We start from the raw sequence: 288,358 nt of genomic DNA, 5'->3' as shown, positions 1-288,358 counted from the left end.
ATGCAGATTTGAAGTGTCCACATCCAGTAATGGTGACTTAGGACCCTTAAAAAAAGGTGCTTGAAGTTTTGCTAACAACAGACTGAAGTAGCCCACTGAAAATGAAGGCAGATTGACTGTAAGTTCAAAAGCAGATAACAGACTGGCAGGAGGCACAGACGTCAAAGGCACACTGGCTGAAGATGAAGGAGGTGACAAGAAGCAGACCTGAAGTTCTGGCCCTTGAGGAAAACATACAGAAGACACATATGCAGGAGACTTTGGAAGCGAGTATGCAGGAGACCCAGGCCCTGGAGGCTTACATGTTTTGTCTCTGATGCTGGAGATTCAGAGACCGAACATATACCTGCTGAGACCTCTGAAGTCTGGCAAACTGGACGCATAGGGTTGAAAGGCAGGCAGCCTGTAAGCTCTGGTTCAGAAGGCAGATAGGCTGAAAGCTCTGGCTCTAAAGTCAGGCCGGCTGGAAGTTCTGGCTCTGAAATCAGGCTGGCTGGAAGTTCTGACTCTGAAGTCAGGCAGGCTGGAAGTTTTTTGGGTCTGAAATCAGGCAAGTTGGACGTTGTGGGTCTGAAGTCAGGCAGGCTGGAAGTTCTGGCTCTATAGACAGGCAGGCTGAAAGTTCTGGCTCTGAAGGCAGGTAGGCTAGATGTTCTAGCTCTGAAGTCAGGCAGGCTGGACATTCTGGCTCTTAAGTCAGACAGGCTGGACCTTCTGGCTCGGAAGTCAGACAGGCTGGAAGTTCTGTCTCTGATGTCAAAAAGGCTGAAGACTCTGCCTTTGTAGGCAGGTGAACTGAGGGCCTCTGCTCTAAATACAGGCAGTCTGGAGGCTCCAGTACCTATGGCAGGGAGGATGCAGGCTCAGGCTCAGGTGGCAGGCCGGTTAAGGGTTCTGGAGATGCTGCAAGAAGACAAGCTGAAGGCAGAGAAACACAAGGATGACAGACTTTAAATTCTGGGAATGGCGATAGCCCGTGAACAGTAGATTCCCTGTTGTCAATAGTGAAATCTTCACAGTTCCTTGGCTCATTAAAACAAACTGAAACTCTTTCTTCGGGATGGCTAAGAATATTGCTTATCTTATAGTCTCTGATGACGAGACTTCCTTTACCACTTGACAGTTCACATGTCTTAGTCAGAGGAAACAAGTCAGAGATTACTTGGTCTTTGGAATTTTTTTCAATTTCCTCTATATTACAAGGTGTTACAGATGCATCAGTGCATAGAGGAATATTTCCTGACCTCAATATGTGGTGTACTTGAAGGCGAGAGAGCAAATAAGGGGTCAGATTCTGTGCCATCTCAATGAGGAGGTTGGCTTCAGTTGCAGCAGCAGTTAACTCAAGAGTGTTGTGTGAATCACAGGATATTATAACATCAGGGATTATGTGGGTCACAGGTTCAGATTCTTTCTGTCTGTCAAAGGACTGTCTTTGGGTTATCTCTAAGATAGAACTGACCTCACTACCAGGAAAAGAAAGCAAAGAGATGCTTTGCGTTTTGCCTAGCATTTGGAGTTCCTGAAAAGTTTTTCTACATCCTCACCATGTAAAGTTTATCATATGCTAAACAATGGAGCAATGAAAATAATTTGACCTCAGTTTGACTATGTGCTGTAGAGCCAGTGGGGAGAGGCAGGCAGTGAGTAGAGTGGAGTGAGTGACTAAAATAGCTTCCATCTAGTTCAGGATAGCTTTTAACACAGAATTGTGGCATAACTAAGACACATTATAAAACACACTAGTAATATCATAAATCTTCGTATAAAAAGCAATTATATTTTATCAGTCAGTAGATATAGTATTGTTTGTGAAAATGCATATTACACATTGTTAATTATATGTAATATTATACATCTTTAAAAGACTTCTACACTGTCAAACCAAGGGTGATAGCATGGTCATTGCTTTCAATGTGCCAAGGGTACTGCCTGGGCACAAAGTATGGCTAACATTCTGTACCTACAACCCTGTGGAAATGGCTAAAGATCATATCAATGGGGCCCTGAGGACCAAAGATTCAAGAAACTTGTTCAAGTACACTATAACAAATTTCCGAATTGTAATAATTAAATCTACGCTAAACCTATTACGATTAGGCTTTAATACCAGTAAAATTAACAATAATGTAAAAAAAGTAACTCCAGAGTTACTGTCTGCCCTGATAGTAGTGTTTGCCTTATATAGCATTAACATGGTTTTACAACTTGAATAGGGCAGCCACTGCTGACTTTCACACATGTTCCCTAGGCTCCGCCCCACCAGCAGCTCATTGTTTGCTAATAGCTCACCAGCTTGCTCTGCTCCCATCGCCACAGGCATTGTGCTCAAGCATCAAAAAGCTGCGGAGGGCAAGGCTCGAGTAGGCCAAAGAGGTTGGGAGAAGGCACCATCAGCAGGGAAGGTGTTGGAATAGTAAATCTACTATTCCTTAGTCTAGAGCGCCCTCCAGCGCATAAAAGATGCGTGGTAATGGCATCGCAGTGTTTTGACCGCGTTGTCATGGATGTTTCCCGGTCTTGAGTAGTCTCCTGAAGGACAGTAGGTCGGGGTTCTTCCATAGGAGGATGGGGAGGGTGTTCCAGGTCTTGGTGGCGAGGTGGGAGAACGATCTGCAACCGGTGGTCACTCTTCGGATATGGGGGACGGTGGCGACAGCGAGGTCGGCGGTTCGGGGTATAAAAGGTGAGTCGTCTGTTGAGTTATGCTGGTCCGGTGTTGTGGAGTGCCTTATGTGCATGGGTGAGGAGCTTGAAGGTGATCCTTTTGTTGATGCGAAGCCAGTGCAGGTCTCTCAGGTGGGGTGTGATGTGGCTGTGGCGGGGGATGTCGAGGATCAGACATGCAGAGGCGTTCTGTATGAGTTGTAGACGTTTCAGGAGTTTGGCCGAGGCTCCTGTGTAGAGGGCATTTCCATAGTCCAGCCTGCTGCTGATGAGGGCCTGGGTGAATGTTCTTCTTGTTTCGGTAGGGATCCACCTGTAGATCTTGTGGCGCATGCGGATGGTGTTGAAGCAGAAGGATGAGACTGCGTGGTCGGTGGGTGTCGGTGCTGCTCCCAGTGCGGTCTGCCACCAGGAGGACCTCTGTTTTGTTCGAGTTCAGCTTCAGACGGCGGTTCTTCATCCAATCTGTGACAGATTTCATTCCTCCGTGGAGGTTGGTTTTGGTAGTGAGGGGGTCCTTGGTGAGGGAGAGGATCAGCTGGGTGTCGTCGGCAAAAGAGATGATATTGAGGTCGTGCTGTCGGGCGACGTGGGCAAGCAGAGCCATGTAGACATTTAACAATGTTGGGCTGAGGGATGATCGCTGGGGTATGCCGCAGATGATCTCAAAGGCTTTGGAACAGAGAGGGGGGAGGCGGATGCTCTGGTTTCTGCCGGAGAAAAAGGAGGTGGTCCAGTCCAGAGCCTTGTCTCGGATCCCTGCGTTGTGGAGGCGTGTGCGTAGGGTGCAGTGGACGACAGTGTCGAAAGTGGCTGATAGATCCAGGAGGATGATGGCCGCGGTTTCGCCATTGTCAAGCAGGGTCCTGATGTCATTGGTGGCGGCGATGAGGGCAGTGCCGGTGCTGTGGTTACAGCGAAACCTGGACTGGGACGGGTCAAGGATGTTATTCTCCTCGAGTTAGCGGGTCAGCTGTCTGTTGATGGTTTTCTCGATGACCTTCGCCGGGAACGGGAGCAGGGAGATGGGCCGGAAGTTCTTGAGGTCCCTCTGATCCGCCTTGGGTTTCTTGAGTAAGGCGTTGATCTCTGCGTGCTTCCAGCTCTCCAGGAAGGTCACAGACGCAAAAGGAGATGTTGATGGCCTTGAGGAGATGGGGTACGATGGCGGCGCTAGCTTTGTTGAACATGTGGTGCGAACATGGGTATGACAGAGACCTAGAGTGGATGGTGTTCATGATTTTGATGGTGTCGTCCTCGTTTATGTTGGTCCAGGTGAGCAGGGGGTTGATGTGGGTGGTGGCCTGGGGTCTGAGGTGTTGGGCGGTCAGGTTGTTAAAGCTGTCGTGGATGTCTGCGATCTTGCGATGGAAGAAAGTGGCAAGGGAGTCACACAGGTCTTGCGATGGTGGGATGTCGTTGGTGTTGGACCAGGGGTTGGAGAGTTCCTTCACGATGTTGAAGAGCTCTTTGCTGGTGTGTGCGTTGTTGTCAAGGCGGTCCTTGAAGGAGGCCCTTTTGGCAGATCTGATGAGGCAATGGTGTCTGCAGATGGCGTTCTTGTGGGCTGCAAAGCTGTCCGGTGTCTTTTCCTGATATCTGCATGATAAGCCCCGTTGCACCGGGTTGCCTTCATGTTGCTTGTGCTAAGCCAAGCTGTACCTCTATGGCAGTGTGAGCTGGGCCCTCCTCCTTCTTGGTTAGGAAGGAAGAACTGACAATCTGCCTCCATTACAGAAGCTAACGGAAACTAACCTCCCCCAGCCTTGGACAAGCTTAAGGAAGGGGTGGGATGTAAGGATTGAAGGCTGGATCCCCCAAATCAATCCATCTGCTTATCTGCCAGCTTCCAGAACTCCTCTGCCTTAAGACGAGGAGTGCTTGCCTGACACCCAGCGCCAAGGATGTAATAGGATGTAAAGAAGGCTAACATTTGGACGAATTATGAAGCTATTCTCAACCATGCAGGGACAGTCCTCATGCTTTACAGAGCACAAAAGCTCTGGGGTCAACAAAAGGGAGCATGTGCAATTGGGTATCAGATGTTTATGATGACACGTGACAAAACAAATAAGGCAAGCCTACTGGGTGCAACCAAATAAATCAATAGAAAACTGTTGATGGGTGCAAACCAAAACAAAATCAAATAGTATCTATTTAAACCCTCCCCAATATATATTTACCTCACCACCCACACCTGGCACTTCAATCAAAGAGGGTTTCTAAAAACTCTGCTCCTCCTTCCCAGCCAGGAGAAACCCGGGATAAAAATCTGAATTCAGTGGAAGAGAAGGAGTTCTCATCATAATAACCATTAACTGGAACACAAACTCCAATCATGTTTTTCCCCCAGAGCCACAACTCATTCAGTCCAACAACTCATGGCGCCCTGTCAATGCACTGTAATAGTGATTTAAAAGAGTATATTGAAGCCTCCACACAGGCAATACAAGCCAAGCCCTTAAAAGTAATGGATTCTTCGGTCACTTAAATGACACTACAGGCAGAGGAGCAGCCAAAAAAGTTACAATTAATATTCAATTCCTATATAATTTAAGGTCCCGGTCCCCAACTGCAGTGATGGAGAAACTGGGGCTCAGGCTATGGTCTAAAAACCCATCCTCTAACAGAGGGCTGATTAAAGTCATAGACCAATACAGCCCAAGCAGGGTTTGCTGGACATAAGACAGTACAAAAACCCAAGGAAACACTCCACAACAATGTCCCTGGGAATTTATCTAAAATGTTGTATCATCACATGCCACAGCACTTGTGGAGTGCCCAGAAATGAACAGCCAGACACATGATAGAGCATCTTCCCAGAAGGAAGCACTGGGGAGTACCTTATCAAGCACGTGTGACAACAACAATACCAATGTGGATAAGACAGTCAAAGAAGACCCTTGACATCTCTCCTAGCCCCAAGCCACAGTGGAGGTCCTAAATTTCCATTCTAATAAGCTTATGAATCAGGTGGAATTGCTCAACATGCTGGTAATATCTATATAATACCAAAATTGATGCCAAATTAGACACATAATTGCATTCCCTGTCCCCTTTGTTTAGGTTTAATGAGGTCTACGCCATTGCATGTTTATGTTCCCTACTCATAGCTAAGGTCCCCGCCGAATGTTTTGCAATCCCTAATAAAAGATTTAAAATTCAATATAAACACACTACAACTCATAGGTCAAGTGAAAGTTCCAAATTACCGAGCAAAGCAAACTAAATCTCTAGCCTGAAAACATACCTTTGCTCTTTTTCCACCAAATGGAAAACTGTAGGCGCACCAACAGAGGATGCAAATTGCAAACTAGTCACCACAAAGGAGGAATCAGTAATGAAAATCCTACTCACTCTTGACAATATGCAAACGTTAATGAACATCATGTCCATGGAACATAAACGGACTCTGGACCAAAATTAGCAACCATTCACTACAGTCATATTTCCAAAAATTTGACTTAGTACTCCTACAGGAAACCTGGTTGGAGGTCCCCCTCCATCTCCAAGGCTTTAAAACCTACCATCTCCCCACAGTTCGAAACTCAAACTACGGCCACTGCAAGGGAGGATTAACCATCTATGCCTCGATCAAACCTATATCCACAGTAAAAGAACTAATAAGTTAAAAAAAATGCATCCCTCGAAATAATGGCAATCCAGCTCGAAATGCAGAGCCACAGCAATCTACAGCACTTAATTCTGGTAAACATCTATATACACCCCTAGAGTAAGAGGAAGGCCGCGAAGCAGTTAACAGCCGAACTGACACAGCTAATAACGGAGGAGGAACATTCGAGTTACATTATAACAGGTGACTTTAATATGTTTCTTGCCGTGGGCACAGACCAGGACAGCCCAGAAGACGACAATCACAGAGCATAGGGGATCTTCTCCCAGGATAAACATAAGTGGGGCAACCCTACCAAGACCTCGAAGGACTTTTTGAGAGAGCTGGAAAGTCTATCGTTGGTAGCGCTAAACGGCCGCACGCTAGGGGACAGACCCCAAGCCCCAACCTTTCACAAACAATTAGTCAACACCGCAATTGATTACACCTTCCTTGCTTTACCACTTTTTGGCTTAACGAAGGACTTTAGGATTGGGGTGTCATATCACAGCGATCACCAACCGCAAGAACTCACTCTTAACATCCAGGGTACTGCCTTAACATACGCAAACCCGGACCCCATCTAATGACGAGATACCAACACAGAAGAATTAGATGCAAAATACGTGAACCAGAAAAGCTATCAATCACCGCAAAAACCTTGTGGGAGGAAACTAAACCCTTCCAAGGAAACCTCGTACCCACCTAGGAAATCTTCACCAAAGCTCTAGGTCAGCTTGCCCCTACAGCAGTCTCGCAACAAGTTAAAAGAGAGTACCAGCAAAAACAAAGCGTTAGGGTGGTAAAAAGCCAGCACTTCCACCTCTCCTCCAACACGCCGAACTAAGACAAATAAGGGGAGAAATAAATAGAGCAATCCGCACCCTCTGCCAAATAAACCCAATCCACGGAACCGTAGAAGAATTAAAAAAGCTTCGGATCAGGAAAAACAAAATCCTTTGGTGAACAAAGAAGGAAAACGCAGAATCATTATGGGCAAAACTACTGTATGACACAAAAACCAACAACAGCGCAAGATTCTGGCAAACGGTTAAGACATTGAGAACCCACTTCCCCCGGGGATTAACTCACATATAACGGAGGACGTTTGGGCAAACCATTTACAAACCTACTTTAATTCAGAACCACATAATAATCTGCCAAAAATAATTGAGTATCATGGCGCCCATTCACCTCGTCCCGCACAAGAGAATGGACTACCACTCAGCTTCTCCCCCAAAACGATTGAGAACAGAATTAAGCAAAGCCATCAAGAGGGAGCCCCAGGGCTCAATGGTTTGCCACCAATATTATACAAACAAGACCCAAAATACTGGTCTACTGCATTACTACCACTCTTTGCTAACATCGCCAACACAGGAATAATCCCAGAATCGTGGAAAGGCTCAATTATCTCCCCCATCTATAAAAAAGGCTGCAAGAGCGACCCCAAAAAGATAGGCTTATAGCTCCTATATACATTGAGGCCAAATATTACGCAGGCCTCATATTGGTCGAACTACAGGAATGGGCCAGGGAAAAACATGAATCCCCATCAACCAAACAGGGTTCCAGGAAAACCTGGGGACTTCCACAAATATTCTGGCCCTTCCTTTCCTAGCCGACTCTGCAAAAGCAACGAGACAATCATTATTTGTTTGCTTTATCGACTATAAAGCCGCTTTTAACAGCATTGATAGAGGAAAATGATGGTCAAAGCTAGCTCGATGGGTAATCCCTTCTGCCCTCCTGAACCAACTCATTTTATTACACACCGAGACATGGGTTAAAAATAAACTGGGGAGTAGCACCATCGTGTTCAGGAGGATTCTAACAACCAGAGGCCTCAAGCAGGGCTGTGTCCTCGCTCCAACCCTGTTTAACCTTTTTATAGCTGAACTTTCAACTGAATTAGACAATTGCAATCACCGTGCACCAAATCTGGGTGGCCTCCCCCTCTCAAATTTATTGTATGCCGACGACCTGTTATTAATCAGCCAAACCCAAGTTGGCTTAAAGCATTAACTCAACTCCACAAACAACTTTGCCATAAACAACGGCATGGAAATCAACTTAGATAAATCTAAAATTATGGAATTAAACCAGCGAGGTGCAAAAAAACGATTGAAATGGCAGCTGGGTGAGAGCGAACTCGAAGTGGTTACAGAGTACAAATATCTAGGAATAATCTTCGACAACAAAGGGTCGTACAACCAACAAAAAGAGACAATTCAAAGGCGAGGGACCGTCCTAGCTATCACCTTGAAAAATCTTAAAAACAAAATAACCGGTCCAAACCTACTCCCGATGCTCGAAGTACTCCGAGCGAAACTCCTACCAACGATAAACTACAGTAGTGAGGCCATGCGAGGGAAGGACGAAATAACCCTGGACAAAAACGTCTCTAAAGCGCTAAGAATAATTCAAGCTGCCAAAATACACCTCTCCAGCGCAACTAAGACTCGAATTTGGATTACCAAACCAGCAAATAAACCGGAAAGGTGCGTACGTTAAATGCTGGTACAAAATAAAGAGCTCCGCGGCCGGATCACTAAACTCATTTCTATGGAAAGAAATCACAAGGAAAAACATCTCCCCAGCCATGGGTTATCTCCAATCAGGGATCAGCGTGTTAGCCCTTCAGAACATCTCGGAATTCCGGGCTTCCTTTTAACAATGTTAAAGTCCTGGTAAATAAGTCAATAAACCTCGTCTCTATTGAAAAAGATAGAGCAGACTTACATAAAAGGGCGCACAGCTGGTTTGTGATTCAAAGTTACTCAAAAAGCTCACCACACCTGTACCTAGGGACCAGCTTCACCAGAATGCTGAAGGAACGCTTTTTGGCAATGAGGATGGGGATTCTACTTGTTCAAACCCACATGCCCCCCTGGAAACGCTCATCTATAACCACCCTCTGCAGATTATGTGGAGAAACCAAAGAAGATGTCCTGCACTTTTTGTGTATCTGCAAGTCTCTTGACCAGGAGAGGAGAGAACTGATAAAGCCACATATAAATGAACTGCATATTATGTCCTGTAGACAGGCAGTGAAGGCGTGTTTCGATGGGGCCAATGTTAGACTAGCTTGCAGTTTTGTCCACTCTATGAAAGAAGTACGAACAAAACTAGGTGCAGAAACCTGAGCACTTTCTACCACGTCCATGGCCCTCCGCCAGGTACCTGCTTATGATGTTCACCTCGCACAGACACTAAAACTAGCGGGCTATGACTAAAAAAATAACCCTTTTCGATCTAAGGACCCAGGTGAGGACGTAAGCCCGGGACTCGCATAAAAACTTTGCCCGAATTAAGAAGCTCATTATAATTTTATCATATGTATTTTTAACCAGTTTAAACTCTTGATTTTAGAATACAGTGTTCCCGTTTTTAAGGAAATATAAAATTGTGCTATATATGTGTTTTTACACAGTACCGACTGCTAAGATTTTAATTAATCAAGCAATAAAGACTTACCATTTACCATGGCCATGGTGATGCACAGTGAAAATTATATAGAAGCCAAATTACCCCCCTACCCCTCCCCCAGAACAAAGGTTTCACCAACCACAGCACTAGAAGAACTCAATGAGTCCTTTATCTAAAACTATACATCAACACTCTCCCAAAACACATCGATCTTCGGGGGTACCCCTTCCAACATCAAGTGCACAGTTCCATTGTATGAGAAAGCAGCATAGGGATCACAGACACCAGCATGCTGGATCCTGACAGGCAAAATGATGCCATAATAGAGGACTGTAACATATCATCATCGCAAGATCTAAGCAAATGACATTTTTGAAATGCCAATGTAATAGAGTGCGAAAAGGAAGAAACATGCTCCAATCAATCTGCTGCAGGACAGAATATCACATTCACACCAACCACCAAGAAACATCAGTCTCTTACCGTTCTTTCAAAATCATGGCTTCAAACAGGTTGCCATCTTGGCAGAACATAGAAAAAACGAAATTACAACAGGAAATCAGAGTGACCAAAAAACGGAAACAAGGGGAGGGAGTAACTATCATGAAAAAATTTACCCAAAACCTGCAATACCTGTGAGTAAGGATATTTACACCGAGAGCAGCACTGAGACACGCATCTCAAGGCATTTCCCAACAACTAACTTTCATGGTACACAAGAGCCCGTCAGACCAGATAGCGGAAAATACACCTCAAAAAAGTAAGGCTATGATCATTGCAAGTGGTGAACTATTATCTCATGACAAAGGTACCTTTATAATAGGACCTAACAACCAGTTCCTAATCCACATGGAACTTGTTGACCAAAATTAATCTTGAAAAAATTCCCCAACTGGCTTAATACGATGGGTACAGATTGAGTGGACAACCAATTTCAAATCAATTCCACATGAGAGACAAGTTCAGTCTTGACTCTCAGGCACTGCCAATCAGTGCACAAACTCTGCATTATCTGGTCTTAGCCAGCAATTTAATTTCCATTAAGAACGCATGTCAACACTTAAGGCCTCTCAGCGGGTACATGCACCAAGATCCAACAAAGCTAATACACAGTTATTCCTTACACCAACTTGCATCGCAAGGAGTAGTTATAACATATTAAATCAGGGCACTATACAAAGGTTAGTTAAAAATATCCCAGCATTATAAGGCATTAAGTTGACAGACATAGAATCCTCAAATTCGCTGCAAACATGGGACCCCAGAGCGAACATACACTTGAAACACCAATATCCTGCTAGAGTTCAGAGGAAATAGCCAAAACGGCACTGGTGATCAAATCACATTTTGAGAAGTGGGGCATTCTAATGAGAGGACAAGCAGAGGAAGCCTATCCACAAATATAGTTAAGAAGGCCCACAACCAAGATGAGCATTATACCCCCCACTAACAGAGAACCATCCTCAAGTCTTTTTGATCCTTAGGAATGTCATCTGTAAAAATTGGTGTGGTAACAGTTTGTCCACCTTGGCTTATCAACTTAGGCAAATACTGAGCTGGAGTATCTTGACACTGAATGGAGCTGGTGGCCTCTGGCCCTTACAAATAAACTATGAGATGATTTAAAAACACACAATGCACCAAGACCTGTGGCACTGAGCACATAGCTACTGGTGGCTTACAAAATGTAGCAGAATCTGCCATAGTAACCACCTTTAGGACAATGCACCACATTATCTTACTGCAAGAGACTTGGGCCCAGGAAAGTGTACTTCGGATCAGTTTCACTAAATTAAAAAATTACACATTTAAGCACACTTCAAGAGGATATCCAAAGGGATGCCTATCAACCTATATCTCAGTTGATCTAAAGGTCCAGGCAACATAGCCGGAACTACCTCAACCTCGGATCTCAGCAGTAAAACTTTAGGGTTACATTCCACCCTCTAATCATTGCGAACATATATGTTAACCCGGCAGCATATGAAAAACACAAAGTTGAGGCAACCTGCCACCGATGATGATGTGCTGGAACCAGGAACACAGTACTAACAAATGTAAAATAATGATAATAATAATAACAATAATAATAATAATGATAATAATAATAATAATAATCTTAACAGGTGACTTCATTGTAAATATGTTCAATAACTAGAATGTCGATGAATTCACCATCAAACAAGACCTTGTATGGAAGATACCAGAACAGTGGCCACCAAGAGAGAACAGATATAATACAATTGGTGCCTCTATACTCGGGGCATGCACCGGTATTGGCCTTAGAGTTCTAAATTGGAGATTAAAAGATGAGTAGCAGCACGCAAAAACAAAGAGTTGCCCCTAATACGAGCTCCACAATTGACTATACATCGGTGTCCCTCAGCCTATTTATCTGGATAATCTCCCTTAGAATTGACTAGAAAGTGATCACTGTCCTTAGTTAATAGGCATAAGTACAACGACCAGCATGAATCCAATAGCGACAATGCTACTAACTTCAGTAACATCTGAAAAAATTATGAAGGCTACACTGGAGAGGCAAAACCTTAAAAGGCATACCTGAGGAGTACTTGGTTCCAACCCTTCAGAAACAATCTCAGAATTGCATTCCTGTGCATGACTGGGAATCAATTGTGGTCATGTAGTTAAACTAATTTCTGAATTCAGCACGCCAGAAAGACCATCAACTCTGCCCTTGGAATCAAAAGTCAGAATGATTCATGCTAGACCTAAGGACAGCAAAATTCAAGCTTCCGGATAATAGTTCTCTGGGAAAATTGAGACAAACAAGACTAAAGTAGAAAAAGAATTATGGTCAGCAAAGAAAGAGTAAACCAAAAACCTATGGGAAAAATGTTGTATGAGTGTAAGAATAAACATCCAGGACAATTCTGGAGGAGCATTCAACAATCTGGAAAGAGTTCCCCGAAGCTAGTAAACTCAAAATCATTGAGCAAGCCTAGGTGGAGTACTTTGCTGCTCACTATGCCATTCACTTAAACGATTCAGCAAAATCAAATTCACACAAGGATTTACCAACACCAGGGTGGGATCCAGACATACAAGTCTGTCATCGAAGAGGGATAGGGAAGCTGATACTTAAAAGTAAAATGTACAGAGCCCCTGGTCCGAAAAGACTGTCAAGTGCAAAGATTGTTTATGTGCAGGAAGGGACACCTTCCTGCACATAAACAATCTTCCCTCAACGCAGATACTGTTGCACTATGGTGCAAGGGTGCCTATGTTGGCGCTAGACTGTGAAATTTATCACCAACGCAGGGGGAAACACAGGGCTGCACCATATTGTTGTAAATATGGTGCAGCCCTGTGTTCTAAAAGAGACAGAGCGTGGCTAAAGGCACGCTCTGCCACTCACATCTTTGTAAATATGCCCCCTGGTGAGGCGTGATTATCCATCTGCTATGCAAAGATGGCCAAAAAAGTTATCCAGCAAACTATTGCCTGAGTGCTCTAATAGATAACTAGGCCAAATGCTATGAGGTCTCTTACTACATGATCAATTTGACATGCTTGGAGGGTGGGTAGCAAATAATCCCATACAACCAGACTGACTTTCTGTCAGGGATGGGCACAGTGACCAACCTGACAATTTAAGCCTTGAAGAAGTCCCAGAAACTCAAAAGCCCTTTGCATGCTTGTTTTGTGGACCCGATGGTCACCTTTTATTGTGTTTCTAGGACAAAGCTCTGGTCCAAACTTGTTGGTTGGGGGATACCCGTCAAATTACCAATGGCAATCCAACTACTACATACAGACACCTAGATTTGGATAAAAATTTGGAGATGGAAGAAGGGTCTCCCGTAAGATCCTGACAGTAATACATCTCAAACAGGGATTTGTACTTTCCCCAAAACTGTTTGATCTCTACCATGCACACCTCACACAAGATCTAGACCAGACGAATGTCCATGCACCTAAACTTTTATCCTCAGTAGACCCAAGGTGGGCCTACAAAGGCTGTTGCATAAATTAAGCTCTTATACCTAGGCTGGCAAGTTGGAAATCAATTTTAACAAAACTAAAGTGCTAATGTTTTACAAAAAACTAAAGAGTCCCAGACCTTGCTACCTATCTGATCACAAACTAATCGAAGAGCAAGACTACAAGAATCTGGCAGTTACAACTGTCACACACAGTACCTTCCTACAACCTAAGGAACAAATTAAATCAAACGTAGGGTGCTGTTGCTTAGTTACAATGTAAGTGGAATGTTACCTAGGTCATCTGTGATGGCGCAGAATTTTCTACATCACCTGTATTCTATGGCTTAAAACTGCAGACAGTTATTCTCTGACTAGGATGCTGTCAAGAAGGGTCGGTGGTCTATAGCTGTAGCTAACAAATAAATGTTACATTCTCTTCCTCCAAATAAATCTACAACTCTTCTGGAACTTGGGGGCGGAGCTTGCCTGGCCTAAAGATGGCTGCTCCTTAACTGTGCTCTGCCAGCCGCCATCTCTATCTGGCATGATTTAGCTGCTTCAAATACCCCGACTTTGTTTGGAGACACTGGGTGTATGAAGCCCATCACTCACTGATCCCATTGCTGTGCCCAGAAAGGGTTTTACTGCAATGCTGCCGGAGTTCTGGTTTGCAGGGTGTGCGCCAGGGTGCGGCCTAACTTCATGGCCGACTGACATGATGCCCTACGATGTAACGGCTTACTGCGGCTGTCCTGCAGAATTGTGCGGCGTGAGGCCCTGTTCAATGAGATATCCACCAGGAGGCCTGAGGCGTTGAGATCCACTGCGAGGGGGCCCTGTTGATTGACTTCCGGGAGGTGAGTCCTGTAGTACGGCTGCTATGGCGACGGGAACCGGCACAGCCTGATCAGTGGGGTGCTTGCGGCGATGCTGCCCAGGTGTAGCCCTCCGTTGGCTGATTTCATCGCTTTGCTCCAGTTCCTCCTCGCCCCGATGAAACAGGATATTTGGCCTTTCCTGTGAATATCGGTGCATGGCCTGGTAACGTGGCATCGCGCAAGACATTGCGAGCTGCACTGGCTGGCCACTGACTGGATTGCGGCGATTGCAGTGTGCGGCTCCTCCCTAGACGCAGCTCCTCACTGTTGATCGCTGGTGCTGTGGTTTACTGCTGGGACCGCTTTGAAGACCAGAAGCAGTGAGGTGAGCCCCGCCATTAGCGTGTGTGCTGAGGGCCCGCTGGATTGTGCTGCTCTGCCTGAACCCCCTGGTGCCCGGGAGAACGAGACCAGCACCTATGCCTGTGAGCCCATAGGTCAGAGAAGCGTGGCATAGCATCGACGGCTGACACCTGGTGACCCTAATCTTGGACCCTGAGCCTGGCATCCCTGTGATCGGAGTACAGCGTGGGCGGCTCCACCAGGGGGAAGGGCCACTGTCCAGGCTTGCTTTGCCCAGTAAGTTTGATGTTGAGATTCCCATAGACTGATTGCAAAGGTCCTAAATCAGTGTTTATTTGAGGAGAGCGCCGTTGGCAGCCCCAATTCAATGCTTACCACTGCACTTGTTGCCCATCCCAGTGCACTGAGGCTTGATCTGGAAGCACTTGACGAGTGCAGGCCATACGCATCTGACCTGAAAATCCCAGTGGACGGAGATTGGTGCGCGCGTACCTGAGAGGCGGGAGTGCCTGTGGCACTATGATGAGCAAACCCCACAAATCTCAGCCAAAGATCAATTTTGAGGAGCGAAAATCTAGGCGCTGTGAAGTCTCAGCGGACACTGCGATGTCTGAACAGGATCACCCTGTGGAGGATCCAGTCGGCGACATCAAGCAGATAATAGCATCCTTGCAGCAGGGTCTGACTGCTATCAATGCCAAAATCGACACTTTGGCCTACAGAATGGACAGGATGTCCGAGCGGGTCAATAAACATGCAGAGCACCTGGATATGGTAGGCATCGCATTGTGGAAACAGAAGAGGCCCAATCCAACACTGCCCAGAAGTGCGTGGAGAAGACCCTGATTACCCTGCAAGGCAGAGCTGAGGATTTGGAGGCGAGGTTGCGGCCATGTAACCTTAGCATTACGGGCCAGCCTGAATCTACTGTGACGGGCAATATGGAGTCATTTATGGAGAAACGTCTCAAAATCCTGCTGGGCGCTGATACCTTTTCCCCTATGTTTGTAGTGGAGAGGGTGCACCCATTTTGGGACCTCGGCCCCAGCCTGGCACTCCTCCATGGCCCGTCATTGCCAAATTACTCAATTACCATGACAGAGACACTGCACTACAAAAGGTGAGGGAACTGGGATCTCTGCAATATGAGGGGTCTTCTCACTCCTTATTCCCTGACTTTACCATTAAGGTCCAGGAGGCCAGGAGGCAGTTAGCTCCTCTGAAGCGCAAGCTACGCGATCAGGAAATTTAATATGCTATGCTAGACCCTGCACGACTGAGGATTCTGTTTGATAGGAAGCCTCAAATATTTTCTGATCCGCAGACCCTTCAGAAAGCTCTCAAGGACTGAAACAAGTCACGATGGTAGTCTTGGAGCTGAAGCTACGCCTAGCAACCTAGATGATAATGACTGAGAGGTGACCGTTGGGGGACGGACATGTTTACCTCTCTCCTCAATTTTTGTATCTAAGTGTTGCTCTTTGGGGTTCAGACACCTTTGATGGGTTGGTGTGGTTATTTTGTGTATCCAAATGATGGTATTATGCCTACAGCTCATTTGCTAACTAGGGAGTACTTATGGGCTCTCTGGCAAGGGAGGATCACTGGATTTGGGTATGATCAATATCTCCTCAGTATTATTGGATATGATGATTGAAGCTTTATGTATGAATATTGGTGGTGTGGCAGAGGGTGACTTAGGGTGATACCGCTGGGTAACATCCTCCCTAATATTTTACACGCTATTCTTTCTTTAGTTCTGGTGATGGGTGTTAATGTTTGTTTATTATGCGATTCTTACATGCATGTTTTGATACAGGGTGGGATACTATTCGCCTATGCACAGTTGGGGCATGCATGGCGTTGATGGGTGGTGGTATTGAGGGGACTTTTTTTACCTTTTTTGTGATATTATTTCCTTTTCAGATCACATGTATTTATTTTCACTTGTTGAGCAGGATAGATTTTGTGACATCCCAGGGTGAGAGTTATGCTTCTACTCATTCAATTCATATCAAGCACACACAGCAACCTAGGTCGTAACAACAAACTGAGCCTCATGACTTGAAATTTCAGGGGCCTAAATGATCATAGAAAGGTGCATTAAATACTTGCCTATTTAAAATGGAAGGAGGTCGACATTGCTTTGCTCCAAGAGACACACCTCCACCCAGGCTGTGCGTTAATGACGGGTAGTATGTTAATGGGCGTCGTCCATGGGGCATGTTTCACCTCCCACTCTAGAGGGGTATTGACTTGGATTAATCTTAATTCGGGGCTCCAAATTAAACGCTGTGAAACTGACCTGGCTGGTATGTCATATCTCGATGTTATAATAATGAGCTGAATCTCTTTGTTGTCAATGCCTATGGCCCGAATTATGATGATCGACAGTTTTACCAGTCCATTTTTCAGCTTATCAAAGACTGTTCTCCCTTGTCGCTGATATGGGGGGGAGATTTTAATTGTGTCTTGGATCCGTCTCTAGACCGCCCAAAAGGCCCATCTTGGCCCCCGTCTGTGGCGACTAAGGCCATTGTTGATATTTCTGTACTGTAGCAAATGGTTGGTGTTTGGAGGGCTAGATCCATTGTTAGGGGTGGATTCACACATTATTCAGCAGAACATGACATTAACACACGTATAGACTATTGGTTCATCTTGCAGGTGCTACTGTCCAAGGTTCAGGAATGCTCGGTGCTTGCTTGGTTTTTTTCAGACCACTCTCCCATTCTACTGACTGTTACAGTTCCAGCGCGAGGTCCTGCTCCATTCTTGTGGAGGTCAACACCATATTCATTATTAGACACAGTCCTTAAATCTGAGCTACATGACGCTATTTCGGAATTCTTTGACAGTAATATTGGTTCCGTAGAGAATATTCCCACGGTGTGGGAGTTGTTTAAGGCCTACATACATGGAGTTGCCATCAGTAAACACGCAGGATTTCTTTGCTTTACTAGAAACAGGCTGGCTTTGAATCTCGAATAGCTGAACTTAAAGCTGAGCTTACCCTCGGGTGTGACACGAGCTGCTGGAATGCCTAACATCTACGATAGACAAATTCCATTAAGAAGCACCCTGTGAAGTCCGACATATGGGCAAATACGCTTCAGCCAGATTTTATGGTGAGGCTGATTGGGCAGGGTCAGTACTTGCGGCGCTGGCCCGTCGCATAAGGGAGGCTGGTCGCGTGACCGCGTTGATGGATGGGGGTTCTACTTTGACTGAACACTCGAACATTACAAATCAGTTTCGAGATTATTACCAGGAGCTATACAGCTCAGAGGTCATCCCTAGTGACGCTGATATATTTCAATAGCTGGAATATATTGAGCTGCCTTGGTTGTAAAATTGGCATTGTGAATTTTTAATGCGGCCTGTAGAAGATGCGGAGATAGGGCTGGCATTGAATTATATGCGGGAGAGCAGTGCTCCGGGACAGGATGGGCTTACAGTGGCCTTTTAAAAAGGTTTTAGTGATCTGTTGAACCCACATTTGGCCACCCTGTTTCAGGAGATGGGAGCGGACGGGATTACGCCACCTACCATGCGGGAGGCCCTGATTGTCACATTATTGAACCCTGCTAAGGACCCCCACAAGTGCTCTTCTTACAATCCACTTTCCCTGCTTAATGTGGATAGAAAAATCTTTGGTCAAATTTTAGCCAATCGCCTGTTCCCGTTGCTGCCACAGTTGATCGGCCTTGAACAGGCCGAATTTATTCTGGGCTGAACTCTCTCGCACAATCACCAAATGGTGTTTGGCGCCCTACAGCATGTCCGGCCATAAGTTAAGGCTGCAGCGGTCTTCTTAGATGCCGAGAAGGCCTTTGACTCCATTTAATTATTGTTTTTACGTGCTCTGCTTCGTCGCATAGGCGTTGGTGAGGTATTCTTACAATTGGTGTTGGGGCTTTATAATTCACCGGTTGCTCCGTCCGTTCCAGAGACATGGTTTCTACTTCCATTCACGTATCGCGGGTCACCCGGCAGGGGTGTCCCTTATTCCTGCCCTTCTATGTAATTGCAGCAGAGCCCTTGTTAGGGCACTGCGGGAATATCATGGTCACAGGGACCTTCGCATCCCTAACTATCACTTAATAGTCGCAGCCTATGCTGATTACATGCTCTTATACATTCGAGACCCGGAGGTCCACCTTCCCCCTATAATTTGGGAGGTGTTGCGCTATGGTGGCCAGGCGGGCTTGAGGGTTACCTGGGATAAGTCCATAATTTTTCCATTGACACCATTCACGGATCCCAGCCCTCTTGATTTCCCTCTCCATTGGACGTCTGACCCGGTTCGCTACCTGGGTATTCAAGGGGATTCAGGCGCAGAACAGGTGATACAGGCAAATTACGGTAAGGCGATTGACAAGCTGGGCGATGACAAAGACCGCTGGATTCGACTTCTGCTTTTACTGGTGGGGAGGGTCTCATTAATGAAGATGGTGATACTTTCCCATTTCCTTTTTAGGTCTCGCCTGTCGATGCGCATGCGCATCGAGCTTGCGAGACTATGGGGGCTTATCCACTCTTTAACCAACTTGCAAGGAATCGTGGCGATTCCTTGCAGTGCACGAGAAATTTAAGCTCAATGCGCATGCGCATTGAGCTTAAAAGCGCGTGCACATGCCCCCAGCCGCCTGCCTTGCCTACTCTCTCTCTCACTGCCTCCCCCAGCTCCGCCCCCTCACTTCTTGATTGCACGGCCGCTAGGCCGTGCCTCCCCTACTCTCCTCCCCCCTCCTCCTCCTACTCTCCTCCCCTGCCTGCCGTGTCGCACCTCTCCCCTCTCCCCGCTCCGCCCCCTCCCCTGCCCGCCGTGTTATGGCTTTGCAACTCCCCAGCCATATGTTAAAACCCCTCGGGTTCTTGAAAAAAGTAAAAAGGTCCCATAAATTATTTCGCAGCTCTATGATGCCTGAGGTGCACCCCCCCCCCCTTCATGCATTTTCCCTGGTACGAACACCGCCTTCAGTGGAGTTTACATAGCCGAAGAATTCCAGTTGCTATTTTTTCCAGCGAGTTCCACCCTACTTTCGCTTTCTTTGAGCTCCAGCCCTCCCTTGCTAACTGCTGGGTGGAGCTGCGGCCTGCCCCTAATGGCACACGTTTCGTCCTTTGTGGTGGGCGATGTTTCATGTGATTTCAACGGTTTTCCTGTGCTTTAAACGGCCAGTGACGTGTGGCAGTTCATGCATCCTGTAATCACGGAAACGCACAATCGGGGGCGGGCAGAGGCTCGCACGCCTTCCTTTTCTGTAGACGTGGATGTTATCCCTCAGGCTCTGGTGGGGGAGGAGCTGTAGATGAACAGCACACACCCTAGAACAGGGTCCGGGAGCAGGCAGCCTCGCCTATGGTCGCTCTCCTGCAGTGGTGTTCTAACCCACCCCTCTGCAATAACATACTATAGCTTGTAGCTTGTAGGGAAGAGATCGCCGCTTTTCTTTAAAATGCACGGTTTATTCGCCCCATAAGGCGTACACTGCGAAGTATGTTTTACAAAGGGCATTGTTAATTCCTCGTAGTGGTGCCTACAGAAAATGTGACTTTCTGTTGCCGACAGCAGATATGGCTGCTTCCTCTGGAAACACATAATACATAGGCAGGCTGTTTTGAATTTATAAAGGTACAAACAACTAAACAATTGCAAGTAAATGTAAAAGGGCTACAAGCTTCTGCTCAGAAACAATCAAAACAACACAGCCCTTTCATTTTTGAAATCCTTCCAGTTGCTGAGGGATGGTATACCCAGGATGCTGTTTCTCAACCCCATTGCTCCAAACCTTGGAACTAGCTCAACTCCGACTATAGAACCTGCCCCCCCTCGCCCCCCCCTCTCTCTGCCATCCTGAATCCTTTCTCCCCCCACAACCCATCCTGCCCGGCCAATTGCTCGGGTCTTTGAAAACACATTTCAAAGCCTGCTTCCGACTTTTAACCTCTGGCAAACCCTTGGCTTAAACAACAGATATAATTTGTACACTATTCTAAATGCTGATTTCCACGCGCCCTGCAGCCTCTTAAGCAAATACAACACAATGAAACAATTGGACCAGCAGCCATACGCAAAACTTTTTTTTTTTTTAAACAAGCCACAACGGGGCCTTGAGATGTCTCAGTTAACAAGGAAATAGAAGCCGCTCCGCCCCCTCCCCTGCCCGCCAGCAATGCTAATTAACGCAGTTCCAGCATCTAAGCACAGGGGCTGCATTAGATCTTTAACATTAAACAATTGCAAGTAAATGTAAAAGGGCTACAAGCTTCTGCTCAGAAACAATCAAAACAACACAGCCCTTTCATTTTTGAAATCCTTCCAGTTGCTGAGGGATGGTATACCCAGGATGCTGTTTCTCAACCCCATTGCTCCAAACCTTGGAACTAGCTCAACTCCGACTATAGAACCTGCCCCCCCCTCGCCCGTTTAAGCTATTGCCATTATAAATTACAATACATTTTATTTCAGTATTAATTATTTACAAAATTAAAAGCCATTGTTATTTGTAATATCAATACATCTAAGTCACGTAAATACAACACACATTGCATTACAAATGCTATAGGTGTCACATTTGCGAAAGTTAAAACTATTGACATTGTAACTGACAAAGCTATTAATTTTGCTATTTTCAAAACAAACACATAAATAAAAAAAGTGTCATTTACAATACCAATCGCTCAAACTTTCCTAATGCGAGACCTATTGCATTTCCAATGCTTGTTCTCTTTGTTAATGTCCCTATTATGGTGTCTCAGCATATGTTTAAAGAGTTGCGCACATTGATGAATAAACCGGCATGGGCAGGCAAGGCTCTGCGTGTGGCTTTGGACATTCTTATGTTGCCGTATACTGCGGAAGGACTGGGCGCACCGGATTTATAACTTTACTACCGAATAGTGCAGGCCTAGCACACCATAGCTGGGTTCATGGTCCACAGTGTCTCCCACAGCTCCAGATAGGAAAAGCTGCAGCCACTCCTGATCCATTGCCGCGTTTTTTGTTTACAGCGCCAATTAGACGTTGTGGGGTTCTTGACTCAGTGAATTCTACGGTACGTGCTAGGCATGCTCTTCTTAAATTGTGCACCGGTGCACAATTGTATTCGCCTCGTATGCGCATAGAGTGGTGTCAGTTTGCTCTTAGCTCAGAGTGGGGTACACTTCGCTCGTTGAATTATCTGAGTATATGGGGATCTTTTTAAGAATGGACGAATGGTAGCATGAAAGAGGCGGTGGCCGGCAAGGCGAGCCCCTCTGCGCTAACGCAATTTAATTTTTTTGGGACTCCTCTCTCTCTGCGTGTGGCGCTGGGCGATGAGCTAGTTGAACCCATGGAGATCCCACCACTGTCCATGCTGTTGCTTTCACAGTCTCCTATCAAGTTAGTGTCGCGACTCTATGTCTCAGCTTTACAGAATTTGGACAAATCTTTTCACAAAAGCTCGACTGGCATCGCAGGCGGACATTGGGACACTACTCATGGACGATATCTGGTTTTACTGCTGTGAGATTACCCGCAAGGTCTCTCTGAATGGCCGCCACAGGTTCGCACATTTTAAGTTTTTATACAGGGTTCATTACTCCCCAGAGCGCCTACAGAAATATGGTTTGTGCGATACAGATAACTGTGACCGATGCAACATGCCGGGTGATGATTTTCACACCTAGCTTGGTAGTGCCTCCCTGTAGAGGCACTACCAAGACGTTAAATGATATTGTGGGTCTATGACTTGCGCCAGATCCTCTACTGGCATCACTGGGGTTTACGAAGCAACTATGGAAAAATGTTCCCAAATTGATAGCTATTGGTCTTCTTCTAGCCAAACGCAGGCTAGCAATGAGATGGATGCGTGGGCCTGCACCTACTGTTCCAGAGTGGGAAAAGGACATGGTGTATTGCAATACCCAATCAGACATTCATAACGAACTGCTTCCGCTCTGTAAATGGAGTCTATTTACACAATACCAATTGTCACGCCAATGTGACGACGAAGAACAGGAGTGATGATGTATGCCAGGCCACTATTGTACACTGAGTAATTATATTTGGGTTGTTACAGATTTCTTGACACAATCTTCTGGGAGTGGGGATCAGCCTTTCTACAGTGTTGTGTTGTCTATGCATATGGAAACATGAGTTGCAGTTTAATAGGCCCTCTATCCTGTTGGGTTCCCTAAATCAATGTGTCTATGCAAATATTGTAATGATACTGCATCTGGATTATGTGATCTGATTTCTTTTATTTGCCTGTAACATTTTTTTCTCTCTATCTTTTTTTGGCTAAGTTTGAAAACCCAAGTTATTATGTTGTTATCACGGACCCATACATGAATCTGGTTTTCTAGACGATGCTTGATCTAATACTGTTCTAACACAGAATATTACCAAGCTCCAAGTCACAACACATTTTTCCACCTTATCATATGTACAAAGAGAAAAATTTAAATTATTAAAAAGAGTAAGCATACTGGCTAATAATGCAGATTTGAGATGCAAAATCATCATATAGAAAGACAATGCAGATTTGAGATATGAAAACATCATATAGAAAGACAAACCTGTATATACCTATTTGATCACATATTCATTGAGCCAAACTAGTCGCACCCTTGCCCTACAAGCAGGATTAACCTCAGCAGGCTTATACTTGCTCTTTCTCATACCACACCTGAGTTCTTATTCATCAGAGATTTCTCAGCTGTGCCAAATTTGTTATCACAGAATTTTGGCAGCCGGGACATATCCCACACATCACCTGAGTCCAACACAACCATATTTTCCTCACTTCAGGGATAGTAAAAGGTCCCATCAACTTTGAACGCCCTTTTATCCAAAACACTGGCTTACGGACTACCTCTTTTTCCCCAACATTCCATGTTTGCTCACACACTGAATTTCTTTTATCAAAATGAGTCTTATACTTTCGCTGGCGTAATGCACTGCACAAACTCAGATCTTCCTCAGATTGAACTACATATTAATTCCTACATTAAGATTCAAACATGCAAGATTGACTTTATTGTGAGGCTTTCTGCCTCACCATGCAGCAAATAGAGATACTGACATAACACCATTAGGTGTGTTGAGGTGAGCTCACCATGTTTCCCTAACACATTTTTTTAATAGAACCTTTGGTTAGTAAATCCCTATCAGCACAGATTTCGCTATCTTGTTCACTTTCTCCGCTACGTCATTAGCTTTTGGTGAGTACGAAGCTGTCTTAAAGTGTTTTATAGACAATTCTTTGAGAAACAAACATATTTCCAGTGATATAAATTGTACACCATTGTCTGTTATCACCCATTTGGTACACCTTTACAAAAGAATTCCTCAGTAAGGAACTCAATCTCTGTTCTGGTGTTCACCAAAGCTACGTATTTTGTGACCACTCATTTGGTGCATAGTCAACTAATAACAGAACATAATGTTCATCATTAGCTAAAAGTTCACAGGCCCTGTAATATGTAGTCCAATCTTAGTCCAAGGCTCAACTGGAATTTCAATGGGAAACAATGGTACTGTTCTTGTCTTCCTGCATTTGTCACTATTAGCACACTGCCAACTAACTTTCACCAATTCTTCCACTTGGCGATCCATTCAGGCCACCAATACCATTCTCTTAATCAGGCCTTGGTCAAATTTCTCCCCAAGTGTCCTTTGAGTGTCAGATTTATTAACTAATTTTCCAATTCACATGGTGGAATTACTCTGTTTCCCCTCATGAATGTGTCTTCTACAATGCACAACTCATCTTTCACATTTACAAAAGGTTTAAGTACATCAGGTATGTTTTTAATTTGTGGCCACCCATTGACAATATACTTCCTTAGAGTCACAAACTTTGAATCCTTTGAATTCACATCAGGCCATTCTGTATCATCACCTGCAGATTCACATTCCCAGCCAACCAATGCATTGTCACTACCAGAATCATCTTGACTGATCGGTAACCTTGACAAACAGTCTCCCACGCCATTCTTAGATCCATGGACATACTCTAAAACAAATTTGAACTCTGTCAACCTATCCATCCATCATTTTATTTTTGGAGAAAAAAGATTCTCCACTTTTCTACAAGTAAACATCTGAGACAGATGTAGATGGTCAGACTTACCTTCAAATGGAATCCCCCAGAAGTAATTTTTTTAATGAAGAATGGCCCAGTACACCGCCAACACTTCCCGTTCTATCACTGAGTACTTCTCCTCAGGACCTTTTAAAGAGCAAGAGGCAAATGGCACAATCTTCACCACTTGTAATAACACTGCACCTAACTCTTTGATGCTAGCATCCGTGGATACAATTGTTCCCTTTCAGGCATAACAATTTCCAAGTGTAGGTAGCTTCCCTATGCCACTCTTGATCTCATTAAATGCTGCCCCAGTTTTATCAGTCCACACACATTTAGAATTTTTTTCCAATGACAATCTTAGAGGCTGCAATAAGCTAGCAAAGTTTGTATTAAACTTAGAACAAGCCCATGAATGAACGCACCTGATCCTTGTTCTCTGTTGTAGGTGCCTTCACAAATCTGTTAGCCAAATCCAGCTTGGGGCTCATCCCTTATCCCAAAATAGTGAAATAGTTAGTTACTGAATTAAGTTACTGAAGTCACCCTAAATTTGCACTTCTCTCTCTTTATGAACATTCTAGCCTCCTGCAACCGCTCTAACACTTGCCACAAGTGCTCCCCATACTCACGTTGATCTTTACCATAGACCAAAATATCATCCTGGAAAAATTACACCTCATGAAGTCCCTTCAGGATTTTCTTCATTACTAATTGAAAGCATGCAGCTGCACACGGCAATCAGAAACAAAATGCTAATAATTCGATATGCACCCAATGGGGTTACAAATGATGTTAGGTGTTTGGGCTCAGGATTGAGCATAACCTGGTGGCAAGCAGAGGACAAATCCATGACACTAAACACTTTGGCATCCTTTATCAGAGCTAGTGTTTCAGAAATGTTAGTCAAGGGTTGCCTGTCCACCCATATGCATTTCTTCTGCCCACGCAAGTCTACATAGATCCTTATGTCTCCTCCACCATGTTTCAGGACCAAAACCACTGAGACTGGCCATTCAGAGCATTCTATCTCTTCAATCACCCCCAACTTCAATAATCTTTTAAATTCACACTCAAGAGAATCCATCATTAAATGTGGAACTTTCCTCACCTTGCCCACAAAGGGTAGAGCTCCCTCTTTCAGAATTATTTTATGCCCAATATTTCTTAACTGCCCCACAACACTACCAAAGACTTTGGGAAACTCGTTACACACATCTTTTGATCGCCCATTCATTGAGAGAGACAACATCTTCTCTGGAGTATTCGATTTAAAGTTATCCTCATGTCCTTCTGGTGTCTCCACTCATAGAGACTATCACCCCTTCTTGTAACATACTCTTTCCCAACTAGTTCTCAGTCTTCAAATTGACGTTTCATGACTGCACATCTCAGAACATCAATTCTCTTTCCACCATACCTCACAGGGTTAATGTCAGGTGGAGACAGATTAATTTCAGCCATACCAAACACCCCATCTCAGTTTTCGTCACCCATTGTGGTATATGGTGACCATGAATATGTCAACACCGCCAATTTCTTTACCCCTAGTGCAATCTCAAATATAGGCATCTCCAACAGGTCTCCATCCACTACCCTATCATTACTCACACTCAAAACACTCTTCTCTTCCTCTTCCACACTGTATACTTTTTGTGTTTTATTTCCCCAACACACTCAAGCATAATGTCCTTTAATTTGGCATTTTTTTTGTATATGGAAAACCTAACCAAACACCCAGGACTATTAAAGAGATGTCCTTCACTCTACATCTAAAACACTTCATGCCAGTATTATTTCTGTAGGTATTCCCATTCTCATTACTGGAGTGCATCTTATGATTGGCCCTGCTGATCACTCTCTATGATTCTTCATTCTTATCCATCCCTTTCATTATTTTATGGACAACATTTTCTTCCACATGACCATCTTACCTTTATCCTTTCTCATCTCACGTACCCACACAATAGTATTTTCTATTCCTTACACCAAGGCTATGACCACTTTAAGGAAAGGATTATTTTTTAGAAGTTTTTTCTGTACCTTAATATTTTTAGTATATCTAACAATTTGATCTCTGAGTAGGGATTCAGTAAGCTCCCCAAATTCACATGTAGGGGCCAGCGTTTTCAGAGATGCCTCATAGCGCCTTGAGACCCTCCGGGTGAGTAGTGCGCTATATAAATGCTTTGATTGATTGATTGATTGATAGCAGCCAGTATTTTCTTGTTTCCCTTGGACACGTGAGAAAAACTTTTGCCTCTCAAGTACATTGTTGATTTGTGAACCAAAATGATTCCCTAACATCAATACTGTCATGTCATAAACATTGTCTGGTTCACCATCTCTATCCCCAATAGTAATCTCATCCAAGCTCTCATATGAATTTCTGCCCTCATTGCCCAAATTATGCAACAATATAGCCTGTTTCCTAACATCAGAGAATTTCTTCACACCCATTGCAAATATATAAGAATCACACAGTTGTTTGCACATCTTCAAAGGCAAAATTGTTACTCCCTTATTGTACAGAAACTGTGTGACTGGTACATATTTGCTACAGCCATGAGTACTGTTTAACGTAGACCCAAAGAGAGAAAACAGGGGATACAGGACAAAGGAAAGGTAACCTGTGCTTAACGATATCTAAATTTGAATCTGAACTACACAGCACGAGTAAATAAAAAGAAGCTTTAAACAACACTATCAAATAATTGCTCTGATGTTGTCCATTACGATCTACTGTACCCTTAAACATAGATGTGCTGATACTTTTCTCTTGAAGCAATCCCCCAAACAGATCAAAATACTGTTACACACAAACTGCCATCCGTTTCTAGAATTTTGCCCGACATGCATACACATCTAAGTTGGTGCCGGTGACACTACTCCTGATGCGTCAATACTTCTCAAGCGGATCTTAACTGTACTTTATTTCCGTAGAATCTTGTCATGCGCTCCCAAGTTGGTGTCTGACGGGGAATACGCGACACGTCAGTTACTTGTAAAGCATTGCTCAAACAGCACTTCTTTTCCGCAAACTGTTCCAAAATGGCAGCCAATACTGTGACGTATGATGTTACGGCCATTAACATTTTCCACCTTACTCAATGCACTCCAACTGTTCCAAAATGGTTGCTAAAAGTACAAAGCTATGCAGTTGAACCTGTTGAAATCCAGACGTTCTCCTCGCACTCCACATACAGTGATATCCTTATTGTGCAAACACTGCCTCATTACATTGTCTTGTCAAAGAAAATGACAGTAACTTTTGAATGACGTCGTCATTCCGCTTTAATTGTGGCTGCGACCGCTATTCCAACCTATCCAATCCAGTTGTCACACTTACAAGTGGTAAGTGACCTCTTTGGCACCTTGAAGTAATTGCCAATGCGTCTGCACAATTCTTAGATGGCGTTCACTATTTATTGTAATTTTCCTGTCCATGAGGTTTCTCAGGGAAGCTGTTGGTCATACACCTGTCCCCAGCAGGTGCTCATCGTAAAATGTTATGTTAATTTTATCCAAATAAATTCACAACTCTTCTGAAACTTATTCAGTGATTTATTAAGAGTACAAGACATTGACCACAACCCAATAAGGCAACTGGATCCAACTGACAACATTCAAACTCCCTCTTGGCGTTAGCATACATGTCAATGTATTGTCATCACTGACCCATGCATAATTCTAGTTTCCTAGACTTTAATGTCTTTTCTGCATGCCCCATTGTAGTTGTCCCTGTGTTGGCCTAGCTGTGTATGTTGCAGGCCTCATTTCCTTTTTGCGCACATTAATATATAAACACGCTTGCTTTAGTGCCACATTGTACTTTCACACAGAACCTGCATATGTTTTTGCGTTCTGTTCTTCTCCTGGGAATTATTCTGAGCACCACCGACAAGGTCAAACAACAATGTCCCTTGTTATTCTTTCCGACCAGGCACTCACACCTCGACAAAACACAAGAATGCAGCTGTTGATTATGAGCACACATGTCCTATCATATAGATGAGTACAAGAGACACAGAAAAAAACGTGAAACGAGAGTTCTGAGAGCACTGAGTCCACTGAAACATAGAGCGTTCATGTGTATATTCTAAGCTACAGGTTCTGCTGATGATACCAGAGATCTTTCATATGATCATTTAGCTTTACTCACATAGGAGGGGGTTATGTTACTCTGTGTTATGAAATTACTGCACTTTTCATGGTATATGGGTTATTGACCATGCTAACAGTATTATTATTATGCATTTGTTTTCTAATTGTGGCACATATGCTGCATTTCAGAGCAGGATAGTTTGAATAAATATTCTAAACTTCTTTTGTGTCTCTAATATTTTATTGTGCAAAAGTATGAGTGAGAGAGTGAACAGGTGTATCCTGTTACCGCGATCCCGGAGAGGGTCGAGAGTGTTGTGTTCTGGGGGTGCCCATTCACTTGTTTCTCTGGTATAGTTAGGAGGGCAAGTGAGGCACTATAGCTAGTCAAACTCTGACTTGATACTGAGGCAGTATGATTAATCAGTCCCTACATGCTGTTGTTCTATTGTTCAAGCATTGTTCTGTCCCTGCACCAAGACTATGCATGACCTAATACTTTTCTAACACAGAATACTACCAAGCTCTAAGCCACAACATAAACCTACAAAGAAAACCAACATTGGAGTGTAAGTGTTAATTTAGCGTCTCTGGTGATGAGTGCCTGCTGTGGACAGGCGAAGCCAAGACCATCAACCTCCTATAAAAGACTACGCAGTCAAATATTGGAAATCAGTAATTTTATTTATCACTTACTACATCTGGAGGAGTGCTTTCACCAAAGTGGTGCGTGGAGTGGGGCTGCAGTGGTAAATTCGGAATTACACCATGGCAGATCTGAGCAGTGCTCAACATATCCTGAGCAGTACTGATGGAATGGTCAGGGAGTCAGCAGTTAGAGGAGTAGACCTGTGTACGGTGCACTGATCACCTTCCAAATAGTGCCGTCAACATCAGGAGTGGACTGGCAGTGAGCAACTACCCTAACTGGATTCAATGAGCTACACGCGGTGACGTCAGAGTAAGGCGTGACCTGGCAGTGTGCAACCACACAAGCCAAATTTGATGAAGGACACGCAAGATGCGTGGATGCCGGCTGATGCAAGTGCATTGCAGTCACTTGCCGTTGGAGCTAATAACACGTACAGTGCTGTAACATAGCACGCCTACATGTTGTAGGAATAGCATACGAGGATCGGAGAGCACTGCTGGCTATAGGCGCAAGTAGAGAATGCACTGAAAAATGCTACTGAGTTTGTAAGCTCATGATTGCATGTGAAGTGATCACTGTATGAAGGGTTAGTACCAGTAGCTTATAGGCCAGTAAAGCGCCTCATAAGAGGGTGGTGAGCATATGTGGTCAGCTGCTTTGGGTAAAAAATTAGTTATTTGCCATAACATTGCGATTTGGTAGCATTTCAAAAGGGAAAAAATTGTGTGTGGTAAGAATATGTATTTACTAAAGGGAAACGTATTGTCTCAATTTAGGTCAATGTTACAGCAAACAAATGATGGACGGAATGCTGACAATGCAAACATTCTGCCCCAGTCAGAAGATCTGGGTTAAATCCATCGTTCTTTTGCCCACTATGCCACCCCAGTTTGGACCCAGCCATATGCAAATAGGTCTTGGCCCTGTGCCTAATGGGTACAGTCCAGACCGACCTGCCAGGCCAGGTCCTCCCTGGACCGGAAACAAGCATCCTGGGACCTGTTTCAGTTAACTATGGATTAAACCCATATCTGTGACTGGGGGTGAATGTTTTGCCAATGTGCAACAATCCGTCCATCACCTTGATTGTTTTGCTGTTCACCCTATGATGGAAGGGTATGCCCAGACATGGGTCCCTTGCTCACTACACCACTGGAGTCAAGCTAGCCTGGCTGATGACGGCTGATAGCCAGAAGCCGGCCCTGGGATGCTTGATTCTGGTCCAGGGAAGACATGGCTTGGCAGTTCGGGCTGGACTGTTCCCATGAGTCACAGAGTCAAGACTGATTTGCATATGGCCATGTCTGAACTGGTGTGGCGTGGTGAGCACAATAACAATGGATTAAACCCAGATCTGTGACTGGGGGTGATTGTCTTACCAATGTGCAACATTCCGTCCCTCACCTTGTGTGTTTTGCTATTCACCCTATGTGGGAAGGGTATGCCCAGACGTGGGTCCCGTGCTCACTACGCCACTGGAGTCAAGCTATCCTGGCTGATGATGGCTGATAGCCAGAAACCGGTCATAGGATGCTTGTTTCCGATCCAGGGAAGACATGGCTTGGCAGTTCTGGCTGGACAGTTCCCATGAGGCACAGGGTCAAGAATGATTTGCATATGGCCATGTCTGAACTGGGGTGGCATGGTGATCAAAATAACGATGGATTAAACCCAGATCTGTGACTGGGGGTGAATGTTTTGCCAATGTGCAACATTCCGTCCATCACCTGGTGTGTTTTGCTGTTCACCCTATGTGGGACGGGTATGCCCAGACGTGTATGCCGTGCTCACTACGCTACTGGAGTCAAACTATCCTGGCTGATGATGGCTGATAGCCAGAAACCGGTCCTAGGATACTTGATTCCGGTCCAGGAAAGACATGGCTTGACAGTTTGGGCTGGACTGTTCCCATGAGGCACAGGGTCAAGACTGATTTGCATATGACCATGTCTGAACTGGGGTGGCATGTTGAGCAAAATAATGATGGATTAAACCCAGAACTGTGACTAGGGGTGAATGTTTTGCAAATGTGCAACATTCCGTTCATCACCTTGTGTGTTTTGCTGTTCATCCTATGTGGGAAGGGTATGCCCAGACATGGGCCCCGTGCTCACTACGCCACTGGAGTCAAGCTATCCTGGCTGATGATGGCTGATAGCCAGAAACTGGTCCTAAGATACTTGATTCTGGTCCAGGGAAGACATGGCTTGGCAGTTCGGGCTGTACTGTTCCCATGAGGTACAGGGTCAAGACTGATATGCATATGGCCATGTCTGAACTGGGGTGGCGTGGTGACCAAAATAACGATGAATTAAACCCAGATCTGTGACTGGGGGTGAATGTTTTGCCAATGTACAACATTCCGTCCATCACCTTGTGTGTTTTCCTGTTCACCCTATGTGGGAAGGGTATGCCCAGACGTGGGTCCCGTGCTCCCTAAGCCACTGGAGTCAAGCTATCCTGGCTGATGACGGCTGATAGCCAGACACCGGTCCTAGTATGCTTGATTCCCATCCAGGGAAGACATGGCTTGGCAGTTCGGGCTGGACTGTTCCCATGAGGCACAGGGTCAAGACTGAGTTGCATATGGCCAGGTCTGCACTGGGGTGGCGTGGTGAGCAGAATAACGATGGATTAAACCCAGATCTGTGACTGGGGTGAATGTTTTGTCAATGTGCAGCATTCCGTCCATCACCTTGCGTGGAGAGTGTGGATTGGATCTGTAAGGCCTGACACCATGACTTCCAAAACCTGGCAACAAACTGAGGCCCCCTGTCTGAAACTGTAACCTCGGGTACTCCATGTAAACGGATTACGTTGGACATTAGTAGTTGAGCAGTTTGGCTTGCCGTAGGGAGGTTCATACAGGGAATGAAATGCCCCATTTTTGGGGGACTGTCTATAACCACAAGGATGGCTGACATACCCTGTTCAGGGGGTAGTCCAGTTACGAAGTCTATGCTGATGTTCTGCCAAGGTCTTCGGGGTGTAGGCATAGGCATCAGTAGTCCCTTCTTTCTACCAGGTAAATTTTTTGCTCGTGCACAAGCTTCGCACTGCTCTATCCATTTGGATACATCGTTTTTTTTCGGTTTCCCACCAGAAATGGCGTTTCAGCAACATCAAAGTCGTTTGCACACCTTGATGACTGGCCAATGGAGAATCAAGACACCAGGTGAAAGCCTTCTTTTGCAATGCTGTATTAGGGAGATATAGACGATTGTCATGAAAAGGCAATCCTTGTTTTAGCGTGCAGTTGTTGCCCTGTGTAGACCAAACAACCCACGCATTCAGATCTCTGGTCTTGCGAACAGTTTCCAGGAAAGTATCTGCTTGAATCACACAAACTACCTTTCCGGGATCGACGATGGCCACCTTGGAATCGATTTTCTCCTTCTCCTCCACCTGATCTTTTCGGGAGAGGGAATCAGCTTTCCTATTGTCCACCCCTGGCCGGAAAGTGATGGTGAATTCCTACTCCGAGAAAACAGCATCCATCTCATCTGTCTCTGCGTGAGATGACGATCTGTTTTCATGAATTGAAGATTTCTATGGTCAGTATAGACAGTGACTGGGTAACTAGCCCCCCATAAATACTGACGCCATTCCTGGAACGCCCTTTTTATGGCCAACAACTCCTTCTCAGCTATTGTATAGTTCTTTTGCGGCTGACTCAATTTTTTAGTCAGATAAGCTACAGGGTGGAACTGTCCGGTGTCTTTATCTCTCTGGGACAGGATAGGCCCTACGACCTCATCCGAGGCATCGGCTTCCACAATGTATGGGTGTTCTGGTTTTGGGTGGGCAAGTATAGGAGCAGTAGTAAAGGCATTCTTTAGATACTCAAAAGCTTCCGCTGCTTCTGCTGACCAATGAAAAGTAACCCCTTTTCGAAGCAGCCTTGTAAATGGCACCGCCACCTGTGAGAACCGTAGAATAAATCTACGATAATAATTGGCAAAGCCTAAAAAAGCTTTGTACTTCCTTCATACACGCGGGGGTTGCCCATTCCTGGACAGCCTGTATCTTTCGTTCTGACATCTGCAATCCTTTCTGACTTATCATAACACCCAAGAATTCCACAGTGGACACGCTGAATTCACATTTGCTAATTTTGCAAAACAACTTGTTTTCCCTTAACTTCTGCAATACCTCTACCACGTGCTGGTGATGTACCGAGGGGTTCTCGGAATAAATCAGAATATCATCAATGTAAACCACCGCACTGATGTCCACGAACTCTTTCAGGACGTCGTTCAGGAAATACTGAAATGCCGCCTGCGCGTTGCATAAACCGAACGACATGACCGTATACTCGAATAAACCATATCTGGTCTTAAAGTCTGTCTTCCATTCATCCCCCTCACGTACGCGGACCAAATGGTACGCACCTCTCAAATCCAACCTTGTGAATATTTTGGCATATCTGACCTGATCTAATAAGACTGATATGAGTGGTAGAGGATACCTGTTTCTGATAGTATTCTTGTTTAGCATACGATAGTCAACACAGGCTCTCAGATCCCCATTAGCCTTTTTGAGGGGAGGCGGCTGGAGATCTGGAAGGCCTGATGAACCCTATGTCTGTATAATGGTCCAAATACTCTTTCAAGTGTGTTGTCTCCGGAATAGACAAAGCATACACACGGCATGAAGGAATGGTGGCCCTCTCTATTAGATCTATCCAACAGTCGTATAACCGGTGTGGAGGGAGCTGCTCAGCCTTGCTTTCGCTAAAGACATCTTGATAACTTTTATACTCAACAGGCAAACACACCGCTTTCTCAGCTGCTGTGGACACCAACAAAGGAATCAGCAAAGGCGATGACGGAGCAGCCTTATGCCCTTCCATATGAGTCTTACAGTCCATGGATGTAAACTGCACTTTCTTGTCCTTCCAATGTATCGTAGGATTGTGATGGCTAAGCAAAGGCATTCCTAGGATCACCTCATACTGAGGGGCTTCAATTATATTCAAAGACAATTCTTCTCTGTGTATGCCTTCCTGGACTTCCACTGATAATGTTATCTTTTCAGTTTGTTCAGTTATAAGACCTGAAGTCAAAGGCTTTCCATCTACTGCTAGGACTTCTTTTGGTGTGTCTCGGGGTACTCTATCCAAGGATAGGGAAGACACCAATCCACTATCAATAAAATTTCCTGTGGCCCCATAATCTATTATGGCCATTACTGAATGGACCTGAAGTTGACACTCTATCAGTATGGGCAACAGGATATGTGACTCCGATTCCAACAAGGCCAGTATAGTGAGAGATGGAACTTTCCACGGTTGGACTTCACCCTGATTATTCGTAGACATTCCGCTCCCCCCTTCCTGACCCCCTACCATAGCGGTGGCTATTCTTTTGTTTCTATTCCATCCCCCAGTAGATTTAGGTTTATATTGGCATTCTCTGACGTAATGCCCCTTTTTTCCGCAATACATACATAGCCCTGCCACCCTACGGCTTTCCTTTTCTTCCCTAGTGAGGGGAGCCCTAACAGCACCTATCTCCATAGGCTCGGAATTATTATCTGTGGAAGACAAAGCCCTACGGGGAGTCCACTCAGGTCTGGAAGGGCCCTGAGCCCATCTCCTCCTATCTCCGCTTCTATCAGCCATTCGTCCATCCAATCTCAACGTCAAATTGATCATATCAATACAGGTAGTAGGTTGGGGATCTATCTGTGCAATCACATCTTTCAAACCATCACGTAATCCCTGATAATAAAGAGGCATTCTCTTCTCCTCAGGCCAGGATGTCTCGGCCACCAATCTGTAAAACTTAGTAAGGTAAGAGATCAAATCCCCTCTGCCCTGTTTCAGTTCTAACAGTTCCCTGTCTGCGCTCAAGGTAGTGGCCCTTCTATCGAACACCTTTTCGAATTCCGTGCGGAAGCCCGACCAGTTAGAAAGCACCGGATCGTCCTTCCTTACAAGCGGAACCGCCCAATTAGCAGCATCACCAGTAAGATAAGAGATGGCCAAAGCCACATGTGAATGATTGTTGGGAAAAGAGGCCGGTAATACATGAAAAGTGAAGCAGGACTTGGGTTAGAAACACTGGCGTCTTTGCAGGGTCACCCGAATACCTCTCTGGGTTAGCCAGAGGAATGGGGGGAGGGACAGTGACCTGTATCTGCGGAGGGGAGGCGTCAAAGGGGTTTCTAGACAATCTATCTACCTTGTCTCTTAAGGCCGCTGCTTTGGTTTTCGAGGAGGCTAACTCCTGTTGCACCAGAAGCAGTGCCTGCATTACATCCTCCATGGTAGCCATATTCAAACAACTGGATCGGGCAGAGCAACTTTTGTGGGCGTGTTATTCTGTCTGGTTTACTCCGCAGGATCCAGCCGTTGAATAGTGGTTCCACCTCCAAATGTCACCAACACCCTGATATTAAAAAACAAAGTGTTCGAGCCATTAGGCGAGGGAAAAAATAAGAGAAGAAAATAAAAGAAACAGGAAGGGAAAGGAAGGGGTCAGCAGGGAAGGGACATCTGAAACGATCTGCATAAATACCTTACAACAAATAAGGCTACTCTCATAAATTCTCGCTAATAGGAACCATCCATACCTGCATAAAGAAAAGGGAACCAGGTAAATCAAATGTAACACTCTTCACTCTTCACAACTGTCTCAGTTAATCCTACAGGACACAAAAGAAGAATCAGACAGTCATAGGCAACGTTGTAGAACAACAAACAAAAGAATGAACCAATCTCTGACTATAGACATACCACTGACAGTGGGAAGCAATGGTAAATAATGGATTCTGGAGAAAAGGGATATGCCTAATGAACATAGGATGACACAAGCCCTTAGTCCGACTTGCAAGAATTGGATACGGTAATGAGTAGGAGGCAAGAACCACAAAACTATGCTCCACGAAGGTCCATAGAACGTCAATAAGCAAAATCTGAATAGAACTGAGCAAGACGAGGGACACTACAGTAACGCGTAGTTGCGTCCACTACCGCGTTCTGCTCCCTTCCTTTGTAATGCCAAAGTTTGGTCAAAAACACGGCAGTGCGTGGTACCAGTTACCACTGCGCTCCGCTTTATTACCCAAAATAAACAATGAAAGCAAAGTCTCTAAACAAAGCTGCAACGCTGTGATGAACTCTCACCAAGACGCTCCTCCTTAATGAACATCCGTAACCAACAAAGGGAAAAACAAGGAATTCAGAATCAAAGAAAAGAAGCTCCTCCACCTCTTTTATTCAGAAGCAAGGGGAATCCACACTGGCTAGCGTGCGGTCAGAACAAAACGGCTCCGTGAAACTCTTGGAGTCCCAGAACTTACCGCAGTGCTTAGTAACGGCGTCCTTGTGGAAAAAGGAGACCTGCAGAGAGCCAGAGAAGCCAGTCTATGCGAACGGCCAACAAACATATATCCGATATGTTCAGCCTCCAGAGATCGACCTGCGGAGCAGCCGCTCCCACGTCAGGAAACAAGCAAGGTCCAGAATAACACGCACCAGAAAGCGTGCCTCAATCATTGAAGTAACTTCCTGACAGCGCTGCTAAGGTTCATGGGAAACATAGTTTTGTCCTCATCAATGAGCAATGCAGGCGCAGGCAATACGAAACCTGGCACATTTTGTGAATTTCAAATTGCGATTCGCAAAATGTGAATGCGATTTCAAGGGTGCAGGGGGGGTTCAAATAACCCCTCCCTGCACCCCTGAAATTGAACTGTAAGTGCAATTTACACATACACATGACCCAAGGACATGTGTGTGTGTAAATTAAAACTTTCAAATATGCAACTGGTGCATGTTTGAAAGTTTTTGGTAAATTAGCATGAAGTTCAACTTCATGCTAATTTACCCCTTCCAAATTGCGAATTCGCAATTCCAAAGTAATCATGCATTGCATTTAAGAAATTGCTAAATTGCGATTTCTTAAATGCAATCGCAATTTAAGAAATCGCAATAAAATTGTGATTTCTGAAATTGCGAAAATAGCAAAATGCTTCATGCATCCCAAAAACGGGATTTGCATTCGCAAACGGCCGAATTTTGCGATTAGCACCGTTTGTGAATGCAAAAACCCTTGATGCATTTAGGCCTATATGTAGAATTTTGGCAATATTTCTTTACAAACAATCAAGTGCGTGTGTGTTGATTCTACCTACCTCCATGTGCACTGTCCGGCACCTCTTGGAGGGAGGAGGTTGTAATCACTATGTTGGGAATCCTGATTGGGAAACAAGAGGAAGTTGTTGTACATGCATATTGATATTTCGGCGAATTAATACATTTTCATTGAAATGGCCCCATAACTTACGTCTTCATCCAGGTTTAAGAATACATTTCGGGTCTCTATCATTCAATGGCGGTTTGTTTATGACCTGACGGGAATTGAAGAACTTGTCAGAACAGACACCTGTGTATTAGTCGTGGACAGCAGCATCTATTTGTTCCTTACGAACTAAAGCGTACCTGGATATAAGACAAGGTCTGTTCTCCAGGCGTCTTTTCCGTGTGTCTTTCCCGTGTGTCCCTCTATCGCTCGTGGCGCACTACATGGGAAGATATTGGAAAGTAAATGTGGGGACCGCTGGAAAAGATATCCGCCGTAACTAGTCTTGCCAGGATCGGTCTAAAAGCAAGAAACGCTCATTCTTACCTGATTCAATGCACTCGATGCCTTCAATGTGGGGCTCCCAATGAAATGCCTAACAGTTTGCTGTGGCCATCTTGTCTGATTTAAACAAAAGAGAGTTTCGCGTCCCGAGGCATCGCGGGACATGTAGTCCCGTGTCATGTACTGTGCCAGCTTGAGTATTGGGCAAGATTCATTTATGATTTTCGAATCGCTACAATATCGACGCGGGTGTGCGAAATGCTTGTGGCTCGTGGACATTGGATCGAGTCAATAAAGAAGGTACTAGTGGCGCCATGAATTGGGACCAGCTTATACGGTTCATTGGGTGATGGAGACAGGGGGGGGGCATAGTCATCTGTCAACTCCAAGTGCTTATACTTCAGGAACTTCGTTGAGGGAGGAGTCTGATTTATAGAAAGCCATTGTCAAAAAACGGGTACATTCAGATCCTTGATAGTTCAAACATACTATTTAGGCCTTAAGTGTGCTGTTAAATTTAAGGATTAGGTATGCTTCCTTTTGTAATAACGCCTTGTCAACATCCGCTGGGCGCTGTACTGTACCAATTGTAAAAAGTACTGACCATTTGAAATCATGCTGAAAAACAAGTGGGAGAGCAAGGGATGGTGTCCACCCATGGTGGACGGAGAATATTCCTATTCCCCTGGTCAAGGATATAGAAAAACAAATGGAGGAGTATCACCTGAAGTTAAGCTGAAGGTTTTCCAAAAGGAGGGGGTTGTTTCTTAGAATGATAAAAAGGAATGATTCATCCTTTTGTAAGAAACCCCTCACTCACCACCTAGTGGTGACATGCTTCATCATCGGGGTCCACCCTGGTGGCCTCGCGTCACCAGAGTGTGCTTCGACACCTGTAGTACAGTGGAGCAGGTTGTGAATGTAGGTGCAGAAAAATAAATGTTAAAAATTGTCCTGGTGTAACTTGAAAAAATTAGTTTTATTTTAAAGCAACTGGACAATGTTAAAAACAGGAAGTGAGATACTGGAAGGGGAGTTACGACCTAAGTATCTCTATATGTGTAATGGTGAGTTGGTCAACATGTTTCATGAAGTATGAAAGCACTGAGAAACAGCACGACGTAACAGGCTAGTAAGAATGTTTGCGCCTGACACTTGCTTACTTTCTCTTCCCCACAGGTTTTTTGCTTCTTTCAACATATGCTCACTATTTCTTGAGCATACTACCACTGGCAACTTTGCCAAGAGGTACAATAAGGTTTTAGGATAGGGTGTGCCTTTTAGGGTTCCCACACCGTCCATCTCCTTGTTCATGGTCCTGACGAATACTGAGTATTAACCCACATGGTAGAAACATGTTGACCAACTCACCATTACACGTATAGAGATACTTAGGACGTAACTCCCCTTCCAGTATCTCACTCCCTGTTTTTAACATTGTCCAGTTGCTTTTAAATAAAACTCATTTTTTCAAGTTAAACCAGGACAATTTTTAACATTTCTTTTTCTGCACCTACATTCACAACCTGCTACACTGTACTATGTCCTTATATACGCAGATCCCCCAGGAAGAGGCCTTTGAAGTAATTGAGCTGTACCTCGAGATGCGAGAGCGTCCACACAGGGTTCCCACGTGCTTCATCTTGCGACTGGCAGAAATAGCTCTCAAGAAGAACTATTTTGTATTTAACGATCAATTCAATATGCAAGTGAAGGGCACTGTCATAGGGTGTCCTTATGCCCCAGAAATGGCAGTCCTCTACATGGCACAATATGAAATGAGATTTGTGGGCAATAACAATCCATATACTGGGAACATCATTCAGTGATGGCGCTATATAGACGATGTCTGGCTCCTGTGGCAGGGGAGCCAGGCTGATCTATCGATGTTCCACAAATGGATCAATACTAGACACAGCGACATAAAGTTTTCCATGGAAGCAAGTACGATCAAAATGACCTTTTTGGATGTAGTAGTGACTTGTTTGGACAGGTGTTTGAAGACTTCATTATACAAGAAGTCAACTGATAAAAATACAATCTTGCATCACAGAAGCCATCACCCCAGGAATCTAAAAGCCAATTTACCTTACGGACAATTGCTGCGGATACGCAGCAAGTGCACAGAGATTAGTGACTTTGAACACCATGCACAAACATTTTGCGAAGAGATGGTACATAGGGGTTACCCTAAAAAACTCCTAAAACACTCTTATAAAAGAGCACGATTCACGCCACGAGAGTGTTTGTTACAAACAAAAGAAAAGAAAGAACTTGACCGCTTGGTTTGTGTGACCACTTTCGGCCCTGACACGCACAAAATGAGACAAACAATCCTCAAAAACTGGCATTTGTTAGAAGGGTTGGAATGTCCTTTTCCCCGCCCGATTTTTGCGTACAAAAAGAACAAAAGCATTGGACAGCATATCGTGAGGGCTGATGTAGCGCAGCCAAATTTTAAACATGACATTTTGTCTTTTTGGAACATGAAACCGATTGATGGCCACCATAGATGCGGCAATTGTGTTGCGTGCTCTAGCACAATTGAAGGAAACGAATTCGAACATCAGGGGGTCAAGTGGAAGCACTCCGGTTTTTCCAACTGTAAGACCAAAAATGTTATATATGTAATCACCTGTCCGTGCCAAAAGATCTATATTGGCAAAACGAATCAGCAAGTAAACCTACGCATCAGCCAGCATAGGTCTCGGAATAAAAAGAAAGTCTTAACTGCTCCCATGATCGAACACTTCATGGAGAAATCTCACACTGAACTTGATTTCAAATGGTCAGTACTTTTTACAATTGGTACAGTACAGCGCCCAGCGGATGTTGACAAGGCGTTATTACAAAATGAAGCATACCTAATCCTTAAATTTAACAGCACACTTACAGGCCTAAATAGTATGTCTGAACTATCAAGGATCTAAATGTACCCGTTTTTTGACAATGGCTTTCTATGAATCAGACTCCTCCCTCATTTTTTTTTAACATCATTTTTATTGCAACACCAATATAATTGTACAGTCAAGATAAGCAGCAATATTATTTCATTGTGTACAAGAGTAGTATTAACCAGTCTTTCAGTTATCCAGGAGGTCCACCCTTTCCTCCGGTGCGGGTGGCCTTATCCATGGGTGCTTCTCGTATCACCTTACATTGTCTGTCAGTGGCAGTAGGCAAGCACTTCTGGGTTGCTTTTGCGATTTTCACCCCTCCCCCTCCCCCGATTTCGGTTCCCCAACAGCCCGCCAATTCCAGCTTCCTTCCCACCCTCCCCCGTGGTCGCTCTGCGCCGTATCAGCAGTATAAAAGTGCCTGGTGCGTTGTAGGAGGAACAGACATTCGCTAAGGTGTGCTCTCCTGTACAGTGACAGGGCTTGCCCCATCTAGCTCACCCTCGCCCTCCAACTCTTCAGCATCCATGTCGCGGAGCGCCTGCACCATCATTTCCCATGCAGTTGCCCTCTCCAGAGCCTTCTCGTCATTCATCCTCCATGCCACCTGGTATCTCAAGGTACTTTCACATGCGGCCCACCTCAGGCATTCCCCATACCACCTTTTATATGTGGGCCCCACTCTCGACTTCCAGTTCCTCGTAATCTCCCGCTTGGCCAGAATAAGTCCCAAGTCTATAAATTTGCTAGTAGTCTTGTTTCTAGGCGTGTGCGGGAACCAATGGAGGATGCCAACCGCTTTAGTGTACTGGATATCTCTGCCCGTCGCGCTGTTAAGGGCCCGCCCAACTTCCTGCCAGTAGTCTCCCAGAGAGGGGCAATCCCATAACATGTGACCCAGGTCCGCCCCGACTGTATTACATCTGGGGCAAGCAGCGTTGTCTACCCCAAAATACTGTTGTATTTTCCCCGGTGTGAGGTATGCCCTGTGAATGACATAGAAGTGGATTAATTGAAACCTGGCGTTTCTCGAGCTCTTCCGTGCTCGCCAAAGTAACTGGCCCCAGGTCGTGTCAGGTATCTCCACTTGCAGGTCCAGCTCCCACTTGGCCTTCAGGGCCGTCAATGGTTGCAAGGCCTCCCGCTGCATCCTAGAGTACAAGCAAGTGACAGCCTTAAAGGTCCCCGCCGCCATCATCGTGTATTGACAGGCCATAGAGATGCCCGGCTCCTGCAACCCTTCCCCCCAGTGGGCTTGCATAGCGCCTGTTACCGCTGCATGCAACAAGTAGTCGCCCCTCGGCAGGTCGAAACGCTCCTGCAAGTCCTGAAACTGCAGCAACACCCCATCCTCATATAGATCACCCAGCATTTGTATCCCCGCCTCCTCCCAACCTAGCAAGCGCGACCAGTCCCCTCCATGCGGGAGGGCCGTGACCATTCCCAACGGAATTTCAGGGGCATACATAAGGCGGACTCCCGCCCGCTTACGGGCCTGGTCCCAGCAGAGTCGAAACGTCTGCTCCTCGACCGTCAAATCTCCCACCCGGAGCTTCTGGTGCAGCGTGATGTACGCCAGAACATGCCGCGGGGTACCATCTACTCTCGCGTCTTCAGGGCCTCTATACACTCTCGCAACCTCCTGAGTAAAAATCTGCAGCTGCGCAGCCAGGTAATACCCTTCAAAATCCGGCACCGCCATCCCTCCTTCATCCTTGGGGCGCAGCAGAGTGTCGAGCGCTATGCGCCTCCTTCCCGTGCCCCATAAGAACGCTATGATCAGAGATCTCAGGTGTTTAAAGATAGAGCTCGGGATCCACACCGGAAGTGTCCTAAAATAATACAAAAGCCTGGGCAGGGCCACCATTTTGAGCAGGGAGATCCTACCAGCCAGGGATAATGGCAGGGTCGACCAGAAGTCCATGGACCCCCGTAGGGCATTAATACAGCGGGTGATGTTGCCTTCCAGTAAATCAGCCGGGGTATGATAAACATAGACCCCCAAATAATGCAGGCAGCGCGGCTCCCATCTAAGTTCTTGCGCAGTGAGTGGGCATGGTTCTCCTGACCTCAGGGGGAACAGGCAGGATTTAGGCCAGTTGACCCTCAGGCCCGACAACCGGCTGAACCGCCCTAGTAGTCGCCGTGCCCCCTCGAGCTCGGGGCCCGCATCGGCCAGAAACATCAACAGGTCATCTGCGTATAAAGAAATGAAGTGCGGCTTGCCCCTAAACGATAAACCGGCATAGTGGCGGCCCAGCCTGGCCTCCACGGCGAAGGGTTCCATCGCCAAAGCGAACAGGAGCGGAGATAGGGAACATCCTTGTCTGGTGCCACGCCTGACCGGGTATTGCCTCGAGATCAGAGTACCCACTCGAACTCTCGCTACCGCGTCAGTGTACAGGACCTTAGTCCAGTTTATGTATCCGTCCCCCAGTCCGAAGCGTCGCATCACCTCATACAGGTAACCCCACTCAAGGCTGTCAAAGGCCTTCTCTATGTCAATGGAAAGGACAAATGGGGAAACGGCGCTCGGCCAGTCCGCACCCATCAGTCTCGTAAGCCTACGAATATTGTGGGTAGTGTTGCGTGTCGGAATAAAACCGCACTGGTCCTTATGAACAAGGCCCGTCATGTGCACCAGCAGTCTGTTGGCAAGAATTTTACTCAGGATCTTGTAGTCCGTCGTCAACATGGACAGCGGACGGTACGAGGACAAAGCCGCACCCTCTCTGCCCGGTTTTAAGAGCGGGATCATGAGGGCCTCACTCATGGAGGTCGGGAGCCTACCCTTCGTTTGAGCTTCATTGTATACCTCGCGCAGCCGCGGAGCAAGGTACTCCAGATATTTACTGTAGAATTCGATCGGGAGCCCGTCAAGTCCCGGGGTCTTGTTCCTGGCCATTTGCTTTACTGCACACCCTATCTCTCCAAGAGTGATGGGCCGACCCAGCTCTTCCGCCTCTGAGTCCTCCACCCTAGGCAGTTGTAAGCCGTCCAAGAACTCTCCTAGCTCATCCGCCCCTCCTGTCTCACCACTCTCATAGAGCCCCTCGTAATAAGTACGAAACTTATTCAGGATCCCGGGTTGAGTATGGCAGGGCTCCTCCCCCACCTCCTGGATCATCATGATCGGCATGCCCCTCCCGACTGGGTTAGCGAGCCATGCCAGCATAGACCCCGCCTTATCGCCCTCCGCATGTGCCCTCGTCATGTACGCCTTATGGTCAAAGCTGCGCAGCCGTTCCAGCTCTACAGCCAGCCCCTCCCGTGCCCCACTAAGCCCCTCCTGCAACTCAGGGTGATTCGGGCGACCCTTCTCCAGTTCCCTCAGCCGCGTTTCAGCCTTATCCAAATCGTCCATCAAAGTCTTGCGAGCCCCAGCCGTGTGCCCAATACAGTGTCCCCGCACCACCACCTTAAACGCATCCCACTCTATCGCCCTCGTGGAGGCCGAACCACTGTTCTCCTCAAAGTAACTCTCAATACGTTCTCCCAGAGCCTCCCTAAACAGCAGATCATCCAGGGTGTCGGGTTGCAGGCGCCATGTTGGCACGCAGTTAACAGTCGCCATCCAGTTCAGAGATATCAACAATGGGTTGTGGTCCGATAGCGTCCTGGCCAAGTATTCCGCCCCACCCACTGCAGGGAGCACGCATGGCGAACAAAGAAACGCATCTAGCCTTACGTGCAGATCATGCAGGTGCGAGTGAAAAGAGTAGTCCCTAGTAGTGGGGTGCAACGCCCTCCATGCATCCCTGAGGGCCCAGCTCTCCTGCCATTCCATCCTACGCTTGGCGACTCTATGCACTGGGGACGCGCGCAGTGGGGGATGGGACCTATCCAATAACACATCCTCGACTGAGTTGAAATCCCCCCCCAAGAGGACCGGCCCTGCTAAATAACCCGCCAGTTTGCCCGAGATTGTAGACAGAAATGCGGGCAGATCTACATTAGGGGCGTACACATTGCAGAGAGATATCACCCTGCCTCTCAGCCTCCCCTCCACCGCCACATACCTGCCCTCCGGGTCCACCAATGCTTTTGTCACCTGGAAGGGGACCCCCGCCCGTATCCAAATCAGTGTCCCCCTTGCAAAAGCTGAGAACGTCGTGTAAAACAGCTGCCCCCTCCAGCGTCTCTGCAGAGCAGCCCCCTCTTGCTTATTAAGATGCGTTTCTTGCAGGAACGCTATATGAACCCCTCTACGCTTGAGGTATGCCTGAACTTTATGCCTGCGTGTCATTGACTGCATACCCCGCACATTCCAGGACACACATTTCAATGCCCCGGTACTAGCCATCCCTCCCCACACAACTGGACCAGACAACAAAGAACAATGTCCTCACATGTCCCGCGACCACGGGCCACCCCGCCCACCCTCTCCAAACAGGAAGCCAAACCCCTCCAACAACAACTACCCCCTGAGCAACCCCAACTGCTCGCAACGCCCACCCCCCCAGGACAGGCCCCCCCGCAACTGGAAGTACCCCCATCCAAACCAACACTCCCAACCACCCCTCAAAGAAAGGCAGTAATGGCCGCAGTCTCCACTGCGGTGACCTTAGGGGCCAGTAAGGCGTGGCTCGATGTGCTAGATCCTGAAAGCAAATCAACCCCGCGCACTCCACCCCACAATCCCCACATTATAGCGCCCCAAGACCTCAAGTAGCAGCGTTCCACTGCCACGGGCCCAATGCCCCGGTGTCCAACCAGCGAGTCCACTCCACTAGTTCAGTTCAACACGTCTCAAGTATCTCCTCCGAAGTCTGCGGCGTCACAATAGGGCCCCGGGCTCCACCAAATTCCGATTGTCCCGTCTCCGAGCCCGTGCCGGGGTCCTCTGAGCCCGTACCCTTCCCGGACTGGCTTCTGGTCCTGGATAAGTCCGCTACCGCCTGTAGGGCCGCCTGCCTCTCCGCCTCAGTCTGCGACACCGAAGGCTTGCCGGTCCTCCTGCGGTTCCTCCTGATCCGTTGGGATTTCCTGACCGGTTGCGCCACCTTAGCCTCCTCCTCCCTGGCCTTAGCACCGTCCGTTCCCGCTTTATAAGTGTCCCACCAGGTCCAAGCGTCCGCAGAGGACGTAAAGAAGAGAGATTGTTCATCCACCACCACTCTCAGCTTGGCGGGGAACAGCAGAGAGTACTTGATGCCTTCATCGCGAAGCTCCCGCTTAAGGGACAGAAAGTTCGCCCTGAGCCGCTGCGTCTCAAACGTATAATCCGGGAACATAGTGACCCTGCTGTTGTCCACTTGAAAGGGCCCTGCCTCTCTCGCCCTCTGCAAAAGCCAGTCCCTGTCCCGGTAATGGAGCAACTTGAACACCACTGGGCGAGGTGGGAGGCCTGAGGCCGGCGGGCGCGCCGGAACCCTATGCGCCCGTTCCAGGGAGAAGAAGGGGGACAGTCCCTCCGGCGCCACCTCCGTTCGCAACCAGTTATCGAGGTAGCCCACCATATCGTCGCCTTCAATTTTTTCCGGCAGGCCCACGAGGCGTACGTTGTTGCGCCTATTCCGGTTTTCCGCATCTTCGGCCCTCCGTTCCAGCACCTTCAAGCGGTCCATCACCTCCGACATCTGCGCCTTCACCGCTGCATGGCCCGGGGCTAATTCCTTAACCGTGATCTCCACGGACTTCACTCTGTCCTTAAGTTTATCATGGTCGGCCTTCAGGAGGCCCAATCCCGTCGCCACCTGAGCTATATCTTGTTGCAAAGCGTCCCTTGTGGTGGCGATGGCCTCCAGGATACGGTCCTGCATCCGCTGTAATGCCGATTGGTCTCGATCCGCTCCTTCCGCAGCCTCTGTATCGGTCGCACCTTCTCCCTTCCGATTTGGCTTCCCCATCTGGGCCGGCTCGAGCGGTGGTCTCCAACTCTGTCCCTGCTCTCTCTCCGCACGTCGCCGGGCTCTGCCCTCAGGAAGGGTCCCTGCAGCCGCAGCGGAAAAGCCTGTCCTTTTCGTGCCCGGGGCGCTGCCCAGGTCCCCGGATCCAAGGCTGTCTCTAGGGATCAAGGTCTCCGATCTACCGCTAGCCCGGATGGCGCCAGTCGTGCTCAGAGGCCCGGGGTCACCGTCACTGGGTTATAGCCACACTGTCGCCTCCACTACCAAGGGGCGGATCCCAATCGCCCGGGGTGCGCCCAGGGTCCACTCCAACACCCAGGGAGGGGTGCGATGCAACCGCTAGCACCTCCGACCTGTAGGGGTAGCAGCTCTTAGGGGGGCTCCGGCCCGGCGACTCCGTCGTCTCCGTATCTCATGCCACCGCCGCCATTTTAGGTCGAGGACTTCGCGCCTGAGTCCAACTTTCTGAGTCGGATAACTGGCTTGGAATGGCCCGGTGTCGTCCTCCGTGGGCACCGGACCCTCCGTGGTACCTTCCAGTGTCGAATGATATCAATTACGTCGGGGTCGGATCAGATTTTCAGGATATTTTCCGGGATCGGGCGCGGAGCTCCGAGCTCACGCTGCCTACCTCCTCGGCATCCAAGCCACGCCCCCCTCAGACTCCTCCCTCATCTAAGTTCCTGAAGTATAAGCACTTGGAGTTGACAGATAACTGTGCCCCCTCCCCTGTCTCCATCACCCCATGAACCGTATAAGCTGGTCCCAATTCATGGCGCCACTAGTAGCTTCTTCATTGACTCGATCCAATGTCCCCGAGCCACAAGCATTTGGCACACCCGCGTCGATATTGTAGCGATTCGAAAATCATAAATGAATCTTGCCCAATACTCAAGCTGGCACAGTATATGACACGGGACTACATGTCCCACAATGCCTCGGGACGCGAAACTCGCGTTTGTTTGAATCAGACAAGATGGCCACCGCGAACTGTTAGGCATTCCATTGGGAGCCCCACATTGAAGGCATCGAGTGCATTGAATCAGGTAAGAACGAGCGTTTCTCGCTTTTAGACCGATCCTGGCAAGACTAGTTACCGCGGATATCTTTTCCAGCGGTCCCCACATTTACTTTCCAATATCTTCCCATGTAGTGCGCCACGAGCGATAGAGGGACACATGGGAAAGACACACGGAAAAGACGCCTGGAGAACAGACCTTGTCTTATATCCAGGTACGCTTTAGTTCGTAAGGAACAAATAGACGCTGGTGTCCACGACTAATACACAGGTGTCTGTTCTGACAAGTTCTTTAATTCCCGTCAGGTCATAAGCAAACCGCCGTTGAATGGTAGAGACCCAACATGTCTTCTTAAACCTGGATGAAGACGTATGGTATGGGGCCATTTCAATGAATATTTATTCATTCGCCGAAATATCAATATGATTGTACAACAACTTCCTCTTGTTTCCCAATCAGGATTCCCAACATAGTGATTACAACCTCCTCCCTCCAAGAGGTGCCGGACGGTGCACATGGAGGTAGGTAGAATCAACACACACGCACTTGATTATTTGTAAAGAAATAATGCCAAAATTCTTCATATAGTCCTTGCTTTACTTACTGTAGAAGTAAAGCCTGAAGCATCGTTCCCCAGGTCCACCATTGGAAATCGCGAGCCTGAAACATACAGGTACATATTCCTTATGATTCTTCTGATCTAGAGAGGTAGCTTTGAGGCACACAGGTTCTCAACAAAACTTTACTGTTTTTTGTGTTCCGCACAGACAAATAACAAAGCCCTGATGAGGGTTCGACAACTGGTTTTTCGAACCTGAAACGCGTCGGCATATCCACAAGAGCCAATCATATCATTGAGGGATTTATTGCCAAAAGAATACACACTGTTTCTGCTCTTGTTTTCACGTTGCTTTGTTTGTCTTGAAACAGGAATTGATTTGTAAATATTGATGAAATGAACCTTTTAATGTGTAATGTTCTGTGTTAATTTGATGTTTCTTTCGATTTATCTTTTGTCATTATTGTTTAGTTTGGCGATGGTGTAAATGTGTATCTATTTCTGCCTAAAAGAATATTTCCAAAAAAAGTATAAAATATAAGTGATGGGTATAAATAAAAGTACCTCACCAGGTTTCATGAATTTGCACTTGGTCTTTATCAAATAATTGTCATTTCAAGACTTGAGGATTTAGGCATTCCTTTTTGTTTGAACAATTTAGATCAGGGCATCATGGCAGTTGATAACAAGTCTCAACCCCCATAATTTCTCTTTGACAAAGGTAAGCCTATCTTACCATAGAAGAGATGGAAGCAAGTATTTGATTCTTGCTGGCAATTGGAGTAGAAAAGTTTTCTGCAATACGCAAACAAGCTATATTATTGCACAATCTAGGTATTGAGGGCAGGAATGTGTACGAGAACCTGGATGAAATTGTTCTCAGAGAAGGGTAGTGTGAACCTGACCATCTTTGTGATATGTCACTGATGATGTTAGAAAATGACTTTGGTACACAGATCAATGTGGTGTTAGAAAGGCATCAAAGTGTGCAAGGAAAACAGGGTAGGTATGTTGCATCCTTGAAAACCTTAGCATGCACGTGTCACTTAGCACATTTGACTGACTCATTAGTCAGAGACCAAATAGTAAGATGTACAAATAACATCAAGGTGCAGAATAAACTGAATACAAAGAATCCTGATTTAAAAAAATGCTAAAACTATTGTAGAAGGTGTGGAAAATACAAGTAAAAGGGGGCATGAAATGCATGATCAGAAAGTCAAAGGTACTCAAACATTGGATGAAACAATTCATGAGATTAGAATGTCAAATAAGAATATGGATGAGACGATGACAGGAACTTGGATACCAAGGGAAGAGATGTTAATAGGAATGTGGAAATTAGAAAAACTGCTAATTGGAGAAATGCCAATTCTAGTAAAGGTTTCAATATGAAGTGTTTCTGATGTTGCAGTGAGGGACATCTTTTCAGGAGTCCTGGATATTTCACAAGATTTGCTACTTGTAAAAAATGTGGCCTGAAGGGGCATTATAATTGTGTGTGTTTGGGAACAAAATTGCAGGAAGTGAATTGTATGTAGACTGAAATGCAGTATGATTTAAGTGTGATGGATGATGGGCTGGTTGATTTTCGTCCCATAGAAATGCCAGAGTGTGAAATTATCATATTGGGGAAGAGAATATATGTGCTGCCTGAATCTGATCACGTATACCATGATTGGTGATAAAAACTGGGAAGCAGTATTCCAAAGCGAAACTTTCATACTACAAGACACCTGATATAAATCCAGTAGGTTATGGTTTAATGAAAATAGATGTTTTTGGGTACTCTGTAAAGAAGATTACATTTTCGACTGTGAGATGGTGGGAAAGTGTTATGTGACAAAAAGTGGAGACAACCTTTCGGGATGGGAACATCAAAAGGATGTGGGGATAACCCTGAATCCCAACAAACAACAAAAAGTGCTATTGTTGGCATCTGATGAGTTACCTGATGATATTTCATCTACATTTCTAAACGTATTTGGTAGTGAACTAGGACTGTTTAAGAATTTTGAACATACAATCGTGGTAAAGAAAGGTGCTGTGCCTTGTGTGTCGAAGGTGAGGACGTTTCCTCATATGATGTTGTGTTCTATAGAACAAGAGCTTAAACACATAAAGAGAAAGGGATGGTTGAAGAGATAGAATGTTCTGAATGGAGTGCTCCCAAATTATTAGCCCCAAAGGATGGTGGTAAAGGAATTAGAATGTGTGTTGACCTGCCTGCATTAAATTAACAAATTTGGGTTGACAAGTAGCCCCTACAGAACATTTCAGAAACATTGGTTCTGATAAAATATGCAAAGACATTTAGCATCATGGTTTTGTCCTCCGCTTACCACCAGATTTTGCTCCACCCTCATTCTATACCTTTAACATTATTTGTGACTCCCCTAGGGGACAATAGGTTTTTGGCATGCCTTTTGGTCTAGCCTTGGCTGTGGCATGCTTTCAGAGAGTCATGAAGAAGGTCCTAGAAGGGTTTTCCAAAGTGTTGTTTTTAGGAGATGACATTTTAGTCTATGGTAAGATCCAACCAGAACAAGATAAAATACTGTGTAAGGTATTGGAGCAATGTCAGACTAGTTACATAGAAAGAAAAATGCAGATTTAGAGTGTCATCAGTGGCTTAATTAAGGTACACCATTTCGGATGAGGGAATAAGTCCAAAACAGATGCGCTCTGTTCAAAGTTTATTCGAAATGTCGCTAGCCTATCCCAGCTGCTGAGAATGTTCCTAAGAAGGGTTCTCAATTCAGTTCAGTTCAGTTCAAAAATCTTTATTGAGTTACACAAGTAGCCATAAAAGTACAAACATACATAAAATAGTTAAAATAATAATAGACACATTTGTGCTCTGGATCATGGCCATACTAAAACAGTAAAACCAGTGCATTAACCATAACATTAAGCCACTAAAACTGAGCACTAAAAGACAGTCATTGTTTGTCTGACCCCCACCGCAGTTTTACAAAATAGTCCAACATGAAAGATTAATTCTTCATTTTTCAACTGGAGCAGGATGTCATAAGCTTCTCTAAAATCTCTGATACAGTGTTTCTTAATGAATGCTAAAGAGATCTTTGGGTGTACATTAAATAGAAATCACAGAACAATAAAAAATGTAACATTGACTGACCCAAGAACCCACTGCATGGACAGGGGTGGGAGTCCAAATTAGTTTGAAAACCTGATGGGAAGCTTAGCAGATATATGACCGTGCCTTCCCTGAATCGATACAGCAGAGTGCACTCTTGGAGCACACCCATCAGGGTTCATATTCAAATACACTACAACTACCAAACTCATTCTTCAGTACGCTACCACTACCAAACTCATGCTTCAGGCTCTCCGCATGTGTAAATTCAAACTAGGCAGTGCACAACTGTCTTTTGCTAATGATATGAGGGTCCTCTGGTTTCTCGAACAGTTGTTAGGAGCCTAACTTATACATACAGGATTCTTTGTACGCCAACCACAGAATATTTCTACCTTTGTCACAAAAGAGACAATCTAACATGATGTTTCGTGTGAGATCTACCTCCGTATTATTCCAAATTGCTAACCAAAGGAGCAGTGGATATGGGCTAGTGAAATCCTTGACATAGGGAATATTAAATTCACTATGATTGACAAAGTTGGAGGTCAAAATTGACGCCCCCCCATATTTTCCTTTAAAATCTATTCTCTTCTGATTGAATTTGGGGGCGTTTATCCGATCCCAACACTACCCTCAGAGGAACCCTCATCTATAGACCCCCCAGCCCCCGGACACAGTTCAGCGACTCCATCGCCGACATGTCAGCACACACACCCTTGCGTCCACGCACTACATCATCCTCGGAGACCTCAACTTCCACCTCAAGAACACCAACGACTACAACTCCACCACCCTGCTCGACAACCTCGCCAACCTCAAACTCAAACAGCTCGTCACAACTCACACCCACTCCGCCAGACACACTCTTGATTCCATCTTCTCCGCCAGCAACCACGTCACCTTCAGCCACACCACCGAACTCCACTGGACCGACCACCGCTGCATCCACTTAATCTTTGAGAAGCCTACCACGCACCACTGCTCACAACAGGTCCCCCGCCACAGCTGGAGCAAAGTCACCAAAGACCAGCTAGTCACCACCCTCGCCCGAAACCCACCAACGGACACTACCGACACCGACTCCATCGCCCGCAACCTAAGGCAATGGATCGACAACTGTTCAACACTCTTACCCCAACCACGGAACCCCCAAACAGACGCACTGACAGGAAAGCCATCTGGTTCACCGCCGACCTCTATGCATCCAAGCAGTCCTGCTGTAGGCTCTTGAAGAAGTGGCGCCATGAACGACACCGGTTGATCACAATACGATCGCCTTTCATGTTTTTCTAAGAACGTCCAACTCACCCCACCCTGCTTACCATCAATACAATTTTACTTTGAGCTAGAATAACCTTTTTATGTTTACTAAGCCAGTCAGCACTTTGGTCACACATTTTCTCCCAATATACTCTCTGAGCAGCCCTCAAAGGGGGTACGCCAGCTAAAACCACAACTTAGGGACAGGCTGCAGGTGGAAGATCTGGTGTGACCATGCTTTTCTTGGCCTCTCGGCCTGTTAATGAGCTGTCTAGGTCATTGCTGGTTTGAAGAACGGTATGCCCTAATTTGCAAATGTTACTGGTATTACCAGTTGCAGGAACTTTCTGTGGAGGCTTGATAACGGTAGTGCTGATATTTCCTTTTAAATTGTGGCTAGTAGATGGAACAAATCTGTGTTGGGGATTCTGGGGGTCTTTGTTTTGAATAAGGCAGTCAGATCTCCTCTTCTCTCCTTTTCCATTCTTTTTTCCCTTTAATTGTGCAGACAAACGTGTATATATATATATTTATTTTTTTTCCCTCTCTTCTGTGATTTTTTTTTCTTCTCCTTTTTCCCCTCTCTTTTTATTTTAAACCCATATACTGTATGCTCTATGCTCCATATATCTATATATCGTATAGCCCAATCAATTAGGTTCTGTTATATTCTTGCCGTCTATATTCTGTGATATCCGCTCATCTCTTGAGATTAAGTTTTATTGTATAGCTATCTCTGAGCTTCTTTCAGACTAATAAGGAAACTGTCGACTTCCTGAGGAGACGTGAAGTTGTACGTCTTATTATTCCATACCACCCTTAGTGAGGCTGGGAACTTCATCATGACCTGTGCACCCAACCCTCTCAATTCCTGCATCCCGGTCCCCAGCTCCCACTGTCTCTGTGCTGTCGCTCTGCCAACATCTGAACAGATTAAATACTTGGATGAGTCAATCTGAAGTGTGGAATCAATGAGGGCCCTACTTAGTATTAATTCCTTTACTGAATGTGATAGGAAATTTACCAGGATTTTACATGGGGCATTCCTATCGGGATGGCGTCAAAATGGATCTCTGTGATCCAGCTCTATTTCACTCTCAAGATTGATGTCGAGTCTGTCCTTCAGGACTCCTTCTCTCAAAAGCTTCCAGATTAGAATCTTTACGTCTCCCTTTTCAGCTCCTTCGGGAATTTTCAAAAATTTCAAGTTTTTACGTCTCGCATGAATCTCCAAACTTTCCATATCCTGCTGCAGAGTCTGATTCTGGGCTTTCAGTTCAGTTATTGTTTTCGAATGTGCTTGCGAGAACTTAAGAACAGCTACCTCTCCTTCTAAAGCTTCTGTTCTTGTGCAGATATCATCAATTTGCTTTCAAGGATAGTACACTTCTGAGTGATTTCTTTCTGGTTTCCTTCAGATATTTCGAATTTAGGTAGCAGTTTCACCAAAATATCTTCGCGTAGAGACCTAAATAAGTTCTCAATATTCTCACCTCCCACTTTCTGTTGCTGTTCCATTCTTTGGCCACTCTCCGCTAATGGGACGACTGTTTCTGCAGGGAAGTTGCCAGCTACACTAGCTGCTATTTGAGCTGCTTGTGAGGTGATATCTGATATAGGCTCAGTGGTGGTATGAGAGCTAGAGTTTGCCCTGCTATCTCCCTGTAGGGCAGTGCTAGAGATGTCATCTCCCAGATCTGTCTCTGGCTCTAAGAGTAAAGGTGCATATTTGTTCTGAAAGATCCCGACAGAGCCAGGGCCAGAGATAGGGCTAGAACTAGGCATAACAGCAGTGGTAGGCACCTGAACTGACTCCTGTGCTTCAGTCTGCTTAGTGGCTGTATCCAAACTAGATACAGTTTTCTTCATTATTTTGAAGTACGATATTAGAGAGGGAACAGGTTTTAATACCATAGATGTTTTTTTCTGTTTTTTTACCTCCTCGTTTTTATTTCTCTCTCTCCTATCTCTTTTTATTTTGTTGTGGAGTTTGAGGGACTGGAATGGGGCTACGAGCTTGATTTAAGGAGGAAAGATGCGAGAATTCTCTCTCTGGTAGGGAGCGAAGGAGATATCTACTCTTAATGGCTGGGGGAGCGACAGCGGTTTCTGTTATACGTGGTGTCTCCTCTACCCCAGGATTACTATTAACCTTCTTTCGACAACCTTGCTGTAGTGAAAGTTCTTTCGAGATTACTAACGGGGCCTGATTAAACTTCGAACTTATCTCAGCATCAGTGTCCATCCCCTTGGGACCTATATGCACGTAACAAAAAGCCTGCACTGCTGTCTGTACCCTAACACAGCTCCCCTGCTTATCAAATGAAAGCAAACAGTAGATGTCCAATGGGTTTCCTCCCGCCTCTCTGTCCAGGGACAATACCCGCTCACCGCATTGATCCCGCGTCCTCTCTGGTAGACTTTTGCAGCTGCACCCAGGATCCTCTGCCATATACCGGACCGGCTTGCTATGCCGATCCCGCTTCGCTCACCTCGCTTGCCTCGGTCTCCCACTGCGCCACCTTCGCCGTCAGACGTAGAGTCCACGCCCATCAAACCTCTGCATCTCTGGGTCTCAATGCACACCACTCAGCGCGGCTCCACACCGGCCCCAGTCCAGTTCAACCAAGCCCACTCTTGGCGGGGTAGCAGATGAAAACAAAGGCAAAGGTAAAAAAATTTAGAGTAATATGAAGCCTAACATCGAGAAGAGGTAGACCTCATAAGCTTACTGCATAATAAGGATTTGTCCGTCTTGGTGTAGAAGTGCAGATACTCCCACTAATAGGACCAGACATCTCCCGGTCGGGGACGGAGCTCACACGGCCGGCGTCAACCTGCCGCCATCTTACTCCTCCTGGAAGGAAGCCTAGGAACCAGATAAATAAATTAAGGATACAGAGATCTGGAGACATCTCATTTGATAATGATGAGATTTTGGGAGAAATTAAAACATATATGCAAGATTTACACATGGGGAATAACGACAAAAACTTAACTGAAGGTGCAGTTCATTGATTAGAGGGGGTATGCCTTCCACATCTAACTGCAGCAGATAGCCTTTTTCTGAGTTCTTTGACCAAAGAGGGGGAAGTTCACGATCAATTAAGAAAAATGGCCAGGGGAAAAGCAGCTGGCCCAGATGGGCTTCCGGTGGAAGTATACCAAATAGGGCTTGATATATTGGTTCTCATCCTTACGTCTGTATTTAACAAAATACATCAAGCATGAGAGCCCATTCCTCCGTCCTGGTTAGAGGCTACGGTTACGTTAGTTTTGAAATCAATTAGGGACCCTACTAATGCCGAGTCTTACAGGCCGATCTCGCTGCTAAATACAGACTATAAAATCTTTGCGGGCGTATTGGCAGCGAGATTGGCCAAAGTAATTAAGTCTGTGGTCCACGAGGATCAGAGGGGGTTCATGCCTGGTAGACAGCTGAACGAGCTGACCTTCCAGGCAAATGCTGCTATTGATTATGCTACAGAGGAAAAATCTCCATTAACACCTTGGCTGCTAAGGCAATTCCCCTCCTGTGCTGACATTCCATAAATCCCATTATTCATGACGAGCTCAGCTCGTCATCAGCGTGCGAGGAGGCTACGCCATGACGAGCTGAGCTCGTCATGAGCATGGAAGGGGTTAACTATTGTAGCAATTGACGCCGCCAAGGCATTTGACCAGGTTAGCTGGTTGTATTTGAGGGAAGTTCTGTCAAAGCTTGGTATCCCAGCCAACTTTATAACATCTCTGAAATCACTATATCTACACCCTAGGGCCAAGTTTCTTGTAAACAACTCACTTACAGACTGGGTTCAGATAACACGCGGCACCAGACAGGGATGTCCCCTCTCTCCCTTATTGTTTAACCTATATTTAGAGCCTCTGGCTATCCAGCTAAGATCGGATACTCTAATCAAGCCTTTCTGCATGAATGAAATAGATCTAAAACTTGCTCTATATGCGGACGATCTTTTATTGTTTACATCTAATCCCGAAATATCAATCCCTCGATTATTTCGCCATGCAGAAGCCTTTGGGGAGGCCTCGGGATATAGAATCAACAAAGAGAAAACCGAGGTCATTCAATGGAATCAGGTGGTCCAATTCCCCGAAACAAAGCCTCGGATGAGATATCTAGGTGTACATTTGCTACAGAACATATCCGAGATTTCCAAAGTCAACTTGGATAGAGTGTACAAGGATATCAGTGTACTTCTACATCGATGGTCGGGTCTGCCATTGAACATTTTGGAGAAGGTAAACCTAATAAAAATGGTTATTTTGCCAAAGATTACATTCCTTTTTAACTCGATTCCATTGTCATTTAGTCCCAAGGATATTGCCAAATTGCAGGGACGAATAGGATCTTTCATCTGGAATTCTATATCGCCCAGAATTTCCCTGAAAAAATTTAGAAGAAAACTGAAGACAGGTGGACTTGCTATGCCTGACATCCTTCATTATTGCCATGCTTTTCATTTTAAAAACTTTAGGTTAATGCCGACAAAGCGGATACATCTTGCTTGGGTCGGCTATTTCAGGCGTTATCCCCCTAGGGCATGAATCCTTCATATTTAAGTTTGGGGACCCAAAATTCTACAAGAAGGTTAGACTAAAGGTCTTGGGCACGGCTCTGAGAAATTGGGTGTTTCTGAGAAAAAACTAGGCATCCCTTACAATACACCCCTGGCCCCTATATGGGATTCCCCGGGAACACCCGAATGCCTCAGGGATCAATTATCCCCCTCAGAATAGCTGGTATCATGCAGTGGAAGGATCTCCTTGATGACTCAGAGTTATTGGGGTGGGATCCACTTTCCTGTTTGACAAATAGAACCGTTGCCAGGTTCAAATTTTATCAGTTATCTAGCTGGTGGAGTACCATATCTTGGGGTTTAACAGCTAATCCTAAGTTTGATCTGGTAAAGAAAAAAGGGAGCTGGAAAAAAGAGATTTCCTTTTGGTACGAGGATTTAAATGAAAAACATGAGGTCACAGAACTTGAACCTAATAAAATATGGGGAGAAGCGGCAGCTTTGCAGGGTGATAATTTACCAGCTCTATGGGGAGATTCTTTTACATTACTACATACAGTTGTGAAATCAGCCCCCTGAAAACGAAATCATCTGTTCACCCTGTACAGAGTGTATATATCCCCCAAGAAATTGGTTAAGTTTACGAACCTTGAATATTGTTGCCCACGCTGTAAGGCCTCCGCTGCGGACGATTTGCATATGTTTGTTGAGTGCCCAAGACTATTGCTTTTCTGGTCTAAAATCGAAGAATTTATAACAGAAGTTTTGGGTATACACATAGTCATTACACCTATGATTATTCTTTTTGGCCTAGGGGAAGGGTACCAGCTTAATGAGATGAGGACCACATTTATATTCTACATAATGATCTTAGCTAGATGGGAAATATGTAAGTCCTGGAAATCAGAGAATGCTCCAACCTTTGCTGACTGCCTAAGATATATTATATATATCAGTGAGTCTGATATTGCATGTGATGGCTCTAGCCTTGTTAAGATCTGGGCGGCCATAGTGGCTTGACGGAACAGATGAGAGTATTCCTATGATTTTACCCGGGTACTGTTGGCGCTTTGTCTCCTACCCAACCAAGGGTCTTCCAGATTAAAGGGTATGGAGTGGACATAGCAAACAGCTTAGCCTGGAACGGGATTCTCTTTTCTCTCCTATTTTGGATTGAATTCCTCGGATTTAATCCTTGAGGCCGGTACATCGTAATGTGGAGAGGAGGAGATACCCTATCTAGAATACCCATCATTGGTATATGAGGAATAAAAAAAAAGGGCAGTCAGATCTTCTTGGTACTATATCATTTAATTTGGGGAGCCCGTTAGATGCTGTTGATGGGGTCACACTGGATGCATATTCAGAGAACTTATTGACATCCAACACAGTGGGACAATAACAAATGGAGTTCAATTTCCTCTCTATATTCGCTAATTGCTGGGTCGGGAGCCGGTATCACGCGTCAAAGTATTTTTGATTGCGTAGGAGCAAACAAGGACCGGTTCAGTCGGTATGAGGGCCTTCCTGACAATGCAGTGGCGGTCACCTGGGAGGTTCGTTAATCCTGTCTTTCCGCGACCACCGCTTGCCGAGTGCTCTAGGGTTCTCCCTATGCAATAGAGGCTTACATCGATTAGGCATTAAATAATGTCCTGATGATGATCCCCATGATTACTTAGTGGGATCGAAAAGCCGTCGACTTTTATGTGCGCCTTATACAAACTTATACCATGTGTTATGTATATGTAAAGGTGCATTGTGAATTTTCGGTTTCATCTGAAATCACAGAATCCTGCAGCTTTTGCCTAAAAAGCCCTGTTTTGTTCTTTGTTCTTTACTGTACTTATCTGTATGTGTTTCAGAAGGGTACAGGCTTGTGCCCCCCTAAGTTTAATTGCTGAATGAATTCTTTTCTCTTATTGCTCATTAAGTAAACATTGAGACCACTGTCCGGCTGGACATGTCATATTAATATAGAATCAACTGTGTCTATATTTATTGTGCTTAAAATTTGCTTTTGCATGGGACCACTGTTGTTCAAATAAATTATGTTCCCGAGGTCCCGTGCTGACTCGTTTGGGGGCCCTTGTTGGCTTCAAATATATTTACAAGGGCAGCATAAATATGGGGCAGTGTCAAAGTTAAAACCAGTTAAAATCTGATCTTAAACAGGGGCAATAAGGAGAACATTTTTTGCTGTTTTTGTGTGTGCTGCATTGTGTAGCACACATAGAACCAGCAAAAGGCATTGATTGTTTATGTGCAGGAAGGGACACCTTCCTGCAAATAAACAATCTTCCACTACAACGTTGGCACCCTTGCACTATGATGCAAGGGTGTCTGCGTTGGTGCTAGGCAGCTAAAATTTGCGTCAGCGCAGGGGGAAACACAGCGCTGCACCATAGCCTTGTAAATACGGTCCAGCGCTGCGTTTTGGAAGTGGCGGAGCGCAGCGTTATGCTAAGGTGACTCACACTGTGCTCCATCAAAAGAGGTAGAGGTAGTATGCACACCAATATTTCTCTTAATTTAATCCATTTCACAAACTTTATAAAATTGCATGTGAGACTGCGCTGTGCCTTGCCCTGATGCACCATGGTTAATACGACACTGTGGGGAGCCCATTTAAATGCTCCACTCCCAGACGCAGAGCATGAATGGATCTTCTATCCTACTCATAATTCGACTTTTAAACCTTGCTCATATTTAACCCCGTTTATTCCACAATATTTGTCAAAGCTTTCATATTGTTCTTTTTCTTATCCACATGTAAAGTGTCCTGCAATTTGAATGCTTCCCATATTTAAGTGTGCCCATCCAGACCTCTTCAAAAATACGATCAAAATGCAGAGAATCATTCAAAGTAGCTTTTTCTTTGTAAGGAACCCAATGCATTTCGGACTTATTACGAGCCCCTTGTCAGGGATAGCTGCAAATTGACACTGTGCTCTGCCACTTCCTCGTAAATATACCCCACAGAGTCAATCTTGAATGGCAAAAAGACCATGTAACCTATTGAGTATTAGTTCTCAGCAACAGATGGTGTTTTCCAGTAGTTGTATGCCATCTTAAAGTTCTATGTCACTGTTGACTTAAATAGTGGTTTTGAGCATTCAGAGTCAAACCTTGATGGCATAAAGACTATGTAACATATTGAGTATTCATTTCCAGCAACAAATGCTCGTTCTCAGTAATTGTATGCTATGTTAAAGTGCTTTGTAAATGTATGTTTTGTTATTCATGTGCTTACGTTTATTTTCTGTTCATATTTTATGCTTTTCTTTCCATCATTTTTGTATCACATTGCTTAATTGTAGTTTTTGAAATACTGTATGGGTGAAAGGTATGCTGTGGCTTTGTTACAATGTGAGTGAAATGTTAACTTGGCCATCCGTGGAGGGCGGAGTACTCTGCTTCGGTATGCAGACAAAATATCAATTTTTTAGTATCGACCTACAATAATGTTGATGTTTTATTATCAAAGGGACAGAATTTAGAAGGTAAGTAATATCGATTTTTTTAATATTGAAGGGACAGAATTTCGAAGGTAAGTAATATCAATTTCGTTAATATCGATGTTAGTAATATCGATGTTACAAATATCGATGTTAGTAATATCGATGTTACTAATATCGATTTTTATATGGTTTTTATAATTTTTAGGAATTATAAATTAACTTTAATTATTTGGTAATCCATTTTTAATAATTGGTAATCAATTTTAATTAATTGATTTATTGATAATTATGTTCTGTAGTGGGTTATGGGTTTATAGGGGAATAGGGTGGGAAGTAATTTAAATGTAATAAATAATAATGTATTTTATTGAATTGTTTTTGTTAATTATATTATTGTTAAGTAATTATTAATTAGTAATTAATTTTTAGTAATTGTTAATTAATTTTTAGTAATTGATTCATTGATAATTATGTTATGTAGCAGGTTATGGGTTTATAGGGGAATAGGGTGGGAAGTAATTTAAATGCAATTAAGTAATAATTGATTTTAATTAATTGTTTTTGTTAATTATATTATTGTTAATTTATTATTAATTGGTAATTAATTATTATTAATTGGTATTTATTATTAATTTATTGTTACCTAATTATTCCATGGTAATTATGTTTTTAATAATTATGTATTGGTATTTGTAAATAAATTAGATTTATTTAATATTTAATGTTTTAAAATATTTTAAAATATTAATTCATTTGAAAGTACGTTATTTTTAAGTTCTACGCTATCCAACACTTTCCCTACTGTTGCACTCTCTGGAGTGGGAATAGTAATTTTTACCCCTACGCTATCCAACACTTTCCCTACTGTTGCACTCTCTGGAGTTGGAATAGTAATTTTTACCCCAACGCTATCCAACACTTTCCCTACTGTTGCACTCTCTGGAGTGGGAATAGTAATTTTTACCCCTATGCTATCCAACACTTTCCCTACTGTTGCACTCTTTGGAGTGGGAATAGTAATTTTTACCCCTACGCTATCCAACACTTTCCCTACTGTTGCACTCTCTGGAGTTGGAATATTATTTTTTACCCTTACGCTATCCAACACTTTCCCTACTGTTGCACTCTCTGGAGTGGGAATAGTAATTTTTACCCCTACGCTATCCAATACTTTCCCTACTGTTGCACTCTCTGGAGTTGGAATAGTAATTTTTACCCCTACGCTATCCAACACTTTCCCTACTGTTACTCTCTCTGGAATTGGAACAGTAATTTTTACCCCTACGCTATCCAACACTTTCCCTACTGTTGCACTCTCTGGAGTTGGATAGTAATTTTTACCCCTACGCTAGCCAACACTTTCCCTACTGTTGCACTCTTTGGAGTGGGAATAGTAATTTTTACACCTATGCTATCCAACACTTTCCCTACTGATGCACTCTCTGGAGTTGGAATAGTAATTTTCACCCTTACGCTATCCAACACTTTCCCTACTGTTGCACTCTTTGGAGTAGGAATAGTAATTTTTACCCCTACGCTATCCAACATGTCATTACTTTTTTAATTTGTTTTACATTGTTATTCATTTTTATTTAGACTGTAATTTTATGTGAATAGATGAATTTGTAGTTTATAATATTTTTTATTATTTATAAGTTATTCAAATAATTATGAAAAGTTATTATTAAGTAAATATTTATTATGTATTTATGTATATGTTTATTACATTTATAAATATTATTTAATTTATTTTACATATTTGTTTCACTAAAAAAACAATATTTTTTAATTACTATATTTTTAAAATCAATATTTTTTTCCCGATATTTTTGTACTTACCTTGTTGGAGATAGGATGTCGATATTGTTGACATCGATATTTTTATTGTGATATTTTTGTATGTCGATATTTTGTATATTGACATTTTGTCAGACATTCCTCTGCTTCACCTAGATTCCATAGTTTGAAACGGCAGACAGTTATTCTCTGACTAGGATGCTGCCAAGAAGAGTTGGTGGTCTATTGCAGAAACTAACTAATAAACCCTCAACGAAATCCAACATTGGAGAGTAAGTGTTAATCTAACATAACACAGGGTCCCTTTTAGCTGCCTTTCTTTCTCTAGAGAAAAGGATGGAAAGTTGCTCACTCCTCCCACTCTGAGAGGTCATTAGAACGAAACTCCTGCTAACCATAGACTTTGGCTGTGAAGCACTATGCGGCCATGAATCAAATTGGTTAGAAACATTAAACTTCAACACATTTAGGCAGTTTTTCTATTTATCCAGCATTGCTTTCCGAGCCAAAATTAGGCCAGAGTTCGGGATCATGAACCAAAAGTATGCAAGACAAGGCATCGTCATCAAATTCTGTCACAAATTTTAGAGCCGCCAAGGACAACACACTAGATCAAAGGCTTTGGACAGAATTATCAACTGAGCAGGACACTGCCCATATAGGTACTACCTTCAGGCTTGCATAGAAAACCTACAAATTAATAGAATGTGAGAGCTCCCAACGTGTTTATAGCATGTCAACAAAAGATAGTTCTTGAATCATCATGCACTCCTTCAAAACAAGAGTGCAGCAGGCATACTTAGGTTCTTGTTACTCCTTCCACATGAAAATAAACTAATGCATCTGGGAAATTTTCAAACATTAGACTTATGCCCAAAATGGCTTGTAACAGGAAACAATAAATCCTGCAGAGGCTACAGCCAAGCCCTCAAAACTATCACACACATTATCTGTTTCTGTCCAGAACTCCTAACTGAGTATCGATATCACTTGCACCATTGCGTCAATATACTAGGAATGTAAAGATACCTGCAAACAGTAACAGCATGCCACAGTGGGGAAAACATAAGAATAAACATGCAGGCAAATACTTTTCTGAAACCAGCCATTAAAAAACTGCATCAAAAATCGAGAAACCTACACCCACTGTGTAAAATTGTCAATGTTCCCCCCGCAACATCTAGTCACGTGACTTTTTGATGAATTGTACTGTCAATCCTATTCCTTCTGAGTAATATTACCTGTGACCATTAGTACATCAACTCCTGAGACTGTTCACACAGATCTGTATTGTGATTTCACTGATACATTTTATTGTGAATTTTAAGCAATGGTTTTTAGTAACTAAGCATAAATAAATGCATTTGAATTTGAACCTAATTAGGGCACCCAGACCATCTGCCAATTTTTGGCTCACATGTTTGATCAACCAAACTTTAAATAGCATCCAAATTATGGCAAGTGATACAACCAAAATTGAACAAATGAACAAATAACTGCTTGTCTTAATACATAAGTCACAGATAAAATAAAAAGTTACATTCAGTGCTTAACTTGAGCCGGTAGCTTGGCACCGCACTAAATTGCCAACACCAGTGCTTGTAAAAGTCTGCCACAAGATGCCGTTGTCTAACTAATTTAGAGATGATTACAACAGCAGTTAATATTTCAATATATATATAAAAAAAAATACTATTACCTGCCGCCCAAAGCCATTCTTTTAGCTTTGGAGGCCCAAAATACTCTGAATTGTCATGTCCTGATGAAGACCCGTCTGACAACTGAACAATGCGTTAGGGTTGAAACGTCGACAATTCCACATGATCCTGACACATTAAGACTCTGGCGCATAATCAAGTAATAACTGCCTATCTACCAGAGTTATGTTACCCTTGTAGCTCTGACCACTTTCATTCATCCTCCTTGTTTACATTGTACGTAATTCAACTGTATATATAAGCACTGCACGCCTATGACTGAGCACCCAAATGTCACCTTGTAATACTCACTTTGCTCCATCACAGACTGTTTTTACAGCCCTGTTGATAAATTTGTAAATATATTTGAATGCTGGAATTCATATAAATATCATTAATTGTAACTCTGACTGAGTTTTCCTGTTGTGGGTTCCATTGTTTCCATGTTTCACAATTAAATATCTCTAATCATTATATGAAAAAGAAATGACTGTTGGATAAAGTACGTCTTTGCAAAGGAATAGTGTATTCCTGACAGAACTATTGTTGTCATACATATACTTACCCAGGTTCTGAGGGACATCGGGTTACCCCATTATTGTTTACCTTAGTGGTAGGTGGACAGCACATGGGTGTATTTATTTTTAAACACACCTGTGCTTCTCCATCTATGCTCAGTATACACAGGGCAGAGGGCCTTGCTGCAGGAGTACAGAGGTATTTTTTTCTTTATTGTATTGTTGTTGCAATTATGTTTTATGTCTCCCTGATAAGGTGCTGAAGATCATCTGTAGATGGTTAACACGCTATGCTGTGGCAATGGTATGAATTGAAGATTGTTTTGATGTGCATGAAGACCATAGTTGTGCTTATTGCAACAGAAACGTTGTCTCCGTTCTGGGAAGAGCTAACTCTCCCAGGAGGGGGTTAATTCACAGAGTTGACAGCTTCAGCTGCAGTGGGAGGCAAGGGGTCTCCTCTGTTAAAACCAAAAGTGTGTCTGTTTGCTTTCAGTTTCAGCAGAGGAGACTCCTTGCTTCCCACTGCAGCTGAAGCTGTCAGCTATGTGAATTAACCCCTTCCTGGGAGAGTTAGCAATACAAAAGAACGAGCACCTCGTGCCCCATTGATCTCAACTCCCTCCCCCTTCCACATACTGGAGTCCTCCAAGAAGACTTGCATGGAGGCACAGAACAAAGGTCAGATTGGAGTGGAGTGCACGCCCCCCCTGGGATGGTGTCGCGCCCCCCAGGGGGGCGCGCCCCACAGATTGAAGAACACTGGTGTAGAGGAATGACTCATAAAAAGAGACAATAAGCAATCAGCAAGGGTATATATATGCTTTGAGAAGTTCACTAAAGAGCAGCAGGGAGTAACCTATTGGAAAGGGCATCATACAGCCAGCTGTTTTTTATGCTTGGATAGCTCACAGTAGAGCAACAGAGTAGCAATCGCTGTTTGATCCGCCATAAGATACACCAGCAGAGACCACTACGGTTTGGCTGGGAATGATCCATATCAATAAGCATTTTTCAAACACCTATGTTACTTTGAGTTTACCTAGCCGTGTAAGGGAGCAGCCCATTGGTATGCGAATTAAACAATCACTCATAGGATGGACTCAGATGAGTCATTCATAGATTGACTGAAGAAACCCCATTACAGGAGCAGCCACAATATATGTGTGAGAAATCCGCATAGAAGTGGAAGAAAGCCTTACTTTGAGGTGTACACCAGGAAGGTCTGTTTACTGGGTACAAGGTAGAGCTTTCAACCATCTCATCACCGTCATTACTCGTTCAGTAGCCTTTTGGAACAGAATGTGCACTTCAGCCATGATCGGTGCACTCACAGTGTACAGCTAGTGGTCCTGCTCATTGTACATTGGTTTAACTTTTGGTCACATATTCTGCTCTTTACATCTTACAAAATAAACTGTCATTCATGGCCTGTGGTCATAAACAGTAGCCACTTTGCATGGATGTGGGGACTTTGGCCATGCCTTTTGAGCAGTGGTACCCTGTGAACACAAAGTGCTCTACAAACATACCCATTGCCCTGTTCACATGTGTCTATTAAGGCATCCTCCATGAACACAAATACAGCTGGGGCATAGTATAACCTTCACTCATGCCTAGGCTGTCCTGTTTTCAGTGTTACTTTTTGTGGAATGCAATGCCGTTGTCTCAGTGTTTTCCAAAACTTTTGAAATCAGTGCTTCTCAGTGTTTATTGAGCTGTCTAACCTACAAACTAGACAAAACTGTATCTTTCTAGTGTGTACTAAACATGCTGTTTTATGTGCAGTGAGTATTATAAAGCAAATGATTAATTTTCAAATAGCGTCATGCAGGGTATGCAGTGTCTTCCCATTAGAAAAGTATCCAATCGACTTGTATGACTGCTTTAAGCATTGAAAGCCTGTGTCATGCACTTTCACTCAGATAAACATCTCATTAACCACTCTCATTTTGTATTACTCTTTACACTCACACTGTCGGGACTCTATTTGCAGAGTTATTAATGGATTAAGAAAGAGAGATATATTCACATTTTATAAAACCCATTTCTGATCAAAATTGGGGGTCATTCAGCTACTCTTTACTAAATAATATGACATTGCAGCGGTGGTCAACCCTGCCAACATCATAAAATCTGATAACCCTCTAACATGTTGAATCACTCCACATTAGTTTGTAGTGTTGCATCCTAAGGCACCTGCAATGTGTTGCTTTGCACATGCTTTCCACGACTTCTTTGCACTCTTTCCTTGACTACATTAAGGTGATATTGCTGGTTTGTGGACATTCATAGCTGACAAGTGTCTTTGTGGCAAATGTCATACTTTGTCAGCCCTGACCTTTTAACTGACATCACATTGTGTTTCGGGGCTTGAGAGATTGCTGTTATCAGCATAACTATGGATTTGAAAACCCCAGCAGAAAAGTTCAGTTGAATGAAGAACCAGGATTAGCTCAAAGCAAGACACATAACAATAGGGCACCATACAGCTATGAATTTTGTTGGAATGTGGAAAGTCTTGTGTCATCTTTTCATCGGTATCCCAGGTGCACTGTGAAAGCTCTCTTTTTATAGGTACCTGTCCCTTATATTAAATATTTACAGTCTGGAATAGTTTGCAGTTTATCTGCTATAAATACTGACTTGGTGGTAAATAAGGCTGATGTATCAAATGGTTTTACCCTTTCAGTGCTGGTGGCCAACTTGATATTACATATTGGCCAAAATCCATTTGAAACAGTAGTTTCATCAATCAGTGAAAGAATTAAGCAGGGGCAAAATATCTAATATGATTTCCATATATCCAGATCAAATTCTCTAGAGTGTTTAAAATAATTAGACCTATAACATGATTCTAAACCCAGCACCTTTAATCCAAGCACATAAATCTGGAAGAAACAAAATGAAGAAATAACAATCTTTTAGTGACATCTCTAAATAGCAAAACTTGAGCAGAACTATCTTAGGCCAGTCTTCCATGCTAATACCTCCAGGCTCCATCAGGAAGAAATGTAAATGGCTCCTTATCTCTCCATTTCCTTGGCATGGCATATTAGGTTAGGGTTGTGCTGGTGTTTTTTAATGTTTATATGTTACACTAATGTGGTCTGTTTCCAATTCAGTGGGGTTTTATCAGTTATTAAAGGCCTAAACCTAAAGCAGAATACCCTAGTTATGCCACATTACCCAGTGAACAAGTTCTAAAGTAGTGCCCAAAGGTGTTTGTTAGGCATGCTGTGATCCCTGTACTCCAGTCCTCAGTGCCAGCAGGATGCTAAGCATATTAAGTCCTGCTTCCACTTTAATGGTGAGGTCCTTAAAAGGTTCTCCTCATTTCTCCATCAAAGAACACAACAAATCAAAATGAACGACTGTCTATTGGACCCCTCTCTGGTGTCCCTTGGCATCCCCCAAGGCTCTATTCTCTCCCCCTTTCTCTTTAACCTCTTAATGGAACCCTGTACCCACATTCTGAAACAAGCTGGAATCAACTACCACCTCTATGCTGACGACACCCAACTTTACTATAAGATTAGGTTCACTCTGATGTGCTTCATCTGGACCATACCTTAAACAAAATCCAACACTTGTTCCACTACATTTATCTCAAACTTAATCCTAAGAAAACCGAAATCATCCTCTTCTCTCCTAAAAACAACTAACTCGCCATCCAAGCCTGGATCTCTGACCTTAATGCACTCAACTTCTCGCTCTCTTTGTCCAATTCAGAGAAATCACTTAGTATTACCATTGACTAAGCATGGGCGAATTCGCGTTCCGCGAACTCGCGGATTTCCCAGCGAAATCGCAAAAAAATCAGCGAATTCACGAATTTTCCCGCGAAATCCCAGATTTCTTTGCGATTTGCCCTGGAGTACTTTCTACTGGCTAATCCAGTAAGTGCTCCCTCATTGGGTAAATGTATAGTGCTTTTACTACACTGCAGCTGCGTAAAGGGCAAGAAGATGTGTCTCCAGTGACCATGTGTGCCTGTATCACAGGCACAATTATTAAGAAAAACGGGGGTGACCCTGTGTCCCTCAGAACCTGGGTAATCATTGGTTAAATAAAGAATGGTTCTGTCGGGTGACAACACAAATGATTTGCGAATGCTATTCAATGCAATTTACAAAAAGGAAAGAAAGGAACCACCCTCTGACAAAAGCAAAGTAAAATCAGGTTCTTACAATGAATGAAAAGAGGACCTGTACTTGACTTGTTGTATTTTTTATATTTATCTGAATTAAATTCATTCAAATTGATTTTCTATACAATCAATACAGTGACTGTCAATGGAATAATTAAAGTGCAAACAAGTGACAATAGTGAATAGTGATCATGTGATAAAAACAGTATGTACAATAATGATGTATTCCAATACAATCAATATATACAAACATATACAAGTTCTTATTTTCTGAAGGCCATCCGCTATTGCGATTTTCCAGTTCGCTAGAATTCTAGAATTGTTGGGCCTGTGAAGAAATGTTGACGTTTCGACCCTTCGGCGCCAGTGTTTAAGGTAACACAGGCACAGGCACAGGCACACATGGTCACTGGAGACACATCTTCTGGCCCTTTACGCAGCTACAGTGTAGTAAAAGTTCTATGGGGCAGATTTACAAACCGCTTGCGCCTCTTTTGCGCCGCAGTTGTGTCACTTTTGTGACGCAGCGGCAGCACAAAAGATGCGCCATGGTGCTGGGTATTAACAACGTGACGCATCTGAGAGATGCGTCACGTTGTAAAGCCCTGCACCATCAGGAGGCGTTCTGGCGCAGGGGAGGGCGTTCCTGCGCAGGAACGCCTCCTAAAAGTGGCTGAGTGAAATCTACAAGATTTTACTCAGTCACTTTTAGGCCAATGCTGCGTCATAACCCTGCGCCTGCTTGAAGCAGGCGCAAGGCTTGACGCAGCATTGGGGAGATAGGGCCCCCCAGAGCATTGCTGGAGCTGCATCGCGCTTGCGATTCAGCTCCAGCAATGGGCTGCTTTCACGGCACAGATGCGTGACGCATCTGTGCCGTTTTTGCCACATGGTGCGCCATATTGTAAATGCGGCGGTCCATGGGTGGCGGAGCTGCGGCGAGCAATAACTGGCGCATCCCTGGGGATGCGCCAGTTATTGTAAATCTGCCCCTATACATTTAGCCAACGAGGGAGCACTTACTGATTAGACAGTAGAAAGTACTCCAGTTGAGTAGAGGTATTGCACAAAACGGTGGCATCTTCGTGGACGAAAACGCAGGGTGGGATTCATTCTGCCCCCTGTTAGACTCGTTTTTTGTGCCCTTCTGCCCTCTGTTAGACTCGTTTTTCCCTTGTTTTTGTGCCCTTCTGCCCTCTGTTAGACTCGTTTTTCCCTTGTTTTTCTGCTCTTCTGCCCCCTGTTAGACTCGTTTTCTGTGCCCTTCTGCCCTCTGTTAGACTAATTTTTCCCTTGGTTTTCTGCCCTTCTGCCCTCTGTTAGACTCGTTTTTTGTGCCCTTCTGCCCTCTGTTAGACTCGTTTTTGTGCCTTTCTGCCCCCTGTTAGACTCGTTTTTTGTGCCCTTCTGCCCTCTGTTAGACTCGTTTTTCCCTTGTTTTTCTGCCCTTCTGTCCTCTGTTAGACTGGTTTTTTGTGCCCTTCTGCCCTCTGTTAGACTCGATTTTCCCTTGTTTTTCTGCCCTTCTGCCCTTTGTTAGACTGCTTTTTGTGCCTTTCTGCCCTCAGCATCACCACATCATCACTCAGCGCTACCCCAGCATCACTCAGCACCACCACATTATAACTCAGCACCACGACATTATCACTCAGCACCAGCACAGCACCACTCAGCACCACCACAGCATCACTCAGCACCACCACATTATCACTCAGCACCACCACAGCGCCACTCAACACCACCACAGCATCACTCAGCACCACCACAGCATCACTCAGCACCACCACAGCACCACTCAGCACCACAACAGCATCACTCAGCAGCACCACAGCACCACTCAGCACCACCACAGCACCACTCAGCGCCACCACAGCATCACTCAGCGCCACCACAGCATCACTGAGCGCCACCACATTATCACTCAGCACCACCACAGCACCACTCATCACCACCACATCGTCACTCAGCACCACCACAGCATCACTCAGCACCACCACAGCACCACTCAGCACCATTCAACACCACCACAGCACCACTCAGCACCACCTCAGCATCACTCAGCACCACCACATTATCACTCAGCACCACCACAGCACCACTCAGCACCACCACAGCACCACTCAGCATCACTCAGCACCATCCCAGTATCACTCAGCACCACCACAGCACCACTCAGCACCACCACAGCACCGCTCAGCGCCACCCCAGCATCAATCTGCGCAACCATTGAACAACAACTGGTTCAAATATGTTCTCTCAATGTTTCAAGCTTTATTACAAATGTCACAAAAAGATGTTAATATTTCACTTCTGTTCTTGGATTTTCGTCACAATAAAATACACTGAACATAATCTTCACAAAAGTTATTTACAAAGTTTAAGCTATTGCCATTATAAATTAAAATCATTTTTATTTAAGTATTAATTATTTAAAAAAATTAAAAGCCATTGTAATTTGTAACATCAATACATCTAAGTTACGTAAATACAAAACATGTTGCATTACAAGTGCTATAGGTGTCACATTTGCGAAAGTTATAACTATTGGCATTGTAAATGACAAAGCTATTAATTTAGCTATTTTCAAAACCAACACATAAATAAAAAAAATTGTCATTTACAAGACCAATAGCTCAAACTTTCCTAATGCGACACCTATTGCATTGCAAATGCTTGTTTTTATATCTGTCAGTGCTTCCTGTTGAGGTTTAATTTTCGTGACAGGCGCCTCATTGCCTACTTGCAAGTATTCTCTGACCCTGCTTCAAGGGTCAGAGCAGGGTCAGAGAATAGTTGCAAGTAGGCAACGAGGCGCCAGGAACCACTTACAGGCTTACAGCAGCAGGTGCCCAAGTTGAAGTTAATTTCTTTGTAACCCTTTTGTAAAAGGTTACAAAAAATTAGCTTCAACTTTTGCACCTGCTGCTGTAACCCTGTAAGTGCTTGGCTGAAAATTCGTCCTGCTGATTCGCGGTTTTTACCACGATTTTGTGAGATTCGCGGATCGCGAAATCGCGGAAAACCCGCAAATTCCGCGAGCGGAACGAATTTTCAGCCCATGCTTACCATTGACAAAAACCTAACCCTTAACGACCACATAAAAAACGTGGCTAAAGGAGCACTCTTCACTCTCCGGCACCTGAAGAAAATCAAACCCTCCCACCCGAAGACTTCAAATGGGTTGTCCAATCGCTGGTACTCTAAAATTGATGATGGTAATGCCATCCTCACAGGAACCCCCAAAGTCCACCTAGCCCCTCTCAGATCTGTGCTCCACCTTCCAGCCAGGCTCATCACTGATTATAAACACTTTGACCACATCTCCCCAGCCCTGAAGGCTCTTAACTGGCTTCTAGTTGAAGGTAGATCCTCCTACAAGACAGCATGCATCACAAATAAAGCCCTACACCAAAATGCCCCGCTGAACCTCACAAATAAACTCAAGAAAGCGGGAAAATCCAGAACGATGAGGAGCACTAATACTTTCTTCCTCTTCCCCCCTTATTCAAAAAGAAAACCACTAAATCATGCGCCTTCTCTGGAAACGCACTGATCGTCTGGAATGCCCTCCCAAAGGAACTGCGTTGCAACTCCTCCGACCTTGCCTTCAAAAAAGACCTTAAACTGCACCTCCCCTGCAATTATTGGGACCCCTAATTTGGACTACGTACATTCTCTGTCCCTACCCGCCTCCCCTTCACTCTCCCCTGTCACTTCTCCCCCTCTCTCTCCACCCTTGTACCCTCCCCCCTTCCCTCCCCCTCCTACTCCTCTTCCCCTTTCCTCTCAACACCACACCCAGCTGACCAACCCCCCTCTTCCCCAATCCTGGTTTCCCCCTCCATATCCTTCCCTATCTTCAGCCTCACCTACAGCTCTACCCAGAATCCTATTTCCACTGCAGCCACTATATTTATAAATGTATCTGCTTTATCTGTATATCTATTTATTAGTCTTCAATTGGAGTGTTTCTATTTACTTATCGTTATATTGTACCCTAGAACTATTCCTGTAATTCTTATCATGCACATGTAATTGGAGTGTTGTTTTTTACCACTGTTATACTGTGCCCTTGAACAACTCCTGTAATCCTGTCTTTGCACATGTAAAGCACTCTGATACCCCCGGGTCTAGCCCGCGCTATATAAAACCTTTCAAATAAGTAAAATAAATTAATATATGTGTAAGTTAGCATGCGAGTTAGTGAATGAATGTATGTATATCAGCATTTGTATATGTAGGCATGTATATGCACAGAAGAGTCTGGGAAGAGGAGAGACACTTCCCCTCTAGCCATGGCCACATCAGGGGGTTTTAGGCAAGTCTATGTTTTCTATTCTGATTTAATCACCAGTATAATCATTAAGTAAATGATGCCCTAATGGGACATATGTGGTTTGCTTGATTATCAATGTATGTCCAATAGGCGAAGATAGCCCTTTGTTAAATTACATTATTCGAAAGACTAGGCACTCTTAAAGCATTATCTCCCCATTTGTGGGAGAGCTGACCCATGCCTTGATTTGCTTATTTTTGTTAAAACAAAATTTCCTCTAGAAGGGTGGCAAGGCTCCAAATGCAATTTCTCTGTAGTTTTCCTGCTGATGTGGTAGACCTGGACAGGCGTCAGCTATATGGTTCTTCTCTCTTTGCTGTTTTAGTATAAAGAGGGGGATCAGGAGGTCTGACAAGTATAACAGTCTCCTATGTGCAATAGGCATAAAGCAAGTGTTGCCACTTTTCTGCCTAAAGCCACTGAGGCTTTTCTGTAAGTATCTAGCTGTCCCCTGGAAGCTTGTTGGCACCCTTTTGATGAGGTGTGAACTGCTCCCAGGACAGGGACAATGGGCCTTGGGTGTGGTGAGTTATTGTCCTTTCTTTCACTGGATGGTCTGGGGTCTGTATCCATATCCTGAATGTAGTTCAAAAGGGCCTCCCCTGTCACAGGCAGATGTATCTCACACCTGGGCCTGCCTCCTCTTTCACCCTTCCATTCAGCCAGCAACTCTTAGTTAATAAAACATCAAATTCTGATTAACTGTCACATCCTGCTTGAAAGATCTGCTGGGAGTTTAGCATGTAGATTTCGGGTGCACTACAAAGTAAGAAAACAGAATGCCGAAAATTATTATTGTCTATCCACTGTTTGGTTGCTGAAAGCCTTAAAGAATGGACCTGCTTTCACTCTAGACCCAGTACAAAGAAGAAGACTCCAAAGTTTAAAAGGCTGGCCTCCTGTTCAAGCTACAGGGATAAAACTAGTTTCAAGAGGTCTTTCTGGCAACTGGACTCGGACTGGATGCTGCAGTCCATCCTGTGAGTCTTTGAGTGCCTCCACTGAAGTCCTGGGGTGCTTTACAAGTACAGTTATTTTGTGGATTGGGACTTAAAGGACTAAAGTGAAAAGGTTAAATCGTTGACCATGATGAACCACCTTAGTGTATCTAGCCTGCGCTCCATCGCAGTCAGCATCATATTGTACCTAGGTCCAGTTCTATTTTTATTTTTATTTTATGATTTTATCATGGTATGAAATTTTCAACCTAGAGGAGTGTGAGGATGGGTAGTGGTGGTGGTGGTGGTGTGTGTGTGTGTTTGAGATGGACCCTGGAAGTGACATCACACACCCTTCGACCTTAACGGCATCACAAACAGTGATACCATAAGATATTGACCCCAAATCTTCCCAGGAATCATTCACTTGACCCTAACCATGATGACAACACAATATATGACATCACTGAAGCACAATACTGCATGGTTATTATAACAATATAGTATAGACCAAAGGTTATCTTAGGTATCTCATATAATATGGTGCGGACACGATATGTCAGGGGAGAAAAGAACAGCAACCTCTAAAATACTCCCTTAAGCTTGTTGGTGGGTGTAACTCCAATTATTCATACACACTACTTCAATTATTCATACACACCACTGGATTGATACTAGAGCTAAGAACATACATGATGCTTACATATCACACTTTTCTAAATGTTCAAAGTTGTATTCATCATAAAACATATATTTTTATTTTTTTGAGTGTCCGAACAACTTACCACACATAATAGTAGCAAAACTGATTAGAGAAAAAGACAGTCCTCACCTACTCAATGACCTCTCATACATCATACACATCACACGCTTTCATACCACACATATGATTAAAAGCAAAAATATTGGGGCAACAGTGCCTTCATATGTTCATGGACGCTTGTTCATGCAGTATCATCTATACAGAAATGTTTTGTGATACTGTCCAATGTCACAGTTTATAAGTAGATTAAGTCGAGAAATAACTCCCTTTGGGGTATTATATCAGCATACCAACCATATATTCACCACACACATACCACTCAAACATCTACAGGTCCATTAATCAGGTGCCAGTAAGTCAATTCTCAGTACAGTACGTCGTAAAAAATATTTCAACGTTTTAATTTTATTACGTTGGTTCAGAGCATAAAATATATATAAAAAGCACCAATTCACGTTAGAAGCGATGCATCATAATTCACATAGAAACATACAAAGTAGAAAAATTATAATACAATATAATTAACAATAGACTCCAAGTTCAAAGGAACAAGGCCCCAATGTACAATAGTGGGTTTAACACTACATTCTATGGCATAATACCAAAGAACATAAAAGGCCAAGAACAAGCGACGCTTCTCAAAACTTGGTTATGCTGGCTGTATCAGAGTACCGTTCAATCCATATATCATCAAAGAGAAATCGATAAAATAGGAATTTCTCCTTCCAGAATTCGATAAAAACAGGCTGGTTGATCACAGCCAACGCACATCAATATAATAAAGTTCTCAATTCAGTCTCTAAACGTCCATCGATGTTGATGAACGATGCGTACGGGTGAGGAAGTATCTCAATAATTAAACACCTCCTATGAGTACAAGATATAGATACTTCATAATACAAGCGAAATAAACCGATTTATATCTTCCTTATTGTTCTAACTCTGCTGTAGAAAGAGATACTCGTGTGCCCCCGATTAAGAAATCTCCTGCTACCACGCCAGCAACGTCCTTCCCGACGGATGTTGCTGGCGTGGTAGCAGGAACTCCAAATATGGCTCTAGAAAAGAAAAGAAAAACAGTTTTGAGTATTTAATCTGAAAATACAGAACATATTCCATTGCCACTGCACCATGTGAAAAATAAAGGGTGGAAGAATCAGTAAAATACCCAAAATGTGTATGGATACGGAAACCTCAGTAGGCCCAAAATGTGCACCTTGCAACACCCAAGTGCAGGGTGTTGCATAGGGAACCTTATGTAGTTCAAACGATGAAAAAAGCAAAATAGTCCCCATATATTATCAGGCAAGAAAAAGGTAGAAAGAGATGCAGACGCCTGCTGTGGAATATGTTTAATCTAAAGTGTTACCTCGAGAGACTAGAAAAGAGCTAAATAACAGGAGGCCTAAATTCACCTCTTAGCGATGATAGATCAAAGAGGGCAGTCCCACCTGTGTCATAAAATGGATGTCCCTAAATAGAAAACCATGGAGTATAAACATTGACTCAATAGAGTTCATATTTTAATAGAATACATCTAGGGAAAAAATTAAGTATCGTAAGTGCACGAGGCGTATCGTAACAGCTTACCTAGAAAGCAGAGGATGTCAATAAAAAGGGTATTGGCAGGCTTGATGGAAACAAAGAGAGATCTACATATTGACCACTCATTGATGGAACAATGAAGTGTTCAGGAAAATCTGTTCTAGAAAAAGACATAGCGTGTAGTGTAGTCAAAAGAGAGAAGGCTACTAAGTTTCTTGGTGGTATATTAACCACCCTGTATATGTACTCTTGGTAGTGACGAGGTGAGGAATTCCTCCTATGGAAACTAGGGCCCTCACACTGCCAGCCAGCTAGGTGTCATGCTGCATCATTTGGGCCTGCTCCTCTTGGGGCAGTCACTGCAATTCCTGACGGGCACACATAAAGGGGCTCTTTATCGGAGATCTTCTGTTCCTTGCCGTATAGGTGCCATGGGTGTGAGGGACCAAAGTGAGTGCAGATGTGAAAAATGAGTATTAAAACAGGGGAGGGAGTCCTCTATGGTAAACTTTATTCTGAGAGGGTCCCGTCCAGGTTAAACAGGAGAAGGGGGGAAGCGACTGTTTTGTAATAATGTGAAAAAAATTGCGCTCATCCCCCAGATGGTCAACATTTTTTTCGCCTCAGTTTGTCAAAAGTGATCAATTGCGATTCTTCAGGACCAAGTGAATGATAAAAACTATCTACAATGGGTGGCAAGGTGCAAAGCTACGCACCACTTAAAGTTCCCACAGGACAGTTACCCAAAGGGAAGGAAGCCAACCTATTCAAGGTATCTAGTTGTGCCTCATCAGTAACAGCGAAGTGTTAAGACACAGAATGTAGTCTCTCTACTCCCGCTCTGAGCCTCGTGGCAGACCTACCCGCTCCGCTGCAACCAGGAAGAGTGTAGTGTAAAATATACGGATACAGCAATTCCCAAAAATGTAAATGTGTCCCACTATATGGAAGTACAGCCTCATGGCTGGGAATGAAGGGCAAGACAAGAAATGCACTGGGTGAATCAGCAGTTGAAATCAGAGGCCCATACCATGGAGCTGCTTTAATTGGATAGTACTCTACATTTTTTATGTTTTAAAAGTATCCCACATTGGAAAAAAGGTGGAGCCACTCTATCTCTAATTTAAACAGACCTCATAAAAGAGTATTAGATGCTGTATAGACAACATTCCTACATCGCAGAAAAGCTAAAGATACTTTTATATGGACCAAAGTTAAACAAATGGAACAATACACTTAAACAAGTTTTGTCCCTGTGGCGTTGCACCCGTGACTTACGGATGCGTTAAGTGGGGTGGTCCGACCTCGCATCGGAGGGAGGAGTGCCATGAGTATTTCCCCCTCAGGACTTGGTCAGTTAGAGTGGTCCAGGTCGCGTGACAGCCTTTCAATAAAACGGGCTGCCACGGATGTGACTTCAGAGGAAGCGCGTACGCAGTGGCCGACAGCAAGTAACTCCTGGCTCCGTGTATTTATTGTAACTGGTGCTGTGCAGCCCTATTATTCAGCGGGCTGGAATAGCGGTGGGTCTGTACCACCAACACCACACTGGCCATGAGGGTGGGCGTGCCCCCGCTGTGCTCTGGGTGTGTGGCAGCCGCGAGTTGAGCTTCCAAGCCCTGCAGTGCTCATGCCCCCGGCGCTCCTGCCTTGCAGCCGGCGCTGTGTTCTACTCTGTGGCGCAAGTCCTGCTCCATGCCTGAACATGATCACGGACAGCGCGCTTGCATGCTAGAGTCTTCTGGGCCCATGTAGCATTCTTGGGCTGCAAGAGACCAACGTTTCAGCACCACAATGTCCATGGCTCCCCAGTGCACCTGGGTGAAGAAGGACAGCGATCCCTGCTGCAGAGGAGGCGTGGTGACATCCCTAGCCCACAAGGCAGTGTCCACTCTACATTTTGCAGCCAGAAGGGAGTGCCCAGTGCATACCTCACAACTCCCCCTCAGTGAACTACCGCCCAGGCGATCATAATGTCCACGATCCCGCCAATAGAGCCTTTCAAGGTGAAATGACCCCCGTCAGCACAGGCACTCAAATTGAAAGAGTGGGTGGAGCTTCTTTGAGGACACAAAGATCCACAAAGACCAGAAGAGAGCAATGCTGCTCCACCTCGGGGGTAGGGACATTCATCGCATCATGAAGTCACTCGTTGAAGCTTCACCCAAGACTCATCATACCCTCAATAATGCCCTCTCAGGTTACTTCGAACTAATGGCCAACCAGGACTATGAGCGTTTCATCTTCCGCCACGCCAGACAACTAGCCGAAGAATCGCTTGACACCTTCCATGCCAGGCTCAAGAACCTGGCATCCATGTGTGGCTTTCAGAGACGTGACTGAGGAAATCAGAGGGCAGATATTACAAGGTTGTGCAAAACTTTGCGAGCGCATCTTGGAAAAATCGGGCAAACACTAACGGATATCCTGATCCTAGGGCACACCAAAGAATTATCCAAAGCCAGGGCAGCCCACATGGAAGCAGCCCTACAATCGCCTGTTAAGGTGGAACCTTTGAACGTGTTCATGACAAAGACCACCCATCGACCGAACAAGAGGGAACCAGCGGGTAACCCGCAGGGGAACGGGCAGAAATGTGACTATTGCCGGGGACCACCTCACAAGGCCGCTGAATGCCCGGCAAGAGGCAAGCAGTGCACCGGATGTGGCAGGTTCAATCATTTTGAAAAGGTCTGCCGCTCGAAGAGATACCGGAAGTCCAGGGCAGTGGTCAACTTAGTGCCCGAAGGAGGTGGTAAAACCAGCGACATAGACGATGATGAAGAAGAAGAACGGGAGGTACACTAGGTACACATGATCAGAGCGGCGACAAATCAACTCAGACGACTTCCTCAGTGCCATATTAAAGTCGGTCAGAACAATATCACGGCCGTGGTGGATACGGGAGCCACCATCAACATAATGTCTACTGCCTTATACGAAACCATGCATCTGGCATCCATGCTGCAGCCAACGGTGATAACAGTCTTTGCCTTTGGTCAAGACAAGCCGCTGAGGATGCGAGGCAAGTTCAAGACAACGGTGATGCAAGAGGTTCGATCAATCACCACCATGGTATACGTTACCGAAGATGGACATGGCATGCTCTTAGGATGCCGGGCAGCAGAAGACCTGGGCATCGTTACCTTTGTTTTTGGGATTCATCGAAAATCTTTCCACCAGATACCCACAGAGTTTGCTTCTGTATTCGAAGGGATCGCAAAATACAAAGGAAAATAGATACACCTCAACATAGACCCTACTGTGAGGCCCGTGGCTCTATGACATAGACGAGTGGCCTTCCATCTGTGCCCGGAACTAATGGAAGATTATGCAGGATGTCTCATGCGAGGACAACGGTTGGCAACCCCATCATCTCTGACTGCCCGAGTGACTCAGCTGGCCCACAGTGGTCATCAAGGAATGGTCAAACCAAGCCAAGACTACGAACAAATGTATGGTTTCCGCTGATGAATAAGCTGGTGGAAGCTTCTGTTTGTGAGGGCCAGCGGTGCCAGGTGACCGGAGATGCCCCTAAGTCCGCACCCACAGAGCAGAGACCCCCACGTCCTTGGGCGAGTGTGAGCCTTGATTTTGGAAGTATTCCAGATGGGAGACATATCTTTGTGGCCATCAACGACTACTCCAAGTATCCGGAGGTGGAAATTGTCAACACGCTGAGTGTCATGGAAATAATCCCAAAACTGGAAAAGGTAGTAGCAACTCATGACATATTTCAAGAACTGAAAACTGGTAATGGCCCTCAATTCCAGGGACAAGAGATTGCAATGTAGTTAACCTCCCTGGGCACTCAACACCGATGAATCACCCCTCGTTGGCCGCAGGCTAATCGGAAGGTAGAGAGATTCATGCGAACATTGAATAAAGTAATTTGCATAGCCCATTAACGCCATCAGCCCACGGAATTAGCCCTCTACATGTTCCTGTGCAATTATCGGCAAACTCCTCACACCACCACCGGTTTGGCTCCAGGACATTTGTCCATGGGACAGGTCATCACAGACTCAATCCCTCACCACCCTCTGTGGTGCCCGACAGCCCCTGACAACCAGCGAATAGAAGTCCAGAGACGGCGAGTGCATGTTCAAGTCAGTCAGCTTCGGGGAGCCCTGCAGGTACACCTGGAACGGGGTGACAAAGTTCTACTCAAAAACAGCATGGCTAACAGCAAATTCAGTCTCCCCTACGAACGGCACCCCTGGACTGTAGTTCATGTGAAGAGTACCCGAGTGACAGCCAGACGACATGGTGAAACAGTAACTTGGAACATCTCCCACTTTAAGAAGTTCCACGTGTCAATGGCTTCATCGTCAGCTGGTGATCGGGGGACTGTCAGTCAGTCAAATTCCTTTATTCGGTTTCCAAATTTCATAGAAAACCATAAAAGTTCATATAAAAATACAAGAACGACAGTATGTATATAAAACGTCACAGTACATATTAAGGAAATGTTAAAAGCACTTTAAAATACAATAACATTTTCAGTAAATACATTTTTGAGGTGGCATGAAATACATTAGGTGGTAAGGGCCAGAGATGATTTTAGCCAAGATTTACTCCATGCCTAAAACCAAATTTGAGGAAGCAGGCAATGTTTTTTGCATGTAACTCGTCTTCCAGAAATTGGAGGTTAAGAAAAGCGGGGCGGCATCTGCGTAGGCCCAGCATTTTTAAAATTGACATTATCCAAATTTTCCTGGGCTCGGTGAAAAATTTACAAAATAAAACAATATGTAACAGAGACTGAGAGGAAGCATCATCACAAGTACATACCAGAAGATTCTTAGACCAGTCCGTAACATGTGGAAATGTCACCAATCGGTGGAAAATATTGAGCCTAAAACGGGTCAGTAACAATTTCTCATAGTTGCTCAGCTTGTATGTTAGGTAAGGCTGCATAGGATCTGGTGACTGTAAACCGGCCTTCTGAAGATGCGAGTCATGGAGAGCCTTCCCCTGGAGTGGCTTCTGAACTTCCTCAACAAACCCGCATTCAAGACACCGAACTGACTTCAAATCCTTACACTTCTGGAGCCGGTGGCGCCGAAGAGTCAGAGAGTGCATTGGATTTCCCTACTCCTGCTCCGAGTGGCAAAGCGGAAGAAGAAGTGAGTGGGCATGGAAGCTCACAGTATCGACTTACGTAAGACTGTTCTAATTATTTCGGACATTGTGAGTTGTGGTTATCCTAATAGTTAATATGGGGCTCATGTTTTGTTAAACAATTGTTTTGGGGAGGAATGTGGTGTGGCACCCATGACATAAGGGATGCGTTAAGTGGGGTGGTCCGACCTCGCATCGGAGGGAGGAGTGCCCCGAGTATTTCCCCCTCAGAACTTGGCATGTTAGAGTGGTCCAGCTCACGTGCCAGCCATTCAATAAAACGGGCTGCCACGGACGCAACATCAGAGGACTCGCGCATGCAGTGGCCAACAGCAAGTAACTCCTGGCTCCGTGTATTTAGTGTAGCTGGCGCTGGCAACCCTATTATTCACCGTGCCTGAATAGCGGTGGGTCTGGACCACCGACACCACACTCCCCTCAAGCAACTTATTTTACTGCCACTATAGAAGGCCTCCTGGATAGAAATTCCGGGACCTTCGCTGCGTATTGGATTCCCGTGACGAATGAGTGAGCCATGGCATAGATAAAACGGGCTGCCAGATTGCGGGCCGAGTGCGGTTTCCTCGGCCCGCAATCTGGGTGTCCAATTTGACTCGTCCCTTAGTTTTGACGATCATGCGCGCATTACTGCAGGGTGCTGTTTTAATCTCATTAGACAGCTAAAGAAATTTTTTGACTTTCTCCCCATCTCTGCCAGGAAATCAGTTGCCGTGGCTCTGATCCTATCCCGGCTAGATTATTGTAATGGCCTCCTGGCTGGAATAAAAAAGTCTACCCTTAAGAAACTGCAAAGCGTCCAACACGCAGCGGCCAGGCTCGTTCTTAAACTCCCAAGAAGAAGGTCCTCGGCCTCTGCAGCCCTCAACACTCTTCACTGGCTGCCCCTTCACAAAAGAATCCTCTTTAAACTCCTAGTCACGGTCTTTAAAGCCACCAGGAACACAGGCCCTTCCTATCTAGCGAAGCGCTTCTCGCGCTACACTCCACCGCGCTGCCTGAGGTCATCAAGAGCTAACCTGGTTATTACACCCAGATTCAAGCTCAAAACGAAAGGTGGAAAAACTTTTTCATTCCTTGCGGCCAAGGCATGGAACGGCCTCCCCTTTGACCTCAGGCACGCCCCCTCAGAAAGCCTGTTCAGGAAACTCCTGAAGACTTGGATTTTCCCTCTGCCCGATTCTTTGGTCCTCGCAGCCATCTGATTCCTGTTTCACCAAGTTGGTTTCTTCTGTTTGCTCAGCGCCAAGATGCTCCTTCCGGAGCGATAGTTGCGCTATACAAATTCCAATAAATATCAAATATCAAATAGATACATGAAATATGTGTCCCATGCCGGCCATGGACATAGAAATAGGACAAGTGAAAGCAATAGATGGGAGGCAATCCATGGGACGGAATAGCCTCCATCTTAAAGGAATCTAAGTACCTGTATAAAAAAATTGTCGACTGCAGGATCGGAGACATAATAGCAAAAAAACACAAGCATTACAAATATATCTTTATGACTCTGACAGTATAATCCAAGGACAGAGAAGGTGGAAATCAAACTAATTAATGGTGGAATCACTAGACAATAAATGGGAGCAAGGGAGAGCAAGGGTGACATATCAATTTCCCAATAATAGCCTTAAGAGATGTTTAAAGCTAAACATAAAGAAAATTCCCAAAAAGGGAATACTATACAAAAAGTTACTAAAGATGTATTGTTCTCCAAATTCTCTTTTTTTACAGTACGTGTTGGTGTCTCTTCCTTTCAAGGTCTTAATTTTCTCTAAGATTGTCTAAGTCAAATCAGTATCCTTATGATTCATTTTTGTCCAGTGTTCTACAAGAGGAGCACCTTTTTATTTCTTTGAATTGCTGACTTCTGCTCACTCACTCTTGTTTTTAGCTCACAGCTAGTTTTACTAACCACAAAACCCAACACAAGCACAAAATCTCCGTGAAACAACCCCCCCAGCCGCAGGAGGTCTCCCTTGACCGCCTCACCCGCATCGAAAACCAAATCAACACTATAATACAAGGCCTGAATCTCATCCTCACCAACCTCTCGACTCCCCACAACCCACACCCTGAATCCCAACTCTCCCTCCCGTACACTCCTGCCCCCCCCGACCAACTAACCCACCACCCCTCACCAAACCACACCCCCACCCACCGTCCCAGGGCTGGAGACCCAAAAGAGCGGCGAAAGCCATGTCCTGGGATGAGGCGCTCGACTGGCCGCCTCCTACTCTACCCCCGCCACCCTCCCCACCCAGTCCTCTATACAGGTAATCACCAGCCTCAGAAACGAGCATCCCCTACACAAACCCCCCCCGACCCCCGATCACCCTTATCACCATCCCCACTGAACCTAGAATAAAGGAGTCCCCCAGACCAAATGTATGCTCATAAATTGCAGGTCTGCCACCAAACACTCCACTGAGCTAGCAGAGACCATTCTCAACCATAATATTGACATAGCATTCATAACTGAGACCTGGCTAGACGACTCCTCCCCACCTATCCTAGATACGCTTGTCCCCCCAGGCTATTCCATCATCAACAAAGATAGAAAGGACCAAAAAAAAGGAGGAGGTGTGGCAATTATCCACAACAACAACCTCTCAGTGGCAGAATTCGACACATTCAACTACAACTCCTTTGAATGCCTTACATCCAACATCAAAACCACTGACAACAATCTACTACAATGCCACCTAATATACCATCCCCCAGGCAACAACACCATGTTCACAAAACAACTATCAAACCTGATCGCCAACTGCTCCCTCAAACAGACCAACACCCTCATTTTAGGGGATCCTAATCTGCATTGGAACAAGGAAAACAATGCCACAATAAAATCCCTAAACAAACTTTTTCACTCGAACAATCTTTCCCAACACTGCTTAAAAGAGACCCACAACAAAGGCGCAACTCTGGACGCCATCATCGCCAGAGACGATACAATCTCTATTGAACACATCCTCCCTGTAGATTGGTCAGACCATCACCTAATCATATTCCACCTAACTCAACAGGTCAAGTCTCACCCCCCCATCGCAGCCCTCCCCACGTGGTCCAGGAATCTAGCACAAATCAACTCAAAGGAACTAGAAGAAAGAATAGCCTCCTCACTGCCAAGCTCCACAGAAGGCCTCTCAACCACTGAACTTATCTCACACTACAACACCACCACGTCCGCCATACTGGACCAACTGGCGCCCCTAAAACAAAAAAAACAAGGAAAATCCCATTGAGAACCTGGTTTAACAAGGACATCAACGAGGAAAGAAGACTCCTCAGAGCCACAGAACGACATTGGAGAAAAAAACCCTCCTTCAGCCGCCGCGAGGAACTCAGAGAAATGAGAAGAAGGTACAAGAATCACATCAACAATGAAAAAACAAACTTCTTCTGCAATGCGCTAGACAAGGCAAAAAACAGACCAAGAGAACTCTTTGACATCATCAAAAAACAAACCTCCAAGCCATCCACTGTCCACGCCCAACCCTCCAAAACCCTATGTGACAACTTCGTCCCCTTCTTCAATGAAAAAATAGCCAAGATCAAACTATCCCTAGACATCAACCCTATCACGACCGACAACAGCATCCTAACCTCAACAGTCACCACTTCGGGAGATCCAACTTCTATCGTATTGTCCTCTTTCGACCTCGTCCATGAAACCGAGATCCTCAATATAATCTCATCCTCCAAACCCTCCTCTCACAACCTTGATCCCATCCCAGCCCAAATGGCCAAAGACCTCAAACTCACCCTTGCACCACTGTGGTGTAAAATCATCAACAGCTCTCTAAAAACTGGCATCATCCCGGACTGCCTTAAAGTTGGCCAGGTTACTCCCCTCCTGAAGAAACCAGGTCTAGACTCAAATGGCCTAAACAATTTCAGACCAGTCTCAAGTCTACCCTTCCTAGCCAAAATCCTAGAAAAATGCGTATTACGCCAACTCAACAACCAGCTCGACAGCATCAATCTTCTTGACCATAACCAATCAGGCTTCAGAAAAGGCTACAGCACCGAAACCGCAATCTTGAACATAGTAGACGACATCCGCAACTCCCTTGACTCAGACCAGTGCTGCCTACTCATCCTCCTAGACCTGTCAGCGGCTTTTGACACGGTTGACCACAAGCTCCTCATCAAAGCCCTCAAAGAAAGAGTAGGTGCGGACGACGTGGTCCTGAAATGGTTCGACTCCTTCTTCCAGAACCGCTTCCAAAGAGTCAAAATAAAATCCTTCGCATCTGACCCTCTACCTGTGACCAGAGGGGTCCCCCAAGGATCCGTTCTTTCCCCTCAACTGTTCAACATATACATGATACTCCTCACCATCATACTGAAGAAAGCCAACATCCCCTTCCATCTATACGCGGACAACACACATATCTACATAGAAACCACCTCCCCCAACGACATTCTAAGACTCAATAACACCCTAAAAGAAATCCAAAACTGGCTAGGGGTGAATCACCTCAAACTAAACCAAGGAAAAACAGAGATCCTCCTCATCTCCAACAAAGACGACCACCCGCAAATCACTGAATGGGTGAAAACCATTGACGCTCTCAAAGGAAATCTCACCCTTACCAACTCAGTAAAATCACTTGGAATCACACTTGATCGCAAACTTACAATGACAAACCACATCAAGAACTCTGCAAAAAGCGCCTTCCTCAATCTGAAGCTCCTCAACAAAATCAAGCCACACATCCCGCAGAGGGATCTCTAACAAGCCATCGAAGCACTGGTCCTGTCTAGACTGGACTATGGAATCGCAACCCTATCCGGCACAGCCCTCTCACACCTGGCACCACTAAAAACAACCCTCAATGCAGCAGCCAGAATGGTCTCAGGCGCAAGGAAATTCGACCACATATCCCCCGCACTCGAAGATCTAAAATGGCTCCCAGTGGAAATGCGCGCAAACTTCAGAACGGCCTGTCTCACACACAAAGCCCTGCACACAGGGAAACCGGAATATCTAGCCTCCAAACTCAAGAAGGCGGGCCAATCCAGAAATCTCAGAAGTTCAAACTCCCTATTACTCATCCCCCTGAAAACCCGGAAACAAAAAACCGCCAGCCGCTCTTTCGCCAGCAACGCACCAAAAATTTGGAACTGCATCTCAGTGGACATCAGAACTACCCCTTCCTTTCCCAAATTCAAGAGCCGTCTAAAAACCCTCTACCTCAACCGTGCATTTCCGAACTCTACCTCAATAGCCCACCATGGAACTATGACTACCTCAAAAACACTTCCTCAAAACCGCCCCTTAGGCGGCAAACAACTTTGTTAAGAACCGAACTTGGATGTATCTTGTTTATTGTTTGTTGTACTGCTCCGCACTTATTTCACCCAGACCGACTGTAAAGCGCTCCGATACCCCTTGGTCTGGCCAGCGCTATAGAAAACTCCAAAAATAAAAAAATAAATAAATATGCCAGAGAGCAAGGGCACAGTATGATGTCAATAACATTAGTTATGTCAGGCCAACATTACCCATTTCATTTTGTATTGCATGAAAAATTATGTGTGCATCTGATGAGGATATAGAGCCACAGAACAGCACTGGGAACCTAAATTATGTTTAGGTTGTTATGATTTAACAGTTTACCTATTGTGTACTACAATGGGAAATGTATTGATAAATCATAGGGAAAGAAAGAAGAAGTTTAAAAAGCAAATTTTAATGGACTTTGAATTTTTGTTTTGGATGAGTGACTACCCATTTCAAGAACAAATCACAACCCTTATCAGGGTGAATCCTCAAAGTCACTAAATTAGCTTGAGCTCAACTCCCTAATAGCTGTGGCATAGATCAAACAGCTTTATCTTAGGGCAATGTGTAAAGTATTTATGCTGCACAAAAATAGTAATACAGTAAAAATGCAAAACAAAAAAAATCCTAAAATGAATTAGACAAATGGAGTAACATTTTATAGACAAATTGACACCTAAATGAAAAGAATCTAACAAGGAGAATCTAAGATTTGAATTTTTTAAATCTGAAGTAGAAATAGCACCAAAAGGAACAAAGTATCACAGGTAGTCAAAAGTTGCAATTTGAGGCTAACCACATTTGAGCTCAGGTTGAATACACTAACCAGGTTCGTCCTGGTCAAAGATTTTACCTTTTGACATAGTTCTTAAAGTCCCTCCCAATACAATCCACCACAGGGACAGACTTCTAATAGCCCCTCTGACCTCAGGGGAGGCACTTACCCCCACATGCATCAATCTAGGATTTTGCATTTCTTAAATAGCGAAAATTAAGCAATCGCTATTTAGGAAATGCAAAATGCTATGCATCAAGAAATCCTAAAAGTTTTTAGGATTTCTTAATTTTCGGAAATTGCGATTCCTTAATTGCGAAGTGCAATTAAGGAATGGCATTACATTGATTCCTATGGGCCTAGAGGCCCATAGGAATCAATGTAGTCAATTGGAAGGCAGTAGCAAATTGCGAGTGGCACTTAGAAAATTTCATGGGTGCAGGGGGGGTCCAAAGGACCCCCCCTGCACCCCTGAAATGCATTTGAAAGTGCATGTTTCACACACACATGTCCTAAGGACATGTGTGTCTGTAACTGGACAGTTTAAAAAATGCATTTTTAAGCATTTTTAAACAATTTCGCAAATTACCACGAGGTTGAACCTCGTGGTAATTTGCACTTCCAATTTGAATAATCTCAATTTTTTTTTAAATGATGCATAGCTTTTAAGGAATCGCAAATTTGCAATTCCTTAAAAGCAATCGCATTTTTGGAATTCGGTAAAAATACCGAATTACTCAAAAATGCTTGATGCATCCCAAACACATATTTAGGAAGTGCAAACGGCCGAATTTACCGATTCGCACCGTTTGCACTTCCTAAATAGGTTGATGCATGTGCCCCTTAGATTCTTACAGGGTGTCAGGCAGAAACCAAAGACAGGGTGCAGGTTCCACTGGTCAGTTGGGTACTTCCAGGAAAAGGACTCTTGTATGCCTAAAGAGTGAACAGAAGGTCATCCTTCTGACCCTTGAAATCTACTTCTTTATCCTTGATGAAGGAGGGAGCAGATCCAGTCCTTCAGGGCTCCTTTAAGGTCAAAGACAGCAAGGTCAGTCCTTTTCTCATCTGCCGCAGGTCCAGGGAGAGTTCTAAAGTGAGAGCCTGGAGGTGCTGATTCATATCTAGCACTAGCTAGTGGGTGGGAATTACTCCTGGGAATGCCCTACCAAAGGGGTCAAAGTTCCTGAGTACCAATCCCACACACTTTGGACATTTTCAAGATGACAAAAGTCTAAACTTGGACTCTGAGGGCTGAAGAATGTGTGGGGAGTGTATTAGGATAATCCTAGTGTCTTCCCAAAACAGCACTAAATTCCAGTTTGAGGTAGCTACTGTAAGCACCGTAAACCCAGAAACAGATGTTTGGTTGGACGAAAGCAGACTACTTTTTTAACCAGGCAGTAAATCATCAAGACATCTTGCCATCCCATTCTCTCCCCTTTCCAATGTGCCCCAAGGATCATGTGACCCCAGCAGACCTGTCAAGCAGTATTTGACACTGTTGTGTCAAAAAGGATGCCTACAGTCCCCATCCTGAATATTTTGCAGAGTTCAGATGAGACATCTCTTCCCATTCAGGTTAGCCTATTGGGTGCTTTTGTGAGGCATTCCACACCTACTCAAGGCAAATTACTGTCTGGGAGCTGGCAGAGGTGTAAGGTAATTAAACTTCTGACAGGTCAGGCAGGTAAAGGGTAACTTTATAAAACGTACTTTTCCTTAATATTTGTAAAAAATCCAAATTCACCATTGAATTGGATGTTTAATAACTATTACAAATACTGGTTTAATTAATTGTCTAGCTGTTCCCTTTCACATGATATGGTACTTGTATTTTAGTATATACTCTGGTTTCCTACATAGGACAGCTAGGGACACCGTGAAGTAGCTTTTGGGTGCTAGTTACTGTAGGGAAAATCAACATTACATTTCTACTTCTTTTTAAATCTATGCACCCTGTCTTGTGAGCTACAACGCCTACATAGGGTTAACTTACTAAAATTTAAAAGGAATATTTTCAATAGTCAAATGGATTTATTTTGACAGGCGAACTGCTGTTTTTACAATGCTAAAGTCAGGATACAATGGTAGGCATGAGGCTATGTTTGCAATCCCACTGAGGCGGATGGCACATTAGATGCTGCAGTCCACTAGTGGCATTTAATATCTTGGCACTGGGTACCCTTCATTTCATATATTAGAGACTTTTAGTACTTAAAATGTACACATTTAGGAATATGCCATTCTGGCCATATTTAATGGGGGGAGCACAGTTATTTTACTACTGATTAACGGGGTAAAAGTGCACAAAGACATCAAAAATATAGGGTCCAGCAAAAGGGAGAAAATATGGGGTGAGCATGCAGGAAAAGCAGATGTCTTACAGAGGCTGCCCCCAGCCAAGAGCTAGGGTAGACTAATCAATCCCTGGAGGCACTTTCATGTGCAGGTGACAAAATGTGGGTAATTTGCTACCTCTGCAGTGGCACTTGTCTGTTTTACGCCCCATTAAACCTACCTGTCACAAGCTGTGTCCATGGGGAACTCTTCTCCTTTGCAGACCACACCTGTGAGGCAACTAACCTTAGCTTACTCTCAGATCCATCTCAGTAGGTAAACAGAACTACCATGGCTACCAAAGATATGTGGCCCATTCTTTCACCTAGGTCAGACTTCTATCCCCAACAGAGGAGGGCACTAGTAAGGGATCCATAACTTGTTTCTACCTTGTTTCTAGTAAGGGATCCATAACTTGTTGCTACCTAGGAGTGAAACATTGGAATGCTCTACCGGTTCATTTAAGAATGGAACCTTCAGAAACCCTTTTCAGAGCCAAACTGAAAACCCATCTCTTTCCTCAATAAGCCTGTGATCTCCATCCATTCCCTTCTTGATTCTCTGTGAGTTTTTTTCAGCAATCAGCGCGGGGATACACAGCTGTGCAGCCGTGCGCTTTATAAATGTTTTATTATTATTATTATTATTATTATTATTGTTTCTGAGGTGCCCTTGGCCTCTTACGTTTCTCAGAGTAGGGAGGATACAACTTCAGGTTGCAGACAACCTAGGGGACATACTCGTGCCCTTGGGCCTGCGTTATCTTACAAATCTTTCCATGCAGATACTGTTCTTAGAGACTACCACCATGGTATGGCACAGAGCAAAAACAGGTACTCCAGTCACTGTGACCTTCCAGATGTGATGGGGTGAGAGCGGGGTAAAATGCTAGCCTAGGAAGGCTTTTCACTTGATGATGTACTGTTTGCTTTTTTAACTATTTTAACTACTTTAAATGCTTTTATAACAATCTAAACTGCTTTTTAAAGTTGTATCCTCCTGTACTGTGGCGTGTTGCAGGGTGCAGGAGCACTTCATTTCCGCATTCTATTACTCACCTCCCATCCACGTCCTTGAAACCGACCTTCGGCCATTGGGCATGCCTGGTGTGCTCTCCCACTACAGCAGGCGCCATTTTGGAAGGGTTGATGGTTTAGTGCTCAGACCGGCTAACCCGCTCCACCTACATAATGAGAGTTGCAGCGCGGACGCGCCACAGATTCTCGGGGTGAGATCGGGGGTGAAACCCTAGCCTAGTAAGGCTTTTCACTTGATGATGTACTGTTTGCTGCTTTAACTATTTTACCTACTTTAAATGCTTTTATAACTATCTGCAGTATCAGACTACAGAAGGTAGCCCATAAACCACAGGGAGAATGGGGCAATGGTTGGTAACAAACAACAGTGTCTCAAGCAAGGGTATTATTCAAATTACAAGTACATGTGGCAAAATTAGTTGCAGTCGATTAAATGTAAAAGAGGAGAAAGCCAGGGAGACATTTTCTTCCGAAGGTAATTTGTATTTCAATCAAAGAACATGTTGGACATATTAAACTTCATATGTACATGCACATGAGGTGGTAGCACTGCATTACATTGAATGACATGTAACCATAAGAATACTGTGCACAAGTGCTCATGAAGTTATGGTGACGGCCCAAGTGACACATGATGTGGTATATACAGCAATTGTGGTGGGCGTCACAGGATAAGTGGAGAAAAAAACGGTTCCTTTACATTTGAAGTACCCAAAAATGTATTGGTACAATTTTACAATGATTAGTTACGGTATTCGTCAGATAGGGGCGCCAAGATTTCCGCTGAGGAAGTCGACAGCGTTTCGTCCTGTGGATGTGTTAGGCCATCATCAGAACCAGGTTACGCTATATTTAATATGCAGTGCTGGGGATGAAAGGATACATGTATTCCTTTATATATATATTATTTGTTGGTGGACCAAGATGGAAAGGCAAAGTGGAGAAGGCTTAAAATTTAGAGCCCGCAGCGACGAGGAGGAGACAGCAAAAGAGCGCCGCAAACAGTTACCGTGCCTAGGCTCATTGAAAAGAAATGTGTGCTTGAGGTGCCTGCGTATATGTGGTGGTGCAATTACTCAAGAGTAGAGGGCGAGCTCATGCTGGCAGGACAGTGGATGTCCACAAGAAACAGTTGGGCAAGCAAGGCGAGCTGCGAAGGGTAAATCAATCATTAAGGTGTTGCCTAAATGTGGGAAATGGACAAAGTCAATGAGGTGTGCAGAGAGTGGAAACTATATAGAAATGAAGACTAGGCGTGCAGCATGTAGAGTAGGCGGGGGTTGGCGGTTGTGTGTGTAGGTTTGGTGACAGACAGCCCCCGGGTCTGGTATGTATGCTGTGGGAACTGGTTCTAAAGAAAAAATTGTTTCTGTCGGGGAATCAATTACTTAGGACAAGTAGCAACAGCTTACTTATAACCAATATGGATGATTTGCAAGGAAAAACTAATAAAGATATAACACACACTAACGTTTTTTAAATAAATAATGTATTAAGAGAAAATCAAATAATAAAGGCTGTCGCAATTTACAATTTCAATTGCAATGTGAAGTACGTGACTGTGGAGAAATAGTGACATAGGGTGAATAGTGTTAAATATAGTCCACTATATACAGAAAAAACTGTGCAAAAATGGGGAGGGGGAGGGAGAAAGATTTCATAAATGTCCTTATTATTAGCACATCTGCTTAATGGTCCAATGACGAATGGGACTGTGATCATAAGTGTTGTGTAGAAATATACAATACGTCAACGTTTCGACCCTGTGTATTGTGCAAAAGTGAAAATGCGTCAAGATTCCTAGGTAGCCCTGTGAATAATAATTCCTTGGTCAGGTATGGTGTGGAGAATAAATCCAAAGGATCTTCACCAGCCGGTTAGGAGCCTCAAAGATATACTGTATTTGACTTCCACCCGTCGGTTGGAGTCGTGTTTGTGCTAGTCCGATGTGTTTTGTGATCTGGAATTCAAGCCTCCTTCTGTCCATGGTTTAATAACGGACGGAGGCTTGAATTCCAGCTCAAGAAACACATCGGACTCCAACCGATGGGTGAAAGTCAAATACAGTATATCTTTGAGGCTCCTAACCGGCTGGTGGAGATCCTTATGATTTATTCTCCAACCCATACCTGACCAATGAATTATTATTCACAGGGCTACCTAGGAATCTTCTTTTGAGCTGCTATCTCTCCCCCTCCTGCCCTGAGGAAGACCCACCTTGACGCATTTTCACTTTTGCGCGATACACAGGGTCGAAACGTTGGCGTATTGTATATTTCTACACAACACTTATGATCACAGTCCCATTCGTCATTGGATCATTAAGCAGATGTGCTAATAATAAGGACATTTATGAAATCTTTCTCCCTCCCCCTCCCCATTTTTGCACAGTTTTTTCTGTATATAGTGGACTATATTTATCACTATTCACCCTATGTCACTGTTTCACCACAGTCACGTACTTCACATTGCAATTGAAATTGTAAATTGCGACAGCCTTTATTATTTGATTTTCTCTTAATACATGAATGATTTCAAAAAAATTGGTGTGTGTTATATCTCTATTTGTTTTTCCTTGCAATTCATTCATATTGGTTATAAGTAAGTTGTTGCTACTTGTCCTAAGTAATTTATTCCCCGACAGAACCAATTTTCTCTTTAAAATACGTATACCCAGGTTCTGAGGGACACTGGGTTGCCCCATTATGTTAACCAGTGGGAACTGGTTCGGCTGTGGGATGAGGAGATGGAGAGGGAAGAGGATGGCAAGATACAGGGGTGGAGCCTTGGAATCAGAGCAGGGGCTGAGCAGCGTTGGAAGAGGAGCGGAGCTTTGAGGAGGGACATAGCGGGCCAAGGCAGGTTGTGCAGTAATGGTACACCAGCAAGTGTTTTTGCTCGTGCTGGGCAGCCTGGGAGTGCTGGTGTGCCCAGTTAGAGGTTAGCGGTGTGGCAGTGATGCGTGGAGGCATGAGTATGAGTTGCATGAAACAACACGTACGGGAGATGCGCTTGGTGCCAGGAATCAGAACTCTTTTGAATTTAATCCACTGCAATTAATTTTGCCACGTTTATAACTATCTGAACTGCTTTTTAAAGTTTTATCCTCCAGCACTGACATGTGTTGCAGGGTGCAGAAGCACTTTACTTCCGCATTCTATTACTCAACTCCCATCCACGTCCTCTAAACCGACCTTCGGCCATTTGGCGTGCCTGGTGTGCTCTCCCACTACAGCACACACACAGGTGCCATTTTATAAGGGTCGGGGGTCTAGTGCTCATGCCAGCTGACCCTCTCCACCTACATAATGGGAGCTGCAGGGTGGACGTGCGCAGCGGGCTTGCTGCTAGTCTTTTTGCGCCCGTCCGTGCTCCGGGCGCCCTCAGCGCCAGCCCCCCTGACGGTTCGGCTCCTTAGGTCAGCGGTTCTGCTTCTCAGCTCTTCAATGCCCGGAAATATAGTAGGGAAGAGCTACTTAGTTTTGACAATGAAGCGCTGCTTTGTAAAGGCCCCACTCTGTCCCCTGGTGATACACCAACTTGCAAAACCTGCTCAGTTTGTTCTCCCAGACTCAATTGCCATGAGATAAAATCACTTGGACAATCTGCGGACAGTACTCAAAAATGCATGGCAGAAAAAATAAAATGCTCTTTGCTAAATGCCCGATCACTATCAAACATGCAATGGAAATGGCTCACTTTCTAGACAGTCGACTTCAAAGTCAGATTTGTCCCCGGACCCCACTCTGGTTGCGAAGCCCTGACCTTCAAAATTGGTCTTACTAATCACTACTCCTTCAATGGGGCCCTGATTTATAGACCCCTTGGTCCTAGAAATCTCTTCCTAGATATGGACAAGTCTCCATGGGACATAAAAGATAACTCCTCTGACTTCACTATTCTTGGTGATTTCAACTTTCACCTGGAGAATATGGAGGATCCGGTTACTTATGATCTTACTGCCTCCTTTTCGCTCCTAGGGTTATCGCAACTAGTTTGCGGTCCTACACATTCTGGTGGCCATACCCTAGATGGCATTTTTTCAGACTGTCCTTGCATTCAGGTCTCCCAGTCTCTACCATTAACCTGGTCAGACCATAGGGCAGTGATGTTCAAACTGAACCTAGGGGGCCACAGTTTGAAAGAGCCAAAAAGCTTGCCTAGGTTTAGCCATCGACCTTGGCACTTGATTTTGGAAGATATACTCACATGAGCCCTGGATGAATCTATCATGCCAGTATCTCCCAATCTGGGTGAAGCAACAGAGGATTATTATCAATGGATTACTGAGTCTATTAACAGAATAGCACCGGCCAAACGAGGAAACAACAAAAGAACTGTTCCATCTGAACCTTACTTCAATGAAGAGCTTAGACTGGCCAAGCAATCATGCAGAAGGTCAGAGAGAAAATTGAGGTTGAATTACTGCTTGGAGGATAAAGACTCCTATAACACACAATTGCTACCGTACAAAAGGCTTCTGACCAAAACTAAATCCAATTTCTTTATAAATAAGATTAACTCAGCTCTGAATACTCCTAAAGAGTTATTCTCTACAGTGGTCAAGACTAGCAACCCGTCTCCAGTCAGTAATCTTAACGCAGATGCCTCATTCTGTAACAAACTTGCTACCTTTTTCAAAACCAAGGTAGAAGTGATCTTTAATGCTTTAACGTCAAATACTAGTTCTGGGGGGCTATGTTCAATTAACAACCCACAGGCAGCAGTGTATAATGATGCCAAAGCAGGAAAGGCTATTAGAAAAACCACTATCTTAAAGACGGATATGGTGGTACCTTCCTTATCCAATAATCCCACTCTTTTGGCTTTTCCCCCCTTACAATAGACCAAATAACCAACTTGTTCAGGCAGATTAAGTCAGGCTCACCTCTCGACCCATGCCCTCCTAGAGTTCTGCAGCTAGGAGTATCCATAGTTTCTGGACATCTTCTGGGGATTTTTAATCAAATTATGCTGTTGGGTTACTTCCCTAAAAGTTGGAAAGTCGCATCAATTCTTCCTCTTTTAAAAAAACCTAATCTGGAGGCTGATATTCCCAGCAACTACAGGCCAATACTTCTACTTCTCTTTCTGGCCAAATTGATAGGAAAAGCTATAAAACAGAGCTCTCTCTTCATATCCAGGAGCACAGCTTACTGGATTCTTCTCAGTTCGGCTTTAGAAGCCAAAATAGCACTGAGACAGCCTTGATCACAGCTGCAGAAAATGTCAGAACAACTTTGGACAAAGGAGGGAACGCTGCCCTAATTTTGTTAGATCTCTCGGCAGCGTTCGATACTGTTAGCCATCAACTCCGTATCAATCGGTTATTCGAGACAGGAGTTAGAGGTACTGCTCTAAGCTACTCAGCTCATTTCTCACTGACAAAACGCAGTACGTGGAATGTAACGGTCACAAATCTACATCTTGAAGAACCGGGCCTAGAAGGGCCTGACGGTGCAGGGCACGCCTGAAATCTCCGAGTTCACCTGCCTTGTTGTACAGAGACACGGAATACTCTGTTAGCGTAGAAAACCAAATTTATTAGCTTCAGCTATGCACAGTTGTCCCAGAAGTACACCAATAGTAGGTTCTCAGGAGACTGCCACTTCACTCCGTGGCTCACAGTCGTTTATAACCATACACACCCACAGAAAAACACTCCCCATGCACCAAAATTTAGCCAATAGGAAAACATTCAAAACAAGGTACCATGTAACCAGAACGTCCCCCTTGAGTCATGTTCTTGCCCAACCCCATAAGTCAATCAATGACAGCACCTATAAGTCAATCAGTAATGGCAGGACGTGTTTGTGTGCTTCAAAGGACAACTTGAGAAATAGGATAATGCAGGGAAAGAAAACTGAAGGCCAACAAATAAGATAAGGCAGTGAAAGAATATTTAAGGCCAACAGATAGTTGAAACAAGGATTAGTCAGTCTAGACAAGGATTAGTTAGTTTGGCTAGTTTCTGGAATTGGCTTCACAACAAGGAAGGGGGGGGTATTTGACACGTAGCAGTACAAAGGGCAAAACACTTGGTTTGCCAAGCTGCCTGAGTGAGGGCAACAACAAAAAAAAAATGGAGTCAAAACTGAATTACCTCAATCTTTCACCCTTCCCTGTGGTGTACCACAAGGGTCGTCACTGAGTCCCACCCTCTTTTATCTGTATTTTGCACCTTTGGCTTCACTGATCAAAGGCCTTGACTTCTCAGTTGTTTCCGATGCTGATGACACCCAAATTGTAGTGTCAGTGACAGAGAATGCTGATAATACAGCTAAAGTATGCTACAGATTGGGAGTTGGATGTCTAACAACTGTTTGAAGTTGAACTCAGATGAAACTAAGGTGTTGCTTTTCTATAATAAATCATTATTTTGGTGCCCGAGTTGGTTGCCTCACTAAATGGGTGCACTCCCCACTCCCCTACTAAAGGTGAAAAACTTGGGAGTTCAGTTTGATGAAAATCTCCTTCGTGGGGCATGCCAATGCCATCACCTCGTCTTGTTTTTTCATCTTTAAATCACTCAGGAAGGTTATCCCTTTTATGTAAAACAGTGATTACACGACTAGTTTTTTCTAAAAATAAATTACTACAATGGGCTCTTCTTGACTGCCAATAAGAAAGCTTTGGACAAATTACAAATGGTCCAAAATGCGACTGCCAGGTTGCTTTTAGGGATCCCTAAACACCAGTTGGTGTCCGAGTCTCTCCCCTTACTCCACTGGTTCCTAGTCAAAAAAGGGTTATGGTCTAATCCTGGTGCATAGCCTTCAAACCCTCCATTCTGAGGGTCCAGTTTCTATTAGGCAACTCTTCCATTGTTATATCCCTGACAGAAACCTAAGATCTGCCTCCCAGGCTAATTTGGTTGTTCCCAAGTTTAAAATAGTGACCTAGGGAGGCAAGAGTTTTTCAGTGGCGACTGCTAAACTCTGGAATACGATGCTGCTAACTCTCAAAACCGCATAAAATCTGCTTACTTTTCGTAAAGGTCTCAACACATGGCTTTTTAATGATTAGCTTAGTACGCTCTTCTACTTCTCTTGTGCCTCACTGATGTTCTGGTGTTTCTCTACCCCTTTTTCTTTGGAAGTCAGCACCTAGACAACTGCAGGTAGTAGTGCACTTTAGAAATCATAATTTCATTACAAGACCGGAGGCTACATTATGCAAAAACTTTTATTGCTGCCCAGACATGCAGCCCTTCAAAGTTTAACAATTACATCATAAGTAAAACATTCCAAATAACAATAAAGCGCCATGGCAACCAACTATCTTCCTCTTTTATTCGCTGCTCCCGGACAGTTAAGTACAACTTCTTCTTATCTCCCTTAACTCTGATATTTAGATAAGATTTATAGGCTTATTGAACTTTTAAGTGCTCTTATATGTGTCTCACAATAACAACTGTTTGCTGACTTGCGTACTTATAAAGTATTCTACTGCCTTTTATGTAATTTACTTCTTTTACATTGTTTTACTGCGCTAACATCTTAGTTTGACCGACATCCTAACAGGTAAGTTTATTTTCTATGTTGAAGGATCACACCTTCCAATTTATGGTTGGGTGTTTTTCTCCTATTACAATCACTTTATTTAATATAACAGCTTTGAATCCAAACGAGTACCTCAATACTAGAGGCCTTTAGACTAACACGCAAGGCTTCGTTAGCGTGAAGTCCTTCCGTCTCCGCCTCATCTTCCGGGTCCTTCCGGTTTCTCCGGAGACCCGATTACCAAATTAAAGGTTTGCGTGACTTGCAAGGCATAAAATACAGCCTTCCAGGTCACGCTTTTTGCCTCACGTCTCGAGTCTCCATGGAGACTCCTTGGAGACGCGTGATTTGCAAGGCATAAAATACAGCCTTTCAGGTCATGCTTTTGTCTAGCATTGTGCGTCTATATGGCGATTCCATGGAGACGCGCAGCGCTGAACAACGGATTAAATCAGCAGTTTTTTCCTTTACCAGCAAGATCGCATAAATAGTGCTTAGTGTGTAACGCTTTAAAAGAGTTTTTCCTAGCGTTTTTTCCAAGGGGAAATTATTAGCGTTTAATGCTTTTTAAGAAGCAAGTTTTTAGGTCTCGCCTAGACGAAAGCAAAAGCGAAGCTTTTGCTGTCTATGCGAGACAACTTATGTTGCCGCTTTTCTGGGAATATTGTGGACATCAGACTGTGACGAGCCTGTCCTCCTGGAGATTGCAGCTCGTGAGCGCGCACGTCGCGTCGCCCTGCCTGCTATTCGCATTCACACAAAGGCTCCCGCACGCATGCGCACATACACACACTCCTCGAACAGTCTCTTCTCTTTGCGCCGCGATGGGGGCGGGACTTCCGGTTGGGGCCGCGCTGTGATTGGCCGGCTGCCCAACCGCTTCCGGGTCGTCGCAGGCAGCGCGGCGGCCCAGCGGGAACTTGTTTATCTTTTTTTTGCTTCGACCTTGCTTTGATCACAACACTGATTTAAATACAGATTGAATGTGTACGAGAAAGCAGAGAAGACGAAGAAACTCTTCTTAGAAAGACACTGCAGTAAAAGGAGTCTCTGAGCTAGCTCCTGCGCAGAAGATTGGAAGTGCAAGCATGCCACAAAGACCAGTGTCTCGCCTCGGAGTCTAAGAAGGAGAGTTGCGAGTTCGCTCTTAACACTAACGTCTTTCCGCCGAGCATGAGCGATTCCTGTTCAGCTAAATCTGATTTTCTACAAAGATTAGAGTCCGATACCAAAAAATGATTCGCTCTAAGGATCGTTAAATGCAAGGTCTTGGTGAGGGGCTTTTTTCCATTCTGTGCAGTTTTAAGGAGCTTTGTTGCTCTGTTCTATATCTCTTCATCTCCGAACCACTTGCACATTCGACACTGAAAAACAAGGATGAAAACCAGAAAAGAGATTTCCCAGCGGAGGTCAGACCAAGTGAGTGTCACTGTAGCATTGTATATGATTTAGCAGTCATTTACAATCAGCAAAGTTTCTGAACCTTTGATTATAGCTTTATATATTTTTATTCCCCATGTTGCACCGAGCGAGCCCAGATGGTGCTCCCAAGAGAGCGCCGATAATGATGCCACGCTTGCCCATCTGAGTTGTGATGAGTCCCCGCACACAATCTTTTTTTTAAATGTATTCATATATTAAATGCATTGCTGTTCCTCAGGCCGCACCACATGGGCTTCGGGCGGGTTACAGCCTGGTAAGGTGGGATAACGAGCACAGTGCATTACACTGTGACTGTTTGGTTAGTGTCTGATATTCTCAGCATTGGGGAGAAGGGTTACCGTGTATTCGTCATATTTATTCACCTGTCTTGGCAATATCTGCCTAAGATGAGTGCCTTGCCTTCAAGTGTGTCCTGCATGGCAGTGAGTTATTGTTGAGTGTTATTTCCTCCGTTAGAACATTCAGGAGTTTTGGGGTCCAATGCGGGAATGTGTTTTTTCAGAGCGTTGCTCTTCCTCCTTAGACATTTTCAGAATCAGGTATGTTTTGTTTCTGTGGTGCGCGCTCCTGCAGTGATCACAAGCATGTCTTTTAAATATGTGGGAATTCATTTCCGTGGGCCCTCACTCTCTGCTCCTGTTACAGCTCTGTAGTGCCACGCTCGTGTGTGGACACTCACAATAAGAGTCTGTTTTCCAACAGTGTCTTCCGAATTTCAAACACTTGGCACTACAGCTCTGCGACGCTGCCTTCCTGTCTCTTTCCCTGCATTTCTCTCTCCGTTCCTGCATTTCTCTCTCCGTTCCTGCCTTTCTCTCCCTCTCTCCGTTCCTGCCTTTCTCTCTCTCGCTCCGCTCCTGCCTTTCTCTCCCTCTCTCCGCTCCTGCCTTTCTCTCTCTCCCTCCGCTCCTGCCTTTCTCTCTCTCTCCGCTCCTGCCTTTCTCTCTCTCTCCGCTCCTGCCTTTCTCTCTCTCTCTCCGCTCCTGCCTTTTTCTCTCTCTCTCCGCTCCTGCCTTTCTCTCTCTCTCGCCGCTCCTGCCTTTCTCTCTCTCCCTCCGCTCCTGCCTTTCTCTCTCTCTCCGCTCCTGCCTTTCTCTCTCTCCGCTCCTGCCTTTCTCTCTCTCTCCGCTCCTGCCTTTCTCCCTCCGCTCCTGCCTTTCTCCCTCACTATTCCCGTCTTTTTCTCTCTGTTACCGTCTTTTTCTCTCTGTTACCGTCTTTTTCTCTCTGTTACCGTCTTTTTCTCTCTCTGTTACCGTCTTTTTCTCTCTCTGTTACCATCTTTCTCTCTCTGTTACCGTCTTTTTCTCTCTCCGTTACCGTCTTTTTCTCTCTCTGTTACCGTCTTTCTCTGTTACCGTCTTTTTCTCTCTGTTACCGTCTTTTTCTCTCTGTTACCGTCTTTTACTCTCTCTGTTCCTGTCTTTTACTCTCTCTGTTCCTGTCTTTTACTCTCTCTGTTCCTGTCTTTTACTCTCTCTGTTCCTGTCTTTTACTCTCTCTGTTCCTGTCTTTTTCTCTCTTCCTGTTTCTTTACTGCGCCTTCTTTTTTTGCCGGCTGCCCTATACCCCGGGGAGCTGTGGACAGAGGCACCGGTCGTCGGCCTCCAAAAACTGGCCTACAGTGACCCAGACTCCACCCCACTCACACCCCACCAGCCGGGAAATGCCTGCTGATATAAATGGCCAATCCATCCTCTGCGAGTGTGTCTTGTAAGGGCACCCAGATTTTTCGGCTGGAACTCGGCTCGGCCCACAATGTGAAAAGTGTTTTGGCCGCAAACAATGACGTTTACTTAGGTTGTTTCAGTAGCAATCGCTAGTGATGCAGTTGTGGGGAAAGTGGCACGTTATGATCTATAAAATAAAAAGCTGAGCTTGCAAAAGAGAAGTTTGCAGTACAGGCACGGGTGCACAGGCCATGGTTTGGGGGCAGGAGAGGTGGCGGGAAGAAGAAAATAGGGTGGACGTTCAATCTAATCAGTTATTTTTCATTAATTTGCTTTGAATTTTGCAATTTGATATATTGACCACCTTTCTATATTGCACATTTAACACTATTGACTCTTCAATCTACCACTCTTTACTTTTCAATGGTTGGAACATTTCAAGCAGCATCTTTGCGGCATGCGATTAGCGCATCAGCAGAAGCTCCCCGTGGGGTCCCAGTCACAGAGAGGAGCTGGCGCAACAGCCAAGGGCCAGGAAAGTGAGGCTCATGGAATAGAATGCGAGTGCTGCACCAACGAGACGAGAGCAGTGTGCGTGCCTGTGAGTGCTGAAGAACACAGTAGAGCATGCCGCCGAGCTAAATGGTTTTCAGACAGTGACCGTCACGGCACTGAGGCAGGAAAGCAAAGTAATTATGTATCAGAGCAGGAGACGGAGTGAATTAGCCTTAAGGAAGAGAGAGCAGAGGACCCTTGTAACACTCTAACGTGACAGCAAAGAGAGGTGCCTGCTGCGTGTAACTGTGAAGGGGGCACCTCCAGAGCAGGCTTAAACTACGTACACTAGGTATGGGCAAAGGAAGTAGGGAAGCTGCAGCATCTCAAAAAAAAGGTTTGGGGTTCAGAAAATGCTGGAACGATAACAAGCATTTGAAATGCAATTGGTCTCTCATTTACGTGACTTTAAGCTATTGACATTGTAAATAACAATACCTTTTATTTAAGTTTTGGATTTTAAAACACAAATAAAAGGCATTGTCATTTACGTTTTGGATTTTAAAACACAAATAAAAGGCATTGTCATTTACAACGCCAATAGCTCAAACTCTCACAAGGGCGAGACCTATTGCATTGCAAATGCTTGTTTATTTAAGGAAGCTTAAAACTCCTAAAGAGACAGCTTTCCTGGGACTATAGTTCCAAAAAAAAAGAGGGGTAATATAAACATGTCTCAAAGCGATTCTCAGACCACTAATGACACCCCACTAACTGAGAATTCTCTAATGAACATCTTTGAGAAGCAATTAAAAACATCCTTAAAGGAGGCTGTGGAGGCAGCACTCGCCAAAAGAAATAGGAACACACATGGCGAAGACCAAGCTCAATCTTCAGATGAATAGCAGGACACTGTTCCAAAGAAATGTGGTAAGGCCTTTTAAAAATGTAAACACCTTTAGCCTCACGGTAGCCTGTGCGCTACTTCAGATGACAGGGTTTTATCCATTGGTAGCCTGTGCACTACAAAAGACCTAGGTGTCCTGAGCGGCACACAAGGAATGAGCAACCTGAATGGCGCAAAAAGCACAGGTGTCCCTCGCGGCACACAGAGATCAGGCACACCTCGCGGCACAATAGACCTCATCAAAGATGACAATGACTACCTGTCCCAAAATGACATCAATGATGAGGCCGATGAGTACATCTTCGACCCCCAGGAAAAATTTGAAGATGACCTCCTCAAGGAGGATCTAGGGCAATCTACCAACAACTCTAACATCATTAAAGACCCATCAGGGTCCGAGATGTTTAACCCCTCCAAGATTACCCACCTTAGAGGTTCTGATTGGTGGCCCTTAGATCATGTGGCCAAATTTATTAAGGCTGGGATTAGAAATCCACTTGAAAGAGATTCTCAGAACCTCATGAGGTCTGAGGGTCCAAGACCTTTTTTCGACAACAAAGCTGGTATGACCCTCAACCTCGACCCCGAACTACTCACCTATTTAAAACTGGGAGAGACCCTCGCAAGGGCCTGAAATGCTGCCTTAAGCAGTGCCAGGATAAGCTCTTGACACACTTGGCCCCCTTGCTAGAATCCTGGATCTAGTCAAGAAATCCTCCATGAACGGTGTTCCGGTAGATACCGAAGTTTAAGTGGATGGAGCCAGCGCGCAATCTGCCTCCTTGGAAATGACAAGGCCAACCTGACCTTCGAGAGACGTAGACCCATCCTAATGAGCATGAATCCCAAATTGGGGGATCTAGCAAACAAAGATATCCAATGAGACCCAACGGCCTACTCTTTGGAGAAACCTTTATAAAATCCCTGGGTAAATACGTTTCGACATTCTCTGCTATTAACAAAGCACAATCCAACATGAGGCGAATGTTCGGAGGAAGATTTTTTGAAAAGGCTAACAGGGGAGGCTGCCAGCCGCGGATTCAACAGGTCCTCATACCAAAACCAACGAGGTTATTCGAGATACTACTGGGGAAACAATAACTTCTACCCCCAGAGAGGCCCCAAATCTCGAGCACAAGGCGGAAACAAACGAGGAAGTTTCCAAGGCCAAGGACAACAAGGTAAGATTCTCTCTTCCTGGTTCTTCCCTTCCAAAGGTAGGGGGAACACTTTCCCTTTTCAGCCACAATTGCTCGTCCATAACGAACGACGCCTGGGTCTTACAGACGGTGAAAGGTTTCAAAATAGAGTTAATTACTACTCCTTACCAGACCAAACACCCAAGGGAACTTACCATAGACCAAGAACAATCTGCCCTAGTAGATGCGGAGGTGAGCCAAATGCCAGCCAAAGGAGCGATTTTTATCGTCTCGGTCCAGGATTTGTGAGTACAATCTTTCTCGTAAAAAAGAAAGAGAAGGGTTGGCGTCCCATTATAAATGTAAAGGATTTGAATTCCTTCCTTGTATACAGACACTTCAAAATGGAGGGGATACATCTTCTGAGAGATATCCTCCAAGAGAAAGACTGGCTCATAAAACTAGACCTGAAGGATGCCTACTTTACAATCCCTATGGATCCAGATTCTCATCAATACCTATGGTTTGCATGGAGAAATATAATCTTTCAATTTTGCTGTCTTCCCTTCGGCCTATCCTCAGCTCCTTGGTATTTCACTAAGGTCCCGAGACCAGTAGTCACCTCTCTGAGGAGAAGAGGAGTTTCTCTTATTATCTACCAGGACGACATTTTACTGATGTCACAAAGCAAGGAAGAATGACTGATTCACATGAAATGGACTGTCAATCTCCTAGAGAGTCTGGGCTTCATCATCAATGTAGAGAAATCAATTATGATCTACAGGACTGAAGAAATGTCTTTGGTATTTCGACACTGTTCCCCTGTCTCTGGAAGCTCGGGAGGACCTCCTATGGTGGCACAATAACTTAGACAGTTGGAATGGGAAAGCAATATTTGGGAATACCCCAGATCACATACTGGAATCCGATGCGAGCAACCTAGGCTGGGATGCTAAACTAGAGAAGCTAGAAATCAGGGGGAAATGGTCCCAGGAGGAACTCACCTTTCAAATAAATTGTCTGGAAATGTTAGCCAGCTTGAACGCACTAATGAGCGTCAAGTCAATCCTGAAAAACAGTGTATTTCTTATCATATTAGACAACTTCACAGCTGTGTCCTACATCAACCGCTTGGGGGAGCCAGATCAACGCTTCTAGCATATCTAGCCAAGAAGATTTGGTATTTCTGCTGCAATCAAAAAATAATTCTGAGAGCGGAATTTATCCCAGGTCTTCCTAACACAAGAGCAGATTGGAACTCAAGGTTCCTAAGGGAATCGAGCGACAGGAAACTGAACTCTTCGGTCTTCCAGAGAGCTCAAGATCTTTGGGGCCCGTTCAAGATAGATATTTTCACCAGCAGATAGATTGCTTCTTCAGTTGGAGACCAGACCCACTAGCAACTGCAGTGGACACTCTTCTCCAACCATAACACATAACAAATTGTTATGCCTTCCCACCTTTTGCACTAATCCATTGAGTTCTTTTGAAACTTAAAATAGAGCGTTGCCACACTGTTCTAATTACTCCCTTTTGGAACTCTCAAATATGGTTACCAAGTGTGATGGAATTGGCGATAGAATCTCCACGCTTTATCCCAGGGAATTTAGTCCCCCTTCAGGGCCCAGAGGGAGAGATACACCCTCTTCTATTAGAAGAAAAAATTAACCTTCTTGCCAGGAAGATTTCAGGGGTTCAAAAAGATACTTGGGCCTTTCGGGAGAGGCTAAAGACCTTTTGGATGAATCTTGGGCTCCAGGAAGAAGGAGAAGATATTCCAGGGCATGGAAAAAATGGTGTAGTTGGTGTCTGGAACGAAATATGGATCCTGTGGACACACCTGTAGTCGAAGTAGCAAACTACTTAGCAGACCTTTTTAATTCAGGACTTTGCTATAGAACAGTTAATTGTTATAGATCAGCTATTTCTGCAGGGCATTCCTTGGTAAAAGACTTCTCTATTGGTTCTGACCCCTTAGTTCGTAGAGTGATGAAAGGAATAAGACTTAAACATCCACCTAAGGCCAAATATGATTCATTATGGAATGTGGATCTTATCTTTGAGCTTTTCTCCTCTTGGCCTGATAACTTCTCCCTTACAAGGAAACAACTCTCCATTAAGTTAGCTACTCTACTTTTCCTTATTTCTTTTAGACGGGTTTCAAATGTTAAAGCGTTAGAAATAGCTAATAGAATGTATTCTCCTGATGGTGAACTATTTGAGATATAGAGAAGGACAAAAACAATGTCTGAAACCATTTCCTACCCTTATTTTTTTGACTGTCCCAAACTTTGTGTGGTAAGTTGCATGAAAGTTTATGCACAAAAAATGAGTGTTTTTAGACCTTTGAATGAAAACCAGTTACTGATTTCTTTTGTTAAACCCTGTAAGGCAGTCTCTTTTGCTACTATTTCGAGATGGGTTAAAATGGCGATGCTGGAAGCTGGTATAGACCTGTCCAAGTTTCGAGCTCATTCTTTCCGAGGGGCTATGGCCAACAAGGTTTCTGGGGGTGGAGGTTCACTTTCATATATCCTTAGAGCAGCAGACTGGTTAAATGCTTCCACTTTTGTTACATTTTACCTTAAGCCTGCTGAACATGTAAGCAATGTAGCATTGCAAACCTTTAAACTTGCATAATGTAGTCTCCGGTCTTTAATTTTGAAATGACGATTCTCCAATTATCATACAGAGAGAATCTTGATTTCATTAAAGACAACGGAGGCTGACATTATACCTCCCACCACTTCATGGAGGTTCACTTATTAAATGTTGTGACCATTTTGTATTTATTTATCGTACATGGACAATGTCTCTACCAAATATTCTTTTCTTTTTCAGACTCTACTTATTTGTAAAATCAGAATGTTCATCTTGGAAGAAGTTGTCTAACCTTTTCTCAGCTCTAAGAGGAAGATAGTTTCTTGCCAGGACACTTTGTTATGTTATTTGGAATGTTTTACTTATGATGTCATTGTTACACTTTGAAGGGATGCATGTCTGGGCAGCAATACAAGTTATTGCATAATGTCAGCCTCTGTTGTCTTTAATGAAATCAAGATTCTCTCTGTATGATAATTGGAGAATCGTCATTTCATTCAATTTCATGCCTACCACACTCAGGGATTGCCGGCCTATTTTCTTGGTATATCTCCCAGCTAAGTGATACTAGGGCATGCTATATCCTCTTGTACATAACCTCCCTTTAGGGCTACATTAGCCACCAGTATGATGTGCCAACCTGTGACATACAACATCTCTTATCTTGCACCCTGCCTGAAAAAAGTAATAACACTAGAATGGGTCACGGGTGTCATGGGCTTCCACCCATTAAAACCTCCCCTCCTGTGCTCTGAGATGGTCTGAGAATCCTTCCCCTCAAAACTCTTTTGTGGCCTTTTCATGAACTTCACTGTATTTTCCTGGTAATCCGCTTCTCTTTGATTCACTCTCACTCACTCTTACTGTGACCCACTTATACTTTCTCACTTACTCCCACTCAATTACACTCACTCTTACTTATTCCTACTCACCCTGACATACTCAATCTCATTAATTCAGTCATTCACTTTTGCTCACATTTTCTTCTACTGTTACCCACTCGAACTTTCTTCACTTACTCTTCATCGCACTCACTCATTTCCATTTATACACTCTCGATCTGACTCACGCAATCTCATTTACAATTACATTAATTTCCTGTCATTCTCAATCACATTCATTCTCACTCACACTCAATTCAAATCTCTAACTCTCTCACACTTATTCTTACTCATCATTCTCATTCACTCACTCACATTCACTTGTAGTCACATTACTCTCGCTCCCTTATTCTCACTCACTCACCACCTGTCACTCACACTCTGTCACAAAAACACACTCTCAATGGCATGCATGCAGATAACATTCATTTTACTTACCTCAGCTGACAGCAAAGGTCCCATTTAAGCCCATGTTGCTAAATTTTCTATTCTAATATGTTAACTGTGTTTTTGCCACTGATTTTGCACCTTGGAGGCCATGGATGGCAACAGCAGTGCAAGAGATAATGGGGCAGGCCATGGGTCGCAGTTGTGACTCCCTATTGTCCCCTTAATTGTGTCCATGGGGGATGGAAGGAGAGAGAGAGAGAGAGAGAGAGAGAGAGAGAGAGAGAGAGAGAGAGAGAGAGAGAGAGAGAGTATCTGTGTTTTATTGCAATTCAATGTCTAGTAAGTTTTCCTACTACAGATTTTGGGTGCGAAGTGACCCTTAGAGACTTGTTTAAATATAAGAACTTTTATTTTATTTTCTTGTGCACTAGGGAGGCATGAAAATAGGCCAAACCTTTTTGCGCTGGCTAATCATGACAACAAGCAATGTGTCTGTAGTTTAAAAAAAATACCCAGACTGTGATAATTGTGGAAGTGCAATCAATATTTATAACAACAAATAAAAAGTGACAATCCCTTGTTTAGAATGTATCGGATGTAATAAGTAGCACCTCTAAAAAGCTTACCACAACAATGGCAGATAACTGCAGTGTTGATGATCACTGCACCAAAATCTTTATTTCCATGGAATTTCTAGGCATCCGTCCCCTAAAACATGTCAAAAATGTAATGGTGTTTGCAGACTTCAGTGCACACAGTAATTGCCTGGTGAGATCAATTTTGCTGATCTCATAATTTCGACCCCTGCTCAAACAGTGATTTGTACAGGTGTCAACATTTTCTGGGCCAGTTGTAATAGGCGCCCTCTTGTAACTTTTAAAGGCATGGGGGCAGATTTACAAGCCCCTTGCAACACTTTTACGCCGCCATTGCGTCACTTTTGTGATGCAGCAGCGGCGTAAACAATGCGCCACGTTGCGACTTATTTACAACGTGACGCATCTAGGCAGATGCGTCACGTTGTAAAGCCCTGCGCCACATGAAACCTGCTTCAGGTTTCATGTCGGCGTTCTGTCACAGGGTGGGCGTTCCCTCGCAGGAAAGCCCTGTAAAACTGACGCAGTGAAATCTACAAGATTTCACTGAGTCAGTTTTACGACGCTGCTGCGTCAAATCCTTACGCCTGCTTGAAGCAGGCGTAAGGAGTGATGCACCACGTTGAGTATGGGTGGCCCCTGTGCATTGCAGGAGTTGCGTCGCGCTTGCAACGCGACTCCAGCAATGCGCCGCCCATACGCCACAAGATGCGTCACGCATCTTCCCTTCCTTGCACCATGGTGCCCCGCATTGTAAATGCGGCGCATCTGTGGTGGCGGAAGGAGGGGATTGCATGACGCATCTGTTCTGGCGCATCCCTGCTGATTTGCAGAGATGCGCCAGAACATGTAAATATGCCTCATGTTCTTTAATGTGTAATGTTGTCAATTAGATAAGTATACTTAAAAGCAATCAGAATAGGTTAGAACTAATCTTCAACCAATTGCTGCACAGAGTGCAATGAGTACACTGTAAAAAAACCTTAAAAATAAAAAGTTTTAGACAGGACATCTATTTTGTTTTCCAATGTTGTCCTTAGCTTGACCTCGCTGTTCACGAAACAATAATCACGTGAATGAATTAAGTCCCCTGATTTCTTGCCTTGGATGCTCTTCTTTTATTTTGTTATGAAATAAAAAAAAATTGTATAGAAGTCTAAAAAGAGAACACTGGCAACAGTCTACAATATGATGAATTAACAGTATGTTAAGTGCATTAAATTTTCTGCTAATAGTACAGTAAAATACCAAAATTATGAATCAAAAATAAGAAAAAGAAAGAAAGAAAGCAGAGAGATGGGAGAGGGAAAGGAGTAAAGGCAAAAGCATTTCCTATAATGAAAGAAGACAATCGAAAAATGAGTAAGTCACAACAATGTAGAATAAATATAACAATAAAATAGTTGAGTACATAATTTACAATTGACATAACAATCAGTTAAATAAGGTAGTAAGTCAAAGGTTTTTTTTAAACTTCCTCAGTTAATGGTTGGTGTAAATGAGCAATTAGAGAAAAGTACTGACTGTTGACCAAAGCATTTCTCTATTAATAGTCAGGGACAGTGGGTTAGTATAACTTTCATCCGATCTGGGATTATAATCAATACTGCACAACCATGCTTGAAAAGATACATTTAGAGCATTTTTGCATTTTTTGTTATTTGTTGAAATGCAACAGAAATATTTAAATCCCAAATTTGTACATTTAAATCACAGTCATTCCAATGTTCAGAAAGGCTACCCAAAATGAGGTTTGTAAAGGGGAAATGGACATGTGTATGAAAAATAAAGTTAATTTATGTCCAAACTTTAGCCAGAACTGATATGTGGATTTATACGGATACTCTTCCAACACAAAAATATTATATACATCGTAACTATTTGAAATGTATGACCTCCATTACGTTCATATTTTTATTTTTAAGGAGGCAAATACAGTCATAGGTGACAAATTGCATCAATTTTAGAATTAACATAATGGAACTGGACAATAAGATTTTTCATAAACGTGCAATAATTAAAATACATTAACAAGGGGGTGATATTAAGCAATGATGAATAAAGGCGAGGGTGCGAGAGATATGACTAAAATTCACTTAGATCTCGGGTGTACTTCAGGAACGTATTGTACCATACATCTCATAGCATGATTGTATTAAACTGTATGAACCTACTGTGAGAGTTCTTAACAAGGGAGAAAGCATGAGTGAACATTTTCAATATCCATGTTGTAGTGTTATGATGGTGCTCTTTTGGCTCTTAATGGACTCCGTGAAGCTGTGACTTAGGTGTCAGAGCATAAGGCAAGGAAAGCTTGTTTTAGAATATTGAGTTCACAGATACCTGCATAAGCATAAAGACTTGTATTATAAAGCTCCGTGTGTGCATAGTCATTGGAGGGTACCCAAGCTTAGGAAAAAGCTACAACTGCCGACAAGAGACCAAAGAATGATTGCGCTCTCCCAGAGAGTTTGGCGTGTTCCAAGCAAATTGCTTGTGCATGCCACGTGTGTCGCTGTCAAAATGCGGAATCAGTGCATCATGCATGTGGAGTCAAAGCACAGCACAAGCCGCTGTATATCAGTTGAAGACAACAAATCTACACATTGATGGCTGAGAACTTGCTTGTCAGGCCATACTTAAAGGTACCCCGCTTTCATTCAAGATAAAGTTGTACATTATATGGAATGTTGACGTTAAAAGGGGATTTAACAAGGTTTACGAAGCATAAACACTGATAAGCACAACGTGCAAGATAGCGCTGCAAACAGAAGTGCTGCAATGCGTAGATCAACCAGGTGTCAAAAATGCACATTGCCATTCAGATGAAAATAACTAAATGACTTACTTAATAAATTAAAGAGAGTCATTGTTAGAAATGGGATTTTTGGTATGCTAGGGCATGTGCCAAAGTCAGGCAGAAACCACGACTCTAGTCAGGATAAGGGAGTTACACTCCTATAATAACCCCTGCTCACCCCCTTGGTAGCTTGGCGCGAGCAGTCAGGTGTATCTTAGAGGCAGTGTGTAAAGCATTTGCAAGTAACCAACAGTAATACAGTGTAAGCACTACAAAAGGACACCACATGAGTTTAGAAAAATATCCAATATTTTTATATACTTAAAACAAGACCAAATACGATGAAAACCCACAATACAGTATTTAAAAATCTACGGTTATCAAAATATGCTTGAAAAACAGTTCCTTGATGTTGATAGCTCCGTCCGGGGCTATCACGGCGTCATGAGCAAACAAATCCAAACAGTTCTGCTGACCGCTGTGTCACGGGCCAGCTTCGTTGTCGGGAAGACCCGCAAGCAGTACCTTTTTGAAATGCAGGGCATCAGCGACCTCTTGTGGAGCTTCCGAAAACCCGGCGTCAGCAGTCATCGGTTCCGGAGGTCGGTGCAGGAGTGGTTGGGGGCCTCAATGTCTCACAAATTGCAGATCAAACTCCTCTCTGTTGAAGTCAGGAGCGGTAGTGTTGGCAGACATCGGGTGCTACGGGGCAAAGTGCAGCGATGCGGCGTGCGGTGCCCTCAGGTCGCGGTGCGAGCAGCTGCTCAGGGGTGGCATCAGATGGCGGCATAGGTGAGATCAGGGTCGCGGTGCGAAGTGAATGTGGTGCTCATCGCGTTGCTGGCAGGTCGCAGTGCAAGCAGCGCCATCGTCGTTGCTGGAGCGCTGTCACCTGGAGTCAATGGCACCGGTGTCGGTAGGCCAAGGCGGCCGATCAGGATGAGGGTGGTGCGTCGTGTAATTTTATGAGCGGTGCTTTGAACCACGGTGCAAGAAGCGGCGTTGATTTCGGTGTGGAGCGGCGGCGTCGGGGAGGCCAAGGCGTCGTTGTGGAGCAAGGGGTTGCAGAGTGTGGTGCCCACAGGTCGCAGTGCAAGCAGCAGCTCGGTGGCGACATCAGCAGGCATCGTCGTTGAGGCCAGGGTCGCAGTGCGGCGTTGCAGCGGTGCCCTCTGCGGTGCCTTCAGGACACGGAGTCTGCAGCGGCATCGTAGATGGCGTCGGGCTGTTTTTTCCTCTGTTACAGCACAAAACACACAGTCCCCAGCGCTGAGGGCAAAAGAGCTTGAATTCTTTGCTGTTCCTGAGACTTCTTGTACAGGGGGAACGCGCTATTTATTTCAAGCCCTTGGAGAAACTCACAAAAGTAGATTGCAGAAGCATTCAGTCCAGTCCTTTCACTGCCCAAGACAGAAGCAGCCACTGCAGGCCAACACAGCAAAGCACACAGCAAAGGGGTAGTTCCTCCTCACAGCTTCTCCAGTTCTTCTTCTTGGCAGTCTTCTTGATCTAAAAGAGTTCTAAAGTTCAGCAGCCTGGGCCCTAATATTTATATCCCAAAATCCTTTGATCTCTTAGGCAGAGTGCGTCCAGCCTGAACCAGTTCTGCCTTCTCTGGTGTGACTTCCTGGCAGGTGGTGGAGACGGCATTGTCAGCGGCAGACTAAGCCCCTCGAGTTGCAAGGAAATCTCCTCCCTCTTCCCACATTGCAGCCCAGGTCTATTCAGCCCTTTCTGGGCCCACCTAGACTATCTGGAGCCACTCCCACTCCCCAGCCTTCTGTCATTCAAAAGCCAGACAGGCTATCCACATTCTAGCAGAGGCACAGGGGATGACTGAGCAAGAAAATCCCTTCTTTCTAAAAGTGGTATTTTCAAACACAGAAAGTAAAAATCACCTTCTCTAAAAGATGCATCTTTAGATTCTGAGTTCAGGAATAATACACTTTATTTTCTTACCTAATTCCCCTGGCCAGTTATGCTTATAAGATTTTATAAACAAACTTCCTATTCTATCCTATGGGGACAAGTAGCCTTTCAGTAGCAATAATCAAAATAGGCCGTAATTCGCAACCAGGACATGCCACACACCAGGTCATGTCCTTCCTTTCACATACACTGCACCAGGCCAACAGGGGTACCTTGGGACTACCTTAGGGGTGGCGGACATGTAGAAAATTGAAGGTGGGGGCTGGCAAGCGTGGGCACTTGCCAGTTGACATTGCCGTATCAGGACACAGTTACCTTTTTACGGGTCATTCGTATGGGTGGCACAATCCAGTGCTGCAAGCCACCAACAACATGTGATTTATAGGCCCTGGCACATGCAGTGCACTTTACTAGGGACTGACACATAAATCAAATAGGCCAATCATGGAAACACCAATCCATAACACATTTTACCACAGGAGCACTTGCACTTTCCCACTGATCAGCAGTGAGAAAAGAGCGCAGAAACGCTAAGCCAGCACCAACGGATTCAAAACCGGGAGGTCAGAAAGCAAAAAACTCAGGGAATACATGCTAAAAGATGCCAAATCTAGCAGTCATCGTACTACAGCACTCAGTGAAGTGGCTCAAGAAGAAGTGCTCGAGTCTGTACTTAATGAGCCCTCCATACCTGAGGTGGCCAGCCATCAAAACTGCAGAGTCATGCTCAGAACAATTTCACAGGTGTTCGAAGAATAAAGAGCTGAGAGCGACATTTTTCAGCTAGCAGCGAAATGCTCATGTTTCCAGCTGTAATTAAAGATTATTCAGAGGCGAGCATGTCGCAAGGTCTCACAGATAATTTGCTTAAACCAAGTCACAGTGATCCATCAGCAGTGTCAGTAAGTTCCTGGTCTACAATGCTGCTGTTTTCCTAAAACCACCTTTTTATTCCACCAAGGAGCCAAATATTGGCGACAGATGGACTGCTTGGATAAAGACATTTGACGATTTTGTTGATGTGCTTGAAGAGACTAATAACAAAAAGATTATCAAGTGTCTCAAAAATCTTGCTGGTGATGGTATGAAAGAAGTCATAAAGAAAACACTGTGATCTGAAGATCTGCTGGACACAGGTATTTCCTGCATATGCAGCACGAGCCTATATGACACGCGTTAGCGGATTTACAAAGTGTTTGACGCACTTTTAAAAATTGCTTGTTGCCGTTTTTTACATCGTGTAAAATTGTCTTTTGTATTATTAAAACACTTAGCGCTTACTTGCACTATAAATTGAGAACTCACTGCTACTTTGGGCAGGTCACTTAGTGCTACTGACATCCTCCTCTGCCATCTTGCTTAAGGCAGGGACACATTCAGCGCCATTCTGGTGTGCGCTCTAGTCTTTAGGCGGGCTGACCACGGCCCTATTACAGATGACTACATTCGCCTGCCCGGCCCTGGACACAGGTATTTCCTGCATATGCAGCACGAGCCTATATGACACGCTTTAGCGGATTTATAACGTGTTTGACGCGCTTTTAAAAATTGCTTGTTGCCGTTTTTTAAATCGTGTAAAATTGTCTTTTGTATTATTAAAAAACTTAGCGCTTACTTGCACTATAAATTGAGAACTCACCGCTACTTTGGGCGGGTCACTTAGTGCTACTGACATCCTCCTCTCCCATCTTGCTTGAGGCAGGGACACATTCAGCGCCATTCCGGTGTGCGCTCTAGTCTTTAGGCGGGCTGACCACGGCCCTATTAAAACCTGCCATTGTTGACGCGCAGCGGTTACGCGCAGCGGACACGCCGGACTCACGCCGGAGCCCAGCCAGAGTCCTGCCCATCTGCACTCGTCCGCGCTAGAACGGGCTCGGGCCATGACTCTAACATCTAACTCCTGTGTTAGTCCCCTTCCATCAGTAGCCTATTCATATACTGGTGAGGTTTTAAAATCCTTACGTCCTAAATTACACCTTGACTGTGTTCCTTGCTTTCTCCTGATTCACAATTTTAAATGCAATGGATGTAATTTCCATACTGGCAAAATGTCTAACTGTAAGGCAATGCGTCAGGTCCGCACACGAGGTAGGCGGACGAGAATTATTACAAAATCTCCTATCTGCTCCATACTTCAGTTTTGGAGTATTAATTGTAGATCTCTTTCAAAGCACAAACAAAATATCTACGATTTTCCTATTGACGAGCAGCCTGACGCTTTGTTTCTCACTGAGACTTGGCTTCATGAAAGCTCTGGTCCCGACATTGCCACTGCAATTCCCACAAATTATGTCATAGTGAGGTTGGACAGAGCTTCCGGAAAATGCGGAGGTATTGCGATAATTTTTAAATCTACTTATACTTGCAGACTCGATCCCTTTCCCCTGTCCGGGAGTGAAACTGCTTTATTCAAATTAACAATGAATCCTCAGTTCACCTTATCGGGCCTCTTGGTCTATCGCCCCCCCCTGGCATTACTCTGACTTGGTTATCTTCATTTTCTGCGACCATAGCTCCCCTACTCCTTATGTTGTAAATTGGCAGAAATGGGTTAGCGTTAGCAGAAGCCATCTTGCATTTAGAAGTTATCTTATCTGTTGTTTAGAAGCCATTTTGTCTTCCTAGCAGCCATCTTGTCTACCATGTGCTGCCATGTGCTCACCATGTGCCTTGTCCTACTTTCCTTTTAGCTGCGCCTGAAGTCTGCCTAGTAACAGGATATATTTAGCCTCCTCCACTTTAACGCATGCTCAGAAATGCCCGGTAGGATCTGCAGCTGTTACTGATTAGTTTCAAATAGGAATGTGTTCACTACGTTCTGAAAACTGTTAGCTCCTCCCACTTGGTTGAACAAAGAGAACTTGTATGTCCATATTAGGTATTTTTTGTGTGCTCACAGGAGCCAGGACTGCCCCTTTCATTTATGCTTACTGTGTAAGTCTGAAATGTATTTAAGGCGCCAGCTTTCTGAATTCCTCAGACTGCCTCATTCATTTGCCACGGCTCTTGGGCGACGCAGCCTCACCTCATATGAGTGTAATAAAACTGTCCTTTGATATTCCAGAGTTCTGTGTCAGTCTCTTACTGCTTTTATGGACTACGTATCAGTGAGACCCCTGAGAAGCAGGTTTTTGGTTACAACAGATGGCGACCACGAAGGGACTCATCAGAGAGGTGGCTATCTGGAGGAGTGATCATCTTGTCAGGAGACAGAAAACTACTGAGCAGCATGGGACTGGTTTCTGCAAAGAAGGTATGCTGTGCACGGCGCTTCTGGTGATTCCCTGTGACTGCAGCTCGGTGTGTTTGTGTCCTTCCTGATTTTTCATCCTCCACACGATGTCACCCCTGACTGAGAACATTTTTGGCGTGAGTATTATTTAAAAAAAAAAGGAAAATTAAAAGAGAGACCGTTAGGTCATTTAGAACTTGGCAGTTAGAATTTGGACAGCTTATGTTTGGTAGGAGTAATTTTGCGGCGCCTGCTCTAGGTTTTGGATGCCTTTGTATGGTAAGGTAGTTTTAGGAACGCTTACAGTGGCATATTTGTATTTGGGATAGACTTGTCTACTTAGGATTTTGTTTGACCTTTGATGAATATGATATGAATATGATTTGATATGATTTGATTTGATTTGATATGTATGTGTTGCAACTCATATAGGCAGGTCATGTGAGGATATTTCCTCCACTTTTGATAGTAGTGTATATTTTGCACTATTTTTGGCATGCCTGTTGTTGTCTTTGGTCAAGCTCACATGTTAAAATGTGTTGCTTTTGTGGATGGTACCATAATGTGATTTGAAGTAAATGAGCCGGCTTCCCTTAGAAGGGATACCTAAATAGGTTTAGGTGTGAAACATATTTCTTCCTTGGTGATTTTGTATCCCCAGGGAATTAAAATATGGACATAATACATATAAGGATCCTTTGTTCTGTGCACTTTTATGAATTGGGAATGCAGAGCGATTTTTGGAGCTCTGCCAGTCAAAACTTGGGAATTGAAACACTATTGCCAAGCGTTCCTTGTAAATATGACGTACAACTAGCATTTACAATTGGTTTGGTTTAAGTTCATTTTGGGGGTTGTCTTTTGTTTCAGTCCTATGTGTTGATCTGTGGGTTCAATGTGTGTTTAAATGTGTTTTTTTTCCCGTTAGTGTAACTTCTGTTTGTGAATAGCGTTGGCGCGAATTTATGAAACACATGCCTTAAGCGCTGTATTGTGTGTCCTGAATGTTTGAAATATTTCTGTTTCTGTGCGAAATGAGCTCAATGCATGATTGTGGATTTCTTGATGTTTTCAGTCTGTTAAGGAAAATGTTGGATTAATTGATATTAGGTGGAAATTAAAAAAGAATGCAGTAATTTGCCATGTTACCTGCTAAAATCGCTATATGTTGCTTTTTAATTTATAGACTAAGCAAAGGCACATATGTGCAAAATGTTAAATGCTTAAAATAGATAAAGTTAAAATTTACATTCACTAGGAATATGAAAGGCCTCAAAATGAAATTGTGTGTTCTGTAGGAAAACGAATTTGTAGCATTTTTTTACTTACATGCATTGTCATGTCTGTTTTCAGTAAGACTGAAAGTGTGCTGGCTTTCAGCTTTGTGCAGGCCCTTCCCGCCTTGAGAATGGCAGATGTTGTTTTTGAAAGGCCATGAATAACATCGGACTGTTTATTCAGCCAGGGCTTAGCTGTTAGTTCATTACGGTTTGAATTTAGCATTTCAGAATAGTGTTTTAGAGGGTTACAAGGTTCATTATTTTGTATCACAGGAAGACATTTCAATTGTGGATTTCCCCTCTTTTTAAACACTGTAAAAAAAAGGGGTATATTTCTGGTTTTGTTGCTCAATGTCCTTTTAAAATTCTGGCGCGAAAATCTGTCTTGTTTTAAGTTAGGCTTTTGTGCGTAGGCTCATACATGACTGCGTCTAAAATGATAGGCAAATGATGCAGTTTGTTTTTTATATGTGGATTTAGCACTTAAGATTGGGTTTAGGGAAAAAAAAATATTAATTATGAAAAAAAAAATTTGAAAAAAAAAGATGTGCTTTTTAAAATCGTTTTTAGATATTTATAAAGCTTAATACTCATACTATGACCTCCTAAAATTAAAATTTGATTTAAGTAATGTGTGACTGCATAATTAGGACATTTGCATGTTGGGTTTTCGCTTGGCGCAGGCGTAAAAGCTCATTTTACTAAGGCATTACATGCGATATGCCTCATGTTCGCTCTTTGCAACATGTAAAGCACATTCTGAGGATGATTAATATGTAATGCAATTGTAGGATTTTCATTTTCAAGTGCTCCAAAGTCAAAAGTCGAAATTGAGTTAAAATGGACTTTTTAACACAGCATTCTTGTCATTTACCATAGCTTTGCAGTGTTTCTGGCTTTCAGAAAATGCATATTTGTGTATATTACAAACTTGTGGGTTGTTATTATTCGAGGTTGTTCTTCATAGTTCAGTGAGCCACTGTGCCCGGTGCAGAGGTTTATGTTTAATATCAGGGTTGAAGGTTCTACCTTTGGCAGGGCCCATTTTGACTTCATCTTTGTAGGGTTGATAAATGAGTACCATTGCATAGTGTGGTAGCAAACATTTAATTTAATGCTGGTATGCTTTGTTATTATGTTCTGCAAATTGTTCACAGTAAATGTTTTATAATATAGGACTAAATGAATGTTATCCCTAAAAGAAGCCATTTATATAACATGAGTTTTTCAACAGGGTTGATTTTTGTAGCTTAGAAAGAGTGGGGAAGGTTTTCTGCCTTTGTTAGTTCGAGTGAGGACATAGGATGTGGGGGTCTGAAGGAGCGCACGGTTCGCCTGGCAGAGTTTGACCTTAAGGTCAGTGAGATGGGGGTTTAGCAGTAAGTGAAAACAGATGGAGCAATGACTGCTTGGTAAAAGCTTCTATGACTAGCAGAAACTCAAGCTTGCACATTAGATGGCTTGCGCGAAGCTTTTACGTCCACATCTGCCGCTCATTACATTAGGGCTTTGTCTCAGAGAAGTGCATTCCTGACCAGCCTTGGAGAGAGGAAACAAAGCAGGGCCTCAGGGCCCTCCAGGGTCTCAGGGCCCTCCAGGGTCTCAAGGGTCTCATGGACGAGTTGGTGCACGGGACGCAGTGCGTCTGTGAAAGTACTTTATTTTTGGACAGTCAATATTAAAGTGGGTTAGCATGTTTTAAAAGAAGGATGGTTGGTTAACAGTTGAGATTTACTCTGTTATGCGCTGTGTTAGTAGTATGTTGAAAAGAGATGGGTTTTTATTATGACTTCTTTGAAATGAAATGTTTGTGTGTTTTTTTCATGATTTTGCATTTTTTCCCTTATGAATGGTTCCTGCTGACCCTTGTGTGTCACAAGCTACACTGTATGTTTTATTTGCCAGTTGATAACCAGCGACTGGTGATCACCTGTCAAAAGCGGGGTGTGAGTAAATGAAAGCGTAATTTTGGTGTAATTTTGATTTTGATCCTGACAAATTAAGCAGGCCTGGATTTTAGGTTTCTGGTTGCATGAATGCATGCGCCACTGTTTATTTGCATGTGCCATTGTGATTTGCCTATGTTTTCTTTGTGCTTGAGATACTGCATGTATATCTGATGGCTTGATGATATGTTGTTTTTGTTTCATGTTGCTGCTTTTTGATATTATTACAAGTTTGCCTGTGTTGTGAAGGGACATGTATGACGGTATGTGTCGCTGAACACCATGTGGTTAATATTTGCGCTGATACTAAATTTCACAGACATAATGTTTGCATACTGTGGACATGAAAATACATCACCTCACCAGTGAATGTTAAAATTTGGCCATAATAGTATTGAAGTAAAATAAAAGAGATATACAGGAAGCCACAATACTACCCTTGTCCCTTAAGGAACAGGCAGGCCTAGATTTATATACATATCCTTGATTGGACCTAAGGATGAAATTATAGATTTGTGGCTCTTGTTAAAGGTGACCTAAACTTTTCATTTTTTTCCCTTGAAGAAGGAACTGGACCATTAGCTGAGATTACCGTATATGGTGTAGTGTTTCTCCCCTGATGTTGCATTGTGCCTAGTTATTGTGGATTTTAGCTGTGTCCTACTTCTATTTCTTTTTCCGTATTTCTTTTACCAGTCAGCTCATTTTTTATGATTGATGTATTGTTCAGGTTTACACTCCTAGACTGCAGAGATGTAATAGGGCCCACTATATTATGTATAATTCCCTTTAGTATGACCTGACCAGACTGTTTCTTTCTCTTAAGACTTTTCTTTAGGCCTATATTTTTTATGCTTTCCAGTCTGACTGTCAGCTTAGTGATAGATTGGTTAACTGACTTAATAGTATAGTAAGAAAAGTTTTCCATCTCAATAGGAGACACTGTATGTTCATTCTTGAATGTGAAAAATGTAATGCCAATTCTAATTAGGTTCTCAGTTCTTTTTTTCTGCTGTTTTAATATTTGATAGACCACATGTGTTTTAATAATGGAAACACTAGGAGTTTCTAGCTCTTGTTTTTTCTGTTTCCACATTTTGATAAATTAGCTTTTGTCTGAATGTCCCTGATTATCTGTTTTATGTGATTTCGCTTTTGAGGTGTTCTAGATGAGGGATTTAGGAACACTTAGATTTACTCATTGAGGAAAATGTCTACCCCATTAGATGATGCCACTATGTGTAAGGACATCCATTCAGATAGAATTCTTATGTAATTATCTACGCTTAGATGGTAGAAGGTATGCTCTCACATGGAAACCCAATGGAAGAGGCTAGAAGCACTATTTTTACCTACTGCCTTTGTCTTTGAATTCTATGAGAATGATAGTGTATCTTAGATCATGATAATCCCATGGCGTATGACAACTCTCTTGAAGATTGCAGGCCAACTGTTTGTAGTCCCCTTGTTAAATATTGAATTGTTTTTTGTGCTAAATTGAAGGAAATTAACAATTGTGTCACATTTCCTACATCACTAGGTTCTGCAGGATCTTCCAGAGTCAAAGGGAGAATGACACCCTGCAGAACGAATGAACAAGACGAATTCTAACTCCTATCCTTGACAGCCATAGATGAAAGCAGGAAGTTTTGGTCTATAGTCCCAGCACCCAGTAAGGAATCTGCACGCCATCAATGGTATTTCCAAGTTCTTTGTTTGCTTCATTGGCCAGCGCTGCACGACAGAGAGAAAAGAGGATTTGGTTTTGCAACAGAATTTGAGTTGGAAAAAGGGCAAAAGCTACCTGTTATGTACTGGCAACCTCTGACAGTGTACTGCCCCTTGAGCCCTTTGGCCTGAGTTTTGGCCTGAGTTTTGGCCTGAGTCTTGGCCTGAGTCTTTGCCTGAGTTTCGGCCACACTTCCCTTTTTCCCCTTTTGCTTCAACGGAAGAGCAGTGCAATGGAGAATTCAAGATTGGCAAAAGGCACTATCTTATGGTGCCTATGAAAGAGCAGCTTGAGCGTCCTCTGACACTGAATAAGGAGTGTTGGAGTTTGAGAATGTAGTTCTGGTTGGCACGAGATGACCTGTGCTCATGATCAAAGAAGAGCATAATATCTGTAGTGTCTGCCGCAGATGAGAGACACTGTTGCACTGCCTTGAGACATTGAGACTTTCGACTAAGCTGTGAGTGTTTGCCAAAAGGGCACTCCAACGGATGCTGAGACACATTTCCATGGAAGGCCTGAAATGAAGAGGCCCATGCGGTGATGGAAGAGGAGATTCGATGAACAATAAAAGTCTGCCAGAGGGACTTGGGATGGACTCTGGGCATAAGTTGTGATCATACAAGCGATTCCTGAACAATTAGATACTGGGTGTTGTGGAATTAATTTTTATTGTCTTGCTTGCAGTATTTTAGAGTAGTATTCTGTTTAGTAAAGATAGAATAAAGTTCATTCTCTGTGGAAGAGTATCCCTATCCAACTTGAGAGCATTGAAGGATTGCATTGCCACTGTTTCACATGAGTATATAGTGTTTTCTGAAAGATTTTAGGGTTTGCTATTGCTTAGGGTTGAGAAATTGCTAATTTTCTCTGTAATAGTGGTCATTACTTTCTCCTACTGTTTGTATGTATGTTTATGACCTAATGTCCTGTTCTTTTAGTATTCTTGGTCATACCCTTGCTGAAATGTTTAGAATGGAAAATGCTTATCTAGCAATGAATTAGGAAATTGATGAAATTATGTGCAAATTAATGAGCACCTGTTTTCTATGTTCCTACTGGATCATACGAATGTCTTCAGCTAACGCTAAAACGGGCGACTGTTGTAAATTGGCAGAAATGGGTTAGCGTTAGCAGAAGCCATCTTGCATTTAGAAGTTATCTTATCTGCTGTTTAGAAGCCATTCTGTCTTCCTAGCAACCATCTTGTCTACCATGTGCTGCCATGTGCTCACCATGTGCTTTGTCCTACTTTCCTTTTAGCTGCGCCTGAAGTCTGCCTAGTAGCAGGATATATTTAGCCTCCTCCACTTTATGCTCAGAAATGCCCGGTAGGATCTGCAGCTGTTACTGATTAGTTTCAAATAGGAATGTGTTCACTACGTTCTGAAAACTGTTAGCTCCTCCCACTTGGTTGAACAAAGAGAACTTGTATGTCCATATTAGGTATTTTTTGTGTGCTCACAGGAGCCAGGACTGCCCCTTTCATTTATGCTTACTGTGTAAGTCTGAAATGTATTTAAGGCGCCAGCTTTCTGAATTCCTCAGACTGCCTCATTCATTTGCCACAGCTCTTGGGCGACGCAGCCTCACCTCATATGAGTGTAATAAAACTGTCCTTTGATATTCCAGAGTTCTGTGTCAGTCTCTTACTGCTTTTATGGACTACGTATCAGTAAGACCCCTGAGAAGCAGGTTTTTGGTTACAACACTTAGGGCAGCAAATTTTACCATTCTTGGTGATCTAAATTTGCATCTTGAAGATCCATTGGGTACTACCAGCAGGCGTTTTCTATCAGACCTAGAGACTCTCAACCTTTCGTTGTGTAATTCTGTAACCACTCACTCTGCTGGACATCTACTGGATCCCATTCTTTCCAATCTTCCGTTTGATTGTTCACAGAGTGCCCGCCTGCTGGAATGGTCCGATCATTTTGCTGTCTACTTTTCTTTATCCAACACTAAGAATTTGGCTATGAGTGGCTATGGTAAGGGCGAATTAATCCATCGGTGGGGTAAACTTGATCTCACAAAGTTGAACCAACACCTTCTGATTACTCGTCCTGGAAACAGTGTTACCTCAGTTACGGAATTGAATATAGCCGTGTCCCATTGGCTTACCAACGCTGTAACCGCACTCCTTCCTTTAACCCCGAAACACTCTAGGTCACCTTGGTTTTCTCCTGACTTGAAGGCCTTACGAACAGAATGTAAGGCCTTAGAAAGGAAATGGAGGCACTCTTACTCGGACTCACAGAAGACTGTCTATAAAGAGGCTCTAAAGCGATATCACTCACAGTGCAGAAATGCGAAAGCTGTCTACACTGTGAATACTGTGACGCAAGCCCAGAATTGTCCACGCACCCTCTTCTATGTTGTTAAAAAACTGTCAGGAGTGGATACTGTTCCGACACCCCCAGCTTTGAACGAAGTTCAATGCAATTCCATTGCGGAATTTTTTATTGCCAAGGTTGAGCGCATATACGACTCTATGAGCGCTCCCTCGACTGTTAATGAACATCAGTCGGAACCGACAGAAGGGATGGAACAATCACTCCCTATGGCGAAGGTTACTAATTGGCAATTGTTTGACGATGTTTCGTTCCTCACTCGTCTGAACAGTATAAGATCGGGTTCTCCTCGTGATCCTGTACCTGTCAAAATCTTAAAGCTACTGGATCCTGAACCCGACGGGTCCTTATGAGACTCTTAAATGCATCCATAACAGAGTCCCTTATGCCTCAGGATTGGAAGCATGCAATGGTTGTTCCTCTTCAAAAAAAGGCTGGAGCCGACACGTCCAACCTTGCAAATTTTTGCCCCATATCCTTGCTTCCTCTTCTCTCAAAAGTGTTGGAAAGACACGCTAACACTCAGCTGAACCACCTTGTGGAAAGTTCGGGATTTTTACACTCTTCCCAATCTGGCTTTCGTGCGCACTACTCCACTGAGACGGCCCTACTGGGGGTGACGGAGAGTTTGCAGCACGGTATCAACCGCGGGGAAACATCAGCACTCATCCTTTTGGATTTGAGTGCGGCATTCGATACCGTGTCCCACTACATTCTTTTGAGTTCTCTCCAGTCCCTAGGAGTGGATGGTCCTGCGCTAGCCTGGATTGCCTCCTTTTTAAGTGAGTGCACTTTCCAGGTCTTTTCTACAAAAGCCACATCTGACATCTGTTCATCGGCGTATGGTGTCCCGCAGGGGTCCATACTCAGCCCTTTATTGTTCAACATTTATGTTAGACCCTTGGCTACCATTGCGGTGGATGTTGGGCTGACTATTTTTTCATATGCCGATGATACCCAAGTGGTTTTCTCCCTTTCCAGCAGTGAGAGTAACAATGTATCGACCTTGTACTCCGGATTGTCTCGTATGGCTGAGTTGATGCAGAGGCATTTGCTCAAGCTAAACGGTGACAAAACCGAAGTCGTTATTCTGGGGAAGCATAAAGACTTTTGGGGCCCACAACATTGGCCCAGTGATATGGGACCCCTTCCCCAGCCAACATCTGTGGTTCAGAACCTCGGCTTCCTTATAGATGATAAACTCTGCATGAGGCAGCAGGCCACTAAAGTGGCCGCCATCTGCTTTGCCACCCTGCGTTGGCTCCAGAAAATTCTATGGATGCTGCCACATGCCACCAGGAGAACCGTAGTCTAGACGTTAGTAACCTCTCGCCTGGACTATGGAAATGTCCTCTATCTCGGTGCAGACGTAGCAACCATCAATAAGCTTCAGGTTGTACAAAACTCGTCGGCCCGACTTCTTCTTAACATCCAGAGGAAATCATCGGCCTCTCAGGCTCTCCGAGATCTACACTGGCTTAGGGTCTCTAGCCGTATAAAATTGAAAGCACTGTGCTATCTTTTTAAAATCAAACAGGGCACGGCTCCAAAATACTTGCAGAGTCTTGTTCAACCATATAAGCCTAGTCGCACTTTAAGATCTTCCGCAAATTGCGACTTTGTTGTTCCAAGATTCAAACTTGCAAGGATAGGGGGTCGAGCCTTTTACCATCTTGGACCCAAATATTGGAACGTGCTTCCAATTGCTCTGAAATCTGAAACCAACCTTTTTAGTTTCCGAAAAAAATTGAAAACTATGCTTTTTCAATAAAAACATGAGTTGCTGCTATTGTCCTATGGTACCGCTGCATGTCCTTTTTCTTCTTCAGTCTCTCCCTTGCGCCGGGAAACCCACTGTGGGTAGCTGTTGCGCATTACAAATTCAAATAAATAAAAAAAAAAAAAATAAAGAAGAAATAACATACCATCAGATTAAAGAAATGTTGAATCTCAAGTTCAATCTACTACCAAATGTTTGTTACAAAAGTTACATTTTCAGTCAAGAACACTGTTGTAAAGAAAAGCACAAAAGCAGATGAAGTTCAGTGTGTGCTTTAATGGCCCGCCAACTCTCCTCAATGAATGACATCTGTCAACATTCCAAAGAAAGCTTCAGCGGAGCGTTCCAAGGTAAGGGGAAATGGAGGAGGGGTGGAACGTACCAAATGACAACTGTGAGAGATTGTAACACATCTCCCTTATTTACCCACAGAAAACACATTGGACTTTACAACTTCATCACAACTCCAATATTGCCCATTTTTATGAAGAACCACGTTTTAAAACATTTTGGCTATATGACAGAAAGGGTAGAACTTTCTTGAGCTGTGTGGTCCCTTTACACTCTTCCTCATGTGCACCACATCACCTACCCTCCAATCCAGGATTTTGACTCAGTTTCTTTTGTCATACCAACCCTTGTATTTTGCTTGGTGCAGTTTGAATTTCTCGCTAGCTTCTACAGAATTGGGAATTGCCACCCTGCCACCCTCCAACTTACTAGGGTTAAGTTTTGTGCAGGGTTCTCTCCTCCTGAGGGATATAAAGGGGGAAATGCCTGTTACCAGATTGAGAGAGGTGTGGTATGCCCATAAACAATCACGCAAAGATGATTCTAGATCCCAACCATTAGTAGATGCTAGCTGAATGAGTTCTTTAATGAGTCTATTGGTTCTCTCAACCAGGCCATTGGCCTCAGGGCAGTACAGTGCAGTCTTCTCATGTTTGATATTTAGTTTGGCTAAAAAATCAACCATCTCATGCGACGTAAACTGTACCCCATTGTCAGTGAAAAGGGAGGATGGTATACCCTCCTTCGCAAAGACGTCTTTTAGAAACTCAAGAATCGCACAAGTGTTGGTGCGATGGATGAATTTGTGTGAGATCCAGTGGGAGGTGTAGTCGACTAAGACTAAAATGAACCTCTTCTGAATACCCAAACTATCCATGGGTCCGGTGATGTCCATGGCCAGCTTGCTCCATGGCTTAAGGGGCACTTCAACTGGGAACAAAGGTGCCTCCCTTTTAGTCTTGCTTTTGTCACTCCTGGCACAGCTTCCACAATCCTTCACCAACTGCTCTACCATAGCGTCCATCCTAGGGAACCAGAATTTGTCTCTCACCCTTTGTTTGGTTAGGCGGCATCCTAAATGCCCCTCATGTGCTAATTCCACTATTCAATTTCTGAGGTTTACAGGTGCCACAATCCTATTTGTGATGAAATACTCTGTTTCTCATTGTGCTTAGCTTATATCGGACTTCCCAGAAGTCCTTAATATTATCCTCAAGTTCGCTGGACTTGTTGGGACATCCTTCCCTCATCATCACTTTGAGTTTGTGTAAGTCCTTATCTTCTTCCATTCCTTTTTCCCATTCCTCCTGCGTGAGTGCTGGCTCATCCACCACCATGATGGCACTGTCTAACATTTAATTGGGTTGTTCCTTTTGCACGGGAGCCCTCGACGGAAATGGCCACAACTGCCCCCTTCGCAGCAACTCGTCGCCAGTGTTGTAAAGTAAAGCACAAAAGCAGATGGAGTTCAGTGTGTGCTTTAATGGCCATCCAAAGCTCCTCAACAAATGACATCTTTTAACATTCCAAAGCAAGCTTCAGCGGAGCGTTCCAAGGTAAGGGAAAATGGAGGTGGATGGAACGTACCAAAAGCCAACTGTGAGAGATTGTAACAAACACCAAAGAGTTGGTGAAACCGTTGATGAATTTGTGGAGAGACTCGATACGGTAATCAAACACTGTAAGTTATTTTAATTTAATGATGAAGAAGTTATACTTCTTAGAGTTAATGATGAACGCTTGTCAGATTCATTCACATGACGAGTGCTGAGAGTAACTCCTAGTCTGGAGTGAGTGTTGATGGCTGCCAGAGATGAGGAGCATGCTGAAAGACAAGCTGTTTACATGGAGGCTGGAGGTGCCCAGAGTGAGTCAGTCATGAGTGTAAAAAGTAAGCCAAAGCAAAAGACTGATGTACACAAAGTGATGTCTACATGTAAAAAGAGGTTATGTTTTAGGTGTGGATTTTCATTACTACACAAAGGTAAATATCCTGCCATTGGACAGATATTTAAAGGCTGTGGGAAAGATAACCATTTTGTGATGGTTTGTAAAGCAAAAGAATAAATAAGTGCTTCATGACCACCCGAACATTCCAGAAGCAACGTTTGACACACCCCCACAAGGAGACTCGGTGATATCAATTGAGGCAAATTGACACTGAACAAAGTAAATCATCACCTGGACCATCTTCAAACAGTTCTTCTGACTCAATAGAAGATGGTTATGCCATGTTGATGCTTACCTCAGAGAAACCGGCACATCTTGGACTGGCTGCATGTGAGGAAAAATGTCAGTCAAAGAAAAGTCAAAGTGCCAAAGCACCAAAACCCTACAAACATTGTCCAAAGACTACATTGAAAATAAATGGTTGCTCGAAACCTTTCATAATCAACAATGGTGCAACGATAAAGATAATGCCTGAAGAGAAAAACAATGAACTATCTCCATTACCACAACTTACCCCATTGAAAACTAAAGTGTATACATGGGCTGCATCAACACCTATAAAAAGTCAAAGTTCATATGCTTCAAGGTACAGCAGGAATTGCCTGTCTGCTCAGTTTCAGAACAGATGCTGATACAAAGTAAAGTTCCATTTAAATAAAGAAGTCTGTCGTGTTGCTCAAAGACATAGCCAAATTGCTTTTCATCTACATGAGGATGTTTAAAAAGAACTTTAATTGTTCCTATGGAAATTAACATGGAGAAAACGTAATTTGGGACCCACTTTTTTCTCAGCCTCCACTTGACAAATCACCCTGAAACTTACAAGACAGGAGCTGACCGTTGCAGGCCTTAGTTTTGAAAATGTTGCCAAGATTTGTCAAATAGTTAGGACCTAGTTACCATAGGAAAATCACAACATTCTATTCCCATGGCCAGCTCCGGTATGCTTCTATCTTGAAAGTTTTGGGTTGATTCGTTAGGCTGGGCCGAGAAAAAAGGGGTGTCCCAAAACATGTTTTCTCCATGCAATTTTCCAAAGGAAACTTTAGACACGGCTACAGCCGATCTGCTGAATGGAATTACACCAAATTACTTGTATCAGGGATTGTATAAGAGAGTAAATATGTGTTAGTATATGTTTCAATAAGTAAAGTTTGTATAACTGTATAGTTGAGGAAATGGAGGTGTGATTGATTCTTTGCATGACTGACTAGGTGTGTGAGTAACTCCATGGATGAGTGACAGTCTGTGAGTGTCTGTTTACACTGATTGTATCTAAGGTTATATTAGAGTCTGAAGAGGTTCATCGTATTATCACATGAATGATATCATCAGTGATGTGATCAGTAATGTCAAATGAGATGTCATCAGTGATGTCATCAGTGATGTCATTTGAGATGTCATCAGTGATGTCATTTGAGATGTCATCAGTGATGTCATCAGTGATGTCACTGACCATGTCATGAATGATGTAATATGTGACATCATCAGCAGTGGATTGCGGGTGCGCGATATATAGTTAGTGCAACTAACTATATATGGAATTTCAATGGTTTTGTGTGAGTAAAATAAGGTTTTGTAAATGCGAATTCCTAACTATATATGGTCTATAACCTATGGTTTTTTCAGTGAATTTTCAAGGTTTTGTAAATGCAAATTCCTAACTATATATGGTCTATAACCTATGGTTTTTTCATTGAATTTCAATGGTTTTTTAAAAGCTAATATCTGTAGCTGTAAAATGTATTCTTCTTTAAATCTTAAAATATATTTTACATGTTTTTTAGACAATTTTTTTTGTAATTTTTTTTTTGTTTCGCTCCCAGTCCGCGAACCGGTCAGCTTCCCGTTAGCTCAATTTAAAGCCGCGGCTCGGTCCGCGAACCGGTAAACGTTCCTTTAGCGTAACTGTTACGTTAGCATGATGTTTTGCGTTGTCGCGTAATACGTCATTGGACGCGCCAAGTTAGCAGACCCGGAAGCGGACCGGAAAGCGGAGGAAAGCGAGAAACGTAAACACAGCAGGTCATGTGACTCGGTAATAACACTTTTCATTGGTTCATTTCACTTTTGGTTTCCTAATGATGTAATACTAGGTCATGTGATCTAAAATTAACACTTTTCATTGGTTTAGAATTTTTGCATTTCCCAAATGATGAAAACCCCTCCTTCTTTCCTCACTCTGACTTTCATCTTGGTGAGAGAAAGACCCTTTTTCATTGTTGAGCAATGGCTTCAGTAGTTGCTTCAGCTAGTGTACCCCCACCACCACCTCCACCTCCTCATGGGAAGAGAGGACCACCTGCTCAAGCAATCATAGAAGAAGAGGAAGATCAAGAAGAGGAGAAAGAGGAGGAAGAGCCTGAGTTTTTGCCAGAGGAGCCCAGGAGGTACAATAGAAAAGAAAACTACATCTGGCAATTTTTTTAATTCCCTGAAGGGCAAAAAAAAGTCAATGCCAGATATGTGTTTTGCCGTATTTGCAAGGATAGACTTTCAAGGGGGACTGACAAGAAATACAGCTTCGGAAATTACACGATGCACAGGCATATGAGTAGGTGGCACCCAAACAATTATAGTGCTGCCCAGCTTCGTGATGAACAGCAAAATCCCCCGGCGATGGCAAGAAGATCTGTTGTCCAAGAAGTATCGGGACCAGAGGCGAGGGAGGTGGTCCCGAACATTCAAATGAACTTTGGGGAAGTAAAGCAAGTGTGCGTGGGGTGTAACCAGATAATTTGCTACAGAGAAAGTAGCATTACTCTAATAGTGAAAGCTATCAATAATCATGTTTGCTTGAAACGCCCCAAAAAATAAATTCTTCTTTTTTTCGTTGCTCCTGTTGAGCCCTTTTCAATGAATCATTTTTGTTTCCCCCCCCCCAAAAAATATAAAAAATGTTCAGAAAAATAATAAAAAAAATGTAAAACAACAAAAACCAAAAAAAAAGTTCTTTTCAGAACTACCTCCCCATTATAAAAAAAATTGGTAGAATTTTTGAAACTCTGCCAACCTCTATTTCTTTTAGTTCGCTCCCAGTTCGCACTCCGGTACGCGAACCAGGAGCGAACCAAAAAATGTTTTTTTAAAAAAGAACAGTAAGTATAAGGGAAGGAAACAGACAGTTATGTTACAAGAAAGACGGCTATAGGGAGTAAAGAAAAGATACTGTTACCCGCAATCCACTTCTGATCATGTCACATATTACATCATTCTTGATATGGTCAGTGACATCATCAGCAGTGGATTGCGAGTAACAGTATCTTTTGTTTACTTCCTATAGCTGTCTTTCTTGTAACATAACTGTCTGTTTCCTACCCTTGTACTTACTGTTCTTGTTTTAAAAAATTTTTTGAGATCATTCAGAAACAGTAACATTAATAGAGACAGAATGAGTGAATAAGAATGAAGAAGTATGAGAAGAGAGGGACTGAGAAAAATACTGGAAGGAGTAGAATAATTAAGTAATAGAGAAAGGAATGAGGGAAGTAGCAAACGCAGGAAAGTAAGGATTAAAAAAATGAAGCAGTAGAACTAATAGATGTTAAATGTGATAGATTAAATGATTGATTCAGGATGACGATAAGGTGTGTCCTCTCCAAAAGTTTGTTTAAGGTGAGGCCTACTCAGGGTTGCATATCAAATTTATGCTTGTTGAAGAATACAGAGGAGATAATACATGTGAAGGCCTACCATTGAAGTAAAACATGTCCACTTCACTCTTGAACAACGGCCAGACCTCTTCTGTGTCCATAGACAGACCTAAACTTCATCTGCACAATGTCATTCGTAAACTTAGAAAACACAAGTAATGTAATTGAAAAACGTGGAGTTTCTTTTGCTCATTTCACAATCACATCACCTGTGTTGCCTTTGCTTAGGTATCTCATAGTGCAGATGTAGTCCAGCATATGAAACAGTACGTAGAAGTGCAGCAGTGTATGCATTAATACATGTGAAGGCCTACCAATGAACTAAATCATGTCCACTTATTACATCATTCATGACATACAATTAACATACAGTATTAGAAAAGTCTATCATTCTTTTATCCTTATAGTACGCTGCCCAGAACGCTTTCCGGTTCGCGTACTAGGCGCTCACCACGCAAAAAAATTTTTTTTTTATTTTTTTTGCCCTGCTGGGACCTTTTAAAACCTCCACATAAAACCTAGGGGGTCAACGAGGATCTACTATGCCCCCTTATGGTAATTTCCCCCTTTGTTTTGGCCTCCTCTTGTCTCTCGATCCGACGAGAGACAAGATGGCGGCCGCTCCGGACTGTTTAGAATGTTGACAGACACCGAAGAGCCAATCAGCTTCGCATCGCAAAGTTCCGTTACGCGAAAAGTACGCGAACCGGAGCGCTACCCGGAGCGCTGTTACAGATATATATCTTATTTTGAACGTTAATTTGTCAAAATCCACTGGAGCACATATATTGAGACCTAGCAAAGGCACATCGGGCTAACAGTCCCTACAATTTTGCCAAGTTTCGTGCAAATCCATTCAGCCGTTCGGGCTAAAAGTGAGGCCAACCGCCCTATGGAAATTAACATGGGAAAAACGCGTTTTGGGACCCCCCTTTTTTCTCGGCCCCCTCTTGCCGAACACCCCCCAAATTTTCAGGGGCTGCTCAGAAACAAAATGTGCCATTTTCCTGAAAATTTCAGCCAATTCTGTCCACAAGCGCCAAAGTTATTAGACATAGAATTTTCAGAAATCCCATAGGGAAAAAATCCTAACTATATATACCTACTGGCGACCGCCAGTAGGTAATGTATGTATATATATATATATATATATATATATATATATATATATATATATATATATATATATATATATCTGGGCGGAGCCTAACCACACATCTCATTGTGAGATCTGATTGGCTGTCAGCACTTCATCTAAGAAGTGTTGGCAGCCATCTTGGGACCAATATACATGATAGCACATCATTAAAAAGCATTGCAGTTTATAGAACGTTTTAAGACTTTAGTTACATTATAAATCATTTGTTGATGGTACCATACTCATTTTAGGAATTGGCTCCATAGTGCCCTATCTACAAAAACGAAGGATAACCCCAAATTGTTCCATCATCTTTAACACCTCATTAAAAATAATCTCCTGGAATGCGGCTGGGATCCACAGTAGCCCAGAGAAATTTGCTTTCTTATTTTCTCTGGGTGCTAATGTAATGTGTATTCAGGAAACTTGGTGTATTAATATGTTAGAGCCATTAAAGGATTTTTATGTCCTGGAAGTGCCTGCCGCTCCTTCCAAGAAAGGTCATGCCAGGGGGGGGATTGCCTGCCTACTGTCAAATAAATTGCAATGGAGATTCTCCCACTATATCGATCCAAGTAAACTTTTCCACGCTATAACCATTGAAAATCTGTTTTATAATGGTATAAAGTCTCCTATCGTAATTCTTTATGTGTACATACCCCCAGAGGAGTGTTTTAACGTTAGTCTGCAGCAGGTTTTTCGATATATCGAACAGATCAAAAATGTCCCATCTCCTCCGGAAATCTTGCTTGTAGGAGACTTGAACTGTAAAATCTCCAATGCTAGTCTGAAACTCTTCAGGAATAAAGTTAAGGAAGAGGTGCATTTTGTCCCCCAAACGCTTTTTCCTGATAACCTAGTGACAAACAAAAGAGGGAAGATTTTGCTAAAAGAACTAGCGGCCGTTGATGGCCTCATTTTAAATGGAAGATTTCCGTCTGACGTGCCTGCTAAATTTACTCATAAATCCCCTTTTGGGTTGTCTATCTTGGACTATGCAATTGCAGATTATGGTTTGTTGCCGTACATTCAGGACCTTAAGATTATACCCACATCCCTTAGCGACCATAGTATACTGCTCTTAACTATGTCCTTAAATCTTACGACCACTGCGTCTTGGTCGCTTAATGCCAGCGACGCTACCTTCCATGCTTCCTCTGGAAGGTGCTTTTGGAATCCTTCCGCTCTTAATGGGGTACAGGACTTCCTGTCTGACACCCTAATGGTAATAAATGAGTGGAATGGGAACGAATTAGTTTATTTTGAAGAATTTATGCGAAATATTACAGTTTACGCAAAAAAAACTGTACCCCCTAGAAAAGGGGAAGTGGTCCCTAGTATATTGCACACCTTGAATAGGGAAATAAATAAACTAGTCCGTGAACAATATTTAGATAGAGTCTTGGAACGTGGAAAAGAAATTGCAAGGTTAAGAAGAAAGAGATGTAGACTTAAGCAAAAAATTAAAAAGGAAAGGGAGGATAATGTTTGGATTAATCTGAGGGAATCTGTCGTCCATGGTAGAATTAGAGAGTTTTGGGCAATAATCGGGAAGGGGTGTGGTACGCGACGAAGTCCCTCCCCCATCCCTATAGCGGAAGAGATATGGACTTCTTATATCCGCGATCTCTATGCAGGGAACGGGATTCCAGGTGATGATATTCTCATAAATGCTGCACCTGAAGGTCCTGTCAATTACCCCACAGAAAAAGAAATTGAGATGGCAATAAAAAATATGCGTCTTTCTGGGGCAATGGGCCCGGATGAACTCCCCATGACGGCCCTTAAACAAGACCCTTTAAGGTGGAGTAAAATCCTGTATCCCCTGTTTAGAGCCTGTTTTTTGTCCAAAACTGTACCTGCATCTTGGAGGGGAAGCATCTTGGTCCCCATTTTCAAGAAGGGTACAAGGGATAGCCCCAGCAATTATCGCTTGATTGCGCTCCTCGACTCCATCGGAAAGGTCTTTGCGAAATGTCTTCTTGGCTCCCTTTCCGATTGGGTCGAGGAGGGCAACATCTTGCCGTTTGAACAGACCGGCTTCCGCAGGGACCACGGTACGCTAGACAATCTCACCGCTCTCCATGTGGTCACAGATAAATATGTCCAGGTGAGAGGAGGGGTAGTGTATGCCGCCTTTATTGATTTCTCCACGGCGTTCGACAAAGTAGATCGCGGAACGCTGTGGAGAAAATTGGCGTCACTTGGTGTCCCTACCCTTCTGTTGGAGTTGGTTCGGTCTCTTCATACAGAGACCTGGTGTAGGGTCTTATTGGGGGGCGAAAGGGGGCTTTCTGCACAAATTCCATCTTTGAATGGCCTTAAACAAGGCTGCTTATTGGCTCCCCTTTTGTTCTCCTTATACACGGCTGACCTTCCCGCCGCATTGTCTGCTAGTGAGGGTATTGCCCCGGTGGTGGGGGGGACCCCAATATCCTGCCTGATGTATGCCGATGATGTCCTTATCCTCGACTTGACCCCCAAGGGCCTTGCAAATCGGCTACATGCTCTTCACGCTTTTGCTGTAGACCATTGCATGAAGATTAACATTACCAAAAGTAAAGTGATGTGCATAGCCGGTAAGAAGAAGTGCCGTTCTGTAAATTATGGTTGGGCTATTGGGGGCCAAAGATTGGAGGTGGTAAATTCCTACACATTTCTGGGAAAAATCATCACGGCTAGCTTGAGTGAGAAGCTCCATATAGAGCATTGTTCTCGCAAGGCTCTTGCCCATGGCAATGGTTTAAACTCTCTATACCAGGCAACGGGAAAAAGGCACTTTTCAAGTCTTCTGGAAGTTTTTAGATCAAAAATCCCCGCAACTATCTTGTATGGTATTGAGCTCATAGAAGTGAAAAACTGGGACTTTTGCCACAAGATTGAGGGGAAACTCCTAAGATCTCTTTCTTCCCTAAATACTGCGTGCTCTCTGGCCGCTTGCAGGCTTGACTTTGGACTCAGGAGCAGCTGGGTACAGGGTCTATGTGCCATAATAAGATGGGTGGCCTGTTTGGCTAGAGCAGGAGTAGGGACTATGCGAGCTCTCCTCAGAAGTGAACTATTGGGTAATTTTAAAGAGTTTTCTAAACTTGTAAGTAACTTTAGAAGGGCTGTTGCCCTTCTTAAGTTAGATGAAAGCGTTCTGTTTTCTTATTCTCCCTTACAGTTAAAACTCGTTTTAAAGGAGGCCTCGTGGGATCTTTGTTTTTATTCTGATAAAAAGTTAGTTGGTGAAAAAAGGAACGAGGAACTTCTCCTTAATTCCTATGTGTTGAAGCGGCCACAACCCTATGTCATATGGAACCTACCGCATGGTATTCGTAGATTTTGGTTTCTGTTACGTTATGATTTAATTCCACTAAATCTACTGTTATCCAAATGGTATGGCTCCTCTGCATTGTGCAATTTATGTAAATTGAGCACCCAGGACTGTATGCATGTTCTATTGATTTGCCCTATGCTCCGTAAATTGCGCATCCGATGGTTAAAAGTTATTTGTCTCCGCCTTGGCATTGTCACTTTAAATGGCTTTCTTCACGCACTTTATTGCCCTCCTAACGAAATGTTCTGTTTCCATATTTTTAACTTTTTTAAAGGTTTTTTAGCTATTTATTAATATATACCTGGAGATGTTTTGTCTGTCCGACCTTTTGTAGATTATTTTGTGCATGTCTATTTTGGATTCAATCTTGTTCCTCAAACGGCTTGATTTTCTTTGTATTTGTCCTGTTGTTTTATATTGTATATTTTATGTGGCCCTCTTTTGAGAGCCAAAACATAATAAATAAATTGAATAGGAACTGTGGTGTGTTCTAGGGTGATTTTACCATGTGAAAAAGCCTTATGCTGGTATATCATGAATCATGTTTGAGAGAGAACAATTTTCTCATGATTTTCCCACAGAGGTTTGGAAGGTGCTCTATAAGCTAAATTGAGAGCATATTTTTTGTAAATTCACATTATCTTTCTGTATCATGTGAGAATGAAGTCTGACATTCTCAGTAAAACATGTACATCCAACAAGGGCAGAGACTGTCAGTTGATTCCTTTGTGTTCTACTGCAGCTTCCCAGATTGTTCTAAAGAACAACTAGAGCGCTAACGGTCCTACTCATGACAAACGTATTGCACACTTGAAGCCATCTTGATTGGTATAAAGTGGTGACTCTTAAAACATTTCATTTAAAAAGGAACAACATGAGGGGGTTCATTTTGCCATATAAAGTATGATTAGTGCTGCAGAAAGAAAATTAGGGCACATTTTGAGTGACTTCTCAAATCCTCTTCTATTTCATTAAAAAATTCTGACATCCAGACTGAATCATGCACTTTCAATACCAGCAGCAGACTTCCCTGGTGAGCAGTAGCTTTACTTCAGTAAGCAACTTGAGTGCTAACATTACGAATTTATGGCAAATGTGTGACACATCTGAATGCCTTCTTAATGGAATCGAAGTAAAAAACTGAAAGCATTGCCTCCTGAGGAGACTGCAGTAAATGAGGAAATTAGGAAACTTCATAAAAAATAAATCTCCCAAGATGGCCACTAGAGACAAACAAGCCCACATGTAGCACAAATATCACCCAGATGTAGTCCACATGTAGCCCAATGACAGAAGCGTGCAAAAAAGCAGAAAGACATAAACCCTGTTATGAAGTGTAGAGAAGGGAGAAAGCTCCCTATTGGACACAAGAATTATATTAGTATCTGGGCACAAAAAGTGTCTATTTGTACAACCTAATTCACACTAAAACAATATATTTAACCACGTTATCAAAAAAGGTTTCACAGCACAACGCAACACAAAGTAAATATTTAAAAATACAGATATAAAAATATTAAAAGGTTCACTTTATTTATTTAGACCATAAAATTCATATCCTCCTTATTCAACCTTCCTATGGGTTACAATCTAAAGAATACAGGTATTTCAACCATATACAATGAATTTGTTAAAAACAATCCAACAGTCGATGCAGTGTTTCGGTTTAGAATGGATACTTTCACCTTCTTCAGAACTAAAATCTAAAAATAAAAAAAAATGCTTTAGAAACCTAGCGTGTACTGTGAGCCCTAGTAATTTGTATTAAACATCCCATTTGTGGTTGTACTTTTTTTTTAGCATACTAGAGCTTTCTTTTTATGGTTAAACTCTCTAAAAACCAATGTCGTAGAGAATTAAAGCCTCGATATCGAATATCTAAAAACCACATTTGCAAATGAAGATCATGCTAATATCACATTACGATGTAATTTACATAAAAACACATTCACATTTCCAAAAAACGTCTTGTTGTTATAAATCATTATAATCTCTTTTATGGATTCGAATGGAGACAGCAATACTCAGGCATACTTTATTTTCTGAGTTGGATTATGTTTCATCAATTGCATAATCATAGGGGTAATCAAAAAATTCAACCTCCGTCCGAATTACTTAGTTAGGGCCTATAATAAAGATAAAAAAATTGTGAAGCTTTAACATCTATTCTTAAATGTTATTTGAAAAAATCATGCTACACTTACAAATATCTTTTTTTAAATACCTTTTTTAGGCACCAGCTATCATCATTTCGATATATTTTTATTATTTGTCCACAAATTTTACCCGTTGGAGCCACCGTCTTATTGGGAATACATCTGGGCAACGATTAAACACTCAATTGTGTAGCACATGCTAGAGAGAAGATATTACCCGTGTTAATATTTGTGGTCAATACTTAACGATTTAGCTTTTTTCTTCATTTCTACATATGTCACTTAAAGTTGACGTACCCCTTCATGTGGGAAAATGGAAAGGGGAGACCACTCGATCACCCCAAACGTATGGCTGGGTGCCCCGATCCACCAGGAAACCTTTGTGGGCGGGGGCGTGTCCCGGCCAGTAGGCCCATAGCGGCGTGGTCGGAGCACGCCCCCGCCGCCTAAAAGGGTTGTCCTAACACCCGCCCGGAAGTCTATGCACCTCTGGGCGGGATGGAGACGCTGCCCCGCCTTCCAGCTGCAAGATAAAAGTCGCGAGAATTCAGGCAAGCATCCTCTTGTTCCTGCTCTCTGAGGGCTGCACCACTCGTCACTCGTGAGCCCTCAAGGGAACAAGCGGCAGTTTTTGAACGTATAATCATTGTTTTTTCTGTTTCAGTCGTCAAGGCGTAGCTGGAGTCCAAGTCACTACTGGAGAACAGGCAGAGATAAAACAGAACGCATATATGCCTGGTGAGAAGAGTGGAAAGAGCTCCGAGATGGAACGAATGCTGCGCACACTGGTGAACCAAGTGTCGGCGATGGACAGGAAGTTTGGTAAAGTAGACCAGCTGGGTCGCGGCTTTTATATATATATATATATATAAAACAAATCTGTAATCTGCTTAATGCCAACACTGCGTGAATGTTCTATATTCAATGAAGAAATTCTACAGTTGGTAATTAAGAAATTATAAAATTGGAAGCTATTGATAAAATAGAGCATGAAGGAATCACTATTATTTTGACAGAAAAGTTGAAAAGGAAATTGGATTCTTTAGAGAAATCGATAAGTAAAACTGCTGGTTTAGAAAAGAATTTATATGCATGTGTAAACTGTAGGGTAATTTTACGACGTAATTTGAATGTGGAAAAAGGTTTTGTAAATGGAGCAATGGGTAAAGTTGTTGATTTCGTTAATTACGTAAATAGAGTGGGTATTGAATTTTCGAAAATCAAATTTGATCAAATTGAAGAAGTACAACAATTTAGTCATTGTTCAGCTCGGATTTTGCTTGTAAAAGATTTGTATGTTTGCAGAAAACAGTTTCCTGTTTCTTTGGCGTATGCGGTGACTATTCTTAAATCTCAAGGTTTAAATGTAGATAGTGCTTTAGTGAATATTGAAAGTACTGTGTTTAAAGAGGGTATGGCATATGTTGCTTTGTCTCAAGTGAGAACTTTATCTGGATTGTACTTGATTGATTTTGATGAGAAAAAGATTAGTGCAGATGCAAATTGTGTGAAAGAGTATAATAGGTCAAGAAGAGAATATGCACCCAATGTAGGTCAATATCCAGTATTTAAAAAGCGTGTGGTAGGTTGGAAAAGAAGATATGAGAATATCTTCTGGGAAGCTGTAGAGAAAGAAAAAAAACAAGATGAAGTTGTGATTGCAAGCAAAAAGAAAAAGGACACTGTTTAAGAGATTGTTGGTTCAGTTTGAAAATAGTTCTGGGGTCAACTGCTATGCTAATGTATCTGTTAATGTTGTTTTTTTTCTTGAAAGTTTGCAACAGCAAATTGTTGAAAAATGGGAAAAAAGATATTGTTCGTTGTTGTATTCTGTTTATGAGAAATGTAGTAGTAATAAAAGTAAAATACAAAGTGTTTCTGATATTCGAAATGTTTTGGACATATGTTCTGGTTCTACTCAATTTACACAGAATATTCAGCAAGATTGTCAGGAATTTCTAATGTATATGCTTGTTGTATTGGAAGATGAAGGTATAGATATTGAAAACCTTTTTGGCCTTTTTGGCCTTTCTTATAAATGGCAACATGACTGTGAAAATTGTTTGTTTACATGTAGTACTAACATAGATACTGAAAGATGTTTATATTCAGTGTCTTTTAACAATCTAGCTAGAGAAGCAAGTCAAACCATGGAGTGTAGCCAATGTAAATCACAAATGTCATCAAGATTAGTTATACAAAGATATGTACCGTATGTAATTTTAATGCTGCAACATTTTAAAGCTGATGGAAGAAAATTGGAAACTTTAAGTAAACATTTTCCAGCTACTCTAGTATAAATATCAGGAAGAACATTTGTAGCTGTAGCAACTATTTTTCATGATGGTCCTTCTACAACATCTGAAAATTTATAATGAGGGTACTCCCGAGTTTGCTTATTAGGTCTAGAGGGGGAGAAATAAACAACAAATACATATGCAAAACCTCTATTCTGACCTGTAAATCCTTCAAAGTAGAATTAATCTGAACATTTCACAGAGATGCAAACATGATAGAAATTTTCATATAAACATATTATTCTTTAGTTTTTCATTTACTTTCATTGTAATGATTTAGAATAGAAAAAACATTTTTGGGCATTTTTTAGTATTTTTTAACATAGAGCAAACATTTTTGTTGATTCAATACTGGGTAAACAATATTTACAGTGATACATTTATTTTGAACCCCACAATAAAAGCTACACAGTGCTGTCAGTCTGTCTATCACTCAATCTACCTCATTCATTTTTATTCCACACATACTCATACCAGTAACAAAGTACAATAAAAACAACAAAAGACTTCAATACATCTGAGAATCGCACATAGTCATTTGTGGAGTTTCTATGTTTTTCACTTGGTGAGCTCTATATTGTATGTAACTTCTTCTTTTGATTCTTATTCCTTCTATATTTCTTTATGCAAGGGTCCCAGATGTATAGGGCTTCTACACCATCTGGACATTACACTGTTTATTTAAAATGTCCGAAAGGTTGGATACATTGTAATGATAGTTAATTGGTTTTTAAACAATGTTTGCCTAAAGAGTTACCAAATTCTTACCTAACATTTTTAAAGCCATAATTTTAGGAAGAAAATTTGGCCTTTAAGGATTACTGCTGTAAGGTAGGTTGGTTTGGTGTTGTAGGGTACTTTATGAGTGAGGGTGAGGAGCTTAAAGATGATCCTCTTGTTGACGTTGAGGCAGTATAGGTGCATCAGGTGGTGGGTGATGTGGCTGCAGCAGGGGACATTGATGATCAGTTGGGGGAGATATTTTAGATTTTTTGTAGTCGTTGTAGGTGTTTGGCTGGAATTCCTGTATAGAGTGTGTTGTCATAGTCTAGTCTGCTGCTGATGAGGGCCTGTGTCACTGTTCTTCTTCTTTCGGTTAAGATCCCCTTGTAAATGTTGCGGGGCATGCGGAAGGTGTTGTAGCAGTACGAGGAGACGGTGTATACTTGCTTACACATGGAGAGGTTGGAGTTGATGATGAATCCTAGGTTGTGTACATGGTCGATAGGTGTTGGTTCTGTTCACAGTTTAATTGGCTACCAGGAGTTTTCCCAGGCTGAGGGGGTGCATCTGAGAATGAGTACCTCTGTCTTGCCCGAGTTCAGGTTTAGAGAGCTGATCCTTATGCAGTTGGCGACAGCTTTTATTCCCTCGTGGACGTTGCTTTTGGTAGTATGTGGCTCCTTGGTGATGGAGAGGATGAGTTGGGTGTCGTCGGCATAGGAGATGATGTTGAGGTTGTGATGACGGGCCACTTGTGTGAGGGTGGCCATGTAGATGTTGAATAGCGTTGGGCTGAGGGATGAGCCCTGGGGGATGCCGTAAATGATGTTGGTGGTTTTGGATCAGAAGGCTGGGAGCCAGACGGTGAGGATTACTATTGAACAATTTCCAAAGTAAGGATTTGACACATACTATTTGGCCATGAGGAAAAGTATCTGAAACTATTAAGGACTTTTTGTTGTATATTTTGTCAGCATATATTTGTAAGTAACATTATTTACAGTGTATGAAAATGTATCATAATGTTTTCTTATTTTATGATTGTTTGAGATGTCTCATATTTACGTAAGAAATTGCTCTTAGAAAAAAATATTTAACATATGTTTTATTTCTATTTTTTAGATTGTTATTGAGAATGTTGAATGTTTTTTTTAAGATAATCTTTTTTGCCCGCTGTTATGTGATGAGTACTATTGAACTCACTGTTTCTAGTGAAATTCAATATATTCTGAGAACAGCAAAAAAGGCAAATGAAACGCTTTACAACTTATCTTGTGTTGTAAAATATATATTGTAACTGTATTTGTTCTTGTCTTTTGCAGATGCTAAATTTATAATATATACTTTTTTATTATTTATTATTTTTAAGGTAAGTATAAGTAATTATAAAAAAAAATGGTCAATGTGATGTGCTTCTACAGAGCTGAAGGAACAAGAGATGGATGGAGTACATATCTGTGCAAAGATGGTTTGTATCTTTTAAACAAGTTTGAGAAAGTTAACATATATACTGAGTGTAACTGAGGACCTACTATCTTTGAACATATATTTAAAAAATGCCAGAGACTTTTATTATAGAAATTTTTAAAATGGAACATGGCTTCAGAACAGCTTTCTGCAACGTACCAGTATGGTATTGAATGCAAAGACATGCTTGACTAGTAGAGACCAGAGAGTTTTAGGATTAAAAGAGATCACACTATTCTACAAAAAATATGTCACAGAGAGTGTTTTCAAATACTCTTTTATGTTTAGAAGGACAGGATAAGTTACTGTGTGTAGTTTTTCTTCTCTATGTAAATATGTCCTCATCATACACAATACTTTGTGTTGAAGTGGTGTTCTATATCTGTTGCTGTGAGTATTTTCGACTTATATAAGGAATCACTAATTTCTTATTATGTTAAAAGGTGAGTACTGGATAGGTCTTTTAGAACTGATGTGTGTGAAAACACATGAAGTATTCAAAAAATAGTGTGAAAATGGTACCTAAATATACACAGATACACAGTGTTATTCTGGACAACCAACAGTATTCCTTGCATTTTAGTAAAACTCATTTACTAGTTTGGAACAGGTAAGGAGAATAGACATATTCTACATTTTTTAGTACAGCCTGAGCCTTTTCCTATAGTTATAAGGAGTGACTGGTTTCAAAATTTAAGATAACTTAAGAACAGGATATCCTTATAAGTAATTCCATTGATATAACCTTACTAGCAGCCCGTCCCGACCTTGTCCGGGAGCAATCAGGCTTCCCCGACCCCCGCCTGCCCCGACATTGGCCATCAGCCCGGGCCCCCGTCCGCCCCGTCCCCCGCCTGCCCCAACCCCCGCCTGCCCTGACATTTTCCTCCGGAGGCTTACCTCACACAATTATGCCAGAGGCCCAGTGTTGCAGTGGTGGCCAGCAGCAGTGCCTTGGGCACTGGGGATCTTTCTGGGTAAGTGGGGCTCTGGCGCTCTGTTTGCAGGGAGGCGAGGATGAGCAGAGGTTGCAGGGATAAGAGTAGGAGTTCACAGAGTATGGAGTTGCTGGCGGGAGTCGGGAGCTTGAGCACAATTATGCCAGAGGGTCCCCTGCCTGTCCCAACCCCCACCTGCCCTAACATTGTCCCCCAGAGCCTTTTAGTTGTAACTCCCCGTCCCCCGCGTGCCCCGACCCCCGCCTGCCCCGACATTGTCCCCCGGAGCCTTACCTCAGCCTCCGCTCCTCAGTACAGTGCTCTGCGCCGCTCCGCCGGTCCGCTGCTGCTCACCACCTGTGTGCCGCTCGTCAGTGCTCCTCCCCTGCGCCATGTCCGCCGCTCAGCCGCCGCTCATCAGTTGAGTGCTCCTTGCCGCTCCGCCGGTCTGCTGCTGCTCACCACCTGTGTGCCGCTTGTCAGTGCTCCTCCCCGCGCCATGTCCGCCGCTCCTCCTCGCATTCCTCGCGCTCCTGGTCGACATCAGCACGCAGGTCGCGGCCGGCGCTACTTTGAGGGGGCTACTTTTTTTTAAATGTAAATTTTTTAATATAACGTATTTTTTAAATTTATATAGCCTATGTCCATCTGCACACCCTGAGGATTCCAACGATGTATCGGGTGTGTGGATTGGCGCTGTGGTTCCCGAGTTTATCCGCCTCAAAGCCTCAAAGTTCTTCCTTTATAATAGTAGTATAGATAAAGTACTAAAACTAATGTTGGAATGTTATTGGACAATGGTATTTTTATAATATTTTTTTTTAGGCCAAAATAGTTAATAAAGCTAGTTTTGTATTATGTATTAAGAAAACTGATAAAATTAAGTGTTTAAGTTTTTTTACAAGGACCTACAACATAACAGATTAATTATGGAAGGAGAAGGAGAACAGAACAATACTGAGGACACTTTGGAAATTACCAACAGTCTCATAGAAGAACTAAACGTGCCTCTCACAAGTAGCGAGAGTGAAGAACATGAAATTAGTGCTGCAGATATGAGCTGTGATATCCAAGACAAAAGCTTTCAATCAATCAATCAATCAATCAGAGTACTTGTAAAGTGCGCTACTTACCCATGAGGGGCTCAAGGCGCTGAGGGCAGGGGGTGCCACTACTGCTCAAAGAGCCATGTCTTGAGGAGTCTTCTGAAGGCGAGTAGGTCTTGGGTCTGCCGTAGGTGGATAGGGAGGGTGTTCCAGGTCTTGGGGGCGAGGTAGGAGAAGGATCTGACGCCGGAGGTTGTTCGTTGGATGCGGGGAACAGCGGCAAGGGTGAGGCTGGCGGAGCGGAGCTGGCGGGTGGGGGTGTAAAAGCTGAGTCTGCTGTTAAGGTAGGCTAGTCCGGCGTTGTGGAGTGCTGTGTGTGCGTGGGTGAGGAGCTTGAAGGTGATCCTCTTGTCGATGGGGAGCCAGTGTAGGTCTCTCAGGTGGGGGGTGATGTGGCTGCGGCGGGGAACATTGGGTTCAGTCGGGTGGAGGCGTTTTGGATGCGTTGTAGTCGTCGTAGGTGTTTGGCTGGGATTCCTATGTAGAGTGCGTTGCCGTAGTCCAGTCTGCTGCCTACGAGGGCCTGTGTCAGCGTTCTTCTTGTTTCGGTCGGGATCCACTGGAAGATCCTGCGGAGCATGCAGAGGGTGTTGTAGCAGGAGGAGGAGACGGCTTTTACCTGTTTAGACATGGAGAGGGATGAGTCGAGGATGAACCCTAGGTTGCGTGCATGGTCGGTGGGTGTCGGTGCTGTTCCCAGTGTGGTCGGCCACCAGGAGTCATCTCATGCTGAGGGGGTGGGTCCGAGGATGATTTCCTCCGTCTTGTCCGAGTTCAGCCTCAGATGGCTGTTCCTCATACAGTTGGCTACGGCCTTCATTCCCTTGTGGAGGTTGGTTTTGGGGGTGTGCGGGTCCTTGGTGAGGGAGAGGATGAGCTGGGTCTCGTCAAGGTAGGGGATGATATTGAGGTTGTTTTGGCGGGCCACTTGTGCGAGGGGGGCCATGTAGATGTTGAAAAGCGTCAGGCTGAGGGAGGAGCCCTGGGGGACGCCGCAGAGGATGTCGGTGGCCTCGGATCAGAAGGGCAGGAGGCAAACGTTCTGGGTTCTGCCGGAGAGGAAGGACGTGGTCCAGTCAAGGGCCTACTCTTGGATTCCGGTTTCTAGGAGGCGTGTCTTTAGAGTGCGATGGCAGGCCGTGTCGAAGGCGGCTGACAGGTCCAGGAGGATGAGGGCTGATGTTTTGCTGTTGTCTAGTTAGCACCTGATGTAGTCTGTGGCAGCGATGAGGGCTGTCTCGGTGGTGTGTGGTTGTCTGAACCCGGACTGGGACGCATCCAAGATGTTGTTGTCTTCCAGGTGGTAGGCCAGTTGCATGTTCTATAAGCTTTGATACTGATTTTGTGGTAGCATTAGATTATATTGTAATTTTCAAACATATAAATTCTGAAATTGCTAACCAGGAAATTGATTTCAATGAAATACCTGGTGAACTTTTTTTAGAAGCTCTGTTAAATTATGAGATGTTAGAAGAATACATTTATTGTTTATTATTAATAAAGGTTTGAGCACTATCTACTAATATATTCACTGTACTAAAAGTGAAGCACTTATAGATTCACTTATACATTCTTTACATTATTCTATTGATTCAAAATATGCAAAGTGGGTCTGAAGGCATGGATTGCTTGAAATCCCTATGGACTATGCATGACGTCTGGCAACTACCTATATACCTATCTTTTATACCTTCAATTCTGTAGTGTGTATCCTTACACTTCCACTAAACACTCTGTCACTGTTGTTTCAGCATTGTAGTGATGCATTCAGCAGTAGGTGCTTATCTATGCACTGTGCTAAAAGTGAAGCAGTTATACATTCAGCTAGATACTCTCCTTGCAGAACTGTAATCATTCAGTCAGTACCCAAGTACTCATGCAGTAAAGTAGGTCTTAGGCCATGGACTTCTTCAAATCCCTATATAGTATGCATGCACTCTTCTATGCACCTGTAAACTTGTCTTTTAAAATTTCAATTGCCCAGTCTGTATTCTTACACTACCTCCAAACACTCTGCCACTGCTGTTTCAGTATTGTAGTGAGGCATTCAGCCGTATGTGCTTATCTATGCAGTGTGCTAAAACTGAAGCTGTTATAAATTCAGTCAGGCACTGTCTTTGCAGAATTGTGATCATCCAGTCAGTACCGAAGTACTCATGGAGCCAAGGAGGTCTTAGGCCATGGACTGCTTAAAACCCCTATAGACTATGCTTGCAGTCTTCTATGCACCTGCAAGCGTGTCTTTTATACCTTCAATTCCCCAGTCTGTATCCTTACACTTCCAGCAAACATTCTGTCACTGCTGATTCATTTTTGTAGTGAGCCTTTTAGCAGTATGTGCTTATCTTCTTTATCATCTTTATTTTGTCATAAAATAAGTCACAATAACATTTCAGCACAAATCATTACAATTTTAGGATAAAACCAAAGGTACATCCTGTCATAAAACGAATTCATCATAAAAGCATTTACAACAATTAAAAAGAAGGTCGAATCAAGGTCCAGCTCGTCACTAAAAACCTACAAATAGCATAAAGCTATACAAAAATACACTAAATCTCGTTTTGCCACATACTGTCTTCTGATATGCCACATGGCAGCTAAGAATGTGGTTACAGCAAAAACAACTACTCGAGATAAATCAGTTTTTAATATTCGATAGGAGTGAAAACACTGCCTAATCCCCAAGTTTCTGCAAATTGGAATAATCCACTTCTTTCTAGATGTCTGATAGGAAGGACAGAAGAACATTACATGGATTTCATTTTCTAGCTCCGCGGTGCAAGCTGGGCAATTTTTAGGAGTAGGTGGGCACCAACAGCTAGTGAGGGCTCTAATTGGCAAAGAGCCGTGTCTCCATTGGAGATACAACTTCCTAAGAGTGGTAGGGCTAATGTCATCAAGCACAGTCTCCATTTTATAGTGATCTTTCATTGCTATGAATGTGCTCAACAGTGTCCCCGTTTGGGCATTCGATAAACAAGCAGACAGATTCTGATCATAATACATATTAACCAGATCTTTACGGGTTATACTTCTGCAAGCTTGTTCCGGGTTGATCCACAATAAAGGACAACCTAGCCTCTCAAATTTCGGCCTTATATATTTTAACCAGGGAAGTTTCCATTCATTTGGGAGATTTAACAGCTCCAGAAGTTCTTGCCTGTAACTGGAGAGTTCCGGGGTGACCCACAGTCGCCTCCAGAATGTTAGGGGCTTAAGGCCCAATTCCTCTTTTAATGATCTCAATCCGAAATCTAGCCTGTGGGGAAGCAGGGGTGTACTGGCAGGCAGGGATACCAACTGCCTGATAAACTTGTTTTCCGTGGTGGTAATTGCAGGGGCACATTTGTGGCCCCACAATTCAGCTCCATAAATTACTGCCCCGCATGCCTGCATTTTGTAGATTTCAAGAGGTGGGCCGATAGGTTTTATCGTAGATTTATTCAGTAATTTAAGAATCCCCTCGCCTTTTGAGAGAGCTTTAATTGGGATTTGATCTGATGTTGAGCCCAAGTCATACTTTCATTAAGAGTCAGACCCAGATACTCGAACGTCTGCACCCTCTCCAACCGAACACCACCTATAGCAGGGTTTGGCCGTGTTGTTTTTGGGGGATTAAAAATCATGAATTTCGTTTTGGATGTATTTATTTCGAGCCCCCGATCATAACAGAAGGTGACAAAGCGATCCAAGACACGCTGTATACCCATTGGAGTCTTAGCGAGTAGCTGGGTATCATCTGCGAACATGATCGCAGAGATTCCCGACCCAGCGAGCCTTGGGGCATCTCTATTGGGGACCGCATTCAGATGGGGGATTACTCCGTTGACATAGAGGCAAAACAGGGTTGGCGCCAAGACGCAACCCTGCCTTACCCCCCTGCCAACGGAGAAGCTTGATGACAAGTTGCCTTCTCTCCCACACCTGACCCTTGCGAAATTCTGAGTATGGAGTCGAATTATGATGTCCAGAAGGGGGACTGGGATGCCTAAGTCCCTAGAACGCTCCAAAGTTTCCTGCGTGGGACCAGGACGAAGGCCGCACGGAGGTCCACGAAAACGGTATATAATGAACCGCCCTCCACCATGACCGTTTTCCAGTAAAGCATAGATAGTCTGAAAATCTGGTCAATGGTGGATACGTGGTCGATTCGTTCTTTCTGAAACCCGCTTGATACTGGCTTAAAATTTCAGAATCCAGTCCAAGAGGCGGTCCAAAATCAGCCTTGCAAAGAGTTTCTGGGATACATCTATTAGGCTGATTGGCCTGTAGTTGGATGGGAGCAGAGCGGACCCCTTCTTAAAGATAGGGACTAACTCTGCTCCCAGCCAAGTATTTGCGACCGCCATACCTCCAAGGATTGCATTAAAAATCGTTAGCAAATAGGGAGCCCAAATCCCAGGTTCGTGTTTATGAAGATCGCCCGGTGCCTTATCCAACCCTGGTGCTTTACCCACAGGGAGCTTGGAAATAGCATCCCGGACCTCTCCTAGAGTGAACCTAATCTCAGATGAAGCATCCACAGGGGAGCTCACTATATCGCCCGAGTGGAGCTCCATACAGGAATTGTCCCCCTTATACAGGAAGCTAAAGTGTTCTTCCCATACCTCTGCAGCAATGTTGGGCTGTACTGCCAACTCTGGTTCAACCGAACCAGTGCTCACAATCTGCCAGAACTTCCATGGATCTTTAACCGCTAGGGCTGATGTTAACTTTGCCCAATTTTTATTCCCCCACTCGATTTTAGCATGGTGGATTAGCTGCCGGTATGCTTGCCTCCTGCACTTTAAAGGTTCCCTGTTGCTATTCTGTATCAATGCACCAAGGAGTTTGCTTTTTGCCAATCCAAAAGCCCTGTTATACCAGGTAGGCTTCCTTCCAACCCTTCTCCCACTAGGACCTGTGGGATTTAAGATATCTGGGAGACTATCAAATAATACTTTATTAAGTGCTCCCAGCCTTTCGGAGAAGTCATGCGTAGGGTGCTGATCGTTAAGAGCAACTACGTCAACTAATACAGGGATGACCCGGTCATATAGTTCACCTAATCCATCTGGGTTGTTGACCAGCTTGTCCCATCTTTCCCTGCATCTATTACTAGACAGAATAGCCCCATTAGATGTATCAGACTGTGGTGCTGAACTGCCCTTGTGGATACCAGGCACAGAAAAGTCCAGAATCAAGGGGTTATGGTCACTCTCTACCCTGGGTACAACCCTAAAGTCTAAAACTCTATTCCATGACCTGCACTCAACAAAAATGTAATCAAGACGTGCCTCCCTCCCTGGCTTGTTAAAAGTGGTCATAGGCGGGTTGTCAGACTTTGTACGGCCATTACATGCCCTGATAGAATATGCCATCGTCAAAGATGTAATTTGGATGGCCAAGGGAGCCCATAACCTTGCCATGGGGCCTGCCACCTGTGGGATTTTCCAAAGATCATCCTCCTCCTGGTTTACGCCATCCAGTAGACCCTCCAATGGTTCAAAGTGGGAGTTGAAATCTCCTCCCACCACAAACATAACTCCCTCTGGAATGTAAATTAGGAAGGAGGATAGCTCTTCGATACCTTTAGACTCAGATGTGGAACTCACAGGCCTAGAGTAGATATTGACCAATGCCAGTCTAGAGCCATTCTGCCACTCTAGAATCACACACTGAGCATCCTCAGATGTTGTATCCATGGTTCTAGCAGTGCAACCCAGATGGGTTGCGACCCAAATTGTTAGACCCCCCGACGGTCTACCTTTTCCCCCCACCTTGCGGGGACTGAGAATGAAGCAAATCCTAGGCGAAATTGCTCCTCCCGCGCCCATGTTTCCTGGAAGAGACAAATATCATTCAGATCTACAGATGATCCCCAATCAGGGCAGGCCAGTTTGTTACATAGGCCAGCTACATTCCAGGAAAGGATTTTTAATACACACGGGCCGGAAGAACTGCCGGGAGGTTGCATGGAGGGTTCTTCATTGATAATGCTCACAAGACCAGGAAGTGAGTATTCTCGTGATAGATGACCACTCTCAGGGCTGGCTGCCACTGTCCCCGGCTGTACTATATGGGGCGCCCCCCCTGCTCTTCCCCCTGTGCATACCTCCAGCTGGAGTCAGTCTACCTGATCAAGACAGCTGTAGCTGTTGGTATATGAGTAGTCACCCGGGGTAGGTGCATCATATCGAATGGGCCTATACCTTCCGCCTTGAAAGCTTTGTCCCATCCTTGTCCATCCTTCCTCAGTCCCTGGATGCCATCGGATGTTTGGTGGTGGGTAAAAGAAGGACAATGGCAATGGTTGAATGGTTGTGTTTCCCGAACTACCCAACCAACTGCAGATATGAGAGACGATCTGCGGATCCCTAAAGTTCACCAGGATGCAGTCACCTTTGATTTTCTTGGTAGTGTTTCCCACCCAAGCAACCCTCCTGACCATCAGCAACTCACTTCTCAAGTTGGGGAGAAGGGGCCTATGGATGTTCAACCAACTGGTCACTTTATTTTTTAAGGAATCAAAAGTTTCTGGTGCAGAGTTGGTGAGCTCAGGCACAACGCTTAAGATTACCACGTGAGATGCCGCATCTGGGGGTAGATTAACAATGTTTTTCCGGCATAAATTATTTGGATCCTGGGCAGAACGGTCACCAATCTCAGTGGGGATCTTCGCTGGCCTAATTAAGTTCTTTGTAACTGCCAGGTTAGACTTCTGTGCTAAGGGCAAGGGGGGTAGTTGCCTAGGGGAGGGTACTAAAATAGGGATTGTTGGGTTAGGTAAAGTTGTGCTAGGTAGAGTAGGGGAAATTGTTTTCTTGGCAGCTATCAGACCAGATGCATTAGGTAGAGGGGGAACGCCCACCTTCGTAGACACTCTTTGGTTGCTGCCCATAGTTCTCAAGTCATCCTCGATACCCCCAGTGACCGTTTCTATTGCTTGTAGCCTAGTATCAATGCGGTCAAGTCTGGTCATCAGGGGGTCCAAGAGATTCTTCAGAACGTTAGTGAAAGCATGGGTAGACTGTTCTCCCCACCAGAGGAACCCTCACCAAAAAAGAAAGAAACAGGCAGCGTTGTCACCCGTGTTTGTGCGGGCTGGGTTGGACTAGAATTTACGTTAACATTTAAAGGGGAAGAAGAGTCCACTATATGGGGGGTGTTCTCATGGTTATTACGCGGAAGATCTAATTTATCCCTTTTTCCTCCCTTAAGCTGCTTTCCTCTTTTCCTTTTTGGTACACCACCTTCCCGCAGTCCTCAAGATTGGGATGAATTAAGGTCACTCCCCTCATCCAAAATAAGAACTGCCTCCGCTGTTGGAGCAGGTGCATCCTCCGGTATGGTCTGGAGTGAGTCTCGATGTGAAGATGAAGTACTCCTTAGCTCTTGCAGGACAGACTCAATCGTTTGGTCGATACTGTCCAGAAAAGCTGAATGAGAAGCATCAACCTTTTCAGGGGATCTGGCATTCGCAATTAGACCCAAGGAGGATCTTCTAGCACTTTCAATCCCATCCGAAAGCCACCTTTCCAGAATAGTTAATTCATTGTTCACCACAGAGTTGGCTCTAATTAAAAAACTGTCCAGAGTACCTGCAACCATGGATGTTGATGCCATGGCTTTACTTTTCGTCTCCCTTGATGTCATATCCCTTGTTCTTAGTCGAGACCCAGCCAGGTGTGTTACAGTATGGGTTGATTGTCCTCCGGGTGGGCTAGCCGTAGGTCAAGAGGGGTGGCCCGGTCCGGTGTTGCCCGGGTTCGAACGGGCTAAAATGGGCCTGCCCTTGGCCCGGGCTTCGTCCGGCGCCCACCCGCACGCGTCCCGCTTGTGCAGTAGTGAATGGAGCTAAGTAGGAGGAGACGGGGCGGGAAGAGGCTCCAGCTGCGGCGAGTGACAGGCCGCTCAGAATGCTGGCCTCGCAGTCCCGCACCCGTCCTCTCTCTCCACCGGCAACAGGTCCCAATAATTCCTGCTGTGTACGCAGCCCCAGGGATACACAAGGCAAGTTTCTCCTCCACAGGGCGATTAGACTCCCACAAAAAGCAGGGCAAGAGTCTCCTCAGTGTCACGGCTAACGGCTTGCGAGCGGCACCCGTCTGTGCTTTTCAGCGACTTTCACCTGCTCCTGTGCCTGTGTGTTCAGCAGTTCTTGTGTCTCGAATAGCTCCACAGGCTCCACCGGCTCCACAGGCTCCTCAGACTACTGCCGCACTTAGGTCTCTCAAAGGCCCCCTGCACTGAGCCCCGGCAGCCACAGCAACCACAACAACTCCGGCAACCATGGTAACTCCTGCAGCACTCAGGGCTAACTCCTCACCCAACCTCACTCACTCAGCTCCGGGAGGCACCGACCGGTAACAGGTAACAGGGTAACAGGGTAGCAGGTAATAGCAAATGCCAGGAAGAGGCTACTCCCTCATTATCAGGCTTTACCAGCTCCCGGCAATTTCCTGATGGCTCCAAGTGGTTCCTGCCACACCCGCCTAGACCGCCTCCAATGCCTGCCTTAATTGTCCGAGCCAGATCCTGAGCCTTAAGACTCCTGCCTGCTTCGAGGGGGCTCCCAAAGGGTCCAATTGGCCATGCAGACTCCCACAGCTCAGAGGACGAAAATCACCTCCAACCCCCAGCAGCTCCGGGCATGAGGGCTCCCCGGGTCCGAAAAGGTAAACTTTCCTCATACCTAGTACCTCGTACCACGTCCCACGTCTCTCGACTCTCACTCTGGCTGTTTGCGTCTCTCGTTGCAGTTGTACTCACTCACGGCTCGCAGCTTGCGGCTTGACTACGGCCGCGTTCGAGCCTCCGCCTCCAACGTCTCCCGTCTCCCGTCTCCCAGTGACCTCGGGGGACTGTAGGTGAGTTTTACTTGCTTACTGCTGCTGCAGCTGCAGCTCACGGCTTGCGGCTTTGGTGTAGCCTGTCTGCTCAACAAATTCCCACTTCTTGACCCCTCCGCATTAGATAGGCTGATCCCTAAGATCACCTCGGGATCCCCTAATGACCAAGCACCCCCTCAGACTCTCATTAAGGTCATCAACGTTATTCGTTCGGTCATCCTAGATGTTCTTAATGCCTCCATTGCTTCCAAAACCGTTCCGCCTCCATGGAAGTGTGCGATGGTTAAAGCTTTGTTGAAAAAGCCTACATTGGACCAGAACAACTTGGCCAACTATCGCCCCATCTCCTTACTTCCATGGATGAGCAAACTGCTTGAGAGGCACGTTAACAACATCTTAGTGGACTATTTTGAGTCCAATAGTCTGCTCCGTGCCTCTCAGACAGGGTTCCGTCCTCAGCACAGAACCGAAACCGCTCTTTTGGCGGTGACGGAAGAAGCTAGAGCTGTGCTGGACCAGGGAGGTAAGGCTGCCATCATACTACTTGACCTCAGTGCCGCGTTCGACACGGTCAACCACTCCACATTATTACAACGACTGAGTGGTTTGGGCGTGTCGGGCGCGGCCCTGGAATGGCTAACCTCCTTCCTGGATGATAGATTCTTCTAGGTCTTTGAGGGCGAGTCTGTCTCCCCTAAGCATCCACTTAGTTGTGGGGTACCCCAGGGCTCCTCCCTGAGCCCCACTCTTTTTAATGCCTATATGGAACTCCTAGAGAGGATAGTCCATCCCTTTGGTGTGCGTATTGTTACCTACGCAGACGACACCCAACTGGTGGTCTCTCTGGACCACTCCGAGGGATCGTCTTCCACCTTACGTCCTTGTCTAGAGGCTGTCGCCAGATGGATGCAATCCTCATATCTTAAGCTCAATGGGGAGAAAACAGATATCATGCTGCTGGGCAACCCCTCTCCATCTGCCCTAGCATCCATCTGGCCTCCATCTCTTGGCCCACCTCCTCCTCCCAAACCCCAGATTAAGAGCCTTGGAATTTGGCTGGATAAAGCGCTTGATTTTTCAGCCCAAGCCACCAAAACCGCCTCCACTTGCATCGGGATGATGAAAATGCTTCGTAAGGTGCTTCCTCTGCTCCCATTCCAGGTCAGGAGGATCATGGTCCAGGCCCTGATCCTCTCCTGCCTGGACTATGGGAATGCCCTTTATATGGGAGCCCCGGCAGCAGTGACCCACAGGCTTCAAGTCACACAAAACTGTGCTGCCCGTCTATTGTATAACATCCCCCGCTGGCAGTCAGCTAAGAAAGCTCTGAAAGAACTTCACTGGCTCCCAGTAGCGGCCAGAGTACAGTTCAAGGCCATGTGCATTGTGCACAAATCATTTCATCGCACTGGCCCGGCAATTCTGCACCCTATAGCTACACCCTACGCACCGTCCAGAGCCTTACGCTCTAGCTCTCTACAGCTTGTAACCACCACCAAAATTAACAAAGCTCGCTGGGGTGGTCGTTCCTTTTCTCATACCGCGGCCAAACTTTGGAACTCCCTCCCCCTTTCCCTCCGAGAGAACAATAACCGCATGGCCTTTAGAAAGGCTTTAAAAACGCACTTGTTTGCAAAAGCGTGTTGATCTACCCTGAGCCCGCCACTAGCAATCAGTCTAAAGCGCTGCGAGGCCTTCGGGTAGTTACGCGCTATATAAGTGCAATTTTTCATTTCATTTCATTTCGCCGTCTCTCGCGTCTCTCGCGTCTCTGACACCGGAACTGGAACACATCTATGCACTGTGGTAAAACTGAAGATGTTATAAATTCAGTCAGGCACTTTCCTTGCAGAACTGTAATCATTCTGTCAGTTCCCAACTACGCATGCAGCAAAGTAGGCCTTAGGGCATTGGCTGCTTGAAATCCCTATAGACTATGCATGCAGTCTTCTATGCACCCGCAAACTTGTCTTTTATACCTTCAATGTCCCAGTCTGTATCCTTACACTTCCACCAAACACTCTGTCACTGCTGTTTTAGTTTTGTAGTGACTGATTCATCAGTGTGTAGTAATCCTTTCACTACATTAAAACACTAATGGGCACATATATGTGATGCATCTGTGCCGTAAAGGCGGCACATTGCTTGAGTTGCGTTGCAAGTGCAACGCATCTCCAGCAATGCTCTGGGGGCCCTATGCTCAGAATGCAGTGTCAATCTTTACGCCTGCTTCAAGGAAGTGCAGGGTTTTGACGCAGCATGAGCCCAAAAGTGACGAAGTGAAATCTTGTAGCTTTCACTCAGCCACTTTTAAGAGGTGTTCCTGCGCCGGAACGCCCCCTCCGCATTGGAATGCCTTCTACTGGTACAGAAATGTATAATGTGACGCACATCTCAGATGCGTCACATTGTAAATACCACACACCATGGCGCATATTTTGCACCACCGCTGCATCACAAAAGTGATGTAACCAAAAAAGTGTCCAACAGGAACAAATCAACAAAAAAAATAAACGACGTGTGCAACAGTGCTCCCGTTTCCTCCGGATATTCATGTCAATTGACTGTTCCCCATAACAGAGAACCTCATTGCAAAATTTGCAATGTATGATTAGATCCGCAAAATCTGTACGGATATCCGGGTGCTGGGAGTAGCAGGTGTAGGGTTGTCCCGCAGCCTTTGAGAGCAAGCTCTCGCGTAATTACGAGGGTGGAGATTTTTAACATGGCGCAACATACTTGCTGTTCCAAATGAATACTTTTTTCTGGGGTCACCGCTGGAAAAAGTAGTTTCACAGATTTCACTTGTGACTTTTTGGGCATTCACCCTTTTTTGTCCTTCAGGAAAGGTGAACATTTCCAAATGACAGCCTCTTTCCTTTAGTCCTGAGGCTGCTCTGCAACAAATTCCTCGCTGATGAGTGCTCAGAAGAGGATTCCACACGTGCAGCCATAGTGAAGTTGGTTTCTAAAATGACTAGAGCTCCACAGAATATCATCAAAACGTATTCTTAACGTATGCGGGGGTACGCGCAGAGTACAATTACCCGTACAAAGGATGGTGCGATCACCGTATGGGTACCGTACGATTACCCCAAAAAAAAATGTGGAAAAAGAAAATATATAGTATTTAATTTTAATATATTAAAAAAAATAAAAGTAATACAAAAATTATTTTAGAATTCAGTTTTTTTTATTATTTTACACTAACAATATATAATGTAACTTAAATATAAAATAACAAAAAATAATTATTATAAAAAATGTAGGAAATTAGTATAAAAAGAAAGAAATATAATAATTAATACATTTAAAAATGTTCACTTACAAAACCTTTGAAATTCACTGAAAAAAACATAGGTTTCAGCCATGTGGAGAAGTGTGGCTCAGGGGTTAGAGGCGGCAGACCCGGAAGCTGAGATCGGCCCTGGACCAGGGTTCAATTCTCCGCCTCGACGGGGCTTGGGCTCAATATTTCCACGGACTCGATAATTCTCGCTCCGGTGCCTACTCGACTCACGGGTTCACACTCTGCGACTCTGGGCAATAGCTTGCTTAATCTCCACAACGGCCCCTCGCGGCGGGATGCCTGGCTTTCACCTTGTGGATACCCTGCCGGGGTTATCTCACAGGGGAATACCAGGACGGGTTCCCTAAGCAAGCGCTTAGATGCCTGCGATGTGGGTGGTTTGCGCTATATAAATACCTGTACATGTACATTTACATGTTATAGTTAGGAATTAGCATTTAAAAAACCTTAGAAATTCACTGAAAAAACCATAGGTTTCACACATGTTATAGTAAGCCTGGCATTTCACTCCTAAAAAACCATTGAAATTCCCCCGTTATAGTTAGTTCAGCTAACTATAACTTGCGTGCCCGCAATGCACTGCTGATGACGTCACATATTATATCACTTATGACATGGTCAGTGACATCACTCATGACATCACTGATGACATCTCAAATGACATCACTGATAACATCATCCTTGTGGCAGACCTCCTCTCACTGTAATATAACCTTTGATACACACATTCAAAAATTGAAACTAAAATGTAAAAAAAAGAGATACCAATACCAGTTACAACAACCTATTCAGTAATTCCAACATCTACATACACATACACTCATTCACCAACAATTCTATATAGTCACTCATCCATGTACTCACTCATCATTTGTACTCATACACCTATAAATCTTGTTACACACCTACACTCAAAGAGTTACTGACACACATACTCACATATGCAAATAAACTATCAAACATCCATTTACTTGCATATACAGCTATACACACACCACTACACTTACTTCTACCGAAACATACACATACTTACTCTCTTAAACAATCACTTATAGAAACACATACTTATTTATACAGGAACTCTTCTAATCTCCCACTCTCACATATACTCTACAAATCAATATTCACATATACTAGTTTAAAACATATGTAGTTACTCATAAAGATACTATAGAGACAGTCATTCACTCACTAACACACCCATAGACAAACTCATCCACCCATACAGTCTTGCACACATGCTGTCTTCAAAACACATGCAGAGAATCACTCATTCATGCATCTATGTGCCAAGTAATACCCCCCACCAAACCATACAGACACTCATTCTGATACTCAAAAAACAACTAGTAACCCAAAAAGACACTCATGTAGCTACTCACCAACCCATGCAGCCACTTATACACAAAGTGAGAAACTGATGCAGATATTTACAAATTTAAACATTACTTGCTAATACATGTATTCACTAAGATACTCTTAATAAGTCAGTTATACAATCAATTTTACAAACAAAACATACATTTAGACACTTATTTACACATGTATTCTTCCATCGACCTTTAGATAAACATATATAAAAAATATTTATTTTTCAGAAAGGCAAGCATTCACTGGATGATGTCATCAGTTATGTCATCAGTGATGTCATGAGTGATGTCACTGACCATGTCATGAGTGATGTAATATGTGACGTAATCAGCAGTGCACTGCGGGCCTGCAAGTTATAGTTAGCGAAACTAAGTATAATGGGGGAATTTCAATCGTTTTGTTTGAGTGAAATGTCTAGCTAACTATAGCATGTGCGAAACCTATGGTTTTTTCAGTGCATTTCTAAGGTTTTTTAAATGCGAATTCCTAACTAAAACATGTGTGAAACCTATGTTTTTTTCAGTGAATATATATGAAGGTGACCAAAAGGACATTTGATGAGAGTGTCCTTGCTTATCGTTCCCTGCTCAACAAATGGTGCCACAAGGGGATGCTCAGTAAGGAGAATTTGCCTTTCTGGAATGTAAACAACCAAGGGTACCGACATTTTACCATCTGCCTAAGCTGCACAAGCATGCAACGTGTCCACCCGAACGCCCAATTGTTTCGTCTGTGGGAAGCCTCACGGAACAGATGTCGAGGTTTGTGGACTATTTTCTCTATGATTTTCTGAAAATGCTGAAATCATATATAAAGGACAAAACTGACTTTCTCCTCAAAATTGATGATTTGAACTGGACTGATGATTTGATGATGATGACACTTGACATTTCGAGCCTCTATACAAGTACAGATCATCTCCAAGGGGTAGAAGTGATAAAAAGGTACTTGGATGCACCGCCCATAAATCTTACGGCACACAATGAAATGTTATTGGAGTTTATAACTTTTTGCTCGAGTAACAATATATTTTTGTTCCAGGATCAATTTTACAAACAGGTGTGTGGCGCCGCGATGGGCACCTGCTTCGCCCCCAGCTACGCAAATCTTTTCGTCGGCTTGTGGGAGGAGCAGGTGGCCTGGGCGGCAGAAAATCCCGAATGGAGAAAGAGAGTAATATCCTGGAACAGGTACATAGATGATTTATTTATCATCTATTGAGGTACAGTGGAGTGTGCTAGGGCACCTGTCGATGTACTAAACAAGAATAAATTAAATCTCAGGTTTACTGGTGAAATTAGCACGGAGACAGTCAACGTTTTGGACCTTAACGTGTTCATAGTTGAAGGGAAAAATTGTACTGCATTACACAGGAAACCGACAGCGGGAAACTCTGTGCTTCATGCCAGTAGCTGCCACTCAGGGAAAACCATATCTAGTATACCCTATGGTGAATTACTGAGAATAAAAAGAAACTGTACACAACAATGTGACTATGAGACAGCGGCCAAGGAAAGTATAAGGAGGTTCCAAGTGAGAGGATATAGCAAAGAGATATTGCACGAGGCAAGGTTGAAAGCTGACAAAAAGTCTAGATCAGAATTAGTTTCTAAAAACAGCACAGTGGTATCTAAAATGAAAAAGGCCAACCAGAACAGTATGAGACTGATCATGAACTATTCTAATGATGCTCATGAAATTAGAAAGAAGTTCGTGAAGAACTGGCACATACTCAAATCTGATCCAATCATTGCAAAGGATTTACCAAAGTCTCCGCTCATCACTTTAGGGAGAGCTAGGTCATTAGGTTCAAGTGTTGTGCAAAGCCACTGTAGAAGAGAGGTAAAACCTCAGCCATTTGGTAAATTGGCAGGGTTTTACCCATGCCTCAAGTGTAAAGCCTTCAAGAACAGCAAAAAGGTGTTGAGCTACCAAGTACCTGGGTGAAGGAGCCCAAGAAGATCACGAGTTTAATGAATTGTAACCCAAGCCACACAGTGTACTGTCTTGTATGTCCATGTGGCCTGCGCTACATTGGGAGCACAACTCACCTAACCAAGAATAGGATCTTAGAACACCTGAGGGCCTTCCAAAATAAGGATCCCACATATCCAGTGGCGGACACTTTGGAGTGTTTCACCAAAGCAACAGAGAACTTCTCAGTTGCATGAACCAGGTGCCTGCAGACATAAGGGGAGGGAACAGGTTGCTCCAGCTACGAAGGTTGGAATCTCGTCACATAATTAAGAACCAAACCAAAAAAACAGGTGGCCTAAACGCTGGGGAGGAGCTAGCATTCCATCTATGATTTTCCTTAGAATTGAAAGGTGTATATATAAATGCGCTAATACATTTCTGTGTGAATGCCTATTCAGGGCTTAACTGTTTTGTTGATTTTGATATATTTTCTGCATTACTGATTGCGTTTGCCCATACAGGGCGTAATGCTGACAGTGAATTTAACTGGATTTGCACCACTTAGTGATGGTGGTCGTGTAATGCAAGAATCATGTCCTTTCTTTATTTTTAGGATTGGATGTATTTAAACACTGCCTGAGGGTGGCGCCGGCCTCTAATTGAGAAAGGCCGTTGCCGAAATGCGTCTCGAAGAGTGTTTTGCCCAATAAACTTATTGGACTCGTCCCTGTGAGTGCTGCGTACTTTTTGTGCAACTGAGCTTAGGTCTGAGTGTGACCCACGGGGTGCCGTCACCCGCTGCTGCAGCACCCGCCCGAGAGTGAAGGGAAGCGGACGGACAGTAAGCTTCAATTTAATTTTCCCTTCACCGCCAAGTACTGACAAGAGCTGTAAACATAAAGGAGTAGCTATATGGCTACACAGGCAAGCGTATATAACGCTCGTGTTTAGACTATGGCGTCTCACTGCTACTGACAGATTGATAAGCAGGAGAGAAAAAAGAAAACAGAGGGCTGTGGTTACAACGTTGCAATCCCTTGATGGAGCCGGTCTTTGAAGCCGAGCGGCTATTAGTAAAACGCGAGCAACGCGTTTTGGAATCCAGACAGGTTCGAAATCACAAGGCATTGCACCAAAGCGCCGACGGACGACGCAAGCCTACAAAGCAGTTACTTGGCAGACCGAAGGGACGACACTTGCAATAAGGGGGTAATATTTACACAAATTTGTTCGACGAAGAGGCACGGCTGGAGGCAGCCACAGAAATGTTTAAAGGCGCAGGAGCACAGCCACGTAGATAAAAAAAACATTGTAAGCAAACAAAAAACGAGTGGTGACACGCTGAACGATCTCTTCTTTAAACTTGAAAGACTCTGCGGGGGGAGACCCGCAAACGGTTGGAGGCAACCTCCCTCCAGAGGTACGTGGAATGTAATCGAGTGCCACGAGGTCTGAGGATCTACACGATTCCCGCCTGTGAGAACCCCAATCCGTAGCTACTAAAAGAATGGGCAGAATTATTTGCTCATTCATCGAAGGGAATGCTGATGTTGCTGATAAAGTTTGCATGGTGTGTTAGAGACATAACACTGCATGAAATAGCGGAACTGGAGGAGGAGATCACCCAAAATGCAGATAAAGAAAGGCAAAGTGAATTACGGGAGACAATGAAAAAACGCCTCCAGGCGTATGAACAAAAGATCAAACGACATAAACAAGATAAATTTGAGAGGGACGAGAGAGACTATTTACAAGGTCAGATCCTCACATTCGCAAAAAAAGTATGATCAGGCCAGGAGAGGATTTTGAGCCATAAGAGTATGGAAACTGTACAGACCTCTGAATCTGAGGTTACAGAAAACGAACAGAGTGAAGAAGAGAGAGAGGGCGGTGCATCTGGATCAACAAGGAATGTGGCACCAGTACCTGTATTGGTACCCACATCTGTCCCTTTTTTAGACGAGTTTCAGGTGATCAGAGAAACACGGACTATGGGGGGGCGTGGAAAGCCCGTGGAACCAAAGCCACAGAGAAAAAAGAAAGTAAATGCAGGACAAGGCGGTGCTGGTGGTGCAAATGGCAGCGACACCTCACCAAGGATGACCAGGAGCAAGAAATTCTGGAACAGGCGATAGATACTCAGAATTTAACAGTTGTGAACCTCATGTCAAAAATACTATCTGAAGACGAAGAGGAGGTTTTACGACTGGGACTAAACTTTTGCCCGAGTAGAGAGTCTGGGTATACACAACTGAGAATTGACCTCTTTAAATTCTGTAGGAAAATCAAATTGTTAAAAAACTTTAAAGGCAAAACACACCGTGAGAAACCCAAGTCCTCTGGTTAAGAAGTACCAGTTCTAACTGCGGGTGATATTGAAGCACTTGCTGTTATGAATGACTTGGCAGAATAGGGTGATCCCATGACACTAATACCACCGATAGCCCAGAGTAGAAATTGGGCGGGTGTGACACAAACGAAACCGGACAGTAATTTCAAGCCAAAATCACGATTCTGCTCCATGATGCCGTCTGATGCAATTGATACCTTTACGGATGTGATGGTCAAAGACCTTTGGAGCCATTGCAATGGAACAAGGAAGAAGATATCTGGAAGTGGCAACCTAACGCAACAACAGAGGAAAGCAATAATGGATTTGAAAAAGGATGAAATAATTGTATGCAAACCGTCTGATAAGGGCGGAAATGTTGTTTTGATGACGAGGGATTTCTATGTCAAGGAAACCCTATCTTAATTGAATGACCAAAAGAACTATATGAAGGTGACCAAAGGGACATTTGATGCAGGTAGCTGCCACTCAGGGAAAACCATATCTAGTATACCCTATGGCGAATTAATGAGAATAAAAAGAAACTGTACACGACAATGTGACCACGAGACAGCGGCCAAGGAAAGTATAAGGAGGTTCCAAGTGAGAGGATACAGCAAAGAGATATTGCACGAGGCAAGGTTGAAAGCTGTCAAAAAGTCTAGATCAGAATTAGTTTCCAAAAACAGCACAGTGGTATCTAAAAAGAAAAAGGCCAACCAGAACAGCATGAGACTGATCATGAACTATTCTAGTGATGCTCATGAAATTAGAAAGAAGTTTGTGAAGAACTGGCACGTACTCAAATCTGATACAATCATTGGAAAGGATTTACCTAAGTCTCCACTCATCACTTTTAGTAGAGCTAGGTCATTAGGTTCAAGTGTTGTGCAAAGCCACTGTAGAAGAGAGGAAAAACCTCCGCCATTTGGCAAATTGGCAGGGTTTTACCCATGCCTCAAATGCAAAGCCTGCAAGAACAGCAAAAAGGTGTTGAATTACCAAGTACCTGGGATGAAGGAGCCCAAGAAGGTCATGAGTTTAATGAATTGTAACACAAGCCACACGGTTTACTGTCTTGTATGTCCGTGTGGCCTACGCTACATTGGAAGCACAACTCACCCAACCAAGAATAGGATCTTAGAACACCTGAGGGCCATACAAAATAAGGATCCCACACATCCAGTGGCGAGACACTTTGGAGTGTTTCACCAAAGCAACAGAGAACTTCTCAGTTTCTACTGCATGGACCAGGTGCCTGCAGACATAAGGGGAGGGAACAGGTTGCTCCAGCTATGAAGTTTGGAATCTCGTCACATAATTGAGAACCAAACCAAAAAACAAGGTGGCCTAAACGCTGGGGAGGAGCTAGCAGTCTATCTATGATTTTACTTAGATTTGAAAGGTGTATATATAAATGCGCTAATACATTTCTGTGTGAATGCCCATTCAGGGCTTAACTGTTTTGTTAATTTTGATATATTTTCTGCATTACTGATTGCGTTTGCCCATCCAGGGCGTAATGTTGACTGTGAATTTAACTGGATTTGCACCACTTAGTAATGATGGTGTTGTAATGCAAGAATCATGTCCGTTCTTTATTTTTAGGATTGGATGTGTTTAAACACTTCCTGATGGTGGCGCCGGCCTCTAATTGAGAAAGGCGGGTGCCAAAACGCGTCTTGAAGAGTGTTTTGTCCAATAAACCTATTGGACTCGTCCCTGTGAGTGCTGCGTACTTTTTGTGCAACTGAGCTTAGGTCCGAGTCTGACCCGCGTGGTGCCGTCACCTGCTGCTGCAGCACCCGGCCGAGAGTGAAGTTAAGCGGACGGACAGTAAGCTTCAATTTAATTTTCCCTTCACCGCCAAGTACTGACCAAGAGTTGTAAACATAAACAAGTAGCTATCCGGCTACACAGACAAGCGTATATAACGCTCGTGTTTAGACTATGGCGTCTCACTGCTACTGACAGATTGATAAGCAGGAGATATATATATCAATGGTACTCATTATACATCAGCCTTTAGCGATAAACCCATAAAAATTAATGAACGTCTAACTTGTCGCAGCGATTTTGTCATTTACCAACTCACCTGCACATGCTCACTTTCATATATTGGGAGCACTAAGTTGCCAGCCAACCAGCGTATTCTGCAGCATATACGGGCAATAGTGAACTCAGATATGAATTATCCGGTGGCTCGGCACTTTAAGGCAGTGCATGATAAAAAAACTAAAGGATTTGAAATACACTTTATTGTGCTCAGTCCCTAACCCTGGACGAGGTGGCAATCGAGAAAGACTTCCTAGGCAGAGGGAAGCATATTTCATTTTGTTGCTTGACACAAGATCCCCCAATGGTTTGAATGCTATTGATGAGTTACATCACTATCTGTAATGTGGTAATCTATTGGGCTATTCTTCATTGAGGTAAACATTGTCTGTTTGAAACATTGCTGAATATTGGATTTCAATGACAATAATGAATTTTATAATCAAGATGTTGTTCCAGGAACACAGTAAATGCCATGGTATAGGTTCAAGAAGGGTCATCAGCAGTGTGAATTTTTAATAATTTTGTTAGATTATGAATTTCATTTCACGTTTTGTAGCACTTGCACTTTATATAACCAAGCATTAAAAAGTAGGCATGATATATATGAACAAGCAGGATTTGAATCTAATATGAGTGGTGCAATTCATTTTAAACTTCCATGCACTTGCATTTGACTGTATCAAGCTATAAATACGTGCAATATTGTATACAATAATGCATCAGCACTTCAGCACTTTTTGATACGAACCGTTTAATATTCTATTGAGCACTCTCATATACATTTACTATTTGGATTTTGGAAACCATTTATGATTATATAATAATGATTCTAAATGAGTATTCTTGAGCACTATGCTATAATTCTTTTTCTTGTTTCATTTTGCCATTTAATTCATGCAAATAGTCACTTTAATGCTTGTATTGCATCGTTGTTTACCCATGCGTCCTGTTTCTTTAGACGCATGGGCTTTTATTCACTTTATATTGCTCTGCCTACTCCTGACGCGTCATGTGACCAAGCTCCGTCTGCGGAGCGAAACGCTTCAGGGAGGGCACTTGCTCTGACATGAACAGCAATAAAATCTGCACTGCTGACACTCTAATTGTGTGATGGCGTTGGTGACATTGTGTTAAAATTACTGGAGGAGAGGAGGTCTGCGCCCGCTTGTGCCCGCAGCTAGAGGCAGTCGGGTTTCTTTCGATATATATATATTTATATATATATATATATATATATATATATATATATATATATATATATATATATATATATATATATATATATATTCACTGAAAAAACCATAGGTTATAGACCATATATAGTTAGGAATTCGCATTTACAAAACCTTATTTTACTCACACAAAACCATTGAAATTCCATATATAGTTAGTTGCACTAACTATATATCGCGCACCCGCAATACACTGCTGATGATGTCACATATTACATCATTCATGACATGGTCAGTGACATCACTGATGACATCACTGATGACATCTCAAATGACATCACTGATGACATCACTGATGACATCTCATTTGACATTACTGATCACATCACTGATGATATCATTCATGTGATAATACGATGAACCTCTTCAGACTCTAATATAACCTTCGATACAATCAGTGTAAACAGACACTCACAGACTGTCACTCATCCATGGAGTTACTCACACACCTAGTCAGTCATGCAAAGAATCAATCACACCTCCATTTCCTCAACTATACAGTTATACAAACTTTACTTATTCAAACATATACTAACACATATTTACTCTCTTATACAATCCCTGATACAAGTTCACAATGATCCATACAGCCACTCACACATTCACTGGCTCTTATGCACAGTTATTTATATATGTCAACTCTCACATGTACTGTGTTTTACATATGTACTTACTTTGACATGTAGCACTGAGATATCCATTCACTCACCAATACACTCATGCACACAGTCAACCGCCCATACAGCTGTTTCCACATGCACTTTTGAAACCATACATCTAGTGAATCAACTGCTCACACATCTATGCACAGAGTCATACACCTCCCAGCCACCCACACACACACTCAGTCTCCCATACAAATACTTGGGCAACCAATCAATAACCCATATAGTTACTCATATAGCTACTTATCAACACATGCAACAGTTTACAGAACAACAGACATAATGATGCACAAATTAAGACAGTTTAGTCACTAACCCATGCGCTCAGTGAGACACATTTAATCACTCACTCATACAGTCAGTCATGCACCTACTAAATCCTTCATCCAGACACTTATACACCCACTCATTCTTCAATATGTAAGACATATTTTAACTTTACAGAAACATACAGTCACTGGATGTTGTCATCAGTGATGTCATTTGAGATGTCATCAGTGATGTCATCAGTGATGTCACTGACCATGTCATGAATGATGTAATATGTGACATCATCAGCAGTGGATTGCAGGTGCGCGATATATAGTTAGTGCAACTAACTATATATGGAATTTCAATGGTTTTGTGTGAGTAAAATAAGGTTTTGTAAATGCGAATTCCTAACTATATATGGTCTATAACCTATGGTTTTTTTAGTGAATTTTCAAGGTTTTGTAAATGCTAATTCCTAACTATATATGGTCTATAACCTATGGTTTTTTCAGTGAATTTTCAAGGTTTTGTAAATGCTAATTCCTAACTATATATGGTCTATAGCCTATGGTTTTTTCAGTAAATATATATATATATATATACATACATATATAAACATATATCATCTGTATATCTATATAAATACAAACATAAATGCATGCATACATATACTTATATGCATACAGATGCATGTTATTTACATGAAAGTTGAAAAAACACTAATAAAAGCAAAGCTAAAAAGCCACCTCATTACAAACAGAATGGCTTTAACTTAAACGAGGGCGAGATCTATTGCATTTTCAATGCTTGTTTACTTTGGTTCCATCAAGAAGGCATTCAGATGTGTCACACATTTGCCATAAATTCTGAATGTTAGCACTCTAGTTGCACATTAGATCACTGTAGTAAAGCTACTGCTCACCAGGGACGTCTGCTGCTGGTATTCAAAGTGCATGTTTCAGTCTGCATGTCAGAATTTTTTTAATGAAATAGAAGAGGATTTGAGAAGTCACTCAAAATGATCCCTAATTTTTCTTTCTGAAGCACTAATCATACTTTCTATGGCAAAATTAACCCCCTCATGTTGTTCCTTTTTAAATTGAGTGTTTTCAGACTTACCACTTCATTCCAATCAAGATGGCTTCTGGTGTGCCATACTTTTGTCATAAGTAAGACTGTTAGCGCTCTAGTTGTTCTTTAGAACACTCTGGGACATTCTGTCATTGGGCTATACTTGGGGTACATCTGGGTGATATTTGGGCTACATTTAGGCTCTTTTGTCTCTGGTGGCCATCTTGGGAGACTGTATGTCAGAATCTTTTAATGAAATTGAAGAGGGTTTGAGAAGTCACTCAAAATGTGCCCTAATTTTTCTTTCTGCAGCACTAATCATAATTCATATGGCAAAATATACCCCCTCATTTTGTTCCTTTTTAAATTAAATGTTTTAAGAGTTACCACTTTATTCCAATCAAGATGGCTTCAGGTGTGCCATACCTTTGTAATAAGTAGGACTGTTAGCGCTCTAGTTGTTCTTTAGAACACTCTGGGACATTCTGTCATTGGGCTATACTTGGGCTACATCTGGGTGATATTTGGGCTACATTTGGGCTCTTTTGTCTCTGGTGGCCATTTTGGGAGACTGCATGTCAGAATTTTTTAATGAAATAGAAGAGCATTTGAAAAGTCACTCAAAATGTGCCCTAATTTTTCTTTCTGCAGCACTAATAATACCTTCTATTGCATAATATACCCCCTCATTTTGTTCCTTTTTAAATTAAATGTTTTAAGAGTTACCACTTTATTCCCATCACGATGGCTCCAGGTGTGCTATACCTTTGTAATAAGTAGGACTGTTAGCGCTCTAGTTGTTCTTTAGAACACTCTGGGACATTCTGTCATTGGGCTATACTTGGGCTACATCTGGGTGATATTTGGGCTACATTTGGGCTCTTTTGTCTCTGGTGGCCATTTTGGGAGACTGCATGTCAGAATGTTTTAATGAAATAGAAAAGGATTTGAGAAGTCACTCAAAATGTGCCCTAATTTTTCATTCTGCAGCACTAATCAAACTTTCTATGGCAAAATATACCCCCTCATGTTGTTTCTTTTTAAATTAAATGTTTTAAGAGTTACCACTTTATTCCAATCAAGATGGCTTCAGGTGTGCCATACCTTTGTAATAAGTAGGACTGTTAGCGCTCTAGTTGTTCTTTAGAACACTCTGGGACATTCTGTCATTGGGCTATACTTGGGCTACATCTGGGTGATATTTGGGCTACATTTGGGCTCTTTTGTCTCTGGTGGCCATTTTGGGAGACTGCATGTCAGAATGTTTTAATGAAATAGAAAAGGATTTGAGAAGTCACTCAAAATGTGCCCTAATTTTTCATTCTGCAGCACTAATCATACTTTCTATGGCAAAATATACCCCCTCATGTTGTTTCTTTTTAAATAAATTTTTTTAAGAGTTACCACTTTATTCCAATCAAGATGGCTTCAGGTGTGCCATACCTTTGTAATAAGTAGGACTGTTAGCGCTCTAGTTGTTCTTTAGAACACTCTAGGAGGCTACAGTAGAACACAAAGGAATCAACTGACAGTCTCTGTCCTTGTTGGATGTACATGTTTTACTGAGAATGTCAGACTTCATTTTCACATGACTGAGAAAGATAATGTGAATTTACAGAAAATATGCTTTCAGTTTAGCTTATAGATCCCCTTCCAAACCACTGTGGGAAAATCATGAGATATTAGTTTTCTTTCAAACAATATTCATGATATCACAGCAGAAGGTTTTTTCACATGGTAAAATCACCTTAGAACCCACCACAATTCCTAAAACGAGTATGGTACCATCAACAAATGATTTATAATGTAACTAAAGTCCTAAAACCCTCTATTAACTACAATGCTTTTTAATGAGGTGCTATCATGTATATTGGTCCCAAGATGGCTGCCAACACTTCTTGGATGAAGTGCTGACAGCCAATCAGATCAGATGTGTGGTTAGGCTCCGCCCAGATATATATCTTTTTTTGAACCTAAATTACTCAAAATCCACTGGAGCACATATATTGAGACCTAGCAAAGGCACATCGGGCTAACAGTCCCTACAATTTTGCCAAGTTTCGTGCAAATCCATTCAGCCGTTCGAGCTAAAAGTGAGGCCAACCGCCCTATGGAAATTAACATGGGAAAAACGCGTTTTGGGACCCCCCTTTTTTCTCGGCCCCCCCTTGATGAAACCCCCCCAAATTGTCAGGAGCTGCTCAGAAACAAAATGTTCCATTTTCCTGAAAATTTCAGCCAATTCCGTCCACAAACGCCAAAGTTATTAGACATAGAATTTTCAAAAATCCCATAGAGAAAAAATCCTAACTATATATACCTACTGGCGACCGCCAGTAGGTAATATATGAGAGCACAGGTTCCCTCTCTCTAGATCTGCGTACGCGGTCAGAGCCTCCACGCCATCCACAGAAGGAAAATACGGACCACCAATTCAGCAAGTAGTTCTTGTTTATTTAAATTCACAAAGCCAGTTCAGGTTCATATATATATTACCTACTGGCGGTCGCCAGTAGGTAGTTATAGTTAGGATTTTTTTTCAATGTTAAATCTCAAAACTCTATTTGGAATAACTTTGGCGCCGGTTGACAAATCTGCCTGAAAATTTCCTCAAAATGGCCTCGCGGCACCCCGGTCCTTCCCTGAAAGTTCTGGGGGGATTCGTCAAGCGGGGGCCGAGATAAAAGGGGGGTCCCAAAACGTGTTTTCCCCATGTTAATTTTCATAGGGCGGTCAACCTCACTTTTAGCCCGAACGGCTGAATGGATTTACACCAAACTTGGCAAAATTGTAGGGACTGGTAGACCGATGTGCCTTTGCTATGTCTCAAGAAATGTGCTCTAGTGGATTTTGAGTAATTTAGGTTAAAAAAAATATATATATCTATAGGCGCGCCCTGGTACGCTCACCGGGGCGCGTACCGGTACGCCACGCGACTTGCGCACGGAAAGCTGATTGGCTGTCGGGTATCTGTAAACATTCTAAACAGTCCGGAGCGGCTGCCATCTTGTGTCTCGGTAGGATCGAGACACAAGAGGTGGCCAAAACAAAGGGGGAATTAACCATAAGGGGGCAGAGTAGACCCTCTCTGACCCCCTAGGTTTGATGTGGGGGCTTTAAAAGGGCCCCGCGGTGGCAAAAAAAATTTTTTTTTTTCGATTTTTGCGGGGGGAGCGTCCGGTACGCGCACCGGGGAGCGGACCGGGAAGCGTACTATGGGGAAAAAAGAATGACAGACTTTTCAAAAATTGTATGTTTATTAATTGTTCTTTTTGTTGTTTTTTTTTTATTTAATTAAAAACATGTAGGTACCAATGCAGAGTCTAAAATTTAATATACACCGTCTCCTTTGTAGATATCTTGCATGTTGTTACAGAAGTTATTGTGGTATATGAAATTTATACCATAGTCTGTCAGGAAAGCAGAAACAATATGGGGGCAGGAGATGATAAAGAGATGTTAAATACACATTGGAGATAATATAGTGGGAGAAAGGAAGTAACTATGAGCAAACTTACTATGTAACACAAAAAAGTTGCACAGTATATTTTAAGTCTCACTTTATATTATATCTATTTTGGTACTATTTCATAATTTACATATAAAAAAGAATAATGTCTCAAACAGTTTTTACTTTTGAAATAAAAATGTATTGCTGTGTTTTTTCAAAATCTAAAAGAATTTCCAACATTAATTCATCTGGTACGTCTTCATTTGGATTCCATGATTCAATTTCTTCTACACAATTAACTCAGTCTTGGTCCATAGAGTGATCCAAAAAGTTTAATTCATTAATGTCTTCTTTAGGATTGTTTTCCATAAGAATTTCAAATGAAATATTAATTTCATTTTGTTGTCCTTCCATTTTCTTGCTGTAAATTGTATAAAAAATAAATATATCAGTAGAGATAGGGCACTGTTGGGTTTAAGTTCAGACAGGTACTTGTGAGTTTTTAACAGTGAAGTTATCTTTGGGCAGTGTATGGTTTCAGGCAGGAAGTAGAACTATTAAAAAGTTCCTGTGATGAAGCCTAAATAAATTCATAATTATACCAGAGAAGCCTAACTCAATCAATAATTATAATAGACAAGTCTATCTCAATGTCTAACTCTTACAGAGGGACAGTATATAACTATCTGAAAACGTTTTCCCAAATTAACTTAAAGTGCATAACATAGTTCTCCTTTCAAATTAACAACTTACCTTTTTCAAATTAGTTGAAGTTTTCTGTCCAATTTTTTTCCAAATGTACCTTAGGTAGTGTTAGTCAAAATGGCTGTGTTTCCCTCTCATTTTTCATATATATTCATGTACTTAACCAATCAAATGTCAGTACATAAAAGTACAAAATATAAGTAACATTTTAATTGGTTGAGAATTCAAACAGTTTCATATGTGTTTTTGTCATGTAATTTACCTCAGGATATTTAGACAGGGCTACAGCCCAAATGGCTCAATGGAATACCACCAAATTTGGGTAAATGGTAGGGACTGCTATGTAGTAGGGCGTATTCTATATTTGGTGTAAATGTCTCCAGTGGTTTTTCTGTAAATTACATCCCCACATTTTTTTTGGGAGCGCTTACCGGTTCGCGCCCCGGTACGTGCACCGGGAGCGCTACGGAAGTCCGCCATTTTGTGTTTCTGTAGAATTGAGACACAAGATGGAGGACAAACAATGTTGGGAATGGGTAGAAGGGGGCACGGTAGACACTTCCTGACCCATTAGGTTTTCTGAGGGGGGTTTAGGAGGCCCATTTATGTCCTCCCAAAAAAACATTTTCAATTTTTTTGCGGGGGGAGCGCTCGGTACGCGCACCGGGAAGCGTTCCCGGGAGCGTACCGGGGAGCGTACTTTGGTGAAAAATAGTCAAAAAAAGTTTGAAAAAGAAAATCATTATGAGTGATCAGAGGTAGGGTAGCTCTGAAAAGAGCTTTTGGGTTCAGTGGCTGATTTAAGTACCTACAAGTAGGTTCCACTGCACAGTCTTAAATTCAGGAGGAATATTCTATACCCCTCATCTGAGAAGTGCACACCATCTCCTCTGTAGATGTCTTGCATGTTGTAACACAAGTTGTTGTTGTATATTGAACCCATTCCATAGTCTCTCATGTAAGCAGAAACAGATTTATTCACATGTTTCCGTGCTTTCTCAATTTGTGGACAAAGTTGGTTGGACCAGTTCCATTTCTGTCTTTGGCATTTATTGGAATATACCAAGGCAGTTTGTGGAAAAAGTGTCATCAATTGATTAAAGGTGTCCTTTAAAAGCATTTCCAGACCAACCCCAGTCATAGTGCCCAAATCATTTCCACCACAGTGCACTATTAAGAGGTCAGGGTTTGGCAGATGCAAAAAGGTTTTCACCAATGGTATCAATTGGTGACATCTCAATCCTCTCTGGCCAATCCACTTGATTTCCACATTTGATAAATCAAGGTTGTGATAATTTATGCTTGCTGCATACCTTTGAGCCCAGTGGATGTAGCTATGTCCAATAATCCATACAGAATACATGATGAGAGAAGGTTCTGGTGCAGTCAGATGAAGTGTGGGAATGAAATGGCAGTTGGAACAGTAGGAGTTTACAAAAAACAAATTGTGGAGTTTTCCTGCTGTTGAATCACAAGCAATGATTGGTGGATTCAGATAGTTGAAAACTGAAAGTTAGGGTGCATGGTTGTGTTGTGTGTAAGAAGCAATTTCAATGGTTAAGAAAAAGTCACTAAAAGAAATAATGCCCTTGATAAGCTGGTGTATTGAGAGGTCAAGCATCCTTGCTGACTTAATTTGCAACATTGTAGAATAAACTTTTGAACCTGAGAGTTCTGTTAGGAGGGAGTTGCTATGGTAACAGATAGAAAGCTCTGAGAGGGGGAAGGGTGTTGGTTTGAAAATAGTGAGGGAAGACTTTTGATTGGTTGAAATAAGGCATATGTGTGTAGAATTAGAGATTTTCTATGCCAGTCTTGGTTTCAGTGTATTGAGTGCACACCTTTTGCTCTGCTAAAGAAAAATTGGTGTGTGTGTCTGACACTGTTCTCAATCTCCCAAAGCATTTGTAAAGGTAAGTAATGATTCATTTTATTTAGATAGAGACTTGTTTGCTCTATGGAGAATATTTGGAAGCAGATAGTGAAGTTTCAGTAGTGCATTGATTGCTTGTACATAGGACTTGTGCTGTGTTTTTTATTATTTTAAAAACGATTTGGGGGTAAAAGAATGGCTTTTATATTTTTCTGAAGTAATTAATAGTGTTTGCCTCATTAAAAAAAAATATTTGAACCTTTTAGAATGATGTCACCTGCATTACCTCAGATTTGGAAGCAGATTGAGATTCTTTCTGGTTGGTTTGTGTCATGTTTTTGGATAATGCTTGCTATGAACCTTTGCAAGATAGAGGGTTTGTATTTTGGGAAACATTGAGGTTTCAAAAGTGATATTGAGTGGTTGTACATAGGTTCTGCGCAGTGTTTCTTAAATGTTATTCAAAAAACGATTTTGAGGGCAAATGAATGGTATTTACATTTGGTCCTTATTTATGATTGCCTTGTGGCACCGGTGCGTCTCTTTTAACATGGGACGCACTGGTGGCGCAAGACCTTCATAAATAAGGCCCTGCTCCCAGCAGAAGCGGTCGCTCCACAAGCTGCTCCACGCCTTCACCTGGTACAGTAGCGATCTCGCACTGCACTGCTTGAGCCTACACAATTTATTTAATGAAAATCGATTGCCTGCATAATTATCTGATCTGAATTGATAGCCTGCATAAATATTTGCTTTTCGCTAAGGCATACCTGATAGCAGCGCTTATTGCCAAGGTGCGCTAGTTTTAATTGTGCTGCCTGCTGATTTCATCTGCCTGTTTGTGCCACCGCGACTGCCATTTGCCTCGTGCATTTGACTAGTGTGCCCAAGTCCGGTTTCATTATTGGCTTGCAGCCATCTTGTTTGTTGTTGTTTGAGCCTCCCTGCCCTGGTCTCCACCCCGCTCCCGCTTCGCAGCTGACCCTCCCTCCCACTGATACTGATCACCACGCTCCGCCGTAGTTGCGCTGTGACCGTCCTGCTCCCAGCAGAAGCGGTCGCTCCACAAGCTGCTCCACGCCTTCCCCTGGTACAGTAGCTATCTCGCACTGCACTGCTTGAGCCTGCACAATTTATTTAATGAAAATCGATTGCCTGCATAATTATCGGATCTGAATTGATAGCCTGCATAATTATTTGCTTTTTGCTAAGGCATACCTGATAGCAGCGCTTATTGCCAAGGTGCGCTAGTTTTAATTGTGCTGCCTGCTGATTTCATTTGCCTGTTTGTGCCGACGCCACTGCCATTTGCCTCGTGCATTTGACTAGCGTGCCCCAGTCCGGTTTCATTATTGGCTTGCAGCCATCTTGTTTGTTGTTGTTTGAGCCTCCCTGCCCTGGTCTCCACCCCGCTCCCGCCTCCCAGCTGACCCTCCCTCGCCCCTCCCCTCCAACCATCCACTTATGACAGATGCCCTTGCGTGCAGCGTTCACGCGCAGCGGTCGCGCCCCATGCGCGCCGAAGGTGCGCCAAAGGTAAGCCCGTCTACGCCCGTCTGCGCCTGGACCGCGCCCAGCGCCAGACCCCCTGGCCCCCGCAAAACCCTCTCCTCCCGTTTATAGTACAACACCGCCTCCCTCCTCGCCCTCAACCCCAGACGCACTGCACAATGCTGCACAGCTACCCCAGGAAACACCCATGGACCATTCGCCTGCCACTACTGCAAGTACACCTGCATCAGAACCCACACCAAAGCCACTCCTTCTAAACACAGATCCGACCCCAACCATCTGAAGTGCATCCTGCTGAACACCCGCTCGGTGCACAGACACGCCACTGAACTCTGGGATCTACTCGACACTACATCGCCGGACGTCGCCTTCCTTACTGAAACATGGATGAACGCCTCATCAGCACCCGACATCACCATAGCCATCCCGGACAATTACAAGATCATCCGAAAAGACCGCACCATCCAAACAGGAGGAGGCATCGCTATCGTGCATAAGAACACCATCCGAATCACGACCAGCTCCGACGACAACCTTGCGACTGCCGAACACCTTCACTTCCAGATCCACACCGACCCCAGGACCACACTTAGAGGCACCCTCATCTACAGACCACCAGGATCCTGCACACAATTTACTGAAGACATCACTGACTTCATCAGCCCACATGCCATCACCTCCGAGAACTACATTCTACTAGGAGACCTCAACTTCCACCTGGAAAAGAATAACGATAACAACACCACCACCCTTCTGGACAACCTGGCTAATCTCAGACTCAAACAACTTGTTGACACCCCCACCCACCTTGCCGGACACACGCTCGTCGCCATCTTCACCTCCAGCAAACACATCTCCTTTGATCACATCACAGCTCTCCATTGGACGGACCACAGCTGCGTTCACTTCAGCTACAAAAAGACCTCGACCCACATCCCACCACAACCTTATCCCCGAAGAAACTGGAACAAAATCACCACCGACCAACTCTTCACTTCGCTTAACCAAAACCCCCCCACCATATCATCGGACCCAAACCAAGGTGCCACCAAACTCACTCAATGGATCACCCACAGCGCTAACGAATTGGCACCCTTGAAAAACCACCAAATCAAACAAGGTAGCAAAAAGGCCCCTTGGTTCAACGATGACCTTAAGAAATCCAAGAAGCTATGTCGTAACCTCGAGAAAACCTGGAGAAAAAACCCAACCACTAACAACCTGACCACCTTCAAGGACGCCACCCGCAAACACCACCAACTGATCCGATCCACCAAGAAATCAGCATTCAAGGATCGACTCGACAACAACACCCACAACAGCAAAGAATTATTCAACATCGTCAGAGAGTTTACCAACCCCACCGCCGACACCAACGACATCACTCCATCCCAAGACCTCTGTGACTCCCTATCCTCCTTCTTCCACAACAAAATCGCCAACATTCATAACAGCTTTGGAAACCTGTCCGAAGAACAACCCACTCCACCCACCGCCGAACCAAAACAACACTCTCACAACCTTTACGCCTGGAACCCAATCACGACTGAAGACACCATCCGCCTGATGAACTCCATCCACTCAGGATCGCCAACCGACCCATGTCCCCACCACATTTTCAACAAAGCAGACTCCATCATCGCACCCCATCTCCGCAATGTCATCAATTGCTCCTTCAACTCAGCTACCTTCCCAGAAAGCTGGAAACATGCCGAACTCAGCGCCCTTCTGAAGAAACCCACAGCGGACCCCTCCGAACTTAAGAACTGCCCCATCTCACTCCTCCCCTTCCCGGCCAAAGTCATTGAGAAAGCCGTCAATAGTCAGCTCGCCGCATTTCTTGAATCCAACAATTCACTTGACCCCTCACAGTCCGGCTTCCGAGCCAAACACAGCACCGAAACCGCCCTTATCGCAGCTACAGACGACATCCGAACGCTACTGGACAACGGAGAAACAGTTGCCCTCATCCTACTTGACCTCTCCGCCGCCTTCGATACAGTCTGTCATAACACCCTCATAGAACGCCTCAGCAACATCGGAATACAAGGAAAAGCGTTGGACTGGATCATCTCGTTCCTCGCCGGAAGAACCCAGAGAGTCCGCCTCCCCCCATTCAAATCAGAGGCAACCGAAGTCATCTGCGGCGTACCACAAGGATCATCACTCAGTCCCACCCTCTTCAATGTGTACATGAGTCCTCTCGCATCCATCGCGCGTCAACACAACCTCAACATCATCCCCTACGCTGACGACACCCAGCCAATCCTCTCCCTCACCAAGGATCCTAACACCGCCAAGACCAATCTACACAAAAGAATGAAAGAAGTAGCCGAATGGATGAAGAACAGTCGTTTGAAACTGAACTCGGACAAAACGGAGGTCCTCATCTTAGGATCATCCCCCTCTGCATGGGACGACTCATAGTGGTCACCGGATCTGGGCACAGCACCCACACCTAAAGATCAGGCACGTAACCTAGGCTTCATCCTAGACTCCTCCCTATCGATGAGCAGACAAGTCAACGCCGTCTCTTCATCATGTTTCAACATCCTACGCATGCTCAAAAAAATCTTCCGCTGGATCCCCACCGAAACAAGAAAGACAGTCACCCATGCACTAGTCACCAGCCGACTAGATTACGGAAACACCCTCTACGCCGGAACCACAGCCAAACTACAGAAAAAACTCCAGCGCATCCAAAACGCCTCAGCCAGACTCATACTGGACATCCCCCGTCAAGCTCACATTTCCGGTCATCTGAAAGATCTCCACTGGCTTCCCATCAACAAAAGAATAACGTTTCGCCTCCTCACTCACGCACACAAGGCCCTCTACGTCCCAGGACCCGAATGCCTCAACAAACGACTATCCTTCTACACACCCACCCGCCAACTACGTTCATCCAATCAAGCCCTCGCTACAATCCCGTGCATCAATAGATCCACCATGGGAGGAAGATCTTTCTCCTATTTAGTGGCCAAAACCTGGAATTCCCTCCCCACCCACCTCCGCCTCACACAGAACCACCTCTCCTTCAGAAAGCAGCTAAAAACCTAGCTATTCGATAAATGATGCACTAAAGCACCCACCCTCACTCAAGCGCCTTGAGACCCTCTGGGTGAGTAGCGCGCTATACAAATCACTGAACTTGAACTTGAACTTGTTGTTGGTTTGTGTCTTGCTTTTTGATAATGCTTGATATCAACATTTGCATCCACCTCTTAATATTCCCTGGGCCTCCTTTTTAAGATATATTCATTCATCTTCTGCAATATTATGTATTGCTTAGTTCTCCACCGTAAGCTGTCCATTGATCGGATCCGTGTTTATCATATAATTTTTATGAAGAGTCCTTCGTTTTCGTTATAATATACGAATGTTGAAGAGTTCTCTGAAAGTAAAACCTATGTAAATGAGTGTTGTAACATTACATGAATCTGGCATCTTCATGTGTGCGCTGCATAGTAACAGCTGCTTCTAAGTACCTTTAAATCCCTAATCGGATCAAGGAAATTCACCACATGATGAATTACATTCTGTTAAACTGTGTGTCATCTTTCAAAAAATTTAAGCCACATAGCTCGCTCACTCGGCAGGCTGAAAGATAAATAATTTTGGATTGTTAGACCTGTTAACCTTAGTGTAACCCCTAATCCACCATCACCCCACCACCAGAACTCCCCTCCTGACCAGCACCCTGCTAGCATCATAGAGGCCCTCGGTCACCATGATCTAAAGAAAATTATACATTAGAAATTGTCCTGACATTTTGTCAGTGTCTGCCAATCTCCATATTTTAGAACACGTCCTCCTCCCTTTCTATAAAACCTGCATTTTAAGAGAAAGAAAATTGCATATTGCACATGAATGAGAAAGGGGATGATTATCATAAGACACACATCTTTGATACTTTTCATTTAATTGCCTCAGAATCAGAAATGCGGAGAGTTATGTTTTGCATAATTCTGTGAAGAAGGGTAATTCTGCAAAATAAGGGATCAAAACAGGACCTGCCTCGTTGCAAGTATCAGCACTCCAATTACCTCAACATCTGGATTTTTCCATGGGTCTCTTTTTTAAAAAATATTCTTTTGTCTTTTACAAATATTTGTGTTGCTTCTTCACCTTAAGCTGTTCATTGATAGAATCCATGTTCGTCCTTTTTTTAGGCAGACTCATTCATTTTCATTATAAAATACAAATGTTGAAGAGTTCTTTCAAAGTAAAACTTATCTAAATGAGCAATGTAACGTTACATGAATATGACATCTTCATGTGTACACAGCACAGTAACAACTGCTTCAAAGTGCCTCTAAATCGGTAGTCAGATCAAGGAAATTTACCATATGATGAATTACATTGTGCCAAACCATGTGCCACCTATCAAAGAATGTAAACCACATCGCTCGCTCACTCTGCAGGCTCAAAAAGAAATTATTTTGCATGAGAGTGTTAGACCTGTCGGCCTTAGGGTGGTCATCCCCCAAACATTTTGCCTGCTTTCCTCCATTTTTATAATGAAAATCGTTTTTTGTTGGCCTTAGGACAATTCACCAATGCCCTCCGTTGCTAAAGCGCGTGTTGTCACTCTTCTAAACGTGGTTTCATTGGCTTACACCTGATTGACATATTTAATGTACTTGTATTTCCATTGTAGAGTGGTATAACATATACCAAGAGACTTCAAATTAAATGCTACTAGTTGTTCTGCAACACTTATTGTTCCACCCACTTTAATAGAACATTAAACGAAGTCCCAGGCCTGCCATTGCAGCCTGATTGCAAGTTTAAAATGCCAATTCGACATGGCAATAAAACCCACGTGCCAAGCCTAACACTCACCTTTTATTGCATACAAGCCCTCCTAAGATAGGACCTAGGTAGTCCATAGGGTTGGGTTAATTGTAATTAAAAGGTTGGACATGTGCTTTTAAGTTTTACATTTCTTAGTAGCGAACAAATCCAAAATTAGTTTTACACTACTTTTGCTACCTGTCTCATTGGATAATATTGGGTTGCCATATTTCATTTAATAAATGCTAGGTTTTGTTTCCGACCAAGTATTCAGTTCATGTTTAGTGTTCATGAAATTGTAATACAAATATTCTTTAATGGTAAAGATGGATTTTTTTTTTTTTTTTTGGTAAACCTTTATTAGCATTCCACAGTTACATTCAAAGTCCACCAACCGTCACGGTTGAACAAAGGTACAGAGGTATTGCAATCAAACAATATAGAGCAGGATCAATGCTAAAGTACACCTCACAGTATCTATGCGTAACTCAGGAGAGTTTAGTAGAACATGGTCACAGGATTAAGGAAGTTTTTTTTTTTTTTAAATTAAGAGAAAGCAGGATCTGATGCCGCACAGTTAGACCTTGCCAATGCTAGGGTTACACCTGAAATAGGATATTCACGGCAGGACCATCATAGGCAGGATATTCGTATCAGGACGTAAAATCAGGATATTCAACAAACATTACATATCCCCACCCAAACAGTACCTTTCCGCCACGACATAGAGCATTAAAAACATAAACCCTTTTACTGAACTAGGAAAACGCACGGAGAATCACCCCTAATCAGACCCACAGAAAAAGGAGAAGAATAAAAGAAGAAAGGAAAGAAAAACCACAATATTAACATGAAAAATAAAGGCCATAGAACTAAAAAGGTGAATCAAAAAACAATAATACCCCACCCCCATCCCCCCACCCTGCACCCCTGCATTGGGCTACGGCCTACCCCCCTAGCAGCGTGCCTGTCGCCCAGTACCTAAACCCGAAATATAGGAAGAAAGAGACAAAGAGGAGAGAAAGAGACAATATTCCACACGAAGTAAGAGAAGGAAAAGAAAAAGAAATAAACAAAAACCCCACGAAAGGGGAAAAGAAAACAGGGAGGGTCCCCAGTACAGGCCCCCGCCCCCCCGCCGCCTCGCACCCCTGCAATAATACCGTAGTGGATGGTGAAATAGCAAAGACATGAGCAGATTCAAAATCACAGTTACAGCCCAACCCTGCAAGCCACCCAGGCAAGATGGAAACCTCCCCATGCTAGAACAAAGGAACTGAGTGTCGTTGATGTATATGCACTTCGATGTCCCGAGTCAGAAACATATCGCAAACATTATAAGCAGGAGAAAGCAAGTAGAAAAACACAGTGATCGGGCAGACCAACTCAAAAGGAATAGGAAGCCTTGCAATGTTCCGAGTAACTGCACCGTCAGGAGCATCCGCCGCCATTTTAACCGCCTGCAATCCAAAGAACAATGTGTAGGAGAACCAGGGCAGCCATTTCGCAGTTTCAAAGCTCGACACCAGGAAAGGCGAGCGAAAGGGAAAATAATCAAACATAGCCAGTGGACGCTCCAATTAACTGACGTATCCGTGGAATCAGGTGTCGAAGAAGCAATCAATTAAAAGCATACAAGGAGTTTTACTTGCGTGAACATTCTTCCACGCCGCCGAGAAAGACTGAGCAGGGTCCCACCACAAAACCTGTTCAACGAATGCCGAGCAGGGGCCACATGGACAAAGTCTCGCAACCAAAATATCTGCGGCAAAGTGTTCTCCCCATTCTGATGACACCGCCCCCCCCCCCTGTAGCAGTCCGTTTCCATTCTGTCCTTTCAGCGCACGGGGGGCATCCGCTCCACTCCCCTCGATCCACCGTGCGCGCTTCAAACGCCATCTGGGGACTCACCATATTAAAGCACTACTCACAGGGGGGACCCCCAACCCGAACGCCGCTTAAGCAAATGCCAGGGCCACCCGCCCCTAGTCCGATAAAGAGGGAATGGTGTCGTCAGTACCCCCACGTTACTAACCATTAGTGTCTTCGTCCCACTGCATGGCGGAGAAGCACAGTCGGGCCCCCACAGTCCAAAAGGCGCCACGGTGGTACAGCGCCGCAGCCAGCCCCACGTAACTGAAATGCGGGGAGGAGGCAGTACATTGCAGGCCAAACAGCGCTCCATCCGAGTAGCCAGCGGCAGGTAGTGGACGAGCAAGCCCATCAACGGGAGAAGGGGGGGGAGACACCAAACCAGCGCTGGGAAATAGCATGTGTTCTGCCCTCCCGGTATACGGGGTAGCGCTGGAGCCAAGTTCTAAGGGGCGGGCTGACCTGCTTAGTGGTTGACGGGTACCTCCTGGATCCCTGCGGCCGTTGTTATGGCTCTCGCTGGCGGCGGCGTAGTCACGCTAAATCCCGGCTGCAAGTCTCGTGCAGGCCAAAAGCACGGAGGTCCGTAACTCTGCTTTTGGGGCTCGGAAAGCCCTCGGGTCGGACGCATCTGCTCAGCGCCCCTTCCGGCACACAGGAGCTCCGGAGCTGTGCGGGGCGGGCGAAGAAATCAGGCAGCGGGAGAGGAGAGCCGGTGGAGCCTGGAGCCCGGGCGACCATCTTGGCCGCCGGTCTGGCTCCGCCCCCCTAAAGATGGATTTTTAATTACAATTTTGAAAATGCCACTTTTAGAAAGTTGACAATTATCTGTCATTTTGTGCTTGCAGCCTGTCTTGGGTCACATGACTGGGTGACAGACAGTCATACAATCGAGGGATTAGGTGTGCATGAATGGGCCATCGATGGCAGGGTGCAGGGTGGAGCTGAGGACAGCCCCACATGCAACTGGATAGGATATGCTCTTCCTTCACACAAAGAATCTATCACCTCCACGTTGTCACTGCGGCCAACTTGTCGCTAGGGCACAGGATTCAGGAAGTTCTGTGCACTTCAGAAAACCTCCTACAGGCTTCTCCCACCTTCCAGAGGAAGGACATCGGGTATAAAATTTGGACCTTCAGACCCACTGTTCAGTTCACTCCTGAACCTGTGGAAGGACTCTTAGATGACTGCCTGCTGCTGTGACCTGCGGTGCACGCTTCAAGACTGCTTTGCTATACCTGGAAGGACTGCTTTGCTGCCTGGAGACTGCTTTTAACCATCAGAACCTGCCAGCCCTGCTGTTCATCTCTGCACATTTACCTAGACCCTGGGCTGCCAGAGTGACTCCAAGGTCTAATTTGCTGGCCTCCTGTATGGAGCCACACGGACACAAAAGACTCTCATCATTTTGAACCTGCACCAGCACCCAGCCTGAGTGAGTCCTGGACCCCAAATGATGCTCCACCAGAACAGGGAGAAAATGTGTCCCTGCTGTTTATCTCTGCACATTTACCTAGACCCTGGGCTGCCAGAGTGACTCCAAGGTCTAATTTGCTGGCCTCCTGTTTGGAGCCACACGGACACAAAAGACTCTCATCATTTTGAACCTGCACCAGCACCCAGCCTGAGTGAGTCCTGGACCCCAATTGATGCTCCACCAGAACAGGGAGAAAATGTGGCCGAATGGCTAGGGCAGTCAACCTTGGAGCTGGGGAACCAGGTTTGAGTCTCGGCAGGGACTCTCAACATTCTATTATTATTATTATTACAGAACTTTATTTGGATAAAAAACAACATATCCAATAAAGTACAAGTTAAATAATATAGTACACAATTCATGGTTTAAAAAAAAATAAAAATAAATGATCAGCTAAAAACATGGAATAAAGTGTATAGATTCTAACATAGTTGCATAGCGTTATGAGTGCGTACTGCAGCTTTCAGAAACGATCCAACCCGGAAGGTTAATTCATCATCTTTTAAACCTAGCGCCCTCCGATAGGCTGCATTATAATCAATTTGTTCTAGAGTTTTAAAATACGGAATCTAAAATCTTTCGGTGAGAAATAAGTAATAAGAACAAAAGAATAAAAAGTGCAGGATTGATTGTTTGTGTTGATTCTTACAGGGGCAAAGTAGAAGATCAAGATTGTTAGTAAAACCCACTGGAAATGCCAATATGTACTTTATAGTATCTATCCTTAGCCGGAAAAGTAAACCCCTTTCCCAGTGGCCGATGGGTTTTAACAATTATATCGATACCGCTGGTGTCACATTCTCGATTTCCATGTATCTAACCACTGAGGTTTTTTTACATTCAGTAGTTAGTCTAGCTTTTTTATACATAGCATACAGGGTCTTCCGGAGGGATTTACTGCTAATGGAGCAAGAGTCTAAGGGATTTAAAAAGACATGTTCCAGATTCACACTGGCTAGGCTTTTATGCCAGCCATGGTATATACAATCCCCTGTCATATTTCAAACAGTCTAAAATAATCTCTCTAGTTAATGCTGCAGCAGGATTGTTCCAAATTCTCAACCAAAACAACATAGGGCGAGCCTTAATCTAAACCTCTATGTATGGGAGGTTGATTTCGCTATGGCTTGCATACTTGGATGAGGAAATGGGTGCACCCAGGAATTTACGACAAAATCTGTTCTCTTCACCCTGGATGCATTCACTCAATGTGTACCCCCAGACTTCCGTTCCATAGGTTGCAACTGGTATGCATTGAAGTCTATAGATCTTGAGGGTAGATGACAGCACTGCAACACAACTTGGCTTGGGAAACCCAAGTATGGTATTAATAGAGTTGGAGAACTTCCTCCTACAATAGACCACATGGTCATTCCACAAGCCGTTAGATGCGAATACCAAACCAAGGTATGGGAAAGTGCGAGCGCTCAGTAATTGATTTGAATTTAAAACTATTGTTGAATTAAAATACTTTTTAGACCCACAAGTCATCAGAAAAGATTTTTGAAAACTAGTGCATACATCAAGGGTGGCCATGAACTCTACAAAGCCATTAACCAAAATATGTTAAGCCTTTGGGGTGCGTCCCATCAGTACAGCATCATCAGCATATAACAATGCCGGAATTTTATTACAATTAATAGATGGGACGTCCTGAGCCAAAGTGACCAGAGACTTACTTAAATCATTAATATATAAAATAAATAGGAGGGGGGCCAAGACACAACCCTGCCTGACCCCCCTACCAACTCTAATGGCTTTGGAGACCTCACCATCCCTACTAATACAAACCCTGGCGTGTAGGTCACTGTGCAAATATGCTAAGACGGAGACCAATGACTCCTCCAATCCATATTCTAAAAGAGTGGACCACAACCGAGATCTATTGATGAAGTCGAAGGCCGGCGTGAGATCCATGAATGCGAGGTATAATGGTGTTTTCTAGGCTGTATTATATTTGCCAATAATCAAATTGAGATTGAGGCACTGTTCTACAGTGCCCACTTTACTCCTAAACCCCAACTGACATTGATGTAAAACCTGGCCTTCTTCAGCCCACAATTTGATCCTATTTTAGAGTACTCTCCCTAAGATTTTCAAAGTATTATCGATCAGGGAGATCGGACTATAGCAACTCGGGTTAGACTGGTCCCCCTTCTTAAAAATTGTTACTATAATACTGGAGGATCAGGTTTGGGGTACAGGGGAATTTGTTAAATTATTAAAGCGTTTAAAAGTAATGGAGCCCAAAAGTCGAGGTGACTCTTTATTATATCGATAGGGAGGCCATCAGGCCCGGATGCTTTATGTCCCAGGCTCTGAGTGATTGCCTCCTCAACTTCAAATAGTTCAATCCGTAACCCAGTAATAGGGACACGCGCCTCACAAACTGAACTCGGGTCCGGAGCAGCGTAGATCTTACTAAAAGGACTCTCCCAGGACTCGCTAGATATATTACAACTAATAGGCGACATTGTATTTCTCAGGGATCTCATACCTTTAACTGCCTGCTAGAAATCCCTACCCTTTTTTAAGGTATTTGCCCGAACAAGATTATCCCAGTGGTCTGTAATAATCTCCTCTTTTCTATTCTTAATAGCTCTCTTATAGCTTATCCTAAGCGATGTCACAAGAGAGCTGTTCCTAGATTTAATAGCAAGCGCCCTTCGCAGAGCTCTGTTAGCTACAGAGCAATCAGCATTAAACCATCCAGGATCTAAATTAATTTTCTTGTTTGGCTTAGACAGTAGGGATTTAATGCCAGAACAAAGCTGTGTAAAGGCGCCAACCACCTCCCGATTACATTCTCTAAATGTCAAGCAGGTGTCAATCAAGTCATGATAAGCTCTTACCATCCTCTCAAATACTGCTCTGTTGTCTATGCCACGCCACACCAATTGGAGGTTATCAGTGGTGGTTGTTAAATCACTGGCACCGTGAGCGTGGTCATAGGTTGGTCTGTCTGAAAAACTTACGTTCATATTTATCGGGTTGTGATCCCCCTGAGATGTGTGGATTACCTCAACCTTTGTCACGTTATCTTCTAGACAAGCAGTTATGAAGATATAATCAATGGTGGATAAGTGGGTTCAATATGACCGTCCTTAGAAGGCACTGCTGCTACCTCCATAGCGTTTAAAAAGTTATTAGAACTTAGGGGATTGACTAGCTGGTCCCCTCTCTTACTCAACGGACCCGTGTTGGGAATTTGGGTTTCAAGATAGATACCCATTGGGATTTTAACATTGAAGTCACCACCTATACATATGCTTTTGGCTTTCATATCAAAATTAACAGTTTGTAAATTAAAAATAAATTCAAACAACTCAATAAAGTTCATATTAGGGACAGATTTAAAATCATCATTGTAAAAATTAAACAAATAAAGTGAACCCCCCCATATGTAAATGGTAGCCTGAAACGTATTACTGTTGGTGCGCAGAGCTCGGGCGCATTCTCCTGCCCTAATGTTAATCCATGTTGAGAGGCCGCCAGCAGGCCTGCCTAGTTCAGGGATGGGGATAGGGCATTAAAACGTTCAAAACCCTCCATAAACAGGTCCTGAGTTGCCCAAGTCTCTTGAAACATAACAATGTCTTGGCTATTAATTAGTTCCTGCCAATCTGGTAAATTTAATTTGGATGCCAAACCTGCAACATTCCAACCTAATATTTTAAGTGACGGGTCTGCAATCCTTGTAGTCAGGATATCCGGTTTACAAAGCTCGGGACAAGTTCCAGGGGTTACTAATGCTGCTACCTCAGTTAACACTTGAGTCATAAGTGGGAGAGTCAGTCAGTCCTGATGATCCAAATCTGATAAAGGTGCAAATCTATTAACAATTGGGGCGGAATAGGGCATATTGGGGCGGGGTGCCTCAAATGGGAATTTATAGAAGTAGCCCAGTGGCAAAGCCCAGATACTGGTAGAAACATCAGTCCGATCCATATATGGTGATAATATGGCTTTTGCCACAGAAGGCCTTCGAAAATTAATAACTATACAATCCCCCATTATAGATTTTTTTAATGATCCTAACTAACCCACTCTCCGTGCCATGATAATGTTCTCAATCAGTGATGGCCTAAATCTTTTATGTTTGGACAACTAGTTCACACACTTACAACGTAACTGCTCCCATGATTCTGCCTGGTTAGATCTTAGGGGGGACGCCTGCCAGAACAACGACATAGGGGCAGGGCTCGGGTGGTAGGTTTAACACCTCAGTGTTACCCCGGTCTCTGATAGATTAGTGGAGTTGGTGGCCCCTTCTCGTGATCTATTAGATGACATAGTGTTTTTCAAATTACCATTAACAGTTGTGTTAGTATCAACCCGCATTATGTTCCTGTTTGCCCCACTAGTCCCCACAGGTTCGAAACAAGAACAAATGTTGTTACACATAACACAATCGTCTACGCCTAAATTCAAATTAGTTCGGTCATTTGGCGTTTTTTGATGAGTCCGAGTGCTGTTAGAGGGTAGATTTGACAAACTTGGTATTCCTGTGCCATTAGTTTCAGAGGTAGTGAGATATACCCTAGGAGTAATATTGGGAATCATAGATTTGGGGCCAGGAAGGGCAGAAAACACAGCAGGCATAGACTCCCTAAGAGAAGAAACAAAATTATCTAGAACACACTTGACACGCTCAGTAATTCTGTCCATAATTAAACTCATTGCCACTGCGCTGCTGCTACTGCCTTTGCTAATTATAAAAACTGGATCAGTCTCAGTCTGAGTGCCAATAGAGCAATGGAGAAGGTTAGTGGCTGGAACATGCACTTGAGCCTCAACTGTTGTAAGATTAGCAGTGGGGCATATCCAGGAATTCAATGTTGTGCGGGTAGAACAAGTGCAAATGGGTTACTTTCTCTTTGCGCTCACAATCTTGACTGGCTTCCTCTTACGTTTTGACCCGATAGGTACAAGCAGTGGTTAAAGGGGTATCTAATGCGGGGGTGTCAACTATGGCAACATCTCCTGAGACCTCATAGGTGGCAGTTAATATATCTGAGTCGTGCACAATTAAGCTGCTAGCTTTAGCTACCGAGGTCAGAGAATTAAGTGGTAACCCTAGGCCAAGAGAAAGATGCCTCTCAGTCAGTTAAATTTTGTTGCTGATATACTGACTGCTCTTTCCAACATGGTCTCAATGCTTGTTACAGCAGGTCTGGATACCACTTGTCCTACACGTTTTCCCATAAGCACTTTTAACACACTAGTCTTATAAATATGGAAGTTACCGTGTCCTTGGCTGACCTAGAGGAACTTGCAGCAACAATCACCAGATGTAAGGGGGGTGGCCCAGCCCATCCTCCTTCGGCCTAAGATGGCCCCGCCCTTGGCTCGGGCTTCGTCTGTGAATTGTACCTCGACCTCAGCTCCACTGCATCACTACTCAAATCTTCACCAGCCCCAATGATGCATGTTGGCGCAGGACCTCGCATATCAAACTCCACGTCAATGGTTTCTTGATGCCGGCCACTCAACACAAGGACTTTGCATCGCACCACAACCAGATTTAAGGTACTCTTGTTCAGTGGTCCTCACTGGGTCTTGCAGCCGGCGCGAGGTTTGCCTGAGCTTGTGACTTTGCCCTGGTCTGGTGCAACCAAGTAACTACATTTGGCACTTTGTGCTTTTAAGCACTATATTAACTGAAATCTTTAAAACTGCATAACTCTGTTCTACTGATTGGATTTTAGACATTTTGGTGTCAAATTATATATTTCATTTTACGCTATGTTTCCTAAATTGCTTTCAGATTTTTCTTGTATGGTGTCTTCATTTTATTTTTATTACTGTTAGAAGCGCTGCGTAAATGCTTTACACATTGCCTCTAAATTTGAGTCTGACTGCTCTGTGCCAAGCTATCAGAGGGTGAGTGCAGGTTAATTTAGGGTGTGTGTGTGTCCTACCCTGATTAGGATTGTGGTTACTGCTTGACCAGGGCGTATGCCCCAGTCTATCAGGAACCCAATTTCTCACAATAATCATGATGTAATGTGACCCAGAGACAAGTTACAGGCACAAAATGGCTAAGGTAAGAAAATGCCAACTTTCTAAAAGTGGCATTTTCAGAATTGTATTTTAAAATCTGATTTTACAACAAGTTACGATTTTAATTTAGGACTCTGGAGACACCAAAAATGATCTAGGTATCCCATCCCATTTGGAAATTACACTTACAAAATGTAATTAGGCAACCTCAATGTTATCCTATGGGTGAGCTAGGCCTCGCAATAGTGTAAAATGTATTTAAGAGTTTTTCACTGACAGGACATGCAATGGCAGATCTGAGACATGTTTAAAGTGCTACTTAATTGAATGGCACAACCAGTGCTGCAGGCCAACTAAGAACATTTAACTTACAGTCCATGGGCACACATATTGCCACTATACTAGGGACTTATAAGTGGATTAAATATGACAATTTGGTACATCCAATTTTAGTCAATTCAATTCAAATAAAGCTTTATTCGATTTTTACAAAGAAAATCATAAAAGCACATATGATACAGCATAAAATGAGTATGAATTGCAATCAAAGAAACATACTGCGTATTAAGAACGAGTCTGTGCAAAATTGTGCAAAATTTTGGCTGGTGGGGAGCAGAAGACAGTTAATTCATAGATGCTCTGCACCTTACTGCGAATTTCAAAAAGCTAGTGACTGCATTGATTGTAAATTCATCTTCAAGCATGTATAGCTTAAGTAAGGCTGGCCTGCACTGTCTTAAGCCCCAGAATTTAAGGAGTGGGAGAAGATGTTTCTTTCTACCCCAGTCATAAAATTTGCAGAATAAAATAACGTGAATATTGGATTGCTTGGAAACATTGTCACAAGGACAGACCACCAGGGTAACCGACCAATCGTTTACGGTGGGAAATGTTAGTAGAGGGAAGAAACAATCCGTCCTCATCCTTGTCAGCAACATTCTCGTATAGGGTGTGGTGATCGGAGAAAGGTAGGATGGGATGCCGTCGTCATAAAGTAAGAGGTTGTGATTGACAATCGATAGTTTGTTACCTTCAAGATAAGAACGTCTGTCTGAAAGTAAGCCTAAACAACGAGCCTTGAGGTCCTTTTTAGAAATCGTTTGACACATTGTGGGGTTAATATACATATCAGCTAGATCCAGTAAGGTTAACAATTTCTGTACATAGGCGAGCCAGGGTATTTTTCTTGAATTAGTTAAGGCCATGCAGTCCTTAATTATATCCTGGTTTAATGCCGTTTTTTCCGAGGACCAAACCTTATGCCATAGCAGGATTGGTGCGGTTTTAATTATGTCCGAGATATGTACTCGTGCTAGCTCATTGTGGCAGACTGTGGTTGAAATGGATCGAGGAACAGCCAACAGAAATCTTAAAAACGCGTTCTCGCTGATTTGGATCTCTCCACATTCCGCCAGGCCCCAAATACCTGCACCGTATATTGCGGTAGAGACACATTTGGCAGCAAATATGTCCAACAAAATTTTAACTGGTTTCCCACCTAGTTTAGTCGCAAATTTCTTTAAGGCTCCAATTTGTCTGATAAAAGCCAGGTTTCGAGTGTGTACGGCATTCTTCCAAGTGCCAGTACTGCTAAAAAGTATACCTAGGTAGGTGAAGGTTTTTGTGAGGCTGATCTTGTTTGCATCAACAAACGTATTGCAAGAGATGTTCTTTTTGTTACTGCAACACATTGTAAAGGTTTTGCTTACATTGATCTTAAGACCTCTCAAGTTCATAAAAGTAGAAAAGGCAGTCAGCGCTTTTTGAAGCCCTAGTTGGGTCCTGGACATGATCACGGCGTCGTCCGTGTATAAAAGGATTGGAACCGCAAGGCCATTTATTTTTGGGTAATCTACATCTAGTTTGGCCAGGCAGTCGGCGACGCTGTTGATGTACAGATTAAAAAGAAAGGGGGCAAGGATGCAGCCCTGCCTGACCCCCTTTCTGATAGGGAACTTGTTCGTGCAGGCTCCATCCTTCCCATATCGGACTTGGCCCCAGCTCCTCGATAGAGTTCTTTTATGAAAGATAAGATATTGGGGTCAACGCCCATATTGATGAGGGTAGACCAGAGTAGGCTAAGGTTGAGGCAATCAAAAGCAGAGCTTAAGTCCACGAAAGTCATATATATATTGCCTCTTTTTGCCAGCACATGTTTGTCAATAATCAGAGCTAGATTTAAACATTGTTCCACTGTCCCGAGGCCAGAAACGAACCCATATTGAAATTTAGACAAAATGTTATTTTCCTGTGCCCATGTTTGTAGTTGATTCAAAAGGACTCTCCCGGCCACCTTCATCATGGAGTCCAATAAAGAAATTGATCTATAACATTTTGGGTCCGTTCTTTCTCCTTTTTTAAAAATGGGTATTATGATCGCTTCTTGCCATGTTGCAGGGAATCCTTTACGGGCATAAGAATTAAGGACGTTTGTAAGAATAGGTGCCCATGATTGAATGTTGTCTTTAAATAAGTCTATAGGGATTCCATCTGGGCCGGGCGCTTTGGCATTTGAGCTTTCAAGAATAGCCAGTTCCACTTCTGAGTAATTAAAGTAGATGGAAAGTGGGAACGGCTCTGAGTTATTAATTTGCGATTCATTACTCTCCATTGGTTCAATTCGGTCATCTAGTTTGTACAGTTCGGTAAAGTGGTTTATCCAGACTTCTTCCGTGATGGCTATTTCTATGCAGTCGGTTGACCTATCGCTAAAAAAGGGGGCGTTGACTTCCCTCCAGAAGGCCGTGTTGTCTCTTAAGGTACTGGCTTTCAACAGAGCTTCCCAGGCCGCATTTTTTAGATCCCTTTTTCTGTTCTTAATTGCCTGTTTATAAGCGGCACGGGCGGATCTGATTTCCATCTGGTTTTTTGGAGTTTTGTTAAGACTAGCCTTCAAGATGTCACGAGTGTTTGAACACTCGTGATCAAACCAACCTTGACTCTTGGGGGCATTGCTTTTGTTATTTTTTCTGGTCAAGTTTTTTCTGATTTGCGAGGCGATTTGGTCGAAGGCAGAGATGATTTCTTGTGGATTGGGTGGGAGTTCTAAACAGGTCCAGAAAAGATCAGGAACAGTTTTGATCAAGTTTTCAAGAAATTTCACGGTGTCGATTTTAGCCCATTTTATGGTGTATCCGTTTCTTGATGAAAGTGAAATGGTATGTGAAAAAAGATTTTCCATGTTGCTCCTGGACTTAATATCACTGGAGGGGGAATATATTTTGACACTAATAGGGTAGTGATCGCTCAGAACCAGCTCCTCTCTATTGAATTCTAGGGCGTCTCCATGATGACTGTGAGACAAGAGGAAAAAATCTATTGTCGTGAGCGATCCCCTTCCGTGAAATGTGGGTAGAAAGTCAGTCGGGGGCACAGTTAGATCATTGAAAAAACCCAGGTCCCACTCGTGTAATAGATTGTTCAGTTGGGAACCCGTGGTTGAATGTTCAAAATGGGTAGTATATTCTCCATTTGGGGCTCTTTGATCACAAACCCTGGCTGCCACTATATGGGCATAGGTGGCAATTGAAATCACCTAGTATGATCAAGCGCCTGTCTAAGGAGGACCCTCCCATACCCTTCTTTATTAATTTAGAAAGAAACTCCATAAATTTTAATTGATCGTCTCTCTGTACACTATTATATAGATTTATAATGAGAGAGTTGACTACCTCTTTCCCAGACATTTTAAAGGCCTGAAGTAAGCGACTAAAGGACTTTGAGCTGCGATCAGTTTGCGGGAGGTCAACGCGTTCTAAAGATACGTTTAATCTATTTGAAATGTACAAGCAAAGACCTCCCAAGGGCCTACCTCTGTGAGACTGAATGGATGGGGTAAAATGTGTACTATAACCGTCCAGATTTACAGGTGTCAGGTCCCAACATTCCTGGAACGCTAAGATGTCAAAGGTATGTATGTAGTTCAGGAAGGTTGGGTCATTTATTTTATTTGAAAGTCCGGCTATATTCCAAGATAAGATTGAGAAATATTTATCGTCAACAGAGTGCGTTGAAGAGCAGTGTGGGGGATTCAAGTCAGAGGGTAAAAGGGAAATCTGGGAGTCATCAGTTTGTAAACTTCCCGACCCAGAAGGACCGTATGACAGGGCCAGACTGGAGAAGTCCATAGTGGGTTGAGCTGGGCCAAGGTTCCCATGTTTACTTGGAGACATCCCTAGGCTAACAGGAGACGGGGGGTCTTAAGCTTGTTATTAGAGGGTAGATGGTTATTTAATGGTCAGTCAACCATTTCTAAGGTTGAGAAATAGTTACTAGTTGGAGCCCCCCTCCACCCCTCTGCGTGTGGTTGATCTCTTCTTGGGTTCCAAGGCTGATAATCCCAGTCCCTCCTCCTATTACGCGTTTCGACTTGAGACCAACTCCAGCCTGGGGATTGGTCCCAATTTTGAGGGAAATCTTGTTCACGTGGGAACCTCGGTGGGTAAAAGAAGGACAGACGGTTAGTGTCTATACTTCCCTTTCTCTCCAAGGTTGACCAGGAACATATATAACTCACTGTCTCTGGGTTATCAAAGTTGATAATAATACAGTCCCCTTTTATTCTTTTCCTTGTTTCCCCAATCCAAGGGACTCTTCGTACCATGGAGAGTCTACTTTTACAATGTGAAGGAAGGGGTCTATTAATCTGGAGCCACTGCATAACTTTATTTTTCAGTGACCAGGTAGATTCACTCATATGTTCTTCCAGTTCTGGTACCCCTGTAAGAATCACAGTATAGGGGCTTGCTTCTGGGGGAAGGTGGACTGGTCTCTTTGAGCTAACTGGTTTGCTGGGTGCATCAGCAGCCTGTTGGGTAACCAAAGGTTTGGGCGAAGGGGGCTTAGAATTCATTCTAGTGGGGTCAGCGCTTGTTACTGGTTTTCCATGTACTTGTTTGGTGGAGCCCTTAGTACCTGTAGAAGTTGCTTGGTTAATGGTTGGGGTTTTAGGGTTTTTTTCTATGGGTAGAGGGGTTTTATGTATTGTAGGTTGGGGCACAGGTTTCTGTACAGTAACAGCCTTAACATGTTTGACAGTCGTAGGGACTAGTGGCACTAAGGTGGTGGCGGAAGGTTTAAGATAGCTGGTGTGATTAGTTAATCTGGCGAGCTGCTTCTCGATATTATTTAGCGTTCGCTCTATTGGGAGTAGTTGCGATTTTATGAAATCCTTAATTAAATCAAACACTTGTGCATTGAGTTCAAGATGGTTAGTATTAACAGTGTCATGACCCCTATGAGTCTCTTCCACCGTTGCGGCCAGAAGAGAGGAGTCATCCACGTTGTCAGGCAGTGAGTGTCTTGTGTTCTTTTGAAGATTGGTACGAGAAGATTTTTTAGACCTAGTACGCTTCGGTGGACAGTGCGACTTAGTCTTGGGTATTGACCTTGCGCTAGCTTGTTTGGGAATGGCACCCTCCTTAGACACCTTCTCAGGTTTTGAAGGGGAAGCTACGACTAGTGGTGATGGCAAAGGTTGTGACTCTGTCAAAGTTAACGGTACAGTTTGAGTGGGGCTAATCACCAGGGTAGGTGTTTTCTCCAAGTCATCAATAGAGGTTTCCCCTAGTGAGAGATGAGTGACAGATAAGTCGACGCTCATTGGGATGGTGTGAAGTTCTGCACGGATTTCTTGCAATAATGGGACGTTGGTTTCCTGGTGGATAGGTGTTTTGGCTAAAGCCAGAAGGCCCATAGAGAATCTTCGTGCTGCAGCAAGGTCCTGGGAAACACGTCTTTCAAGCAGTACAATCCCCTGATTGATAGCGTCATTAGCTTTTGTAATAAACTGATCGATTGGGCCAATTACTTGACCCACTCCTTGAGCCGTCTTGTTCCTCATAGCCCTGGTAGTCATGTTAGTAAAGTAGCACCCGTGGGTTGATAAGTAGACAAAGTAATGGTGAAAAGCACCCAATGTAAGTAGTAATCAACAGTGCGAAGATGAAGATTAAAGAGGGTTGGCCCAGACCAGACTTGCCCAGGCTTGAACAGGCTTAAACGGGCCCGCCCTTGGCCCGGGCTTCGCCCGGGCGTCGACCCGCGCGCGTCCCGCGGTGCGCGTTGTTAGCCCTGTTTAAGTAACTGTGATGAGATGTAAGGAAGGGGCGGGGCACTGGGAGGGGGCGCGGCTCACGCGGGAAGAGGAAACAGCTGGTGTTGCTAACGCTGTGCCTCGCAGTCCCGGGGCCGCGCCTCTCACCTCCTCTGCGGCCTCGCGTCTCCTCCCTCAGGGTCACAATGTTCTTGGCAGATGGTAGCTACTCCTGTAGCGATGTCAGGTAGGACTTTGGAACGCTGGAAATGCTGGAAACAACAACCTCTAAGGCGAGCGGCTCCCGCGAAGCGGGGGCCGCGAGAGGTTAAGTACGCCTTGTAGGGGGCGGGGCACTGGGAGGGGGCGCGGCTCACGCGGGAAGAGGAAACAGCTGGTGTTGCTAACGCTGTGCCTCGCAGTCCCGGGGACGCGCCTCTCACCTCCTCTGCGGCCTCGCGTCTCCTCCCTCAGGGTCACAATGTTCTTGGCAGATGGTAGCTACTCCTGTAGCGATGTCAGGTAGGACTTTGGAACGCTGGAAACGCTGGAAACAACAACCTCTAAGGCGAGCGGCTCCCGTGAAGCGGGGGCCGCAAGAGGTTAAGTACGCCTTGTAGGGGGCGGGGCACTGGGAGGGGGCGCGGCTCACGCGGGAAGAGGAAACAGCTGGTGTTGCTAACGCTGTGCCTCGCAGTCCCGGGGCCGCGCCTCTCACCTCCTCTGCGGCCTCGCGTCTCCTCCCTCAGGGTCACAATGTTCTTGGCAGATGGTAGCTACTCCTGTAGCGATGTCAGGTAGGACTTTGGAACGCTGGAAACGCTGGAAACAACAACCTCTAAGGCGAGCGGCTCCCGCGAAGCGGGGGCCGCGAGAGGTTAAGTACGCCTTGTAGGGGGCGGGGCACTGGGAGGGGGCGCGGCTCACGCGGGAAGAGGAAACAGCTGGTGTTGCTAACGCTGTGCCTCGCAGTCCCGGGGCCGCGCCTCTCACCTCCTCTGTGGCCTCGCGTCTCCTCCCTCAGGGTCACATTGTTCTTGGCAGATGGTAGCTACTCCTGTAGCGATGTCAGGTAGGACTTTGGAACGCTGGAAACGCTGGAAACAACAACCTCTAAGGCGAGCGGCCAATTTTAGTATGTTTTAGAGAAAGAGGACAAGCACTGTTTAGCTGTGGTAAAGTGCTCAGAGGGCTAAGGACAACAAAAACGAATTAATCAAAAGTAGGAGGATTGAAGGGGAAACGTTAGGGTATGTCCCTGCAGAAAATACCAAGTCTAACACTAAGTAATATGCAACTGAGTGTTTATGCATTCTATAGGCAATGAAGGTCAAATATTTTGTGAAGGCGATGTGCAAAGGGATACAGTAGACCTGAGTTTAAAAGTGAGAATGTGGGATTTTTCACTGCACTGTTTCTGAGACCAATTGCTCTGTCAGAAATCTCTTTTAGCCAATCGTTGGTTTACGTTTGGGTCAAGGCGTTTATTGAAATCCTTAGTTGGTTGTTTGGACTGAAAGTGGTATCTGACATTATTACTCCAACCATATACATTCCTGGTGCTCTAGTATCACTCTTCATTGAAGGTACCATTTGATGACCATTATATTATTACACGGTGTTATTTTTCATCTGAGCCACTTATTGTTCTTAAATGTTTCCCTTCCTGTCTAAAAAACAATTTAATATAAAAAATATATATATACAAACTTCAAACCGTATTTTTGGAGTAAATGTGTGCAAAATGACACAAGTATTAATTTATAGATCATATGATACAGAATACTCTCTATTTGCTTGAGACACAATTTAGTCTCATTCCGTTCTCATCCCTGAAAATTACTCTGAAACCCCAAGAAAGGGGTAAGGCTATGGATTTGAACATTAGGGCTCAGGGAAATAACGGCACTACCAAGCAGTGGTCTGGTGTTTATCCGAATTACTTCATGGATAAAGTTACGGGACGGAAACAGAGAGAAATAACTATATGTTCCAATAGTACCTCGACAAACCCGGTTGTTATAAATGCATTTTGTAGAATTTCCACTGAAACAGCTATTAACATGACCAATAAGAGGAAAAAAACAGTGGTGATCCTAATCCTAGATGGTTCAATCGGGTATGCTTCAGGTTAAATGGGGATATAAAAAAGGCAAGGATTACAATAAGGAAAAGTTATAAAAAGGCCCTGAAAGACAGGAAACAAGAGCTCTGTGAGGAGGCCTGGAACACATTATTACAGGCTGCTGAAACACGAGATTCAGTTTTGTATTGCAGACCAGAACGAATCCTGCCAGAAACTAAATAACCGAGTGGTAAATTAAATATTGGGAAGGTATAACTTTGTTATGAATGTATTACATCAAAATATTATAATGCTGAGAAAGTTGAACTGGGTGGGTAGTTCCAGAAAAATATACAATGGTGATTGTGTTGTGTTGAGTTTTCGAAATAGAGAAATTGTAGGGAATTTGTTGGAAGTCCTTGTTATTAATGCAATTGAGGCTGGTCTAAAGTATAAGGAACATATAACAGCTTCACCACTAAGTTTATTTTATAATACAGTAAACTTAATGCCCACATACAGCCAATGTGTGCCAGTTCCACTTTTTCATAGGTGCGCACCTCTGCGAAGATGCAGTGAAATTGACTGGCTGTCAGGGGAGACTGCTGTCATTGCCATTTGAGAAATCTGAATCTATGGTACCCTGTAAAGAGCCTGATGCCAGCCTTAATGCACATAATGAGAAGGGATATACGGTACTGTCCCAGGGACAGGTTCTCACATATGTGCGTAATCAGTCACTGGCTGAACCAAATGAACATACTCTGAATGAGGCCAAAGGCGAGTAACAGACGAATGCTACGGACCCCCTACTCATTTGTGTTCTGTTAGAAATTGGTTACTGTACTCAGTCAGACACCGCTCATCATTTAAAACAAACTGATGTGCCTCTGTGTATTATGACATGGAACTTCGCAGGGATTAAAAATAAAATTGATGATGTAGTATGGCTAAAATAGTTGGAGGGATGCTCTTTAATCCTAATACAGGAAACCTGGCATACTGAGCCCTTATCTATTGATGGCTTTCAAACTGTTTGTACAAACGCAATCGCTTCAAGAATGGGGAGAGTGGCAAACAGCTGGAGGAAGCTACCTCTGTCCCTGTTGGGGCGGGCTGCCCTCTTTAAGATGATGTCCTTGCCTCGTTTTCTCTACGCCCTCCAGAACACATTAGATATAGTCCCGGACAGTTATTTACGAGAGGTGGAGGGGTTGCAGCGTGGTCTGTTATGGGAGGGTAGACCTCTTATTGCCTTGGCTAAATTGACGTTGCCGTGGTACGGCGGTGGTATTGCCCTCCCTGACATCAGAAGATACTTTTGGGCTTATCATTTGGCGGCCATAAACTAGGGTACTTATGTGAGGGGTTCGGACCCCAGATATGCGATGGATAGGTGGCTGCTCCAAGGTGGAAATTATAATAGAGCTTTATATGCCAAGTCGGCAGGGAAAAATTTGACGGGACCAACGAAGGTAGCGGTGCGGATATGGCACGACGCCACTAGCTCTGTGGGATGGAGAGGCCAACTTACGCTGGCCACCCCACTACTTGACTCAGACAGACTTAGCAAGCTTTGGAACACAAAGGGGTTCGATAAGTGGGACTTGATAAGGATTGCTACTATTGGCGATATCTGGGTCAAGGGTAGGATTAAGACATTTGCTGAATTACAAACCGAATTTGAGTTGAATGGAGCGGAGTATTTCCACTATGAGCAAGTTCAACATGCGCTAATATCGGCGGTACCGGCGGAAGAAGAGATACTCGAGGCCCCGCCATTGGAGGATAGAATATTGGATGGGCATTTACCGGGTAGAACTATTTCCCTGATTTATAGGAAATTGATCAACCACAGAGCAGACCTCCTTGTAGAGTTGAGGGATGAATGGACAAGGGACTGTATTGAACTAGATGATGATGACTGGCAATCGGCCGGGTCCTCCCCGAGGGAGGTTGCGATCCCGGCGCGATTAAGGCTAGTTCAGTCAAAAATATTACATAGGGTCTATGTCACAGGTCCACGTTTGGTCCGGATGGGACTATCTGAGGAAGGTTTGTGCAGGCGAGGATGTGGTCGGGTGGGCATGTTCCTCCATATCCTCTGGGAATTTCATTGTATGGTGGACACATGATGTTATGGGAGAGGTACTGGGGGTTACGGTGCTACCAGAGGTGAGGAGATGCCTCCTTAATATCTGGGAATCTACAGATCTAAACACAGCACAGACCAGGTGGGCCACTGTAGGGGCAATGATAGCGAAACTAAATATAGCACAACAGTGGGGATCCAAGAGACCGCCCACGATTGAGGAATGGAAGGAGGGCATGGACTGGTGTATGTTCCGGGAGAAAACTGTCTACCTAGCAAGAGGCCGACCTCGTAAATGGGTAACGGTTTCGGGGTCGTGAAATCGATACGGGGGAGATTTGTGCACCACCGGTAGACTCTAATTTGGATATACCTGCATCCCTGTGACCCTTGCATGTAAAAGTATATCGCCCTCCCTTCCTTTTCCCATCCCCCAATTATTAATGATATGATGTAATGCTATGTGGGAATGTTTAACCTCTGTACTATGCACTCATTTTGATGCCTTGTTTTAATAAAAAGAAATATAAAAAAAAAGAATGGGGAGAGCTAAAGGTGGTTTAGCGGCATTAATCACCATAACATCGCCCTTAAATCTAAAGAAAGCCAACACTACGTCAGAGTTTTATCATTTTTTGTATTGTTCTTTATAGGGAAAACAGCTTATTGTTGTTATAAATTTTTATAAAAATATGTTCGACAAAATTAGAGATAGGGTTATCAAGGTATTAGAAGAAGATTTGGACCTTTTTTTGACAGATGTGGGAGGTGACTTTATATTAATTTGGGAAGGTGATTTTAACTGTGATAACTGTGATATCTAAGCGGGAGAACCGTGTGGCTTTTTTGACCATTTCGGTTACCTATCCTGTTCTAATCGTATTTTTTTGCCTGTTTCGCTGATATTTTCAAACAGTGCAAATACACTATGGCATACAGCTGAAAATTGCCACGATTAAAAGAAAGCCGAAGGATCTAAAGCAAATGGTACAATAGAAATTGTCCTGACATTTTGTCGTTGTCTGGCAATCTCCACATTTTAGAACATTTAAGCCCTGTATTTTAAGAGGAAGACAATTGCATATTGCACAGAAACGAGAAAAGGGATGAAGGTTAAAATTTGAGGAAACAGGCAATAAGAGAGTCATGGTGGTTTACGCACCTCGGCTGCACCAGTATCTAATGAGGAGCTGACAGGAGCAGAGGAGGAAAGATACGTTACCAAGGGTAACCAGACCAGATCTCACTTTATCACCAGGAAGATGGGGGATACGTAAAGGTGTCTAAGCGATGATGAAAACAGACAGCATTCCACCAGGAGCGATAGGAGACATTAGCAGCTTGCTTCCAATTAGAAGTGATAATGTGAAAAGCAACAGCTACTAGAAGGTCAAGGAGCAGGTAGTGACATGGAGATTGAGGGAGAGCACGTGAGAGAGATCCTCGAAAGATATGGGAGGAGGAGAAGGGAATCTGAAATTGGAAAATCTTTTGTATTTGGGTCCAGACTGAATTCCAAAACTGGGATATGGGAGGACAATCAAACAACATGTGTTTCAAGTCAGCAGAAGTACAGGGGCAGGACCAACAGGTAGAAGGGGTATCTAGTGAAAAATGCGATAGAGCAAGTGGAGTGAATAAAATCCTGTTATAAATAAAATATAACGTTTGGGTATTGTGTGCAGCTCTAGAAGTTTTATGATGTTTCGTCCAGATCCTATCCCAGAGAAGAATTGACCAATCGTGAGAGAAATCAGATTCCCATGCGAGCTCAACCTTGGATTTTACTCTATCAATCGTATAGCAGAAGGAATTATAAAGGGAAGAAGCAGAGGGAGAGGATTCTAATAATGAGGAGGTGGATTTACGATCTGGAGGAATATCATTGGTCGGTGGTAATGAATGGAGATAGAGGAGAAGAGCAGGATAGAGCAAATTATATTGTGAAAGAGCACTAGAAGGTAATGAGAAAGAGGACTGGAGTTCCGAAAAGGAAAGAGGGACACAATGTGAAATCAATTGAGAAATCCAAAACAATCATCGGGAGTGCCAGACTTTCCAATAAATGGTGCGATTACGTATTTTAAGTTGAGAGTTATAACAGATAGGTTGTTTGTGAAAAGAAAGAAGGGAAGGAAAAGAAGAAGATAAGAAAGGTAAAAGAAGAGTACGAGAATGAGAAATAATAGGAGTATGAAGGCGTAAAGGACGTAAAGGACAAAAGTTCACAGAATGTGAAGGGTGAGATAAAGGAGGATTCCATGGTCAACCAAACTGGAGGATAAAAAGGAAGATCAGAAGAGAACCAGTGAGTAGATTGTTTCAGAGAGAAAGCTCGATGATACTCTTTAAAATCAGGAAAACGAACACCGGCCTGATCCTTATCCTTCCGTAGGGAGGCAATAGCTATCCGAGGGCGTTTGCCATTCCATAAGAATTTCAATAGTAATGAGTCAATCTTTTTGAAGAAGGAAATCGGAATATGCATAGGAAGCATAGAAAGAGTATAAAGAAGAAGAGGAGAAAGCATCATCTTTATAGAATTGAGCCGACCCCACCAGGACAAAAGAGCAGATGCCAACATATACGTGTGATAGCTGCTTCCATTTTCTTAGAGATATAATCAAATTTCAATTTAAGAGTGTCAGGTCGAAGAGGAGCGAACCAAATACCCAAGTATTTAATTTTAGAAGGTTGCCAAGAGAAGCCAGATTGAGAAAAAAGATGTTTCTGACAGAGAGAATTTAAAGGAGGATTTCACATTTATCAGCGTTTAGGCGTTATCCAGATACCACAGAAAAGGAACAAACTTGTTGAAGAAAAGAAGGTAAAGAAGAGAGAGGATTGGAGCAATTAAAAAGGATGTGGTCCGAACAGTTGGGTGAGTCGGTGCTTCTGTAAAGACTATTAACGGCGACTGTATTGTTATAAACTGTCACAGTCCGCAATTGGTTAGATCTCTTTTAAAGGCCAAGGAGGAAACTTTCCCTCAAAGTACAAGTATCACTGCCCTCCCTCTGGGTTTTTTCTATAAATCAATTTCTAGACCTAGAGGAGTTGGGAACGGCTCAATCTTAACGGCAAATATGTTTGAGGCACTTTTCCCCCTAGATGCGGTCAACTGACAATTAATTTACTCAACTAGAAGAATGTTCACTTCGGAGGAAAGATCTAGAAAGATTGATATGGGGATTACCACCAGTTTACCTCAAATGGTGGAGGAGGGGGCTTCATTATTATTACATCCCATTTCGAACTCTAATGTGGCCTTAGGAGAGATGTCGCAGCTGCAAGAAAATGCAGTGCACTGGGCTGGTTCTTGGCATTGAGATGCATCGTGCTGGATCAAGCTGTGGGTCTGTTGAGGGGATGTACATTCCTGCATCAGAGATGTGTGGCATAAAGAAGCCTGTTGTGTCCCTGAGGCTTGAAAACAGGAGGTCATTCGACTGACCTTTGGAGATCTTTGAGACTTGGGACCCACATGCAGACTGGGTTCGGCAGGACAACTCCCAGCAAAACACTCACCACAGACATAATAACCAGCATAATGAAAACCATCCACTCTTCGGCACCTACAGATCCCTGTCTCAGCACATCAGCAGCATGGGAGCCACTTCCATCAGTGAAGACCTCACCTCTAGACCTCACCTCCATCACTTTTGGGACCTTCATGGATGCCTGGAAACATGCAAAGGTCAATGCACTGCTAAAGAAACCCCCTCCAGACCATGCGCTACTACCAAACTACCACCCAATCTCCCTCCTAATCTCCCTGGCCAAAGTGATGGAAAACATAATAAACATAAAACTCTCTTGCCACCTCAGTGCACACCAGCTCATAGACACTATGTAGCCAGGTGTTCAGCCAAACCACAGCACTGAGACTGCCCTCATCACAGCATCCGACAACAGCAGGATTATCCTAGACCATGGAGACACAGCAGGCCTTATAATATTGGATATTTCTGCCGCCTTCAACACAGTCTTCCATCCCACTCTGCTAAGAAGACTATGTGAGACAGTCATATAAGAACCTGCCCTCAACTGAATCTGCTCCTTCATCACAGGAAAGACACAAAGAATTAACCTGCCACCCTACACATCAAAGGACAGGAACCTGATCTTTGGAGTACCCCAAGGATTATCCCTCAGCCCAATGCTATTCCACATTTGCATAACTTCTCTAGAGGACCTCATGAAACAGCATCAAGATGCTCTCCTACCCTGATGATACCCAACTGATACACTCCCTGTCTGACAAGACTGCAGCACACAAAACTGAAGTAGGGATCTTCTGAAAGAAAGTATTTGTCTAGGGATCCACCTGGTGGTCTACAAACCTTGGACCCTCACCCATCACCACAGCCAACAAGCAAAGTGACCTCCACCTTTTTCCACATCCTTAAGAGGCTATGAATGATCTTCAAATAGCTTACTAATATCCACCAGGAAAATGGTTACACAGGCCTTATTCACTAGCAAGTTCAAGTTCAAGTAGTTTTATTTGCATAGTTAATTAAAACCGTTGCAATTCAAAAAATATATTCAATTAAAAACTATCACGTACATATATAAAACTCATGTATCTAAAAACCGTGATTAAAAAGCTTGCTAGTTTTGTGCAGATATAGTAGCATAAATAACTTGTCAGTTTTATCAACTTGAATTACATATTCTGAAGTGTGCTGATTTTTGACAAAAGAGATAACACCCCCCCATTACGGCATGCTTCAGAAAGGTGAAAAATGGTCTGTTTTCAAATGTTTTATTTTTGAACGTCAGTTCACATTTGTAGGTAGATCATCAGTTTTAGAGCTAACATTAGCATGTTTAAAGTGATTTTCATGCTTCCAGGGGCCCGCGAAGTGAATTAAATACCATTTGGAGACATTTAATGTTAAAGCAAAAACAGAAGGTTTTTGACAAAAGAGATAACACCCACCATTACGTCATGCTTCAGAAATGTGGAAAATGGTCCGTTTTCAAATGTTTGATTTTTAAACGTCAGTTCACATTTGTAGGTAGATCATCAGTTTTAGAGCTAAAATTAGCATGTTTAAAGTGATTTTCATGCTTCCAGGGAACCGGGAAGTGAATTAAATACCATTTGGAGGCATTTAATGTTCAAGCAAAAACAGGTGATTTTTGACAAAAAAGATAACACCCCCCTATTACGTCATGCTTCAGAAAGGTGAAAAATGGTCCGTTTTCAAATGTTTATTTTTGAACGTCAGCTCACATTTGTAGGTGGATCATCATTTTTAGAGCTAAAATTAGCATGTTTAAAGTGATTTTCATGCTTTCAGGGGCCCTAAACACAAGATTTATGGAATGGTTAAAAGTGCATGAAAATAGCCAATTTACTCACCCTGAGTTCTCAAAAAGTGTTTTTTCACCCCGGGAAGTGAATTAAATACCATTGGGAGGCATTCAATGTTCAAGCAAAAACACACACACATATATATATATATATGCTAATAGAATTAGAAGAAGATCGCAGAAAAATCGAGGAGGAAGTTAGTATCAGAGAGGGGTGAGACGCAGGCGTCGAATCCAGAAGAGGTTGTCTATCCTGTCCTGAATCCTTTCCTGAAGTCCTTGTCACCTGATCTTTCCAAGGGACCCATTAAACTCTTGGCCAGAGGGGTCTGATTTCACACCATCCCAGGTAAATATATCTCTGTGTATTGTGTCAATGTACTTCTCTCTTTATCCTCCTTTCCTGAGGTACTTGTTGTTGTGAAAATCTCATTTAAATAGAATACTAAATTGAGTATACTGATCTTACTTCCTCGGATAGGATGGAGTTAATACTGTTAACAGTTAACACTGCTCATATGATTTAACCAGATAACCATTTAAAACTTTCCAGAGTCTGTGGTTATTTTAATAGATAAGAGGAAAATGAACCTATGTCATATCACCAAATACTATTACAACTAAATAGGTCCATTGACTGAAGTAAAGCTTTAGGATCAGTGAAAGATTAGAGAAATTATAAGTAACTGATCTGATTTTAAGCTTTATTAAATTTGACCCCCGTGGTGTTAACTCGCCTATATGAGTGAGTGTCTATATGGGCCCAGATAAATTTATGGTTTTAGGTTTTAATAGGTTGGTAGCCCGCTGAATCACAAGCAATACATAGTGCATAACACACATGATTAACTTATACACTAATATTTAACATACGTCAGTACTTACCCATTTTTGTATCAGGTGTAACTTCAGCATGCAAGTTACACTTGTTAAAATACAGTAGGTGCATGATTACAAGTATAGGTGCTAATTATGTCCCCTGATAAATAGCAATACCAGAGGGTACATTAATTATCGGGTGCGTCAATAGCACCTATGACAGGTTTATTGGGAATCAAGTGTGGAATTTGGTGTTTCCCGCACCACATGGTATGGCAAACATCGTACATATTTGCCCTGTGAAATTTCGTCAGGTTTGAGCTGCAGACATTTAATGAAACATGAGATATTAAATGCATTCAATAATTATTGGATGCATTAAATACCTGTTTAGTTGTTATTTTGACCCATGCATAAACCGAGATTTACGCACGAGTTGGATTTAACCGACATTGTAAATCAGGATCCTATATATGGTTACCAAACCTAATGGGGCCCTTGTTTAAAGCACACATTTCCCATTGTTGCTTTGCCGTTAAAGACAAACCTTGAGCTTTTTGAGCTTTTGAATGTATTAACTGAAAAGCCTCAGAGACAGCCATGAAATTTGAAGAAGTCATGGAGAGCAAATGATTAAAAGGAAATAGATTCCATTTTCAAATCTAGCAAAGCTGCTTAAACTGCAAAACTACTTTTCAATTCAAAAGAGCAGATAAAAGCTGATTATAAGGAAAGTGAAAACATAGTTCAATGGTTTAACTCAGGAGATTAAAAGGTTTACCCCTTTCCTGTGGAATGGAGCAGAATTTCAGCTCAAGAACACATTAAAGAACTTTGCAGTTATTTTATGAACCTTTTAGATCTGGCTAGAGATAGTCAACAGCATCAAGTTTTACTAATCCTAATTTTAAAAAGGCACATATATGTTCACGGGAAAAAGGCTAAAGTGGAGTTATGGTTAGATAAGATACTAAGGGCCTCATTTATGAGGCTGTGCGTCACTTTTACGCGGCCGGTGCGTCTCTTTATGTGACGCACCAGTGGCGTAAAAAATGTGCCTTGTTGCGCCAAATATACAAAGTGACGCATCTAGGTAGATGCGTCACTTTGTAACCCCCTGTGCCACATTATACCTGCGCCAGGTATAATGTATGCAAGGGGGCGTATTGATGTAAGAAAGAGTTATGGAAGTGACGCAGTGAAATCTATGAGACTGAGCCACTTCTAGGACTCAAATGCGTCAAAATCTTATGCCTGCCTCACAGCAGGCGTAAGACTGACGCAGACCCTTTCACATCCGGCTTGCCCCATGTGAAAGGACACATTGCTGGAGTTGCGTCACTTTTGTGACACACTCCAGCAATGCGTCACTTTTGCGCCTACAGATACGTCAGAAATACTGACGTATCTGTAACTCCTTGCGACATGATGCGTCATACTGTAAATATGACGCATCATTGGTGTCGCCGGGAGGGCGCAATGAAAAGTGATGCATCGCTGTTTTCACGCAGCGAGGCGTCACTTTTCATAAATGAGGCCCTAAGATTTTAACTTAGAAATTAACTGAAAAGACAAAAGATTAAAGTGATGTTATAGTTAGATGTTGAAATAACACAATATCTTACATTTGAAAACCAAACAAACACTGAAATTCAACAGTTATAGTTTACAAAGCTAACTATAACCTTTGACCACACCATGTGCTGCTTATGAGCTCATATATTACATCACTCATGACATGGTGAATGACAAAACTGATGACATCACTGATTAGATCACCCCAACTACTGCTCCTCAAATTACTTAATAAGCCCTAGACCATTTTAGAAAACAAAGTACATAGTAAAGAGCCCACAAACCCTTGCAATGCAAGCACTACTTCATTTAAACATGCTAGAGACTGAGCACAACTAGTGTGAGTTGCAGACATGGATTTTAAGTAGGTTTTTTGAACAAATTCAAAGACCAGTTGCTAAAACATGCAAAAACTGAAGCTTTTCTTCACAATACATTGTTCACCTCTGGATTGCTGTTCACATATTAATGCGAGTTCTCATGTAGCGCTATGAACAATTTCCATATAAATTTGGAATTTATAAAGTGCAGATATCTATATCCATAAGTTCAGAGAAATTCTAAGACATACATTGTAGGATATATAGACTATGGTTGATTCACTTACGGTTCAAGTCGAAGTATGATGGTAAGCATTGTTAAAATGGTGTACAGCATTCTCCTAATTCAAAATGTATAGAGAACTTTTACATACTATGGAGGGTTGCCCATCGGGCCTATTTGTGTATGCTTATCATTGGCTTATCTATAGATGTGAAGAAGTTCACTTAAAATTCTATGTGTGATGAAGTATCTATCAGGTACATCTCATTAACATTAATAATGAACAAACCCTATTTTTGAACATCATTGAAGGTTTAACAAGTTGCGTATCTCGTTAACATCTATGTAGCCATTGTGTTTCCTATGTACTTCCAAACTAGTTAAAAAAACAGCATTATATCTACTTAATGTGGGTGATTCTACAGATATGCTTAATGTTATGCTTCTGCTGGTTGTTGCAGAAGATTATGCTCATTAGTACTACATAGGTTATGGAAAATTGGATCTATGTGTACCATGCTGAATACCTTCCAGTATGAAACGCCTATAGCAAATTGTCATATCTATTGGATGATGTAATCAGTTGTGTAATCAATTATGTCAATTGAGATGTCATCGGCGATGCCATCACTGATGTCATTTAACATATCATGATTGATGTAATATGTAAGGTCATAAGCTGGATAGCTAGCTCAATAAAGTATTACTGGTGAATTTCTTTGTGTTTTTTTTTTAAACATTCGTTTTTTCGGGCAGAGCCTGGTCGAGTAGCAAGATGGACGATCTGTAGAAAGGCTCTGCCGACTGGAATGTACAATCTGTCATTATCCTCGCACAGTCTCCGCATAAGCTGTCCTCAGCTTCGGGAGGGCCATCTGGCACCATGGATGGGGAGCAGCTTTCCATGCTCATGCTCATTTGCCCAGATGGCTTAGAGGCCATGGTTAGGCAGCATGGGGCAGTTTAAAAGCACTGAGCATTATCTTGTTATATTCAAACTAGTTTGCTAGTGGAGAACCCATAGGAGGGGGCAAACTGATCATGCAGGTAGCAGGGAGCCACTTGCAGTACAATAGGATTTTCTTTCCCTGCCCCCCCCTCCTGCTGTCCGTGCTTTTCTCGCCCCCCTCCCGCTGTCCGTGCCTTTCCTGCCCCCTTCCCGCTGTCCGTGCCTTTCCCACCCCCCCCTCTCGCTGTTCGTGCCTTTCCCGCCCCCCCTTCTGCTGTCCGTGCCTTTCCCGCCCCCCCTCCCGCTGTCCGTGCCTTTCCCGCCCCCCTCCGGCTGTCCGTGCCTTTCCACTGTCTCATTTTTTATATATGCTTAGGATAGCTACGGTGTGTTGCAGTCCAAGGAATAAATAATTTGGAGGCCCCATCCAGCATTGGCAGTGTCTTTCGGGAAACACACACAGGAGCATTAGCCAATTCCTTGGAATCGAAATATGATGAAGTCTCGTTCCGGATATGACATCAGTCTTCGGCATCTCACTTGCTGGTAGGCAAGAGGTGCCCACAGATATAAGAGAGCAAACCGATTTCGGGATTATCAGTGCTTAGCCTGGTGCGAGATGGCGAAAGGCTGCAAGAACAATGGAAATGCTTCTTCGGGGCACAGGCACTTTTGAGAATAAGGAACTTGGCAGGCTATCAAGAGGAATCTATCCTCATTTGCCCAGATGGCTTAGAGGCCATGGTTAGGCAGCAGGGGCAGTTTAAAAGCACTGAGCATTATCTTGTTATATTCAAACTAGTTAGCTAGTGGAGAACCCATAAGGAGGGGGCAAACTGATCATGCAGGTAGCAGGGAGCAACTTGCAGTACAATAGGATTTCCTTTCCCTGCTCGGGCCTTGGAAACAACTGAGCTTTGATCTTCATGTTTTTGGTTCATGGAAACTCTGCCTTTGTATTTATTTAAACCCTGTAGTTTATGCAAAAACTCTTGCTGCGCTTTGTTTACAAAGATATTAAGCATTAGCAAGAACTGGTGGCAGAATGCTCAGACTTTACAAAAACACGGCTAAAACATCAGCCGACAACTTAGGTCACGTGCTCGGTTTTAACTTTTTGGACACGTCTGTGTGCATTTCGTCGGCTTAGTCATCAAGTACTGGAGAGGAACCTTGCCAGGCTAACGAGTACTTGTAAAGCATGTTTTAAGGCGTTGACATACCCGGACTGCAGAGTTAATTTTGCGCCTACACAAACAGCCCATGCCAAGTCAGAACACGCAGCTTCTCGCTTGTTAATAGTACCACCAGCAGAGGAGAATCCTGCAGCCTTGTGGTAGCCAAAAACAACCTACGATGTTTAAGCAGACCTACTGCCTCCCTCCCCTCTGTCATCTTGCACCCTCATCATCCCTCCATCACTTCCACCCCTCTGTCTCCGGGCACCCTCACAGTTCCTCCCCTCTGTCACCTCTCACCCTCACAGTCCCACCCCTCGCAACCTCACAGTCCCACCCCTCTCTCACCCTCACAGTCCCACCCCTCTGTCACTGCTTTCACTCTCTGCGGTGTCTCTTCCCATCCTCCTCACGCCCTCTTCCTCTCAGCCCCCCCTCCCCCCACAGTGTTAACCCTGCATCACCACGAACCATCTGCCCACCGACACTCCTTCCCTACATTTCTCCACCCTTACATCCTCACCTTGTGCAGCCCCCCCGACCTCACATCTCCCACTCCTCCGTCACCCACCCTGTCACACCTCCCAGCCTCGCGTCGCCCCCTCCCTCACCTCACCCTCACAGTCGTATCCCTCACCTGTCACACGCCTGCACACTCTCACCATCCACTCGCTTCCTTTCCATCGTACCTCTCACCCCTGCATCACCTTGCCCCCTACTTCACCCCACCCTTACACCCTCTGCCTCACCCCACCCTCGCAGTGTCACTCTGCATCCTCCCTGCCCCCCCTTCCTTCATCCCTCCCCGTGTCTCACCCCACCCTCACACCCTGCATACCCCCCCCCCGCAGACTCCCAGCGCCTGGCCCCATTCATGCTGAAAGCTGGCAGTGTTTGCTGCATCTCGTGATTAACCCCTTTGTGCCCTCGCCCTGCCTGGAGTAAGGGGAGTAAGGGGAGTTTAAAGGGCTGAGGATGACGTCACACAGGAAGCTGCGGAAGGAGCGAGGGGTGCTGGCGGAGTACGAGAGCCAAGTCAAAGGTGAGTGCCCCCCCCCGGGGTAGGTGTATGTCTGAGGCCTGCTGGAAGGGTGGGAGCTGTGGTGTCCGTGAGCGGGAAGTGGTATAAACATCATCATTCTGTGGGGTCTACACTCCTCTCAGTGCATCTCATCTCCCCCCGATAGAGCACTGATGTCTACACCTCTCTCAGTGCATCTCATCTCCCCCCGGCTACAGCACTGAGGCCTTATTATCTGTCAGTGTATCTGTCAGTGTATCTCAAGTAAGCATGAGCGAATTTTGCGGATCTCGCGTTCGCGAATTTTGCGGATTTGCGGATTCGCAATCCGCAAAATCCGCGAATTCCCGCGAATTTGCGGATTTTTTTTTTTTGTGTGTTCGCCCGTGTTTCTGCCAGTTCGCGAGGGTTTTTACAATTTCGCAATTTGCGAACTTACCTGTCGGGTCGCAAGTTTTGCGAACTTGTTGTTTCTACATGTCCAACCTGTTTGGGACACTCTTCTTCATCACTGCCACTCTCTGTCACCACTGCCACTCTCTGACTACTCATGCCACCCTCTGGCCCACCCATGCCACCCTCTGTTTCATCACCACACCCTCTGGTTGTCCAGTGTACATTATTTTCGGCAAAGCAAAGCACACCTTCCCTGCCTCAAGTGACCTGAATTAATTTGGGGCTGATTAATGTGTCACAGAATATTTTTTTAGCTGGCACCTGCTTCCTTAGTGCGCCCTGATTAGTGATCTTTTGCACTTGCTAAGTGCTTTCATTGTTGCAAAATTAGTTACAACACCTGCCCTGCCCCAACTGACAATAATGAATTAGGGGCTGATTAATGGATTTTAACTTCCAGCCTGGCTCCTGCTTGTCTCCCTTAGCTGTAATTCATGACCTTTGTGGCATATGTGTAACTATTCTGAGGTTCAGAGCAGGGTCACATAATAGTTTCAACTGGCAACTGAACTCTGGAGGGGCCCCTCAGGAAGCACTACAGGAAATGGCTACTAATGATGTGCCTGAACTTTTGAACCTGGTAAGTAGTTACTTTCAGTTTTGCTTAGATCGTATTTCTGCAATTTCGCACTTATTCGCGGGGCGCGAACTCACGCGAACAGTGCGAGCAGTGCGAGCAAAATCCGCTGCTCGCGGATTTGCGGATTTTGCAGGAAATTCGCAAATCTCGCGGATTGCGGATTTCCCGAAAATCCGCAAAATCCGCGAGCGGAACGGATTTTCCGCCCATGCCTAATCTCAAGCACCCTACTGTCAGAAACTGAGGCTGACACACCTCTCTCAGTGCATCTCACCCTCTGCTACCAGAGACTGCGGCCTTATCATGTCGGTGTATCTCACCCCCTGCTGCCAGAGAACTAAGACTGAGGCCTGCACACCTCTCAGTGCATCTCAACTCCCCTTCTGCCCGAGAAATGACACATACATAGCTCTATCAGTGCATCTCAACCCCCCTCCCCTGCTGCCAGAGAACTGAGGCCTGCACAGTTATTGCCATTGTAAATGACAATACCATTTATTTATGTTTAAAAAAAGAAAGAAAAAAAATGTCGTAAGCAATGCCTCTGATCTACAAACAAAGGTTACTTACCTATGTCGTCTTGTACTGGTACGATTAGGAATACACATCTATGCATTGTCTTATGTTTGTGGCATTTACATCACTTTACTCCTTATCAGCCTACTGTATACAGCAATAATTTTATATCCAGTGGTTGGGCTTATTCAAGTACAGCGACAAACATTTGAGCCTCTCTTCCTCTGGCTGAACTTTGTGTTTTGCAGGTATGCAACCAGTGTAGGACACAATTTTCCAGTCTGCTTTTCATGCCATGTTGTCCTCTTTTAAATGTACTGAATTTCTGGAGACTAATGTTAAGGTCGCCCAGGCATGCCACTGGAGGTATTTTCAGGTTGCTTGGAACTAAGCGGGTAAGGCGCTTGCTGTGTATCGAACAGGTCGAGAAGATTAAGCTATTGGCAATGTAAATGACAATGCCTTTTATTTATCTGTTTTCAAAACCAACACATATATACAAATTTTGTCATTTACAATGCCAATAGGTCTAACTTTTCCAAAGGCGAAACCGTTGCATTGTAAATGCTTGTTTGTTTAGGCAGCTGTGGAACAGGGTGGAATGATTTATTTCGGAAAAGAGGGTGCGTAGTGCTGATAAGTTGAAAGTCTTATGACGCTCAAGATTGGAACCAATTGAGAAGAAGATTAAAAAGGACACTTGGAACACAAAAGCATTGGGCCCAATCAACAGTCACATTAATAATCCGTTTTCAGATGGGCAAATTATGAGGGAGGATATAACCCTCGCAAAAGTGGGTAGAATGTGAAGTGTGCTCTCTGGCAGCATTGACTCGCTGCTGGCTGCCGGACAGTGAGGTGCTGGAGGTAAGTGATTAAAAGCTGCATTTGTGCTGCAAAAGCCTTCGTGGTTTTGTGTATGCTCTTACGAGTGTTGGTTTAGCTATGTCCACAGAGTACACAGGTGATTCATGAATTATTGGTGCGAACGTTGTCTTGCTCATTTTGCTACCAGCCGGTGCACAGCGCTTAGAGGTCAGCAGTGATTCCACTCTGACCAAAACATAGGATAGTGGCGGGCTCGGGTTGAACTGATCAGTGTACTCTGGGCGGTCTAAAATTAGTGTGGCTGCGTGGTTCTGAGCACAGTTTCACCTTACCATCACTATTTGCAGTATACAGAAGTGGACAGAACTCTGCGGAATTTCACTTAGTTTTTATATTACTCGGCGGAATTCCGTGGAGTAAAACTCCGCAAGTTCCACCCACCCCTGCCCTTTATATGCGCATATGATGAAAAAGCATGAAGGCCGGGCTGGAGTGGGCCTAGTCCTGCATAGTGAGTAGGTGCCGCTGGGATCCGGGGGCCTCTGAGGTGCCGTCCTCTCCTCGTGGGCACCCGCTTGCCTCCTGATGCCCTAGTGCATGCACAGTAACCTGTGAGGCGCTGTCTGGTGGGAGGAATAGCAGGGTTCTGAACTGGTGGTGGGGTACTGCCTCTGAGTGCTACCGCAGCCCTTGGGCCCAACTACACCTCCGGCTGCTGGCTCTCAGGCCGGGACGACTGACACCCATGCTCGCCTACCTAGTGATCGTGCTGTGGCAGTTTAAATTGACTTCCGTACCCTGAACTCACCGATAGCGTGATCCCCACAGATTTCTTGGGCCTTGCGCTGCTCTTGCCTGCGCTAATGCTTTAGCTGCCAACAGCTTCGAAGATGGGCCTGCTGGGCTCTAGGCCTGCTTATGCCTCATGCTGGGGATCCCGGGGTGGGGTGGGGCCCAATGGGATTCAGATCCCACACCTATCTGCCATCCATGAAAGGCAGAGTCAGCCCGAATACCTGACTCTAGGAACTGTCTGCTGGGGGAGATTCCCACAACTCATTGATGCAGCGCATTGATCCTGCGGCAGGCATGGGTAAACACAACACTGGGCAGTCCAAGTTATCCTTTGAGGGAAATCGCTCAACTTGTCACATAGACCAGGAGGCACATTTGGAGACCATTCCAGAGTCCCTACCGAGCAGCGACTCACAAGATATTGATATTAAGACATTGCTAATTGATGTTAATACCAGCCTCAGAGGAATCGATGCTAAGCTATATGCACTCACTAACAGACTAGGCCAAATGGAGCAGAGGGTCGACAAGCATGACACTAGACTCGACCAACTAGAGAATTACATCTCCAGAACATAGGATGCTTACGTAGAATTTAAGGAACACTTGCTGTGTATGGACAAAATCCTAGATCTCATCAATGCCAAAAACGAAGACCTTAAAGTGAGGTAACAGTGAAATAACCTTTGTATTGTGGGAATTCCTGAATCCACCACCATGGAAAGCTTTGTGGAGTCACCCCTTTGAGAACTTTTTGCAGAGGCACTGTAGCTGGTTTTCATTGTAGAAAGGGTGTACTGTCCTTTCCCTCTGAGTGCACTGGCGGGGCCCATAGTGGCGTGCCTACTGAATTAAAAAGACAGAGACACTATCCTCCGCCTTGCCTATGAGCGGAAATCCATAAGCCATCAGGTTAACTCCATATCCTTTTACCCGTACTTCAGCATCAATATCCAAAACGGCGAACATTAATTTATCCCTGGGAAAAGACTTCTTCAGAAAGCTGAAATTCCATTTGCTCTCCTCTATCCCGCCAAACTGCACATCTTGCAGGATGGTAAACATCACTTTTTTACTGATGCTTAGTTGGACCTCAAATTTGCAAAGCATATTACCAAGAGACTGGTTTCCCTGCCGAGATTGCCGCACTGCTCATCTGAAGACCCTCTCAATGAAAATGACTAACTTTTCCCTCGCGCTGGGCTTTACTTGCCGGTCCACAACGGAGAGTACTTGCTTGGCCTAGCCCTCAATGGGCAGCACAGTGGCCCTGGAGCTGCTCGCCAAAACTCCAAAATGTTTATTGCATTGCTGTTTCCTAAACTTTGATAGGAAACATAATTGTGTTTATCTCATCCAGTCACCCAGCCTATATGGCAGGGGAGTTAGCCCAGTCTTGTTAAGACTCCAGGGATGTTTCCAGTTGTAATGTTTGTTGATAAGGAAAGGGATTGGGGAGGGGGAGATTTTTTGATCTTCAAACATGTTCTGGGGTTGGAGTGGGCGGGTAAGGGTTCTTCTAACGGTCTTTTTTAGGTCTTGCCTAGCGTTGCAACGCATGCGCTGCTCGCTTTGTGAGGCATGCAGTATACACTATAGTGGGGGAAAGCTCCACCCATCATCCGGCCATATTTTTGATTGGCTTAAATCAATTCAATTCAAAAACGTCTTTATTCGATTTTCATCATAAAAGACATACTAGCATACAATTAATACAATTTCATTAATAAAAACATCCCAGTTATATTATCACCATAAAAACTATTCAATAAAATCCGATGCTAGTAATGTACATATTAATACAATTCATAGATATATAAACATAGATAAAAAAGTATTAAATCCAGAAACGACTTTACAATATATGTTGATAAAAATAAATGACACAATGGTGCTAGAGAGAAATACTATTCTTCACCCGGGGCCCAAGAGAACATTCTTGGGCAACCCTACACCGGATAATCCATGCTCAGCTAATGTATTTGGCTACCTCAGTCACTACTACATTGGAAGTGTCAGTTTTCAAGATTCTACTGGCTGTTAGAGCAGATCTTGTGCCCAACAGACAGCATACTGGACGCAGCCACTTCCGCCTTGGAGCACAATACAACGGGCAAACAAAGAGGAAATGGTCTGATGTTTCATCCTGGTCAACACAAGACAAGCATTTGCTACTGCCCCCCCCCCGCCCCAGGATTTGGTTAATCCCCTTACGGGCAATGAACCAGCTCTAAATTGATGGAAGAGCTTACGATCAAAGCTCTTTAATATAATGCCCCAGTAGTCCTCCAAGAGGCAATTATCTTTGGCATTTAAAAAGTTAGCAGAAATAGAACCAACAGCTACACTAGAGTGACGTCTGCATGTTATCCACTTCCAGTATTGTTCTTTCAATACCTTTTTGGGGGGGAATATCGCAGTTTCAGGATTAATCCACAACTCTCCCAACTCCATTCCAAGTAACAATGACTTGACTCCATCGAGCCACACGATCTTATGGGAGCCCCTTAGTTTTATAATCTCTAGCAGACCCTTTGCGTACAACGATAATTCAGGTACAGTCCACACGCGTCGCCAGAACGCCAGCGGTCTGTACTGAATTATGTCCTCTACAGGCTGGCAACCCAGGTCATATAACATGGGTATATGGGGGAAGATTGTGGTAAACCCACTGCCGATCTTAAAAATTTGTTTTGACCGATTTTCAGGGCATCCACATTACTAAAACCCCACAACTCTGCTCCATACAATACTGCTGGTAAAATGTTTGAGCTATAAATTTTAATAAGTGGAGCCGGTGGTTTCGTGAGGGATCTTTTATGCTCCCTAAGTAGGGCCCCTCCTAATTGGGTATGTTTTAGGGAAAACAGGTCAATTTGGGGCTTCCAGCTCAATGTCTCCCTAAAAGTCACACCTAGATAGGTAAAGATGGGTGTTTGTTCAAGAGAGGTGCCTCCCATTAATACACTTGCTTTTATTGGTCTATACCCCCTCAACACCATAAACTTTGTCTTCCCCACATTAACCTCCAGCTCATGTTTGCGGCAGAACAGCTCAAACTGCGCCAGGGCCTTCTGCAGCCCCTGGCGAGTTTTGGATATTAAAAGCGTATCGTTCGCGAACATGAGCAGAGGTATCTTCATTCCCGCTAAGGAGGGGGCATCAGTAGGGTTATTAGTAAAATAGTTCATAACCCCATTAATAAATAGGGAAAATAACGTGGGGGCCAGGACACACCCCTGTCTTACTCCCTTTAACACCTCAAACCTGGCTGTCACTTCCCCTGACTTACCCCATCGGACCTTTGCATAGTTGTGTGTATGTAATTTAACTAACACCCTCACCAGACCTGCTGGCATCCCCATTTTTAATAATTTTTCCCATAATTTGGCCCTAGGAACCAAATCAAAGGCGGACCGAAGGTCCACAAAGGCAGCAAAAAGCCGCCCCCCACCTAGGAAAACCTCCTTCCAAAACAACATAACAAACCTAAATGCCTGGTCAAGCGTCCCCATACTGGTACGAAACCCTGCCTGCAGAGGTGTCAGGATGTCGCTATCTATAATCCAACCCTGAATCCTACGAAGAACTAGACGGGCAATGATCTTTTGAACAGCGTCAATCAGGCTGATCGGCCTATAGTTGCCTGGTGCCGATCTATCGCCCTTTTTATAAATTGGCAAGATTTCAGCCCCAAACCACGAATCAGGGACTGGTGCACCCTTCGCAATAGTGTTGGCCAGATGGGTTAAATAGGGGACCCATAAATCTGGCTCATGGGTAAACAAATCCGCTGGGACACAGTCCGGTCCGGGAGCCTTCCCATTCGGAATCAGTTCTAAAACATGCCTAACCTCCAGCTGGGTAAACTGGAGCTGTTCGTCCACAGCGGGGATGTGAAAAGGCACATCCGAGGTCACGGATGTTTTAAACTGTTTCTCGAAAAAAGATACCCACTGCTGGGGTTCAACATTCGCAGATGAACTCTGGGCCTTCATTTGGTCTCCCCTCTTTAGCAAATGCCAGAACTGCGTCATGTTTCGACCCGTGCACGCTGCAGAGAGTTCTGTCCAGCGCGCTTCGTCCCAGCATTTCTTGGCTTTGAGCAGGGCTGTCTTATAATTCACCCTACACCTTCGCACACTACTAGGCGATTTAGATCTGATAGCCTTAAGAAGCTCTCTATGGGTGGTCCTGCAACTGGCATCATACCAAGTGGCTTCCCTAGGTGGTTTAGGATTACCATTATTAACTATTATTTTTACGAATAGCTTTCTAAGCTTCTGAAAAAGGTCACTGTGAACCAAGGAAATCCTTTGATGGACCTGATCCTGCAATCCACAGCTATCAAGAGTCATCATAGATTCGTGAACTAGGGACCTAATGGTTACCATGACTTCCTTATTCGTAGACAGCTTCGGCCAGCGGACCCTACGCTCGTCATTCGTAAGGGTGACTAATGCTTGGATCTTTTCAGTGTCACCGTCGGTTGTCTTTCCCTTAAAACAATCACCGAGGATATTCATGACCAGAGGGTTGTGATCACTTTCCAGTCTACATACGACCACCATATCGACAATTACGGACCAAGATTCTACTCCAACCAAGATATAATCAATACGGCTAGATGCTCTCCCATTATCGAAGGTCACCTTCCCTCCCCTATCTGGAAGTAAAGTAAACAACGAACATCTTCTGCCTATACAACTGGAGACTACTTGCTTCTAAGACTGAGAAAGGTGTGCCAGGAAGGAAATAGAAACCTGGGTAAGAACACAGTGGTCCTTGTGGGTGGAACTTTGTGACCAAAGGGGCATAGAAGTTGGCACTGCCCCCCTCTCTTTGTAAATTAAATGCAGTCCACTAAAATTGTGACCTATCAAGCAAGTTAAGGACTAATCATCCTGGTGATAAGTGAAGAAATTACTAGGCATGTTTTCTATGAGTAATGCTAAAGTGTAGGATTTTAACATAAGTGGAAATTGATGTAAAGTACTCCCAAAAAGGTCTTTGTAAATTAATTGCAGACCACTACAATTGTGTCCTATCAAGCAAGTTGAGGACTAATCATCCTGGTGATAAGTGGAAAAGTCACTAGACATGTCTTCTATGACCAATGCTAAAGTGTAGGCTTTTGGTAAAAGTGTGAATTGATGTATAGTATTCCTAATAAGATCTAGCGTGGTTACCAAATGGTAGGGAAAAGTTAATAAAAATGCAAAACATTCAAAGCGCAAATGTCAGACTGAAATATGATATAATGGAATTTATTGTAACATGTCTTTTTTAGATATCATTGTAATGAACAAGTCCTGAAGAAGGTGCAAGATTGTCTTTGGCACCGAACCGCCGCGTCGACAGTTTGTTTGTTCTCTGTTTTTATATAAAAAAAGAAAAAACACTAGAGTGAGATTTTTTGAACTATGCTGATTAGCAAAGTTTAGATACTCAAGTTTTTAAACTAAGTCAAATAATATCTGTAATTGATGTGTGTACAACAAGATGTATAATGTAAATGAGACAATGTATTGATGTTGTTTTTTTAAATATTTTTAATAAATGAATGAGAACTTTTTAAAATTTGTGTTTGTAAATACATTCATGTTAATCCTTGTCTGACACTCAAAAAGTTTGTAAATTTGGTAACCTGCGCATAGACGAGACCCCTTCTACCTATGGAATGTCTCTTTAGGGGACAAAGTAATAGAAATTGGTTATAAAGTTCAGGAAAAGGAGTTTTTACTTTTTATGATTGTTGACCCAATCCTTTTTCCTGATAAAAAAAAGGGTAACTCCCTCCCTATCACAGAGGCACTTGCAGCACTGCCATTATTTTTAACACATTACCTATTTGCAAATATGCATTGAACACACATGCCGCTTTGGTCTACTTTTATATGCAGGTTCATTCATTATAAGGAGGTGTTCTAGTCATGTGTTCAGCATTTCTGCCATTGCAGGACCGCTATATCCTATATCGTACAGTGTTAACAGAAGAAGAGGAACAAATTCCTCCGCAGAACAGCTATTTCCTGCAGCACAGTCATACTTACCCCCCTTTCTTCAGTGGAGAAGTGTGGCTCAATGGTTAGAGCAGGCAGACCTCGATGCAGAGCTCTGGCCAGGGTCCAGGGTTCGATTCCTGCCCTGGTGTGTCTCGGGCTCATTAATTCCCCTGACCAGATATTCTCGCCTCAGTGCCTATTCTGATCATAGGTCCCATGCTGCAACTCTGGGCAATAGCTTGCTTAGTCTCCACAATGGCCCCCACAACGTGAGGGATGCCTAGTCTGCACCATGGGGGTGCCCAGGAGTGGACACTTCACAGGGAAATCCAGGAAGGGTTCCCTTGCAAGCGCCGGGAAACCCACTGTGGATAGCTGTGCGCTATACAAGTACAAAAACATTTACATTTATATTTTTCAAAGCAACATTCCCTTGCAATCAGCAAGTACCCTCTAAAACATACCAGAAAGCTGTAGCTCATGTTTATAATTGGGTCTATAACTTCCTGGTGCCCTCATGTAGACAATTTTCACTCCACTTGACTAGTCTGCACAGAAAGCATGCACATATTCGTTTTGTGTTAAACTCAGGCTTTTGTTTAGAAGGAAGGGAAAATAATATACTCCAGTGTGGAAGTTGTACAAAATGTAACGTTTCACCTGTGACTCGCATTCTAATTCTATGTTTCATGTTGGGCTGGGTATCGTTGGCATTCAATGACAGGGGGACAGATGAGCATGTACTCAGTAGTAACATACAGAAACTGACTTTGTGTGCTCAGGCCCCCCTTGTAATAATGGTTGACGCACTGTCAGGGGCCGCATTTCTAGAGATCAAGTAAGAGGTAACGCTTACTTGTTTATCTTGGCATTCTGCTATCTTCTGTTTTGGAGTTGTTTGTTTTGAGCATTCAAATCCCAAAGATTCTTTTCTTTTGATTTACATGCAAAAGAATTAGGAAAATGTGCCTCATGTTGGTGCGTGATTTGTTGTTTATAGGCAGTGTTTCTGTTGCTGTGATCTGCTCACACTGCATTCGCCATTTTTAAAGGTACATACAATTCTTCTAAACCTAGTGCATGCATTGAAAGGGGCAACACTGGCCTCGTACCTCAGCAAAAGAGCAATGGTTTTTTTCAAAGCCCTCCTTTAGTTCTAGGTAAAACTTCGCTACCTCGCTAATTTACTAATTTATGCACTTTGCAACCACAAGCCATGTTGCTATTTGTCTTAGCATTTCACCAGTACCTGAGAGGAACTCTGCTACAATGCTTCTGAAGGCAAACTCACAGCATTTTTCATCTGCCCTGCCCTTTCTTAATGGACAGTACATGTCACAAGAGTCTGATGTATTTTTAATAGCATTTCCAGACGAGTTCCAAATAGTGTTTCACGTGCAGGGCATTGTGTAAGGCTAAATGAGAACAGTTGATATAACACCCAGGATAATGTGCTGCATGGCTAAATAGCACCATCATGGGAACACTCCCCACCCCCAGGCACATAGCATGCATGCAAATAAGTACACACCACACAGATTTTGTTTTTGTGACGCACCAGCGGCGTAAAATATGCGCCTTGTTGCGCCATATTTAAAAAGTGACGCATCTAGGTAGATGCGTCACTTTTTAAACCCCTGCCCCACATTATACCTGCGTCAGGTATAATGTATGCAGAGGGGGCGTTCCCCCGCAAAAAGCCTCGTAATAGTGACGCAGTGAAATCTATGAGATTTCACTGCGTCACTTTTAGGATGCTGTTGCGTCAAAATCTTGCGCCTGCCTCACAGCAGGCGTAAGACTGACGCAAGCCCTTTCACATGGGGCTTTCCCCATGTGAAAGGACGCATTGCTGGAGTTGCGTCACTTTTGTGACACACTCCAGCAATGCGTCACTTTTGCGCTTACAGATACGTCAGAAATACTGATGTATCTGTAAGTCCTTGCGACATGATGCGTCATACATTAAATATGACGCATCATTGGTGTCGCAAGGAGTGCGCAGTGAAAAGTGACGCATCGCTGTTTTCACGCAGCGATGCGTCACTTTTCTTAAATGAGGCCCCTGGTTTATTACATACAACGTTATGTAATACGGTGGGTTATCTTACGGGCGATCCAAGGGCAGACAGCATTCTCGCCACCTGCCCGCCTGATGAGCCAAGCAGTACTGGGGTGAACCCCATCTGTGCTGCCCCTTCTGGTGATCCTCCACCCGGATCACGTGACACCTGGTCCCTTATTTCTCACGCCCCGTTCAGGGCGGAGCGTAGCAAGGCAAGCTCTCGGTTGTTCCGTCTCACAACTGCCTGAAGGACTAACGGGGCGCCGACACGGTTTCCAGGAACCTCCCCTTAGGCTCCTGGACTCTGGCTCTGGCACCCCTATGTGGCGCGCAGTGGTACCCTTCTGTATCCATTTGCTGCAAGATCGCCCTGTAACTCCGCCTGCAACTAAAAAAGTACAACATTACAACATTCTCACCATACTTTTTGCCGCCAGCCATGCAGGGTAAGCGGTAGGGTGGGAGATGGCGTGTCCAGTGAGGCAGTGGCCGTGGTGTGTCCGGTGTGACAACGAGGCCGTCAGCGTGGTGGGGGGGACCTATACACCCCTCACCCTGCCTCGCGTACCGGACATGATGCGGCACGCCCACGCCCAGGAAGGGGACTCCACCAGAGTCTCTGTCCCCTCAGGAGGGGGAAGGGGTGTGGGGTGCCCGATGCCACTAGAGGGCTGCCCTCTTGAGTGGCGTACTGCGGTGGCCTCGGGCAGCCACATACTTTTAAGTTTCCAAAGGTGAGCATATGGTTGCATTGCAAATGTTTGTTTCCTGTTGCAGTCCATATATTCTATTGTACTCCAAGCGATGCCTTTCAATACATTCTGTTTGATGCACTGATTTCACCACACAACCACGGCAACCAACCGCTGTACACACCACACGAGACCATCCTAGAAGTCAATAAAAAGCCTTACCTGTAATAGCCGGGGTTTCAATGATTATCGTAAATTTTGTCTCGTACATGCATACATTATATGCCACCATGAAGATATCTGTTTTATCCACGAGTTACATCTCACATCACGCACCGCTCCAAGGTTGACAGCCAGATGGCGCGGTGAGGCATATACCTCGCTGCTTTTCAATTATGCTACAGGAGTGGTCATTCTGAACGGCAAAGGGTTGCCATAGAACCCTAAAGATATTTTCATTGACAAACACAGTCAATACATCATAGCACTAGGCACACTGTACAGACAACCCTTAATGCTAGTGGCAGTCAATGGGTCGAACACAGACATTCCAGAGTTCTTCTCTGAGCTATGGAGACTGGTGGTGGGGGTGGGCCATGAGGCGATACTCTGGGGAGGAGACTTTAATGTGATACTGTATGACAGATGTGGCTGATCTGGTTTGTTGCACCGCCTGCATCCTGGCAAGTCATCTTTGCTTAATATCCTCATATATGACAATCAGTTACTTGACATATGGAGTTGGTCCAGTCGGGAACAGCTGGAGGGCACCTCTCTTTGCTCCTACCACATGACCTAGGCGAGAATAGACTATTGGCTGATGTCTAGGAATGTGAAACTATGGGGAGTCAGGGCCACCCACCTTGCCTGTCCAATGTCAGACCATACCCCAGTGCTGCCAGAGTTGTCAATTCCCCATACCCCTAGCGCATTTTCGTGGTGCCTCTCTCTGGGGTTACTACTTGATGCAGCGTTTCAGGAGGAAATACGCACAGAGATAATTGCGTATTTGAGTGTAATGTGGGTAGTGTAGCATCTCCATCAATGATATGGGAGGTGTTCAAGGCAGTGCTGCATGGATCGTTTATCTCTAAGCAGGCAAGCGAGCTGAAGGCGATATGCATAGAACTGGCCAGACATTGGCAGTAATTCGGGAGAAAATATCAGAATACTCCGCTGAGGCTGAGTGTGAAGTGAAGTATTTGGGTCAAGATGCTCAAGCCCATCACCACAGGGAAGGAGACTAACTTGAGAAAACACTGATGAGCCTCCTCAGTAGCCCACACACCTCAACATATACAGTTGAACTACTCGACGATGATAACTGCATCCAAGACACTTCCTCCAGAACCCTTAAAAACAACTCTTTTGTTGGGGGAAAATCAGGCTGAGGTAATGCGACTGCAGTGTGTTCAAAATGCTGCCGCCAGAGCCTTGCTGGGACTTCCGCGTAACTGCCCCCCTGCTGGGGTCATCGGCATGCTACATTGGCTACCTTTGGCCAAGCGAATCCAATTTGAGGCCCTTTGCTTATCTTTTAAGACCTTGAAGCTTGCCTCACCTAGCCTCCTAATTAACTTTCTAGCTCCGTATGCTCCTACTCGCCAGCTGCAATTTTTGGGGCAGCATCTAGTTAAAGTTTCCCATGTGAAGCGCCTTTGTACCGGGGGTCGATCCTTTCGCTGCTTGGCAGCCAAGCTATGGAATTCTTAGCCCCTCCAGATCCATAGCTTGGATCGCCTGCTGGACTTTAGGAAAGCAATTAAAACTTTTCTCTTTCCCTCTGCCTAGTTATTCTTTGTCTTTTCCGTTTATTGTGCCTTCTTGTTCTGGTTCTTAGCCCTGTTCGTCTGATGCTGGCAGCGCTGGGATGCCTCTTCGCTGAGGCAGCTGCACGCTATATAAACCTAGATAACATAACATAGCATGGGTGGCGAGCTCCCTGCAATGCATGAACTTTGGACATGTATTGCAGGGGTTTGGCTGCTGGGCCCGACCTGTAGCCAGGGCCTATGCCCACCCCTGGGGCCAGCCAACCACTCAGCTGAGCACAGCCTTCCGCTGTGTACAACAGGAGTTGGACGCAATGTGCGTCCTGTGGATAGGCCCACATCCAAACCCCTGCAGAAGGACATTATTCTACAGGCAGACAACCCACCCACCCACACCCCATATTTTCCTTAGCTATTTTTTATTTATTTCTTTTAGCAGTACCACAGTACTCCTGCAGTACCATCACTCAAGCATCTCCTCACGGTACAACAAGACCACACATGCTTCATTTAGTGAAGCTTGCACAGTCTTTCGGTACCTGCTGCACACTTTGATTTTTTATTTTTCACCTTGGGGGAGAAACTCCTCTCACCACTTATATGTTAATTTTTAACTAAGTTCAGAACACAGGGCCTGAGTCCCTGAGTCCTGGTATGGTGCTGCGACATTCTTCTTCATGTTGTGGCCAGTCAATCACATTGGCCAGTCCTTTGTAAATGAAATGAACAACTGGAAAAAAAGGGCTCTTGATCAATCGTATTCCTCTATTTTGTTTAATTTATCATCAGATCAACCAACCAGATATAGCAATTTTTTTAACCCTTTCATGACCACCCAAACACCTTTCTAAATGAAAATTTCTTAGAAATGGCTAGAAAAGGTTTACACTAAATCATGAAAAGCAAGCCTTCAGATTAAAGTTATAATTTTGTTCTAAATTTGGTTTACTTTTGTTCAGCCATTTTTTCTATATTGCTTGGCAACATTTCTTATGAGAATTAACACTGCAAAACAAAGTTTTGTGACCCTCCATTTTTCTCAGCCACTTATCGACTGATCACTCTTAGAGGTCAATAATGATGTCGGTTGGAAAGCCTCCGACCTGCAGTCAGAGACTTTCCGACCGACACCTCCCTTTTCAATTCTGACCGCCCAATAACAATGAAAGTGCAGAATTGAAAGCAGCCGGTCATTCCAGCTGGATTCTGACAGGCTCAAGGAGGCCGTTGGCAATTCGGAGGTCCCACGTAATCCCTGAGTACAGCATTTCTGCCATCGGGATATTGTTGTCGGCTTCCGATAGGCTTTCCATGTCGGAAAACCCAACATGGAAAGCGTGTTGGGAAGTGATTTTGGGGACCCCTATCAGATCCCCCATTCCTAGATGGCCTCTGGTTGAGGTCAAGTGAGCACCTATGGTGTCCCCCAATAATTCATGCAACGTGTGGCAGCCACCTTGAAGTGCCTGCCACGTGATGTAGGGATTAACAGAATCCCCCATTTCTCCATCGACGAAAGCACAAGCTTCCATAGAGAAATGAGAGTATGCGACTGCACCATGTGTGGTCACATTGTAATGCCTGTGTCGGGACTGTCGACTGGAGCTCAAGGGCGGCTTCTCCACGTAGGTGGAGGAGCGCCACCCCACAGCTTTCTTGCGGTGCGAGAAGCAAAGGTTTGGTTAGGGGCGAGCGGGTAAGCGTGTCTGCTGGAAGGCAGGGGAGGCGTAGCTTGCCCATTCTGAGGTCGGTGACTTTTTGATCGGCCCTGACCAAACCAGTCATACGCACTCAGCATTGTCTCCATGTAGTCTGCATGCAGCCCACATGGAGAAAATGTCCTCGCTATAGACACCTGTGTGGTCGGCGTCCCAGCCAATCACAACGCTGCCATTAAAGCCTTGTGATTGGCTTAGGGGAGGGGAGGGAGGCTGCCTGCGGCAGTTTCTTGTTGTAGTAGAGAGGACAACGCAGACCGATGATGTGGCACCGGGCCGGCATGGGTTAGTTAACTTCTTTTAGTTTTTTAAATTAAACATCCCCCCACATGACCCCCTCCCAGTGTGCTCCCCACCCGTGAGTAACACTAGCCGCGACTGCCAGAGGTCAGTCAGTCCCGAGACGGTGGAATGTCTGACATCGTTTTCAGGCCCTAATCTTTCCAGGAAGAAGCTGAGGTAAATTAGCTATTTTGGGGGGAAAGTTTAGTGAAGATTCGTTAAACATGGATAACAGTTATTAAAGAAAGAATCAATCCTTTTTCTTCTTTAAGGGGTTTAGATTGTTAATGGGGCGAATGTTAGCCAACATTCCAGGTTGGTGATTATATGTCTTGAGTGTTCCATTTTAGGCATTTGAGCCTTGACCAGGAACACAATAAGTTGTAATAGAGGTGCTGCTAATAAAAAAAACAAGCAATTCTACAACCGTTTTGTCGTAATCTTTACAGTGACGACGACTGGGCAGGTGTACCTCCATCATCAGTGGAGAAGTGTGGCTCAATGGTTAGAGCGGCAGACCCTGATGCAGAGGTCTGACCAGGGTTCAATTCCCTGCCTCGGCGGGTCTTGGGCTCAAAATTCCACGGACCTGATAATTCTCGCCTCGGTGCCTATTCCAATCATGGAGTCCCACTCTGCAACTCTGGGCAATAGCTTGCTTAATCTCCACAACGGCCCCTACAACGCTAAGGATGCCTGGCCTCCACCTTGGGGGTGCCCAGGAGTGGACGTCTCACAGGGAAAGCCAGGATGGGTTCCACAGCGGTATTCGTACAAGTGCCTTGAGACCCTTGCGGGTGAGTAGTGCGCAATACAAGTATCAATTTACAATTTACATCACCATATTTACAACCTGCTGTTCTGCCTACGATCCATGGACTGGTGCTGCGCTTCTTCTTAACCAGTATTGTCCCTTCATTTACTGCTTTGGCTGCAAGGCAGATTGCCCGTTCTCTTCTGAATGATTCACCACTTTGCTTATTGTCCTGCCGTCTAATATTTAAATTTTATCGAAAATTGAGGGGAATCCATTACATGTTAGCACCGAACTCGAGCACGTGATGTAGTGAGCGCGTGCGCTCGAGAGGCATCTTGCAGTTCCAGTGTGCGTAATTTCATGGAAAATTGTTCGGGGACCTTCTACGTGCTGTGTAAAGCACGAGAAGTGTATTTCATAGCAGTTCGAGCTGTGAATGCACTAAAATCAAGATGTGCCCTGTGTGCAAGTGTACTGTTGCCTACTAAGATTTTGCAATTCAGGCATTTAACGTTTTGCTTTCAGCTATATCTCTAGGAATTTGAAGTTTCTCTTGAAGATTCGCCCATCAATATTCTTTCTCTGTTCCTCTGTATACACTGCCTCATTTTTGTTTGTTTGTGGGTCACGTGATGGAGTATGTATCCTACACTCCTTTTAAGTACCATCCTGGATCTGAAATCTGCAGGAAACTATACTGCTTTCTTCTCTGCATGTTATGCACGTTCAAGACCTCATTTAATAGAAGAGGAAACATAGCAGTTGTTTACTCTGTTTGTTTTTATGGTATATTTTCCTTATTATTGTTATTGTTTTTCTTTTTCTTTCAACTTTATTCCATTATAAGTTGCGGTTTATTTAATAACCATTTTCTTTGCAGGATGTTAGTATGCGAACATTATGCCTCCAGTATTCATTCTCAGTTCGTCTGGGGAACCTGTCAATAAATAGTCCAAATGGAAGAAAATGTTGCACATTATGCCAAGGTGTGTTTATCCAACGTTGCTCCTGAGAAGAAAACTTCTCTTCTTATCCATTGCTTATTCTGTAAGGGTCAAGATACATTTGAAAGTGTATCCGTTCTGGAAGATGACAATCAAGAAAAGGACTTGAATGAGTTTGACATATGCATAAGGAAGTTAGGGCCCGATGTAGGTCGGTCGGTAACGGCCGAAAATCGGTATTTTCGGCCGTTACCGACCGGTATACCTGAAATGGTATGTAGGGGCACTATTTTACAGAATCGGTAAATTTACCGATTCGGTAAATTTACCGATTCTGTAAAATACCGAATCGGTATTTTTACCGATTCGGTAATTCTCCGATGTAGGTGGGACTCTTCAGAGTCCCAGGAGCCTTAACGAATCGGTATTTTACCATCAAATCCAATTTGATGGTAAAATACCGATTCAGGTGTGCATGCACATGTGTGCATGCACACCTATGCCATGTGACAGGCAGACCTGCCCTTAGGGCAGGTATGCCTGCCACATGGCACCCGTGCCTGTTTTGGGGGTGCCAGAGGGTGTCAAAGCGACACCCCCTGCACCCTTGTGTGAATCGGTATTTACCGATTCGGTAAATACCGAATCGGTAATGCCCATTCATTCCTATGGGCTTTGAAGCCCATAGGAATGAATGGGCATTACCGATTCTGTATTTACAGAATCGGTAAATACTGATTGTTAAAGATTCGGTATTTCAACATCTGGATATACCTACATATCCACACTTTAGATTTACCGATTTTTAATTACCGAATCGGTAAAATTCGGTAATTAAAAATCGGTAAATCTAATTTACCTACATCTGGCCCTTAGTCTGCATGTTCTACCTATAGTTAGTAGTGTATTAGAGAGGTACCACTTTGGTATGAGAGAGCAAAGATGTGGTGACAGTGTTAAGGATATATAACTAGCCTGAGGAAATTAGCCTCATCTTTTAAATTCAGAGCTACAATAGAGGAACGAATATGGGATCCGTTCATTCATTGCTGTTGTTCCGATAAAATGAGACAAAAACCATGGTTAAAGGATGACCCCATGCGAATGAAGTTACTTCCATCGCTAAACGTGTGGAGCATTCTTTAGCTAGTGTGGAGGAACTGGAAAAGAACGAGAAAATTGATGTTTGTAAAGTGGTTTGAAGGATCAAGATATAAGAAGCAGAACATCTCCACATACTCAAGCAAAATGTAAAGGTGTATGTTATAGATGTGGTAATCATGGACATGCTGCCTCTTTTAAAAAATGCCCAGCTCTAAATGTTGTCTGCTAACGGTGTTTCAAGAAAGCAAATTTTGCTAAATGTTTTGTTTACTTAAAAGTATCAATAAGTCAATGGAATATTCTATGAGCCTATAGAAGTTGTGAAAGATTGTATATTGTCTGTATCTACTGATGGGGGGGGGGGTGAGACATCCTAAAGATCTCCTTTCCATTGATGTGTTTTCTGTGGAAGCTCTTATGAACTCAGGAGCCTGGCTCACTTTGATGTTCAACTAGGCATATGACAGAGATCTTTGTGATGAAATATCTCTAAATGATCCTGATGTCATACCTAGTGGATATGGTGGAAAAACAATAGAATTAATAGGGTTTTTTTATCCAAAATTATATTTTAGAGCAGCAAGATTTGTAGGAAAGTATGTGTCCGGTCAAGGGGAACAGCATATTGGATTGGCCTCATCAGAGGGATCTTGGAATTCTGTTTGATTGCAGTGCTTTCCATCAGTTAGATTGGGGGAAGATATTATTAAGGAAGTGCAAAAAAAAGCAGCATGCATAATTTGAATGTTGTGAAGGCTGAAAGCAGTACTAGTTTCACTGAGGAATTTCCAGAAGTATCTTGTTGTTTGAATATGATTGTTCCTTAAATAAATCAAAAAGACAAGAGACATTGGTAAGACAGGAAAAAGTTGATTTGATTAAATACAGCAGCCAGGAGAGTATCAACTGAGGTGCATCTGAAGTCAGTCTCAAAGTACAAAGTTTTTGGCCGCACATATATACATTTCGTGGGTACAATAACACACTTAGACACTCTTTGAAAACCATCAGAGTCATAAATATTAAAACAAAAATCAGATATAAGTGGCCACAGATGACTCTCCACCTCAGGGAGAGATAGTGTGGACCAGTGTGTGCATGTGCAGATGTTCAGTGTGGTGAGCGCGTAATCACCTTGTGCGGTATGCATGTCCTGTCCTGATTGACTGAGTGTTCCTAACTACATGTGACATCTAACTTTGTAGTATTTTTGGAACACACGCCTTTGGTCAAACATGTTTTATTGGGGCTAGTCTTCTTGGGCATGTTTGTGGAGTGACTACCTATCTATGGGATCAATCAGGGTTTCCCTGAGTGCGCTTTTGTCTTTGGGCTAAATGTAACCCCACCTGTGGCCTGTTAACCAGTAGGCTTGGGTTTGGGTCAAAGGGTCTGTCTGACCATGAATCTCTGACTTGGGGTTAATGTAGAGCTCCTCTCAGAGAAATCCAACAGCAATGATATGAGCTTGTGAGTGTGAGCAAATGTAATAATGCTGTCATTGATATCATATTTACCGATATTCTCATTATTACGCGTACAGTTGTTACATCGTACATCAACAGTGCATTCACTGAGATTGACGTCACTATGTGGGCATAAGTTATGGTGTGCATTTACTGCTATTGACAACATGGACATGCATAGATTACAGCATACATCGATATTACATTTATTGGTACTGCTGCTGCTGTGTGTGCATACATCAGGGTGCTATTGTTTTTATCAATTTCGACAGTTTGATTAAAGATTAGGGTTTTTAAAGAGATGTGTATATCAGTTAATAACAAAGGAGTTTTCTAAACCCATAGCACACGAAGTCAGATCTGTGCCCATTTCGATAAGGATTTCTGGGAAGATAAAGTTGAAGAGATTGTGTTCTGAGGGAATAATAGAAGCTGTCGAAGGTTCAGAAAGGATTGCCTCTATTATTGTTGCTGATCAACAATAAGGTGATATTAGGCTTTGTGTGGATTTAAGAAATTTGAATAAATGTGTGGTGATTGATCATTTTCCTTCACCAAATATTGCAGAGATGGTGTCCATGTTATATGGAACTTATTTCCTCACCACACTTGATCTGATAGCAGTGTACAACTAAATCAGGCTACATCCCGATTCTAGAGATCTTTAACACATTCATAACTCCTTTTGGGACATTTCATTTTATGTGTATGCATTTTTTCCATATGTGAACAGTAGCTGTGTTTCAGATGGGCATGTGTGAATTGTTTGGAAGTATGGAGGGGTGAAGTGCTTCCAAGATGATATTTTAATATTTGGAGAGACTGTGTAGATTCATGGCTCAAGAGTGAAGAAAGTGCTGGATGTACTTAAGGAGAGGGGGTTACTCTCAATCTTAGTAAGTATAAGTTTGGAAAAGAAGAGATTAAGAATTTGGGGCATAGCAGTAACCATGAGGGAATTGCTCTAAACTAGTACCTGATTTCCAACATTTTGGGTCTAGAAAGTCCTACCAAGAAAAAAGATGTGTTGGCTTTTGTGGGGATGGTAGAGTTTCATGCCACATCTGTTCCTAATTTAGCCTCAGAGATGAGTAATTTAAGACAGTTACTTATAAAATGGAAGACATTTGTCTGGAGTGAAGAGTGTGAGCGGGAGTTTGTTGACGTCAATGAAAGTCTTAGAAGTGCATATAACTTGGAGTGTTTTGATCCCTCTAAGCACTATTTAATTATGACTGATGCCAGCACAGTACGGGTTGCGGTTTTACTACAAAAGGGGGAAGAGAGAAGTGAGTTTAAGGCTATAACTCATATCTATCAGTCCTTGCATGGTGTAGAAGCAAATTACTCCACCATTGAAAGAGAAGCCTTGAGTGTGTGCTGAGACATTAAAATATTGAGTAATTTTGTTTGAAGAAAGGCTTTCATTGTAATGACTGACCATAAACCTTTAGTACAAGAACTGTGTAAGAATGATCTTGATGCCACTTCAATGTGCATAAACAGTTAAATTGTTGGGTTGCAGGACATTTTGATATTTATTATGTTCCTGGTGCCTGCAACAATTTATTTATTTATTGTTTTATTTATTGCATGTTTATACCGCGCTAGGATCACCTCCCGAAGGAGTATCTCCGCGCCTTTGGCATCTGAAAACAACTAGCGGGGCTTGACCATGAGTATGGATCAATATTGAAAAAGGAAGGTTTTTAATTGCTTCCTAAAAGGAAAGTGGTCCTTGCACAGTCTCAGAGACAGTGGGAGGCTGTTCCACAAAGTGGGACCAGCAACAGCGAGAGCTCTTCCCCCTTGCCTTACTTTCCTAAATCTTGGGACCTGTAACAAGGCCTGCTCACTCGATCTCAAGGAGCGTGTCGGTGTATACCAGGAGAATTTATTAGTCAAATATGCTGGACCCTTCCCCTGTAGACACTTATGCATTGTACAGCAGATCTTAAACTTCACCCTCTGTTTGATGGATAGCCAATGCAACTTTTTCAGAAGGGGTTTAGAGGGGGTGCGAGAGGGCTGGTTCAAAACCAAACGAGCAGCAGTATTCTGGACCACCTGGAGCCTAGAGATTACTGCTTCATTTGTTGACAGCAGCAATCCATTGCAGTAGTCCAAGCGACTCAATACTAGGGCCTGCACCAACGTTCTCCTAGTAGAGTCTGGTAGTAGGGGAAATACCTTTCGTAACATCCCGATGATATGAAAACAGGAGCCCACCACTTGATTGCCATGATGTTTTAAGGAAAGCTCCTGATCGAGTCGGACGCCAAGGTTTTTCACTACCTGCTTAGGCTCTGGAGCCGGGCCAAGATCTTGAGGCCACCAGTCTGGAGTCCACAGAAGTTTGGCCTCACCGAACAGCATCACTTCCGTCTTTGCAACATTGCACTGCAGGAAGTTAGATGCCATCCAGTGTGCCACCGCCTTCATCCCCTGAGCAAAGGAGTTCCTGACCTCCACCGTAAGGGTTTCAAAAGGAAAGAGGAGTTGGGTGTCATCTGCATATGACACAGGAATAAATCCATACGATCTCATGATGTTAGCTAGAGGGGCCACATAGATGTTAAAAAGAGTAGGGCTCAGACAGGAGCCCTGTGGCACCCCCTTAGAGATCTCCAACTCCTCTGACCGGTAAGCCCCCAGAGTAACCCTTTGGGTGCGACCTATCAGGAAACTCCTTAGCCATGACAGCGCCTTGCCTTCCAGGCCGATGTTAACTAGCCTGGTGGTCATGATGTCATATGACACGGTGTCAAACGCCGCAGACAGATCCAGCAGAACCAGGATAACAGAATGACCTTTATCCTGGAACATGCGTAGATCGTCTGCGACTGACAGCAAGGCGGTCTCAGTGCTGTGTCTTGGTCTAAAGCCCGACTGGGATGGATCCAGACCGCCTACAAGCTCAGTATAGCTGGATAAATGGCGATTTACGTGTTTCTCTATAATTTTCCCCAGAAAGGGAAGAAGAGAAATTGGCCTTAGATTCGCCAACTCCGTCCAGGGAATGGCAGTATTTTTCCTCAGTGGCCTTACTAATGCCCTCTTCCAGTCCATGGGGACCTGCCCTGTACAGAGGGAAAGATTAACCAAGTTCTGGATTTCTGGTCCAAGAACTTCTACCAGCTTAGGCAAGATACGGGCAGGAATGCTATCATAGGGACTGCCACTCTTGATTTGTGCAACCAATGAGTTTACCTCCTCCAAGGAAATAGGTGGAAAGCTGGAGAGGCATTGAGTAAGAGGTCCTGATTGTACACTCGACTGGGATCTGTTGTTCTTGTTCATTCCCCCAGCCGTCTTTGAGGCCACTATCTTTTCATAGATAGCCTCTATCTTCTTCATAAAGAAGGTAGAGATCTCATTACACCACTCTTGAGTGGCTACCTCCACAGTCTCGCAGGCTGCTGGTCTAGTAAAGGTTTGTAAGATGTTATATAGAACTCTAGAATCTTTCCCTGCCTCTATAAGCTGTGCTGCAATGTGATTTTTCCGAGCAGTCCTGATGGCTTTATGGTACAGCTTAAGAGAGGCTTTGTAGAGTACTTTATCTTCCGGCCTCCTAGACTGTCTCCATAATTTTTCCAGTTTTCTAGTATTTTGTTTCATAGATGTTAGCTCTTCAGAAAACCAGATTTCTTGCTTTTTAGCTGGGTGGGGTTTGTAGATTTTCTGAGGGATAGTAGTATTTATTGCATCCCTTACTGCCCCCTCAAACCTGTACAACTCTGTTGTTATATCTCCTGTATTGTGTTCATACAGGGGAGCTTTGTACTGATCTCTAAAGACTTCCACCGTAAGTTTGTGCCAGGGTCTCCTTTTAGTGGCCAGAGTACTCCGCTTTTGGGGATTATTATTAATGGCAGTATGGAACTTTAAGATGAAGTGGTCTGTCCATTCTACTTGTTCAGGGAGCATACATTTAATTAAAGGTGAGTTGGACATTATCAAATCCAGAGTATGGCCTGCCTCATGAGTAGGACCGTCATTGATCTTTTTCAGTCCTAGGGAGTCTAGGTCCATTAAGAGAGTTCTTGTCTCCTTACAGTTCTCTAGCTCACTATGGACATTAAAATCCCCTACCAAGAGGAACTCCTGGTTATCTTGCACAAATGGTGCTAAAGCCTCTATTAGTACGACTGGAAAGGTCCCAATTGGACCTGGTGGTCTATACAACAGCTCACCCTTCCTTTGTTCTCTGGGATTAGAGCTGAGTTTAAAAATTAGCAATTGCATTTGTGGATTACTAATTTTCTCAAGAATAGTTCAGTTCAATTCTTCCTTATAAACAATGGCAATCCCCCCTCCAATTTTGTTTAAGCGGTCAACCCTAGCAATCTTGTATCCTAGTGGGACACTAAGTGTGATCGCTGGAACTAAATGGGGCTTAAGCCAGGTTTCTGTTAAAAAACAGAGGTCTCGTTCCTCGGTCAATATGAGATCCCACACCTGGGTAGAGTGCCTCACTAATGATCGAACATTACATAGTAGATTTTTGCTCCACGTAATGGAGTTATCTCCTGGTGTATTAGTAGGAGCAATTCCTTGTTTTGTGGGTGGTATGACATCAACTACCTGTAATTGACTGTTCTGCCTCCTATCGAGGTCAAACTGCTTATGGCATCTGTGGCAAGAAAAAGGACCTTCTACGGGGGTATCAAGACCAATATCACAGGCATTGGAAATGTTAGTGCATATCTCTAGCAATACCTGCGAAGTATAAGTTCTTCGTGTTGTGGTCGATATTTCCTGGACATGTAATGGGCGCGCCATAATATCCTGCCCCATAGCCCCGTCCTGGCGCGGACGGGCGCAGACGGGCTGGTCTTCGGCTCGTCTTAGGTGCAGGAGTAGGCGCCACCCTGCGCGCTAGAGCCGACGAGGGGCTAAATAGCCCAGGAAGTCCCAGAGTCTAGAGCGCTAACCGCTCGCTTCCCAGTATGTCCTGCCTCAGCCCCGCCCTCCACACACCGGGATTGGCTGCCGAGCGGCCCAGGTCGGGATTGAGACTACCGTAGCCTTAATGTTTGCGGGTATGCGAGATTCTTTACAGTGTGCCTCAGAACAATTATTCTGTTATATTTAAAGCACAGTCAACACAATTTTACAATTTTAAAAGTAGCAGCTAAAACAATTCGATCGTTTTTCAAATTCGATTTCTATTCACAATTACAGCGCCGCTATATGATTTCGTAACGCCAAGCGGGGTCAGGAGAAGCTGCCACCACCTCCCTTCCGCGAAAAGCGATGCCTCCTCGCCGCCTAAATAGCCCAGGAAGTCCCAGAGTCTAGAGCGCTAACCGCTCGCTTCCCAGTATGTCCTGCCTCAGCCCCGCCCTCCACACACCGGGATTGGCTGCCGAGCGTGCAGGCCCAGGTCGGGATTGAGACTACCCTAGCCTTAATGTTTGCGGGTATGCGAGATTCTTTACAGTGTGCCTCAGAACAATTATTCTGTTATATTTAAAACACAGTCAACACAATTTTACAATTTTAAAAGTAGCAGCTAAAACAATTCGGTCGTTTTTCAAATTCGATTTCTATTCACAATTACAGCGCCGCTTTATGATTTGGTAGCGCCAAGCGGGGTCAGGAGAAGCTACCACCACCTCCCTACCGTGTCAGACTGTTGCTCTAGACTCAGTTTGATGCTGGAGGAGGAAGAAGGTGGGAAAGAAGAATGGGTAAAGGTTTGTAGTATTACCAAAGGAGCCATTTCACAAGAAAAATGGTTGGATGCTGTTGAGCATGATTCATTGTTACAGGATGTGAGTATGGCTATACTTGATGGATGGACTTTGGAGTTGCACAAGAACTCTGAATTGTATGAGTGCAGGAAGGTAAGACATGAGGTATCTTGTGAGAGTGGAATTATTTTGTGTGGAATGATATTGGGGCGCTTAGAGAAAGTGTCATAAGGCTTTGGCATGAAAGTTATCAGGGTATGAGCAAAATGAAAACAAGAATAAGATTGACCTATTGGTGAACTGGCATGGATTTTGAGATTGAGAGTTTGATAAGAGAATGTCTGCATTGTGTGAAGAGTGATAAAGTGTACATGGTGAGAAATCCTACTCCAGTGGCATGCAGGGATATGACTCATAGACCCTGGGAATTAGTTTATGTGGATATTGTTGGACCACTACATGGTAGAGAGACCAGTAATTATCTCCTGGTTCTTGTAGATCAGTTTTCTTATTGGGCTGAGACTGTGGTTGTAGGTGCTACTGAGACTAAGAGAGAAACAGATTTTCTGAGTGAAATCTTTAGTAGAGAAGGCTTACTTGATGTCATTCTCAATAACAATGGGCCACAAAGGAGAAGTGTGGCTCACTGGTTAGAGGAGGCAGACCTGGAAGCAGAGGTCAGCCCGGGACCAGGGTTCAATTCCCGGCTCGGCGGGGTCTTAAATCCTAAAATGTCCATGGACTCGAAAATTCTCGCTCCGGTGCCTACTCGATTCACGGGTTCACACTTTGCGACTCTGGGCAATAGCTAGCTTAATCTCCACAATGGCCCCGCGCGGCGGGATGCCTGGCTTTCACCTTGCGGATACCCTGCCGGGGATATCTCACAGGGGAATACCAGGACGGGTTCCCTAAGCAAGCGCTTAGAAACCGCTTGGTGATTTGCGCTATATTAATTCCTGTACATTTACATCACAATGTGTTGCAAAGGAGATGAAGGATTTTCCAAGGGTAAAAGGACTAAAACATAGGAGATACTCATTATATCATTCTAAGGGTAACAGAACTGTAGAGCGGTTCAGTAGAGCAATTAGGAAGTATGTACAATTGGAAATGTGTGATGGCAGGAACCGAAAGGAAGGTTTCAAAGAGATTTTTGTATGCTTACAGATTTTTCCCACACTGTACGACAGGTAAAGTCCCGTTGAATTATTTAGAGAAAGGAGAGCGAAAACAGAAATGTCATGTGCTTGGGAAAAAATACCAGTGTCCACTGGGAAATGGAGAATGAGTTAACTAGGGAATTGAGATCAGTGGCAAATCGTACGTTTAATTATGATTCATGGAAAGCAGTCTCACATCACAATTTCAGTATTGGTGACATGGTTTTGTGAAAGAGTTCTATAAGGGCAGGGAAGATATCCAAAAGGGGCCTTCGTTGCTTCCTGTCGTGGGGCCTGACCACCATGCCATGCTAGAGACAGTATTGCCATAAAAGGCAACACCCAGCAGAGGCTACTGACAGCTGTCGGTGTCCAAAACCACACCCTTAGCATTCCACTGACATGTGGATGTGTTCTCTTAGGGTTTGCTTTGGGTCCTTGCAACCCCACTACTTTTTCAGAGTGGGGGGATTCCACTCTGTCTTCCGTCACATCAGTGGTGTCACCCTGTTGCTAAACAGATGCGTGTTTCTTCAGGACTTCTGGAGGAACAGGTAAGGCCTTACCAGTGCCAACTTTGGGGTCCTCCCTTACTGGGTTAAAATTCCCTTGGATCACTGGATCTCGCTACAAGAGTTGTCTTGCTTTTCTTCCTTTCATTTTCTTGCCTTTTGTCTGCGGCTTACTTTTACCTAGCCTTAGCATTACGAACTCCACAGTCTTGGGGTGAGGTAGTACACTGGGCAGCTACCTTCTGTCTGCTCAGACCTACCTCTGGGAAATCATTGCTAAGGAGACAATCTAGGGTGCAGTCTAGGCTTGCTGACACCCTGTGATATCTGAGAGAACCACCTATCTGTAGAATTACCAAGGCCACAGTAAAAGAAATTCACTGAAAAAAACAAAGGTTAAAGGGATGTTATAATTAGGTGACAATCTCATTTAAAACATACTGTTTAACCAGACAAAACCATTTAAATCCACCAGTTTTAGTTATTAAGAGTAACTATAACTTGTGCGCTAAAGTTACTGTAACTCGCGCCCTAGCCATGCACAGTCTTGTCATTAAGGATGTAATTTCAGATGTTGAACCAATGTTATCAATGATGTCATAGAACATGCCATGGGTAATGTGATATTTGAGGTAACTAGCAGCGCATGACGAATATGAACCAATCTCTGATATGCATTCATGTGGTCCTTGGGAGAAATCGTGTATAGATATTAAATGAATAAAAACTCCTATATTTTGGAGGGACAGATAATTGGGTGAGTTATGAAGTGATGACATTTCCATGTTCTTGAAGGGATGACTATGTGTCTGGAGTATGGTTGAGTGATGATGAGTTTTTGAGTCCAATGCAGGAGCCATGTGCTTTCTGACCACAAGAGTTTATACTGATATTGATGGAGCAAGGATTCGTGAACTAGAGATTTAGTCAGATGTAATCCTCTCATATAATCTCGTAATGAATTATTAATAAAGTTTGTAATATTAATTTTACACAACATTTCATATTTTCTAGAAAAAGGGGATGCTTGCCTATGTGTTTTACTAACAAGTAACCCGAGTGCAATTAAAGATGGCTGCTAACGTTGGTAAATAAACTGCGCATGCGTCAGCTGCATGACGTCTGAACACTTGGAGGGAAAACCCTGCTTCTGCGCAATAGCATCTAAAATTTCCGCTTAAGAACTCACATGCTAAGCATCTGCTTCGCTGAAACTAAATTGTGTTATATATTAATTGCTAATGCAAAATTAGACTTTATGAGTAAATGGGATTAGAGATATGTGGTACACAGTGAAATAATTGTATTTGAATTTAATACATTGTCTTTTTGACCTCTCTATTAGTTCCGATTTGGGCCTTCTAGAGACACTAGGGTCTGACACCCACGTGAGGGTGGTGTATGCACGGGAGAGACAACTCCAGAGTAATGAGCTCTAGTCTTGGGACTCGTCCAAGGACATCTACTAGACGTACCCTTGGAACCAGCTGAACATCCTGAAGATTCAATGAACAACTGTGAAAATTGTATATATTGCTATTGATAATGATTGCAATATGGGTGGGAAATGAAGCTTTGGAGGACAAACTAATGGGCGGTAACTTAAAACAATAAGTCTTAAGAAAAGTATGAAACTTAGCATGGTGTGATGATCATCCACCCAGCTTGTCCAATCAGAATTTAGAGTTTCCTAAGGTTGAAACATTTAGGGGTTCTTAGAGGGTATAATTGGGGTAGTTAGTTACATTAGAGAGAGCAGTCGCTGCCAGAAGACTGAAAGACGGAGATGCTGTAAGAATGCTAATCGAATACCTGAAGAAGCAGACTTAAAATTTTAAGCAAATAGAATTTGAAGAAGATTGCGGAAGAACCGAGGAAGTAATAGAATTAGAAGAAGATCGCGGAAGAACCAAGGAGGAAGTTAGTATCAGAGAGGGGTGAGACAAAGGCATCGAATCCAGAAGAGGTCATCTGTCCTGTCCTGTCCTGTCCTGAAGTCCTTATTACCTGAACTTTTCTAAGAAGTCCATAACTCTTGGGCAGAGGGTCTGATTTTCGCACCATCCTAGGTAAATATAAATCTGTGTATTGTGTCAGTGTATCTTTTCTCTCTATCCTTTCTTTCCTGAGGTACTTGTCATTGATAATCTTAATTTTAAATTAGGTAACACATCTTACCTCTTCAGAATGATGGAGTTAACACTGTAATTTGTTTTGCTCTGATGATCAATTTAGACAAACATTTAAAACTTACCTAAGTCTGTGATTTATTTAATAAAGAAATCAGGTAAATGAGACTTAGGGCATGGTCACTAAATAAAATCAACTAAATTAGATCCATTTGTTTTAGTAAAGGGCTTTGTATTATACATAGATATAAGAATTGGCAAGCAACAAATTTACTATTGTAGCCGTAAAATAGATCCCCAGCGGTATTCACTGATCAAAATGGATGAGTGTGTTTAAGGTCCCAAATGAGTATTTAGTGATAGATGTACCCATGTTGGTGGCTAGCTGGATCAGTTTGCTGGTAGCAGAGGTATGGTTTTTAGGTCGAGCCTAGCACAGTGCATGCGCTGCACTAGGAAATCGACCTTTTGCCATTAGTTCAGCTTTCCTAAAAGCTCGTGCATGTGGGGCTCACACACCATTGGCCTTACCGTCTAGCTTTATTACCCAATTGGCTAATGGCATGTGGAAGTCCCAGCTTCTTTTATAAGGTTTACTTCCAGAGCGTTTTGCTCTCCGGAGCCAGCAGAGGCGTGCAGGGCCATATGATTTTAATTAGACACGGCACGCTTGTTTTCCCCTTACAAACAGTGAAACACCAGCAGCGGCGTGCAGGGGCCATGTGTTTAGGTTGGCGCTCGCACCACTACCAGGCTTGTTTCACCTTACAGGCACCAGCTATTATAGCTGTTAAGTAGCAACAGGACCTAGTGGCAGGTACACATCAAAAGCCACATAAGATTCTTTGACTTTTATTTAAGGAAAGAGTCTGCTTTGATAGATAAATGCTTTAGCGTATCAATAAAAACAGTTATCGCAGACAGGCAAGCCAAGCTCCCACAGATTTACCCAAGAATGAAAGTCAGATACAGAAAGTTTCTAGAAACATCTGCAGTTTTATTGTGTTTGTCCTGTTTAATGTTATTTATTAGCTTGAATTGTACAAGCGTGCAGCATTTGGACAAAACAAATATCATCTAAGTTCTCAATAATTACTGAATGGTACTTTAAACGGACACACTGTACATTATCTGTAATAAATCTTTTTTTTTGTAAAGGTGTGCATGCTTTTCCGATATAAACAAAAATGTTTGCAACACAAGCTGACACATTTTGGAATGCTAAATTAAACTGGTTTGTTTTCGATTAATAATAAGTAGTAACGAGCTGTGTGCAGTGAGGAGGCAGCTGCTGAGAAGACAAGAGGGATTCCACAGCAGCGACTTCTCCCAGTACGAGATCAGGGCTGGTAACCCTTTGGTCACCATCTAGAGACAGGCAGAGATCGCACAGGCTGGGAGGGTGTGCGGCAGGGAATCTCACCATCAACACTTGGTCTTTTCCCCGGGTATCACTCCTTCTGTATCTGCTGTCATCTATACCCATGTAATGTTATACAGCATAGTTCAGTGGGTTGAGCAGTTGTTGCAGAGATCTAGGAGTGCGCTGCAAACCTGGAAAAAGGAAGGGCTGCCTGAGTCCTTATCCCTTATAGTTACAATGTTGATAAGAGTTGTTTTTGCAACATAGTAATCAATGCAAGTAGACAGTTTAGCATCAACTGCTACTCGATTGCTGTGAGACACACACACAGCTCTGGCAGTGGACCTCTTTCGTGTTCCTATTGCAGTTCACAGCCTGCTCCCTAGATGCACCTCAGTGCTGACCAGGAGCCACCAAGTGTGCACCAGTGGGACCCTCAGACAGCTCCTGGTCTGCAGAACCCAATCTATTCATGGCATGGAGATCACGCTGAGCCTTTCCAATGCATCTTCTTCATGTCACTATTGCGGTTCATAGGCTGCTCCTTTGATGCACCTCAGTGCTGACCAGAAGCCACCTAGTGTGCATCAGTGGGACCCTCAGACAGCTCCTGGCGTGCAAAACCTATTCTATTCTAGAACTGGAGATCAGGCCAATGTAACTCACCTGTGGGCAGAAGCACCCTCTTCTGTTCAAGAAATGGCACCCCCACACAGCTCTGTCGATGCTCCCCTTTCATGCACTGCAACATGCATTCATAATTCAACGCTGTGCTTTAACTTTGTCGATGCATGCCAACCCTGAAAACTACATTGACATTATAAAACTATGTCCTTAACACAATACCCATGTTAAGTTTGTGCCAGGTGTCTGGAGCTGGCACGTCAATGCCTTCCCGTGTGCCTCCTGAAGCCTTTCTCTCACAAGTAGCATTGAACACATCCCTTCAACAGCTTTCTATTGTGGTGCTTGTCAATCTGATTAATGAGGTTTAAAACCCTGGTGGCGGTTGGGACTGTAAATGATCCAGCACAGACTGGCCCAGTGCACAACTGGGGGGGGGAAATCCATCCTTCGGTTCACTGCTTCTTCCAGTGAATCTTCAAAACCCTCCGCTTCTTCTGTTTGTTATTCGGTCATAAATAAATTCTGGAAAAACAAGCATTTGCATAGCCAATAGGTCTCGCCTTTCGGACCTTCTAAGTATTTAGTTATGCAGCACAATGTCCTTGGTGCCACATCAACTGTTGCATGGCTATACACTTATAGTGTCCCAAAGGCGAGACCTATTTGGTATGCCAATGCTTGTTATTGATTAGTTTGGTGATTATTGGTTATAGATTTATGTTTTAACAAAACCGTCTGTATATCGTTTTATGTTGGCTGGAAATTCCCGGGAAATGTATAGCGGGTGGTGAATGGAAACCACACTGCAGTGAGATTACTCGTCGGTTTTAGAAATGAAGACATGAATAATTGAGAGTGAGTGTTAGCAAAGAGTTTGCTGATGAAACTCTAGTGTCATATCACCTAGAAAGGGTAACACTTGGAGAGTAGCAGGTTCTTCTGAGATTGAATGAAGAGTAAGCAGAAGAGTTGTACTCGTAGTGTATGAAGAGTAGGTGAAAGGTTTTACTCGTAGTGAAAGAAATCAGACATTTAGCTTTGTGAAACAGACAGAGTAGCAAATGTTTTTATGTTGTTAATTAATGAAAAGTTTGGTGAAAGGTTTAAGAGATAAAATGTTCGTATTACCTTGTGAAAGGAGGGTCAGTTTTCGGAGTTGCACTGACGTCACAAAGTGCAGCGCTAGAATTGTTTGTCCTAAAACGATGTGTGTATCACGTAAAGACCAGATGAAACAATGGAGATAGACAATGGTCACAGATGGGCTGTATCCTGTATTAATGTTAGAGGAACAGTCTGGAGGCAAGTGTACAAGAATAAACAAACATATGACAGGGTGTGGGGAAACGGAAGATGAGTTTATGGAAGATATTCTAACGAAAAATCCTCAACCATATGAGGAGGGACCCTTCAGAAATACACCAAGTGCCCCTGCTTTGGAAACACCATTAGTTCCCCAAATTATGCATGACTCATTAAATGAAAGGATATCATAAGAAAAGGAAATAGAAGCAATAAATAAAAATAGAGGGAAAGGAAACCTATAGATGAAGTCTCAAGTATGCAAAATACTGTAGAGATGAAATAGAAAATAAACGCAAGAAATTAAAAGAAAAGGTAATGTGGGCACAAGTAAAGTTGACAGAACAACTAAAGCTTAAATTAAATAACCAGAATAGTTATCAAAAAAGAGGGTCATGACAGAATGAAAATAGTGGAGGACGACCGAAAGGGAAAATGAGCAGAGAGTAAGCAAACAAGATATTTCCTTGTCATTGGTGCAGGAAATTAGGGCACCGGAAAAATGAGTGTAAAAATATTCAAAATAATAATGGCCCAAATCAAAATTTAAATCCATAGATGCAGAATGAGGTGATATTGAATCAACCGCAACCTGTTGTTAATGCACAGAGTCAGTTACCACCTGCCTCTATGCTAAATTTAGTGAACAGAGCAAAGTAGAGTGTGGCCGCCGGATTTCCAAGAGAAAGTGGTAAGCTAAATTCAGGTACTTCACAATTTCTTTTGCAGAACAGGTATTCTTCTGAAGATGAACAATGATGGTGCCTGAGGGGGGAGGAGGAGGAGTGTGTACTTGGCACATCTTTACCGGTAGATCAGTCATGTCAAAATATTGATGGAAAGGTAGAAGGAAAATACATTACCTTTTTATTGGATACTGGTGCTACCCGTTCTACTGTGAGAACAGCAGATATCCCAAACCTACCCCTCTCAGGTGGAGCAATCCAAGTAGATGGCATTTCAAATGAACATATTAGAACTCCAGTTACAGAACCCATGGCGGTATGCATAGGCAATTTTAGAAAAATGCACAAATTTGTAGTATGTGATTCCAATCACGTAAATTTGTTCGGCAGGGATTTACTATGCAAAATTAATTGTACAATTTATTGTACATCGATGGTGTCGCTATTCAGACCCCTGATGAAGATGGTATTTACAAAATAAGGTTAGCAAAGCAGGGTACTGAAGAAGATGCAATGTATTCACTGATGACAAAGGATGACTTACCAGAGGAACTAAAGTTGACAGTAAATCCAGAAGTGTGGGATTTCACTGGGAAAGGAGTAGGGTTAATGGCAAATGTGGATCTGGTAAAAGTAACTGTGAGGGAGGGTGCGGTTTATTCAAACACGAGACATAATGAGCAGTTCTTGTAACTCACCTATAATTGGCATTAAGAAACCTAAGGGGAAATATCGGATAGTGCAAGATCTGAGAAAAATAAATAAAATATTGGTACCTTGTTGTCCTGTAGTGCCGAACCCAGCAGTAATCATGTACCAGATACCGTGGAATGCAGGATGGTTTACAGTAACTGATTTGTGTCATGCATTTTTCTCCATCCTGTTGCACACAGATAGCCAGTATCTCTTCTTGTTTAAATTTGAAAATCGTATCTATGTGTGGAATCGAGTTTCTCAAGGGTACACAGAAAGTCCTTCATTTTTTAATCAGATTCTGAAAAAGTGTTCAGAAATGCTAGTGATGCCCAGAAATTCAGTTTTAGTCCAATATATAGATGACTTGCTTGTTGCATCAAAATCACAAGATGATTGTGCCTTTGATTCTATTGCTTTGTTGAACCATTTGGCTGACGGATGGCACAAGGTATCTCTAGAGATGCTGCAATTCTGCCAAACTAGAGTTAAATATTTGGGACATCAATTAGAAAGAAGGGTAAGGAAAGTGACACCTGAAATAATTAAAATAATAAAAGAGATGCAATGACCACAGACCCAGAAATAAATCAGAATGTTTCTTGGTGTAGTGGGGTATTGTAGGCAATGGATTGCAGGTTTTTCCTTACTGGCCAAACCACTAATACAAATAACAATAAAATGAGCAAAAGACCCTATAGAATGGGATGATGAAAGCATGGAAGCTTTTGTGAAATTAAGAAATTGTCTGTGAGAAGCACCTGCTCTTGGTATGCCAGACTATTCCAAAGAATGTGCATGATTTTGTTGTGAACAAGACAATTGTGCTTTATCAGGGCTAACTCAGCGACATGGAATAATGCGACGTAAAGTGGCATATTTTTCTGCTACTTTGGACTCAGTGGCTTCGCCTTTACCTGGTTGTTTGAAAGCAGTGGCAGCTGCTTGCACTAGTCTTGAACAAAGTGAATCTATTGTGATGGGACACCCTGTGAAGGTCTATGTCCCTCATTCAGTGGAAATTCTTTTAACAAGAACACAAACTCAATACCTTCTTCCAAGTCGAATGACCAAATATGAAAGAATTATATTAGGAACAGAAAATGTAACAGTAATCAGGTGTACTATTTTAAACCCAGACACTTTATTACCCGAAGTGCATGTAGAAGAAGTGAGGGATGATGTCGAACATGAATGTCTAGATGTTACTGATTATTGCAGTAAACCTCGCCCAGGCATACAGGAAGAGCCCCTGAATGATTGTGAAAATGAGCTATTTGTAGAGGGTTGAGTGCAGCTTATGCTGTCTGTACATTGGCTGGAATAGTCAAAGCATCCTATTTCCATGGAGTCAAGTCTGCACAAATGGCTGAATTGATTGCTTTAATTAAAGCATGCAAAATTGGGAAGAACTGGAGAGTAACCATTTACACTGATAGTCAGTATGGTTACCGGTTTGTGCATGACTTTGGTCAACTACGGATGCAGAGGGATTTAATGACTACTTCCAGAACCCCATATCAAAAATGGAAATTATGTAAAAGAGCTTTTAGAAGCAATACTTTTTTTTTTTTATATATATTTTATTGTTCTTGGCACAACAAACTGCAAACATTTTCACAAATTAATATACATCAAATTCATTATCCAATAGCAATGTCCAAATGTTAACTTTCAGGAGAGATAAACTCATGATTCATAATAGTCTCGAAAGGCACTCCAAATGTTGATGCCCAGTCTCTTTTTCCTTGATCCTTTAATTGAAAATAAACTCCACTCCAAATTGTATAAACTCAGCATTTTAGCACGCCATTGATGAAAGTCCGGTGATTTTTCCTGTAACCATTCACTAGCGATGCATAGACGTGCAACTGTCATCGAAAAAAATATAAAATGACGGTATTGAAAAAGTGTTTCCGTGTTATTGTCTTTTTGAATTTTACCTAACAGCATCATTGCTGGAGAGATAGCGACCGTTGTTTTAATCACCAAAGAGATAAATTTTTCCAAATGCTCAATAAATCCTTTCAACTTAACACAGCTATAAAAAATATGTATCGCCCCAGCATCCTCATCACCACAACGAAAACATTTACCTTCATTTCCAGCTCCCCATTTTGCCATTCGCTTAGGCGTATAATATAAATCATATAACGATTTAAAAAACTGAGCTTTCAAATTCGCAGACATGAGCGCCTCCTTTGACAAAATTAAAAGGTCCTCAACATCAATCTCTAGATCTCCTAGAGATTCTCTCCATTTCATCTGCACTTTTTCTATATCATCTTTCTTAGCAGAGACCAAGGATTGATAGATCACTCCAATTTTAACGGATCTACTAATTTCTTCAATAACTCGATGTTGAATTAAATTCCCTCCCCTTTGATTTAAATAGTCCCGAATTTGTAGATATTTAAAAAAAATACCATCTGGGCAGTGAATATTCATCCTTGATCTCTTCAAAAGATTTACACATCCCATTCTTATTAACAATATGTCCTAAAGTCCTAAGCAATGTGCATCCGGGAGCGCAGCGGACGGGCGCAGCGGGCGCGCCTAAGGTAAGCCCGTCTGCGGCCAGACAGGGCCGGGGGCGCGTCCTTATGCCCATCTTATTACATATTCCTCTGAGGAGTTATCTGCCTTTCAGGGGCGCTGGCCGTTGGCTGATTCTACCATCAACTATATCGCCTCCCTCGGTCTGTGTCCCCCTGCCTACTCCACAGTTCCCCTTCTTCCTCCTCCCCCCCTGCACCGCACGACTCAGTTGTCGTCCGACTCTAGCTCATCATCACCCTGCCCTCTATCCATTATTCTACTCAATACTAGGTCGGCGGTCAGGCATTATCAGGAGCTGTTTGTCTTGCTTGACACACACAAGCCTGACATGCTATTTTTAACCAAAACCTGGTTTGGCGAATCTTCCCTGCCCTCCCTCCTTGCCGCCCTCCCTCCCTCCTATGTTGCCCTCCATGCAGACCGCCCGGCTGGCAAAGCAGGGGGCGGTGTGGCTCTTATTGCCCGGTCAGAATTAAATTTTCAACTTCTCCCCTCACCTCCCATCGTGTCCACTGATTATTTTGTTGTTCGCTCTCTTACTTTTACTCCCCCGCTCACTTGCGTATTGATGTACCGTTCACCCCAGTTCTCGCCCCTGTTTCTACCTGCTCTTCAGGACCTCTTGGCCACCTTGGTGGTCAACCATGCCTCGGTCCTTGTGTTAGGGGACTTTAATTATTGGCCTACTGATCCCCAGGAGTGTACTTCCTCTAAGCACTTCTCAGAATCACTTCAGGCCCTGAACTTCGTCTCTCATGTGCATGTCCCCACACATACTCACGGACACGTGTTGGACCAGGTCTGGTCCCTCAACTGCCCTGTTTTATTGCTGTCTGTTTCCCCTTGTCCCTGGTCGGACCACTTTTTAATTACCTTTTCCCTCCACCTTAGCCCGATAGGAAAAGTCCTGCCTGCCAAAAACATCTGGGCATGCAATTGGAGTCGTGTTGATCTCCCGTCTCTATCATCCTCCCTCCTGAATTCCTCGCCCAACCTGGATGGCCTGTCCTCATCATCTCAAGCCGCCTCTATTAACACCTGGCTCGCCAGAGGTTGCGATCTGGTAGCTCCCCTACGGCGGATATCGGTCAGACGTCCCAATGAGGCCAACCGGTGGTTCAGTGAGGACTTAAAGGTGAAAAAGCTGACCCTTCGGAGGTCTGAGAGGCAGTGGAGAAGGAACTATTGTCCCATACTGAAAATCCAGTATACCACCCTTTTGGGAGAGTACAAGAGAACTATCCTTGGTGCAAAAACAGCTTATTTCTCCGCAAAAATGTTGGCTTCGGAGAACAAACCAAGGGAGACTTTCACCACTGTCCACGACCTGGCGTTCTCGGACAGGGCTACTCTCAAACCCCCTCCTACCCAGTTATTATGTGACTCCCTGAATTCTTATTTTTTGAACAAAATTAGTAACATTACATCTAATATTTCTCCTCCCTCCCCTTCCTTTGTTGATCCCCTTCCCCCGACTGCCCAGTCTCTTCTCACCTCGATTCCACCTCTCACTGAAGATACGTTCCTGGCTATACTCCCCAAAGTCAAGTCCGGCTCTCCGGCTGACATCTGCCCGGCTCGCATTCTCAGACAGATTTACTCTGTCTGCACCCAGCCCCCTCTTACATTTCTGAATAGTTCCCTTGCCCAGGGGGTTGTGATTCCAGCTCTTAAATCCGCCACCATAGTGCCTATCCTTAAGAAGCCCGGAGCTGATCCTTCTGCCCCTGTCAACTACCGCCCCATCTCACTGCTGCCCTATTTGGGTAAGGTGCTAGAGCGCCACGTAACCACGGTGCTCAGCTCCTTTGTAGAGGGGAATAAGGGCTAGCATCCCGCCAGGCAGGCTTCCGGCCTAGGCACTCTACCGAGTCCATAGTGGTGTCATTCCTGGACAATCTCAGGGAAGGCATGGACCAAAACCAACATCAGGCCTTAGTGCTCCTTGATCTCTCCGCCGCTTTCGACACGGTGGACCATTCCATCTTGTTGTCACGTGTCGGAGCGGCGGGAGTCGGGGGCTCGGCCCTGGTCTGGCTTTCCTCTTTCCTGAGGGACCGCACCCAGGCGGTTCGATTGGGGGATTTCTCGGCCGCCCCATTGAGGGTCACGTGTGGTGTTCCCCAAGGTTCTTCCTTTTCCCCTCTTCTGTTTAACCTCTATATCTATCCTTTGATTTTTGCTCTTCAGCAGCTGGAGGTCACCATATATATTTATGCGGATGACCTCCAGCTCATCTTTAACCTATCTTCTTCATCTCACTCTATTGCTAATTTCCAGTCTGTTATGATTTTTATCAGGGACTGGATGAATTTCAACCACTGGAAGTTGAACCCTGACAAGACCGAGTTGGTTCTCACGGGTGGTTGTTCCAGTCCCTGGAACTCTTTGTTTTGGCCTTCTTCTTTTGGGCCCCCCCCCCACTCCTTCTTCCACAGTTAAGACTTTAGGTGTCAAGCTTAATAATCACCTCACTCTTCATTCACAGGTTAGTTCTGTTGTTTCTTCCTGCTTTCTCACCCTTCGTACTATCTGCACTGTTTCCCGGTTCTTTTCTCCCCTGGCACTTAAACTGATCATGTCCGCCTTGGTGTTACACCGGCTGGACTACGCGAATGCCCTCTACAATGGCATACCGGCGTATAGTCTGCGGAAACTCCAGCTGGTCCAAAACCAGGCGGCTCAATTAGTCTATGGCCTATCACGTTCCCACCACTCAACCCCTTAACTGAAGGCGCTTCATTGGCTGCCTGTCAGGGAGCGAGCCCTATTTAAAATAGGTTGTATGGTTTTCCAGGCACGATGGGGCTCGGCTCCCGTCTTCATCTCTTCCTTGATCAGGGAGTACACCCCCACCAGAGAGCTACGCTCCTCCTCACAGTCTCTCCTGCTGGTCCCTCTCTATAAGCGCAAAAAGTGGGGAGGGGCCAACTTCTCTACCTTGGCACCCACTTTTTGGAACTCCCTCCCCGACCATCTAAGATCAGCCATGCATTATCTTCCCTTCCGGAAAGACCTCAAGACTTTTCTTTTTAAACAGGCTTTCTCTCTGTAAATTGCTTCCACTCTCTTGAATTTATGGTTGTCATCTTTCTCCTCTGGTACCCTCCCTTCACAGTGCCAAGAAACCGCTAGGTGAATGTTGCGCTCTATAAATATTTTAAAATTCAAATTCAAATTTAATGCCTTTCTGCTGCCACTTGTTAGACATTGCATCAGAGAAAATACCTGGTAGGATGCTATGCGCATTGAGCGGAGTATAATATGACGCTCTTGATAAATCCATATTTTTCATGAACCATTTCCAAACCTTAAAAGCCCCCATGGTTACCTTAAACCTTGTTCGCTTAAAATAACTCCCATCAATTTCTTTAACTAAAATATGCTTTGCATTTGTCCCTAACTGTATATCAAAAATAATTGACATATTTGCATCATCACTTTCATTTACTCCTGTGATTAGAACTTTCATTTTCAATAGAAAACAAGTTATGTAATAAAGAAAAAAATCAGGTACCCCATTCCTCCCCTGAGAGCTGGCAACGTCATATATTTCATTGCCCTTCTGGGTCTCCCAGGGCTCCATATAAATTTCCCACATTTAGATTGCAACTCTTGTATTTTATCTTTAGTTATCTCTAAAGGTATAGATCTAAATAAATACAAAACCTTTGGCAGTATATTCATTTTTATGACATTTGATCGTCCAATAATAGTTAGATACAGCCTTTCCCACCTATCCAAAGATGACGTGATTTTTGCCATTAATGTATTCCAATTAGCTTGCACTAATTCCGTCATATTTGCCCTGATTAAAATTCCCAAATACATCACTTTTTTAACCACCCTACTATCTTGCCAAATAATCGTATCAGAACAGAGAATTTGGGTTTTTGTCTCATTCAATTTATAACCGGTTATCAAACCGAATACCTGTGCTAGTCGTTCAATTTCCTTTATTGCTGTTACAGGGTTAGTTGTGGCCACTGCAATATCATCAGCATAGGCAAAAACTGAAAAATAATAATTCTGAACTTTGTAAGGGGGAATCAAAATGTTCTGGCATAGTAGCTTGAATAGGGGATTTATATAAAGAGCAAATAAAAGGGGGAGCAAGGACAACCTTGTCTTGTACTGCGTGATATAATGACATTGTCAGAGAGTTGGCCCATAACTGATATCTTTGCCACAGGTTTTAAATACAAAGATAGTACTGCTTTAATAAATTTCACCCCAAATCCCATTTGTTTCATTAATTCCCAGAGATACTCCCACTGCACGCGATCAAACGATTTGACTTTGTTGACATGTTCTACCATCCCCCTTCTGGGAATGAATCCATGTTGATGCTGTGATACTAAGGGGGTGATACAATCAGACAACCGATTAGCTAAAATTTTTGAATATATTTTATTATCGGCATTTAACAACGAGAACGGCCGATATGACCCAACGCGGTCTGGTGGTTTACCTTTTTTACAGAAGTCTGCAATAGTAGCCTCTGTACATGTTCTTGGGGGGTTACCCATCTGGGCTTCTCGCATTGTTTTTAGCAATTCCTTTTTAATATCCTGATAAAATTGTTTATATATTTCACTGGGTAGTCTATCAGGGCCAGCAGCTTTACCTATAGCTAAGCTTTTAACAGCCCTATCCAACTCCTCCTCTGTGATTGTGTCCTCTAGCCACTGTGAATCAATTGGGTCCACCCTTTTTAAGCCTTCTGCTAATATTGTGTTCCAATTTGGTCCCGGAGCAGATGGTCCTTCATATAGCTCAGAATAAAATTGTTGGAAAACCTTGAGTATCTCTTGTGGTGCTGATTGTACCACCCCTGCAGAGTCTATCATTTAATCAATATTTCTGGCCGACTCTTTAATACGTAGTTGGATCGCCAATTTTCTCCCAATTGCCTCTCCATATTCGTGTTTATCCATTTTTGAAGAGAGAAATTTCCTGGCATTTTCCTCTGCCCATATACCTGATATTTTTGCTCTATCCCTGGCACCTTTATCCTCTAGTATGATTAGACCTTCCCCCTTATAGATTATCTCCTGCGTTAGCTGTGTTTCAGAATGTATCAATTGCTCATATAGACTATCTAACTCTTGTCTGGCTTTTTTTAGATTCCTACACGAAAAGCTAATGCATTCTCCCCGAAATCCAGCTTTAAAAGTATCCCATATTATAGCCTGTGAACTGGATCCCTTATTCTCTTCAAAATATAATTTCGTCCACTTTCTTATATGTTCTCTAAACTCCAAATTAAAAATTAATTTTCTATCAAATGTGAAGCTAGTTTGTCTAGGTTTATTTAGCGCCATATCAATTTCTAGCAGTAACGGCGAGTGATCAGATGAGATTCTAGGATATACAGAAATAATCGCACCAGAGGTAATTGAGACAGGGGTAAAAAAAATAGTCAAGTCTAACTAGTTTTTTGTGAGGGTAAGAGTAAAACGTATACCCAGTGTCTTGTGGTCTTAAATGCCCCCACACATCCACCAATCCATGATCCTGCGCTAAACTTACCAAAGCCTTGTATACTTTTGGTTTACGACCTTTATACTTAGCCAACCCTTCCTTCATAGCGGTATTAGTCAAATTTATGTTCATATCCCCACAGATCTTAAGAGAGCTTGGATATGCACTTGTGATCGCTACAAGTCAAACTAGTTTGATAAGGGGGGTTGCTATCATGTGTAAAGGCAATAATGTAGTAATAAGTAAAACTTTGGCTGATAAAAAGGGAAGATGGGCAATAGCGGAATTTAGTGTAGAAGGCAAGAAACTAGCGCTTTGTAATATTTATGGTTCAAATTTAGACGACCCAGAGGTTTTAGTAGAAATAAATATGGAGTTAACTACTTTTAGAAGCAATACAATTGCCAAAAGAAGTAGCTGTGGTCAAATGTGCTGCACATCAGTCGGGAAATGACCATGTGACTGCTGGTAATCGATATGCTAACCAAGTTGCTCAGTACAGTGCCAAAACCAACATGGGAGTCAACAAGAAAATTGAGACAACAGGAATCAGATGCCAACTTATGCTTATCTCAGCCATAGAAACATGGGATGAAGTAAGACATTTACAGGCTGAGGTAGAAGTAAGTGAAAAAGAAGGGTGGATTAAAACAGGATGTCAAAGGAGAGAAGAAGTTGGTGTCTGGATTTATCATGCCAGACTACTTGCTCTCGCAATTGGCTAGAATGTACCATGGAGATACACACATAGGTAGAGATGCCATGATCAGACACTTTAGACAAGACTGGTACAAGCCGAAGTTAAGGACTGTCGCAGAGAGCCTTTGCCAGAGATGTTTAATTTGTCAACAGAAGAACCCAGGTAGGATGAGAGTGGTCAGTTGGGGAAGGATTGGAAAGGCAGAAGGACCATTTGTGAGGTTGCAAGTTAATTTCATTCAGTTACCACCATGTAAAGGATTGAAGTACATCCTTGTTATAGTATGTTTGTTGTCACGATGGGTGGAGGCATATCCTACCAGAAGAAATGATAGCATACCAGTCGCCAAATTGTAGTTGAGGGAACTTATACCTCGTTTTGGTTTCCCAGTAACTGTGGAATCAGATAGAGGCGCTCACTTTAATAATGAAATCATTTGATTGATCTGTGAAGCGTTTAAAATTGAACAAACATTTCACTGTGCTTACCACCCAGAGGCTTCTGGGGTGGTAGACCAACTGAATGGCACAATAAAATCAACATTGGCAAAGGTGTGCGCATCTACATCACTGTGTTGGCCAGATACCTTACCTCTTGTTCTGATAAGACTCAGAAACAATCCTGACAGAAACACAGTGTTGAGTCCCCATGAAATACTCATGGGAAAAACAATGAGATTAGCCTTCATACCAAGACACAGACTGTTAAGCATAACTGATGCTCTGGTATTAGACTATTGTAAAAGATTGGCTGAGCTAGTGTGTTGAGTCTCTCACCAGGTTGGAGAAGACGCAGAGGCCAGGCAGCTGGATCAAGCACATGATCTAAATCCTGGAGACTGGGTGGTGGTGAAGAACAACACCCAAGAAACGTTTCTAGCACCCAGGTGGAGTACTATGAGACAGGTCATATTGGTTACAACACCAACAGTGAAATGTGCAGGTTTGCTTTACTGGATTCACGCCAGTCATACCAAATGAGTACCAGCCCCTCATGAGGAAAATCCTCAACACACACCTAGTTGAGGTAGCAGAACGTTGTGCAGCTGAAGAGTCTAGAATAACAGAATTTGACGTAGCTGACCAAGAACAACCAAGCACTAGTCAAGAGGATTGGGTACCAGTGGTTGACATATCTGATGTAAATATAAAAACAAAAAGCAGAACAACATTAGAAAAGCAAGAAATTAGTGAGGACCAGACGGGAATAGAAGAACAAGCTCAGGAAATTGACATTGAAATTGTTGGAGTCCCTGAGCAGGAACAGACAAGGAAAGAAAAATACACTCAGACAGAGGTGAACCAGGATATTCACAGATCTAAGGAGGGACAGATAGGTGTAGAAGAACATGTTCAGGCTGCAAACCAGTCAAGTGCAATAAGACCTGAGCAAGACCAGTTAGGAAAAGAAGAACAAGTTCAGGAAGAAGAGCAAATTTGAGTAAAACCTGAACAGGACCAGATAGGGGAAGCAGAACACGTTCAGGCGAATGGTGTCACTCTAAGAAGCCCTGAACTAGGTCAGTTAGAGAGGGACTCAGAAGATGAAGAAAATTAAATTATGCCAAAACATAACGTAAATAAAAGAACACTTGAGAGTGACGAAGAAAGTGAAAGTACAGTGCAACCCAAAAGGGTTAGGAGAGGTGATAATTGGCCTTGATATGTCAAAAGATTAAGGTATCATCTAAAGACAATAAATGAAGAACCTGGTCAGGTGAATAAAGTCACTAGTCAGTCAGGACAGACAAGTGAGAACCCCAGACGAAGGAGTCAAAGATTAAAAATACTGAATAACAAAGTCAAAGGCCCTGAATGAACCTATGTATTTCTTGAAGAACTTGAGAACCCAGATCTAAACAAAGAAAGTGATGAGGAAATAATTGCAGATCACATTGATGTAGGGGAAGTGAGACCACCTTGAAATAATACCAGAAATTTAACATTTTTCGAGAAGTAAAGAAAGAAGATAAATCTTCTTAAAATGGCTAGAGATAGAGCTGCTGAAAGACAAAAATGACGTTGCTTAAAGAAATGCTGTAGAATATGTATAAGTAGACATTTAATAGTGATTGTAGTACAGTTAGCCTTAGCTATAGCAATACCATATTTGATGAGCAAAGAAAAGAGAAATAGTACAGATACAAAAGAAAAATTAGCTAACTTAAAAGGAGATAGAGTAGAACTAGAAGCACCAGATGAGTCAGAAATACATCACACAGTAACAGAGAATAACACAAATTTAAATGTTATATGTAGACACAATGGAGATTAGTGATTGTTATGTATGAATGAAATTACCAGCTTCAGTAGCAGAAGGTGTCACATATCAATCAATCAATCAATCAATCAATCAATGAACTTGTAGAGCGCACTACTCACCTGTGAGGGTCTCAAGGCGCTGAGGAGAGGGGTGCTGCTACTGCTCGAAGAGCCAGGTTTTGAGGAGTCTTCTGAAGGTGAGCAGGTATTGGGTCTGCCGCAGATAGGTGGGGAGGGTGTTCCAGGTCTTGGCAGCGAGGAAGGAGAAGGCTCTGCCACCGGAGGTTGTTCTTTGGATGCGCAGGACGGCGGCGAGGGCAAGGTTGGCGGAGTGGGGCTGGCAGGCGGGGGTGTAGAAGCTGAGTCTGCTGTTCAAGTAGGCTGGTCCGGTGCCTTGTGTGCGTGGGTGAGGAGCTTGAAGGTGATCTTCTTGTTGACGGGGAGCCAGTGCAGGTCTCTTAGGTGGGGGGTGATGTGGCTGTGACGAGGGATGTTGAGGATCAGGCGGGCGGAGGCGTTTTGGATGCGTTGTAGCCGTCGTAGGTGTTTGGCCCGGATTCCTGCGTAGAGTGCATTGCCGTAGTCCAGTCCGCTGTTGAAGAGGTCCATATCACCATTTACCGTTAACATATGGCATTTCATGTAGTGAACTAACAAGTCTATTTTATAAAACAGGCAAATTGCAGTATTAATATTCAAACTTAAATGTGATATTTTCAGAAGTTCCTGTGTGAAGGAATATGAATCCAGTACTTAGTAGCCTAGCAGCTCAGTATATGGGTGAATTTCTCCTAGTACAACATGCAATAGATATAGTAGAAGCGCACAAGCATAATTTAACATGTTCTCTGAAAGAAGAAAATATATTTTTTAATTTAGTAGTAGAAAGGAGACAGGATTTCCAGAAGAAAGCTAATGAACAGAAAAGTCATATCCCTCCATGGGCTGAAAAGGAAAGAATTTATACATCTGGCAAGACTCAAGCGATGGCCCTAGATTTTGAAAAGAAAGGGAAAATCTGTCTCCATAGGTTAAAAACAGACTATCATAATGTATTTATTGGTTCCAGTGAATGTGAACATAATTTCTTGGTTATTGGAGGATGGGGACTTAAAAGGGGAACAGATCCAGTTTTCCCAGGAATTTATTATATGTGTGGAAACAAAGCTTACTTTAAGCTACCTGCAAGATGGTATGGTAGTTTCTATTTTGGAATAGTATTTCCAAAAGTCCATCATGTGAATAGAATCACTGGAAGTAATGAAAAAAATAATGAACTGATCTGTAATAAAAGAGCTAGTTTTGCAGAAATAGTAGGAGATGTCTTTAGTGCATTGACACCTTCAGTGGGAGTAATTCTGAATACACAAAGAATTTGTCAACTGTGCACAGTAGTGATCGTTTGTCAACTGATACTGCTGGAGGCTTCTTGATGATCAATAGGGAAATGGTTGCGATCAGATCTATGGTTTTGCAGAATCAACTTGCCCTTGATATTTTATTGGCAAAAGAGGGTGGAGTATGTAAAATGCTGAAAGTGTAACATTGTTGCACATACATACCTGATAAAAGTGTAGAAATTGGGAAATACATAAAAAATATTACAAACTTGGAAGAAGATTTGAAACCACTGGAAGTTGACAGTGTATGGAATAAATTTACAGATAGTCTAACAACAATAGTATCATAGTTTGCTAATTTTGGTAAAGGAGTTATAGCTCAAGTAATTCTACCTATGCTCGGAATAACTGTGATAAGTTTGATAATAATGATTTTGTGCAAATGTTCTAGAAAGAGAAGACAACATGAGATAAATAAACAGGGAAAGAAAAAGAAGTGTGAAGAAATTAAGCTTGAAGAATTGAAAGGAGAATTGTACAAGAAAATGAAGAACATGAAAGAGAAAGATGAAGGGGAAAATGAAAAGATAGAGAAGGGAATAGAGATGTGCTAAAGTTGGCATTTGATTTGGTAATGGGTAGTTATTGATGGCATAAATGCTATCGGAGAGGGGATTGAGGGAGCAAGGATTTGTGAACTAGAGACTTTCTCAGATGTAATCCTCTCATATAATCTCATAACGAAACATTAATAAAGTTTGTAATATTAATTTTACACTTGACATTTCATAATTTCTAGAAAAAGGGGGAAGTTTGCCTATGTGCTTTACTAACAAGTAATCTGAGTGCAAGTAAAGGTGGCAGCTAACACGGGAAAATAACCTGCACATGCGTCAGCTGCCTGACGTCTTAACGATTGAAGGGAAAACTCTGCTTTTTCGCAGTAGCATCTAAAATGGCCACCTAGGAACTCACATTCTTAGCATCTATTTCACTGAAACTAAATTGTGTTATATATTAATTGCTATTGCATAAATGGACTTCATACGCAAATGGGATTAGAGTAGAGATAGGTGGTATACAGTGAAATCATTTCATTTGTATTTAATACTTTGTCTTTTTGACCTCTCTATTAGTTCCGATTTGGGCCTTCTAGAGACACTAGGGTCTAACACCCACGTAAGGTTGGTGCATACCTGGGAGAGACAACTCCAGAGCAATGAGCTCAAGTCTTGGGACTCGTCCAAGGACATCTACTAGACATACGCTGGGAACCAGCTGAACATCTCAAAGATTCAATGAACAACTGTGAAAATTGTATACATTGGTATTGATAATGATTGCATTATGGGTGGGAAATAAAGCTTGGGAGAACAAATTAATGGTGATAACTTAAAACAATAAGTCTTAAGAAAAGTATTAAACATAGCATGGTGTGATGATGATCCACTCAGCTTGTCCAATCAGAATTAAGAGTTTCCTAAGGTTGAAACATTTAGGGGTGGTACTTGCCATTAGAAGGTATAATTAGGGTTGTTAGTTAGATTAGAGAGAACAGTCACTGCCAGAACGCTGAAACACAGGGATGCTGTCGAATGCTGATCGAATACCTGAAGAAGCAGACTTAGTATTTTAAGTAAATAGAATTAGAAGATGATTACGGAAGAACCGAGGAGGAAGTTAGTATCAGAGAGGGGTGAGATGTAGGCGTTGAATCCAGAAGAGGTCATCCGTCCTGTCCTGTCCTGAAGTCCTGATTACCTGATCTTTTCTAAGAAGCCCATAACTCTTGGCCAGAGGGGCCTGATTTTCGATGATCACTGACAGAATATCGACATCAGAAATATCGACCTACAAGAATATCGAGTCAACAATATCGAGGGCAAAAATATCGACATCCTATCTACAACATGGTAAGTACAAAAATATCGAAAAAAATATATAGATGTAAAAAATATCGATGTTAAAAATATCGATTTTTTTTTATATATATAAATGTAAAAGTTAGTATGTAACACTAATAAATAAAATATACATATTTAAAAGTATCTAATAATGTTTAAAATTAATAAATAATACATATATATTAATAATACATTAATTAAATATATACAGTAAATATATAATATATATGTACTGAACAATTATGTATTCATAATTAATTTACTAATTTATAAATTAATGAAATATATTCTAATTTACTAATACATTTACAAACATAAAACAATAACATAAATAAAATGTAAGTAATATAAAAAATAAAATAAACATTTGATATTTTAACAATTAATGATATAAAACGTTGGATAGCGTAAGGGTAAAAATTACTATTCCTACTCCAGAGAGTGGAACAGTAGGGAAAGCGTTTGATAGCGTAGGGATAAAATTACTATTCCCACTCCAGAGAGTGCAACAGTAGGGAAAACTGACCCTGAACCCAAAAAACACCCCTTTACCCAAGAACTGAAAACTGACCCTGAACCCTAAAAATACCCCTTTACCCAAAAACTAAAAACTGACCCTGAACCCTAAAAATACCCCTTTACCCAAGAACTGAAAACTGACCCTGAACCCTAAAAATACCCCTTTACCCAAAAACTGAAAACTGACCCTGAACCCTAAAAATGCCCCTTTACCCAAGAACTGAAAACTGACCCTGAACCCAAAAAATACCCCTTTACCCAAAAACTGAAAACTGACCCTAAACCCTAAAAATACCCCTTTACCCAAAAACTGAAAACTGACCCTGAACCCTAAAAATACCCCTTTACCCAAGAACTGAAAACTGACCCCGAACCCTAAAAATACCCCTTTACCCAAAAACTGAAAACTGACCCTGAACCCTAAAAATACCCCTTTACCCAAGAACTGAAAACTGACCCTGAACCCTAATATACCCCTTTACCCAAAAACTGAAAACTGACCCTAAACCCTAAAAATACCCCTTTACCCAAGAACTGAAAACTGACCCTGAACCCTAAAAAAAACCCTTTACCCAAAAACCCAAAACTGACCCTGAACACTAAAAATACCCCTTTACCCAAAAACCCAAAACTGACCCTGAACCCTAAAAATACTCCTTAACCCAAAGTTAATTAATATTATTTAATTAGCAATTAATAATTAATTAACAATAACAATAAAGTAAATATATTAGCACATTAGCTGTAATTAATATAATTTAATAATTAATATCATTTTTCCCCAATTAAATAATTAACAGTAACTAAAAATTATATATATAAATAAATTACTCTAATTAATGTAATTAACTAATTAATATTATTTTATTACCAATTAATTATTAATTTAAAATATGTACAAAATTATATTAATTAATTAACTAATTAATATTAATTATTTGCCAATTAATTAGTTATAAATATTTAAAAACATATATTAATTAATTAATTATTATTAAATTACTCCCCACCCTATTCCCCTATAAACCCACATCCCGCTACAGAAAATATATATCAATTAATCAATTAATTTTTTCCCAATTAATCAATATTAATTAGCAAATAATTATAATTAATTAATTAATCCTACTAATTATTAATCAACTTACCATAATTAAATTACTTCCCACCCTATTCCCCTATAAACCCACAACCCGCTCCGGTACTAAAACATACAATTTCCTTATAAATTTATATATTATTATAGAAAATGTATACACATATAATAGTAATTATTTTAAATACTTAAATTAAACATATAACACATACATAATAAAAAACTATAAAATAATACAAATATCGATATTAGTGTCATCGAAATTAGTAACATCGATATATATGCTATCGATATTACTAACTTCGATATTACTTACATCGATATTAAGTATTTCGATATTACTTACCTTGGGTCGATATTCTGTCCTACGATATTCTTGCCTTCGATATTATGCTCCTTCGATATTTCAGACTCGATATTATGGTAGGTCGATATTTCCAACTCGATATTTTGACTGTGTACCGATTTTCGCACCATCCTAGGTAAATATAAATCTGTGCATTGTGTCAGTGTATCTTTTCTCTCTATCTTCTCTTTCCTGAGGTACTTGTCATTGAAAATCTTAATTTTAAATTAGGTAACAAATCTTACCTCTTCAAAATGATGGAGTTAACACTGTAATTTGTTTTGCCCTGATCATTAATTTAGATAAACATTTAAAACTTACCAGAGTCTGTGATTTATTTAGTAAAGAAATCAGGTAAATGAGACTTAGGTCATGGTCACTACATAAAATCAACTAAAATAGATCCATTTGTCTTAGAAAGGGCTTTGTATTATAAATAGGTTTAAGAATTGCTAAGCAACTAATGTACAATTGTAGGCCTAAAATTGATCCCCAGCTGTGTTCACTGATCAAAATGAGTGAGTGTGTTTATGGGCCCAAATGAGTATTTAGTGATAGATGTAAGTAGGTCGGTGGCCCGCTGGATCAAGATTAATTGTAGAGTAAATTAAATTACATTGAACTTAATCTGCTGATATTTTCACTGGAAGAAACTGAACAGATTGTTAGTGATGAATAGTGATATTTTGATTAGCGTTACATATAACACGTGTCTGAAGAACAGGCATGATGGAACACATTACCAGGGTTCAATGTTGGGAGAGGATAGATATCATTTTGTTAAATTAGAATACTACCTGATAAAATTAAATTTCCTTTAGCGGGTGACTATGTGCCTTTGAGTATGGTTGAGTGATGGAGTGTTGGATGATGAGCGGTTAGCCTAATACAGAGGCCATGTGCTTTCTGACTATGACATTTGATACTGAGAATAAAGACAGTGTTAATTAAAGCACAATGAACTCGATTTGCTTGCATTTTCAGTTAAAGAAAGCTGAGCAGGTTGAAGATTGATGAACTGTGAAAATGATTAAAATACCGGGATCCTGGATTGTTAAGTATGACTGTTAGTGATGAGTAATTATATGTATTCGTTTTTGTCATGGGTGGGACGAGCATGTATTCATGTACAATGATATTTTGACATTTATTATTTTTTTAGTTGTTCTCCAAGTGTTTGTATTTTTTTACAGTCTTGATAAAGGGGCGGTCCCTGAAACATGTGTTGGATGACTGTATTGTCATCTGGTCACATTTTAGACCTGGGTAGAAACACCATTTTCCATGCTCATGTTTAAGTTACCTTCTTTTCTTAAAAAGTATGCAGTGCATTTGTTTGCGTGCCTGTGCAGGATAATATTCTTTGAACTGAGCTTTGCTTACATTTCCACTTCATAGGCAAGTTATCAAATACCTTGAATGGAGGGCTAAGCTCATTACGCAAAATGTTGCTATTTGTTATCTTCCATTCAGTGACAGAGCTATCACAATTAAATAAACAATAGCTGCCTGACTAGGGCATCAGTACGTCAACATTGGTGATATTATAGAAATTGCATCACTTCGTTGTTTAGTTAAAGGAGCATTTCCCTGGCACTGAGAGATTGCCCCATGCCAGAATTCAGGTTCAGCTGATTCCTGTTTACCTCATGAGAGGGATGCTGCCCAGCTCACCACTAAGAGCGGCACCCTGATAATACTTACAGACAGGTCACCAGGAGTTCAATCACCCTACGGGGATTTGGCAGATTCACCCGCACTAGGCATACTAGGTTAGGAAGTGCTAGGTAATAGTGCAATATATTACAGCACTTATATGCAAGAATATTTTCTGTGTTAGCAAAATAGTTTAACTATTTATCTGTTTCACTATTCTCGTAATGCTAATCACATTATTCTGTTTCATTCTTATGATTATTGCACAGCACTTACTTTACTCAAGAATCACAATGCTTCAATAAAATTGGAAACTTCGTGTTGTGTATTTCTTGTGAATCTCTTTGGGTATGCATGAGTAACCAAACTAAAAGATTTGTTCTGTTATCACGATTTCCTTGGGGAGTCAGGGTTGTCGTGTTCTCAGGTTGCATATTCTACTTGTTACCTTGTCAGGTTTGGGGTACAGATGGTGCACTGTGAGCTAGCAGGACTTGGACCAACATATCCTGATGGTGTGCTCATAATCAGTTTCACACAGTTTTGAAGTTTATGTTGTCCAAACAAATGCACAGTTTTTACTGAGGTAGTATACGCTGTCGGATATTGTACCGCTGACGTTCTAGCTTGGGTTCTTATTTAATGGATCACCAAAGTAGTTTTCTTTTGTATACCCAAAGATCCCTTTTCATTTCTTAACCGGAGACGTCCATGTTGTTTGTGAAATATCCTCCTCATCTGAGTAGGTAATTGCTATGTATTGACTGTAGGTTATTCAAGCTTGAACCTTTCAAAGGATCACCACATAGAGTTACCCTCTCTGAGTTCCACATATTCATATGTCTGGGGATGATGCAGCATTTAACATGCCTGTAAACTGCACACACATGGTCACACTGATCCAGCAACTTTGTTGACCGCCCCTTGTGGATGCAGACGTTACCTTTGTGTTTGAGGCCTATGACGCATATAAGGAAGAGGTATTTTATTCATAGGTTACATTCCCAGCAGCAAATGCCACATCAAGACATGTTCATGCTTACACTGTAGCTGCAGTTACTAACAACTACACAGCTTATGTAGCACTAGAAAAACCTACAAAATACCAAGAAAACTAGAATTGGTTTGAAGGCACCCCACCACACAGATGAAGTTAGACTAGGTCCCCTCAGCAAAGAGGGAGCAACATGGCAATTTACACACTACATCCAAACATAGTAAATCTGGCAGCTCCACAAATAGGGACATTGTACACAGGTCTAATCAGAATATACCGATTTTTACACAATCCGCCATGTGAACAATGACGGTAAATCCTGCAAGGGCTACTCAAGTTGCACAACCCCAATTACGTACTCATGGAATAATTCCAGTTACCAGCAATGCAGTCATGGGTAAGGTTCCCATCAGACAGGAGGACATTCTGTTCTGGATTGCACAACAAACACTACAGCTTGAAGCAGTGTTTCCCCATACAGGACCTCAAAGGAAACAAAGAATTCTCACAATATACTTGCCAATGGGGAAGGCTCCTCAAGTGGAAGACTTCATCATTTGGGGTACAATCTTTCCTGCAGTATATACCAGAACACACGATACACCCTCATTAGCTGTTTCACCAGAAGTGCTTAATCTAATCCAAAATGAGCACGGGGCAGCCCCTGACCTGGAATTTAGGATGAAATTGATGGGCAACTTCGCTGCAGTGTCTGCCATAATGTTAAATAACATTCGAGGGGAAGCAGCAGATATGCCAATGGCCCACAAATTTGCCTCCGGGAGAACAGGAGCACAAATTACCTAGAATTATTGAGGAAACCTATGCAACAATAGGTAGAGATAGTTTGGGAGCCAGACCTAGTAAACCACAAATTAAGAGTAATTCTGAAAAGAATAACTCAAAGCAGGCATCAGCCTTTTGTACGAAGAAGAAGAAGTGGGATAATAAGAAAAATAAAGAAAAGCACGGGGTGGATCTTCTCTACAGGAGTCCACTGAAAATTGCTATAACCTGCGTAACCATGCTACTATAAAAACTCCTGATAGGCATCAGGATACTGATACACGTTTCTCTTGTTTCTTTCAGGAGTGATCCAAAAGAATGCACAGAGAGAGCAGGATGATTAGAGCTCAGAGCAGAGGAATAAGTACAACCGACGAACGGCTCATAACCCTATTCTGACTTTATAATGAAACAGGAAGACAAACTTAAACAGTTCAAGTCTCAATTCAAAAAACAAGAACGTGGCTGGCCTTAAAATCAAGCATGCCACAGATATTGAGGACACTTTTTCTGAGCTTCTTTGACCATGCTGGACAGTGAAACAGAAGTAATGATAGTTCACTGGAATCTTATGGAGTGACAGCGGCAGCAGAGACAAGTGACTATATCCAGCTGGAAACACCGAATAGGAGTGCGAGTGTCCCACATCATGTATACAAGATGCAACTTCAAATGTAAGGGATATACAACTTACTATAAATGTTCTTTTTTGGGAGACCTTGTAATTCGGCTAAGACATTCTCTTGGCTGAAAATGATTGACCACTGGAGTTTGTCATGGTTTGCCCCATGTGAGAAAAGGTAATTTTACCTGCCTTCTCCGACCTCACCCTGATGCAGTTAAACATTTGTATGCCAAGGAGTTGGCTTTAGCACAAGCTCTTGAGTTCCACTGTAACCATATGGAATGGGATGAAGGTTCCCCTTTTAACATAATACCAGTTAGGTTAACAACCACAAATACAATACCCTATTAAAAATTAGGCTAATAAACAAGGTAGAGAAATACTCACAAAACGTGAATACCAAGGTGTAATAGAAAGTGGAACCTCCACTATGAATAATCCTTTGTTTCCATGTATGAAACCAGACCATTGATATTGTTTGAAGTTGTATTAGAGACACTTGAACACCGCTACACACACATTCGCTGTACAAAATGCGCACAGCATGGCACTAATAAATAACATAGAGTATAAAATATACAACACAACATTAGACATTTCCAATTTATTTTTCAGTCAAAATATAGCACCTAAAAGCAGGTATGTTACCGCATTCTTTGCTGTAGGGTCTTAAAAGCAGTTCTTTTGATTGTCCCAGCGGTATAAGAATAGCCCAGGGTTATTATCAGCCAACGTTTCAAACCCTTTCAAAGATTTTGATGACCAGGCATTGTCCTATGTTGATGACATATACCTGAAGGATGATGACCTTTCAACTCACTTGGAAAGAGTGGTTCGTATTGTTTTGGGATTTGCTCACATGAGCTAAAATGTAATTTAAAGAAATCAATTTGATTCAATTCAATTGTCTTTATTCGATTTTCCAAGGACAAATCATAAAAGATACACACAATAATAAATACAAAAAAGACAAACAGCATTATATTCAACACTTATTAAAAAGATAGCTTAGCAGTCATGTTTTCCATTAAAATAAATAAAATAACAGTGCAAGAAGGATAATTTGGCCGTAGCTAAAGTGGCAGTGCAACAGTACTGGAGTCAGAGATAGCAGCGAAGAGGCAGATGAGTATTAACAATTTTACGATGGTGATGAACATATAAAATCATTTTTATAGGAAAATAATGAAAAGTAGCCTCAGAAATGAACATTTATTTGACATTACAAATACAGAAATTACTGGAGCCAGTAACGTGCTTTTGTATTAAAACAGCATACTCCTTCTGTTTGCTAAAGTGCACTTCAGGAAACTTGCGACTGCAAAGCAAACGTTACAAACGTTGAGTTACAGTAGGTAATAAAGGGCCGCTTTGCACTTAGAGAATTTATGCCTGCGTAATAGCGGTAATAAAAATGTCCTTGTAAAAGGGAAATAAAATTGGCAAAAGTAGACATAGTGTAAACTGATGTGGATCGATTGCTCATCGCATGGACAAATGGCAACAGTTTCATGAAAATACTGGCCCAGAGGAAAACATATCATCCAGCAAAATGACCCCAACCTGAATCTAGTCAGCAGGTTTCTTTCATAGACTTTGGTCACATATAATGGATATGGAGCAATTGAGGTAGAAACTTGAATAAGGCAATAATCTCTGACTGAGGGTTTAATCGCTTCAGATAGTTCCCTAGAGGATTGCTTATACTCACGGAAGATATCCATAACCCGCTTTCTGTAACCTTTGCCAATTGACTCTGGGTGCTCAAACAATGCGGCACAATGAAGTGACGAGAAGCAGGTTTTAATATATGGAAGCCAAGGGATGGAAAGGCAATGGTCACAACTTAAGCAGTCTCTGATAACAGCCCGCTAAAATCAGCTTCTTCATTGAACCAAATTTAACACCAGGTGGCTAAGGGGGCTGCATTTATAGTATCTTGGACATATTCCAGACATAGCTCCAGATGGTGGGAAAAATGCAGAGATGAGGGGCTAACCCCTAAGACTCTACAAGAAATCTGTTCTCATCAATCTGCATAGCGAGTACATTCCTACAGCTCCAGATACCCATCCCATTGTTGAGATCGGTAGACATTTACGTTTGTAGATCTCTAATATTGGAGCAATGGGCTTTTTACCAATGGACATTGTAAGCGAGAAAGTGGTCCCTAATGCTTGTGCATATCGACTTATTCATTTTTTTAAACAAGTGAGCCAAATAGTACCTTCATTAAACTCCAAACCTAGGTAAGGGAAGGAACTAACCCTCTCCAGAAGTTTGCCCTCAATGTTTAGACTACGGCTTTAGTATTTTTAGGGCCGCATATCATAGTAAAGGTTTTCTTATAGTTTGGCTCCAGGCCCAGTTCCTTCATGAAACTAACATAGCTGATGATAAGTTTTTTGAGGCCATTCGCAGTCCTTGCCAAAAGGACTGCATCCTCAGCATATAGTAGAGTATGCACAGTCTTATTCTCCACTTGAGGGGTGTCTGCCCCAACTGAAATTAAGGTGTTCTCCGGATCGTTTCTGTGCAGTTTTTGCCCTGCTTGGAACTTTTGGTAGCTGACGGCTTATCGGTGGAACTGGAGCAGCGCTGGGAGTCGTGTTGGGGGCTGCTGGGAGCTGCAGTGATTGAACGCGGGGAGAGCAGTTGCTGAGACTGCAGAAGACTTGCAGGGCGGGGCGCAGCAAGTGCAATCCCTGAACGCCGAAAAACGAAGTGCGCTGGCTTCTGTTACGGTCGTCGTGGATCATCTTATTTAAGCCTGCAGACATAATTTTGGCACAATTTTGGGGAGAATACATTGCGATAGCGACTGCAGAAAAGACTTAGGGGAAAAAAAAAAAGCTACCGGGCGTCCTCCAGGCGCCCGGCATCGTGCTATCCGGAGGTCGTTGGAGCTGCCTGGAGTTTCTTGGAGCTATTTGGAGTTTTTTTTTGGGACACGCAGCAAGGTTTGGAAGCACATTTATGGATCATAGCTTGAAGCTGTAATAACTTGTTGTAACTCCTCGTAGAACTGAACAGCGGGACTGCAACTTTTAGTTAAAAGTAGTAGAGAGACGGGTTATCAGTATTGTTTTTTGTTTGAGCTCTACTGTGACTGTTTTTTGTTTTTTTTAACTGTCTACTGGCGGTTGAGCTACACAGCGAACACACCTGAATTCACTTGAATATTGTATCAGTGTGCTCCATCAATATTCTGTTGCCAATCTGTGCCAATTTGTGGACGCTATATTACATGAGTGAGTATTGCAGTTCTGCAACTTTGTAACGGTGTTTAGTGGTTGGCTATGGCACATTAAACAGCGTGTGGTGGGAAAAACAGAGCTACTGGGGAAAGTCTGGTAGGAACTCGAGCTGCACTCGCTGCTAAATTATCTTAAGATTTAAGCAGTAAGGACTCTGAAATCAATGGCCAGGGCATCCCTAAGATTCTGCAAATGTTCCAATCCACCACTGGGACAAAAGCTGTGACCTCTGTGGCTAGATCTACTGACTTTGATGTCCATGATGAAGACAATACTGTGGTTTGAGTACCCACTGACTTTTCAGTTCAAGTACAGGCCTATCAAGTACTGCAGGCTGTGGGGGCGATATGGTAGTCAGCACTGGGGGTGAACACAATGTGGCCAATGTGGCTAACTGTGAAGATGTAAACGACCCAGTGAGCAGTAAAGACAGATAGTTCTACTTATTTTCCGAACATTATGATGGAACTTATTTAGATGGTAAATTGGAGGAAGACCTCTTACTCCATGAAGAAGGATCAGGAGATATTACTCCTATCACGAAGGTCGTTAATCAAATTGAAAATACTTCCGGTGATATATCGGATGAAACAGACACAGTTCGAAAGAAAGATGTTGAAAGAAATAAAATGCCTGTCACAGAATTATCTGATTGGGACCTCTCAGGTGGGAAACCACTGTTGGAGAGATTGAATTTATCTGATCAAGCAAGTGGGGGACCTGGCTTTGGAGATACCCAGCTAAGTGTCGCTAGAGGAAATCTACAGATCTATTTCTGAGCATAGGCTGGAGGATCGAGCAGAGCATTTAAAAACCCACACTGCTTGCCGGAAACTACAAAATACCGTACAGCATCTGGCCAAAACCTGCAATGAATTCACCGATAGAATGTCAGAAGCTGAAGGTCGTATTTCTTCATTGAAGTCCAAGTGGCAATTCAAAAGGAAGTTTTAGACATAAAGTCACATAAGGAAGATGTACAGGACAAGCTTGCTGATTTGGAGAATCAATTGCGGCACAATAATGTATGCATTCTTGGGGTCCCAGAGGGGCTCGAGGGGCAAAACATTCATACATTTGTAGCTGAGCTGTTTGAGGAAGCACTTACTGAGGTGAAGGAATGGAATTGGACCCATGAAATCCAACGTGCGCATCGATTTCCATTCCGTCAATGACCTGCTAGGAGTGGTCAAGCTGTGCAACATCCGCGAGCTATACTGATCACATTGAATACTTTTTTGGCGAGACAGGTATTGCACGACCTTGCTAGACCGGAGAAAAAGAGATCTGGTAAGGGAATTCAATTTTTTGTGCGTCCTGATTACTGCCATTCTACGGTTGAGAAGCGTTGGCAGCTATGCCAGTTAATTGCACCATTTCAAACTAAAGGTTTACAGGTTTTCCTACTGCAACCAGCAACTTTAAAGACAGTTAATAAAGGACAGACTTGTTTTTTCACTTCTGAGGCCTCTGCTAAAGAGTGTCTTTATTCTTTGGGTTAATGGTGTAGTGCATAGGTATAGCTGCTGTTGTTCTGTAATAGGATATGTATAATTTTGGTATTATGCACTTAGACTGTTTTTTCTGGCTTTGACTTCTAATGTATATATTGTCTGATTATGGGACTGGCCGAGCATTCAGAGAGTCTCCCACAGACCATCACAAGGGCGTATGGCCCCATTGCCTTAGTTAAGGGGAGGGACACCTTTGGGGTTGGGGGTGGGGTTCTGTTGGGTGGGAGAGGGATGTAGGGGGGTATTTTTGGGGTAATGGGTTGGGTAGGAACTGGGTTAAGGGTGAAAAGGGTAAAATGTCAGTTCATAGCATGTGCTGTAATGATTTAGGAATAACTTTGCTTCTGTTTCTGTACATTGATAACCAGCGATTTGTTGGTGGTAATGGCTAATAATAGTTTGCGTATATGTTCATTCAATGTATGTGGGTTGAATAATGTAATTAAGCGGAAACGCGTGATTGAGGAATTGCGGTTAATCAACCCTGATATTATTTGTCTTCAAGAAACACATATACCTTGGGTAAATCGTAAGATATTGACTGAGCTGGGATTCACATTATTAGCGGCATCTAGACAGTCTACAATGAATCGAGGGGTGGCAATTTAGGGGCGTCGATTGATAATTGGTACAGGTAAAGAGAGGGTGGACAATTTTGGGTGTTGGGCAATAGCAGAATGTATTATAGGGGGTACTAAGACTACAGTATGTACTGTATATGGCTCTAATTTAGATGAAGTTGAGATTCTGGAGTTATTGAATGTTGAGCTTGCAATGTGGGGGACCCCCTTGTTATTGTTAGGGGATTTTAACATACATGGGGAATCTTATACTTGGGATCCCCAATTTACTGACTATAGAGGCTGTAAGCCGAAAGTATTTAGAGCGCTACGTCAATTACTGTTTCAACATGGTTTTGTGAATGGGTGGCCATTGGTGAATCAGGGTGATCCTGGGTATACGTTTTTCTCCTCTCCACATAATAAGCTTGTTCGGTTAGATTATATTTTTTTACGTCGATTTTTAACTATCGGGGCAAAAATACAGGTAATGCAGAGGATTACATCGGACCATGGCCCTGTAGTTATGGACTTGCCTCCTTTTAATATTATGCGGGAACAACACTCATTTACATTCAGCAAAATGCTGATAATCGATGAGGAATATATATGTCATATTCAATTATGGGCTAAGCGGTTTTTAGAGCACAATAGAGGAACAGCTACTCAACCAATGGTCTGGGACTGTTTCGAGGCTGGGATAAGGGGCGAAACCTGTAGCTATGGTTGGGCTCAACAGAGGAAATGGAAAGTTTTAATAGAGAATTTACTTCTAGATTTGAAAGAGGCTGAACAGGTGCTTATCTTAGTAATTAGTGTACACAGGGATAGCCAAACTGCCCAGACCAAGGTGGCTTGTTGTAAGGCGAAGATCAACGGGGTTTGGAGTCAGGAAATAGCGGCTCACTATAAAATACAAAAAACTGAGAGATATGAGTATGGTGAAACAACTGGCAGATGCTTAGCCCAAAGACTTCGTGGTCGGCAAACAACTCAACGAATTGAGGAATTGGAGAATGATCAGGGCTGTTTGGTTGAGACTATGGAGGGCATAATGGAGATATTTCAACTATATTATGAAGAACAATATACCCAGGAATCTGTAGTTCAAGACTAGATTGAGCAATATTTGTTAAAATTTGATCTACCCGAGGTGGGGCTCCCTGTGAGAGAGGAACTAGAGGCCCCAATATCTATGTTAGAACTACAGACAGCACTTGATGACTTGGCGCCTGGGACAGTAGCCGGTCCGGACAAACTTCCACTCGATGTTTACCTAATGCTTTTTCCCATTATTAAGGAGGATATGTTTGCCACTTTTATTGCTGCTCAGACGGGGAACCCCCCCTCCCCATTGTGGGATGATGCAAATATTGTGGTTTTCACGAAGAAAGATAAGCCCACTACACTCCCTGGGTCATTTAGACCTATATCATTAATAAATGCCGACGCCAAGATATATTCAAAAATACTTGCAACTCGATTAGTCCAAATTGTTCCCTTATTGGTATCTCGTTATCAACATGGGTTCCTCCCCGGTAGAAGTACAGTTAATCATTTGCATAGGGTCATAGCGCTGTTGGACTATGCCTCTGTATTTCATAAAACATCGGTATAATATTTTTAGATGCTGAAAAAGCTTTTGACCGGGTGGCATGGGCATTTCTTTGGTCTGTAATGTGTAAAATGGGGTTTGGGCACCAGTTCTTGCTCGCTTTACAGACCATGTATAAGCGACTAAGGGCCAAGATTTGCGCGATGGGGCAAGAATCAGCTTTTGTTTATATTACCCGGGGAACAATACAAAGATGCCCATGTTCACCGTTATTATTTGCTATTTATATTGAACCACTGTTGCGAATGCTTGAAACTACACAGGGTATACAATCAATGGTAGTGGATGAATATCATGTGCATGGCCTAGCTTATGCTGATGACTAGCGGTTGTAACACCTAATCCTGAGCAAGCAATATGCGAAATTGAGTACTTGACTCAAGAGTTTGGGAAGTCCTCAGGTTACAAGGTAAATATTTCTAAAACCCAGGCTGTCTGTAACGCAGGGCTTTGCCCTGATGAACCGCGAGTGACGCATGAGGCTAGATATCGGGGGATTAAAATTAGGATGTCGCTTCAGGAGATAGTAACCGTAAATTGGGCGGATATATTAGGATCTGTTAAGAGACAGCTGGAAAAGGTGGAATGCGTTCACCTAACGATGGTCGGGCGACATAATGTTTTAAAGATGTGTATATTACCCAGGGTGCTTTATTATTTTTGGACGGTGCCGTTGGAGTTGAAACGTGCACAATTAATGCAGCTACATTCCATTATGGATAGCTTTATCTGGGGCTGGAAGAAGGCCCGAACTTTGTTTTTCACTATTTAGTTTGTCTTCTTCAAAATATGAAAATATTGGTGACTCGGGGAGAGACAATGCCGTTTGAAACCCCGAATATTTATTTTATGTTATTAGGATGCCAGTCTCGACAAGTTTTGCTTTGATTTCTTAAACGAGTTACTACAAAAGAACTAGATTTAAAACTGTATTTAAAGGGTGGAGATGGATGCGCAAAATTATTGCCCTTAATCAAATTAAATATTATACTCCTTTTGACTCTATAGAATTATTCCCTTCAATATTTTGGGACACTAAGATGAGGATATGGGGGGACAAAGGGATTTGTTGTTTAGGGGATGTCTTCAATGCTGGGGTTATTGTTCCATTTGTAGAGCTAACTGAAAAATGTGCAATTTCTCAGAAAGATTTTTTAAAATATTAACAGCTACAGGATTTTATTTTTAAGCACTGCAGTACTACCTTTATAGTAACTACTGATCTTCTTGAAGCTTTGATTACACGGGCCAGGATTTGGACTCTGTATGATATTTTGTTGGCCATGCAGAGAGATGATATTGAGGTTCAAGATTCGAAATGGAGCACTAGACTAGGCAATCCTGGCCTGTTTGTTCAAGAATCAATTGACATGGCTAGTAAAGTTATCCTGACTGCTAACTTACGGGCTCAGCATTATAAAACTTTGTTTAATTTATACCATACACCGGCTAAAATGATGAAGTGGGGTGATAGTTACGATGGGCAATGTTTCAGGTGTCAAACTGCTGCGGCGAACATTGTACATATATTTTTTGATTCTATTGTGTTGGGACCTTTTTTTTCATCTATTGCACAATTCTTGTCTCAAATAACAAGTGTTAAGGTCCAGAGAGATGATGCTATTTGGGCTGTGTAAAGATAGAGATACTATTCAGCTTTATTATCCATATAGATTTTTCTTTTTTATGGCCATGTCAGTCGCCCGACTATCCATTGCTTCTATGTGGTTGAAACCTGAGGCACCATCGTATGAAATGTGGCGTGCAAAGTTTTATAATGTATTTCATTTAGAATTTAATCTCTACCGTATTAAATCATTGAAGAAGAAACAACTAGGGATTAAGATTTGGCAGCCCATGATACAGCATATGGAGAGTTCGCTCTCTGATTAGTGTCCTTGCTCTTGCTTTGGTTGTTATTTGACTATCGTTTAGCCATCTTAGTTGAAATGTTTTTTCTCGTATTGTCTTTTTTACAGCACATCGAATATTGACAGATTTATGTATGATTTTTACCTGTTATATATGCTATGAACCGAACAATAAAAAAAGAAAGAAGAAAGAAGAAATAGGATTGGTGCAAAAATGCAACCTTGGTGCACCCCGGGCTTGATGCTGAATGGCTCTGCACATTCTCTGGCCCCAACAAACCTAACTGAAACAGAAAGGTCATAATGGAGAAGCCTAAAGAATGAGAACAGACCTGCATCAACGCCCATGTTTACTAAGATGTCCCAGCGGAAAACATAATCAAATGCTCTGGTCAGGTCCATAAATGCCAAGTGAATGGATGCGCCCTACGCGTATTTGTATTTTGCAAAAATAAGATGGAGATTGAGGCACTGTTTGATTGTGCCAAGCCCCTTTCTGAACCAATACTGACTAGGGGCCAGAATGTGGTTGGTAATCCAGTCCAGTAAGTGGTCCAACACAACTCTCCCAATTATTTTAACAGAGGAATCCAGAAGGGATATCAGGTGGTAGCATTTAACATCATGCCATCATGCACATTTCCTTTTTTGAACACAGGCAAATTACAGATGAATGCCACAACCTTGGCAATCCCTCACTGCGAGCAGGGCAACATCTTTTTCATTTCCAGTATTTCTAATTTCGTCAAGGGGGGTGTAAACATACACTCGTTGAAGCTCACCAGTTGCATTTTTGACGGGATGTACCTCTCGTAGGGGGTTCTGTCTGTCTATGTATAGGTGCTTTCTGTCGTGGTGTGGGGCGGGAAGCATGCATGTGGTCAGAGAATTTAAGTACTTATGTCGTTGATCCAGGATCACATTAATTAAGTCAGTACCTAGGCCTGTCCATCTTTCTAGAACAGAGGTCTTCAAACTTTTGGTTGCCGAGACTCCCCCTCTCAACATTTTCTAGCATAAGGACCCCCTCCTGACAAAAATTTCTAAACCTCTTGGTTATGAGGAAGGTGAGGACCAAATTATGCGACAGGCTTCACTAAATTGTGTGAGTAGAAAATGTAAATAATGTTCTGTGATGCTGCGTATTTTGGGGTAGCATTGGTTTATTATTTAGATTTTTTTTAACACAGTAATACTGAGGAAAGATTTCACCCCATCAGTACCAGTTTATAACCAAAATACAGCAATTAACATCAGAAAGATGTCTAGTCAGCCTCTGTGAAGGGCCTCCCTATCCACAGGAATACGCGCTGTCACATTAGAAGCTCACCTGGCCATGGCAGGGAGCAGCAAGGGTGCATTCAAACCGTGGTGGTCTTGTGCAGAGTTAAGCAGTTTATCCATGCCCGTTTCCTCTCACCCCCTTCCTTCCATCCCTCTCTTCTCTCCTCTCCCAATCCCGGATCCCTCTCTCACATTACAGGCAGATGGTTATTAGCCCCAGGACACCTTTTGGTAACAGTGGCGCACTACAAATGTAAATAATAGGCAGAAGCAGGGCATCTACTAGACCCGAACCTCGGGTGGGGGGGGGGGTTAACACTCCCAGCCAGGTATTGTCCAAGCACTGGTCGCACACGGTGCAACAGTCTTCCCACCTTCTCCATGAATTCCCTCACTACCACTCACCAACAATACACCTCATCTCTCTATAGCACCTGTCTGACAAACATTTTATTTTTTTATAGCGCTACTCATAGTTTACTCACACTCAGTTCTCTAATATGCATGGTACATCTTCTTTGTACCAGGCACTTTAACCTTCTGCACTGTGTGGGTGACAAGAGTGCCCATGTGACTGCACGGTGAGCAATGCAACAGTGTGAGAGTATGGAAAAAGGAGTGACTGCAGGGTGAGTGAGGTGACCATATGATTTTGGGTTCGGCTGTAAGTGCAGAGTGGGATGAATTAGTGCATGGTTAGTGATGGCCTTGTTTTAGTGAGCTACAGATTGAGCAGTAAGGGGGGGACAGGTGAGTGGAGTGTCACATGAGTGCAGGGTGAGAAGTGTGCTCATGTCACTGCAGGGTGAGGTACTGAGTGAACAATGCAAGTGAATTTTTAGTGCAGAGTGATCACTGTGAGTGCAGGGTGAGCGGGTGAATAGTGTGAGTGCATGGGGATCAGTGTGAGTGCATGGTGATCAGTGTGAGTGCATGGTGATCAGTGTGAGTGCATGGTGATCAGTGTGAGTGCATTGTGATCAGTGTGAGTGCCTTGTGATCAGTGTGAGTGCCTTGTGATCAGTGTGAGTGCATTGTGATCAGTGTGAGTGCATTGTGATCGATGTGAGTGCAGGGTGAGCGGGTGAATGTTGTGACTGCATTGTGACTAGTGTGAGTGAATTGTGATCGTTGTGAGTGCAGGGTAAGCGGGTGAATGTTGTGACTGCATTGTGATCAGTGTGAGTGCATTGTGATCGCTATGAGTGCATGGTTATCGCTATGAGTGCATGGTGATCAGTGTGAGTGCATGGAGATCAGTGTGAGTGCATGGTGATCAGTGGGAGTGCATGGTGATCAGTGGGAGTGCATGGTGATCAGTGGGAGTGCATGGTGATCAGTGGGAGTGCATTGTGATCGCTGGGAGTGCAGGGTGAACGTGAACGTGAAGGCGAGAATGAGAAAGGAGTAGTTTGAAAGCAGGATGCATTCCCAGAAACTTGAAGCGTAGAGTTCAACTATTGCTATAATGGCATTAATCAGGGTTCGAGGGTGGAGGAAATAAATAATGTGCTGATCCTGCAACAAACTTCCAGTCTAAGGATTAGGGTTACCAGCTCATTATTTTGATGGCCCAGAAATAAGCAGTCACCTACAGCTGTATTTTTTGCACTTATCTGTGAATACTTAGAACAGCAAATATAAATACAAAGCACTTTTAATTGTTAGCTAGGGATGCCTCAATGATCCATGACTAATAATTAAAGAAAATAAAGACAGAAAAGTCACATCACTAATTAATACATACTTTTTTATTTATAACTCAATTTAGTGTCAAGAGCAGGTCTCTGCAGGATCTTTAAACAACACATAGCAGGCATGTTTCTTTTGGCAACCCAACTTTAAATGCATTCTCACACTACAGCAGTAAGTGTAAAAATACAAATGTAAGGAATAGGCAGAGTGGGGGGCCAGGGGGTACTGGAACCATAAAAAACTAAGCTTTGGTAATCAGTTATCAAAGGCATGTAAATATGCTAATGGTCTTTAAAGACCTGTGAAAAACTCGGGCCGGAGATAAGACTCCAGACACTGCCCAGCCGACAACCCAGGAGCAGGAGCTGCACTGCAGCAGCCTGGGCTGAGACACAGGATGAGGGAGGAGGGGGGCTGAAGCCCTGGAGGCCAGGGCAGAAGTGACACTGTGAAGGCGCGACCCCCTTTGCATCGCTCCACGGCCCCCCTGGGGGTCGCGCCCCACAGTTTGAAGACCCCTGTTCTAGAAGTATGTCGTCCAGTAATTTATACAAGTGGCCGGGATCGGAATATTGACTTTCATATAACGTTATTAAATGTTGGACCATGTATATACCGGCCAAACGCTGTTCGTTCGGCGGGAGGCTCAAGAAAGTCTAAGCCACTATATCATTGCTATATATATTAGAATTGGACACCCACTGGGTGGCTGACCGGGCCAATTCCTTTTCGTGTGGGGTGTGGGATCGCTCGCTCTCTATCCGTCGTTTCAGTGCTTTTTCAGTAGCTTGGAATAGATTTTCAGGGGAATATCTTTCTTTTATAGCCGAACCCTGTTTACGGTAGTCAAGGCACTTGGGCCTGTCAAACTGTCGTGCCTTACCTACATAATTTATCTTGTCCTTTGCCTCGTTTTCTGACTCTTCCGATGATGACTCACCCTTCTCGTCAGACTCTACTCTGTGTATCGCTAATATTTCTTTTCGTATTTTCATCATCATGCTATCTGTCTGTCCCTGTTTATCATGCCGACCGGCATCTATGTTATCACTCCACTCTATCAGACAATGCTTTACATCTCCGTCTCCTTGGTCTTGTTCCCTGATCAGGCAGTTAATCATAAAACGTAGGATGTAGTTCTTAACCCCCACCTTTCTGTGTTCCATTGCCTCTTCTATACACTCGGGTCCCTTCCCCGTCCTGATGAAACGGTATATTTTATCTAGGTGTTCTTTCATGTCTGGTAGTGTGACCAAATAGTCGACGGCTTTTCTTAGTCTTAGTGAAAACACGAGCATTGAACCCTTTCCTGGTTCTGGATCGTAGATACAGCGTGGGATTGCTACATCTACTGTAAACTTATATGGCGTTGACGTTCGCGTTGGCGTTGGCATCGGCATTGGCGTTGGCGTTAGCGGTGGCCCTCCTCCCCCTACGGCCCCTGGCCCTACGTCGTCTTTCACGACCTGCTGGAGCTGTTGGAGCTGAGCCGCTGATGGGGGCGGAGGGAAATCTGCGTTTACATAGTCCGGTGCGGACTCTTCTAGATAGGAGGAAATAAAAGCTTCGGAGGCTGTCGGCTTTTTTCTACGTACTCTAAAGGGTACAGGTGGTGGCGTTCGCGACCTACGGGGTGTTTCTGAGGTGGTCACTCTAGCTAGTTCTTCTGAGAGGACGGGATAAATACCAGTAACGACAGCATTTCTTTCTCTATCAGCCTGTTCTGCCTTGACCCGTTCCCCCTCCTCCCGCAGTTCTTTTTCTTTGGCTTTTTCCGCTGCTTGTTTACTTCTCTCTGCTTGGTGAAATTCTTTCTCTGATCTCCTATGTGACTCTTTGCGCCATAACTCAATGGCATCTTTCTGAGAGGGTCTTGCTTTCCTTTTCCATAGCGCTTCCTCTACTTTCATAATGCATTCAGAATCCCATGTTCCCGAAATAGGCCATCTGTACTTTTCTTCTAAATCCTTCGTGTAATCTACCCATAGTTCTAAATACAACACGGCATCTAGCCCGTGCTTATTATACATGTAATGACCAGGTGTGTCTCTAGGCGGGATGTTAACTGGCTCTTCTAAGATACCTTTCCTGGTCCCTATCTGACGCAATTTCGAAAACAGTGGCATGTTGAAATCAACGTAATGAACAACACAATAAACACAAAAATACTCTGACTGGAACAATCATTCACACTACAACACTAAAACACTAAAACAGATAACAGTCTAACCTGATACATGGAGTTAAACATGTACTTGAAAACAGTTAACTTTATGCACTGGAATACAGTACAACCATACCGGTCTCGTAAAGAGACACGTTTTTACCGTGCCCACCGAAATGGACCCGTCTTTACCGTGCTCGTATGAACGAGACACGTCTTTACCGAGCTCAAATAAATGAACCCGTCTTGAGCTTTATGCGTTCCCACTAGTGGTACTCACCGGGAAGCAGAACTTGAAGGCCTCGGAAACTTGATACTGCGCGAACTTGATACTGCGCATGCGCCTCGGAACAGGTGGACCTTCGGAAACCTCAGACCTTGCTCTCTCACGGGTTGGGCTCTGGTTGGGATGATCCGCAATCCTCACGCCTTGTGTGGATGCCTGGTCGCAGTCCGTCTCCTCCGTGGGCCTGAGGGAGTAAGCAGGAAATCCTGCTGGCGTGTACACTTTGAAGTCCGTCACGGCTGTAGAAGGGGGCAAGGGCTGGACCTACATCTCCGGCGCGTGGGGAAGGGGATTTGTCCCTATTCGGGCGCCAGATTTATGTGGTAAATAAAGAATTACCCTGTCATAATTTCTATACTTGAACAAAAGGTCATTAAATGAGAGGCAGAGTCCGTGGTGTCCGATTCAGAAGGGCTTTATTTCAGTAACTCGAGTTAAGGGAGAATCGGTTCCATCACCACTAAGGTTCAGGAAGGGTCTTCTAAACTTTATTCACAGAGTACAATATTTATACATTCAATTGTATAGAGAAGGAGGAGCGCTCCAGGCAGAGCAAGAGAAAGAGAGAGATAAGAACATGTGGGCGTACATGAGGGCGTTCACTTGAGGAGTCATAGGTGAGTCATAGGTGGGTGGATGCATGGAGGGGGTCGCATGGCCAGCTGGAACCTTTGCCCTACTTGTGTGCGCAACTTGGTCATGACGTGCAATTGACGTGTAACTGGGGGAAGCTGGGGGGAGCTGACTTTCGATCTAGTAGAGAGGCCTTCAGTGTCAGGACGACCTGCACGTCTGGTATTATCTGATATCTTAGGTCCGGGGATTTATTATCTGAAGTAAAGGTCGCTCAAGCAAAGGTTGCTCATCACCAAGAGCCGGTGTGGGCATATATTTCATATATTTCTTCGTTCATTGCGTGGGGGCCGTGGGCTTTCTATGGATGCGAGCACTGCAAATCACTTAAACGGAGACAGAAAGGCTAGGCCCTATCTCTGCAGACGGGTTCTGTTTACCTTCTTCACTAGGCAGGAATGTGATTCTGTAGAGCAAGCAGATAACTGTGTGCAAAATACTGTCTTGGCACCCCGGGCTGGGCCCCTCTCGGCTTAGCCAAAAGTATGCGAAAGGTCAGGGATACGTAGCTGCAGCTTTCAGAGTGCCTGGAGACATGAAAACCTTAATTCGGGTCCTGGCTCAGGCTGAGCCACAAAATGGGTTCATCTCGATATATTAAACGTGCACAATGCAAACACATGGGTAACATAGGCCTCAATGCAGAATTAACGTTTCTTTCATGGGAGACTGGGTAACTGACATCCTAGTGTGGGACGGTAATGCAGAGGCATCATTATTACAGACATGAGAGGGAAAATGCATGGATGACATGCAAGTACACTAAACGTGGGGTACACGCAGGGGACACATTGGCCATGTAAAATTTCTATTTCCTCACTAAGACTACAGTATGTACTGTATATGGCTCTAATTTAGATGAAGTTGAGATTCTGGAGTTATTGAATGTTGAGCTTGCAATGTGGGGGACCCCCTTGTTATTGTTAGGGGATTTTAACATACATGGGGAATCTTATACTTGGGATCCCCAATTTACTGACTATAGAGGCTGTAAGCCGAAAGTATTTAGAGCGCTACGTCAATTACTGTTCCAACATGGTCTTGTGGATGGGTGGCCATTGGTGAATCAGGGTGATCCTGGCTATACGTTTTTCTCCTCTCCACATAATAAGTTTGTTCGGTTAGATTATATTTTTTTACGTCGATTTTTAACTATCGGGGCAAAAATACAGGTAATGCAGCGGATTACATCGGACCATGGCCCTGTAGTTATGGACTTGCCTCCTTTTAATATTATGCGGGAACAACACTCATTTACATTCAGCAAAATGCTGATAATCGATGAGGAATATATATGTCATATTCAATTATGGGCTAAGCGGTTTTTAGAGCACAATAGAGGAACAGCTACTCAACCAATGGTCTGGGACTGTTTCAAGGCTGGGATAAGGGGCGAAACCTGTAGCTATGGTTGGGCTCAACAGAGGAAATGGAAAGTTTTAATAGAGAATTTACTTCTAGATTTGAAAGAGGCTGAACAGGAGCTTATCTTAGTAATTAGTGTACATAGGGATAGCCAAACTGCCCAGACCAAGGTGGCTTGTTGTAAAGCGAAGATCAACGGGGTTTGGAGTCAGGAAATAGCGGCTCACTATAAAATACAAAAAACTGAGAGATATGAGTATGGTGAAACAACTGGCAGATGCTTAGCCCAAAGACTTCGTGGTCGGCAAACAACTCAACGAATTGAGGAATTGGAGAATGATCAGGGCTGTTTGTTTGAGACTATGGAGGGCATAATGGAGATATTTCAACTATATTATGAAGAACAATATACCCAGGAATCTGTAGTTCAATACTAGATTGAGCAATATTTGTTAAAGTTTGATCTACCCGAGGTGGGGCTCCCTGTGAGAGAGGAACTAGAGGCCCCAATATCTATGTTAGAACTACAGACAGCACTTGATGACTTGGCGCCTGGGAAAGTAGCCGGTCCGGACAAACTTCCACTCGATGTTTACCGAATGCTTTTTCCCATTATTAAGGAGGATATGTTTGCCACTTTTATTGCTGCTCAGACTGGACACCCCCCTTCCCATTGTGGGATGATGCAAATATTGTGGTTTTCACGAAGAAAGATAAGCCCACTACACTCCCTGGGTCATTTAGACCTATATCATTAATAAATGACGACGCCAAGATATATTCAAAAATACTTGCAACTCGATTAGTCCAAATTGTTCCATTATTGGTATCTCGTTATCAACATGGGTTCCTCCCCGGTAGAAGTACAGTTAATCATTTGCATAGGGTCATAGCGCTGTTGGACTATGCCTCTGTATTTCATAAAACATTGGTATAATATTTTTAGATGCTGAAAAAGCTTTTGACCGGGTGGCATGGGCATTTCTTTGGTCTGTAATGTGTAAAATGGGGTTTGGGCACCAGTTCTTGCTCGCTTTACAGACCATGTATAAGCGACTAAGGGCCAAGATTTGCGCGATGGGGCAAGAATCAGCTTTTGTTTATATTACCCGGGGCACAAAACAAAGATGCCCATGTTCACCGTTATTATTTGCTATTTATATTGCACCACTGTTGCGAATGCTTGAAACTACACAGGGTATACAATCAATGGTAGTGGATGAATATCATGTGCATGGCCTAGCCTATGCTGATGACTAGCGGTTGTAACACCTAATCCTGAGCAAGCAATATGCGAAATTGAGTACTTGACTCAAGAGTTTGGGAAGTCCTCAGGTTACAAGGTAAATATTTCTAAAACCGAGGCTGTCTGTAACGCAGGGCTTTGCCCTGATGAACCGCGAGTGATGCATGAGGCTAGAAATCGGGGGATTAAAATTAGGATGTCGCTTCAGGAGATAGTAACCGTAAATTGGGTGGATATATTAGGATCTGTTAAGAGACAGCTGGAAAAGGTGGAATGCGTTCACCTAACGATGGTCGGGCGACATAATGTTTTAAAGATGTGTATATTACCCAGGGTGCTTTATTATTTTTGGACAGTGCCGTTGGAGTTGAAACGTGCACAATGAATGCAGCTACAATCCATTATGGATAGGTTTATCTGGGGCTGGAAGAAGGCCCGAACTTTGTTTTTTACTATTTAGTTTGTCTTCTTCAAAATATGAAAATATTGGTGACTCGGGGAGAGACAATGCCGTTTGAAACCCCAAATATTTATTTTATGTTATTAGGATGCCAGTCTCGACAAGTGTTGCTTAGATTTCTTAAACGAGTTACTACAAAAGAACTAGATTTAAAACTGTATTTAAAGGGTGCAGATGGATGCGCAAAATAATTGCCCTTAATCAAATTAAATATTATACTCCTTTTGACTCTATAGAATTATTCCCTTCAATATTTTGGGACACTAAGATGAGGATATGGGGGGACAAAGGGATTTGTTGTTTAGGGGATGTCTTCAATGCTGGGGTTATTGTTCCATTTGTAGAGCTAACTGAAAAATATGCAATTTCTCAGAAAGATTTTTTAAAATATTAACAGCTACAGGATTTTATTTTTAAGCACTGCAGTACTACCTCTATAGTAACTAATGATCTTCTTGAAGCTTTGATTACACGGGCCAGGATTTGGACTCTGTATGATATTTTGTTGGCCATGCAGAGAGATGATATTGAGGTTCAAGTTTCGAAATGGAGCACTAGACTAGGCAATCCTGGCCTGTTTGTTCAAGAATCAATTGACATGGCTAGTAAAGTTATCCTGACTGCTAACTTACGGGCTCAACATTATAAAACTTTGTTTAATTTATACCATACACCGGCTAAAATGATGAAGTGGGGTGATAGTTACGATGGGCAATGTTTCAGGTGTCAAACTGCGGCGGCGAACATTGTACATATATTTTTTGATTCTATTGTGTTGGGACCTTTTTTTTCATCTATTGCACAATTCTTGTCTCAAATAACAAGTGTTAAGGTCCTTAGAGATGATGCTATTTGGGCTGTGTAAAGATAGAGATACTATTCAGCTTTATTATGGAGTGGAGAAGCGTGGCTCAGTGGTTAGAGGCGGCAGACCCGGAAGCTGAGATCGACCGTGAACCAGGGTTCGATTCCCCGCCTTGGTGGGTCTCGGTCTCAAAATTCCACGGACTCGACAATTCTCGCTCTGGTGCCTACTCAACTCACGGGGTCACACTCTGCGACTCTGGGCAATAGCTTGCTTAATCTCCACTACGGCCCCTCGCAGCGGGATGCCTGGCTTTCACCTTGTGGACACCCTGCCGGGGTTTCTCACAGGGGAATACCAGGACGGGTTCCCTAAGCAAGCACCGGGACGCTTACGGGCAGCTGTGCGCTTTACAAGTCCAGCACATTTACATTTATCCATATAGATTTTTCTTTTTTATGGCCATGTCAGTCGCCCGACTATCCATTGCTTCTATGTGGTTGAAACCTGAGGCACCATCGTATGAAATGTGGCGTGCAAAGTTTTATAATGTATTTCATTTAGAATTTAATCTCTACCGTATTAAATCATTGAAGAAGAAACAACTAGGGATTAAGATTTGGCAGCCCATGATACAGCATATGGAGAGTTCGCTCTCTGATTAGTGTCCTTGCTCTTGCTTTGGTTGTTATTTGACTATCGTTTAGCCATCTTAGTTGCAATGTTTTTTCTCGTATTGTCTTTTTTACAGCACATCGAATATTGACTGATTTATGTATGGTTTTTACCTGTTATATATGCTATGAACCGAACAATAAAAAAAGAAAGAAGAAAGAAGAAATAGGATTGGTGCAAAAATGCAACCTTGGTGCACCCCGGGCTTGATGCTGAATGGCTCTGCACATTCTCTGGCCCCAACAAACCTAACTGAAACAGAAAGGTCATTATGGAGAAGCCTAAAGAATGAGAACAGACCCGCATCAACTCCCATGTTTACTAAGATGTCCCAGCGGAAAACATAATCAAATGCTCTGGTCAGGTCCATAAATGCCAAGTGAATGGATGCGCCCTTCGCGTATTTGTATTTTGCAAAAATAAGATGGAGATTGAGGCACTGTTTGATTGTGCCAAGCCCCTTTCTGAACCAATACTGACTAGGGGCCAGAATGTGGTTGGTAATCCAGTCAAGTAAGCGGTCCAACACAACTCTCCCAATTATTTTAACAGAGGAATCCAGAAGGGATATCAGGTGGTAGCATTTAACATCATGCACATTTCCTTTTTTGAACACAGGCACAATTACAGATGAATGCCACATACTTGGCACTCCCTCACTGCGAGCAGACTTAAAAACTGAAGTAAGCACCAGAGTCCAAAACACTGGATCTTCCTTGAATAAATCAAGTAGAATACCATTTGGCCCCGGAGCCTTCTTTCCTTTGCTATTAACAATTGTTTTTAGGACCTCCTCTTCATTATAAGCAAGGTTTGAGCACATTGTACAAAACTGTGCAGGAGCTGCAATAGCCCTGAGATCAGTGGAATACAATCCAGCATAATGCACCACCCATGTCTCAGCTAAAATATGAACAGTTACTTTATCAGCTGGTAAGGCATGGAATAAAAGAGACCTTACTGATTTCCAGAAGGCTTGTGGGTCTTTAGAATGCCATGTGCCCACTATAGAATACCACATTACCTGCTCATCCTTCAGCCTCTCACCCCCACCCTGTGTGCTTCGAGTATGCAGCTGCCTTGGGGTTCCTCTCATCCTGGTATGAGCCGGCAGCATCAGGGTCTGACCTCCATGCCATCCATACAACCTCAGTGCCCCTTTAACCGCACCCCCTGCCGCCTCTTCCCTCCCGTGCCCTTCCAGTGCTCCACAGACCCATCCAGTCTCAGTGCTGCTTGAATCTCTTTCTCGGTACAAAAGGGGGTGGTGATGGACGGAGCATCTGAATCAATAAAACACTCACACCCAGTCAAAAGATCTCTTTCTCAGCCTCAGTCCTTCCGACCAGGGGCGGATTGGCAAGGCGGGCATTCGGTAATGGGCCGAAGGGCCGGTGCCTCAGTGCCCTCTGTGGGCCGTTTTTTTTCTCCCCTGTCCCAGTCCACAGAGAGTGGACTAGGAAAGGGGAGAAAAAAAACGGCCCACAGAGTGCACGGAGACAGAGACTGAGAAAATGAAAGCAGCCTCGCTGTGCGGCCAGACAGCGATTGTCAGCTGTGGCCTCTCCTTCACCCCTACCCGGCCAAGCAATCAAGCTGAGGCTGACCTGGGATGGGGTGATTGTTTGCAATAATCGGCCTCCCTGGGGGCCAGGTGTTTCTCAGGCTTTTGAGCCATTTGCACCTCGGCCCCCTGGCACCCATGCAGCCCAGAAACTATGTTAGTCTTAACACCTCGCCCACAGCCCTTCACATTCAGGGCACAGTGGGCGAGGAAGAATGGGTGTTGCTGTGGGGGCCTGGTGATGTTTGGAATTTTTTTGTTTTATTTATTTATTTATGCGATTTTATATAGCGCAGACTTTACCAAAGGTGTCAGAGCGCTTCACACTAGGAACAGCAATAATACATGAGGAGAAAATTATAAGTGGACAAATTACAAAAGCAAACGTTAAGTTACATGAATCAAAAGTGACAATAGTGAGCAACCAAAATACAAGAGGAGCAAACGATACATTACAGGAGGAAAAAGTGACATGTGTGCAGGTTACAAAAGCGTACAAAATACAAGTAGAGGTATAATACTGCAATTAATGGCAGACACTCCAGCACAAGAACAAACGTTACGTAGGCAATGGTGGCACTTGTGCAAGTATCTAAAGCAAACAAAAGTGAGAGGAGCAAACAGTGTGTTACAAAAGAAAAGTGATTTGTGCAAGTTACAAAAGGGTACCATACACATGTACAAGGGTAATACTACAGTAAATGGTAAACACTCAAACTGCCAGAACACACTGGGAAGGCACTTCCCATGCACCAGCTTCACCTCAGCCTCCCCCCTGGCTACCTGGCTACCTGGCTACCTTGGATGACCCAGAAAGCTGTGTTTTGTGCTCCCCTGCCAGGACATTTTCCCAAGGCCGGGAGGGTTGATTAATTTACTAATTGCAGGGGCCTTAGTTCTGTTCATGTGCTCCTGAGCTGAAGGTCTGGGGAGGGTGCACAGACATATTATCGAGTCCAAAATATCGTTTGGAAATAATATTGTGTATTTATTATCGAGTGGACAAAATATCGACAGGACAGAATATCGACTACAAAAATATCGTTTTTAAGGTAAGTGAAGTAATATCGACTGTAAAAAATATAGATAGTTAAAATATCGAAGTATATAATATAGATAGTACAATATATCGAATTTTTAATAATATATAATTTTTTATAGTGTATTTTTATGTTATCATATGTGTGAACATTGTGTATTTATGTTATAAATAATTATATTTAGCGAATTTTGTTTTAAAATTTTTGCGTAATTTTAATCTGTAGCGGGTTGTGGGTTTATAGGGGAATAGGGTGGGAAGTAATTTATTTATAATTAATTAAATATGTAAATTTATTTATTGATAGTAATTAGTAATTATTTGCTAATTATTTATATTTGTTAATTAATTTAAATATAATTGTTAATTAATTTAGAGTAATAGATTAATTGTTAATTATGTAAATTACACTAATTTAATTCTGTAGCGGGTTGTGGGTTTATAGGGGAATAGGGTGGGAAGTAATTTATTTATAATTAATTAAATATGTACATTTAGTTATTGATAGTAAATAGTAATTAATTGTTAATTAATTCATATTTGTTAATTAATTAATTTAAAATTGTTAATTAA

This window comes from Lissotriton vulgaris, chromosome 8 (genome assembly GCF_964263255.1).
Source record: "Lissotriton vulgaris chromosome 8, aLisVul1.2, whole genome shotgun sequence".
NCBI lineage: Eukaryota > Metazoa > Chordata > Amphibia > Caudata > Salamandridae > Lissotriton > Lissotriton vulgaris.
Note: the sequence above shows the minus strand (reverse complement) of the source record.